The 253,005-nt window shown below is 38.8% G+C and overlaps 4 protein-coding genes and 1 long non-coding RNA gene across 10 annotated transcripts; 4 read left to right on the forward strand and 1 right to left on the reverse strand.

The window, feature by feature from the left end:
- The first annotated feature begins 8,842 nt into the window (after nucleotides 1-8,842).
- LOC138741496 (protein argonaute-1) lies at nucleotides 8,843-101,328 on the forward strand. Of its 3 annotated transcripts, none has more exons than XM_069895686.1 (19): nucleotides 8,843-8,958; nucleotides 25,653-25,839; nucleotides 28,820-28,940; nucleotides 32,794-32,975; nucleotides 40,394-40,530; nucleotides 45,945-46,079; nucleotides 53,216-53,303; nucleotides 58,597-58,744; nucleotides 58,985-59,104; nucleotides 60,503-60,625; nucleotides 67,346-67,479; nucleotides 71,060-71,244; nucleotides 72,415-72,574; nucleotides 82,634-82,724; nucleotides 88,750-88,944; nucleotides 89,544-89,678; nucleotides 90,886-90,987; nucleotides 95,078-95,277; nucleotides 97,239-101,328. In XM_069895686.1, the coding sequence occupies exons 1-19, from the start codon at nucleotides 8,934-8,936 to the stop codon at nucleotides 97,345-97,347; spliced, it is 2,577 nt and encodes an 858-aa protein (XP_069751787.1). In that variant the 5' UTR covers nucleotides 8,843-8,933; the 3' UTR covers nucleotides 97,348-101,328. The 3 variants fall into 3 exon arrangements, with proteins under 3 accessions (XP_069751787.1, XP_069751788.1, XP_069751789.1); XM_069895687.1 differs by having other exon boundaries at nucleotides 25,656-25,839; XM_069895688.1 differs by lacking the exon at nucleotides 97,239-101,328 and adding an exon at nucleotides 92,127-92,166 and having other exon boundaries at nucleotides 95,078-95,206.
- Nucleotides 95,042-98,021, reverse strand: LOC138741497 (uncharacterized). Its single transcript, XR_011343543.1, has 3 exons — nucleotides 97,930-98,021; nucleotides 95,394-95,493; nucleotides 95,042-95,254 (listed from the first exon to the last, which is right to left on the reverse strand). It is a non-coding gene; the product is annotated as an uncharacterized lncRNA (long non-coding RNA).
- A 4,930-nt stretch (nucleotides 101,329-106,258) lies between the features above and the next one.
- LOC138741498 (protein argonaute-3) lies at nucleotides 106,259-185,304 on the forward strand. 2 transcript variants are annotated; one of them, XM_069895689.1, is made up of 20 exons: nucleotides 106,259-107,333; nucleotides 120,471-120,642; nucleotides 124,046-124,166; nucleotides 126,179-126,393; nucleotides 132,197-132,333; nucleotides 145,840-145,974; nucleotides 151,390-151,477; nucleotides 153,104-153,251; nucleotides 155,363-155,482; nucleotides 156,645-156,767; nucleotides 160,145-160,174; nucleotides 160,970-161,103; nucleotides 161,238-161,422; nucleotides 163,110-163,269; nucleotides 163,838-163,928; nucleotides 164,607-164,801; nucleotides 165,276-165,410; nucleotides 165,617-165,718; nucleotides 169,288-169,487; nucleotides 174,692-185,304. In XM_069895689.1, exons 1-20 carry the CDS (start codon nucleotides 107,315-107,317, stop codon nucleotides 174,798-174,800), a joined length of 2,619 nt encoding a protein of 872 aa, XP_069751790.1. In that variant the 5' UTR covers nucleotides 106,259-107,314; the 3' UTR covers nucleotides 174,801-185,304. The 2 variants fall into 2 exon arrangements, with proteins under 2 accessions (XP_069751790.1, XP_069751791.1); XM_069895690.1 differs by having other exon boundaries at nucleotides 106,259-106,567.
- Nucleotides 185,305-195,683: 10,379 nt separating this feature from the next.
- Nucleotides 195,684-216,353, forward strand: tekt2 (tektin 2 (testicular)). 2 transcript variants are annotated; one of them, XM_069895691.1, is made up of 10 exons: nucleotides 195,684-195,801; nucleotides 202,797-202,971; nucleotides 205,464-205,589; nucleotides 206,095-206,300; nucleotides 207,691-207,834; nucleotides 208,892-209,006; nucleotides 213,452-213,559; nucleotides 214,694-214,837; nucleotides 215,319-215,398; nucleotides 216,085-216,353. In XM_069895691.1, the coding sequence occupies exons 2-10, from the start codon at nucleotides 202,816-202,818 to the stop codon at nucleotides 216,296-216,298; spliced, it is 1,293 nt and encodes a 430-aa protein (XP_069751792.1). In that variant the 5' UTR covers nucleotides 195,684-195,801; nucleotides 202,797-202,815; the 3' UTR covers nucleotides 216,299-216,353. The 2 variants fall into 2 exon arrangements, with proteins under 2 accessions (XP_069751792.1, XP_069751793.1); XM_069895692.1 differs by lacking the exon at nucleotides 207,691-207,834.
- Nucleotides 216,354-231,520: 15,167 nt separating this feature from the next.
- On the forward strand, nucleotides 231,521-249,117 carry LOC138741501 (RNA-binding protein 38-like). 2 transcript variants are annotated; one of them, XM_069895694.1, is made up of 5 exons: nucleotides 231,521-231,624; nucleotides 232,028-232,188; nucleotides 239,962-240,085; nucleotides 243,125-243,176; nucleotides 247,997-249,117. In XM_069895694.1, exons 2-5 carry the CDS (start codon nucleotides 232,030-232,032, stop codon nucleotides 248,250-248,252), a joined length of 591 nt encoding a protein of 196 aa, XP_069751795.1. In that variant the 5' UTR covers nucleotides 231,521-231,624; nucleotides 232,028-232,029; the 3' UTR covers nucleotides 248,253-249,117. The 2 variants fall into 2 exon arrangements, with proteins under 2 accessions (XP_069751795.1, XP_069751794.1); XM_069895693.1 differs by lacking the exon at nucleotides 231,521-231,624 and adding an exon at nucleotides 231,675-231,791.
- Nucleotides 249,118-253,005: the final 3,888 nt, after the last annotated feature.

Below are 253,005 nucleotides of genomic sequence, written 5' to 3' on the forward strand. Positions count from 1 at the left end.
TACCCAACCACCTGCTAGTTCATACTGGTGTGTGAAGTGTAGTTTCCCCCGGATCCAGTCTGGTGTATATATTATGAAAGGTTAAAAATGCTGGAGTCCAAATGATCACCTCCAAGATGAGGCTGCTTTGAGAAGCAATTATGAAAGGAGAAAATATACACACTTGGGGAAAGTTTCAGTTAACAGACGTACTGAATTTGTGAAAGGTTATTTCTTGCTTTTGAAACATGGTTGGATATTTTGATGCAATAACAATTTTTTTCAAAAGGTTTGCTTCCTGAAAAAAATTGGGGATTATGATTGACAACTTCAGGTTGAACACAAAGATAATTTCAGATTTGCTGTATCACATAAGAACTTGGAGAAACATTAAATTACTTTTATTGAATTTAGCATGTTTCATTGCATAATGATGCTGACATATTGCATTTGTTCAACAGACCTAAAATGTTTTGCTGTTGATTTTCGTTTGTACTCAGCATCTGATGCTTCTTGTGTCAGTGTGCAACAAGTCAGCCTTCGTTAATGGATTCCAGTTGCCCTGATACAACTTTTCTATTGACACAATGTCATGATGAAACCTTTCACCATGTTTGTCACTGACTGCACCAGGATCAGTGGGGAAGAGTCCAAGTGTGAATGCAAAGAATTAATTTTTAATGACATGTTGTACTTCATGGTTTTGTATGCTTGAAGTAGACTTAAAATAAAACAGGAAATCACAAAAATGGGTTATATCTTTTTTGAAAAAAGGTATATGATGGGAAAGGAGATTTTCATGATCAGCACCCCAAAATCCATAAAATACACCCAAAAGTGTTCAGAAAGCAAAATCTTTGTTGTCCAGTGTTATGAATACATGGTAAATGTTATCTCTGTGGATCTTTGGAAGGTAGTAGACAAATTCCATATGAAAGGCTTTTTAGCAAAATTGAGAGCCTTGGATTTAGCAGCAGCATGAGTGAAATGTATCAAGGACTGAGCAGCATGCCATGAAAAATGGTACTGCATATCAGAGGATGTAAATTTAGTGTTTTCTCCAGCATTCATAAATATACTTTTGATATTTAACATTAATTATCCTTTTAAATGCAGCAGATGCAATAAGGATTTCTGTCCCACTCCCATGTGGATCTCCAGAGTCAGGAGAAATGCAGTATTCAAGCAGATCAAGGGCACTACCTAATCAAAGGCTCCTTCAGGCTCATGAGACAATGGCAGTAATGTGTGAGCTAAAATTTCAAACTTTGTATGTGACACCAACCTTGGAAGGAATGGGCTGGAAGATTGACTAGACAAGTGGCAGATAAAATTTAACATGATGCAAAATTATACTTTTGGCGGGGGGGGTGGGGGGGTTGAACTATCCAATCTAAATTATATAGTATATGTGCGTAATCTTTACAAGTACTAGGAAACCTTACAGCAAGTAGCTTGTTTTCTTACATCCCAAGGACTTTCTATCATTTACAGCACAACCCCTGACCACAATAAAATTATATCCACATGCTGAATGAATGCAGCTCCAATCATTCTCAATGAGTTTGACATTGTGCAGTCTCCTAGATTTCATCCCAATCTTGAGAGCTGTCTGTGTGAAATTTGCATCTTCTTCCTACAACTCTGTGGGGTTCGTCCCATATTCCAAAGATATGAGGGTGATTATTAGGTTAATTTGCCATTGTAAATTCCCCAAGAGTTTGATGAGTAATTAAAATCTGGAGGTGTTGAGAATGTGGTTAGAAATTTTTCATTAGATTAATGAAGAGTTAATTTAAATAGGTGATTGTTATTTGGCATGGGCTCCAAGTCAGAGGACCTATTTTTGTGTTGTGTCAGGACAAAACAGCCTGCTTGATTGGCATTTTGATAACAACTTGGAACGTTAATTCCCTCTATGACTGGTGCATTGGCTACAGTGAAACACTTATAAAATATACTACAAGTCAAGTTGTCACCTTTATTTGTTGTTTATACCATAATTACTAATGCAATAACCATATAACAATTACAGTGGCCCTTCTAGTCCGCACTGATCCAAGTACACTCCTCTAATCCCACTTACCAGCACTCTGCCCATATCCCTCCATCCCCCTCCCATCCATATACTTATCCAACTCTTTCTTAAATGACAAAACTGACCCTGCCTCCACCACCTTTCCCAGAAGCCCATTCCACACAGTAACCACTCTCTGCGTAAAGAACTTCCCCCTCATGTTACTCCTAAACCTTTGCCCGTCAACTCTCAACCCATATTTTAGAGAATTTATTGAAAAACAATTAAAAATGTACTTTGAAGTAAATACGGAATCAGTGGAAGATAAGTTTATACTATGGGACGCAATGAAAGCATTCATTAGAGGGCAAATAATAAGTTATGCAACCAAGATGAAGAAGGACTATAATCAGGAAACAGAGCAGTTGGAAAGGGAAATAATAAACATAGAAAAAAAATTAGCAATAAAGGAAGATACAACCAAAAGAAGAGAATTGGCGGATAAAAAAATAAAATATGAAACATTACAAACATATAAGGTGGAGAAGAATATAATGAAGACAAAACAGAAATATTATGAACTAGGGGAAAAAACACACAAAATCCTAGCATGGCAGCTTAAGACAGAGCAAACTAAGAAAATGGTATTGGCAACAAGGAAAAAAGACAAACAAATTACATATAATCCAAAAGAAATTAAGGAAAACTTCAGAGAATTCTATGAACAATTATACCGAACCGAAAACGAAGGGAAAGAAGGGAAAATAGATGAATTTTTGACTAAAATTGAACTACCAAAACTACAAATAGAGGAACAAAATAAATTAACAGAACCATTTGGAACAGTAGAAATACAAGAGATAATAAAAAATTTACCAAATAATAAGACACCAGGAGAGGATGGACTCCCAATAGAATTCTACAAAACATTTAAAGACCTAATAATACCGCCCCTCCTGGATGTAATCAACCAGATTGATGAGACACAAAACTTACCAGATTCATGTAAAACAGCAATAATTACAGTGATACTAAAACAAGGGAAAGATCCACTCTCACCAGCGTCATATAGACCAATATCTTTGCTAAACACAGATTATAAGATAATAGCTAAACTATTAGCGAACAGATTAGCAGAACAGGTACCGAAAATGGTAAATTTAGACCAAACTGGATTTATCAAAAAAAGACGCACACCAGACAATATTTGTAAATTTATTAACTTAATTCATGCAGTAGAAGGAAATAAAGCACCGGCAGTAGCAGTTGCTTTAGACGCAGAGAAGGCCTTCGACAGAGTAGAATGGAATTACTTGTTCAAAGTATTGCAAAAATTCAGTTTACCGGAGAAGTATATTAATTGGATTAAAGCATTATATAAGGGACCGTTAGCGAAAGTGACAGTAAATGGACATGTATCAAAGCAATTTAACTTAAGCAGGTCAACGCGGCAGGGATGCCCACTATCACCATTATTGTTTGCGCTAGCTATAGAACCACTAGCAGAATCGATAAGAAGAGATAATAATATAAAAGGAATAAAAATAAAAGACAGGGAATATAAAATCAGTCTGTTTGCGGATGATGTGATAGTGTACTTAACAGAACCAGAACTATCAATAAAAGAACTATATAAGAAATTGAAGGAATATGGAGAAGTGTCGGGATACAAGATAAACGTAAATAAAAGTGAAGCAATGCCTATGAATAACGCGGATTTCTCAAAATTTAAGGAGGAATCCCCATTCAGATGGCAAACGCAGGCAATAAGATACCTAGGTGTGCAAATAAACAAAAATCTAGGCCAATTATATAAACTCAATTACAATCCACTAATGAAAAAATTACAGGACGATTTAGAGCATTGGAAAGAGCTACCACTAACACTGATAGGAAGGATAAACTGTATTAAAATGAACATTTTTCCAAGGATACTATACTTATTTCAGGCATTGCCAATACAACTGACAGAAAAATTCTTCAAAGAGTTAAAGAAAATAATAAGGAGATTTTTATGGAGAGGGGGGAAACCGAGGATAGCACTAGACAAATTAACAGAATGGTATAAACAAGGAGGCTTACAATTGCCAAACTTCAAAAATTATTATAGAGCCGCACAATTAAGGTACCTATCAGATTTTTATCAAACAAGGGAAAAACCAGACTGGACGAGACTAGAATTAGATAAAATAGGGGAAAAGATACCTGAACACATATTATATAAATGGGACGAAAAATTGGTACAACATAGAACTTCTCCAGTATTACACCATCTCCTCAATATATGGAAGAAGATTCATGTAGAAAGAAATAAAATAAATTACCAAATACCAAAACTAATATTGACGCAAAATAAGCTACTCCCTTTTACAATAGACAACCTTGCCTTTAGAAAATGGGGAAAAAAAGGGATTAAAAGAATAGAAAATTGTTTTTCAGGAAGTAGATTCTTATCCTTTGAACAAATGAGAGATAAGTACAATATAACGGGAGATACAGCGCTGGCATATTACCAACTGAGATCCTACTTGAAAGATAAATTAGGAAGCAACTTGAGTTTACCAGAGGGAAGTAACCTTGAATATGTGATTACAGATACAATGTTAATCAAAAGATTTATAAAAAATATGTATATTAAACTGCAAGAAAAGGAAAATGAGGAAACAAATGGTAAAACTAAACAAAAATGGGAACAAGATTTAAATATAAAGATAAAAAAGGAAACATGGGAGAAGTTATGCTCTGGAACGATGAGAAATACAATAAATACGAGGCTGCGTATGATACAATATAATTGGTTACACAGACTATACATTACACCGCAAAAGTTAAATAAATGGGACCCAACAGTATCTGATAGATGTTTTCGATGTAAAAAAGAAAGGGGAACAACAATTCATGCAATCTGGACATGTGAGAGAGTAGAAAAATTTTGGGATGATCTCAATCAGATATTAAATAAAATAACAGAAAACAATATACCAAAGAATCCAGAGATCTTTCTCCTAAGTAACATAAAAAATAAAGAATTTGGAATTGACTTGGAGGATGCACAAAAAAGATTTGTTAAGATAGCCCTAGCTGTAGCAAAAAAATGTATTATGTCAACCTGGAAATTGGAAGATAATTTGAAAATACAACAATGGTATATAGAAATGAATAAATGTATTCCATTAGAAAAAATAACATATAGTTTAAGAAATAATATTGAAATATTCGAACAAGTATGGGAGCCTTACATTAAATACAATAGCGAAAACCTACCGGGAACAAACATTACCTAAGTTGATGGAAGGAGAAGAGAAGAAAAGAATGGACTCAGTAGAATTTCTGGTGTATTTTTGTTGAATGACAACATTGTCTAACTGAATTAATGCAACCTAGATTGTATAACTAAAATGGATGAGAGGGGGGGGGATGGGGGGGTGGCTTGGGAGGAGGGAGGGGGGAGGGAGAAAAAGTCACTGTAAATGTGTGGAAAAGAAAAAGTGTATATCATGGCTATTGTGATTTATGGTGTGAAAAATAAAAAATTTAAAAAAAAAAAAAACTCTCAACCCATGACCTCTTGTATCCTTCTCTCCTACTCTCAATAGGAAAAGCCTTTCCACATCAACTCTATCTATTCCTCTCATTATCTTAAACACCTCTATCAAATCCCCTCTCAGCCTTCTACGTTCCAAGGAATATAAACCTAATTTGCTCAATCTCTCCTTGTATTCCAGATGCTGAAACCCAGGCAACATTTTTGTAAATCGTTCCTATAAATTGGTGACCAGAACTGCACACAGTATTCTAAATTTGGCCTCACCAATGCCTTGTACAGTTTCATCATTATTTCCCAACTCCTATATTTTATGCACTGATTTATATAGGCAAGCATACTAAAGGCCTTCTTCACCATCCTCTCCACATGCGCCCCTACCTTCAGGGAATAATGCACCGTTATTCCTAGATCTTTCTGCTCCACTGTATTTACCACATATGTCTTGCTTTGATTATTCTTTCCAAAATGAAGCACCTCACACTTATCAGCATTAAATTCCATCTGTCATATTTCTGCCCTCTCCTCAAAGCAGTTTAAATCCCTCTGCAATCTTTAAAAACCCTCTTCATCATCCACAATTCCCCCTATTTTAGTATCATCTGCATTTTTACTAATCCAATTTACTGCCCCATCCTCCAGATCATTAATATATATGATAAACAGCAACGGTCCCAATACCGAACCCTGAGATATACCACTTATCACCGGCCTCCATCCTGACAAACAATTATCTACTACTGCTCTCTGGCACCTAATTATCTACTACTGCTCTCTGGCACCTTCCTTCCAGCCACTGTTGAATCCATTTGACTATCTCCAAATTAATACCCAAGGACTTAGCCTTCCTAACTAACCTCCCATGTGGAACATTATTGAAGGCCTTACTGGTCCATATAGATAACATCCACTGCTCATCAACATTCCTAGTCACCTCTTCAAAAAATTAAACAAGATTGGTCAAACACGACCTTCCACGCACAAATCCATGTTGAGTGTCCCTGATCAGATCCTGTCCCTCCATATACCCGTATATACTATCTCCAAGAACGCTTTCCATCAATTTACCAACCACAGACGTCAAACTTACAGGCTGGTAATTGCTAGGCTTGCTCCTCGAACCCTTTTTAAACAAAGGAACCATATGCACAACATGCCAATCCTCCGGCACGATACCCGTCTCTAATGACATTTGAAAAATCTCTGCCAGAGCCTCTGCTATTTCCTCACTAACTTCTCTCAAGGTTCTGGGGATAATCCTCTCAGGACATGGAGACTTATCTGCCTTTATATGATTCAAAAGCTCGAGTACTACCTCTTTCTTAATCACTATAGTCTTCATATTTACCCCATTTGCTTCCTTTACCCTGCACAGTTCAATATCCTTCTCCTCAGTAAATACTGAGGAAAAGAAATTGTTCAAGACCTCCCCTATCTCTTTTGGCTCCACACACATTTGTCCTTTCTGATTCTCTTTTGGACCAATTTTGTCTCTCACTTTCCTTTTGCTATTTACATATTTGTAGAAACCCTTTGGATTTATTTTCACCCTGCTTGCTATAGCCTCCTCATACTTTCTTTCAGCTTTTTAAATTTCTTTCTTAAGATTCTTTTTACATTTAATATAGTACCCAAACATCTTTTTTCCCTGTTTCTTATATTTATTGTAGTACTCCCTCTTTTTTCGAACCAAGTTTCCAATATCCCTTGAGAACCATGGCTCTCTCAAACTTTTGACCTGACCTTTCAACCTAACAGGTTTATAAAGATATTGTACTCTTAAAATCTCTCCTTTAAAAGACCCTCCATTTCTCTATTACATCCTTCCTAGAAAACAAGTTGTCCCAATCCACCCCTTGTAAATCCTTTCGCATCTCCTCAAACCTAGCTTTTCCCCACTCAAAAACCTCAACTCTGGGCCCAGACCTATCCTTTTCCATAATTACCTTGAAGCTAATGGCACCATGATCACTGGACCCAAAGTGCTCCCCCACACACAATGCACAGTAAAAATGCGAGTCTTTCTCCAGAACCATGGAGCAGATTTACATAAATAGGAGTTAAATATTAAGTTATAATACAATAAAAATCCATGATATACTAGCACACATATGTTCTAGGATTAGAGGAGCCTGATGGCTTGGGGAGAAAAACATGCACAATCTGGACATATGGGCCCGAATGCTACGGTACCTCCTAGATGGCAGAAGGGTTAAAAGTTTACTTAAGAGGTGTGAGAAGTCCCTCACAAATGTTATTTGCCTTCCACGTGCATTGTGCATCGTAGATGTCCGTCATGGTAGGAAGGGAGGCCCTAATGATCTTCTCTGCTGACCACTATCCTCTGCAGGGTCTTGCAGTGGTACAGTTTTCAAACCAGGCGACGATGCAGTTGCTCAGGATGCTCTCAATAGTGTAGAGGTAAAGGCAAAAGTGCCCTCTGTAGAATGTGGTGAGGATGGAGGGTGGAAGACAACCTTTCCTCTGCCTTCGCAGGAAGTAGAGGTGCTGCTGGGCTTTCTTGGCTATGGAGTGGTGTTAAGGGACCCGGTGAGATTCTCCGCTAAGGGCACAGAAACTTGGTACTCTTGACCACGTCAACAGTAGAGCCATCAATGGTCAGCGGAGAGCAATTTCCCCCTGGGCCCTCCTTCAGTCGACAACCATCTCTTTTGTTTTATTAACATTCAGATGCAGGTTGTTGTCTCTGCACCTGTTAGCGACTGCGCCTTCTTCACCGGGCTGCTCTAACTGTACTTCAGAGTGAAAAATATGCTTCTGGGGTCCCTTGAACACTCTACCCCCCTGCAGGCCTGGGAAATAGTTTTGTGAGCATTCACTTTTAAGCATTTATGAACACTTTCGAGTAACTCTGAATCAAGAGCTGCCACCTGATTTTCTGTCATTGTTGGATCACCCCTGCATTGGGTGGAACCAGAGCTAACATGCCCTGTTTCTAATGCAACTCCAGAAAGTTAGTGCTGAACATGACAACGCAATGACCCCTCCCTCCCTCCCTCCTTGTTGAGCCCAGTGGCCGTGACCTGGCTGAGCCAGCTTCAGATCACTGTGGTCCCAGGGCTGTACCCCCCGAGGACCATGGCGTGGCGCTCGCGTTCCGATTTGGTGCTCTCCTGGATCCGCTCACTCCCTGAGCCGCTTGTCAGGAAAGAGAGAGAGGGCCGTTTGGCGCATGCTTGGCGGCCGGGGGGGGGGGGGGCGGGGCGGCGCGCGTGCGCCCGACCGACCCGCCAAGCGGAATGCCCGGGCCGCGCATGCTCGGTGCCAGGGTGTGAGTGTGTGTTGCCTCTCGCGGAGGACGCGAGGTTCTAGATCACTGGACTGCGGGTGGTGGGGGGTGGAAAATCCGCCCTCACACACACGGTCTATGGGATGGAAGCGGGGCCAGCGTCAGCCGGTAACGGGGATGGAAGTGTTTGCTTTATTTTCTTTTTATTTGGTGGCGGTGAGCTGCGGGGCTCCGGATCAGGGCGCGCGAGGGGAGGGGAGGGGAGGGGAGGGGAAGAGGGGGGGGGCATGCGCACTGAGCGGGTGCCGCAGGAGCAGGAGAGTTCAAACCCCCCCCGGGCTGCCGGTGCAGCCCAGAGCCCGGGGAGGGGAGGGGAGAGGAGGGGAGGGGAGAGGAGGGGGAGGGAGGGGAGGGGAGAGAGGGGAGGGGGAGGGAGGGGAGGGAGGGGAGGGGGGGAGGGAGGGGAGGGGAGAGAGGGGAGGGGGAGGGAGGGGAGGGGGAGGGAGGGGAGGGGGAGGGAGGGGAGGGGGAGGGAGGGGAGGGGGAGGGAGGGGAGGGGGAGGGAGGGGGGGAGGGGAGGGGGGGGGAAGGGAGGGAGGGAGGGGAGGGGGGTTCGGAGCCTGCAAACTTGGTGCCGCGGGTGGGATGACTGGAAGGGACATTGTCCACACGTCGAGCTCGTCCGTGGAGGAAGTTCCACCATGCTGGTGGGGAATGGGGAGCTGAGGGCGTTTTACTCAAGGGGTCACCTGGTGCTCGCCCCTGGATGGATGGAAGGAAGGGGCTGGGCTGGAAGAGCAAGGATGCAGGTTGGGTACCATCGGCACGGGTCCGGGTTCAGCTCCAGCCCGACATCCAACGCCTGGTGGGGCTCAGGTCCTTCAACTCCCGTCTCTTCCTTCGTCACTGACCCTGCGTGACTTCCCAAGCACTGGCTTGTATTATTTTTGGTGACCTTTGGTCGGTGCACTGGCTTCACTTGGTATTCGTTGTGAGTGGGGGACGTCTTGCAAGCTTAGTCAGGCTAACCTGGTTGAAATTTCTGCCCGAGGGAGGTACTGTTCTCTCTCTTGGGCGAGATGTCAAAGTGAGTCCTTTCAAAACTTTTTCCAGGAGGTTTTTTTTTCCAGAAAAGACCCGGGTCCCATTTTTAGCATTTAAAGAAGTTTTTCTTTCCGCTTGTCTCACACTCCGTACCACCTCACTATTGTATTTGGCCATCTGAAGTCCATAAGACCAAAATGAAAACATTTTTTTTAAAGTATGTGTACAAACTACCTAACCAGCATTAAGGTCATGGAATCTATATAGATTGAAGGGGAGGAAGCACTTGCTGTCTTAAAGCAGATAAGGGTGGATAAATCCCCAGGGCCTGATAAGATATTCCCTCGGAGGAGGGAAGCTAGTGTAGAAATTGCAGGAGCTCTTGCAGCAGTACCTAAAATGTCCTTGGCCGCGGGGGAGGTGCTGGAGGATTGGAGGGTACCTCGCGTTGATCCATTGTTTTGAAAAGGCTCCAAAAATCTGCACACCTGCTGATTGTCAGAAGCTGCTTTCTAGATGCAAGAATGTCTCTAGGAATTCTTGTGGAAGAAAGATCAATATCCAATGGAATTGGATTTTTAATGCATGTTTTAAGGCACTATTTAAGATTATTCTATGTGGATATCCTGATGACCAGCTGACTTTGGTTATAAGTTATTCCACTGACTTCTCAATAAAATTGAACTTCATTTCTTTCAGTACATTCCTATCATTTCTTTTTGCTGTGACTTCACTCTTTTTCTCGCATACTTGTTTGATTCTTATTTTGGCGTATTTCTTTGGTATGAGTAACCTTTCAATTGCTTACACAGCTCCACTTTCTTCATGTATTAGTGTAGAGTTCCAGTTTATTTGACTGTGGGATTTTTCATGTTCTCATAAAATTGCCCATGTGCACACTTCTAGCAGGTGCATTGCAGTGTATTAACTCCTGTTTCTCTAACTGCAGCTTGTGGATGAAGTAGGATCTTCACTACCACTCTAATAACTTTTTTGTCCTGTGCAGTGAGGCGGCTTTATAGTCACAACTTTATCATTCTATGCAACTGCTCTTAAAATGGAGTTTCAATGGTTTAGAAATATTGCACCTTGTAAACCTAAGTTAACCTCTCAAGTCTTGCTGTTCTATCTCTTCCTCCTCTTTCCCCCACCCCTACCACAGCCCCTTGGAATTGAGTTTGATTTGTTTTCACTCTTTGAGTTATGAGCCTTAAGCTCTTTGCAAAAAGATCAGGATGTTTCTGGCAAGATGATCACAGGTCATTGAGGATCTTGCCAATTTTTAAAAATTCCAGTTATACAGGCCATCCCTGGGTAATGAACAATAGCATTTTTACAGACGTATCCATTTTATTTGTAAGATGGGAGATTCACAAAAATCGCTTGATATGGTAACCACCCCTCCAACCACCCCTCCACAGTCTTTATATCGAATGGCATTAAAAGCAGATAAGATTGATTTTAATAAAGAACAGTTACCAGAATTAAAGTGGAGAGAGAAGGGCAGTTAGTTCTATAATTTGTCATGTGTTTGATTTCAACATTATGGGAATTCCTTTGAATTTAGAGATGTCAATAATTCGGGCAATTGTTACCTGGGATCAGCCTGTATAATTCAATTGAGTTAGTGAAATAAATAAATAAATATAAAAGGGAAGACTTCGCATCCTCCCTTTTAGATGGATGCATGTGTGTATAGTATATGGAAAATACTCGTGCTCTCATTAAATATGATTTAGAATATGTAAGAAAGAACACAAAATAGGTGCAGGAGTATTCCATCAAGTCTATCAAGGATGCCGATCCATCTAATCTGACTACAGCAGATCTTTGCTAGCCTTGATTTATCTTCTATATCCTTCTCCATTTATCTCTCTTTCTCTATTGGATATTTATCCACTTCCACTTTATATGCAGTGTACTTCTAATAATCCAGCTTCACCACCCAGAGACTCTCAACCCTCATTCAAGAAAGATTTTCTACCTATCCAGATTTTAAATGACTACTCCTTTATCTTATAGTTCAATACTCTCCCTATAGAATAAAGTAGCCCCCATTCTTCTAAACTCCAAGGAATATGAAAATTAATGTCTCTTGGTAGGACAACTCTTTCATCCCAGAAATTAGTAAGGTGAATCTCCTTTGTTCTTTCTTTAATTTTTTTTCTGATAAAATGGCCAAATTTGTATGTCGTATTCCACCCTCCATAATTGCGCCTAAACCAGTGGTTCTCAACTTTTTTCCCCCTATTCATATACCACCTGAAGTAATCCCTTACTAACCGAAGAGACCTATGGCATGGTGAGGGATTACTTCAGATGATATATGTGGGGGGAAAAAAGGTTGAGAACCACTGACCTAAACCTTCCTATTTTTAAACTCCAACCAGTTTGCAATGTAGGCTAAAATCCCATTTGACTTGTGATCCTGCCTGCTTGGTTTGTGATTCATGTACCAAAATAAGGAAACACAATAATCTACCTTTTGATTTCTTTTACTGAAGTGTATGATCTTATATTCCCCCCACAATAAACTCCATTTCTCAATTGCCTACTCACACAATCTACCTATATCACATTTCAGAATTACTGTATGTTTATTCCAGCCAGGCATTCTATCTCTTTTCACATTGGCACATTTGAAGCCTTTATATGCCGTTCCTGCTTTCAGATTATTAAGGTAAATAATGAAGTTTCAAGCCAAGAATTGATCCCCACAGGGTGCAATTAGTCACCTTCTTGTCTGAAAAAGGCCCATTTATTTCAATTCTGTTTTCTATGATAAAGCCAGTTTTCAATCAGTTCTAACACGCTTCCTCTGATACAATGGACTTTTAATTTATGCAGCAGGCCACTGATATGGTGCCTCATCAAATGTTTTCAAGTCTAAATACACTCTACCTACAGGTGACCCTCTCTCAACTCTCCCTCTTGCATCCTCAAAGAATTCAAGAACATTTGTCAGTGATGATCTGCAATAATTCAAACTTCTTGACTATGAGTCCTCCCCACAGTTCCCTCCAGTGTTTCCATTTAAATTTACCCTTTCCCAGGCCCTGCAATGACCCAAACTAAAGGCATGAATGGTATTCACTGTGTCTGTGGTGCATTCTCCCTTTGCCACTTTTGAAGCTGACATTCACAGCATCCTCCAGTAACTATGGTCTATTCTGTAGCTTAGTGGAACAACCCTCACAATTCTACTCTTACCTATCTGAATTTCATACCTGTGCAAGAAGCCAGAAAGAACTATCGGTCACTCTGCCTTATAGCTGTTGAAGTAGGAGAAAGTCAAAATCACAAGTCACTCCCCAAATTTATGAAATAAAAATTTAGATGCAATTTGTAGGAAAAATTAAATCAAATCTTTTTCAACCCACATATCTTGATGCATGTGCAGGTGATGCGGCTTTGCGTTATGGAAAGGTGTTTTCCATGAACACCCCTCACCTCCACGATAACGTGGGGTCATCTGTGTAGTTTAACTTCCTCATGTTACATATTCTTTGTAGTACTCTTTAATACATGTCGAATGCAAGAGCATTTAGAGGATAAGATAAAGAAACTTATTTTTCCTCTAGAGGCCATTAGTTACCTTGTTGCATTTTTTAAAATAGAAAATATGAGTGGGTTAGGCCATATGGCCCTTTAAGATTTCCCTTATACAATTCAGTAAAACTGTATCTGATCCTTTCAGTTCTACATTTCTGTGCTCCCCCATTGTCTTGATACCATTTTCTGTCAAGTGACATGGTCTCCATGGCCTTTTGTTTACCACCATATGAATCAAGAATTTTCTCATCTCAGTTCTAAATCACTTGCCCGATATCCTGAATGAATCCTGCTTTTAGTTCCTTAAAAACAGCACCCTGGATCCAACTTGTCCTGTAAGAGTTTCATTGTTTCTTCAAATGGGGCTAGTCAAATTTCTCATGACATTCCTGCCTTCCCAGGAATTGATCTTTTCATGACATTTTCATTCTATAATATTTCTGAGAAGCTGTGATGGCTGAACTAGTGTTTATTTAGACTCAAAGGTTTTTGATTCAAAACATTGACCATTTCTACCCATGCATGACCAGCTGAGTTCCTATAGTAATTTTTTGTCTGCTCAAGATTCCTACGTCTGCAGCTTTTGTGTTTATCAAAAGTATTTGCTTAATTGGTTTCCTTTTGTCTTTGTTCCACTATTGCAAATTTACCCTATTTTAATTGCAGAATCTTAATTTTGTCTTTGCTAGCCTCTTCCTTTATTAGAAGCTTTCATAATTTGCTTTTATGTTTTTTGCAAATTTACTTCCATGATCTATTTTTGCTCATCGTCAATTTTCAGGACCATCTTGCCTCTATCCTTTGGAGTCGGACCACTTTTTTGCATGTATATTCTTTTGTATAATTGGTAGTTCTTACATTTGTTCCTTAAATAAAAATAAGTGCTTGGAACACTCACATGATCAGGTGGTATTTGTTGAAACAAAAATGTTCATCAGAACTGGGAAAGAGAGAAAACAAGCTCGTTTTGAGTAGTTGCATTAACTCGTCTCACTCGATAAGAAGTATTTCTTTTGTTCCATTCATCCTTTCTCTGCTATAAAGTCTTCTTTTAGCAGTTCAGATAATGGAGTAAGAATTGAAAAATTCACTGTTTCTCTTTTCATGGTTGCTACCTCACCTATTGAGTGTTTCCAATATTTTCTGTTTTTATTTCAGATCTCTAACCTATGCAGTTTTTTTTTGTTTCTTAAATGTTGGCGACGTTTTGACCACTATCTTGCTTTTCAATAAAGCTCCCAATTTATCATTGCCAATTCACTTCTTGTTCTTTTGCAGTCTCCTTTGTTTACATATATGAACCTAGTTTTTAGTATTTCACTTTCTAGATTGTGTTGAATTTTATTGCGCTTTGATTAATCTTTCTGCAAGAACCTTGCATAAGATTTAAGAACTAATGACTTTTGTTTGCACTCGTTTTGCATACTTTGATATAATGCCTTAATTTGACTTTTTGGCTCCTCAGGGGATCAAGTGCATCTTGATTTTCATTAGAAAATGTAAACTGTATGTATCGATTTATCGCTTAGCACAAATTCCAGCAATGTAAATAGTATGTTTAGTTCTGTGTATAGATGTGTAGTTTGGTCATGTGTTTTGATTTGGAATAAAATTGATAAAGAGATGGAGGAGAAGGTTTAATGTCTGGATGACTGCCTTTATTTCAAAATAGGTTTACTTCATTTTCTATGGAAAATAATTTTTTTAAGATTTGGCAAAATTGTGGTATTAAGAATATTAAAGATTGTTTTGAAGATGGTAAATTTATTACTTTTAGCAGAATGAAGGAAAAGTTTAAGATATTGGAGAATGTAACATTTTGTTATTAATTCAGCAGATTTTTTGTGAAATATTTGGTTAAGATTCAGTATTACCAGTGGAGACAGAAGTAAAATTATTATTACTAGAGATGTAAAGACATTTATTTCAGAGATGTATAAATTATTACAAAATAAAGCTCAAAAGGAAGGAGTTCATAAATCAAGACGTAAATGAGAGGTTGACTTAAATAAGCAAATAGATAAATAAATGGATTCAGATGTGTAGAGAAAATATGAAAAATACAATAAATGTGAGATACAGGCTAGTTCAATATAACTTTATTCATGAGTTATATTTAACACCACAAAAGTTATGTAATATGAACTATGGATTTATGTTTTTGATATGGACAAGAAGTTGGCACTTTTTTGCTTTCAACTTGGCAGTGTTCCACAATTAAATCTTTTTGGCTTGAAATGGGTAACTTATTAGAATGAATAACTGGAGTAAAATTCCCACAAGATCCAATGTTATTTTTACTGGGAGATATTAGAGGGATTAAACCTAAATTAAAACTGAATATGTACCAAGTAAAATTTGTTCATATTGCTTTGGCAATAACTAGAAAATGTATTGCTATGACTTGGAAGTCTGATATTGATTTGAGAATGGATAGATGGCATACAGAAGTTTAGAGTTGTATTCCGTTTGATAACATTAGATAATTTAAGAGACATATATATTTTGGAAAATATCAACCCTATATTTACAAACTGTTGATATTAACATTTAAATGAATCTTGAACATTCCCTTTCTCTTATAGCTCTCTCAAAGTATCAGAAAATGAAACAGTCCTGTTGTGGTTTTCTTGTCCCTTTTCTTTTTTTTAGTTTGTAGGGCATTAGGGGGTGGGGGGATTAATAGGAGGTTTTTCTTTTTATTTTCTTTTCTTTATATAAATACCATTTGTATTATGTTTGAAATATTGTAATATTGCTTTGTGGTTTTATTTTAAATAAAGTTTAAAAATTTGTTTTTGTTAAACTTTCATTAAAAAAATTTATACTTTGTAAAAATATTGCTGAATGACAGCTCAAATAATCTGTCTGAGAATCTAATATTATTTAACAATATTTATTTTTATCTATAAATCACTTGTAAATGTGTGTGTTATGTCTTTATGAGCTTGCATGTTTTTACACCGTACTGAAGAACGCCATTTCGTCCAATTGTACTTTTCAATCATATGATAATAATAAATGAAATTTTGTCCATTGGATATTTATCTAACTGCCAACTTTACTAATTTAAAATCAGTAAGAAACATTTCTCTCCCCTTAATTTGTTCAAAGATCCATTAACCTCCCAGTTATTTGGTGGAACTTTGGTCCCAGCATTGAGATGTGGACTCAAGAGTCTGCAGATTGTGAAATCTGGAGCTGGAAGAACTCAACAGATCAAGCAGCATCACTGCTGCAAAAGGAATGGTTAAGGTTTTGGGTCCAGACCCGACTTCAGGTCAGAGACACATGTCAAACAAAGCCTGGTAGCTGATAGGTAGAAACAGGTGAAGGATGGGTAGGCAAGGAAATTGGAGTATTGAGAAAAAGGCTGGTAGATGATGGTCAGAAACAAGAAGATAAAAGACAGGCAGGTGGAGTTATGGGGGAAGGGAAAGGGTAGAGACAGGCTGCGAGGATATAGGTGGTATCAGTTAAGGAAGAGATGAAAGAAAGGTGGAACCAGGTGGGAGAGGTAATAGGAGCGCATTGAGCGCATACAGGGAAGATGACCATTGTATAGAAGTGAGAGGGAGAAATGAGACTATCCCCTCCCCATCTGTGTCAATCTGCTCATCATTCTCCCCCCTCAATCTGGTTCTGCCTATCATCAACCAACCTCTGACTCATCCATCCCACTCATTTCTTGTGTACTGACTATCTTGCCTAAGGCCGAGTTCTGAGCTGCATGGCTCTTTGATACACAAATTCAAAGAACAAACCTCACATATGCAAACTGTCTTGCTTTAATTAACAAAATGTGGTTTGATTAACATAATAATTAATCTACCCATTTGGATTGCTTATTCTGTCTAGGTTATGCTGTGATTTCCACCAGCGAGAAATTATGAAGGCTAAAGGCACTGCATTAAAAAATGGCAGCATTGCTAAAGCTGCTGTCTTGGCAGTGCAGCAATTGGTGTGGACCTGGTAGAGTGGGGAATGGAGGCACACTGCTGCTCCGCAGGGTCCAACTACCCGGTCCTAAAGCTAACGCTCCGTACAGGCTTTAAATGGCCTGCTAAAGGAGCTAACAGTGTTTTTAATTAAAATCCTACAATCCTGATGTCTGCGCTCAGGATGGCAATGTTTTTGTTCAGCAGTGGCTGTGAGCTCACCTTGGCCACTGAGAAGAAGCAGCAGGGGAGATGACCCTTCAGGATGGTGACCATGGTACCAGACCAGTGAGGGGCTCAGTAGTTTAAGAATCTGACAGAACAGTGACCATGGCAACAGACTAGTGAAGGGCTCAACAATTGAAAGATATGCACAGGTCAATGACCTGCTGTCAAGGGACTCATGGAACTGGGATTCGTGAGGGTGCTGGGGGCAAGAAAGACTCCTGAAGGGCCATGGGTGCAGAATGATTCCTGATTGTGTTGGAGCTTTGACACTGGAGCTCAGGTTACTTACTGCTGGATCAAACAGGTGCTGTAGCAGAGACTGCAGGAGTGCTGGTGGGGATTCCACAGACACTCAGTGTCTCCGAAGGGACTCATTTTCACTTCTCTTTCTTGAAGGCGAGCTGGGCAACATGAAGGATGACACTATCCGCTTTATCGTGGGCAGAAGGAAATTTTGTGTAATATTACATGACAGTAAAAGGAATCTTGATATGGTCTTCCAATGTTTAAACTCCGATGAGTAACATTTCACTTTTAGCTTGTTTAAGCCCCAAGGTGAGCTTTCAAATACAGTTGTTCTCTGTCACAATGATAGAATAATATTTCCATCAGTATTGCTTAGACTCCTTATTTTCTCCTCCACTTCACGTGCTCATTTTGCACTGAAATCATGTGTTTGTTACCTGTTAAACTCCTGCTTTCTTGACTAACCCTCAGTAGCATCTTTCATTTAAATTATACCTATCCTCATTTTGGTCTCAGGTTTCAGATTTCTGGACTTCTTTTCCTAAATCTGTCTGTCTTTCCACTTTTGCACTTTTTACAATCTAAAATTTACTTTGGTTACCACTTGTATTCCTGTAATTTTCACAATATTTTTGCTCCATTCCATAGACTTTACAGTGGGACTACACTATGTAATATGTATCTATTCACTTTTCCTCTGTGCCTTTGTGAAAAACCTGAATAATAAAAGATTCAAAGCCAAAACAAAACTAGATGCAAAAAATTTGATGCAACTCTTTCCATATATGCTGTCTGAATTACTGAGAATGCCATCTGTAGTCCGAGAATTACAAAAAGATAGTGCAACCTTTAGTTTTAGTGAGTTGTAATTGCAAGAATACTTCTACTTGTGCCATGTTGTGATTTGCAGCATATTTCATATCGATTAGCTTATACGCTTTCATCAACACAACAAAACAAATTATTTTGGTATCATGGTATGAAACATTGTTTATGCATCTAGCTTGGATGATTGTGGTTTGGGATTAAATGAAAGAAGGCGAGAGGTGGAGCAGGGTGCATTAGCTGCTCTGAGAACCTGTTTAAAAAATAATTTAAAATGGTCATTAACAATGAAGAAAACAGTTTTGGGAAATGGTGTATTCATTGAAAAATTCACTATTTGACCCTTTGTACATTGATGCCTTCTGACATATCATTTTTGTGGCTATTATTTGTGTGTGAACATTGTTTAAGTGTCAGCTGGCTATCACCAACTCAATTCAAGAGTCTGCAGTCGCACCTCCCAGCAAAAAGTACAATAATTTTGTACACGGATACTTTTTGATTTCCCTTAATTAATGTTCACAATTGCCAGACTGAAGGCACACAATCAATTGATCCAGGTTAGATCCCACTTTGGTTGTCAAGGAATTTAATTTTTTTTAATGAGATAGTTTAAAAATCTACAGTCAGTCATGACGACTGTAACTGCCAAATGGTGGTTAAAAATGAATCCGGTTCATTAACGAATTGTGTTGCTCTTAAACAGCCTAATAAAGATTATTGATCCATAACAATATCTTTGACTTAAAACTATCTTCTGAAATGCGGAGAGAAGCCTCTGATCAAGTGCAGTTATGGATGGATGATAAAAGCTTAGTTTGCCACTGACGCTCACAACCTGAGGTAAAAAAATATCAGAGCATGCATGAATTCACTGATACCTTTGGGAAAAAATTAAAAGGGTTTATCTAAGTAGCGAGTGTGGAACAATAAGTAAATATTTTGCCCATGCTTGGAATTGGAATTTTTTTCTGATTTATAGATGAATGTAAACTGTATAATTTGTAAAAGGAGATGGCTATTCTATTGTCATCCCTTATTTAACCTTGTGCCCAAGTTATTATATCCTGTTATATCTATAGAGAGGGGAAAATTCTTATAAACAGAAGAGTGCTTTGGGATTGGTGTCTGGATGCTTCAGCAAAGAAAAGGAATATTCACTCAGTGATTCTAAAAGATTTTCTATGAGCAAGTGAAAATACTAAAAAGGATTTTCCTGATTTCAGAAGCAACCTTAGCTCAGAAAAACTAGTTACTGAGGTGAGAGGTTTACTCTTTCCTTGACATTTTGTAAATTGTGAGCAAAGGACTGGAGAAATGTGATCTTGCATATCAGACTATATGGTATCCCAGTGATTCAATAGTCATGAGATAACTAAAGGAAACATAGTGTGCATCAACATAATATTTTTGGTCAGTGGGTATCCCAAAGTGCAAAATATTCAATTTCAGAAAGATTATAAGATTTAGAAGCTCAAAAGCACAACAGCCACTTTTGGAAAGTCTCATTGTCAGTGCTGCAAAAAAAATCTTGGATACAAAGGTTGGCTAGAAATCACCAATCCAAATAGTCTTATGGATCTTTATCCATCTAATAAGCTGGATAGGCCTCAGTTTAGCACTTACTTGGTGCTTTTCTGAAGTGTCAGCCTGGTAAATATTTCCTGCAGAAAACACTTGCGAGTTCTTCATTTTAATGAGCAAATGTATGATGAGAGGCAAAAATCTGTATTAAAATTCAACTGGGCAGAAGAATGGGAGGGTTTGGACCCTGAAAGGGTGAATTTCATTACTGGCAGCATTACAAGTGCAAATACTCCTATAAATTTCAAGTTTTAAAAAAGTCAGTGTCTGGTGAGGGTCCTTGAGGATAGAATCTGCTTTCTTGAGACATTGCCTCTTATAAATATCCTTGATGGAGTGAAGACTGATGCCGTGATATCATTGTCCAAGCAGGACTGAGGCTGCTGGCCGAGTTCACAACTCTCTGTAGTTTTTTCCTGTCCTGTGCATTGGCACCTCCATACCAAATAACAATACAACCAGTCAGAATGCTCTCCATGTTACTTCTTTTGAAATTTGCAAGTCTTTGGTGGCATACCAAATCTCAATCTCTACGTGAAGTATGACCAATGGCGAGCCTTCTTTGTGGTTACATCGACATAGAGGCCCCAGGACAGATCCTCAGAGATGTTGACACCCAGGAATTTGAAATTCTTAACTCTTTCCACTACTGACCCTTCAATGAACACTGGTTTGTGTTCTCCTGATTTCCCCCCTTTGAAGTCCACATTCAGTTCTTTCGTTTTGCTAACATTGAGTGCACGGTTGTGACACCACTCAACCAGCCAATCTATCTCACTCCTGTATGCTTCCTCATTGCCGTCTGTGATTCTGCCGACAACCATGATTGTCATCGGCAAATTGCTACACATTGCAGTTGAATTCTGCCCACCCACACAGTCATGGGTGCATTGTGAGTAGAACCAATGGGCTAAGCATTCATCCTTGAGGTACACTTGTGTTGATTGTCAGCAAGGAGGAGGTGTTGTTTCTAATTTGTACTAATCATGGTCTTCCAATGAGGAAGTCAAGGATCCGATTGTAGAGGGAGGTTCCAAGGCCCAGTTTGTTGACCAGAACTGAGAGTATGATAGTGTTGAGGCTGAGCTGTAGTTGATGAAATGTTCATGTTGCTATTGTACAGGTAGGTGATCCAGGGCTGAGCTGAGTTTCCATCTGCTGCAGAGTGTGGCGGAAGGATGATTGCAGTGGGTTCAGATTTTTGCTTGGATACGAGTTAATTCTGACCATGACCAACATTTCAAAGCATTTCATCGTAGTAGATGTGTATGCTGCTGAGCCAAAATCATTGATGCAGCTCACTCTGCTCTTGATTTAGGGCACACACAAGCTGTAATTCAGCGCTACACAAGGGATTCAGAGGAGTGCCATATAGCAGTATTCAAAGAAAAATATTTATCATAATTTTTTATCATAAAAATATTCTTTGTCTCATCTATATGTACCTTTAGAAAGTATACTCTTTTTGGAAGGTAATTCTGTTACTGAACATTTGCACATATTAGGTCAAGGTAGGTTGAAGGATCATTTTTTTTGCTGGGAATTACGATGTGTGCTAAAAATATCTGCATTTTAAAAGGGCTCAGAAGTGAAGAGTATTGCTCATGAATTAATTCTTTCCATAATGTGGTGAATAAGAGGACGATACCATATTTTTTTCTCTGCACCACTATGTCACAATCAATTTATAGTTTTTTGTGACATGTGAAGCACAAAGAAAGGGAAGAAAAATTCTGTGTTGATCAAACTTCATAGTTTGATTTAGAAAGTAGACTGATAATGGGAGGGAGCTAATGTATTAATGAAGTTACATTATATATTTTACTTCTGGCAAATCAATTCCTTGTTATGCATAAACATTGCTCTTGGGTATGTTAACTTCCTCTTTATTTTTTGAACAGAAAATGTAAATGTTAAATTTAAACTTAGACATTCAGCACGGTCAAAGCCCTTACGGCCCATGAGCCTGTGCCACCCAAATATCCCAATTGACCTACATCCCCATACATTTAGAAGGTGGGAGGAAAGCAGAGCACCCAGAGGAAACCCATGCAGTCATGGGGAGAACATGCAAACTCCTTACAGACAGCACCAGGTTAGAACCTGGTTCTCTGGCACTGTAATAAGATTGGGCTAACTGCTGTGCTAATTCTGCCACCCAATACATATAATTTTAAAATGGCAAATTAGTAAAGTGGCATCTGTTTTTCTGAAAAGGTGAGATGATTTGAAGATTATTTGAGAGAGTTGGCCTACTCTTGTGAATGAACATGGACACAGCTGAAATGACAGATGGCAGTATTGAAAGAGTGATGGTACCAGAAGGAAAGGGGCTCTGAATTAGTTGCAGAGTGAAAAATGGGATGTAATGAGAGGGAAGGATGTTTTCAAACTTTTGAGCATAAACCCTGGGGAGAATGGAGAAAAGTATGAGTGTAAAGAATAAGCAGACATCACAATTTTTGTGAAAGAAGTCGAACATGTTGACACAGAATTGCGACTGGTGCCCACCATTATTGTCATGTAGTTTTTAAGTCATACAAGTGATGAAGGCAGTTGGACAACTTGTGGCATGTCTTTGGTCTTGTATTTAAACCCTGTTGCAACATTTTACTCTGGGATGCCTGGGATTTATTATGTACTGGTTGCAGATTTAATATGGTTCACCTTGTAGTTCTTACTAAAAATTGGTTCGGCTCGCAATAAATAATTGCTGTAAATCGGCAGCATTAATTTTTTTCTTCAATTAGTGCTCGTTTTAATCATGTTTATGCTGCTGATTAAGGCACAACCTTCCATAAACTTGGCAGATTTGCAATAAAATGACCATCCTGCCCTCTCAGCCTGCCATAATGACATATTATCTGAGTTCCATACGACATAGGAGCAGAATTGGGCCATTTGGACCAACGTTTGCTCCACTATTTCATCATGGCTAATTTATTAACCTTTTCAACTCCATTCTCCTGCCTTCTCTCCATAACCATTTGTCCTTGACTTGCACCAAGCAAAAATGGAAGAATTTTGGCCTGCACAGATGTGATTTTGAAGCTCTAAGGCAGCTTTTCTCAATCTGTAGGAAAAGATACGTGCATATTGCACAGGATAGTGCTGGATCTTGGCATTAGAACCTGTATATTCTGCCCTCCTTGAGTTCATTCTAAGGTGTACTGAATTGAGCTTTGTGTGTGTAGTTGATCCAAATTGTCTGGCAGAGAGGTTGGGGGAGGAGGCAGTGCAATGAATTTAGTGCTAAATGGAAGAAAAGCTGCTAAAGCTGAAACTAAGATGCAAGAAGTAGACAAACGGAGATATCTGAGAGCATAATATGACTTCTTCTTTGGCTTGGCTTCGCGGACGAAGATTTATGGAGGGGTAAATGTCCACGTCAGCTGCAGGCTCGTTTGTGGCTGACAAGTCCGATGCGGGACAGTCAGACACGGTTGCAGCGGTTGCAGGGGAAAATTGGTGGGTTGGGGTTGGGTGTTGGGTTTTTCCTCCTTTGTCTTTTGTCAGTGAGGTGGGCTCTGCAGTCTTCTTCAAAGGAGGTTGCTGCCCGCCGATCTGTGAGGCGCCAAGATGCACGGTTTGAGGCGATATCAGCCCACTGGCGGTGGTCAATGGGGCAGGCACCAAGAGATTTCTTTAAGCAGTCCTTGTACCTCTTCTTTGGTGCACTTCTGTCTCGGTGGCCAGTGGAGAGCTCGCCATATAACATGATCTTGGGAAGGCGATGGTCCTCCATTCTGGAGACGTGACCTACCCAGCGCAGTTGGATCTTCAACAGCGTGGATTCGATGCTGTCGGCCTCTGCCATCTCGAGTACTTCGATGTTAGGGATGAAGTCGCAAACAGATGAGAAAAAGGGAGGGACAAGATTAATGAAGGATTAAAAAACAATGATACTTTTAAATGAAAACCAAAAACTAACTCAAAAAACAGAAAATGCTGGAAACGCTTAGGCCACTGAAATGCAGAGTTAACCTTTTGGGTCAGGATTTTCATCTTTTAAAATGAAGTTTTGCTTATGTTTCCACGTCTAAATAACAATGAAAAGAGGTGATTGGTAAAGTGATTTGAGGCAGTTAGGACACAGACAACAAAACTTGAATAACCTCAAGAGAGTGAACACAGAAAAGTCTGCAGACACTGTGATTTTAGTAAAAATACAGAAATGCTGGAGGAACTCAGCCAGTCTTGCAGTGTCCACAATCTCAAGTTTACAGGGTTAAATCAAGGTGATTTAAATCTGAATATCTGAAATATATTATATGCCTCTGCTTGTTAAATATTATCAGCCCCTTACAATCCTCATCTTTGAGGATAGTTTTTGAATACTTTCACCTTTACCTAGTTTTTGCCCTTTCATTTTTTTTTTGGAAATTACATTAAACACACACACTCTTCTCTTAATGTTGCTTCATAGTCTGGAAGTTCTTGCCCAAGGGATATGATTAAGAATTGCTTAAAGGCCTTATCATTAGTTGTGAGTGATACAAGGATTGTAATGTGCAGGGACAGTGCAGTATGTGAACAACTGTTTGGTGTCCCAAGCTCCTGCATTGCTAATGAAGAGCAGATTTTGCACTGTTGAGTGAGCTCATTGTGTCTAAGGGACACATGGCCCCTGTCCTACCGTTTGAATCTCCATAACAAAGTACAAGTTTAGCTGCCTCTTCCATGGAGAGGTGAAGTATGTGTGACCTCTATATCCAGGAGGTGAGCGGGAACGGCAGCATCGCAGCATAGAAATGTAAAAGAAAACCATTTTGGCAGAGGTGCCTTGTGTTAATTTATTGTGCTTTATTGGAAAGTTCTCACCATTGCTCAGATTCTTCTTAGCTTTGTTCATTTTTATTGCAACATGAATGTAAAAGTAATTTTTTACACACAAACCACTGTATTTTGATTGATCCTACCAGCAGGAAGTAGTAATTACCCATAATCCATTCTCCAAGTACTGTACTTGGCTTGATTGGTTTTTTTTTAAACAGGTTTAGTTAAATTTATTTTGGGATAATTAAAGAGGAATTTTTCTTACTCCACCAAAAAATGCAAATATCAAATTTGCAACTGTTTCTGAAGTGAGATCTTGACGGACTATGATAATAGCTTGATAAGGGGATTAACTTTCACTTTGGCTTGGATGTAACACTAGGCCCCTTCATTTAATAACCTGACTGAGCAACATTAATATCTGGTTGAAAGATAGTTTTCCATCAAACAAAATTGACTATTTCATGATGGGAATTCTCTGTGCACTAAAACAAATGAAGTCAAAGCGTATTGCAACAGTTATGATGGTGATGGTGGAAAGATAAATCTAGCTATTGTTGCCACTTGAATGAAAATTGAAAATAGTAGCAAGGTGTACATTATTTGTGAAGAATAGGTAAAGGTGACAATGGACCCCAAAGGATAACAATTTTTCTCTCATCTTCTCAGCAGCAGTTGGCCCATATGTACCACCTCTGCAGCAAGTGTTCCAGGCACCACGACGACCAGGGATAGGAACTATTGGCAAGCCAATTAAACTACTAGCCAACTACTTCGAAGTTGATATTCCAAAGATCGATGTTTACCATTATGAGGTGGATATAAAGCCAGACAAGTGTCCACGGAGAGTAAACAGGTACCTAATGCTGTGATTTGACCCAAGAATAGTTTATTGCAAATTTATGAATCAAATAAAATTGTATGTAAAATAATATCCTGTCCAGAAATAAGGGCTAAAAGAGATAATTCTTGCAAGCTTTACTGACAGTATTGATATGAAGGGAACTTTTTGGAAACCCCTGCCCTTCCCATTGCTATAACTTTAGGATGAATCCAGCAATGAATCACCCATAACTCACTTAGAGAGGCTGCCTGAGAGGACTGGCATCATTCAAGCCAAGCCGAGTGCTGCAGCCATTCATTGCTGAGATGTAGGCTATTATTAGAAATTAGCAGTCCCTGCGACATGTCGTAAGACCACCGAGGTTTCATCAGTTCCTTCCTTTGTGTGGCTGCTTGGCCTTCTCCAGTTGAGAGAATAGTGGTGACAAGCTCAAACAAGATAAAGATGAAAACTCCAATCACACCAACTGAAATGATAAGAGAAACCATAAGATCTGCATAGTCAAGACCTAGAACAATGCTGCTAGGACAGTAAAATCCCAGCAACCTGAATTCAAGCAACTGGCAAAAATATTGAGGAAATAAATTAATAAAAATTTTAAATAAATAAGAATAAATAAAAGTTTAAAATTGTAAACCAACACGCAAGCCCTTGGTGAAGATGGGAGCAAACGTTCAGCCAGCAGAGCGCCCCAGTTGTGCCATGCCCGCAGCTGTTTGAATAAAATTGTGTTTGAATAAAATGGTGGCACCTAGGGTGAAGTGTCGGCTGATGCCGCTCACCACTGGGGCGACTCTTCCAGTGTCTCCTTGTCCCTGCCTAATAAGAGTCTTTATTAGTGTTGTTGTAGTTTGTGAGTTGTACAAACACCAAGTTTAATCGTTTAACAATTTGGTTCAAACATTAAGTTTAATAATTCAACAGTTCAGTTCAAATGCCATTATCCACGGTTGAATATGCGATTCGGCCTGCTGTCTTGGAGAGAGGTAAAGCAACCACCCAGCCTCGAACTAAGTTATGGGAATTACCTAATTAAAGTGAATTTTACATAATTAAGCACTAGAATACTGATTTTTAAAAAATCCATTTTGTACTTTCCTTTGTCTTTTAAACTCTTTATTCTAACTGCAGGTGTATTAGGCATTGTAAGAGTGCGTCCTATGCAACTAGAAAATTTGCATATCTGGCATTCACGATCCCTATAGGTGCCGGATATCAGGGATTTTACTGTACTAGCAATGCCCTATCTACACCCTATCAGTCAGGGTGCAGCCAATCCTTTACATAAGAAATAGGAGCAGGAATAGCCAGTCTAAGCCACCGAATCTGCCACACCATTTAATAAGATCATAGTTGATCTGACTGTTTCAAATTGAGCCATGGAGGAGTTTGCTGCAAGAATGCCAGGGGGTTTCACTATATTTTCTTTTACAATGGTGGAAGAAGAGCAAAAGTTCTCACCAGGTTCCTGACTCAGCTGTCAGGAACCAGAGGTTCAAGCCAGGTTCCTAACACAGTAGCACACAGCCCTAATGGGCATCTTTCTGAAGTAAAGACAATTTGCATCTGTGAGAGTTCAGGCATCTGGACCAAATGCACCATAATAAATCCACACTCTGTGGAGCAGTTTAATGAGGTACAATAATAACAAAGATTTTATGCTCAAGATTTATTGCTATTGGCTCCTTATTTTGTATTTTGAGATTTCTCTTGATGAAACTAGATAAATAGCTCTTTGATTTAAACTTTGAATTTCTCCTGCTACACATCAGGTTTGAGCAACGTTAATGGTGGATGGAAAAACATATTTTACCTTTACTTCATTGAGCTGCTTGCTAACTCAAATAAGCATACACTGAACTTGTATGCAGTTACAAAAATGGCACCTCTATGTGCAGACATTTTATTTCTATATTAGATGTAAAAAAAAACGTGTAAACTTCAACCTTATAAATGTGCTCGTCTTATTGTGATTGATAGTGATTTGAACTATTGTGTTTCCATTGGTGGTGATGTTTGTTAGTTGCATTCAGGGGAATTTAAAAAATTTGCTTTGATGAATATTTGAACGTTTGCAACAAAAAAAATTGTCACACTTTTGCATTTAAGTTTGTGAAGTTGAGAAAATCTCAACTTTAGGGTGGACAAAATAGTGTTGAGATTGCTTGAAAATAAAATTGTTCCATTAAATTGTATGAGCCTTCACCCATACAAGAGTAATCCTTTGGTGTTGAGATAATTCTCTTGTCCAAGAGATATAGTGTTATCTGTTCAAAAATCAGATTGGCAATTTCTAAGACAGCCTTAATGATTCTTGATAACAGCTTGTTTAAGAAGTGACTTCATACCTTCCAGGAATCTTCACTTGTATCCATAAAAGTTGAAATCAGAACTGAATGCCTCAAATGAGGAGAATTGTAGAATGACTTGTATTTTCTAGGTGAATGTAAGGTTTTGAAGGCACATTAGAATAGGGGGATGCATCGTGGCCAGATTTGGATGACCTCAGGAGATCTTGTGTGGTGAAACTTAATATTCCAAATTTAAAATTAATTTGACAGTAGACCATTCAAAATTTTTTTTCTTTCAAGTGATTTGTAAGGAATTTTGCCCTTTATTTAAATTAGCCGATGCCTGATGTGAGCATCATTTTTGAGATAAACAAGGGTGAAACTGATTACCATTCAGCAATTGCTGTTCCATTTTCGCTCTTGAACTGTTATCTCTTTTTTGCTGTAATTTGGGAAGACATGATAGTTTCACATACAGTAGTTTCACAATTCATAAATTATCTGTTTTCCATTTATGATCTATCCTTCAGCAAGATGCATGTCTTCACTTTTGCAACCTCTGAAAACAAAAGAAAATTGCACTGTGCTAAATATGATTTCCATTAATTAAACCAAAATAATATGTATCAATGGAGTAAAAGGTGATTGAAACTTACCTAAAATAACACTGAATCTTGGTAAGGATTGCCTTTGTTTTACAGGGAAGTGGTGGAGTACATGGTTCAGCATTTCAAACCTCAGATCTTTGGAGACAGAAAGCCAGTATATGATGGGAAAAAGAATATTTATACAGCAACATTACTTCCAATTGGCCAGGATCGGGTATGTTGCATGTCATATGGGGAAGGGGATAAAGTCTTTTATCTCTTCATGGAATGGGGATAAGCTTTTTTCTTTTGGTTGAGAAAAAATTAACAAAGTCACCTTTGAACTGAGCAATGCAAATTGGAAACTTGACATATTGGATGACATATTGGTATTTTCAAAGCAGGTTATTGTGAAAATCATGTTGGGTAGGCCTGCTGATCAGTATTCATCCAGCACTACTTAAATACCTCACAAAATTGTTGTGCTTATTCTTCTCTTGGGACTTTACCAGACAGATACCAAATTTATCTAATTTCAGACGGTTTCACTAGAATGGCATCTCAATTTTGTGGCTGCTGTTATTGATTGTGTTCTCTTAACAGCACAGGTTGCAAGAACCATCACAGCAGAGTCTTCTGTTTCTTGCACTCTGTGTTTATAGCATGTGGAACAGTTGGGGAGTAACCAGTGTTGTTAAGAGCAGATGGTCTCATTGTTTTTCTTACTCCAACTCCATTAATATCGAATGGATGATTTGTAACTCAACTGCAGCTTACATTTATACTGTATTCTAACCTGAAAACACTTCAAAGCTCATCAAAGAAATAGAAAATAAATTGGTGATGAACCTAGGATTTTCTTGATCTGCATCACAGTTGAGTGAACCACATCTAAAGTATTTTATACTAAGTATTTCCCTCCATTAATTGGACTGCCTTGTTTGTTTCCTATTGTTACCAGGGAGTATGCTGCAATAACCTCCCTTTCTATCACTGAACTATTGCCTCTGGAGTCTCAAATGATCTTGCACTCATACTTTTCTTCACTCCCCTCATTAATGGTATCCAAAAAACAAGGCAGATTACACATCAAGGCTCTAAGCACACAACTTGATTATGTTTATGTGAAATTCTCTGGAATATTTCTCCATTTTAATTTTCTTGTTATCTTTTCTTTGGCTTGGCTTCGCGGACGAAGATTTATGGAGGGGTAAAGTCCACGTCAGCTGCAGGCTCGTTTGTGGCTGACAAGTCCGATGCGGGACAGGCAGACACGGTTGCAGTGGTTGCAAAGGAAAATTGGTTGGTTGGGGTTGGGTGTTGGGTTTTTCCTCCTTTGTCTTTTGACAGTGAGGTGGGCTCTGCGGTCTTCTTCAAAGGAGGTTGCTGCCCGCCAAACTGTGAGGCGCCAAGATGCACGGTTTGAGGCGATATCAGCCCACTGGCGGTGGTCAATGTGGCAGGCACCAAGAGCTTTCTTTAGGCAGTCCTTGTATCTCTTCTTTGGTGCACCTCTGTCTCGGTGGCCAGTGGAGAGCTTGCCATATAACACGATCTTGGGAAGGCGGTGGTCCTCCATTCTGGAGACGTGACCTACCCAGCGCAGTTTGATCTTCAGCAGCGTGAATTCGATGCTGTCGGCCTCTGCCATCTCGAGTACTTCGATGTTGGAGATGAAGTCCCTCCAATGAATGTTGAGGATGGAGCGGAGACAACGCTGGTGGAAGCGTTCTAGGAGCCGTAGGTGATGCCGGTAAAGGACCCATGATTCGGAGCTGAACAGGAGTGTGGGTATGACAACGGCTCTGTATACGCTAATCTTTGTGAGGTTTTTCAGTTGGTTGTTTTTCCAGACTCTTTTGTGTAATCTTCCAAAGGCGCTATTTGCCTTGGCGAGTCTGTTGTCTGTCTCGTTGTCGATCCTTGCATCCGATGAAATGGTGCAGCCGAGATAGGTAAACTGGTTGACCGTTTTGAGTTTTGTGTGCCCGATGGAGATGAGGGGGGGCTGGTAGTCATGGCGGGGAGCTGGCTGATGGAGGACCTGTTTTCTTCAGGCTGACTTCCAGGCCAAACATTTTGGCAGTTTCCGCAAAACAGGACGTCAAGCGCTGAAGAGCTGGCTCTGAATGGGCAACTAAAGCGGCATCGTCTGCAAAGAGTAGTTCACGGACAAGTTGCTCTTGTGTCTTGGTGTGAGCTTGCAGGCGCCTCAGATTGAAGAGACTGCCATCCGTGCGATACCGGATGTAAACAGCGTCTTCATTGTTGAGGTCTTTCATGGCTTGTTTCAGCATCATGCTGAAGAAGATTAAAAAGAGGGTTGGTGCGAGAATGCAGCCTTGCTTCACGCCATTGTTAATGGAGAAGGGTTCAGAGAGCTCATTGCTGTATCTGACCCGATCTTGTTGGATAACCATGTTGAGGAACTTTGGGGGGCATCCGAGGCGCTCTAGTATTTGCCAAAGCCCTTTCCTACTCACGGTGTCGAAGGCTTTGGTGAGATCAACAAAGGTGATGTAGAGTCCTTTGTTTTCTTGTTATAAGGTGATGTAATCTAGCAACATCTTGAGATGTAGTCGTGCAGAACGTAATATTACACAAAATTTTGCCTTCCATAAGGCAGACAAAAAGTCATCATTGGAATAACCCAGCGCCCCTTACAGTAGGAGAGAAGGACAGCAAAAGAGATACCCTTCAGAGTGACTGAGTGTCCATGGATTCACCTCCAGGGCTCCCACAATCTCTGCATCTGCTCAGACTCCTATTCATTGGCAACCTGAGCTTCAGATCCAAACCTCTGACACGATCAAGAAGCTTCAGTGCCCAAGGCTCTTCGGGAGCCCTTCTTACCTGCAGCACCCTCTTGAATCCGGGTTCTGATACTTGGTTCCCACAAGCCATTCTCCAGCAGCCCGTGTGAGTCCTCCAACCACATGTTGCCCACAACCTGTGGGTCCCTCAGCCACTGAGTCTCTTGCTCAGTCTCAGTCTCAACCCTTAGGATAGTCACTCTGCTTTTTTTTAATAGGAGGTTCTCCCTGTTTCTGGGGCCCCATGCTGGTCTGCTGCTCCCCTGGAGTCTGCAACCCCTCGTAGCTGCTGCCAAGCACAGGCACCACCATCATGGCCACAGACCTCCACGGTTGCAGGATGTTTTTAAATGTATTTAATGCTGTTTACAAACATAACTGATGCAATCATGACATTTTTAATCTGGTTACCACTCTTTCATCCCACTAAATATGGTGTGCTAGTTTTATGTGTCTTTACAAGAAATACAATACACTGTTGGGCAGAGCATTTTGTGCAGTTTTACTTGTTTTATTTCATTCTATGTATGTTATTTAAATCAAAGTAAATCAGAGCTAGTGACACAATGTTGCTATACATTTTTTAATCGTTTAATTTTTTTAAAAATTTAGATATACAGCATGGTAACAGGCCATTTCGGCCCATGAGTCCATGCCACCTAATTAACCTACACCCGTGGTATGTTTCAAACAGTGGGAGGAAACCGGAGCCCCTGGGGAAAACCCACACAGGCACAGGAAGAACGTAGAAACTCCTTACAGACAGCGCAGATTTTAACCCTGGTCCTGATCGCTGGTGCTGTAAAGGCATGGCGATAACTGCTACACCAACAATGCTATGTTTGTATCATTCCAATCAGAGGCCAACTAACATTTTGGCAGATAAAAAATAAATGCAAACATGTCAGTGAGTCTTTGGCTCTTGGTGGCAATGTTAGGGAAGAGCCCAATGCATAAGCAACAAATCTTGATGGTTCCGCAGGTTGAGATTCAGAAAGCATTCTGCTGTCTGACTTGCATGTGGGCCTCAGCCAAGGTTCTTGGTGACTCTGAAATAAGTGCCCCGGTCTTGACCATCTTTTCCAGATTAAGAATTTGAGGGCCGAAATCTCCCAGCTGTCAAAAGATTGGTAGAATTTCATTCATTTAACCTTGGGTTGTTTATTGGTTTTTAGCTTGTATAATGGGTGGGGGGGGGGGGGGGGGATAAAAAGCTCTTGATTGAAGGACCTAACTTTTTTGCTGATTTATTTGTGTGTGTTTTTTTAATGCAAGGTTGATTTTGAGGTGACCATTCCTGGTGAAGGAAAAGATCGGATTTTTAAGGTTTCCATTAAATGGCTAGCAGTGGTGAGTTGGAGACTACTGCATGAAGCCCTCGTCAGTGGTCGAATTCAAGTTCCATTAGACTCTGTTCAAGCACTGGATGTGGCGATGAGGCATCTGGCATCAATGAGGTAATCTGATGTCTTGAGATATACCATAAAGAATGTACATATAATAGGCAAGGTTTGTCTATTTCTTGAATTATATTGATTTCAAAATCACAAAAGCAAGTTTAAAAAGAAAGATTTACACTCATTTGGAACAGCATGATCACATTAGGGATGGTCTATGGCTTTGTGGGGTAGATTATGTCTCACAAATTTGATTCAGCTTTTTGAAGATGTGGTGAGATAGTGCATTGGATGTTTTCTACATGGACTTAATTGAGGAATTAGACAATGTCCTTCATCGGTGGTTGATCCAGTAGGTAAAGATGCATGGCATCCACCATGAACTAATAGCTTAAATTTGGAATTGGCTTGCCCAGAAAAGAGACTTGAGTGGTGGAGGGATATTATTTGGCTGGATGTCCACGGCCAGTGGTATTCCACAGGGATTGGTGTTTGTGATAAATATAAACTACTTGAATGAAAAAGTAGGTGAGTGGATTTGTAAGTTTGCAGGTGAAACAAGGCTTGGTGGAGATATTGACAGTATAGAGGGCTATCAAGGAATACAACAGGATATAGGTCGGTTACAGATATGAACAGAGAAATGGCAGATAAAATTTAACCTGGACAAATGTGATGTGTTGTACTTTGGGAGCTCAAATGTAGGGGGAAAGTATATAGTTAATGGCAGACTCTTTTTAAAAAAAGGTTTGCAGATGAATCTGGAGGTCTGGTTCCATTGTTCCTTGAAAGTGGGCAGGCAAGTAGATAGAGTGATAAAGGAGGTGTATGCCATGTTTAAGTCATTGGTAGGGGCATTGAATATGAATATAAGAAGCAAATGAATATAATAAAACTTTGGTTATGGTGAATTGTCCTACTGTGTGCAATTTTGTTTGTACCATTAGTGGAAGGATTTGGAGGCTATGGAAAAAGGGTACAAGAGATTTACCAGGATATGGCCAGAATTGGAGAATATGAGCTATGGCAAAGCATTGTGCATACTTGGATTGTTTTCTCTGGAGCGAAGGTTACAGGGGTGACCCTGATGAAGTTTATAAAATTATAAGCAGCAAAAATAAAAGGTCATTCAGAATATTTCTTTTATGGTAAAAATGCCCTCATACTAGAGGATATCTGTTTAAAGTAAGGGAGAAGAGTAGATAAAAGGAGATGTGTGGGCTAATTTTTTTTTAATCTAGAGAATGGTGGGTGCGTGGAATGGGCTACCAGGTGTCATGATGGAAACAAGTATGATGGTGTTTAAGAGCCATCCAGATATGCAAGCAGCAGAATTGTAGTTTAATTTGAGCATCATGTTTGGTAGAGACATTGTGGGCCAAGGGTCCTGTTCCTGTGCTGTTATGTTCTTTATAACATCTCAAGCTATCTTGTCAATAGAGAGCTTTCAGTAAGATCCTGACCTTTTGGATAAGTGGCACGACCTGCTTGGCCCTAGATTACTGAAGTAGGTGTGCCTCACAGGGATTGAGGAAGGGAAGTGACATTTAGAGTGCCTAACTTTCAGGGAAAGGCCAATTAACACTTGTTTTCATTCAGATATTTCCACATTTGTTTTCTGGAAACTGTTGTACTGTCCTCAAAGTCAGAACATCTTTTCTCAAGTTAGGAGACTAAAATTGCACACAGTATTCAAGATACGGCCTCACCGATAAGAGTACATTGGTGAATTTCACTGTGAAGCTAATAACATAAGAAACAGACGCAAGAGTAGACTGTCTGGTCCATCCAATAAATTCATGGTTGATCTAGCTGCGGATTCAACTCCATTACCTTGCCTGTTCCCCATGATCCTTAATCCTCCTATTATTCAAGTATCTAACCAACTGTATCTTGAATGCACTTCATGAGGCATCTTCTACTACTTAATTGGACAGAGAATTGCACAGATTCACCACTCTCGGGGAGAAGCAGTTCCTCCTTATCTCTGTCTTAAATCTACAACAGGGACTTCCTGCTGGCAATTGATGAAGTAGCAGCTTGTTAAGTACTCCAAACTCCTTTACAAGCCTTCCATTTACTAACATCCTCATACTAAAATAACTTCGCATCAAAGTGTATGCTTCTTGTTTCTTTAAGATGACTACAAGAAATGCTAAAGGTGGAAAGAGAGAAGAAGAAATTCCTTTATCTTCTTTGTTGGAACAACACAAAGTCAGCCAGCTAATGATCTTAGAGGCTTTTTGGATCAAATTAATGTTAAACTAGATGCTTTAAGAAAGAGAATGGATGATTATAAAGAACCGATCTCTGCTGTTGAAAAAGCAGGAATCAGGTGATGTGAGAGGATATCGTCGGTAGACTAACCAATATTATTAAGAAATTAATTCAGAAAGTTGTAGACTTAGAAGGAAGAAGTAGGAGGCAAAACTTACGAATTCTGGGCTTGAAGGAAGATACTGATATGGGGCAGCTCACTAAGTTCTTTGCTGACTTACTTTGTGAAGCATTTGGATAGGCGGACTTGCCATCTCTTTCAGAGTTGGACCATGCACACAAATCTTTAATGTTTAAACCAACTTCTGGACACAAACCCCATTTGGGTATTCTAAGACTCCACCGTTACCAAATTAAAGATCTTGTACTTGAATCTCATCTTAGAGGGATGCTTGTATATCGTGGTCAATGTCTCAGATTTGTGGAAGATTTCTGCCCTGAGGTATTGAAAGAGTATGCTGCTTACAAAGAATTTATGTCAGAACTGTATAAATACGGCTGTAAACCTGCATTGCTATACCCTTTGCATCTTCGAGTCATACTTTCTGATAAATGTAAGAAGTGGTTAGATTCGGTACAGGAAGCCCAGGAGTATTTGGAACACCTTTTGTCTATTTCTCAACCTTTGTAACTGGACTGAAACTGATAACTTTTTTGTGTTCCCTTTAAAATCAATACAGGGTTTTTTAAGTGTGAGGTCGTTTCAGATTTTCTTTTCTTTGCTGTATCAATAATAATATAAATGGCAATAATTTATTTAGGACAAGGACATTTAGGAAGTGCTCAGTCTTTTTTCAATCTTTTGAAATAATTTCAAAAAGTCAAAAATTGTCCTTGGATTTTTTTTAATTGCAAAATGCTAATTTTGTTCATTCTGGAAGTACTAACAAGATTACATTAGAATTGCACCTAAGCCAGAAGGACAATTAGGGGGTTAGTTCAATTCGTTTATAGATGATACCTTTTAGGATAACTTTCTGGTTGTGGGTGGGGGGAGGATTGGAACTTTTTTTGGCCTTTCATAGACATGTTTATCTTCGTCTCTTTGCTAATGTTAGTCACTTGGATTTTGTGTGTTTTTTTTCCAAAACAACTTTAATTATTAATTAGAGATAATTAATATTGATATTAACTTGATGAGCTGGAATATTAATGGCCTTAACCATCCTGTAAAAACAAGCAAAATATTTGCACACATTAAACGGTTTAAGGCTAGTTATATTTTCACAGAAAGCATACTTTCGATGTGGTGATAATTTGTGCCTAGTCAAAGGGATGCCAATTCTTATGGACCAAATCATTCCCTTTGATCAACATAATGTTTTGTGATCGTATCAAGCAAATTATGTAGTATGTTGGTAGTTTTTGCCAATGTCTATGCTCCTAATATTGATGCTCCAGGATTTTTTGAACGTTTGTTTTCTTTTTTTGCCTGATTTGAGTGTATGTTCCCTTTAAATTTTTGGAAGAACCTAACAGGTTTTTTTTAAAGTAACATCTCTGATGAATCTTCTAGTCAGATTTTTTGGGATGTTTTGAAGGCTTACCTCAGAGGCCAAATTATATCTTATACTGTAAATATTTAGAAAAAGGCTAATAAGGAAAAAAAAAGAATTTGCCAACAAATTGAAACAATTAGATCAACAATATGCTTTGGCTTCAAACCCTGATTTATATAAAAAGTGTGTTGATCTTAAATCTAAATTTGATCTTATTTTGACATATCCAATTGAAAGTCCTCTTTAAAAAGTAAGAGTCAATTTTACAAATGCCTAAAACTTTTGGCCAATCAGCCAAAGGGTTTGCTGCTAAACAGCAAATTGCAGAGATTTGAAACAGCGATGATACTATCATTATTGACTATGCAGAAATATTTAGAAAATTTTATTCTAAATTGCATATTTCTGAATATCCTAATGATAGCAATTTAATGAATAGCTTTTTTGATTGGATGAATATTCCTACACTATCTTCAGATAGTCAAAAATGGTTTGTTGATCCTTTATCTCAAGAGAAGATAGCAAAGGGAATTTTTTCCTTACAATCTGCGAAAGCGCCCAGCCCTAATGGATTCCATGGGGAGTTTTTCAAGGCATTTTCTCATGTACTTGCACCCCACTTATGCTCTGTCCTTTCTAATTCTTTTAAACTGGGCAAATTGCCAATGACATTTTATGAATCCTCAATCTCTCTAATTGCAAAATAAAATGAAGACGTGTCTAATTGCACCTCTTATGGGCCCATTTCTTTATTAAATGTAAATGTTAAAATTTTACCCCACAGATTAGAGAAAATCATACAGTCTATCATTTCAGAAGATCAGATGGGTTTTATTAAAAATCATTACTCACACTTTAATATTGAATATTATATATTCATCTTCCACTGCAGTCCCGGAATGTGTTATTTCCTTAGATGCAGGGAAAGCTTTTGACTGGGTTGAGTGGAAATATTTGTTTGAGATTTTAAAAAGATTTAACTTTGGATCTGGTTTCATCACATGGATTAAGCTATTATACATCTCCAACAGCATCTATTCTTACCAATTTTCAACAATCTAGAAAAGGCTGTCCTCTTAATCTTTCACTATTCAATTTGGCTTTGTATCTTTTAGCTATTGCATTTTGAAAATCTGAGAGCATTTCAGGAATCTCTAGGAAGGAGACTTCATAAAGTCTCTCTTTATGTAGATAATCTTCTGTTTTTCATTTCCAACCATGATACTTCTATTTCTTCCATTATCCTTGCTTTCTCAATTTAGTCAATTTTCAGGCTACAAATTAAATCTTCATAAAAGTGAGCTTTTTCCTTTAACCACCTTAGTACCTACTTAATCTGATCTTCCTTTTAAGACTATAAGAAATCAATTATTTTGTAGAACCAATAAACTCAAAGATAAACTTTCTCATATCTATCCGAATATGAGTCCTCATTGTGACAGATGTAAAGTCCTCATTGTGACAGATGTAACAATGGAGATTTTGGATTTGTTTGAACCTTAGGAGATACTGGACGGAGGTTTTTCAGACTATACAATAATTCTTGACTTAACCTTAGAGTCTAATTCTTTAGTTGCTCTTTTCGGCAGAGAGCTGCATGGCTTTAATGCCAACTAAACGTCAAATAATACATTTTACTTACCTTATAACAAGACATTCAATACTACTTAGATGGAAGGATACTGCTCTGCCCACTCATATTCAATGGTTATGTGAAATTATGATGTTCCTTAATTTAGAGAAAATCCGATGTTGTATAATTGACATAAATATGAATTTCACCATACAACTCCAGTCTAGGAAGTGGAGATATATATATTACAATAAATTAATTTGTACAATTTCTTAATTTAGGGTTTAGAAACGATTAGTGATGTTGATACTGATTATAATAGCTTTGTATAAAGTGTTGTGTTGTACTTATTATGTATTCCATATACATTGTGTTTATGTTTTACTATTATAAATCAATGAGAAGATTGAAAAAGAATGTAAATCTACGCCAAAGCGTAAGGCTATGTCTCCTACTGTTAGTGTCACCTGCCAGAGGAAACAACTTCCCTACTTCTATCTTATCTATTCCTTTCATAATTGTACATGCTTCTATAAGATACCACCCCCATTCTTCTAACTGCAATGAGTATCATTCCAGACTACTCAATCTCTCCTCGTAAGTTAGCCCCTCATTCCCAGAATCAACTTGGGGAACTTCCCGTGCACTGCCCTCAAAGTCAGTACATCCTTTCTCAAGTCGGGAGTCCAAAACTGCACACAATATTCTAGGTGCAGCCTCAACACTACCTTGTACAATTGCAGCAAAAACTCCCTGCTCTCTAGTAATCAAGATGAGAATCCCATTTGCCTTCCTAATTAACTGCTGCGCAGGAAATTACCATTTTGCAATTCATGTACAAGCACTCTCATTCTTTTTCACAAGAGTCTGAGTCAGGCAACAAACTCTTTGATGTCTCTGGGTTTGAAAGACTTGTATTTCTATTGGTCCTAGGGACAGTCTAGATTCGGACTCTGGTTCTTCATTAAGGTTTATTGAATACCTTTAATAATGCATTCTTGAAGGCCTGTTACTGTGCTGTAAGTCTAAATTTTTTTAAATAAATGTATTAAATGCAAAGTATTTTCCAATTATTTGAGTTAAATCTTGAAGGCTTGTGGTCTTACTTGGTCTATTTATGATGCAGCCATATTAAGGAACTAAATTTGAACAAACTCATGAAAAAAACAATGTTGGATTTTTTTTTCTTCACTGTAAAATGACTGCTGCAATTGAAATGTGAGCAATATGATGTCTCATTGATTGGGTTAATATGGAAGCTGCAAACAACTTAAAAAAAATTTTTTAATTTAAACATACAGCACGGTAACATACCCCTCTGCCCAATGAGTCTGTGCTGCTCAAATACCCCAATTAATTTACAATCCCTGTATGTTTTGAAGGGTGGGAGGAAACCTGAGCGCCTGGGGGAAATCCACACAGATGCAGGGAGAACGGACTAACTCTTTATAGACTGCGCTGGATTCAAAGCTGGGTCATTCGCGCTGTTTTAGCATTGTACTTAACTAGTATGCTAAATGTACTGTCCACTGCTGAGGGAACTCGGTGGGTCAAGCAGCATCAGTGGGAGAAAAAGAGCAGTCAATGTTTTGAACAGGAATTGTTCATCAAGACTTGATTAGAGCCTTTTTGAAGGGTTCCGACCTGAAACGTGGACCTTTCTTTTGCTCCTACTGATGCTGCTCGATCCTTCAGCAGACAGTTTGTTCCAGATCCAAGCATCTGCACCTCCTGTGTCTCTCCTAAGACAGAAGCTATTCTGTTTTTGTTTGTTTCGAAAGTCAAAATCTTATCAGTGATCCTTCCATGTTGAATGTCAGATAGCTGTTGATGTTGTGCAATGCTAACTAATTTGTTTTGATGAAGGTAAAATTTACCACTGGTTTGTTTTTATTTCTCAACCATTGTAATTTGGCATTTTGATACAGTGTTTCATGAGCCAACAGTACTAAGAGCCTGCATATTGAGGCAGAAAATAAGCAAGATCTGTTGCCTGGGCTTTGACAATATGTTGTCAGATCCAGAAATCTAAAACTACTACAAACAACCCCACTCACCCCATCAACCTATACCTTTCTCACATGATGCAATAATATGATGGCACCATTAATCTCATTCTTCACTTTCAGGTATACCCCTGTTGGTCGCTCTTTCTTTTCTCCACCTGAGGGTTACTATCACCCATTAGGTGGAGGCAGAGAAGTCTGGTTTGGTTTCCATCAATCTGTCAGACCTGCCATGTGGAAAATGATGTTGAACATTGATGGTAATGTACCTTCTTTTATGCTGAAGATTTGTATTGATCTTTAACTAGTTACTGAAAGTCAGATTATTGTTTTTTTAATGCGATGAAGGTTCTATGCTTCATGTACAAGCACAAAATAATTTCATGTGCTATGGATCTATTTTTTTGATGATGGGTTGATATTTTTTGTGAGGTGATTGTGACCAATTTAGACTACAGTGTTCATTTTCTATCCCTGTCAGTTCCTTTTAGACATTTTGTGTTACCCTTTTCCTTCTAAAGTCTGTATAGTTGGTTTTCCAACATGTTTATTTTTGATTTTCTATTTGAAACCAAATCTAAAACAGGCAAACTATGAAGTATGGCTATGGTGCCATACTTTTAATGGGTAACTACATTAAAAGATATAACAGTATGCAAGCAATGGCCCACATTTGAAGAATTAAAGCATAGTTTCCAATTAAGGCACAAAAAAAAACTAATGGGGATGATCCAGCAATGACTAACAAGGTTAAAAACAACATCAAATGTAAAAAAAAAAGCTTGTGAAAACACCAGTAAGCCTGAGGAAAAGTAATGTTTCAGAATTTAGTAAAGAAGGATAAAAACATTGCTAAGTAAATAGCTACTTCAGAGAATTGTGAAGGCTAGATTACTTGCATTTAATGTAAACATAGATTTTTTTCAAAGGGTGAGGGAACGTTGCCATCAGAGAGCACCAGCAGTCATTGAGGAGCCACACCACCCAGCACACTTTCTGTTCTCACTGCTGCCATCAGGAAAGAGTTATAGGTGCCATAAGAGGTTCAGGAACAGCTGCTACCCCTCCAACATCAGACTCCTCAACAACAAACAATCAGGGACTTATTTAAGGACTCCTACTTGTACACTTTATTGATTTTATTTTATTCTCTGTAACACAGTCAGTCTGTTTACATTCGTTATCTACTTACATTTCTTTATTTGTTTACATGTGTGTGTTGTGTACAGTTTTTTTGCACTACCAATAAGTGGTAATTTTGCCTCCCGAAATCTAAGGACTCACACTGGGCTGAGGACTGACTGCTGGAGTGAAACAAAAGTCTGCAGACATGTGATTGTAGTAAAAACGAAATGCTGGAGGAACTCAGCTGGTCTTTTCAGCATCCATAGGAGACAAAATATATTGCCAACGTTTCAGGCCTGAGCCTCTCTTAAAGGAATAAGTACAATGAGCAATAAACAGGAAATCTCAATCTCTGAATAGAGACAGTGCTGGCTGAGGGAGGAGTCCATACCAATAAAAGGTGTTAATTGGATATTGTAGCGGCTCACAAGAGGCTTAATCGAACCGGTTCGGGAGTTTCTGAGTAATGTCATGACAATGCAATGATGTCTTTTGGAATGAGCAGGGTTTTAAAAAGCTGCATGTGACTGTTTGAATGGATGACTTTTACTTAACTTCGACTCGACTACGTCTGATCATTTTCTCGTTCTTCATTTCACACTGCAATGCAGTTACTACATTGGTGACCCCGATGGGCCCAAACGGATTTTGGGCCCAACATGGACAACACCACGGTTTCGCTCAAACTGCCTGTCTTTTGGACAACTCGACCTAAAGTTTGGTTCGGATAGACTGAGGTGCAGTTCCATATTCGCAAGATAGAAGTGGATGCCGTTAAGTACTATCATGTGGTAGGTGCCCTCGACCAGTGAATTTCCTTCAGGACCCACCAGATCTCGGCCTGGGGAACCACGCCCCTTCAGAGTTAATGAACGACATGTTGGAACTGGCATACAGCCATAGGCTGTGCTTGCTCTTCAAGCAGTTGTTTTTAGAGCATATGCCAGAAGACATCCGCCTCATGTTGACTGATGAGGGCTTTCATAACCCTCGAACGATGCCTAAAGCCATGGGAGGCTCAAGACCTTGCTGGGATTACAGGCATCTCAATGACACTACCACTGCAGACTACTACCCAGGAGCCCCATACACAGGACTTTACAGCTAATCTTCATGGGCCAGGATATTTTCTAAAATTGACTGTGCGTGGGTGCCACCAAAAGCCTGTAAACCCAGAGGATGTTCCCAACACTGCCATCATAACACCATTCGGCCTCTTTGAATTTTTGAGAATGCCTTTTGAGTGCAAAAATGCTGCACAAACATTCCAGCAACTGATGGGCACAGTGGAGCGTGACATGGACTTCCTTTTTATATTCTTGGATGACATACTCGTCACCAGCCACTCCCACAAATGCAGCATCTGCATTTACTCTGGCGCCGCCTACGAGAGTTCGGATTAACTGTGAACCCTGCCAAGTGCAAATTTGGGCAGTCCTCTTTCGAGTTCTTGAGACATCAGATTAGTAGTCAGGGTTTTGTCCATTGCCTAGCAAGGTGGAGGCCATCCTCAAATTCGCGAGGCCCAATACAATCAAAGGACTCCAGGAATTTGTGGGGATGGTCAATTTCTATTGTTGCTTTCTACCCTCTGCAGCTCATATTATTAAAATCCTCTTTGATGTCGTGTCCAGTGATGTCAAAGAATTCAAGTTGACAAAGGAGATGATGGTAGCATTCCAGTTGACCAAGACGCCCTACCAAAGGCAACATTGCTGGTCCATCCGCAAATGTATGCACCAACCATGTTGATGATAGACATGTCCAATGCAGCAGTAGGTGGGGTCTTGGAACAGTAGGCCAAAGGACAATGGAAACCTCTGGTGTTTTTTAGTAGACACCTCCACCCTGCAGAAACTAAATACAGCACATTCGTCTGTACCCAGCAGTCAGACACTTTGCTATTTTTTGGAAGATGGACTTCACAGTTTTTACTGATTACAAACTGCTAACATTCGCCTTTGCGAAGGCATCCGATCCCTGGTCATCCCGCCGGCAATACCACCTATCTTGCATATCTGAATTTTCAACCAGGATTAAACACATCTCCAGTAAGAATAATGTGGTGGCTGATGCCCTGTTCCGCTCCTCCATTCAAGCAGTACGTTCTCTCTCTCCAGGTATAGACTACAAGGTGCTTGCCGAAACGCTACGCTAGGATGACGAACTCCTGGCTTATAGAACTACTATCTCAATCCTGCACTTGGGGACGTAGCCTTTGGCTGCAAGGTACAACTCTCCTGTGCGACGTTTCCACAGGTTGGCCTCGCTCTATTGTCCATGCTGTGTGGAGATGTTGCATTTTCGATACCATTCACAGACTATTCCGCCCCTCAATTCGAGCAACGGTTCACCAGATAGCTGACAAGTTTGTATGGCATGGACTCAAAAAGCAGGTCACATACTGGGCAAAGACATGCACGGACTGCCAATCTGCAAAAGTGCAAAGGCACATGAAAGCATCGCTTAAGCCTTTTCAGCCAGCACAGCACAGATTCGACCACGTGCATTCAACATTGTCAGGCCACTTCTGGTTCCACATAGATCTAGGGACTTGTTAATGGTCTTAGACAGATTCACTCGATAGCCGGAGGCAGTTCCTATGACTGACTCATCAACTGATTCATGCGCCAGAGCTTTTATTTTGGCCTGGGAATCTCGGTTCGGCCTACCCACACATGTCACCTCCGTTAGAGGCCCAAAGTTTACCTTTGCACTCTGGGATATTTTGTCGTGACTGCTGGGAAAACAGCTACCACCCTGGCTGCACTGATGGCCCACCTCCAGGGACCTGATTGGGCAGATGAGCTGCCCTGGCTCCTCCTATAAATAAGAACGGCACCCAAGGAGGATCTCAACTCATCGGCAGAGATGTTTTATGGGAACCTTGCTCATTGAACCTGGGGAGTTCGTGCCCACAGCACGCAGATAAGAGGTGCCACTAACTGAAGTCTTAGTCAGACTGCAAGGGCAGCTTGGAAAATTGGCTCCAGTTCCCACATCAAGGCATCGAACAATGATACCCTTCATCCCAAATAAACTCCGGGACTGTGAGTTTGTGTTTCTGCCTAGAGGTGCACACAGGCCACCCTGACAGAGGCCAGATGAGGCCCCCTTCAGAGTGCTATGAAACAATCATATAACTTGTGTACTGGACATTGGGGGGACATCCAGAGACATTTAAGATTGACTGAGTAAAGCCCGGTCATCTCGACCTTTATCAGCTCTAGCCATGACCCCCCGATGTGAAAGTGCGGGTGACTGCCCAAGGACAATTATAGCACCAGAGGTTCTATAGTATCGCCAGTTCGGGGTGGGGGGCTTAATCGAACCGGCTTGGGAGGTTCCTCGTGTTGTCATGATGTCACAATGTGATTATGTCATTTGGAACGCATAGGGTTTTAAAAAGCTACGTGGGACTGAGTGAATGACTTTTACTGAACTTCAACTCGACTATGATCATTTTCTCGTTATTCATTTTGTACTGTGACACAGTTGCTACAATAAGATAAGGGGGGGTGAGAATTGATTATGTCAGTGCAAAAGGAGACAGGGAAAAGGGAGAGAGACAGAGCTGGGGAAGGTGATGGGGAGTTGGGGGGTGGGAGAAGTGAGGGGGTGAATTTAATGAAAGCAAGAGTAGTTGATATTAATGGCATCTGGTTGGAGGGTGCCCAGTCGGAAGATGAGATGATGAGGAATTTGGAGACTGGCTCGTGGGAACTGGGATTCGAGATGTACTGAGGGCAAGAAGGGCTCCTGCAGTGGCCTGAAGCGCTGAAGGCTTCCTAATTGTATAAGAGTTTTGGATGCAGAACTCGGGATAGTTTGAACAGGAGTCTGTGCGGCTACAGAGGCTGAGGGAGCACTGGAGGTGAATCCACTGGCATTCAGTGACTCTCATTTGCTTCTCCTATTGCTAGGGGTGCTGGACAATGCTCATGGGGATTTTTTTTGCTGTGGGGCAGGCAAAAGTTGAAGAATATCATCTGTAATACATTCAATGTACCATTACATGACAATAAAGGGATCCTTTGAAATTATGCAATTTGCATAAAGTCTTGCTATAGATGACACTTTCCATTTTCTAGTATTTCCCAATTTCAAAACATGCTATCTTCACAGAAACTTAAGTGACGATATTCCAAATTACTATTTTACTATTCCAAATAAATCAAACTGTAGTTGCAGCTCTAAGTAGCTTTAATTCATTGATAAATCATTTTGCATAACTTTCCATTGAGATTTTCATAATTTAAGTAAACAAAGCATACTCTATAATGTTAACAATATTCAACTTTAAACAGATAAACTAAAATTAAGATTAAAATGAAATAAGATGGCATGTTTAAAATTGGGAAATAACTAGAAAATAGAAAGTCGTCTATATTCTTATTCAAAGAAAAGTATCTCGAGAGCTTACACTTCATGATACTTTATGAAATATATATTGATCTTCACCAGTCACTCCTAAATGTGGGATTTCAATCCAGAATTTTACATTGGATCACTTTCTCATGACAGTAATAATCATTTTCTTTCAATTTAGTGTCTGCAACAGCTTTCTATAAAGCCCAACCAGTGATTGAGTTCATGTGTGAAGTCCTGGACATAAGGAACATTGATGAGCAGCCAAAGCCTCTTACAGACTCTCAAAGAGTCCGTTTTACAAAAGAAATTAAAGGTAAGTTTTAATGGTGGTTTTTTTTATTGTTGTCTTGATAGTCAGTCATTATGTAGGCAAAGATTGTGAACCTGCAGCGTGTTCGCAGCATCAAAGAAGCTTATTTATGCAGGTAAGGGTTGGGGAAGAATGCTGTCATATTATCCAGATTAACTGTACATCCACACAGTTGCCTGGTATATCTTCACAATGTTATAACTTTTTAAATCTTGTCCTCCTGTGATATGGACTTGGGGTGAGAGGAAACATACTCTGTGAAAATTCAAATCAATGGCAGATGAATGGTCAACCAGACTGCCAGGTGGCATTTTCACAAAAGGTTAGGATTGCTCCCTCTTGGCATCCAAGTTTGAATCTGACCTGAGGTGCAAAGTGTATGGAAGTTGAGTTTCTCCTTGTGACCTCATGGGTTTTCTCTTTGCTTCATTGAGCTTTCAAGTCAAAAAGATATACTCTCTGGTTAATTGGCTACTCCAGTTGTCACTGTGTCGGCAGGTGGAAAATAATCAAATGGGGAAAGGCGTGTAGAATAGAAAAAAAGATTAGGTAATGGGGGAGCGGTTAGCTCTCTGAATGGAGAGGGATCTGGAGGAAAGGAATCAGAAAGGATAGGGCAAGAGAGACTCAGGGGAGGGGGTTTATTGGATGCTGAAGATCGATGTTAATGCTGTCTGGTTGGAGAGTGCCCAGGCAGAATATTACGAGTTTTCCTCTAATTTGTGAGACGCCTCAATTTGGCAGTGCATTAGGCCATGAATAGACATGTTGGTGTGGGAATAGTGTGTGGAATTAAAATAGTTGGCCACTGGGAGGTCCCTATTATTGCAGCAGACTGAGCGAAGGTACTCAAGGAAATGATCTCCCAGTCTGTGTTCATCCTCTCCAATGTAGAGGAGGCCTCAAGGGGAGTACCAGATGCAGTAGGTGACCCCTTCAGATTCATGTGAACTGTTGCTTCACTAAGAACAGCTTTTTGTGGCCCCAAATAGTGGTGACAGAGGAGATGTTGATGGAAGTGTAGCATTTCCTGCAGTCACAAAAGTAGATACCAAGGGGGCGGTTGGTGGGATGGGATGAGTGAACAAGGGAGTCGTGGAGGGAGCTATTCCTGTGGAAGGCGGAGAGGGGAAGATGTGTCTAGTGGTGGGTGGTGGAAATTGCAGAGAATGATATGTTGGGTGGAGGCTCGTGGTGTGGTAGGTAAGGACAAGAGGAATCCTGTTCTTGTTAGATCCAGAACAGGATTTCCCTCTTGTCCTTTCCTACATCTCCTTCATTTTCTGCACATCTGCTCTGGCCCAGGCAGATGTGTGCAGGAAATGAAAGACCTGCAGGTTCATGGTAGCGAAGGGGAAGCCACATTTCTTTGAAGGAGAACAACTCCAATGAACTCGCGTGGAAGGACTCATCCTAGAAGCAGATCAGATGTGTTGGAGACAGAGGAACTGTAAATCCTTACAGGAACAGGGTGTGAAGAGGTGTAGTTGAGGTAACTGGGAGTTGATGGGTCTGTAGAAAATGTCTATTGTAAGTTTGTCTCCCAAGATGGAGGTGGAGAGATTGTGAAAGGGGATAGTGTTTCAAGAGATGGACCAAGTGAATTTGAGGTCAGGTGGAAGTTGGCAGCAAAGTGAATGAAGTCGACCTTATCATGGGTGAATGAGGCAGCACCAGTGTAGCGGAGGAACGAACAGTTGAGGAGTTTACCTGTATAGGTTGGTATGAAATCCTTTTGTTTAAGATTTCTAGCATGTGCATTTTTTTAAAAATAGATTTGCATTTGCTCCACTATTCTGGTGTAAGTGCAACATTATTGAGCTAAGCAAAACTTTTCAAAGAAAAAAATAGAGATTTAACCCAATTTTATCTTGTTGAAGCAAAATCAAGGTGTTGGGGAGTATTCAATTACTTAATTTATTATGCAGGTACAGAGCAGTATAAAGGAGTGGTGATTCACACCCATGAGAGAATTTAGAAATTGGATTTTGACTATATTTTCAAAGGTTTTGTCCAGTGTTATAAACTACCATGGGGGGGGGGGGGTGTGAGAATGGTGAATTTTAACAGATTTATGCACAGTTGGAGGTATCTCTGTTGTTAATGTTTGGATTCCTGGTTCTTTTTTCTTTTTGTTTTGAATTTTGAAAGGAGGAGTAAATGATCAGTCAGGAAGCTACCAATGTGCATTTTAATGGAAGAATAATAATTTGAGATTGAAGTTGCCTTCTAGCATTTGTCTTTATTCAGTGGACAAAGCACAACAGATCTGCTGTTTCTGTGCACAGCATTCCAGCCATGCCACAAAACCATTCATACTCTGACAAAACAAAACTACTGGGGGTTTCTGTGGAGAAAGCTTTAACAGTGTAACATAAATATTCAAATTGAAGAGCAGATTCCTTTGTGTTGATGGCTTTCCTGTTAGCAGGTAGTCTCCTGATCAGTACATAACAATAGATTATGCATGCTGGGTGAAAGGCTAGCATGTGCATGTGTGAAACAGGTAGGCTGGCTGCAAATGCTGTGATTGTGGTAAAACCACCAAAATGCTGGAGGAACTCAGCTGGTCTTATCAGCATCTGAGGAAGCGGGTAAACTTACTGGCCATGTAGGACCCGGTAAACCATTCACACTGGACCATGATTTACCTGGTTCAACTCCATCTCTCGGATCTAATGGATGCCCCATCTCCAGTGGTGATGTCACAAGTGACGTATTACATATTCTCAGAGCAGTGAAATCATAATGGGATTAAAGCACCTACATGCCTAATGTATAAAAGACCGTGCGGAAAAAAAACATGCTCAAGTTAATAAGGCATACTCAATATATAAAAGACCATGGGAAAATCTACCAACTGTGGGCTTCAAACTGTTCAAACTTGAGAGAAACCCACAAACCAGCTCGTCATTATTCCCTAAATGATAGAGTATAACAACTATTTACATAGCATTACATTGTATTAAATATTATAAGTAATTATTTAAGCGCAGGTACACTCTGACACTCCCGTCAACCGTGATCTGACAAGCCTGCTGGCCACCCTGTGAAATAATCACTGTGCAGTATTATTTGGTGAGTGTGAATATATTGCTGACATTTCAGGTTTGAGCCTTTCTTCAAGGAAAAATCAGAGAAAGCTGTTAAAACCTTATTATTTTAAGTGAGTGAGCATTCTCCCATGCCACCCTATCTCTCAAACAAGCAAAACATGTACTTATACAGAGAGCTCAGTAAATTGAAAAAAATATCTGGGAAATGTGGTGAAGAAAGGTAAAGACCCATTGAAACCCTCATCATACAGACCAATATCAATCCTGAATGCAAATTATAAAATTATACAAAGGCACTGGCCAACAGATTGGGTGAGTATTTACCAAAATTAATACATCCAGATCAAGTGGGATTTGTTAAAGGAAGTCACTCTTCAAATAGTCTCGGTAGATAATTCAATATAATACATATGGCAAAGTCAAGATTGAATCTAAACATAACTATTTCTTTAGATGCAGAGAAGGCATTTGACCAACTACAATGGTCTTTCTTATATAAAATGCTGGAAAAACTTTGGCATAGGTAGAACATTTATAAATTGGATGAAAACTCTTTATAAGCCATAAGCTAAAATTATAACTAATAACCAAATGTCATCAATTTTTCCCTTGAGTAGATAGGGTTAGGGTTAGTGTCCCCTATCTCCAGCATTATATATACTAGCTATTGAACCTCTGGCGGAGATTATAAGAGGAGATCCGGATATTATGGGCTTCACAGTTGGACAGGAAGAGGATAAAAGCAGTTTATTTGCTGATGATGTGCTATTATAGATGTCTGACCCATCTGAATCCTTGGTAAGTTTACAAGCAATATTAGAAAAATATGGAAGAATATTGGGATGCAAAATAAATATGGACAAAAGTGAGATAATGCCATTGCAAAACTTTGACTATGTAAGATACCAAAAAGATAGATTTAAATGATGGAATTAAATACTTCAGAATAATGACAGATAATAATTTACAGAATTTAAATAAGCTTAATAATACCCCATCTATTAGGAAAAATAGAAGAAAGATCTACAGAAATGGAAAGATCTTCCAATTTACATTAATAAGAAGGGTAAATTGTATTAAAATTAAGGTAAGATAATAGTATCTCAATCGTTGCCTATTGTACTAAATAAAAATTTCTTTAAATTATTACAAAAATGTATAAGAAAATTCCTATGGAATAACAAAGTACCAAGAATTGCACTGGAAAAATTAATATGGGATTATAAATCGGGAGGACAGACTCCTGGATTTTAAGAAGTATTATCTATCTGCATAAGCAAGATTTCTATCATCTTTCTGTTGTTACAGGGGATATTAGAATGTTTATGGATAAATATGTCTTTAAAAGAGGTAGATTGTGGGGGTTTAGTGTAGGTCACTTTGCAAACAGAACAACACCACAAAATACATGTAAAATGCAAGAGCTTTGCTGAAGCTAGAATATGAGGCTCCAGTTGATTTTGCAGAGACAATGGAACTGCTTTGGAAAGAACTTCAAAAAGAGGTGCAAATTGGAACAGAGTTAGGCTCAAGTACTGATAACATCTTTCAAAGATTGGGTTTGGAGCCTTGGGAGAGGTGATTTGGTTTTTAAAAGCAGAGTGAGGAAAAAACAAACAGAATTCTTCTCAGAGAGAGAGAGGTCAGTTCTACAGTTGCAGTTGAGGCTGCAAAATGGCAAACTGGCAGGCTTATTGAAAAACCCCGTTTTGAAGACTAGTTGTGAGTTCTGAGTTCAACCTGTTTAAAGCCCTTGTAGTCCTTACAAGAGGAAATGGCTGACTAGAGTGTTTCTCCTGAAATAAGAGGTACTCTGTGGTGACCTGGAAGAAGAGGTTATCGTTTGGAAAACCCATTATGGGGCAAGTTTGTTTGGCAAGACACTGAAGTGACTGATTGGAGGAAATCGGTTTGTGTGTGTCCAACGAGCAGCAAATATCTCTCTGAAACCAACAAGAACCTTCCTGAGCATTAACCATTTAACTTTAAGCACCAGAACCTGGTGAAGATTCATAAATGTTAATTTCTGTGCACAGTATAAGAATTGCCTGATACCGGTAAACTTGGAGAAGTGAATGGCTGAACTGTGAAACAAAGAACTTTCCTGAACATATACACATTATATACATATGTGCTTAGAATTAGAAGGAGGTTAAGTTAATAGTAATGTTAAAGTTTGATCTTGTTATTATGTTTAAAGAAAATTAAAAGCAACTTTTGTTAAATAATCATTGTCTTGGTGAATTTCTATTGGGGCTGGGTTTTGGGGTCCTTTGAAGAAAACAATCCCCCTTCGTGGATTCAAATGGGGCTGAATTCAACAAAAGAGGAGACAATGAAGGACTGTATTTATGTGGAATATTAAGTCGATAACAAAAAATGGATAATCCTACATTAATACACATGATTAGAATATGGCAAGAAATAAATGAATGTATCGGTGGGGAAAAAAGGTATATCACTGAAGACACTATTATGTCAAAATGTGCTACTGTCTATGAATCTGAGTAACAAAATATTGAATTCATGGTATAACAAAGGAATAAGATATGTTGATTGCTAATGGGATGTTTTTTTTGCTTTCTCCAGTTAAGATAATTCTTAAGAGAAAGATAGGAACCAAATTTGGCCCCACCTGAAATTAGTGAGATGGAATGAACAATTTAGCTGGGGAACACACCTAAATTTATATTTAAAATGTACTTTGCTCTCCAAAATGAAAGTGAAAAACCAGGTTTACAGAGATCAAGAGAGAGATGGGAGTCGGATTTAGGAGTTGTAATAATAGAAAGATGCTGGTCTGATTGGTGTTTGGATTGCATGACATCAATTATAAATGCAAGATACGGATTCTTACAATATATTTTACACCTCACACCACAGATATTACATAAATCAAAATTGAAAATATCGGAGATGTGTTTTAGATGTGGAATAGAAATAGGAACGTTTGTGCATGCTACATGGTCGTGAAGGGATATTACTGGAATACTAACAAGGATTTTGTAACATTGAGTCACAGTAGCATCAGGCAATATTCAAAATGAGGCTGTTAGTAAAATCACAATTGCTAAGATCCCCATTACTAAATTGCTAATTGACCATCATCTTAACTACCCAACTTCAAGAATGTAGCTGTGTTCTTCAACAGATTATCTTATTTTCCTACTTCCCAAAGCTTTTACAGCATCTCGTAAGCACAAATCAGGATTGCAATGGAATATTGGCTGTTGGTCTGGGATGAATACAACTCACTGTAGTTAAGTGTTCGAGTAGTTATCCAGAGACGTGAACCAGTGATGTGTGATGGGGAAATCTTAATTTTGCTAATTAAGTCCATTTGGAATTAAAGCTGGTATTGTTAGTGATGATTGAAACGACTGGATTGTGTAAAAAAATTTTGAAAAACATTCAATTCAAGGAAAATTTTGATGGGCAAATAAAAATCCAAACAAAACTCAGGAATCTCAAATGCCAAGGACACTAAATCCACCTTCCCAGTTATTTACTTCCTCCATCACTGGTGCATCTTGGATATTTTGTGTGCCAGACAAAATGCACTGGAGTTGCTTGCCAAGGTATTTTGATAGTATAGCCCAAACTTGTAGTCTCTCCCATTGAAACAAATCTGACAGGCACAAGCTAAATCTATCAACAGTAATTTAGTTTCCAAGCCACATAACTTCATGACTTGATAACATATTCGTATTTCCTTGTTGTTTGATATAAATCCCGAAAAATTACCCAATAATACTATGAATACCTTCAAGAAGAAGAACTGCACAAGTTCAAGATAGCGCTCACCAGCATCTCTCAATGATAAATATCAACATCAATCAGTGTAGCCTTCTTACCATTAACACCTTCACCTACTTTCCATAGGCATTACACACGCACCTCCAGCAGACATCACTGAATCCTATTCAGATGGATTGGCTGTTTATTTCTATCCTGTGAATTTGCACAATATAAACCAGGATCCCTGTGGTGGATCACAATCATCTGTTCACTTCCCTAACTAACTGGACTGCTTGGGAACCTACAGAGTTGTGATTCATGATCTTTCTTTCCTGGCTTTAACAGGTTTAAAAGTGGAGGTGACTCACTGTGGACAAATGAAGAGAAAATATCGAGTGTGCAATGTTACACGACGACCTGCCAGTCACCAAACGTGAGTACCCTCCCATTCATGTGGTGGGATTTAAATGAGAATTGATTAGCTGGTGAATCTAAATCAAATTTTCGTACAAGATTTCATTGCAAACAGAGGTTCTAGAATTACAGGCTAGCAATGGATTGGAAGCTCATTTTGTATTCATTGTAAATTGTAACCAAAAGAATAAAGTGTAACCCAAAAATTAAATTTGATGTTGATTTGACATCATGGATTCCAGATGATCACAAACAATTGTAGAGTAATTAATGAACAGATATCAAAAGACATTTGGGACCAGTAAAAGGTGGAAAGAAATGGGGAAAAGATTCCAAAGTATGGAAGTCAGATGAGGATGAATAGTACAAGTCTGGATAAGTCATATTTCACTAGCAGTCGGGATTAAAAATTATATTGTGGCAGGTCCTCTCTTTGGGCACTACAAAACAGCAATTCTTTCTTTGGCTTGGCTTCGCGGACGAAGATTTATGGAGGGGGTAAAAAGTCCACGTCAGCTGCAGGCTCGTTTGTGGCTGACAAGTCTGATGCGGGACAGGCAGACACGGTTGCAGGGGAAAATTGGTGGGTTGTAAACAGCGTCTTCATTGTTGAGGTCTTTCATGGCTTGGTTCAGCATCATGCTGAAGAAGATTGAAAAGAGGGTTGGTGCGAGAACGCAGCCTTGCTTCGCGCCATTGTTAATGGAGAAGGGTTCAGAGAGCTCATTGCTGTATCTGACCCGACCTTGTTGGTTTTCGTGCAGTTGGATAATCATGTTGAGGAACTTTGGGGGACATCCGAGGCGCTCTAGTATTTGCCAAAGCCCTTTCCTGCTCACGGTGTCGAAGGCTTTGGTGAGATGTAGAGTCCTTTGTTTTGTTCTCTGCACTTTTCTTGGAGCTGTCTGAGGGCAAAGACCATGTCAGTAGTTCCTCTGTTTGCGCGAAAGCTGCCCTGTGATTCTGGGAGAATATTCTCGGCGACACTAGGTATTATTCTATTTAGGAGAATCCTAGCGAAGATTTTGCCTGCAATGGAGAGCAACCAAACAGCAATAATGTTTAAATTATTACAATAAATTTTATAATAAAGAAATGGCCAGGCTGCAGAACTTTTAAAAGAGTCAAACAAAATAGGAACATAAAAACAAATGCAGGAAGAGGCTTTTTTTGGGCCAGCTCTGTTAATCCACAAGATCGTGGAAAGAGAAATTAAGAATGAAAAGGTCTTTCATCCCACCTACTCCTTCCTCAATCTATTGCTATTCAGAAAATAGGTTTTGCAACCTAAGTGTCACACTTATCCAGGTTATAGTGCATCCTCCCTGCACTTACCCACTCAGAGAACCTGTCAAAATCATACAGGAGCTTCTCTGCATCTTTCTCACAGTTTAAACTTCTACCCAGCCATGAGGGAGCTGTAGAGGTGCCATCTGCAAAGTCCAGACTTCCTATCCTGACGATGTCATGATTGTTGCTGGTGACTTCAATCACACCAACCTGAAAACGGTCTTACCATGGTTTCAACAGCATGTGAACTTCACCACCAGAGGAGAGAGCACCCTGGATCAGGTGTACACCAAGGTCCCTGGTACGTTCAAGTCTGCACTTCACCCCCACCTTGGTTTACTCTGATCACATATGCGTCCTGCTAAACCCAGTGCACAGACTGCTGGCAAAGCAAACTAGGTCAGTTCGCAGGGACATCAGGTCATGGCCAGGGAGGGGCCATAACAGCGCTGCAATAGACAATAGGAGCTGGAGTAGGCCATTTGGCCCGTCGGGCCAGCACTGCCATTTTAGATCATGGCTGATCATTACCATCAGATTGCTTTGAGATCACGGACTAGAGCTGTTTATGGGAGGGAGCCACTTACAATGGTCATGTAAACATAGAGGAGTACACGAGTTCAGTGACTGGTTACATCAGCAAGGGCATTGAGGATGTTACTGAGATGAAATGTTTCACAACTAGGGCTAACCAGAAACCATGGGTGGGTGCAGAGGTCTGGACCCTTCTCAGACCTTGTGATGCTGCCTTTAGGACAGGAGATAGGATGGTACTAAGATCAGTCAGGGCTGAACTCTCCCCTGCAATCCGGAAGGCAAAGTGAGGGTACGCACAGAAGATCCACAGACAGCTGTGTGACACAAGGCACATGTGGCAAGGGATCAAGACTATTACAGATCACAAGTCGATCTTACGAATTAAAGATAATGATACCTCCCTTCTGTACAGACTGAACACTTTCTATGAATGCTTTGATGGGAACAGGATGATGCCAAAGAAAGTCCCCTGACGAATGAGCCCCCCACATAGTTGCGGCCAAGGTGAGGAGAACTCTATCCAAGGTGAACCCACACAAGGCGGCAGGACCAGGCAGCATACCTGGTCGGGGACTGAAGGACTGTGCAGACCAATTTATGGAGGTCTTCACAGACATCTTCAACACTTCACTGCAGCGGTCTATCGTTCCCACAGAGTTCAAGAAAGCCACCATCATCTTGGTACCCGAGAGGCTGTTAATTACGGGCCTCAATGACTAACACCCTGTTGCACTGACCTCCACCACTGTGAAATGCTTTGAGCGTCAGGTGATGGAACACATCAAAGCACACCTCCCAGAGACGCTGGATTTCAATTCGCCTATAGAAGAAACTGTTCTACAGACAATGCTATAGCCTTGTCACTTCATTCCATACTGGCCCACTTGGAGAACAGCACCTCGTGTGCCATCAGGTCATTGTCTTCAGCTTGGCATTTAATACGATCATTCCCCAGAGGCCGATGAAGAAACTGTCCTTGCTGGGACTCGACACCCTTCTCTGTAATTGGATCCTAATGAAAAGACCGTAGTCTCTCTGGGTCTGTAGCAGAATATTGAACACCATCATACTGAGCACCAGTGCCCTTCAGGACTGTGTGCTCAGCACATCACTGACCCACAACTGTATTGCCAGCTCCAGCTCCAAGTGTCATCAAGTTTGCAGAAAACACAACAGTAGTCGGCCTCATCAGCAACATCAATGAGCCGCTCGACAGAGAAGAGGTGGAAAATCTCATGAAATGATGTGAGAGTAACAACCTGGGTCTCAACGTAGACAAGACGAAGGAGATGATCGTGGTCTTCAGGAGGGCCAGGAAAGACCACCCTCCACTACACATCAACAACTCTGTAGTAGAGAATGGAGAGCACCAAGTTCCTTGGAATACACTTAACTAGTGATCTTTCATGGATACTCAACTTCTCACTTGTCAGGAAGGCACAACTGCATTTCCTGAGAAGATTGAAGCAGACAAGGCTACCAGTCATTATAATATCAACCTTCTATAGGAGCTCCATCGAGAGTGTCTTGGCTGGCTGCATCACAGTGTGGTACGGTTGCTGCAGGGAAATGGATCAGAGGTCAATCCACAGGGCTATAATATTACCAGAGAGGATGACCTCCCTCCCATTGACATGATCTACTGGGATTGTTGTCTGAAGGGGGCGTGCAAAATCATTGAGGATCCCTTCCTCCCTGCACCCAGCATCTTTCAACTGCTCCTGTTGGGGAAGAGATACAGGAGTATGAGAACCATCACCACCAGGCTGAGGAACAACTTTTTCTCATGGGCAGTGAGAATACTGAACGACCAAAGGAACTGCTCACACTAACTATCCAAGACTCTAATATTCCTGAAACACTTTATTTATTTGTATAGATGAAATAATTGTCCTGCATATGTATTGTTTGTCTGTATGTGTGTTTATGTCTGGTTGTGTGTCTGCGTGTTTTGCACCAAGGACCTGAGAACACTATTTTGTTGTGCTTGTTCAATCAGATGGCAATAAACTTGACTTGAGTTTTACTTTATTGCAAACTTCGATATATTACATTTTATTTCATCATCTAAGTCATTAGTATGTATTGTGAATATGTGGGGTACTCATTTATCCAGTACCATCGCTATCTGCTATTTGGAAAAAGAACAGATTCTTTACTCCAGTCTTTACTTCCATTGCCATGATAAGATCAAACACAGATTTGCAGAATACCTCATATTCTGCCTGAACAATTAATTTCCAATTTCAAGTAACTCCCATTTTCTCTCCTTGTCATTTGCCTAGGACCTCTCAAATACCACATGCTTTCCTGCCTCTGTTTCTCAGTTCCTTGCCCCTTCTCCACCCTTTCCACTCACACTCCTCCCACCATATCCTTAACCCACTGTTCTCATCAGGCTGCCATCCCTCCTTGAATGGTTCCACCTATCTCTTTCCTTTAGCTGTCTCTACCTTTGCCCTCCCCTCCACCATCCAGGCTCCGCTTGCCTTTTTCTCCTTTTCTTTGTTCCCCCTTTATCTGCTTTTACCTCATACTCTTTTCTCTGTCACTCAACTCCACCCTTCCTACTCTCCCACTGACTTTGTCCATCATTCTTCACCCTTCTTCTGTCACCTAATGATCTTTTTCCTCTCCTTTTTATGCTACCTGTCTAAGTTCTAGAGCAGGGTTTCAACCTGAAACATTGTCCATTTCCCTTCATGGATACTGAGTTCCTTCAGCAGTTTGTTTTTATGGTGTAGATTTCAGCATCTGTGGAAACTTGTCTCTCTCTTTATATGGATGCCAGTAAAGTTGCTGAGCATGGCAGTAGCATGGAACATTTACTACTGAATGGAAGAGAATATTTGGAGTTTGTTTATGTCAAGGGGACCACCTTAGGACACAAGCCAAGCATTAGAAGAATTAATTGTGGATATAGTGTGAATGAAGATATTGGCACAATGAACAAGAAATAAATCTTATTGTTGAAGTCAATATAATTATGGTGTATAAGATTTGAAGCTGTTGGTTTCTGTCTGAATGGGGGGGAATGGACACTAACAAGGAAAATGAAATTGTTGGCACTGTAGCTTTCGCACTACAGAGTGAATACAAGACCAGCGTTCGACAGATTTGTTCCAAAACTTGCTGCTTTATTGTTTGCTCACTGAGCTTTTTAAATGCACTCCCTGTTCCTGCTGCTAGGAACCAGAAGCTGCATCACTGACGGGCAGGTAATTGTACTTCGTGCGTGTGGGCCCTTTACTTGAGGGGAAGGGGAAGATGCCCGGCGCCATCTTGGTGTAGGCTGCTCTGATCGCGCACTTGTCACACTCTGAGTCAGTTCGCCTGAACACCAAACGCGTCGGTCGCCACAGCACAGGCTTAGAAGTCGATAAGGAGTTCAACAGAATTGGCCTAAATCTTTCACTACTAAGTGTATACAAGTTTAGATGTGTGTGCATATTGATTAAATTACAATTGCAAATTATTTTTGCCAGGTTTCCATTGCAGTTGGAAAGTGGACAGACTGTGGAGTGTACAGTGGCGCAGTATTTCAAACAGAAATACAACTTGCAGCTGAAGTACCCTCACCTACCCTGTCTGCAGGTGGGACAGGAGCAGAAGCACACTTACCTACCACTTGAGGTGAGAGATGAAGACAGTGTGGCTGAAGGTCCTTCTCTTTACTTTATCTTCAAGTTTCTTTCACATTCTAAGCAAGAAAACCTCCCTGTCCTTTGTCGTTAGTCTCAGTATTGAATATCGTCAATGGTCCTGTTATTGATGCTTCCCCTTGATATTTTGCGGATGGTCAATGATCTTATTTCATTGGTTGCGTTGTTGTGGAGGATACCAAGTGCAAAATTGTAATGACTTCTCTTGTAGGTCTGCAACATAGTACCTGGGCAACGATGTATCAAGAAACTCACAGACAATCAGACATCAACAATGATCAAAGCAACAGCACGGTCAGCGCCAGACAGACAGGAAGAAATTAGTCGTTTGGTGGGTGACAAAAAAATATAACATTCAGTTTCTGTTGCACACTTCAATTGCTGCTTGTATTTAGTTTGTATGTCATATGATTGTTTTCCCTATTTTGGCTCTTCAAAACTAGATTGTCTGTCAAAGGTTTTTTTTAAACATTATTGTGGAATTTACAATGTGGAATTCATTCCAAGCTGCATCTTAAATGAATCTATTTTTTCTCCATTCAATGTACCTTTTATATTCCTTTCAAATAATCATACAATTCTCATTTAACATATTATTACTTTGGGTTAATGGTCACTTGTGGTAATTCCACATTCTGTCAATCGGCTATGTGAAAATACAACTTTCTGCCCATCTTTCTAACCTCAGTCCTTCATCACTAATTTACTACTAGTGAAGGTTTTTCATATTTTCCTTCAAAATATTTTCCTTTGAATTACATTGACCTCCCTTTCCCACGGAAGAAAGTGTCCAAGGACCTCTACCAGCATATTCATATTTAAACACAATGCCCTTTGATAATAAAGGTGCATGGTAAGACCCTGGAAGAAAACAGCCAACTTGGTGGCAATTTTCAGACATCAGTTCTAAAATTCACCACTGCCATCAATGCATCCACACAACCTTTGATTAAACCAAAGGTTCATAAAGATAAAGGTCTCAGACCTTAAAATTCATTCTATCAAGAAGCAGTGATCCATGTCCCTTATGGTCTCCCCAACATATGTGAACCAGCTTCAGTAGTATCTCCAAGGTCAACATTCCCAGCAGAGCCCTGATTATCCTCAGTCATGTATGTTAAGGCTGGCTGAGCTAGATTCCTAAAGCAGAACCTCTGCCTGACACCAGATTTCAAAAATAGACACTCTATTCTGAACTGAGTTGTGAGAGGAGGTCATTAAGCAGACAAGTAGGAAGTTTTAAGAAAAATCAGTCAGTGGATGCTCTCGGCTGGAGCACTCGTGGTGATATTGAGAATCTCTGGGCCATGCATTTGAAGCACATCAAAGCCCTTCAAACTACACTCTTGCCCACCATGTCAGGTACTCCTTCTCTAGAGGTGGAAATGACTGCATTTCCCATGGTGAATTAATTTAGCCAGTTTAATATCCATGAAAGCAAAGTGGAAGCAAGTAATCCTTCATCCTGAGGAACTGCCTAAGAGAAAGTTCTCACTCCACTTCTTACCACTCTAGCTTACTGTGATTCCTTGCACCATCATGTATGACAGAGCCTTTAGAGATCAGGCCTGAAATCTCTGAAACTCTTTTACTTTGTTGTTGATAAAGTATCTTACTATAGAGAAAGTAAGAAAAAAAAACAAAATACTCCAGAAGTCATTTTTTTTATGCTGATGGGAAACTTTCCAGCCATTAATTTTTATGCTAATTGATCATTTTTTTCTTAAAGATGAAGAATGCCAGCTACAACCTTGATCCTTATATTCAGGAATTTGGGATAAAGGTGAAGGATGACATGACGGAAGTTACAGGCAGAGTCTTACCAGCACCGATTTTACAGTACGGAGGCCGGGTAAGTTAACGATTTTCCTCATATAAGGTGGATTGTATGGATAGAATAAGCTCTATAAAACATTTTGGCAGATTAGGGCACATTAAAGGATATTTGAGATTCGGCGTTAGGTTACAGTGCAGAAGAGTTAAATGGTACTCTATTCAGATCCATAAACCGAATTTATGCTATGGTAGAGTTTTTCTCAACATTGTCACTTTTCCAAGAAGATGCATCAAAATAGACAGCTTTTTCATGAAGCCATTAAATTCAAGATTTTAATGACTGAGATCAGCAGGGGTGTGGCAAATATCTGAACTTTCCTCAAGTTCACCCTGTGTAGATTTGAACAATCTAATTATTGTATATTTCAGCAAATAAGTCAAGTCGTGAAACCCAAAAGATCTCTCTCAAAAAAAATGGGGGTGGACTTGTACGTTGGATATACTTTTGACTCCTTAAATTCAGCTCAAAATCCAATCCACGCTGATCTTGCGTATGTCGACCCTTAAAAAAACAAATTCAGCGTATTTGTCGATCCTTGAAAAACCAAAAAAAAACCCCGACTGCGACAGATTTTCATTGAGATTTTTTAAATTGAAAACAACACAATTAGCAGCCTTCAAAAAACAATATAATTGTCTGAAAACATTTAGAACCCTTCAAAATTACTCTCGTTATCGTCTGAAGCAAAGATGGTGGCAAGCACATCCATACTCTCACTATTTAAACAGTCATCATATGGGTCCCAGTCTGCATCTGATGAGGCGGTTTCAACTTTGTTGTCAGTGTCCCACAATAAATCATCTTCTGTGCCAATTGCACAAGCAACTTCACACTTTTTAAACAATTTTATCGCAGTCTCTTTAACTTTGTCCCCTGCCTTGAGCACGAAGTTACACAGCATATCAAGTGTAGCATGCATTTCCCTATCTTTTGTAAACTATTTTTCTGCACTCGACAACCATATATTCCATTCCTTGTGCGCATGGTCTTTGAGTGGCTTGTTCAAGCAGACATCGAGAGATTGCAATACAGACATCAAACCACCTAGGATAACCGCCATGTAAGTATTATGTAGTGCTAATCTACTTTTGGTGTTCTCAGTTAAGTGTCTACGAAACATATCCCAGACCAGCAAACTCCGTTCTTTGCGTAAACTGCCTGGCCGCCTGTTCCACCATTGTCTGTCCATAGTTTTACACCATTTTCATCCATCAATCCTTTTTCATGAAGATGTACAAAAATACCGGCAGGGAATTTCAAATTTGGTTTAATTTTGCATTTGAATATTACCATGGTCTTAACTTTTTCCCGTCAGCCACGCATGATAAGACCAAGGTCAATCTGTCCCCCTTTCGTGGCCTGTACTTACAGTTTGCACAGTTTTAACACCTTTCCATTCCATTGTTTTATTGCCTATCATGTCAAAATTCATGGGGGTTTTGTCCATGTTTCCGATATTTGCCAATGCAAATTTCTGCCAGTTACATATAATAAACTGGTGAAAACTTACAACTTTGTGATCAAGATCTTTTGGTAGTTTCTTTGTAATATTTGTTTTTTTGGCATAAAGCCAAATTTTTCCTGTTCATGAAATGATTGTACCCGCCTACCGTTGCCTCAAAATTATCACTGAAGTCTGGGTGCGACTTGGCCTACTGCAGTGCAAATGTTCTTGTTTTATTTCGGCTGATTATGTAGCAATCTTGCCTCTGTTCGTGTACCCATTCTGCAACGTGATTTTCCAACTCTGGCCACAGAGTGATTCCTTTTCTCAAACAACATTGCCTTTTTGGTATTTTTCTTAAAGTCTCTTCTTTCTTCCAATCTCTTACCAACTTCTCATGCACATCAAATTTTCTTACAATAGAGCAATTGTTGGTTTTCCTGCCCATTTCTATCACTTTCAACTTAAAGCTTGCTTCACATTTTCGTCGTGCACAGCATTGTGTCGATGGACCCTCCACGATAGCAATTACCTCCAGTCAACGCCCAGCAGATAAATCCGTGTGATCAAAAGATGTTTCGTCGGTCAACGGCCCATCTCCGGCATCATGAGCTTTGGTGGTCGACTTATGCCCCTCAATGGGGGCACCTCAGGCAGCCAAAAAATGGTGGTTGACTTAAATACTGGATATTGCCATAAAACCCTTAAAATGAGGCTGAAAAGGGGGGGAGGGTGGGTCAACTTATATGGCGGTCGACTTGTACATCGAAATATACTGTAATTATATAATTACATGCTCATTTTAAGTGGCAAAAAGAAAATATTGCTGGTGCTAAAAATATAAAACAAAGACAGGAAATGTTGGCAACATTCAACCAATAAAAGGAAAGGAATGTGTAAATATGGACATTTCCTTAGAACTACAGTTCTTGAGGCTTAATTTTGAGAAAGGGTCTGTGCCCAAAGTATTTTTCTTGTTCTCCACAAAATACACACCCCTCTTTACTATTTTCATTTACTTGCTTGAGAGATGAAAAAGAGAACCAACCACTGTTCTTACTGTTGCTCCAGTTGTAAAATGTGTGTGCGTGTGCCTGCATTTTTTTCTCCACATCATTTAAGCAGGATTCTGCTTGTTTTAAGATGATAAACTAATCTACATTGACTAATTAGAAAGACAGAAAATGGTAAAAACATTGAGAAAAGCAGGTAATGTTTCGACAAATATCATGAACGTAGAACATTAGCTCTTTCTGATTTTGTAGATGCTGCTTGACCTGGTGTATGTGTCTAGTATTTTCCCTGACGAATGCCTTCATATTTCAGATTTCCTTCATCTGCAATAATTGTTTTGTTTTCAATGGATTTTCCACTCCCCAGTGGATTTGTCAGAGCATCCATGGGAGAAATAGTTCTTTATTTTCCTGATTCTATCTTGCAATATTTTCCTGTGTGTCATGTTTGCGAATTGAGAAATTTTCAATTGTTACCTAATGCCAAAATAAGAAAATTGAAATTACCTAAAGAACAAACCCTTTGCCTTTTTTGTTAATAAACAGTCTGGGCTAAAGTGTGATATGTTCCTAGAATATGAATTTTAATGTTTTAGTACTTGATTTTTGCACCTCCATTCTAATTCAAATATTTTCCTGCCTAATATCGTCTCATACCAGTTCTTCACCCTTTACTATTTGCCCTTTGATCTTAAAACCATTTCTTTTGCTTTCTCCATTTACACTCTGATTTTGTCACCATTGATGTCCATTCTATCTGCATCCTCGTGAAATATTCTTTTTTTTAATTTATAAATTTAAAATCACAAAGAAAGTGCAAGGACGCCCTAATCAGAGTGACCCAGAGTCTCCAGGAGTGGGTGTTACCACTGAATGGCTCATGTGACTCTTGTGCCTTGAAGTCAAGGTTGTGTAAATTTCTATAAATAGCTCACTTCATTTTTTGGGAAGCAAAGTAAAGAGTATTAGATGTGGTTTGGTGAAACTCTGTGTCTGTTGTTAATTCTCTGAGTGAACTCAAAGTGGGAGTTAGATTCCTCATCTACATGTGCAGCCCAACATTTTGGGCACATACAACAGAAAGAATAAAGAAATCCCCCTCCCCCCCTAAATACCCCTCTCCCCCCTCTAACCCCTTACTAAAAAAAGACAAGAGACCCTCAACATAAGCATTTATTACTTTAATGTTTCTTTTAATATCCTGAGACATTAAGGAGAAAGGGAATGTGAGAGCTTCATTTAAATAGTCACACCCACACTTTGTAAATATAGGCATCATATCTTCCAAAATATATGGTATTTATCTCTAAAATTTTATGTAATTTTTTTAAGTGGCATACAACTCCGAACTTCCACGTGCCATCTTTCTATACCTAAATCTGTATCGGACTTCCATGTTATGGCGATACATTTTCTTGCTATTGCTAAAGCAATTTGAATAAACTTTTTTTTGATACATAATCAATTTCAATTTAGGTTTAACACTTCTAATATCACTCAGTAAAAATAACATTGGATCCTGTGGGAATTTAATCTCCATTATTCATTCCAATAGATTAAACCTTTTTAGTTAGAAATAGGCAATTCTAGGACACTACCAAGTGGAATGCATAAATGTACCAATTTCCTGTCCACATCTGAAATAATGGTGTTTTTCTTTATAATAAACCTCCCTGAATCTCTTTATCAACCCTATTCCATAGCTCAATTAAACGTTTCAATACAGGAGTTTTTTTTGCTGTTAACAATCTTGAATTCTATTCATAAATAAAATCTTGTGGGTTTGGTTCCCCTATTTTACTAAGTTCTTTATACACCCAAGCTGGAATTTTATTTAAATCGTACATTACATTAACTAATTGCAACTGGGCTGCTTTATAATAATTCATAAAATGAAGGAGCTACATATCTCCCCAAGTCATAATTCCACATTAATTTATCCAAAGAAACCCTTGCCATTTTTTCTTTCCATAAAAATTTCTTAACACAAATATTTAATTCTTTTTAAAAATTTTGAGGAATTGCAATAGGAATCTATTGAAAAAGATATTGTATTCTAGGAAAAACATTAATTTTAACATAATTTACTCTACCTATTAAAGTAATAGGTAACATATTCCGTTTTTCCAGATCTTCTCTTATTCTTTTTAATAATGGAGAATAATTTAGTTTAAATAATTTTTTAAAATCTGGTTCCACTCGAATATCTAAATATTTTATTCCCTCACCTGGCCATCTCAAATCAAATACCCTCTTACATTCTGCAAAATCCCCATTTACTAAGGGCATAATTTCACTTTTTTCCCCAACTAATTTTAAAACCTGATACTTTTCCATATTCTTTTAATCTAAATTTAAGTTATCGCAAAAATTTAATGGATCTGTTAAACAAATCCACATCATCCACAAATATATTTATTTTATGTTCTTCCTGATTCACCTTGATACCCGTTATCTTTGAATCCTGTTTTATTAGTTTAGCTAAGGGTTCAATTGCTAAAATAAATAAAGCCAGTGACAGTGGAGAAATATTTTTATAAAATGAAACTCCCTGTATCTGGCTCCAATGGGGATTGGTAGATGCCAGATAAGTGAATTCGCCAGTTGGATGAAATTGCGTGTGGTGTGATGGGTGAACTGACCACATGGGGATACTAGTTTTAAATTTTCATATTTTTATCTATTTTCCATGATTTATTTTACCAATTGCTTGAATTCCAGGTAACAGGGATTTTGCTATAATTGTAAATCATTGATAATGCTTCTTGAAATCTTGTAACATGGGATGGAGTTGCCTCAATGTCTTTTTTTTTTTAATTTTTGTCTGGTATTGTCCAAATGTTTACTAAATTGATTTGTGACATCAATCTTGATCCCACACATGTTGCAAAATAGAATTTTCCCTGCCTTTCCATTTGTTACATGATCATTGTCAATCTCAGAATAAATTTCGGAGATAATTTCAACTCAGCAAACACTTTTAGCAGCCTTGCCGTCAAAAACTGGTTGCCACATTCCAGGCTAGATAATACACTATGTAGCCAATTGGGGAAGAAGATAGAAGGACAGGAAATCTATCATGTTAAATATTTATGACTGGTCCTGCTGAGGGCAGAAGAACTAAATTAGGGTATTTTCTCTGTCAAATCTGTCCTTGCCTTTGAATCTCATGAATGTCAGTGCTACATTTTATTGATTGAGCGCTAATTGGGTAACTCAATAGTAATTTGAAACTTATTTTATAAGTAACAATAATGAGGCCATTCCTGGTAGCTTTCCTGTGATGTCAACCCAAGACCAAGCTGACCATCTCAGTTGCACTTGAGTAAATTTCAAAAATTAATTTAAAGATTTAATTATCATAAATGGGTTAAACCATTACAAGATGTTTTGAATTTCTCGATCACTGAAACTATTGTGCAGAGCACACAATGTGTATTTGTGGCCACTAGGGTTTTTGGGGCTACTTTCAACAAATTTATTGATGAGTGTTTTGGCACTTACTTTTTACTGTGCTCTTTATCTTTAATGATGTATATTTGGGTGTATGCACTATTCCCTTGAGGTTCTGTGCCATTCTTGGCTGCCTACCTGAAAGCCTTTAATCGTTTATATGCTGCTTTTAATGACATTTATGAAATTCTGTTTTTTGAAGAAAGATGTACTTTATGCTTGTTAATTAAATATGAAATAGTTATATTTTACTCTGATCTTCCCCCCTATTCTTTGCCATAGTCAAATATTGAGGATTTTTTCAACTAAAATTAAAATCACCTATGTGTCTTGGAGATGTGGTGCAGTAAATTTGAGCATTAATTACAACATCGTGGCATTGAAGGTTGGAGAGACATTGATCCGTGTCCAGGGGAAACTGGATGTGAACAGTTCATTGTATGCAGTTGCCATTTTGCCAGCAAACAAGACAGAAGATAAAATTGAGATTAAGCTAAAGTGATTTCTGAAATATGACTTTATCGTTGGGGCAGTTTAACAGTTTTTAAATATTTTAACAAATTTTTTTAAACTTGCATAGCACAGCACTGGATTTCAATCGAGGTCGCTGGTGCTGTAATAGCTTTGCACTAATCGCTACGCTAACCGTGCCATGGTTCGACAACTATTGCTGATAAACTACTTCCATTATGTACCATACCTATTAAATCAGTCTGTGGACTGCTATGAAAGGGCAGAAAAACAAACAATTCAGTGGACTTTCTTGATATGATGTGGTCCATCTGATTATAACAATGGCCTTTAATTTTTCTCTGTGTTTAATAGAACCGAGCAATTGCTACTCCAAATCAGGGAGTGTGGGATATGCGTGGCAAACAATTCTACAATGGGATTGAGATCAAAGTCTGGGCCATCGCTTGCTTTGCACCGCAGAAACAATGTCGGGAAGAAGTGCTGAAGTATGTAGATTTTTCATTCGTTACTTGAGAAGAAACTTCAGTTTCCTAGGATATCCTAAAGCACTTCACTGATTAGAAAATTCTTATTTCATTATTGCAAGAAAAATATATTTAACCATTTTGGTCCTTCTATGCTATGTGATTTTCTGGGTCACTGAAATTGATGCTCAAAGCACATAGTGTGTATTAGTGGCCAGTGTGGTTGAAAACTATTTTCAACGCATTTATTTGATGAAATGATTAGGCACATGTTTTTATCATGTTATTTACCCCTTATTATGTATACAGTACAACTCTCATGATCCGAAATGGTTGGGACTAGGCCTTTTTTGGATAACTGGTCATTTTTTTTTTTAAGAACAGCCCAGTAGCAACAGTGTTTAAACAACAACAAACAACAAGGTAAGGCTTTTTAAGCATTTTAAGCAAAATAAAATGCTGGCCACCTCTGATCCCCAACACGAACCCATCACTGCCACTGAACACCACCACCGATCCATAAAACAGATCCACCACTGCCACTGATCCCCGGGAAGGCTTCCTGGGCCACTGGAACACTCAATGGCAAGTCGTCAGGCTCCTGTCTCTCTGGTCACCAGAGTTCCCGACGCCCGAGTTCTGACTCCGAATCCTCCCCTCGGCCTACCGCACATGCACTCCAGGGAGTCTGGTGTGCATGTGGGATAGTGGACAGAGGAGAGGGTTTGGAGTCGGCATCTGTAGCACTGCTGAGCCAAGGAGGGAGGGGAGGGGAGGCCACTAAGCCCAAGGACCCAGTCTTGCCCAGGAGGCTACTCTCCTTGATGACGCCAGGACAAGGAATTCTTCCAACCACTTGTGGTAGGAAGACAGTAGCGCAGTTTGAGAGGGAGAGTTGGAGAGAAAAGTCAATAGGGGAACTAAAGAAGAAATGGAAAGGGGAGGGGAGGGAGTTACCTGAAACAAGGACAATCATCGTTCTAATTTCATGTCAGGAGAATTTTTTTTCAACCTGTGAGGTCAGTTCGGCTCCAAAAACATTCAGATAAATGAGGATTTCTGATTTGTTTCAGATATTCTCATTTATCCTAAAATTTGTATAAATGAGGACACACATAATCGGAATTGTACTGTATTTGAGGGCATCCTGTTGTGATGTAGTATTTGAAAGGTTACAGGAAGGCCTTAATTATACTTATTTATACTAACATACAACAAAAACTTAATATATTGAAATGTTGTTATTCTTAAGGAGGCAAATGTTCCAGTAAATCAATGATCAGTTTAGCATTGTTAGTTGAATTAGTTATTGGCTTGGAAGTGGATGGAAGTCCACTGCTGTTTTCTTATGAATAGTAACATGGGATCATGTACCTGGTTCATTTAATGTTCCATCCAAAAGATTTTTGTAAAGTACCAATTTTTAATAGGCTGATATGACCATAGAAACATTTTCCAATTTTTCCTTTGTGAATGTTGGTCATGAATCTGTTTTTATCATATTTTAGACAGTGCTGTCCAGATCACCACAACTTAGACAAAAATATTTCCACATATTCTCTCTGGTTCTTTTGGTAATCATTTCAAATTCTTCTGTACTGGAAATTCTTGTATTCTTATTTAAGCTTTTCATGATTTTAGATTTCTTAACCTTCTATAATGTATGCTCTCATTCTCTCACAACCCCAGGGACTTGAGTTTATTCCAATTTTCCAGGTACTCCTGTTTCGTCCCTCATACAGAGGAGATACTGGTAGATTGATTGGCTCCCATGAATTACTCCTTAGTGTAGTTTAATGACAGAAAGAATCAAAAGGGATTTTTGTTTTATTTCACATATTCTCTCAACTTAGAAGGCAGTTATGTTGGCCCATTCTTTGCCAACTCTTAGTGCATGCATGACCATCAGTTCCATTCCCCCATTTCATTCCCTGGAATCTATTCTTTCTAACATGCCCATCATCTTTCCCTAAAATACTCCAACAACCTACTTGTGCTAGGGAAAATTTACAGTAGCCTGTTAAATTACCTGTGTGACTTTGGAATGTGGGAGGAAACTGAAGCCCCCACAGGAACCTCATGTCACAAAAAACATTCAAGCTCCACACACAGCTGACTAATAACTAACTTGCTTTTGTACTCTCTTTCTGTACTTCTTGAACAAAATCTTCTTAACTTGTCAACATTTTAAGATTTCTACTGTACTAAATCACTTATCGTTGCATCTTTTTAAATCTTTACTTGCTATTGCCTCTCCTTATTCCTACTTGTAGTAAATATAATTTGTTGCATGTGCCCATTTCATTTGTCTACCCTTGTCATTTTGAAGTCCTGTTTGTTTCATGATTTAACCATACCATCTGCAAACTTTGAAAATTGTCATTTGTCAACCTTGCATCATCAAAAAGACCAGAGGCAATCGTGTGTACAATGCCCCTCTCCCCCACATCACTACCTCTGACTGAAGAATTATAACTCTGGCTACTAATCTTGAGTTATTTTTGTTTCATGTTGCTACTGGCCTTTAAACTCCATGGGATTTATCGCCATGGACTCATGCACAGATCTCTGTTATCTTTGTCATTTCATCATATGAAGCAGAATTAGGCCATTTGGCCCATCAAATCTGCTCTGCACTTTGAATCATGGCTGGTATATTTGTTTTCTCAGCCCCATTTCTTGTTTTCCCCCTGTAACCTTTGATAACGTTACTAATCAAGAACCAATGAACTGCCACATTAAGTTTCTCTGATAACTTGGCCTCTGCGGTCATCTGTGGCAGTGAATTCCACAGATTCACTACCATCTGCGCAATTAAATGCCCCCTCATCCAAGATTCTCCCATGACTGAAACATCTTCTCTACATGCACTCTTTCTAAACTCTAGCGAGTATAGGTCTTGAGTCATTAACTCACTGACTCAACATGTAGGTTTAACCAATCTTGGTTTATCATTGATATGCTCTTGCTAACTTTCATTGACTAGCCCATATTTTTTAAATGATTAATTTTGTGCCCAAATTTTAACAAATTTAAAAAAAAAATAAATGGGGAAATGTTGGACAAGTGAAGATCTCTTAACATTGGTGCAGTTTTGAAAATGCATCATATAGCTTAAATGGCCACATTTCTCCCTGCCCCTAAGCAATACCAGTACTCATTCATGAGTCTGCAGAAAAATGTGAAGCAAGTTGATTCACCTATTATGTACAGCTCACTCTTTTCATTGGTTTGTTTATGTACTTGGTGGTCCTTCAGCAATGAGGAGACTAAATTAAAACAGTAAGTTCAGAAGAAAAAGCTAAGTATTCTGATTAAGAGTAGTTATTTTTTAGTTTTAATCTGTTTTATATCTTTTCTTGGGCCATAAATGTAAGGAGGAATTAACGTATAAATGACAAGAGCAGGGCAGTAGCAGAGTTTCCATGGCAAATCCAAAAGAGCACTTGATTATTTTTGGAAGCTCAACAGAAATGGCTTCCCATGAAGCTTGTAATTTCAGCATTTTATTTTGAGCAATCAAATCAAAATTATGTGACATTCTCATTGAAAATTGCATTGTTCTGTGTAGCACTGACATTTATGGTTTTCAACTGTACAGGAGTTTTACTGACCAGCTGCGGAAGATATCCAAGGATGCAGGGATGCCAATCCAGGGACAGCCATGTTTTTGTAAATATGCGCAAGGAGCGGACAGCGTGGAACCGATGTTCAGGCATCTAAAGAATACCTATTCGGGACTCCAGCTTGTTATAGTCATTCTACCTGGGAAAACACCTGTCTATGGTAAGAAGTGCAGTGGGTTCGTGTAATTACAAATGAAGTACTCTAGCACCACCTGGTGGCGAATACTGATATTTTTCTCTCATTCTCCTTTCCTCTTCAACTTGGACCAAGTAATTGATTTAGTTGCCTGCAATTATAATCTGCTAGCCATATTCTAAAATTGTTTGGCTACTTTTGCCTTCAAGTATAACCTGAAGGCTAAGCATAGTCATTCAGTCAATAGCTGTCAGTCAGGACAGGTTTTGGTCCTTGTAGAATGAGATGTTACCAGCAAGGAAAGCAAATGTTTTATTAAAATTGAATATGAATCTCAGGTTTAGTAAGGGGGAGATTGGATTATATTCTCTATCATGGAATTTAGCATGTCCTTTCGTATCAAGTAATTTGGTGATATTTCCCGTCAAAGCTTATACTATAAGGATGGCCATTTAGTATTTTGTAAAATGAAATTAGAAAGTACTGGAAATACTCAGCAGATCAGGTAGAGGGACAGTTAATGACCCTTCACCAGAACAGGAGAATTGAGAAATTGATTGTGTTTTAAATTGCAGAGAGGCAAAGGATGGAAAGAATATCTGCAATGAGGTACAGGATTTTTTAAATTTTTCATTTGTGTCAAAACATATACAGTAACATAAGAATAATAAAAACTACGACACAAAAAGAATACATGTAAAAAGAGGAATGAAGAATTATCAGTTGGCTAAAATGATACTGAATCAAAATTCTTTTTACAGTTAATAATCGTTATAATTGTGGAATAAAACAATAAGGTACAAGATTCTTGTGTTCCCTGCAAAGATTGATAGTGAGATCATTTCAGGAGTAGAAGAAAATTACTTAGAAAATGCTTGCAAGTTTTGTTGTATGGTACTTTTATTGAAAATTACCAAGTTTCACCTAATATCTGCTGATGTTACAATTCTTTGAATTCTCATGTGACATCCTGGAAGATCTTTGATGATAATTGTTTCAATCAAAAGTGTGATCTTTAATAAAATCTAGGAATTTTAACTTTCAAATCATACCATTGGGTAATTTTAATTTAGAATATTCTCAATGAACAAGAACATTTACAAAATGAAGTCACCTGTCTTAATAATGTTTTTATTTTTCCACCCCTCTCTTTCCCCCCCCCCCCACCCACCCAAACACTCCTGCCCTATTTAGCTGAGGTGAAGCGAGTCGGTGATACTCTTCTTGGGATGGCCACACAATGTGTTCAGGTAAAAAATGTTGTGAGAACTTCTCCTCAGACGCTTTCTAACCTCTGCCTGAAAATCAATGTGAAATTGGGTGGAATCAACAACATTCTCGTGCCTCATCAACGGTAAGACTTGTATTTCATGTAGTTGAATGGAAATTGGTCTCGTTGGTATTAGTGTTAATAGGTTTGGTATAAAGACTGCTAGAAATTATTCCCTTTGACAAAAACTTTCTAAAACTCCGAAATCACAGACTGCTAAGCAGAAAGTGATGGGTGTTTTGCCTGTTAAGTAATTTGTCTAATTTTGGTGCGATTTTCTGTTAACCTCCCTTTGTTTAAGGTTACACTTGCGTAGAAAACCTGCCAATTGTTCTAGCTATTGTTTTCCTTATTCTCTGGAGATTCTATAGGGCAATACGCAGGATGAAAGTGGCATATGGAAATTCTGCTTACATAATCGCTTGTGAAATCAAATGTTTTTTCCCCAAACTGAAGCAAGATAGGAAACTACAGCCTGACAATGATATTAGTAGCACATTTCATTCACAATATTTGACATTTGGAAATTCACGAAATGGCAGATTTTCTTTAGCTTTTAATAGTCATCATATATTTATATATCTAGCTGATTAAAACCAGGTCATAACTGCCGTTGCTCTTTCATCCTCTATTTACGAGTTGTGTGGAATTGGAAAGGTTTCTTTAATTCATTCGGAAGGGAGATGAGGACAACCGATGAATGCTCGTTGGAGCTAGAATTAAGTACATTCTTAATATCCAGTTTAACCAAAACTCCTAATGAGATACCTCATCTAATTAATAAAGTTTTTTGGAAAGATTTTTAAAATTCATTGTTTTACCTTTCACCAAAATTAGTTTATTGTCAAACACAAGTTATATTTTATGATTTTACAAATTTAACTGATTAGAACATTTTTGAAATAATTAAAATAACCAAGGTCATGTCTTCAGCTTAATAGCCTGATCCAAAGATCCAAGTGACTTAGAATGCAAAGAGGTATCTTGGAAGCAAACACAATCAATTTATTTTCAATCAATATATCAAGTTAAATAGAATGCTGCTCTTGTCAGCTATATGCAATTAATTATGATTAAGAATTGTTTTTTCTAGTTATCAAACAAACACAAAAAGGAATCATTCCAGCTTGTAGCCATTGTAGCCTTCTTGCAATATTATCCCTTATGAAATCGTAAAGGAATGTTTCTCTGTAATCATAAAACAAAATACTGTATTTCAGAATCATTCTCATAAAACTTAGTCCAGTCAAATAAGAACTTTCATTTTGTCAGCAATAATAGGAAAGCATGTGTTGTGGTATTAGATATATTTGAAAAGCAGACTTGAACACTTGAAATAGAGCTACAAAAATAGGACCTTGGCCCAACTTGTCCATATCCTCGAAACTGTGTACCTGAGCTAGTACCATGTGCCTGCATTTGTCTCATCTTTCACTAAACCTTCATATCCGTGTACCTGTCTGAAAATGGTGCCCTTGAGATCTTTTCTAACTCTTCCCCCCACCACTCCCCCCTCATCTTAAGTATATGCTCTCTATGTTTAGATTCCCCAGTCTTGGGAAAAGACTGTGACCACTTTATCGATGTCCCTCATGATTTTTTAAAAATCAATGAGGCCATCCCTCCCCCCTCAGCTTTTTACACTCCAGAGAGTAAAGTCCCAGTCTATCCAGACATTCCTCTTAATTCAAGAATATGTCTTTTTGACATCCTTGCCAGTTCATTGACATCTTTCCTCTAGCTGGCCAGCAAAACCTTGACAGAAAATTTGAAGTGTGGACTCACCAATGTCTCATACAATTGTAACATAATGTTCTTGTTCTCAGTGCTCTGGCTGATGAAGGCAAGTGTGCCAAATGCTTTCTTCACCACCCTTTCTCCTTGTGATACTACCTTAATTGTTAATTACATGTACCTTTACATGTACCTTTTGGTCTCTCAGTTCTCCAACAATCTCAAGGGCCTAACTATTTGTAGTTATTTGTAGTTCTGCCATTCATTCCCCCACCTTTCCCAGTTCATTCAATGGTTTTCAAACTTTTTCTTTCCACTCACATCCCACCTTAAGTAATCTCTAATGCCATAGCTGCTATGTGATTACAGAGATGAAGGGATTATTTAAAGTGGGTTGTGAGTGGGAAGGGGAGGTTGACAACCACTGCTCCAGACCCCATTGTTACTGAAATATCTTGTTGAGAAAAATTGTCATTGGCCCATTTCCTTTGGAGTTCTGAAACTGCACATAATGAGTCAATTAAAACCACTGTTTTAATCATACCTAATTGACTTGTTATGTGAAGTTTCAGATAACCTTCTTCACTGTCCACAATACAATTAGTTTTGATATCATCTGCAAATTTAGTCACCATGCTAATTATGTCAATATACATGATAACAGAGGACCCAGCATCATTCAGCGTATCACATGACACATACCTTTAATCTGAATGAGAACTCTCCACTACCACCTTCTGACTCCTCCCATCAAGCCAACTTACCCTGAATCCGATGCGATATGACCTTTTGGATTAGCCTCCCATGCGAGATCTTGCCAAAGCCTTGCTAAATTCCTTGAAAAAATTTACCACCCTGCTGTCATCAATTTCTTTGGTCACCTCTTCAAAAGAAACTCATGGACATGATTTCCCACACACATAATCAAGCTGACGATTCCTAATTAGTCCTTGCAATTCAAGTGCATGTCAATCCCATCTATCAGAATCCCCTCCACTGACTTGCCTGCTATTTAATTTAATTGTCAATTTATCATTCCTTGGCTTGATTCTGCAATTTAAAAAAAAAATTATTTATTAATCATGATAAATCATACAGTAAAGGTACAAACAAATAAAACATAATACATACATGATATTTTTACCCCTTACAACCCCCCTACCCTAACCCACCTACTCCTCCCAACCCCACTCTAAACTGCCCCAAAAGAAAAGGAAGGAAAGAAAGAGGAGGAGATCAGAGAACGTAACACTTTTTAATTATTAGCCATGGTTCGGCACACCATCAATGTGTTCGAAAAAGATTAATAATTCAACCCTATATATTCCAAATATGGGCTCCAGGTTTTAACAAAAAAAGAATAATTATTACATAAATTGTATGTTATCTTTTCCAATGGAATACAAGATCTAATTTTCAAATGCCATCACTGAATACTCAAATTAGCCTAATTTTTCCAAGTAATTGCCAAACATTTTCTAGCCACAGCTAGATCCAATCTCAAAAAAGCAATTTGAAATGTATTTAATTTTAACCCCAATTTCTTAATATAACCCAATAAAAATAGCTTCTAAAAGTTCCTTAAATTTCCCCCAAAAAGGTTTCACTGTCTCACATAACCAAGTAGAATGTTAAAAATAACTTCCTTATGACATCTGAAACATAAATCAGAAAAGATAAACATATTTCCTTAATTTCTCCGAAGTTAAGTATAAATGATGAAGAAAGTTATAATGAACCAATTTATATCTTACATTTACAATTTTAGTCATACTGTTCTCACATGAGTTCATCCAATCATCCTGAGATAGATATGAAAATATCTTTTTCCCATTTTAATTTAGATTTATAAACATCAGGCTTAAGCATTTTATTCTACAATAAAGCATACATCTCAGATATAAATCCTTTCTTACCACCGTCAGTAAGTAAAATTTCAAATTTAGAATGTCTAGGTAGCCATAACATACGCCCAAAATTATCCAACAATAATGCCTTAACTTGGCAGTAAGAAAAAAGAATATTCGGAGAAATTTCTTATTTCTCTTTCATTCTTTGAAACGAAATAAAATATCCTGCTTCATAACAATCTTCTACCAGTTTAATTCCTTTCTGTTCCCACAACTTCTGCAACCTTTCTTAAATAAAGAGCCACTGCCAGGCTTCTGGTATGTCATTAAAGTTCAAATTTATTGTCAGTACATACATGGCATCATTTAACAACCCTGAGATTCTTTTTTCTGTGGGCCAGGTCAAATTTTTACTTGTAGTGTAAACTGTACTCAAGAAAAAGATGCATAAAATTATCTGATAGATGTTTTCGATGTAAAAAAGAAATGGGAACAACAATTCATGCAATCTGGACATGTGAGAAAGTAGAAAAAAATTGGGAAGATCTAAACCAAATATTAAATAAAATTACAGAAAACAATATACCAAAGAATCCAGAGATCTTCCTCCTAAGTAACATAAAAAACAAAGAATTTGGAATTGATTTGGAGGATGCACAAAAAAGATTTGTTAAGATAGCTCTAGCCGTAGCAAAAAAATGTATTATGTCAACCTGGAAATCGGAAGATAATTTGAAAATACAACAATGGTATATAGAAATGAATAAATGTGTTCCATTAGAAAAAATAACATATAGTTTAAGAAATAATATTGAAATATTTGAACAAATAGGGAGCCTTACATGAAACACAATAGCGAAAACCTACCGGGGACATTCACTACCTAAATTAACGAAAGGAGAAGGAAATGAAAAGAATTGACTCAGTGGAATTTCTTGTTTATTTTTATTGAATGACAACATTGTTTGACTGGTTTAATGTATCCTAGATTTTGTACTTTAAATGGACGGGAGGGTGGGATGGGAGGAGGGAGGGGGTGGAGAAAATGGCACTATATATTTGAAAAGGAAAAGTATGTATCATGGTTAATGTGGTTTATGGTGTGAAAAATAAAAAAAAATTTAAAAAAAGATGCATAAATTGAGGAGAAAAATATAAATATAGAAAGAAATGTAAACAAACTGTGCAAATACAGAAAATATACTCAGTAATAAATAATCCTTATTGAGTTTCTGATTTAAGTGTTGTTCAGAACTCTGGTAGTGGGGGTGGGGTGTGGTAGGGGAGCAACTTTTCCTGACCTGGTGGTATGTCTTGTGGCACCTATACCTCTTTCCTGATGGCAGCAGCAAAAACAGAGCATGTCCTGAGTGATATGGATCCTTGGAGATTGCTGCTGCTCTCTGACTACAGTGTAGACTTTCTCAATAATAGGGATATACATTGTGCATGGCTCTGATAACAAGAGTATTCCTGCCAGAGCCCCTGAATTTCTTCAACACTTCCCACAAAGTTTTTTTTAAAATCTGGCAAGTGATGTAATAATTGGGAGTCAACGCTGTTAGTGGTAACTATGAGGGGATAAAAGTGATTGAGAAATTTGTTTTCTTATCCTTTCAACCTCCAGTTATTTTAAATGCTTCCATCTTTTTCTGTACCATTGTAGACATGCTTTCAACCTTTGCACAATAAAGGTAACCAATGTTAGCCTAAATCCACTAATCTCCAAAAGAGCAAACTCTAATTTTGAGTGCATGTTGGTCTTGGCGTACAGGTGCATTATTTTCTGAACTTTTGTCCAATTGTGATTGTTTCTCATCTCTCTCACTGAAATATCTTTGATTTGTTTTTAGCTTTTCTATATACTTTTGACAATAGAATGATCACAGAAGTCAAATTGGCTGGAGAGGGAACTGGGAAACCAGAACAATTTTCAGCAAGGGTTGAATGATGGAGCAGTTATACGATGCCCTCCATAATGTTTGGGACAAGGACATTTTTTCCCTTTATTTACCCCTGTGCTCCACAGTTTTACTTATAATTAAACAATTCACGTAATTAAAGTTCACATTCAAAATTTTATTCAAGATTATTTATATACATTTTGGTTTGACCATGCAGAAATTACACTTTTTATACATCGTCCCCTCATTTCAGGGCATCATAGTGGTTTGGACATTTGGTTTCAGAGGTGTTTGTGAGTACTCAGGTGTTTAATTGCTTCATTGGTGCAAGTATAAGGGAGCTAGGCTTGTTTTGAGGCTTTTGATCATCTTTGAATCGAATATATTGTCATGAACAAGTCATAAAATTTGGTGTTTTATTTATATATAAAATTTAAATAGTAGTGCACGAAAAGTAAGGCAATGCTTTCGGTTCATTGATCATCCAGGAATCTGATGCAGCGGGGAAGAAGCTGTCCCTGTGCTGCTGAGTGCTCGTCTTTAGGCTCCTGTACTTCCTTCTTGATGGCAGCAGATTGGTGGGGATCTTTGAGGATAGAGGCTGCTTTTTTAAGACACCGCCTCATGTAGATGTCTCGATGGAGCGAAGTCGGGTGCCTTTGATATTGCAGGCCGAGTTAACAACCCTCTGGAGTTTATGCTTGTCCTGAGAGTTGGCACCTCCATACCAGGCAGTGATGCAGCCAGCCAGAATGCTCTCCAGGGTACACCTGTAGAAGTTTTCAAGAGTCTTCGGTGACATAGCAAATTTCTTCAGACACCTCACAAAGTAGAACCACTGGGGGATCTGTAGTTCCCATTTTTCTACAGGAGGACCATGGTTTTGCCAGTGAAAGTAAAAGAAACCAATTATGAGGCTGAAAAAGCAAGAAAAAACAGTAAAACACATCACCCAAACCCAAGGAAAATCAAAATCAATAGTTTGGAACATCAGAGAGAAGAAAGAGCATACTGGTGAACTCAGTAATTGCAAAAGGACTGGTATTCCAAGGAATACTGCCCATGACAGAAATATTCTCATAATGAAGAAAAATCCCCAAACGTATGTCCCAACAGGTCCAAAAGATTCTTCATGAGGCAGATGTGTATGTGTCAATGAATGCTGTTCTCAGAAGACTTTATGAACAGAAATACAGAGGCTACACTCCAAGACACCAAGCCACTGAAAGGATGGCCAGATTACAGTTTACCAAGAAGTGTTTAAAAGAACCTGCAGAATTCTGGAAAAGGGTTTTGTGGACAAATGAGACCAAGATGAACCTTAATCTGAGTGATGGCAAGAGCAAAGTGTGGAGGCATAAAGGAACTGCCCAAGTTCCAAAGCATGCCACTTTGCCATGGTTTGTATCTTGCAGTGTAGCCTCTGTATTTCTGTTCAAGAAGTCTTCTGAATGAAGACATTGGTCTTTGATATATCCACACCTGGCTCCTGAAGAATGTTTCTGATCTGACAGACAAACGTTTGGGAATTTTTCTTCATTATGATGAGAATACTTCTGTCATCAGTAGTGATGATCTTCCTTGGGATACCAGTTCCTTTGCGATTACTGAGCTCACCAGTGCGCTCTTTCTTCTTTACGGTGTTCAAAACGGTTGATTTTGGTAATCCTAATGTTTGGGTGATGTCACTACTGTTCCTTGTTTTTCAGCCTCATAATGTCTTCTTTGACTTTAATTAGCACAACTCTGGTCCTCCTTTAGAAAAATGGCAACTACAGACTCCAAAGGTGATCAAAAGCTTTGAAGCAAGCCGAGCTCTCTTATACCTGAATAAATGAAGCGATTAAACATACCTGAGTACTCACAAATTCCTGAGAAGCCAAATGGTGCCCTGAAATGAGGAGACAATGTATAAAAAAATACTGTAATTTCTACATGGTCAAACCAAAATATATACAAATAATTTTGAATAAAATATGGAATGTGCACTTTAATTACATGTGAATTGCTTGATTATAAATAAAAAAAACTGTGGAGCACAGGAACAAATAAAGGAAAAAAGTGTCTTTGTCCCAAACATTATGGAGGACACTGTATGTCAGAAATACAGGCAGTCCCCTAGTTAAAAACATCCAATTAACCAACAACTTGTACTCTCAAGCCGACAAACAAGCCAGAAATATAATAGAAATAGAATACCATCAACTTCCAGTTCAAGAATGGTAGAGTTACATCGCGAGAGAGTAGTGTACCACATAACGCAAGCGTGGGAATAGTTTCGAAATTGAAAAGTACACATTCGAATATTGCACCTGTACAGTACTGTATACTCTTATTTCATCTGGTAAACAAGCGAATCATGAACCAACAGTTTGGTGACTCTTTACTGCCTCCTTGGGTTAAAGGCAGTTAGAAATCAACAGATTCTTTGCTTTTTCAATATTTTATTGGTTTCATCAAATAAATGTTACATAGGTGCATGACAATAAAATAAAAATGGTATTGAAACTTATGCTAGATTGAAAAGATGTTTTTAAAAACGCACTATACTAATTATCGATTCCCTCTCTTCGGAGGCCACTGGCATAACACAAACTGTCGACGACTGATAATAAAAAAGGTAAACAATGGGGTCAAAAACCAGAAGATAATTAAAATTTTGAAAATAATTAAGAACCCCATTAAGAAACAAAGTTAAGATTAATTTCAGTAGTAGAGCATCTAATTTTTTCAGAAGTCAAAACATGCCATCATATTAGATAACCATTGAGTGTGAGGGGCAGCATCTTTCCATCTCATTAATATAGCTTTTCTAGCGATAAGGGAGGCAAGGGCAACTACATGGGATTGTGAATCAGTCAATGTCAGACCCATTCGTCCACTTATTCCAAAGAGAGCAAGAAAAGGATTTGGAGTCAAAGTAATATTAAGAACTAAAGAGAAGGTACAAAATGCCCCTTCCCAAAAATTGGAAAGTGAAGGACATAACCAGAACCTTCAGTTATACATTTAGAAGAGAGATTAGAGTAAAATTTAGCCAATTGGACTTTGGAATAGTGGGCCTGGTGTACTACCTTAAATTGTAATAATTTGAGAGGATGAATGCACTCGTTTCAAAATCGAATTCCATGTAGTTTCAGAAAATATCTGTTGAAATTCCTGTTCCCATAGTTCCCTGGGCAGAATTTAAAAAAAACTATCCCTAGAATTTAGAAGTAATTCATAAAGGCCATCTCCAGCTGGTGGGTGTGTAATTAGGTTTGAAATTATAAATCATCCAGGTCTTCAGGAAGCTTCAAAATTAAAGAATTCAAAAAGATCCTAACCTGTAAATAATGAAAAAAGTGATGTCTAGGTATTATAAATTTGGTGATAATTGTTAAAAAGAAACAAGATTTTGGTCAGTAAAAATCTCTAAAAAGGATTGGAGACATAAATTTGACCGATGATGGTACTGATATCTTGAACTGAAGGTAAAAAGAAAGAATGACCAAAAATAGGACTCTTTGCAGCTGATTCCACCTCCCTTTTCAGCAGAATCAAACCCTGACTCTCCAGCACCAGGTCCATCCTCTCCAACAGTAGCCATCTCTCCATCTTCTTCTTATGCATCATCCAATTATGTACTGTATTATTATATTAAAGATGTTGTAGTGTATTTGGAAGTGTTTCTTAAGTTTTACATGCATAGAAAGGTAAAATGTATGCTATCTATACTATATATGCTATATACTAAGATAAACATTTAACTAACTGACACTAAATGAAGACCCTATGTACTTGTTCTGACTTAAATACAAATTTGAGTTAAAGACAGATCAAGATAACGGAACTCATTTTTAATCTGGAGACTGCCTGTACTTGCAATAAGATGTATGCAGTACTCCTTAACGTCAAGTCCTGCAAGCATTACGAGTAATAAATCTTTACACTAGAAATTTTTCATATGAAAACAAATACTCTATTCTGGCAATGATCTCAAACCACACAATTGTGACTGGATATGATAAAATCTTTAAAAGCGGGTCAAAAGCTAAAACTCGCATCTATTTTTGATTTCTGTACTGAATCAATAGATGAAGTCATGAGGAACAAAGACAAGATATGTAGTCAGGGCCTTTTTCCCCAGAGTAGGGGAATCTAAAACTAGAAGGCATTTATTTAAGGTGAGAATGGGGAAGATTCAAAAGAGACCTGAACGGCACCTTCTTCACACAGAAGGTGATGGCCATATGAAACAAGCTATCAGAGGAAGTGGTGGAAGCAGGCCCAATTGTAATGTTCAGAAGACATTTAAATAGATACTCAATAGGAAACATTTAGAGGGAAATGAAGGCAAATACAACTAGCTTGATCAGCACAGACAAGTTGGACCAAAGGACCTGTTTCCATGCTGTAGAACTCTGATTTTGACATTTATCAAACTTAAATGCTGAGGTTAATTCGAATGCTTATGCATTGAAGCCAAAATGATCATGTGGACTATTTAGCATGACCTGTGTAATTTAGAATTACAAACTTGTAGTATTTTGAATAAAGAACATTAATTTTATAAATAAAATCAGTTGTGTTAATGTTTAGGTACAACTCAGTGTCTTCGATACTTCATTCAATATCAGCAAATTTAAAAAGGATTTCTATCTGTTCCCTTCCAGTTCAGCTGTGTTCCAGCAGCCTGTGATCTTCTTGGGAGCTGATGTCACACACCCACCAGCTGGAGATGGCAAGAAGCCTTCGATAACAGCAGTAAGCTTATATTGCGAGATGAAAAGTATTACTGTCACAATTGTTGCCAGTGAAATATAATTGAAGAATTTTCTGCCATAAATCAGTGATTCCTAATGGTCCCAAGGGCCCGTGTGCTTGTAATTTTTGTGTGGATATTACTTTTGTCTAATTAAGTGGTCAGGTTCCATGTGAGTAGAGTAATTATAAAAGTAATGAACAATATATTATTTTCCTGTTTTATGGTCAAGGGCACCATTTATCTCACCCTATTATGCTCTTCACAGTAGAATAAAAAATTGGGCAACATGTGGAGTGGCTCCTGAATCAACTATTGCCCACTTGGTATTCTTATTGAAGTTGAATTTCCTATTCATTAATGTAATATTGTAGATTTATACCTTTTGACTTTAAATAGATATCTTTATTTTTATGTCTGCACATTCTATAGAGTTGACATTCCGTATCCCAATCTAACAAATACTGACATTTTTACGTACAATTATAGGAACATAAAAATAATATTTCATGTCTACATTTTTACCTGTAGAGGTATAACAAAAGAAATGCTACACTTTTTTATGGGCAACACTTCTTAATCTATACCAAATTGTTTGTACATCTTATTGCTTTCATTCTGTCAGTATGATTTAAAAGTAATTTAATGCAATCTATTTTAAAGTATTTTGGCAGTGTCATTGGTTTTGATGTCCAAATTGGTTCCTTATTTGTCAACTTTGTGCAAACCATAACATAAATCTTGATTAAAAATTACTGTTAACAGAATTAATACCATAACTGTGGAAGTTGAGCAGGTGAAGATAATTTGATTTTATGACTTTTATCAAGGCTCAATCCAAGAGAAAATTAATCTTTTTTTGTACTTTAGTTTTTCTTGGCTGAAATTTGTTTTTAAACAATAGGTTTCATCTCATTGGAGTTGGAAAACCTGTGATGTTTATCATTAACTGAACTTTCCACACTTCAATTCAAAATTGTTTGCATCAGAACTTGATCTATGTGGATGGAAGCAGCATGGGTAGTGGGCCATTTGCCAAATTAACACCTTAACCAAGGAGACAACGGTTTAGAACAATTGAAGAGGTGAATTGGTTGAAACTGGTTTAGAAAGGGGTAAATGTAATGTATCAACAAGCTCTGCTGGTTTGGGTTCTCTCCAAAATTGGTTTTGGTAGCTATTAACCAATACTCCTTGCCATACATATAGCAGTAGGCAACTCAGCCCATCAAGCCAGCTCTTCATTTCATAAGGTAGCCACTGATTTGATTGTGACCTCAACCCAAAGACTCTGCTTCCACTGCCCTTTGAGGAATATAATACCAGAAATTCATGAATTTGAGAGAAAAACAATGTCACTTCATCTGAGTCCAAAATGGGTGACACTTACCCCCCCGCCCCACCCCCAGATTCTCCTACAGGAGGAAATACCCTCTTTACATTCACCATGACAAGACTTGGTAGATTCTTTTATGTTTCAAAGTTTCTTGCACCTTCCTTTACTTTGCTTATTCCTTGAAGATGGCCTCAGGCCCGAAACATCGGTAATATATCTATACCTCCAATGGATGTTGCAAGACTAACTTGAGTTCTTCCAGCATTCCTGTGTGGTTTTTCTACAGTCACAGTGTCTGAACCTTTTGTGTTTCACTCTTACGTTTATCAAGTTTTCTCACCTGAAGTCCAGTGCATACATGCTAGCATTTTCAACCTTTCCTTAATTAGGACAACCTGTCCTTTCCAGATACTATTCGACTGAGCTTTCTCTGAACTGTATTAACATCTTTAAATAATAGACCAATAATGTTTACCAATCCTTTTTCTAAATAAATTGTGAATTCTGTGACAGAGTATATAGATATGTTTTTGGGAGATAAATTGGGAAAGGTTTGTTAGAGTAGGTCACATACAAACACTTTAAAACAAATCTTATTTGAAATACTGGAATTCTGCTAATGCTAGACATATCGGCCTCACAGCCTTTGCAAGAGCTTTGGAGAGTGCCCAAGAGACTTCACCAATGGATTGTTGCTTACAAAAAGGCAACAGATGAACGATCTCGTCAGAGCCACAGATTGTCTGGAGCTATTCTAAGAGGATCATGTGGTTTTGCAAGCAGAGAGAGTCAAACAGGCTTTCTCTCAGAGGGAGAGAGACAGGGACACAGATCACTTCTACAGTGTTACAGCCAGCAACAGCAGCTGGGCCTGGAACAGGACAAGCTGGCAAGCTTGTGGAAACCCCCATTTGCAAGATCGGTTGTGAGTTCTTAATTCAGCCTGGTCAAAGCCATTGTGGGTCATGCAAGAGGAGAGAACTGGCTGTCTAATGTTTCACTTGAAATAAGAGAAACAAAAAGGAACTCTGTGATGACCTGAAAGAAAGAGGTTATCATCTGGAGAACCCTGATGGGGCAAGTTTCATCAGCAAGACACTGAATTGGCTGATTAAAAAAGGAATCAGTTATGGAGGTCCTGGAACAACAAATCTCTCTCTGAAAACTGACAAGAACCTTCCTGAGCAGTAACCATTTACCTTTCAAGCACCAAAGCCTGGTGAACTTCATAAATTTTAAATTATGTGCACAATATAAGAATTGTCTGCAACCAGTAAACTTGGAGGAATGAGAAGTGAGATTGGACTGTGAACCAAAGAACGTTTCTGAACTTACACACACATTACATATATGTGCACTTAGAATTAGAAGGGGGCTAAGTTAGGTTAGTTAAGTCAATAGTGATAAATTAAAGTGTGATTCTGTTTTCATGTTTAAAGATGATTAAAAGTAACTTTGTTTAAGTAACCATTTGTCTTGGTGAATATGTATTGCTGCTGGGTCTTGGGGTCCTCTGGGCTCGTAACAATTCTCATGTTTTTGCTGAGTAGCATCATGAAAAGACAATTTGCACTTAGAGTTGTCCACTAACAGTATTCGATTCAAAATAAGAATTCAATATGATTTAAACAAAAAGAAAATAATTTTTGTGAAGTTATGTTGGCTTGCTGTACTTTTCATCAGGACTTGTATTTATATTTCCATACATAGTAAGACTCCAATAATCTGGTATTCATTTGTTTGGATATCTAGATATTTAGCATCTGGCTCACTGGTTAATGTTTCCCACTCTTCTCAGTCACAGGGGCCCTTGTGCCTGTGCCCTTTTATCTCACTGGGGCTTCGTTCGTCATCAGAGTTCTGCTTCCTGGAGTCTAATAAACACTGGAAAATTTATTGTACATATGCATTACTTTTGAAAGAATATTGGCATAATAATTGGAGTAACATCTAATATTCTGGAAATTCTGTCAATCCGGCACCACCAAATTATTGGAGTTTTACTATTTATATAAAATAGCAATTCATGTACCTGACATATGAAGCTCCAGAAGGAACTGCTTCATATTGCATCTTGATGAAGATAAGAACAATTTAGCACTCACTGTTGTGGCCTAAGGTGCAGGCATATGGAAGGCTGGAAGAAAGGCAAACATGATCCTGTCTTCCAAAATGTGAATGCGCATACTTGTCTAGGCAATAAACTAGGGATTAGATTTTCTTGGGAACAAGAGTTAATGGAAGATGCACTCAATTATACCCTTCATGTCATAAAGATTGAATACAGATATCTGACTTCACTGCTCTGTCTCAAGCCATTGATGGTTGACATAAGAACTCATGACTAGTCTTGCTTTCCCCTTGGAGAATTATAGATCATTCTGGAGCTGCCTGATCTCAGCATTTGGCATCATCCATGTATTCCCAGCATTATGTTGTGTGTCTACCTAATGTGCCATGTTATGTGTCAAATGCTGAACATGTACAAGTCTTGTAAGTTTTCAATCTCTGAGATCTTGGCCCTCAGGAAAGGGATGGAATTTCATTGTTTTTAATCCAGCAAAGCATACTTTTAGGTTATTTGATTTCTGTGTATCAGTGTATCCATAACCATTTCTTCAGTGGTGGAGTAAAGTGAATAGACAAATTACCCTGAATCTTTAAGAACTCTAGTTTCTGCAAGATGCTGAAGAGAGCAGAAGAAATAAGCATGGATATACGAGTTGCAGACTAGTACTTCAAGAACTGTACATAAGGTTTATGTATCCATCACAAACTCTGTCATTTATATTTTGGTCCTCAAGAAGCAACAACCCTGTGGGATGCAACCTAAGTGCTTGCAGAAGTTTCTGTACTTTTCTTGATCAGAAAGGACATCAATCGTCCCAGTACCCAAGAAGAGTAGCGGGGCCTGCCTCAACGATTACCGCCCAGTAGCACTAACTTCTACTATGGTGAAATGTTTCGAGAGGCTGATCATGGCCAGAATTAGCACATACCTAAGTAAGGACCCACTGCAATTCGCCTATCATCACAATTGCCCAACGGCAGATGCAATATCGCTGGCTCTCCACTCAGTTCTGGATCATCTTGAAAACAGCAATTCATACATATGGCTGCTCTTCATCAACTACAGCTTGGCCTTCAGAACCATTATTCCCTCAGTGCTGGTCAAGAAGTTACAAACTCTAGGCCTCTGTAGCCCCCTCTGCAACTGAATCCTTGACTTTCTAATTGGAAGACCACAGTCAGTATGAATTGGAAACAATGTCTCCTCGCTGATTATCAACGCAGGCGCACCCCAAGGATGAGTGCTTGGCCCACTGCTCTACTCGTTATACACCTCTGACTGTGTGGCCAGGCAGAATTCCAATGTCATCTAAAAGTTTGCCGACGACACCACAGTTGTCGGCAGAATCACAAACAGCGATGAGGAAGATGGATCAGCTCATTGAATGGTGTAACAAAAACATTATCAGCAAAACCAAGATGATTGTGGATTTCGGGAGGAAGTCAGGGGAACCAACCCAGTCCTCATCGAGGGCTCAGTAGTGGAGAGGGTCATGAACTTCAAATTCCTGGGTGTCAACATCTCCAAAGATCTGTCTGGAGCCTCTATGTTGATGCAATCATGAAGAAGGCTCGCCAGTGGCTTTACTTAGTAAAGTGTCTGAGGAGATTCGGTTTGTCACCAATGACTCTCGTAAACTTCTACAGGTGTACCATGGAGAGCATTTTGGCTGGTTGCATCACGGCTTGGTATGGAGACGCCAACTCTCAGGTCAAGAAAAAACTTCAGAAGGTTATTAACTCAAGCCTACGACCTCATAGACACAAACTTCACTCCATAGAGCACATGTACATGAGGTGGTGTCTTAAAAAAACGGCCTCTATCCTCAAAGACCCCCCACCACCCAGGCCATGCCCTCTTCACTCTGCTACCATCAGGGAAAAGGCATAGGAGCCTAAAGATGAGCACTCAGTGGCACAAGGACAGCTTCTTCCTCACGGCCATCTGATTCCTGAATAATCAATGAACCAAAGAGTCTACCTCACTTTTCATGCACTATTATTTTTGTTATTGTTTTAATTTTTTATAGTAATATCATAAGATGGTTATATCTTGTTTGCTCTATGATGCTGGTTCAAAACACCGAATTTCATGACTTGATCATGACAATAAATTCTGATTCTGAGATGCAGATATGGGAAGCTATACACTGTAGTGAGAATGGGTAAGGATAACTCAATATTGATCTTTGCTTGGAAACCTGCTTAAGGAAACATGAATTGTTGACAACATGCAAGAACACTCATGGATTTTTGTTTGCTTTATTTTTAAGAGATGAGAATTATGGAGGGTACTTGAAATGCTCTACCATTGCCTCAGATCACTTTAACACAATAAATCAAGCAATGCAATATTGAATCTTCCAATTCTTTATCTAAGTTCTTGGGGAAAATAGGAACAATGTACTGAGCCATCAAAAGGAGCCATTGCAATTTTCTTCGTAATCTTGCAGCCTCTCTTAAACAGAATTAAATCGGTATTTTGTACATATATTTATGGCAGATTATTATTGAAAAGAATCTGTATTGGGTTATTCTGGCATATCCAGAATTTTGTATTTTTTTGATAGTGCTCTTGCCTAAAGAAGACAAGTTTTCCTGAGAATTCTGCTTTTTACCAGGTGGTTGGCAGCATGGATGCTCATCCAAGTCGTTATTGTGCCACAGTACGTGTGCAACGACCACGTCAAGAGATAATTGAAGACCTTTCCTACATGGTTCGAGAACTCCTGATCCAGTTCTACAAATCAACTCGTTTCAAACCAACAAGGATTATTTTCTATAGAGATGGTGTCCCTGAAGGACAATTACCACAGGTAGCTCCAAGTTCCAATCCCTCACTGAAGTAAATACCTGAATGGCCAAAGGCGTACAAGTCAACTGAAGCAGTGTTCAGAACTACAGGGGTTACCTTGATGGATTTAGATACAGGCAGGTGAACAATATCAACAAAAAAAAATAAACTGGATTTATTTTTTGTACTAACTGTTCTCCTTTATTATTCTGCTTAGCACAGCTTCCTCTCAGTGGGAGGAGTATAGTCTGGACTATGCACAGCTGTTACCAATACTTTATTATGATCAGCTGCTGGGAGTTTAGTTAAAACAAGGTAACTTGGAGAGTGCGCCCTGCACGTAATATGATTTGAATAATTGAAAAAAGCTGGACCCTACAAATAAGCTACAAGGTGAAAGTTTTAATAGGGCTTTCACATGCTTCCCAAAATAGCTTTGGCAATATAATTGGGTTTTTACAAAAAAGCTATCAATTGAAGGCATCTTTTTCTCCTGATCTTGAAATCTTCATTTCTTTACTTAAAAACAATTCCTGAACAGCTGCATCTTCTCTGCTCCACTCCAAAAACATTGTAAATGGTTGTTTGAATTAACAAATCATCTGAAACTTTCTTTCCCAGATTTTACACTATGAGCTCCTGGCTATTCGTGATGCATGTATCAAACTGGAAAAAGATTATCAACCTGGAATTACCTACATTGTTGTCCAGAAACGTCATCATACACGACTCTTCTGTGCAGATAAAAGTGAGAGGGTAAGTGAAATTAAATACTGTAACTTAACTGAAACTAAAAGTAGAAGCAATGGATATTGTTTCATTGTTGTGTTTTTATTGTTTGTTTTCTCCTCTTATAAATACACTGGCTGCACAGTGTATCCCTTAGGTGCTGTTACCCTTGTATCCCAGAGGTGTTGTTGCTCTAACTTTGCTCAGTTAGTGAAATTAAAAACAAAACAGGATGAAGAATTTTCAACCTGAAACAGTAACTTTTCTTTTCACAACCTGCTGAGGGTTTCCAGTACTTTCTATTTTTGTTCCAGATTTACAGAATGTGTAGTTTCAGTTTAATTTTCATTGACAGGAAGTGAAAATGTGTCACAAATTTTGTTGGTGAAATTCTTGAATGCTTGTAAAAACTACCGGTAGTAACCAACCTAAATATTTTTTTCTGGCTGATGACACACCATTAAAATTCACCGATTAAAATGTGGAGTTTTCATAGCCTGCTTGACTCAAGACTAGGACATTTTTTTTATTGGTAGAAAGTCTTGTTTATAACAAATTACATTTCGCAGTTTGACTCTGACCAACAGGGAATTTCAAATTAATGGAAGTTCTTTTTAGGAGACTTCTGAGTCAGCTGTTTTCACCCATTATACTTTACCCAGTTACTAATGAATTCTGCTTTAAGTTCAAGAAACCAAATGACCAAATTAGGTTCTACTACATAGATTAATCAGTTGACTGCAAAGGATACCCTAAATTTTATTACAAATGATTATTACTGCTGCTGGGGTAGTAATCTTTACTGATTTATTTTCTTCTGTTCACTTGAGATATTTACTCATGTAAATTAGCTAACAGCTAATCCAGTTGAATTTCAAACTCAATACAAACCAAGGGCTCTGTCTTGATGAAGGGTTCAACCCAAAACGTCAACCATATCCTCCTTCTGATGCTGCCCAAGCAGATTGGTTTTTTTTGCTCTAGATTCCAGCATTGACAACCTCTTGCATATCCTTAATTCTAACTGTATCTGTCTCTCTTCTGTTATTCTGTGGTTATGTGGTGCGATGGTTTCAAGGTGCTAAAATCAATGGAATGAAATCAAGTTTGAATGTGCACAGAATCTGAAGATGTGATCAGAGCCTTTCTGAAACCAATGTCTGAATGTGGCAAGATATTTCTTTGCTCTTATTTTCTTTAAATAATTATTAAACACTCAGCTTTTTTTTTCCAGATTGGTAAAAGTGGGAACATACCTGCAGGAACAACAGTTGACACCAACATCACTCATCCATTTGAGTTCGATTTCTACTTGTGCAGCCATGCTGGGATTCAGGTTAGTTCAGTATCTCAGAAATTGTGACCATAACAGAGTAGTAAAATTTAACCTGCACAGGGCCCTTCAGCCACAATGTTGTGCTGACTATATAACCCTATCCCACCATCAATCTAACCCATTCCAGGCTCGCAGCACATAACTCAATTTTTCTAAAACGCTTGTGGAAAATTTATACACATTAGCATAATTCCAGTGGCAATAGTCTTACAAATCCAAAAGCAATAAAATTAAACCACTTTCATTTTTTCCCACATATTCTTTTATGCATTTGTTTTCTCATTTTTCCCATATACAGTACAACTCTGTTTATTTTAAAAGTTGGGACCGGGCCTATTTCGGGTAAATGGTTTTTTTTCAGAGAACTGGTCATTTTTTAAAAGCAGTTCGGTAGTAACAGCAAATCACTTGTATACGTGTTTAAACAACAACAAGCAACAAGGGGAGGCTTTTTAAGCATTAAAATAATGTTTAATTCTCACAAAAAATTCTGGCCATGGCGATCACCGACACTTCCCCACTGAGGCCCTGCTTGCGCCAGGAGACCAAGGTTCTCCCTGGTGCTTGGGAGCCTGAGGTCCATGTTGCTGCCAGGAGCCTGACATCCCCAATCAGTTTGGCTCGGAAAAAATTTCGGATAAATTAGGATTTTGGAGAATCTGATTTTGGTTAATCGGAGTTGGACTGTTCAGTAAAATCCCCAGTGTCCCACAGGATTGCGGATGCCGAATATGCAAATTTTCTGATTGTCTGAGCCACAATCTTACAAGGCCTAACTAATGCAGTTGCATTAAGAATAAGCAGTTTAAATGTTTGTGTGTAAAGTATGGTTCAAAGTGTGAAAAATAAAAAATTTAAAAAAAGAATAAACCATTTAAAAGACAAAAGATAGTGCCAATGTAAAGTAATTTGAAAAAAATCAGGACTGTCATCGGTAATTGTGTAAAGTTCACTTTAATCAGGTAATTCCTGTAATTTACAAAATTTAAATTTGAACCCCAATTTGAATTCAGTTGGCTGGTGCTTTGCACTAACCACTACGCTAACCATGCCAGTCATACCCCATGTCCAAATTTACAGATAGAACCTTACTAATATACTTAATAATATACTAATAAATATTTTAAAACTTTTACTAGGCACTGGTAGGGAAGACACTTCGAGAGGATCGCCCCAGTGGTGAGCAGCATTGGCCAGCTATTCTTCCTGGGTGATACCATTTTATTCAAACACAATTTCATTGAAATTTTGGGCAGGCATGACTGGGACACTCCACTGGCTGAATGTTTGCTCCCATCTTCGCCAAGGGTTTGTGTGTTACTTGAGAGAACATTTATAATTTTAAACATTAATTTACATTTTTATTTATTTGCATTTATTTTAATTTTTTAAATATATTTATCTCCTTGATTTTTTTTTAACAGATTGATTGGAATTTCTTGAATTCCAGATACCAGGGATTTTACTGTACTGGGTTGGAGTTTCTTATAATTTCATGCTACATTAAAGGGCACTTTTTCTAATACATCAAGACTCTCCTATAATGGGCTGGAGAACAGGGAGATAGTGAATGTTGGGAGGATAAAGGGCTTGCATTAAAGAGAAGGAAACGAGCACATATAGTTCAGTACAAAGAAAAGTGGTAGAATGCCAAATGCACAGCAAGAATAGCATTAGGATTTTGCTGAAGAAATAGGCATGAGGAATGTTCTGGAAAATGTAATTACATTTTGAAGTTATCTTACTTCCTGCCTAATTTTTCAAATTAAATTATCTTGGAGATTGTAGAGCTGGTTTAATATCTCATGTTACAAATATAACGTTCATATAATTTTATTAACTGATATGTAGATAGTCCTACAAATCTAATTATTCCAGTGTGCATTCTCAATATTAAGGTGCATTTTTAATTATTTCAGTCATGGTAGTTTTCTTTGCCATATTTACACATGTTGTAAAAGACAACAAAGTGAGATCGATTTCTAAAGTGCTAATCTATCACTTTTAGGGGGGAAGGGTGATGTTGTACTCCTTTAACTCCCTCAGTAAACAGCAAATGTTGTTAACATCCTATCCAGGCCTTTTGACTCCATTGAGGCTCGATTCTGCTCCACAATGTTCATCCATCTTTTTCGCAATAAGCCCATTGTTACGATGACTTTTGTCCTCCTCATTGCAGTTCTCTCTCTTCACCAATAAATCCAAATTTGTCTGTGTGAATGGAAGACTATATGAGTAACCTTTGGCTTCATTGCTAATGTCAATATGTACACAAATGGTCATAAGGGCTTCCATCCCAGACATATCATTTGATTTTGGTCATGCATCTGGTGTGCAAGTTTTTATACGTGTAAAAGCTTCACTGGCAATCAAGTTATTCTGGGATCAGATCCTGGTGTGATAGACCCCTAAGAGGGAAGAGGATGCTGTAATTACTTGGAGGGAAAGATAAAATATTTTTACGCACATACAGTCTGTGTAATGCTGTTCTGCAACTGACAAGGAGCCCTTCCCAACTGAAGCCCTTTAGTATCTTTTACAAATTTTGGACATGGGCACTTTCAGGCAGTTTCTCCTTCCAGTATCTAAACTGAGTAATCAGTGAAAACACTCATAAATGTCATGTCATTTTACTCTCCAATGTGGCATTAGCTGCTATTGTGAACATTTTACTCTCCAATGTGGCATTAGCTGCTATTGTGAACATTTTACTCTCCAATGTGGCATTAGCTGCTATTGTGAACATTTTACTCTCCAATGTGGCATTAGCTGCTATTGTGAACATTTTACTCTCCAATGTGGCATTAGCTGCTATTGTGAACATTTTACTCTCCAATGTGGCATTAGCTGCTATTGTGAACATTTTACTCTCCAATGTGGCATTAGCTGCTATTGTGAACATTTTACTCTCCAATGTGGCATTAGCTGCTATTGTGAACATTTTACTCTCCAATGTGGCATTAGCTGCTATTGTGAACATTTTACTCTCCAATGTGGCATTAGCTGCTATTGTGAACATTTTACTCTCCAATGTGGCATTAGCTGCTATTGTGAACATTTTACTCTCCAATGTGGCATTAGCTGCTATTGTGAACATTTTACTCTCCAATGTGGCATTAGCTGCTATTGTGAACATTTTACTCTCCAATGTGGCATTAGCTGCTATTGTGAACATTTTACTCTCCAATGTGGCATTAGCTGCTATTGTGAACATTTTACTCTCCAATGTGGCATTAGCTGCTATTGTGAACATTTTACATCCATTGGAGCTTGTAAAGCAGTGGAGAGTTTGAGCAACATCTGAATTTGATTAATAACAATAAACTGGAGGAATTAGCCCTTAATATACATGTCTTGTCAAAGGTAATCATTTACTTAAGTTGATCAATTTTATCCCGCTTTAAATTCAGACTAAAATCTTAGATCTTGCCAAAAACCTCACATTATTTTACGTTCTCATATAACTAATGTAATGAAAAGAGAATCAGAAACAAAAATGTGTGGTGCAGATTCCTTGGACAAATGCAAAATTGCATCACAGTTGAACTGACAATGAAGAAAGTTCTCCAAACTGTTTTAAGGTTGCCAGTCCTTAATACTATGAAAGAGATCACTTTGCCATTAGTATCACTTATAACATGCACAAGTGCTTGAAGCACATCAGCAGGCAACTTTCCAAAAGTCATTCTTTAAGTTTAGTTTTGATTTTGGGAAATGTAAGAGAACCAGGTGCATACCAGACATTTGGACCATTTGCCTTGCCTGCCATGGCATGTTCTTTGTACATCAAGGACACTGACAATGCTAGGAGGTATTTTACAGTTAATAGTACTAGTCTGGTATGATGTGCAGGTGTGGAAATAAAAGTTCCTTATGACTTTACATTATAGGAGGAAATTAGACCAGGCAAGTTTAAAATCCTTTCTGGAATGTGGCAGTGGGTTTATATTTGTTTTCTTTTTGAATTATAAAATAAAAGCAATGTATTTTGGAGTTAAGATTGATATCTAAAGCTATTTGGGTTAAAGTATGCTTTTCTCTTGACTGATTTAACTTCATAGTTACACATTTTATTTCTTAACACTTGCAGGGTACCAGCAGACCTTCACATTATTATGTATTGTGGGATGACAATCGATTCACAGCAGATGAGCTTCAGATCTTGACCTATCAGTTGTGTCATACTTATGTCCGCTGCACTCGTTCAGTCTCTATTCCAGCACCAGCCTATTATGCCAGATTGGTAGCATTTCGGGCAAGGTACCACCTGGTGGACAAAGAACATGACAGGTAGGGGAAGTTGCTTCAATAATTGCTGTAAATTTACTTTCCTGATTTGTATATATTTTGTTGCATAACTTCAATAATAAATACTCAATTGAGGTTAATAATGCAAAACTTAATACCTATTCCTGCAGTTTTGCCTCTTGTCAAGAGCCATCTTGGGAGTTAAGTAAAATAAAATGCTGGAAATGGGCATTTCAGGCAAATCAGATCAGATAAACTCTGCAAACATAGAATCAGAGTTACTTTTCAATGATCATTCTTCATAACTAGAAAAATTTAGTCACAGCAAATTTTGATGCAAGCATAGAATGAGGGAAAGGAGAGATGATGAATCAAAATGAATACCTGTGCTAGGTTGATAGAAGGATAGATGAAATGAGAAAAGGAATGATAATGGAAGGCAAAAGAGGAATACCGAGACTATAGGAAAGTAATGGGTCTTGAGGAGTTGTAAAGAGGAATAGCTTCGTCATTAACAGAAATTGATGAACTCAGTGTTGAATCCAGAATAAAAATGACTCAAATCAAAAGGTGAAATACTGTTCCTCAGGTTTCTTTTCATTTACAGAGGTGCCAGAGTAGAAATGCAGTGAAGGATTAAATAATTTGTGACTGGATTCTTTTGGTCATGTTTGCAAATAGTAAAGAGGCATACAAAATAATCAATTAACCTGCCTTTGGTTTGCCCAATGTATCACTATTTCAGTTAAAAATAGTAGTTGTCTGTAACTTTTGCTCATTTCAAATTAAATAAAACAAATACTGATTTTGGTACAAAAGCACAATATGTTCTCACCGGGTGCTCTACAGGACCCCCACCCAGCGGGCCATGGCACCTTTAAGAAGGATCATGGACTGAAATCATAGTTTTTTTTGTGTAGTCAGTAGGCGAGAAGCTCTGAACAAACCAACTAAACTTGATCACTTCACATGGAAGGGGGGCCCATAAACTTCGAGCGGAGTCCTACAGGGGCCAAAGCCAAAAAGATAATTTGAGAATGGCTGAGTTAAAGGAGTTATGGTTTTACATTTGTCTTGTCAGAATTGAACTTTTGATCTGCAAATACGTCTGTCAGCCTATGCATCACATAAGAACAGAGAAAATGGAATTGAATAAGGGGTTCACAAGAACAGATGGGTTAAGAGTTTGATTTCAGTTGGATGCATTGGTAATTGTGAAAGATATGGTGATAGTGTCCCAGAATATGAAAGCATCACAATGGTTACTGTCATGCAGGACAGAAATGCAGTTACTTTATTGTATAACTAAAACAAAAATAATTGACCAAGGAGGAAATGGAGAAAAAAAGTTTGGCTTTTGGCCAAGATATGTAAAAGCGTTCGGTATTTTTGGTAAGGTTGGAGATCTTGTTACGGAAATTCTATGCACTTCTCACAGTTAAACTGAGGTTGGAAGGACAGTGGAGAATAAGGAGCCAATTGATGGAGAAAGGAAACCGGGATCAAGCTTTACCTGCTCATCCCTTCCCACCAGAACAGAGAGTGATTTTTACATAAGAGGGCTGTTAATTCATTGTGTGCCAGGTTTTTCCATAAGGTGGCATCCTTTAAAATAGGAGTACCAACACTGGACCCATTTCATGGAAATATAAGAAATGCTTGGGTGGGGATGATGGTGTCAAAATGATAAAAGCTGTATTCCAGCAATTATTGCCTGTTGTGACACTGGGGATTAGTATTTAAAGGCTAAGTTGGGAGTTTTAAAATGCACTGCTAAGCATCTTTACAAAGGTATTTCAAAGGTATATGATAAATTACTGGTGTTGAAAATGTCCACTGGCTTGTTTGGTTTTGCTGTTTCAATATTTGTACCTTCAATGAATCAAGTACCTCACAGTTACAGTTGCTGATCGCTATCAGGATTATAAAATATTTGCTAATATACACAAAAAGGGTAGAAAAATTAAGGAGAATTTAATTCCTGTTTTATATTTTGTTTACAGTGGAGAAGGCAGTCATATCTCTGGACAGAGTAATGGACGGGATCCCCAGGCACTGGCTAAAGCTGTACAAGTTCACCAGGACACCTTACGCACAATGTACTTCGCTTAACTATGTGATTGTTCAGTCAATACAACTTGCCAGCCTCCTGGACTTTAAGCAGCCATGCAAGAACATGTAAGCACCTTCCACAGGATATGTCTTGGAGGTTTGAAGGATCAATGTGTCTTTTAAAAGGAGCAAAAGAACTAATAACTGGTGGAAAGATTGACCAAGCAGGTTATTGGAAAGATGACAAACACTTCTCCATGACAAAACACACTTCATTTTTTTTTTTACACATATTTATGCAATATATTGATAATGTAATGTGCAAATGTTCATCACTGCCAAACTACCGTTATTTTTAGGGACATGTGGATTAAAGAAAACACTTGGTAAGCAGCCACTTCAGTGGAATTGTTTCGAAGGTTTAAAAAAATCCTACAGGTCCAAAAGCTGAATATCTCAACTTAGTGCCTGGATAGCAATTGAATCTGTAAGCATGATGAACTTGGCAGAATCTTTTTCATACATTTTCCCAAGTTGGCAAACATATCAATCATTTTCAACCTGTTTATGTTCTTTGTAATGTCTCATTGTTCTCGTACTTTTGAGTTTCATTCTAGCAAGTGCAGAAAGATGTGTACTTACACATTTTGAAGTAATCTTAATGTTATGCGATAATTTTCTAAAGTCTGGACTTCAGAAAGTTATTTTGAATATATGGAAATAGTAGTAAGTTCTGGATCTGAGGAAAACCAAATGGAAACTTGTAAATTATTTTTTTTAATGTCACATTAAGTATGTCAAAATGTTGTAATGGCTGCATTTCACTTTTACTGATATTGTGAGCCACTTCTACACAGCCCCCTTTATCCATAGGGGGGGTAAATATGACAGAAATGAAAAAAATAGAATTATAGATTCGTTTTTAGCAGACAGCTGAATGAATAAAGCAGAGCCTGGGGTCTTTTTTAAGAATTCTTGTTCTCTGAATGATCTTTAGTTATTCAGCAGAAAATTTGCACGGTGACTGAACTCACACAGTAATTCTCTTCAGACACTGCTAATAATTTTGAAGTAAGTGCAGATGACCAAGAATCATAGTTGCAGCCTTTTTAAAGGGCATTTACTTCTGATATTTTAAATTAATTTTTTTCTATGAAGTGAACAAGTGCAAAGGTTGCCGTTTGTTTAAAATATTTTAACGTGCATATGGATTTGTAATCTTGCTCCCACTTGCATACCCCTTTTTTTAGGGAGAATGATGGAGTTATTCAAGATGAAAAAGATTTCACTGCTGGTAAACTAAAGATTGTTCTTGTTTGGATTTGCAGCACATGGTCAACATAAAAGATGTTGAGTGGACAACACCTGAATAAGGTGTATGAAAAAAGCTTCCTGATGGTGTGAATGCTTATTGCCTTTGAGTTCACCTCCTCTACAGCTATTATATTTTAATTTATTGGACCAAACATCCTGTGAAACCACTAAATAGAACTTTACGCATCTTTGTCATATTATTCATAGCATTCAGTTGAGCCCAAGTACAAACTTACTGCAGATAACTTGCAGCTGGACAAATGATCCGAGAAGGCCTAGTGTAATGTTCTGACCCATATCCCAGTAATAAGTTTACTGACATGAATGGGAGAATTATGTGTATAGCCCAAGCAAGCAAGTTCTCTCACAATTCTTGCTCTGAGTCATTATTCATATTGGGCTACAGCTCTCTATTCACATTTGTACAGGAACAAAAATATTGAAAATTTGGTTTGTAACACTACCATATAACACTACGTTTCATGAGCATCGCAAGTTGACAGGGCAAATTCTTCTATCGTTAATATAAGTAATAAAGAAATGATAAACAAGAGAAAAAAGTAAACATAACTACCCTAAAATTTATTTGTGAATCCTTTGACTTTATCCCCACATCCTTAAATTTTCAGCCTTAAGGAGAATACTTGTTGGAATATGCTCTGTAGATGTTCCCTACTGTTAGATAATAGTTATCTTGTGCAATGTGCCTTTTAATATGTTTGAATGAAGGTGAATAATTGAGAAGCTATTCATAGATCAGGGTTGTGATTGCCTAATCTCATTCTCTCACAGTATGACAAAACCTGTTTTACAGAAGCAAAGTTTGCTTTGTAGCAACTGAGTCCCTAATTCATGTGCCCTACACTGGATAGTCATTTTTAACCCTGTCTGAAATTCAGCACTTGATACAATCTTAAAAGCCAATGGAGAATTAGCCAGTCTGCATGATTTAGTTTCACACAGCCTTTGCATGCTGCTGTCAAGGGAACCTATGCATAATTTTTCTGAACAACCACTTATTTTTGTAGTGTCACAGCAAAGTATCTTGAGGCACTTCAGAAGTATTCAGATACGCTGTGGGAGATTATCATAAGTTTGATCAAAGAGTAGGTTTGAGTAAAGAGGAGTAGATGTGTTAGAAAAGGAATTTTAAAGTTTAGGACCATGGTAGTTGGAATATAGTTGGTGTAGAATTATGTTCAGGGATGATTAAAAGCCTAGAGTTGGAGGATATATTCAGCCCAGATATATTGTACGGTTCTAGGGCTGGAGTAGATTATCAAAGTAGACCAGCACAAAACTATGGAAGATTTAAGAATCTTTTTGAAACAACTGCCCCATATCCAGGTGCAATATTAAATCTGAAAACTGCAAGAGGAATATCACCACCTCAACTCTTTCCGTTGCTATCTTTTTGTAACTGGCCATAACAGGGCTTTATGTTAGTGGCACCTCCTTTAAGTAATTGCAATACAAGTTTATTTGAAAAATCTTAACGTATTGACTTAGTGTGAAGTAATAGAAGAAACACTTGATTGGGATTTATTGGGGTTTTAACCTAAATGAAAAGTTACAAAAAGGGATCATCAAACTCATAACAGAGAGACTGGTTTAAAAACACTAAATTATGTTCAATGTGCTTATGCACAATCCTGTAAACTATAAGATTTTCTGATGGTTATAAACAATATAACAAGTCCAACAAAAGCTGCAATGTGTTTCTACCAAAATACATTGCTCTTTGGAGTTCACCAGACTTTAGTTGAGACACTTAAGGGGAAAACTAAATCAGACTGGGTTACAGTTGTTTATCTCACATATATAATGGGTGTTTGCAGAAGTCTAGGAGCTGACTATAATTTGTCCTTGCAGCTAAGAAACATCGTGTAACGAGAAAAGCACAAATTAACTTCAAATATACACCACTTTCATCCTCCCTGCTGCCTTAAATAGTGATATTCTAACACAGAAGGTCCTAGTTTACAAAAGTTCATTAACTGCATATCCTTGCTTTTGGCTGATGCAGGTGAAGTGGGTCAATGTGAAAATGACAGACTGCTTTCCCAATAGCTTGAAAGTATTAAGTAAATTGCTGCATCTCAAAATCAATTCATGATATTTGTTCAGTTTGTCAATTCTAACTGGGTATGGCATTGGGAACCAATTTGTATTGGGAACCTGATTCAGGATACTGTCCAGCGATCCTTGCAAGGAATGCAGGGGTCTCGGTGGCAAGATCAGGATTGGTCAAGGTGTATTTCATTGTCCAATTGCTGAACCAATGGACTTGGAATTGTGAAGTAGAATTGAAGTCAGTGCCTTTAAGGGGAAATTTCAAAGCTGTAAAGAGAAGAAAATAATCAGGCACTTGTTTGAGCAGGAGGTGGAAATATCTGATTTCAGCAGGCATCAGGTGAAAGAGAATGAAATGATCATCATTACCCCATCCCTCACCACATAATTCATCAATCCAATCATCTGACTTTACTTCCTGTGAAGCTGAGACTGAGGCCCAAGCCATATCTATGGATATTCCTGTTGAAATAAAATGTACTCAGCTGAGGTATTACCTTGGTGCTGAGAGTTTATGCTCAAAGATTTACTGAGGCAAAGTAGTTTATTTTCGTACACTGAACCGATATACTGAACTTAACAATATTTATAATTTTCTATGTTTCTTTTCCTTGCTGCACAAGTGTTTTTAAGAAATAAAATGATTTAAAGCAACTTTTGAAGTAATTTTATTTAGTGCATTCCACAGTAAGTGCCTCGTATTTTTTTTCAGTAAGGTAAAAGTGAGGTGCGCAAATTCAGCTGAATGAAAACAAGTTACTTGAAAGCCAACTGTAAAGCCAGATATACAATAACTGATAATTTGTTCTTAATCTTTCTGTTTCGAGAAACTGCATTGAAGAGCTATTATTCTCAGTAATTTGGATAGCCGTAATCTTTGGTTAAAATATTTTGTGATGAGACAGCTAAAAGTAATTAATTTCTCAGTATGAAATAACTTAAGGTGGCATGGTTCAGTAAATGGGTCCATATTCTACGACTCTAAGAAATACCCAACAAAACCTTGTTATTTAATCAAGCTCTCTATAAAAGCTATAGAAAATGTCAATCATCTTATTAGCACTTTGCTGTAACACGTCCCTGAAACAGTTATAATATTGAAGAACCATCCAAAAAGTATAAAATGTATTTTAATTACTTAATTTTCCAATAGGTAGTAACATTGGTCACTCATTCGTACTGATGGATTTCTAACATTGTAGTCAAAAATCCTAGACAATTTAAAATAAGTCTGAAAGTTAAATCTGGCTGTTGACGTGATAATAAAATTGCGAGGATAACGTCAAACATTTTGAAAATCATAAAATTGCCCACATGAGAAAATCACCTAATCAGTTGCAGTTTTCCTTATGGGTAATATTGTTTGTTACTCTATTGAATCTGTTTTTTTCCAACAATTCAAATATCTTTTTCATATGCATGCCTTTAAATAGGGATGATTTGCAGTGTAATGGTTCAAATGGCATGGACAGAACTGAAAAACTAATTTAACCAAGGTGGTTACTTGGTAAATTTAGAAGTTGGTGTAATATTTAAATACTTAAATATCTTTGAGAAAATTAATTTTATTTGGTCTTGCATGAGATCACAGTGTAATGTTTCAAAACAAAATTCATAAACTTGAATTCACAATTTTAGCAAATATTAATGTCGTACTAACAGGGCAGTTTCTTTTTAAATTGTTCCTAATTCCTTGCCAACTGTATTTGCATTTTGCTAATATTACAAAAAAAATCTTGTTCCTGTTTTAATAATGCTGAAATAGACTGCAAGAGCTCTCTTTGCATATTTTGATAAGTACAAGACTTTGGGTAACTCTGTGCTACTAGCTCATAGGCCATAAGCAGTTAGCAATATAAATCTGCTGAAAGATCATTACCAATGCCTCCACAATCTCTACCACTTCTTCTTTCAGAACCTGAAGGTACTATCCATCTGGACCAGAAGACTTAACCATCTTTAGACCATTCAGTTTTCTGAACACATTCTCCTTTGAAATAGTAACTGCACTGGCTTCCCTTTCCTGATACCCTTTGTTAGCTGCCACACTGCTAGTGTTTTCCACAGTGAAGACTGATGCAAGATACTCATTTAGTTCCTCTGCCATCTCCTTGTCTCCCAATATTATTTTTCTAGCTTCATTTTCTAGTGATATCTACTCTCACCTTTTATATATAAAGAAGCTCTGATATTAGTTGCTAGCCTACTTAATCATTTCCCTCCTTATGAATTTTTAGTCACCTTCTGTAAGTTTTTTAAAACTTCCAATCCTCTACTGTCCCATTAATTTTTGCTTCCTTGTATGTTGTCTCTGCATTTACATTGGCTTTGATTTCCCATTCGAATTTTTCTTCTATTTTGGTATGTATTTAGCTTGTACCTTCTCCATTTCTTGCAGAAATTCCATCCATTGCTGCTCTGCTTTCTTCCCTACTTGTCCCTTCCAATCTACTTTGGCCATTTCCTCTCCTGCCACTGTAATTCCCTTTATTTTAATTTCTCCTTGTTAAATCTCAAATTGAACTCAATCATATTCTGATCACTGCCCCTTAATGGTTCCTTTAAGCTCTCTAATCATGACGCAACACCCACTCCAGTACAGCAGATTGCCTCATGGACTCATCAACAAGCTGCTCTAAAAATCCATCTCTTAGGCTTTCTACAAAATCTCTTCAGATCCAGTCCCAACCTGATTTTCACAATCTACTTGCTTGTTAAAATCCCCCCCCTGTGACTACCATACATTGCCCTTCGGACATGCCTTTTCTATCTGCTGTTGCAAGTCATCCACTTCGCAGCTACAATTTGGAGGTCTGTATACAACGGCCAATAGTGTCTATCTTTGCCATTTAGGAATTTTCCTAAACAAATTCAATAGAATTAGCCCTATGATGGTTGGCCTGTCATCGGTATTATTATCTTTGGTGTGACAAATTATCAGAAGCCACTTTTCAGTTGTTGGAATCAGAGAGGCCTGCGAGTTCTTGCACAAAAATCCCTGAACATTACCATGGCAGAACAGCATATACAGATTCCAAGGGACAATTAGTATTTAATGAAACTAAGAATCCATTGTTGAACTTTCATTGAAACTCTTGATAACAAATGGGTTATGTTTTTATCGACATTCATAAGTTGAATTTTTTTCTATGTTAGAAAATACACAAAATTAAGCCAATAATGTTGCCATTACTCCACAATAATGAATGGCATCAAAATCACAAGTCAGATAAAGTAGAACTAAAAGTGGAAGGAGACAGGAAATTAGTTCTGCCATTCATAGGAACAAATATATTCATGCAAAGGAATTTTGAATTTGAATTATGGGAGTTTGCTGCTATATATGGGGTTCCATAAAGCAGGTGTTTGTAACTCTGAGACTACCTGTGGTACATAGTTGACTTTTTTTTAAGGAAGTGCTCTTTCTCTGTTTAAGATTTTGTTTAATAAACAGTAGGTTTGCATGGAATTGGGACAAAGATCAACCTGTCTTATGAGGCTCTTCTCTTATAAGTGAGGAGAGGTGACAATACAGGTCTACAAGATTATCAGGGGCATGGATAGGGTAGACACCTTTCTCCCAGGTGATCACCACAGGTCATCTGTTCAAGGGGAGGGGAAGAAAGTTTAGAGATGTCAGGGGTACGTTTAGTGGATGACTAGAATATATTGCCAGGGGTGGTTGGAACAATAGGGACATTTAAAAGAGGCAGATGGATGCAAGGAAAATAGAGGGTTATAGGTGTGAAGTAGGGAAGGTTTAGTTTGTCGAGTCGGTTTGAATAGGTCAGCACAACATTGTGGGCTAAAGGGCCTGTATTGTGCTGTAGTGTTCAATGTAGGTAAGATTGACTAGACAGGATATAAAGAGGATTCAAAGGTATACAGACAACTGACTGTGGGTGAGAATGTGGCAAAATTTAAATGTCCCTGTAAACAAGTTGCTGAAGGCCAATAAGCAGATACAAGTGATTGAGAGGGGAATTATATATTTACTCTCATTACAAGAGAGTTTGATAACAGGAGTAAGAAGAGTTTATTACAATTGAGAATTGTGTATGGATTGGTTTCTTTCCTGGATTGTTTCCAGAGCAAGTGGGTTTGCAGTTTGAGGAGAGTTGGAATACACTAGGACTGTTCTTTGGAATGTAGAAGATCTCATTGAAACATAAAATTCTTTAAGATCTTTACAGTCGAGATGCAGGAAATAGATTTCTCTTGACTGAAAGAGTTGGGGCCTGGGGTAACAAAGAATAATGGACATGCTGTTTAAAACGGAGATGAGGAGAAATTCCTTCATTAAGAGTGGTGAAACTTTAGATGTCTCTATCCCTTATTATCTTCTAAAACTAAAATCAATAGATTTCCAGGTATTAAGAGAAGTAAGGGATAAGGGGATTGTGCACAAAAATGGCACCGAGGTGTAAGATGAGCCATGGTCTTGGATGTCAGAGCATTTGGACCCACTCTTAGTCATATTTCCTATGTTCAAAAACAGGGATTAAATTACAAACTCAAATTTTGTACCACTATTGTAAGCAAATGGTAAAATATCACCAATAGATAGATGTCTTAGAGTATTAAAATTTTGGTTTGAACGGGCTCATGGTCTCAATACTGACACTTTTAGGTTTCTAATTTTACTGATGGTGAAGTGCCAAGCAAAATTCCAGGAAAACGGTCTTTGTATCACAGCATTCTTCCATTTCTAAATGTCAAAAACCCTCAGATGCTGCAGATCTGAAAGAAAATCAGATATTGCTGGAATCCACCGGACACTCAACTTCCCTGGTAAGAAAACAGTTAACATTTTAAGTTGGATATCCTTTATAGAACTCGGAGGAGAGGAAATTCGATTAAAATCAAGCCGCAAGGACAGAGTGCCATGTCTCAACTGCTTGAGACTAACTGCTTTTCTTTCCAAGTTTCAAATAAACACCTTTGACCTTTTGTCTTTCCAAAATTGCCACCTGCTGTTCTGTTCTAATTCCTCCAGCCCACCTGATGACTGTTCAGAGATTCTATAAAACCCGTTTTCTTAAATATGGGCAAAAATTTTAAGCATAACTAACTTTTTTAAAAAACATACCTAGATAACTGCATCTATATTTTAATCGTGTGTGTGTATATATAATAGATATATATTTTTTTTTTGTCTTTTTTTTCAAGAGCTTCATAAAGACAACTCTATTTTCTTAACATACTCTAAATGGGCATGCACTTAAATTTGCAAGCAATGTTCTGACCTCTACTGGATCTATTTAACTGTTGTCTGAAGTATAGACAAAAGCAATGTACAGAATTAAACTTATGGTTTTGTTATTTTTGTCAGTTGATTGTAAAATAGTAGAAATGTTACAAATGACATACATCTTTCACTGTAGTTATTTTAAATATAAAGGAGTCTCAATGAGAAGGGAAAGTGCATAGTTTTTACTGAAATTAAAATTAATGACTGACCCTATCTCCAGAATCTGAATTTATTGTCATGAGCATGTCACAAAATGTCTTGTTTTGTGGCATCGTCACAGTGCAAACATTTACATAAGCCATCTTACAAAATAAATAAAACTAGTGCAAGAAAAGTAAGTCAAAGTAAGACAATGTCTGCGGTTCATTCAGGCATCTGACGGCAGAGGGGAAGAAGTCGTCCCTGTGCACTCAGCGGCACATCTTCAGGCTCCTGTACCTTTTCCCCGATGGTAGCAGAGTAAAGAGGGCGCAGCCTGGGTGGTGGGGGATCCTTGAGGATAGAGGCTGCTTTCTTAAGTTGTAGATGCCCTCGACGGAGTGAAGCCCATAATATCGCTGGCCAAGTTAACCACCCTCCAGATGTTTTTTTTTAATCTTGAGCATACCAGTCAGTGATGCAACAGCCAGAATGCCCTTCACAGTAAGTACACCTGTAGAAGTTTTTGAGAGTCTTGGGTGACTCCTCACCAAGTTGAGCCTTTTTGGTGATGGCATGGACGTGGAGGGTCCAGGACAGATCCTCACTCTCAGGAATTTGAAGTTCTTGACCCTCTCCCTCTGCAAACGAGTAATTGAAGTTGGGTGGCTGGCGTGACCTAAAAGCTGTGCTGTCAAAAACAATGGCAACTTTTCAATTGCAACAACTCCAGGTTGTTCCCAACGCGCTGACGTCAGACGTAGCGGCCATTTTTGTGTGAATAGTAACGCGAGCATGACGTCAAACCTTTCGCCCGGAAAGTTTATGAATCAGAGGGGCGATCGTCATTTCCGGCGGTTAGGTGACTGCTTTTCCGGTTGGTGAGACGCTGGAGGAGTGTAGGTGATAATTAAAAAAGAAGGCGAAAGCGGCGGAAAAAAAAAAGTAAGAGCGTGAGCGGGGCCGGGCGACGAGCAAGTGAAGGAGGCAGCGAAGGCCACAGATTCCGCACATCACCCCCGCCCGCCCCGTCGCGACCGAGAGGATCGTTGCGGCCCCGGCGCTGAGGAGGTGGACCAGCCGGGAGGGACGGTCCTTCGCAGCCGGCCTTCCTTCTCCTCCTCCCCCCCATTCACCGGGCACCGCGAACCGGCCCGACCTGCCGCCGGCACCGAGCCGCCGGCTGCTCCCATCCGTCAAGAGGCCGCTGCAAAGCAAACGAAGGAGCGTGTGGAGGAAGGGGCTCCATGAATGGAAATCGGAACCCCAGGTATGGGAGGCCGCGCCGCCGGACCCTGGGGCGGGGGGGCGGGGTGGGGGGGGAGGATGCTAGACGGGCAGGGGGATTGAGGTGTAGTGCCAGGGGGATTCAAACTCCTCCACACAATAGGGCAGCAAAGTAGTTGGGATATTTATAAAAGGCCCACTGGGAAAGGAAAAGAAACGTCAAAGTTAAGCAGGGAGATCCATGCATTAAACGCCGATCGTTTGCCAGTCCAGAAACTTAACTAGTTTTGTTGGGACTTCTTTGCGTTCTCTCTTGGGCGGGGCGGGGGAAGAATCGAGGAACCCCGCTCAATGCTCTGTTGGAAATGTGCTGTCACCTTTCATTTTTATTAAGTTCGTATTGTTACTGAGAGCCAAATGAGTTTCATCGGGGAATCCATTCATCGGATTTAAACACCGGGTTACTCGGATTGCCTTGTACTTATAAATATTGCAGAAAACAGTGGCACGGTGGGGGAAGAGCCACGCTCAGTAATTTGTCTCGATTCTTATTCAAAATCTAACATCATTCCTGATCTGCTAACTGGTTTTTCCCCGTCTTGATTGTAAACAGAAGATATTGAAAAAGTAACAGAAAACCATTTCTTCACTTGGAAATTATATAATAGAATAGCATGAATTTGAGGGAATCATTTGCAGGTTAATTAAGTGCTACTTGCTGTTCAATGAATTGATTGCACCAACCAGTAACAAAAAAAAATCTAAATATTTTTGTGGTCATTCATACAAAAGTGACATGTTAATAATTCTTATGGTTAAAATAGCTTAAATATATTAGTTTTAAAAACCTGATGCATGAGTCATTTCATGAAATATTTGGAGGCATTTACAGTGATTGACTAATGGGTAAGTTGGCAACATGAGCTTTGACACATTTATTGAAATGTTTGAAGAAACTGGTTGATAACGCTTTTCCAAATGAACACTTAAGTCTGTGTGCTCATAGTTTATGTTACCAAGAACACACTGTATGAGTAAGGTGAAATTCCTTTGGATCATTTCTATATGCATCTTGCAACAATTACTTGCCACGCTAAGAGTCCAGATTTTAGAACAAAATCCCATAATTCTGAGCAGTATACATACAGCACTGAGAATGTGGGCTTCACTTGATTTTCTAATCGTTGATGAATTAAGTATTACAGGTTCTGAGGCAACATTCTCATGTTAATGTAATGAAAGTGCTTGTCTTTAAATTCAGTACCTATAAAATCTTTCACTTTTAAATAAGCTGTCTTTTCCCAGAAACATGGGAGGTGAATTGAGGTTTTCCACTCTTTATGAATTAGCCACAAGGATGTGCGCAGAGTGGCTTTATAATTATTTTCTCTTTGGCAAGATCTATGCCGAAATTGCTGACTTGATTCGTACAATCCACATGGTCAAAAGCATTTGGGTGATGAAGATATTTAATTATGTTGCTCTTTTGTTGATCCAACTGGCACTTTTTCTCCCAATTTTTTTGTAATAGAAATACATATAATCTTATGAGATAGATGTATTCAGAAATTCTTCGCCAGCAGATGTATATAATTGACAATTTTAGTTTAATTTACTAAACAATTGCAAGTTTACCATATTCAATAATGGGCAAGACCAGAAGTGATAAGTATTTTGTTTGGTTGTAGCAGTGCTCATTTGGCTAAATTAGTTAATCCTTTATCTTTTGGTAGCTTGCTTTCACTGAAGGATGACACTCTTGTGTCTTAGATTTCTTTAACATTTAGAGATCCGACACAGTTACTGGCCCACGCGCTTGTGCTGCCCAAATACCCCAATTAACCTACTACCTCCATATGTTTTGAAGGGTGGGAGTAAATTCACGCAGACAGGGTGAACGTACAAATTTCTTACAATCGTTTAAATTTAAATATATTCTTGTAAAATATTCTAACAATACCTAGTCCTAACTTGTTCTGGATGAGTGTAAAAGTTGAGATAAGTTTACTGAACATTTTTCTATGAAAAATCAGTCTGCTTCAGTTGAAAATAGAAGATTCTTTTCAGGTGAGCTTGTAAGTCTAGTTAGCCTTTATATTTTGATGGTAATTCAATTTGCTCAATACACTACAACCAACTTCCCTCCCCACATCATGTGCATGTAGTCGCATTTAAAGTCATAAATGTAATGCGAATCAGGCAGGCTACATTTGGCTTCTTGTTTTGTTGTGTGTGTGTGTGTGTTCATCCAAATATGTTGAGAATATTCCATTGTGCTCAAAGAATACTTGTGATGAAAAGCCTTTGAGGATCAGACATTAAATTGCTTATTCATTGTTGCATAATATTGTTGAGAAATTGTCATTGGTCATGCACTTGTGTGACATGTAAATTACTTGTCATCTCTGTCTGAATGGTATCCAATTTTTGCTGTGTATAAGCATAGATTGCTTCATTTTGGGAGAAGCTGAAAATAGAAATGAACACAAGCTGAAAATAGAAATGAACACACCAATCAGCGTTGTATATCCCCACTTATGATTGATAAAAGTTCAAAATTTGGACTTGGAAAATGTCTGATAGGGTAATACTACACTAATAGGGTAAAAACACAATGCTGGAGGAACTAAGCAGGTCAAACAGTGTACTTTATATAGCAAAGATAAATAACCATCAAGGTATAAGCAAAATGTAGGCAATCACCTGAATAAAATGGTGGGGGGAGGGGCTGGGAGGAGCAAAGGCCCACAGGCAAGAGGTAATAGGAGGGAGGGCACAAGAGAAAACAGTGGGAGGGGGGAGATAGCTCTGCAAATGGAGAGGGAAGGGGGTGGAGAGCTGGAGGAAAAGAGACAGAGGGATAGGCAGAGAGGGAGAATAAATTTAAATTTAGACATACAGCACAGTAACAGGCCATTTTGGCCTGTGAGTCCGTACCGCCCAATTTACACCCACTTGACCTACAAGCCTGATATGTTTCAAACGGTGGGAGGAAACTGGAGTCCCTGGGGAAAACCACGCAGACACAGGGAGAATATGTAAACTCCTTACAGACAGCATTGGATTTGAATCCCGTTCCCGATCAATGGCACTGTAACATTGTGGTGCTGTAACATTGTTGCGCTGACCGCTATGCCAGTGGTTCTCAACCTTTTTCTTTCCACTCACATACCACTTTAAGTATTCCCTATGCCATAGAGGCTCTGTGATTAATATGGGATTGCTTAAGGTGGTATGTGGGTGGAAAGGAAAAAGTTGGAAAATCACTGTTTTAATCATACCTAATTGTCTCGTTATGTGCACAGTTTCATAACTCCAAAGAAAATGGGGCAAAGACCATTTTCTCAAGCAAAATATTTTTGTTATAACTGGGTCTAGAGCAGTGATTCTCAACTTTCCCTTTCCATTCACATACCACCTTAAGCAATCCCTTACTAATCACAGAACACTGATGGCATAGGGATTATTAAAGGTGGTATGTGAGTGGAGAGAAAAAGGTTGAGAACCACTGGACTATGCCAACCATGGCACCCCTCATACAATGGGGAGTGGTCTGGCACTGGAGATGTGGATGTTAATGCCGTCTAATGGAGTGGAGAGTCTAATGTCTTGGGGCTAAGATTATGAGCAACTCTCTTGTTCTTGATGTGAATGTAGTTAGAGGAAAGTTTACATCCTGATGCACATGGAGTTCAATTTAACTGGGGCCTCAATGAAGTCATGGGCTCTGAGCATGCCACTTGAAATCAGCTGTTTTGTCTATGTTTGTTCAAAGGCTGTGATCAAATTTAGAGCTGATTGGGCCTGGTAGATAGGAAACTGAGCTGGTGATTGGTGAGTAAGTTGATACCAGAATTGATGACACTTTGTCACTAAGATCATCAAATAGTAATTGCCCAGATTAAATTTTGCCTGCTTTTTGAAGATGTTTTGAACCCGGACAGTGTTGGGTTCTTCAGAAAGATGCCATTGCTGCTGTTGGAATTCATTGGTTTTGGTTTGAACATAGAATCCAGCTGTAGATGTTATTACAGACAATAGCTGTTTCTGTATCGAGTATGCTGAGTTATTTCTTGATGACATTTTAAAATTTGGACATACAGCATGGTAACAGGCCCTTCTGGACATGAACCCATGCTGTCAAAATACCCCAATTAACCTACAAGCCCTGTATGTTTTGAAGGCTGGGAGGAAACTGCAGCATCTGGAGGAAACCTGCGTAGACAAAGTGAAAGCATACAAGCTCCTTACAGACAGTGTGGGATTCGAACCTGGGTCGTTGGCGCTTAATAGAGTTGCACTGACCACTACACTAACCGTGCCACCCAAATGTAGAGTGAATCAAAAAAGCTCTGAGTGGGGAATTCAAAAGGCAGCTGCATACAATTACACATTTCCTAGCCATAGTCTTTTGGACTCTGCTGGGCTCCTTCATTGATGAATGGTGACATGGAGCAATTCTTATCTGTTACTTCTCAAATGCTAATGCCATTTTCAACTGTTAGTGTTGGAGCTTTAGGACTTTGATTTCATCCATTGTTTCAGGGCATCATTGAGCTCTGTTTATATCTCATGGTTTTTGCTGCTCAACATTCACACAGTCCATATTGCAGCCTCACTAAGTTGGCATCTTGCATTTAGATATGACTGGAACTTTTCCATCATGCTCTTTCACACTTTTTTTTAATGTAATTTTTTTTAATTTTTCACACTATGAACCATACTTACCAAAATACACACAAACATTTCCCTCTTGAATATACAGTCATTTTCTCCCCTTTTCCCCCCCTCCCTTCCCTCCCTCCTTCACCCCCCCCTCCCCACCCACTCAACATTCAACATATATGATACATTAAACCCATTAAACAATGTCTTCACACAATGAAAATAAACAAGAAAATTGTGTTATCTACTTTTACACACTGGGTCAGTTCATTTCGTCGTCTTCTCCTTCTGTCATTTTAGGGGGTGGAGGTCCACGGTAGGACTTCTCTGTTGTGTTCCATGTACGGTTCCCAAATTTGTTTGAATACTGTGATGTTATTTCTTAAATTATATGTTATTTTTTCCAATGGAATACATTTATTCATTTCTATGTACCATTGCTGTATTCTCAGGCTCTCTTCTGATTTCCAGGTTGACATAAATCATTTTTTTGCTACAGCTAAGGCTATCATAATAAATCTTTTTTGTGCTCCATCCAAATCGAGTCCAAGTTCTTTACTTCTTATATTACTTAGAAGAAAGATCTCTAGATTTTTTAGTATATTGCTTTTTGTGATTTTATTTAATACCTGATCTAGATCTTCCCAAAACTTTACCACTTTCTCACATGCCCAAATTGCATGTACTGTTGTTCCCTTTTCCTTCTTACAGGGAAAACATCTGTCTGATACTGTTGGGTCCCATTTATTTAACTTTTGGGGCGTGGTGTCTAGCCTGTGTAACCAATTATATTGTATATGCTCTTTCACACTTGATGTTGCGTTGAGCTACTGGCTCATTGGTAATGTTAGAGGAAAAGTATGCTGGATTGGAGACCGCTGTTAAATGTAATTTTGCAGTTCTCATCAATGTCCAGTCTTAAGCAGTATATTTAGTGTCATGGTGATGTTATAAATGGAAACAGGTTTCTGAAGAATGGTTTTTATCGCCACATGGACAGTATTGTAGTCTCTCCTATGATGGGTTGATATATTTTTGACATGTAATCTCATGGGACTGTCAAGCAATTTTTTTTTTACTCAAATTGATGAAACAGCAATGAATTGGGTTCTAGTGTTTCTGAAAAGATAGAGAAATAGAACCCCCAGTCAATGTTCCCTCTAATTTTTAGTTGTCAGTGTGCACAAAAATCTTATATTGTGCAATTTTTTTTTTTTCTTGTGACAAAACTATGTGCACACTGTAAACTTGAAATTGTTTCAAGATCATTTTGACTAGCCTGTCTCTCATGGCTAATAAAACCATATTGGTATGTTTTCATATAATATAAGTATGATGGCATTCTAAGAAAAGAGATTATTTTCAATAAGTATAATTATTAATTACTACATTCTTTTAGGTAACTAACCTTTACATATTAATTTCCTTTGCGCACTAGTTGCAAACCGTGTGTGCACGTACACATGCACAGCTTAGAGAGAAAACTGTCCCCAGTCCCATAGAATGCATATTTACCAATATGTGGGAAATAGCTGATGTTTCTTTCATCCACATCCAGAAAGTATCAACTGGAAGGAATTAAGATTCAGATTCTGGGCCTTAGCAAATAAATTCAAATATTACATTGACAACAAATTGCAGGAAGTGATTACCCCACTGTTTAAGTGTTTGTAGGCAGAGAGGAATGAGTGACAATTAGGCAGATTGAAAGGACTAGTCAGTTAATGCAAGTGTGTCCTGGATGTATTATGCTCTCTTACCAGAAAATATTTTTAAATACTGGATAAGGAAGAGGTGGTAGTTCCTCAAGAATACAACAAAATTTAAGTCCACAGCTCCACAGTTAAAGCAGCTGCACAGAGAGGAGAAAGAAAAGAGAGTTACATTGATGAGGGATTTAGGGGAGAGATGAGTATTGTTTTGGCAACAAAAATGAGGATAATGCATTGCTTCCCATATCCTAGGATGTCACAGAGCACTGGCAGAACATTCCGAGGTGGTAGAGGAGATTGTGATTCATGTTGAAGCCAATGACCTGGCCAGAAAGAATGATGGGCAGCAAGTTGATTATGGGGAGCTATGGAGGAAATTACGGAGCAGGATCTCAAAGGTCGTAATATCTGGGGCATCGATGATGCTGCACGCCATTGAGTAAATGGGAGGATAGAACAAATAAACATATGGCTAAAGGAATGGCGCAGGAGGCATAGTTTTAGATACTTGCAGCACTAATCGGCACAAGCTCAGGAAGTCTCATCTCATTTGAGTAAATATTGGTTTCTCTGTGGGAGGTTTGTGCCTTTAAGAAGGGTTTAAGCTAATTTACAGGAAAGGAAACTAGGGCAGTGTCAAAAGAGAAAGGGGAAAATGTGATGTGGAAAGTAAAATTTTAGTAAATGAGGCTGAAAGGCACTGGAATCAAATTCCAGGAAATAAGAAAAGGCTTAATTGTTTATACTTCAGAGTAAAGATCCAGAAAATAAAGTAAATGCTTTCAGGCTATTGAAAAACATTTTTGTGTACATCAATGTGGTCATCACACATGACCTAAAAAATGGTCAAGAGCAAGTGTAATTGTGAGGAGACTGATATACTGGAAAAATCAACGATGGGTTGAATTGAGAATTTTTTTAAAAATAGGTACTCACACTGAGAGGTAGACAGGCCAGTCATTCTGAAACCAGCTGGGGAAAATTGGAAAAACATCTGAGCACACCATAAGTCAACATTGCTTTCTTTGCATGGGAAGGTAGCAGTTCAAACTGCTTGGCTGAACTTTTTGAGAAAATAAATGTGGGAAGATTGCGCATTTGATGTGTTAATATGGATTTTTAAAATGCTTCTGGTTTCAAAACTTGCATGAAAGATTGATCAAGAAACTAAAAAGCCACATGATGCAAGGGAGAGTGTCATAGGGTTGAAAGGTGACTTAGTGACAGAAAGCAAAGGGGTGATGGTCAATGGGAATTTGTGACCAGGGATAGATACATCATACTACTCTTATTACCATTATCAAGCAACTTTTTAACTCTCTTATTCTAGAAAACCTTTTAAGATTGTATCCTTAAGAGATTGCTGTGTAGTTGGTAGAACTACATTGCTTTTTACAGGGATTACTCTCTGCAGCTCACTTGTCCTTCCACACTATTTGTCCTTCTGGCACTTATCTACGACTGCACCAAGTGCTACACCACCTCGTTCACCACCATTCAGGGCTCCAAACAGTCCTTCCAAGGACTGAAGTAAAGACAGCACTTCACTTAAAATCTGTACGACTTCTTTTCCTAGTGCTGCCTCCATATTGAAGTTACCAGACACGTATTGGGGGTTGCTCTATTGAGCAATTTTGCTCCATCTGTCGCAACACCCAAGATCTCCCAGTGGCCAAACAATTTAATTGCACTTCCCATTGCTGTACTGAAGTGCATGTCCATGGCCTACTGTGCTACCAAATCCAGACAAATTTGAAGAACGACTCCTTTTATTCACTTTTGACAGTCAACAGCCAGATGGCATCGACTTCTCCAATGTTCACCCCCACTCCCCACCTTACTTTCTTTCCCCCCCTTTGCATTCCTGGTCTCTCTGGCTCTATTCCTCCAATTTTCCTTGTTTTTCTCCTCCGCACCTTCACGACTTGCCTGGCACCCACACTGTCCTTCCTTGAGATCTGCATTCCCTTCCCTTCACTCCCTGATCTACTTATCTCCGAAGCTTACTTTTTCCCTCATTTCTTCCCCTTCATACTTGTATTCTATTACTTGCCAGCTTGTGTTCCTCCCACTCATCCCCTTCTATTTCATTCAGGCTCCTCCTCTCATGCTATTCCTGATGAAGTATTAAAGCCCAAAACATTGATTCATCAAAGAAGAAACTCAGGCTTGAAACATTGGTTATATATCTTGACTTTCTGAGGATACTGTGTGATCTGTCGAGTTCCTCCAGCATTTTGTGGAGGAGCTCAAACTCACCTCGTTTACTGTATTGCAGATTTTTAGGTCAACAGTGACATGGGAATTTTCCATTTATGGGGTAATTATTAAGTGAGTTTCAAATTTCTGGAACCATAAAGCATGAAGAAAATCAATTTGATTTGAACAAAATTAAGTATTGTTAAAAGTTCAGCTTTTGCCACTCCATTACTGGGTGTTTGGTTGCAGAGTAAACACATTTATTATTTATTACTCCAGAGAGAAAATAAAACTTTCACTGGAATTTTAGCCATTCTATGCTTCATTAAACAAAAAATTAAAAGTTGATGACCATAAAATATGAACACAGAGGAAATAAATTGGTATGTTTAAAAACATGACATAATTGAATGAGAATTTACTAAGCAGGATGAAAGCTGATACTAAACAGTAATACTAATACTGAACAATAAACACTCATGTCAGTGTATCATCGCAGAATGATTCATCATTGAATTAATCAAAACTTTTAAAGCATTTCTTTGTTTTCCGGTTTCCACCTCCCCATCACAACTATAATTTTTTTTAAATGCACAACATATATCTTCTTGTGAACTTGAAACAATTTACAGAATGTGACATTCAAACTTGAATGTGTGGAACACATGATTGCTAACATTCTTTTACTCTCTAAGTCATCATCAATCATGAATTGGCTAAAATTATCCTGCAAGCTTCAATTACCACAATATTATTTTGTAGAGTCGATTTTAATATATAATAAAGCAACTGATGTTATCTGACTTAAGTTATGGTCATAAAACATGGTGGAAATACTCGGCAGGTCAGACGGCTGAATGGAGAGATAAACAGTTTGATAACCTTTCATCAGAACTAAGAAAAGTTAGAAATGTCAAAGATGATTTAAGTTGCAGAAGTGGAGGAGGGTTGAAAAAACCCCAAAGAAATGTCTGTGGGGAGAGGAGCCAAATAAATCATGGTGTTCATACAGGCTAAGAGAGGGTGATGAGCCTTGTTAACTGTTGCTGATCTGTTCAGGGAGAGAGATCTGTTCAGGGAGAGATTTAATGGACAGTGCAGAGAGAACAGAAGCAGAGTTCTCACCATATCAGCTTCTACATACAGTAAACCATTTTTTGATGCTTTTGCCAACTTCAACAGCAATCCACCAGGAGCCACATTTTCTCCCTTTCTTTCAGGAATCATTTTCTTTTTGACTCTCTTGTCTGCTGTAACCTAGTTTTTTTATCATTATGCTCATGAGACTTGTTGATCATGCATTTAGAGAAATGCAACAAAGCAGCTTAATCATATAGAACATCATCGGATCCTTACAATAACATTCACACATTCTTAAATACAAGCCAATAATAAGAGATGCTTTTCTTGATGAACCAAGGTATAGAATGTAAGGCATGCCAGAACATTAATTGAAGCAGTTTGAATCCTGAGTGATTAGTAGCCCTTTTCCAAATATTGCTTGAACAATGAGCCAAATGCCTCCTGTCGAGTGTGGATTATTTTAAAAGTTTCTACTTGATTTGGGGGTAATTAATAGTTTTACACTTGCACTTTATGGATTTTATTTTGGCCCTTGGATCATCATTTACAAATGATTTGCATAGACTGAGATAATTAGCTTGGGCTGGTGCTGTGTTTATTCATTTAGTTTATGTTGGGATAGCTTTAATATAACTTAGTTTATGTTGAGATGGCTTTAATACAACTTAGTCTTTGGTTTCAGCCTTTTATTCAAGATTTATTGAAATAATTAATTTAATTTTCCCTCCCATACCTGACTGTGAAACAGCCAGCCACCACACCTCTGTAGAAATTTGCCAGGGTTTCTGGTGTCATACCAAACCTCCGCGAATTGGGCCTCAGTATTGCTAGTCCAGTAACACATTATGCTACTCTTACTACCATTATCAAACAATTCTTTAATTCTTTCTTATTCTGGAAAAAAAACTGTAAAGTTAGTTCCTAATTTCTGCTTCTGGATCCTGTAACAGGATCTTTGTTTTTTTTTTGTTTTTCTGACAGAGTTAAAGGATCCTTTTCCTTCTGTTTTTTCAAGAATCTCAATATCATATCCTTCATAGCACTGGGAGAGTATCATACCTTCCAAACTTGATCCTTACTGCAATGATTAGTATCTGTGGTATAAACTCCTTGCATTTGCCACCTTACTGCTTTTATACTTTTTGGTAGTCTGTCTTCTCTGTGCCCTAAGTCTGTTGAATATTTTAGTCAAGTTTATTGTCATCTGATTGTACACGTAAAACTCGATGAAACAGCGTTCTCCAGTACTTGCTGCAAAACATGTAGAAACACAAGCAGACAAAACACACATGCAGACAAACAATACATACACAGGACAATGATTTCATCTATATATATAAATAAATAGATTGTGTTTCAGGATTATGAGAGTTTTGGGTGGTTAGTGTGAGGAGTTCCTTTGGTGGTTCAGCCTTCTCATTGCCTGTGGGATGAAGCTGTTCCTCAGTTTAATGGTGCTGGCTCTGATCCTCCCGTTTCTCTTCCCTGACAGGAGCAGCTGAAAGATGCTGTGTTCAGGGAGGAAGGGGTCCTCAATGTTTGTGCATCCTCGTCAGGAAGGGGTCCTCAATGTTTGTGCATCCTCGTCAGACAACGGTCCTGGTATATCTCATTGATAGGGAGGGAAGGGGTGGGGAGGAAGACTCTATTGATCCTCTCTGCCAATCTTACGGTCCTGTGGATTGACTTCTGATCCATTTCTCTGCAGCAACTGTACCACACTGTGATATAGCGGCCAGGACGCTGTCAATAGAGCTCTTATAGAAGCCTGACATAATGATGACTGGTAGCCTTGCAGTTACTGTGGCACCTTCCTGACAAGTGAGGAGATGTTGAGTGTCTTGGTGCTCACTATTACAGAGTTGTTGGTGTGTAGTGGAGGGTGGCCATTCCTGGCCGTCCTGAAGACCACGATCATCTCCTTTGTCTTGTCTACGTTGAGACTCAGGTTGTTACTCTCACACCATCTCGCAAGATTTTCCACCTCTTTTCTGTATTGTGACTCATCATTATTGCTGCTGAGGCCGACTACTGTTGTATCATAAGGAAACTTAATGACATTATTGGAGATGGATTTGGCGATGTCGTCATGGGACAGTAGTGTGTGCAGGTTGATGTGTTTTATGCCTTGTTTAACAGCTATATTGGATGTTCTGCAAATTGTTCTTCTCTTGTGCAACAAATATAACATTTTAAGCAATTTTCCAACAATCTATCGGAGGGTTTTCCAGTCTGATTTCATTCTTGAGAACTTAAAATTGTTCAATTGCCCTTGGATGTTAACCAAAAAAAATCTCTCCCTCTCTTTCCAGTGATCTTGTCTGGAAACCCATTCTTGAGGGAGATGAATTGAGGATAACATTTGAGTTTCGTCCAATAGAGAATTGAATCTTGATGAAAGGATTTGACTCAAAATGTTGACTCACCATTTCTATCTGGCTTGCTAAGTTCCACTGACACAGTAAGCGTGGCAGTTAGTGCTACGCTGTTACAACGCCAGCGATTGGGGCCAGGCTTCAAATCTCTCGCTGTCTGAAAAGACTTTGTACATTTTCCCCATGTCTGTGTGGGTTTATTCTGGGTGCTCCAGTTTCCTCCCACCATTCAAAATGTACCAGAGGTTGTAGGTTAATATAGAACTAATTTGGCAACACAGGCTCATGGACCAAATGGGCCTGTTACCATGCTGCATGTCTAAATTTATAAATTGAATTTAAAATTCTTTGTCTGCCCATAGAATTAGAGTTACCCATCATACAGACTGGGTTTGAGTGGTTTCAAGCTTCAGTTGTGTAATGCTTCAATATAAATGCTTGAAAGTGCAGGTGTTACAAATTGTAATAAAAAGTGTTTGCAACACTCAGTTAAAGCAGCATCTTGGCGAGAAAAGGGGGTAATGCGCAAGAACTGAGTTTTTAAAAAAACTCTTAAGATGTTGTGCATGCAGTGTTTCTCTATATTCAGATGCTGTAAGATGCTCACAAGTGCCCTAGAGTGACTTTACCTTCAAGCATAAACAACAACATCTAACTGTGTGGCTCTTTTAACATAAGGGAAATGTTCCTGGATACTTCACAGAAGTGTTAACAAGCAAAATCTGCTGCTGAGCCACATAAACATATGATAAAGAAGGATGCAGAAAAAAAGAACATCAGGAAGGGATCCTAAAATGTTGTTAGTCCCCATTGACTTTCTCCTCCGCTTGGAGAAACGTCCTCACCCTTAAGTACTTCTCCTTTAACTCCTCCTGTTTCTCTAGATCCAGGGTGTTGCCATGTGCACATATATGAGCCCCACCTTATGCCTTCCTTTGTGTCAGCTTTGTGGAACAATCCCTGTTCCAATTCTACTAGTGGTACCACTCCCTAACTCTACCTTCGCTACATCCATCCAACCATTAAATTTACCTGGACTGTTTCTGTCACAGATCCTATATAGTTATGGAATAAAAAGAAGTTTATTTATCTTGATGGATTTGTGAAAGGCTTTATTGACTCATTTTATTTTTTTTTCCATGACAGGAGCTGTTGGGGCTCAGCCCCTTTTCACTGTGCCAAGGCGTCCAGGATGTGGCACCATGGGAAAACCGATTAAACTGTTGGCCAACTGCTTCCAAGTAGATATCCCAAAGATTGATGTCTACCTCTATGAGGTAGATATTAAACCAGATAAATGTCCTCGCAGGGTTAACAGGTGCGTACAAGGAAGAGGGTACAATTTGGGCCAATAAAGTGCTTTCAAGTGGATTGTAAATTGTAAATCCATATTTATTTTTCTTTTACTTAGTATTTCAAGTTGATTAAAGATCTTGCTGTCATTTAGAAATGTTGTAGAGAGTGCCTAATTGTGCAGTTTTGCTCATTTGGTTGTATTCAAAGAACACAGACTGAAATGGGCAATCACTATGAACAATGTTTCTGCCACTGAGTTAATGAACTGAGAAATAAATGGCTTTTGACCACAATTCAGTATTGTATCTCGTATGGATTAATAAGTAGGCCAGACAAGGCTTATTTTCACCTTTGTTTATTTTTAGAATAATTTTCATTTTATAGAAGCACAAAATGAATTACAAATTAATACTTGTTAGGTTTTCAATGTACTTTCCCATCAGGTTGTTTCACGGTGCCTTAAAATAGCTACTTGTTTTGTGTAAATAACTTTTCTATTACATATTTTTAATCAATTATTACTTGGTTTCATGGTAGCCAATATATTCTCAAATTTATCATTGCAAGTTGAGTGAATGCCATGGTTGAGCTGCTGGCATGCCATGATTTGTCTTGCCCCTCCTCTTACCACTTTTTCTAACATAAAAAGTTACATTAGAGGCGATTAAATTTGTAAACTTGAGTTTATGTATCTGATGCATCATGCCAGATTATTAGAATTTCCAAATTTTTTTTTGTATTTATTATCTTGCTGCTGCATTTGTCTTGCTCCAGAAGATATCTCAGCATTCAAAAAAATCTTTAATATAATTCTTCTGATCCTTGGGTATACAAAAATGTATTCAAGAACTGTTCTTTGTTTGAGATATTATATGTAACGTTATTGCTTATGGAATTAAATTTTCATAACTATGAACATTCATAAAAGGGTATTTCAGACTAGATGGCTGTCTTTGCTACAAACATCTATATATCTGGTCAGAACTGTAGGTCCGGCAATTCAGAACTTAAAAGAAAAATATCTGGGAAGTTTAAGGTTGTCTTGTGGAGAACAGCTGAATGGGCAAGCAGATATTGCCGTACCTTGACACCATCTTTTCTGCCCTGGTCCATCTCCTCCCCAGCTACATCCATGATACCTCACATGCCCTTCATCTCTTCAATGACTTCCAATTACCTGAACTTGACCACCTCATTTTCACGATAGGATTTTATCCCCTTCCTGCAATTTCTCCATCTCCGCCATATCTGTTCCCAAGATGAGCCTTCCCCTCCACCACCATCATCTCAACCCTTGCCCGCATCTCCTCCATTTCAGCTCCTCTGCCCTGAACCCCTTTGCTCCCAGATGTAACAAACACTGGATTCCCCTTGTCCATACCTACCACCCACTAGCTACCGCATCAAATGCATTATCCTCTGTAATTTCTATTACCTACAACATGGTCCCACCACTAGACACATCTCCTCTCCTCCCCTTTCTGCTTTCCATAGCAACTGCTCCCCTCATGACTCACTTTCCTGCTCATCCCTCCCACCAATCATTCCCCTGTGGCCACAGGAAGTGTCACACTTGCGCCCACACCTCCTCCTTCACCACCATTCAGCACATCAAACTGTCCTTTCAAGTGAAGCACCACTTCACTTGCATTGCTGCAGGAGTTATCTACTGCATCCTGTGCTCCCTTTATGGCCTTCTCTACATCGGAGAGACTGGGCGCAGACTGGGAGATCACTTCGCTGAGCACCTACGTTCTGTCCGCATCAGTGACTGGGATCTCCCAGTGGCCAACCACTTCAATTTCATGCCCACTCCATGCTCACAGTTCTCTCTGTGGCCTCATGTACTATCCCATCAAGGCCACCTGTAAATTGGAAGAAAAACACTTGAATTTCTGTCTGGGCACTCTCCAACCAGATGGCATTAACGACAACTTCTGTTTCTGCTAGCCTACTCTCTGTTCTCCCTCCCATCCCTTTCCCTATGTCTTCTTTCCTCCAGCTCTCCACCCCATTCCCTCTCCATTCACAGAGCCATCCTTACCTCCTGCCTTTGAGGCTGTGTTTCTTTCCCTGCTCCTCCCCCCACCCCCCCAAACTATTTTGTTTGGATGCCTGCCCACATTTTTTTATACCTTGATAAAGGGCTCAAGCCCGAAACATTGGTTATGTATCTTTATCTTTGCTATATAAAGTACACTGTCTGATCTGCTGAGTTTCTCCAGCATTGTGTTTTTACTTCTACCACGGAGTCTGCAGACCTTCATGCTTTACTTGATTGCTTTGTACTGGATGATGGTGTTTGTTTCGAGCTGCATCCAGACAAGTGGAGGGTGTTTCATTATGTTTTGTAGGTGATGAATGGCTTTGGAGTAATTGTAGCTGAGTGATTGCCACCAAATACCAAGCCTTTGATCATCTCTTAAACCAATAATATCTAGATATCAGGTCTTGTTAAATCTGAACAGTGGTAACCTAAGGGAGTTAATGAGGAAATCCTGCAGTGTTAATGCTCTTGTTTCCTTTCGGTGATTGTCAGGACATGCTGAGTGTGTAGACTGAGTGGGAGGCTGAGGAAATATGGATCAGGTAAATTTGAATGTGAGAAAGTAGGGAGTATGGAATTCAAATGAAGTTTTTGACAAAAACTTAAGATTCCAGCTTTCTGCTTCATAAGCTTGATGGGGGATATAATGTTTTGGAAGATATTCTGTCCACGTGTAAGATCCAAACTTGTGACTGGACTATGAAGGAGCAAAAGTAACAAAGTTTTGTATGAAGGGATTGGATTGTACATCCATTACATAGCACACATTCCATTTGTGAGAAGGGAAGAGGTATGATTCAAGTTATTGTTGTAGCATAATATCTTATTTTTTGCAGCACAATTTGAATATAAACTCTAATTACGTACATTGCAGTACATTAGAACATAAAACAGAAGCAGGAGTACGCCATTTTACCAATCACAAATACTCCCACATTTATTGATCATGGCTGATCAGTTTTTGAATGGAGTACATATTATTGATTTACTTCGATGTTAACTTCCAGCAAGGATTTCATTATAATAAAAACAATACTTAGTCAAGAAGAATAAACTATACAGTTTGTGGAAAATGTCAAATGGTATCTGGTGTGATTGAAATAATCAACTACCATCTCAAAAAGCATTGTTGTGGTTGCCAGGTGCAGAAAAAAAGCCTAATTAATTCTTATCTTGAAACATGTACTTCCCTGGCATTACTGATGTTCTTTTATCAATGATTAAGATCACTTCAAGTAAGATGCCAGACGATCACTGCCTGTGGATGCCCATATCAGTGTAACTTGATAAGGAAAATATATATATATATATATCTATTCATCTGTTCTATTGTCATCAGATTGAATTTTTGATTCATGGAGTAATTTTCTTATTGTAGGGAAGTAGTTGACTCTATGGTTCAACATTTTAAAGTTCAGATTTTTGGAGAGAGAAGACCTGTCTATGATGGGAAAAGGAGTCTATATACTGCTGATCCCATTCCTGTCAGCAGTACTGGGGTAAGTGCTGTGTTTTTAAAATCTGAATTTCATGCAGTGGATTTGTTAACAATTACTGTATGCAGATTGAGAACATCGAACAGTACAGTATGGAAACAGGCCCTTCAGCTCACCATGTCTGCACCAGCCATAGTGTCAGTCTAACTAATACATCTATTCCCTGCCTGTTCATGGATCTGTGCAAATGCCTTTTATTTGCTTGTAACCCCCCCCCCTCAACTGGCAATGCATTCCAGGTACCCAATCACGCTGCGTGTAAAACAAAACACTTTAAACGTTTCTCCTCTCACTTTTAATTCCACCAGTTTTTATGTTGTCAGCAAACATATGAATCGGATTACGTACATTCTCATCCAATTTTTTTTTCAAGCAACAGAGATCTTAGCATTGATTCTTGCAGATCTGGCCACAGGCCTCCTGTCGGAAAAATGCCCCTCCTCTGTCATCTGTAACCAAGCAAATGTTGTATTCAATTTTGCAAACACTGGATCTCATATGACTTAATGTTCTGGAATAGCCCTCAATGAAGAATCTTGTCAAATACATGTGGACAACATCCATAGCCCTATCCTCATCAATCATCTTTGTCACCAGGAAACCTTGAATCAAATTTGTGGGACAGGACCATCACCACAAAAAGCCATGCTGACTTTCTAATAAGTCCATGCATTTCCAATCAAGCTAAATCCTGGCCCAAAGAATTTTCTCCAGGAAATTTCCCCACAGCTGATGTAAGGATCACTGGGCCATAATTCCCTGAATTATCCTTGTTGCCTTTTTAAATAAAGGAACAGCATTGGCTATTCTCAAGGTTTGTGGGATCTTGGCCAAGGCTAAAGAGACCACAAAAATCCCTGACATAGCTCTAGTAATCTGCTCCCTTCCATCATCAGTATCCTCTCCGAGGACTTGCTCACCTTCATGTTTTTTAAGAGACCCAACATCACTTCCTCGTTAATATCAAAATGCTCTGGAATATTAAAATTCACCTCCCTGATCTCTCCACCACCCATGTCCTTCTCTCGGTAAATACTGATACAAAGTACTCTTTAAGGACCTCAAGTAAAATAAATTATGCAGAGACAGACATAAAACATTTAAATAAAATACGCTTTTTGACCTGCTGAGTTTCTCTAGAATTGTATTTTTACTTTAGGGACCTCACCCACTTCCTCTGTTTCCAGGCATAAACTTCCTCCTTCTTTCTTTAGTGGACCTATGCTTTTCTTAGCTACCCTCGCTTCCAATATGCATACAAGAGCCATGGAATTCTCCTTAATGCTACCTGCCAATTACATTTTAAGGTCCCTTTTTGTCCTCCTAATTCATTGTTCTTTCCCAATTCCTTTAACTTACTCAAGGGCCTTGTCCAATTTTTGCTTCCTAAACCCTGTATGTGCTGCTTATTTCCTTTTGACTAAACTCGGATTAATCTTTTGTCATCCAAGAATGTAAACTTTGCAACTCATCTTTCATTCTCAGCAACCTGCTGATCCTGAACAATAACAGTTAGCCTTAAAAGACTCCCATTTGTCAGATGCAGAATTTCCTTCAACCAACTGTTCTCAATCTACTTTCCCCAGTTCTTGCCTGATACTGTTCTAATCTGCAATTCTCTCCACCAGCCCCTTCCAATTTTGAACTTTCGCCCAAGGACCAGTTTGATTCTAATTCATTCATATATTACAACTTGCACTGTCCCCAAAATGCTCCCCTACTGAAGGAAGCTTCAATCAGTTCAGTAGGTCAAACCAATCCCACTACACCTTTCTTTGTAAAGAGTTTAATTTTTGACGACCTAACTGCAAGAAGAACTTGCAGTTAACACTGTCTTCACTGCCAATGGTTTGCATTGTTCTGGAGCTCATATTTTGAGATGAAAGGGGGTCATTATAATAATCCATAACACTATCCAGTTCTTGATATTTTATTTCAATTTTTCATTAATAGAATAAAGTTTTAAAAAAAGGGATATTGCATATGGCTTGTGACTTGGATTTTTTTTTTAAAAGGTGGATTTGGAGGTGACATTACCAGGAGAAGGGAAGGACCGAATTTTCAGGGTGTCAATAAAATTTGTTTCAAGAGTGAGCTGGCACTTGCTGCATGAAGTTCTTACAGGACGGAGTATGCCGGAATTGCTGCCTGGGTTGGATCTGGACAAGCCACTCAGCACAAATCCTGTCCATGCTGTTGATGTTGTTCTTCGACATCTTCCCTCCATGAAGTGAGTATCCTCTCAAAATTCTTTCTGATATTACAGATCAAACCACTTTTATTTATTGGATATATCGTTTTTCTTTCCTCCATCACTGTAAATCTCCATTATCATATTTACACCTAAAAAGGAGCCAAGTATCTTTCTTGCTGATCAGTTTCTGCCATTGTTGCTCTGGAACCATTCACAACTTTATTCTATTGCCCATATTCCTTGAAACATCATATTGAGTCTTTTAAGCATGGATCTTTCCGTAAGAAAATAAGTTGTATGTTGGTTTTGCAAAAAAAAAATTTTTTAATTCATATTCTTGTTTTCTAACTTGAAGTTGTATTATTGTCGTTCCAATTGGAAAATGACTAGGGATAAACCCCCCCCCACTTCACAACTTAATTTTGGTTGGAGATTAGTGAAAATAGAAAAATCAGGGCCACCATTCTTCCAGAACCAAAGATTAAAACTGCCGAAGTCCACGGTAAATTATTTGAAAATGAGACATTAGTCTTGATTATTCTATTCTACTATTATAGACGACACTTTCCTTATTCTAATATATCCTAATTTCAAAGTATAATTTTCCAAAGCATGAGCTACGATATCCCAAATTTCTCTTTAATCCAATAAATCAAACTCTGTGGCAATTACTTTATGTAGTTTTAATTTGTTGATAAAATGTAGAAACATTTTGCATTGCTTTGCATTAAGATTTTCATAACAGTAGAGATACCTAAGGCTTTTAAAAAGATACACAATCTTAGAGATTCAAAAATTCAAAGAAAAAATTCTCATGCTTCCTTCACATCTTGTAGAATGAAAGAGCAAGCCATTAGCCTGGGCGGATATTACGATATATTACATCATAGTCACTATGGTAACACTACAAAAGAGACAGGCACAAAATTAACTAAGAATTAAAAACATCTGGTTTTATCCTTTACAACTATACCAACATAATGTGCATTTGGGAAAAAGGAAACACAAAAGAAACGAGTACAAATTCAGATTAGAGATTTTGTGAAAAGTTTCTTTTATCTTTTTTCTTTAGCTTTATCTTTACATTTTCCTGATGATATCAGGCAAGTAATTGTTTATTCAGAGTATGTATCTCAAATTGGAAGCCAAATTTTGTATTCTGTTGTATCCAGCTGTGGCAGTATTCTTAATTGAGCATATTCCAGAATAAATTTGTCAGCATCTCCCTGAATTCAGTAACTTTAAGCATTTAAAACTAATATAAGGAAGACTATTTCATCAGCCTCTGCTAGATCAAAGCCTCCATGCAGAGGTAGTCTTTTAGCACTATAAATTTCAAAACTGTGGAATGGGTTGAGACATGATTCAAGAATGCCAACCTTTTTTCTCAAGACATGTAATTAATAAATAAAGTCAATATACTTTGTCCATGTGTGCATAATCATGAATGATGATATTCCCAGAGAAAATAGTTTCCACACACTAAAATACATGAACATTCCAACCTTCAAGTATCCCTCAAGGATTTAAAAATTACTTCAACCTTGTACATTAGTAAATTGGAGGGGTGAAGCTATAATGAAACCTGAGGTGCAGTTAACAATTAATTAAGAAAGTAATTAAATGATAAATGAAGTGGATAGACTTTCCAGAATGCAGTGAATAGCTTGCTCCTTTTCCACTAGCACCCTGTCCTGGGAATTTACTGGGGCAGGGTGCAGTGGAAAAGGAACACCATCCAAATGCCAGCTTCAAATGACATCATTTCACACCGGGGATTAACTACCTCCACCCCACTCAGATCCCTGGCATTTGCTGATGCCGGCGTGCTGATAAAACCAGTGGAAAAGGGACAGCAGAAAGTCACCAGTTTCCAGTTGAAGGTAGAATCCTCCAATCCCTGGGGATGAGTTGTGTTCAGTGGAAAAGCAATTACTGTCCCAGTTAAGGGTGCCCCAGTGGAAATGGCTCAAAGGCTTCCTATGCTGGGACACTTCACAACCAATTAACTGGGATGCCAGTGGAAAAGCGGCTAGTGTTAAGGAAGTTGACCAGTAGTTAAAGAATGATCATTAATGTTGATTGATAAGGCTACAGGGCTGGTAGTAGGTCAAACCAGAGAAAAGAAAATTAGTTATTGTGTGTTCATGTATACCTGGGAAGTTTGTTCTTTAATTAGTTTATTGTTATAAGTCTTCAGTTTGATAGTCCTCTGATGGTAGGCCAGTTTCCAGTTGATTGGTGCAAAATCTTTCTGATCATAATTAGCAGATTGGACTTGAATGACCTATTAACGACAGCATCAAGTTCAAATTGCTTTTGATTAATTGGATAAATAATTTTCAAGCATCTGGCACCTAATTTAGGCAACAACAAGCCTGTTGTCAACAGTTTGATACATGTCATTGCACCTGGGTTCATTTTCATCATTGCTGCATCACTTCTGGCTGATAAACCAGGGTAGAAATTGTGGCTTCCTTGTAGATAAAACCAGCTAAGTATCATACTTAAATATTAACTCTGAAGGAATGGCCTTATTATTATAAATAAATAAATGTTTAGAACTACAATTATTTTGGCATATAATTGGCCACCTTCCTGGCTTTCAGATTTGCATGACACTTTACAGGCTTGGTGCTGGTGAAAGGACACAAAGTTATCAAAGTTTGTAGTAGTTTCATGAGGCCTCTAGAGAGCACGAACTCCAGGAAAAATATCAAATAAATTAGAAAATTCACATTCTGGCTTAGCTGCATGTAGAAAGTCATTAAATGCTGCAAGAGTGCAACTTGCCCATTGTGACTGTCAATGTTTCAAGCGGGATTTAGAATGCTATCGGTCAGAGCATTAGTAGATGTTTTTACACGTCTCATGAAGCCTCAGTGTAAACACAAAGTGTATAAAATGCCCATCTTATGGGCCGCTGAAAGTTGCTCTAAAATTCAAGTGCAGTAAGAGCTTTGAGGACTGGACCAAATGACTCCTGGCTCAAAGACTCCTGTGTAATAATAAACCATTAACTTGCTTCCTCAGATAATTTTGTTACACTGACATAGAAAATTAATTTTTGAAAGTATCTTTTGTGAGTTTGATATGATGCCACATGGTTAAAATCTCACTCGCTTGTTAAAATGTAATGGAAACAGAACTTTATGCTTATAGTAGGGCCACTGTGGCTTTCTATCTGTTCTTTCCACGTTGAAGATTTTTCCTGTTTAATTAAGATTCAAGATTCTATTTATTGTCATTTAAACAAAAAATTCATAGCTCATAACTTCTGGTAATGAAAGGACTTTTTTTGGTTACCTTACAGTTGGAATATTTTCTATTTGATGTATTTAAATATAAAGTGTCATTAGTAGTGAGTTGCATATAATTGAGTAATTCACTTTTATTGGAATTATTTTTCTTGGGCAAAGAGTTTTATGTAATTCTAATAGTACAAACTGAACAACTCCAAATACTGGTAATTCAGTCATTACACAGTAGGGATTATTTGGTACTTCACACAGCGCGTACAATACTCACTGATATAAATTATGACAAAACAATTCTTCGATCATTCTTGTTGGGCATTAAATAAATAAATCTTAAAATCATTTTGAGATGAGTTTAAAATACAAAGCTTATCTGAAACATAAAACATGTTTACCCTTCTAAAATGCAAATATTTTCCTGACAAATGCATAGTTCAGAAATGGCTCCATGTTTTCTAAATAGATTCATTGCTCAGCAGTTGTATATACTGTGATAATTACTCTTTAATAATTAAATGTCACTCAACGTTTCATTGTTTTTCTTGAAGTACTGTATTTTTTTAAATCAAATTTAAATTCACTAATAAACTGGAAGTCGCACATAATAAATTTCCAAATGGTTATGATTCAAATGTTAGGCAGGTTAGAACTTGAGCAGACATTCGAATCTGACTTAATTGTCACTTCAATTTAAATTCCATCTCGGTAGAATTTGAATAGTACTGTGGTTTCGTATGCAAACTCTGAATTTAGATGAAATGTCAATTTGATTTGTTTTCACCCTATGAAACCAGCTGAAGTAAATTTAATTATGGAGTATACTCTCTTTTTGTTTCTTGGTTTACAATTTGGGGGGATTAATTTGTTATAATCCTGTCTTGCTCTGCTTCATTTCCTCTGCTATTTCTGTTTTTGGAAGTATCGGCACATTGAAATGCTACTTGCTTATTCAAGACTCCTTCATGCTCATGTAATAATATAGAAAATGTAATCTTACACAAAATTTCCTTCTGTCTGTTGGAAGCCATGCAAAGAGTCGCTATTCGCATTGCCTGGCACCCCTTACAGTAAAAGAGAAAGAAAAGCAAAAGAGAATCCCTTTAAAGACATTGAGAATCCAGGGATTTTCCTCCAGAGCTCATGTAGCCCCTGCAAATGCACAGGCCCCTGTTTGATCCATTAGTAACCCGAGTTCTAGTTCCAAAACTCCCAATATGATCATGAAGCCTTCTGTGCCCAAGGCCCTTCAGGATCCATTCTTGCCCTCAGCACCCTCAACGGACCCTGATCCTCGACCACAAGTCACAGACCACTTGTAGCTTGTGTGGGTCCTTCAGCCTCTGATCCCCTTGCTGGTTCGCTGCCATGGTTTATTGTTTAACTTGGGTCAAATTCAGCAATCACTGAGTTTCCTTCTGATAATAATCATAGTTGGAAAATTCGCTGTGATTCTGCACTGATTGGCAAATTCAGAATACAGTGTGATTGATAGTGTAAAAAGTATACCATTGTATTTATTCTATTAGATATACAGTGTGATTCAATGTCTTTGGTTCTTGAGGTCTAATTATGGTAATGAACAATGGTCCAGAGGATACATTTACCTGTCCAATTTCATAATGTAATGCAACCCATGAATTAACATCAAGGTGGCCTTTGTGTTGAACTCTAGTGTGCTCATCACATTTCTGTGAGTGTGTACCCCATCTTGACCAAAATAGATTGGATGAATGACTTAAATTGGAGTAATGTGAAGACTGTAAATCTGCAGGCAAGTTATTCAGCATTTAATGTGAAAATGCACTGCTCAGTGCAAGAAGTATATTTACTCTTTAATAGAACCGTAGAGTTATTTAAAAAAAATTACTTAAAATTGGTTCAAAATCAAAACTATTAAAATTCTGAAATTAAAAATGCTTGGCTTGCAAGTAATTCAATATGTTTAGCACAGATCAATGAATCAAACCCATTGATTCTTATTCCAGTGACAGGAGTTTATCATCTGGAATAAGGATTTTGGTTAGATGCCTCTATTCCAAAGGTGCAGTTTCTGAAGATAGAAAGCTTTGGAAAGGTGTGTGATTTCTCTGCGGTTTCTCCATGTATTGCTGTTGATGTTCTAAAGAGGAAGTAATTGAATCTGGAGATTTGATGATTTTGAGCCCATAATTTACATTGATCTCTATTCTGCCATTTTGAAATTTTACAGTTTCCACATGTAAATTGAAATTTTATCCATAGCCTTCACTGTAAAAAGGGAACAATAATTTAACAAGTTTGTCATCTTCTTATTGTCTGTGTGTCCCTTTGATTGTTTGCATTCCATTTTACACTCTTTCCAAGAATGTGCTTAATGATTATAATTTCATCCTCTTTGCAAATTAATATTTATTGTAGCTTATTATACTTTTGGAGTTTGTATTTGCTGCTACTCCTATATAGCTTTAAAAAAAGGGTTGTTCTTAAAATTGATGTGTCTTGCCTGCCCCTCCAAGGCCTCTCATTTGAGCAATTCTGGTTTGAAATTGTGCAAAAAAGTAATTGACATCTGAGTTTAATTTGTGTTCTTTGTATTGCTGCAGGTATACTCCTGTTGGCCGCTCTTTCTTCTCTGCCCCCGAAGGGTACGACCATCCATTGGGTGGGGGTAGAGAAGTCTGGTTTGGTTTCCATCAGTCTGTCAGACCTGCCATGTGGAAAATGATGCTAAACATAGATGGTGAGTTGTGATTTATTTATTATATTTCAATTCCCAAGTTTTACAATAATCTTGCACCTGATTTTTCCACTGGTACTCAAGTTTTGTTTAACAGTCAGTTATTCAGAGATGCTGCTTTCTAATTTTGACAGAATAACTGAATGATGGTGGAATCCTGCATCTGGAAAATGAGAAATTAAGTATTTTTAGATAAAGGGTCCTGGGGAGACAAAACATAGCAAACTGATTTTATTGTTATATTAATTATTAAACAGAATCTGGCCTTTGCATAGCTAACTTTGAAGCTTAGAACAGAAGTTTTTGGTGGCAAAACCTTAACCAATGGCCTTCATACTTCCAAACTTATTCATTCGATATTTTCCTTTTTGACCTCCAAACTCTATTAACCCCATTATTTGAATCTTGTCTTGCATCTTACCATCATCATTGTCTACTGACCATACTTAGTACACTACTTCAGTTATCACACCTTTTAAAATTGACCTCTTTTCATTCAAACTTCCTTGTTGGTTTGACGTGTAACATCCAGCGCGGCTGCTTATCCATGTTTTCCTGCATGTGCATCTCAAGATCCTTTTATTGTTTCATTTGTGACCACACTTTGACCCATGTTGGGCTTGGTAGTTTTGTAATTCCCTCTGCAAACCACTCCACCACTATCATTCCTTCACCGTTTGTAACTTCTTGACCAATCTTTTGGTCAACTCTCTTAGAAAGTAGTTGTAAAATTTGACTTTTGTGTGAAATGCTCTTAGGATTTCCACTTTCAGTGCATGAATTGTTTATAATACTTCATGGTTGGCATTTCTTTATTTCTTCAGTCCCACCTCTCCGTTATAAAGTTATTTGACTTGTGATTCACTCTTTAGGAACAGAGCTACATCTATGTTGTCAATAATTCTAGTAAAGCTCAATGTTGTTAATCAAAGGATATTAATCAACATGCATCACTATCACCAAGAAATGATCCCTTTTCGGGAGGTAGGACAGTTAAATCAATCCCTTGAGAACCAAGCAAGTGGTAATTATATCTGAGGTGATAGGATCCAACTCTGGTCCTAAAAGCCAGTGTAATCCAAACCTTGAAACTGAGAGAACTCTTTACGAATAAAAGTACAGGTGAAATTTTTGATGTCGAAGATGCTGTTTTTGAGATTTGGCAAAATGATTTTTGTTGAGCGTCATAGCTGACCAGACTCTTGTGTCTGATTCTGTGAAGAGGTTGAGTCATTTCATTTTTAATTAATTTAATGAAATATTCATTTCCTCAAATAAAATTAAAACTTGGATTTTCCCCCAATTATTTGTAGTCTGTTGTTTTCAAATAAACATTTGAGCATTATAGACTATGAAGACATTGTGGTGTATTACTTTTCAAGTAGAAATTACAAAAAATAAATCTTTAGGGAGTTTGTTCATGAACAGGTTGACTGAATCTTGTTTCAGCAACAAGTTTTGATAAATGTCAATTGGAAATAGCTTCCCTTACACATATGTTTTGGTCCTGTCCCTCTTTACAGAATTATTGGAAGGAAATTTTTTCCATTATATCTACTGTTTTGAATATTGATTTACAACCACATCCCATTACTGCAATTTTTGGATTACCTATGACAGATTTGACTTATTTATCTCTTCCTGCGGATCGTATGATTGCTTTTCTTACACTTATGGCTAGAAGATCTATACTATTGAATTGGAAAGAGGTAAATCCTCCCACTGTTTTCCAATGGTTTACCCAAACTATACTATGTTTAAATTTAGAGAAAATTAGAAACTCTGTCTATGAATCCCCTTCTAAGTTTGAGTTAACCTGGCGACCATTTATTCAATATTTTCATTTGTGGTGAGTTGATCTGGCTCTGTTTTCTTTCTATGATTATGTATGATAATTGGGCTGTAAGATGAGATCGGAGTGATCGGCGAGGTTTAGCTATATCTGTAGGTTTTTTTAAAAGTTTTTTTTAAAGTTTTTTTTTAATTCAGATTTGTTTTTTCTTCTTTTTTGGGGTTTTTTTTTCTCTTTTTTCATATATTGTTATTAATTATATCTTTTTTTAGAGATAGTTCACACCCTAAACTGATCAAAAAAAATTTTATGATATATTTTTATTCTGTAATATTATTGTTTAATATCTCTGTATTAATTCATTACTTACTATGTATTTTTTTATATCTCTTTGAACTGTATGTGTTTATAAATTATAATAATAATAAAAAGATTGAAAAAGAAAAGAAAGAAAGCAACAAGTTAAATGCAACTGTTACAGTCAGAGATAAAGTTGAGACTTGACTTTTGCAGATCTTTGGTAAATGGCAGCCTGATCTTCATTTTTAATCCAATGTAGTGCTATGAAATGGTTAAAAAGAATGCCAGCTGCAAAGCCATGAAGAACTTTGAATGTTTTTCAATGTCCCTGACAATGGACACATTCAAGGACATTTTTAAATGAGTTATAAATTTTCTAATATTCTTAAAACACCTTAAAACAATTTAAATCATAATATAAGCTCAAGAAATTCACATATATTGGGTTGCCTATACCATTGCTGCTTGAATGAGCCCATTTCACCACCCCCCCCACCCAAAAAACACATGAAATTCTATATTTTGTTCCACTCTTGGACTCCTTGTGAAGTTTAAAGAAATTTGATGACTCCACCTGGACATGAAGGGCTTGAACTCTTGGAAGTTAAATGCTGCCTTTTCAAATCCAGAGCTGTCGTCTTTTCACAAAGCCTATTTCTATTGCAACAGTTTTCCTTTATTTCTGTTGCTACTAAATTGATTCAATACAAACTCTGTTAGCCCTGAAGTGACAATATTTAGAGCATTTTCAGCTGTCATTTTATTTTATTAAAGTATTTCAAATTCAATTGACTAAAGTTAAGTTGGCAGAGCTTTTGTTTTGGAGACAAATTGCAAAACAAAATGGTTCCAACATGATTTCCTGTTATATAAATACTGGACTTCTATTTCTTGACCTCTTCAATAACTAAACTGGAAGTTCTTAGGGTTAAGTAAAAAGGATCTGCATTCACATCTCAGATCTGGATTTAATTATTATCTTGCTGAATGATGAACCAGAGAGCATTACAGCACAGAAACAGGCCCCTTTGACGCTTCTAGTCTGTGTCAAACCATTTTTTTTTACCTAGTCCCATTGACCTGCACCAGTCCATAGCCCTCCACATCCATGTACCTGTTCAAATTCTTATTGTATGTCAAAATTGAGCTGCACTCGTTCCACACTCCCACCACTCTCTGGTAACTAAGCAAATATAAGTTTAGGTGGTTACAATTGCTAAGAGAAGGTAGGGTGTTTTTAAAATTAATATTGCCTGTTGACTGCACTAAAAATGTAGCTTGACTAAAACAAAGATCATAACAATTAAAAAAATATATAATTAAGAAGAACTGGTGGCGCTGCTGTATGGCAGTGCTACCATTGGTGCAAATCCATGGAGACTGGGGAGTGGAGTCACAGCGATTTTCCCCAAAGGATTCTGTACAGGATTTAAATGGCCTGTTGAAAGAGCCAATGGTTTTTTTACTTTAAAGTCCTGCAACTATGGGATATGGGCCCAAGATAGCGGTGCCTGTGTTCAGCAGCGACCACAAGGGGTTGCAGACTCCAGGGGATCAGCAGGCTGGCGCGGAGCACCAATAACATGAATTAACATCTCTGTTGGGAAGGAGAAGCAGAGGAGACAACCCTAAGAATAGTGACTACGGTTGTAGACCAGCAAGGGGATGCTCAGGTGGCGTGCTGTTGGCGAAGAACCCACACAGGCTGCAGACTGCTGGTGACTTGGGGTCAAAGGACTCGCACCAGGCAGTGGACGACTGTAGACTGGCTCATGAGAACCAGATATCTGAACCGGGATTGGGGAGGAGGATGCTGAGGGCTCTTGAAAAGGCTCTGAAGGCTGCCTTATCATGTCAGAGGTTTGGATCTAGGCTTGGATTGCCAACAGTTTGAACTGAGCTGGGCTCTTGTGAGGCTGGAGGGGCTACGAGAGCATTGGAGGCAAGTTCATGAACATTCAGTGACTTTGGGGTGACTCTCGTTTGCTTTTCTTTCTGATTCTTAAGGGGTGCCGGGCAATGCAAATTGCAAATATTTGACTTATGGCAGACTAAAGGCAATTTTGTGTAATATTATAATAAATACTATCTATATCTGACTAGAATGTTTACTTTTGACTTCCTTGAGGATAAAAGTTTGGTGCCATTGTTTTTTTTTAAATTTTTTTTATTTTTCACACCATAAATCACATTAGCCATGATATACACAATTTCTTTTTCACACATATACAGTGACTTTTTCTCCCCCCCCCCTTTCCTCCCAAACCACCCCCCCACCCCCCCCTCTCATCCATTTTAGGTATACAATCTAGGTTGCATTAAGCCAGTCAGACAATGTTGTCATTCAACACAATTACACCAGAAATTCTACTGAGTCCATTCTTTTCTTTCCTTCTCCTTCCATCAACTTAGGTAATGTTTGTCCCCGGTAGGTTTTCGCTATTGTATTTAATGTAAGGCTCCTATACTTGTTCGAATATTTCAATATTATTTCTTAACCAATATGTTATTTTTTCTAATGGAATACATTTATTCATTTAAATTTGGTAGTTTCTTCCTTTTAATTTGGTTATGTATTCCATTAATATTTAAAGACATATAGTTCAGCGTAGCCCTTTTATATTTTGTTTATCTTCTCTTTCCGTTTTTCCATCATTAGTTTGGTGCCATTGTGATGTGGATGCAGTACTGCATTGAAATGTTACCTTCTAACAAATTCTGGTGTTTTACACAGGACATATACTTTGGAAGCTCAGCAGTTGATTTTTAAAAATGAATGCATTCCTTTATTGTAGAAAAGGAAGTTGTCATTTTTTAAAGATTCTTGTGGCATAAAACCTGAATTTTTAGTATTCCCAGCAATTAATGTTTGGAATCATTAAAATAATTTTATTCATTTGAACTTTGTATAAATATTACTATCAATTACTGGAACAAGGAATTGAATTTAACATTTTTTAATGCTAATGGAAAAAAACTGTATTCCCTTTGCTCAGTTGCAAAGATCTCATTGATGGGGAACTATGAGGTTATGTTGCTTTTTTTTTCCCAGATATGCATCCTTCTTGTACAAGCTACATGTTATAACATGGATATATTGTAAGAGTAGTCATTTAAAAGGGAATTGATTCTGGGTTAATTGTACTTTGTAAATTTGAAAATGGCACATTTTTAATAGCCATTGAATACAAGTGATATTATTGATATTCTAATGTCTCTAATAGTTGGAAAATATGTCCAGAACAATCAAATTATTACCACCCTATTTAATATGAAAATATTTTGTAACTGAGCTAGGCTGGCTCCAACTTTTAGCCTTGGCCTCCTAGTATTGGTCTTCCCAAACAGCAGTAAAAGTTTATATCTATCAGCCTTACCAATTCCCCATACAGCATAAAAACATTTAGAGAAGGGCAGTCTTCTCAGGGATAGTCAGCATGGTTTTGTGAGGGTAGGTCATGTCTCACTGCAGTGTAATACATAATGAACTTGTGTAAAGTTAAAATAATTGACTTTTCAAGAGTGTTGTTGCCAAGACAGAGGATTTTTTAAAAAAATGATTCTGCATTAATTATCTTTGATTCTCTAATGGTAGCAGTTGACGAGTTCCTGAAATCTACATGAGCAATTTTACTGAGGAGTGATATACATATTTGATATACCTGTACTCCACTGGTCTTTATTTGACTAATAAAAAGGAAGTGGCACATGAATTGTTTTATTTATTTCTAAGCTCCTGCACCTAGTTAGTCATTGCCACCTATTTGGCACGTAGATGCCTTTATTTACGTGGACATGAAATTATTTTCTCCCATAGAAGCTGATGTACTCTGTTTATTGTGCGCTTTGTAAATCTGACTTAATATATTAGTCAGGTGATGTGGGCGAGTCATGAAATGATGGTTTTGAAGGGAAACTTTGAAAGTGTAACTCATTCAAATAGAATGTTTGCAGTGGTGACAGTCAGATTTGCTCATTTAACCTTTCTTGATTTTTAACATAAGGTTAATTTTTTTTATTCGATTTCCTCAAACGTAAAAAAAAAATGAAAACTGGCATTTTGAGTTTGTAGATATACTGCAGAATGCAGTGTTATTTTCTTGCATTTCATTACATCGCTATTTGATTATCATTTTAAATACTTAAGATGCATTTTATATTTAATATCTTGTCATTTTTGGTGGCTAGAAGCTATAATATGCACTTTGAAGTGCTTAGGATTTTTTTTATTTTGATGTCAGCCTCAGTGCAGTAAAGGGTACATATTACAGGTACACCCTGACTTGCAATAGTAATTGGAACCGAAGGATCAGTTATATCTCGAAATGGACGCAAGTCGGAATTTTGCGCGCATGGAGTACCAAAATCTTAAAGCAAGCTTTTTAATCAAAGGTTTTCATCATAGATTTGGCAATAACAACTTAAAGATTCTTCAATTTATCAATCTACCTTGCGAATGTTTCCACACTCTAGTCCATCGTTATCTTGTTAATTGGGGTCCCGGGGTCCATAGGCTGGGTGCGGCCATCTTGATTCCACAAGCGCACAGGAATCAAGATAGCCATGCCCAGCCTACAGACCCTGGGACACCGACTAACAAGGTAAATTCATGCATTTTGGATCTTACGCGCTCTGTATCCTTTTTATAGTTTGTCAAATACAACATAATCTGTGTAAATTTAATATTTTTAATTTTTTTTAAGTTTCTGGTTGTATGTGCAGATGGATGCAAGTCACATAGGTCACAAATCAGGGAGTACCTGTATAACCTGTAGTGTTTCTGAGATCATCCAAGTGATACAGTATAATTCCATTTATCCAAAATGGTCAGGACCGAGCCTATGTCAGATAAAGTTAATTTGTGATCATTTGAAATAATTTTTTCGGATGACTGGTCATTTTTTAAAAACACCCCAGTAGCAATAGCAAATCACTTGTATCAATAGTTAACCAACAACAAACAAAGGGAAAGCTTTTAAAGCATTAAAATGTTTAATTCATGCCCAAAAGAAATGTTGGCCGCGACACTGCCGCCAGTCCCCGACATGTCCCCACCGCTGCCACTGATCCCTGGAGAGGTTTCCCGGGCCAGTGGAACACTCACTGGCAAGTTGGCGGGCTTCTGTCTCCCCAGTCACCAGAGCACCTGAGTCCCGACTCTGAATCCTCCCCTCAGCCCACACACACACACACACACACACACACACACACACACACACACACACACACACACACACACACACACCAAAGTTTCCAGTGTGTTTGTGTGGTAATAGGAAGAGGGGAGGGAGGGTTCAGAGTCGGCATTGGGAGCTCCGGTGTGCAGAGGAGGGAGGGAAGGGAGGGGAAGGAATGCCACTGAGCCTGAGGTCCTGCTCCTGCCCGGAAGGCCACTCTCCTTAATGATGCCAAGACAAGGGGTTCTTCTGACCGCTTGCGGCTGCGAGACAGTGGGACGCAGTTTGAGAGGGAGAGTTGGAGAAAAACGACAATAGGGGAAGGTAAAGAAGAAATGGAAAGAGAGAGGGGAGGGAGTTACCTGAAACGACGACACTCGTCATTCTAATTTCATGTCAAGTGAATTTACTCTTCAACCTGTGAAATCAGTTCGGCACCAAAGAAAATTTGGGTAAATGAGGATTTCTGATTTGTTTTGGATATCCTCATTTATCCAAATTTTTTAAAATTCAGATAAATGAGGCTTTTGGAGAATCCAATTTTGGATATTCGGATTGTACTGTACTTTCTGCAGATGCATCCAGGGTCGGCCATATGACACCTAATTGTACATCCTTGCAGGTGTACAGATGAAATAAATGCTTTGGAATGCACCAAGGAGTGTACTTGAGTTAGTCTGAGTAAAGCCGTAGAAAGAGCTACTGGTATATGCTTGTTATGCTGTCTATAAGCAAATGCTCACCTGTGATTTAGTGAAATCAAAAGTAAAGGTAGGAGAAAAAACAATCCTTGAATGGCAATAATTGATTAATTGGTTCTGAAATATCTGAGTTAAACCATTGTCATATTGGATAAGATAATGGTTTCCTTCTTAATTCTAAGACTGACTTTATCCTGCTTTCCTTGCAGAAAGTGCAACTTTGTAATCCAAGTGCATCAAATAAATTGACAGGTGAGGGAGTTGATAATTACTTGATCATGGATCAAATATTATTAGACAAAATAATCACTTGCAACCCAGAAGCACTTGTAGCAAGTACAGATGTTTTGTGAAACTGATTATAATGGTTACCGACAGTATAGAGGATTTTTATAATTTGACGGACATACATGGATTTCTTCAGTAATTCTGGGTCAGCTGACACTCATGATGGCTATTGAACATCTGAAAACATGGCATAATTTAAATTTAGAACATACAGCTTGATAACAACCCTTCCAGCCCATGAGCCCAAACAACCAAATGCCCAATGAACCTACATTTTGAAGGGTGGGAGGAAACCGGAGCACCCGGAGGAAGCCCACGCAGACACAGTGAGAACATACAAATTCCTTACAGACAACACCAAATTTAAACCATGGTCACTGCCTCTGTAATAGTGTTTCACTAATTGTGCTGCCCTGTGTGCAAGGGAAATTCTTGGGAAACATTTCCTCAAGCATGATGACTGCATTAATAGTTAGTATTCTAGAAAGTGTGCTGCCTTCTTGGTTAGAATAGAAGTCCTTATTTATTTCTGTAAAAATGCCCATTACTTAGATCTGCTCAGAATGATCACTTTGTGTATATCTGTAATGGTATACACAGCTATGCTGTTTTAGCAATAATTTCATTCCAAAGATGAATTACAACCCTTAAACATGGATCAGCTTTTATAAAGATTTCCAACTCTGGGCATTTTCTGTCAGATATTATCAAGTGACCTCCCACTTCCACTTTCCTTGGGAGATAACGTAAAAAGATTAGCCAAGGGTTTTAGGAATGATTTGCATATATAGATGGAACACCTTAATGTGATGGCTGGAATATATTCTCAGGTCTAATATTGCTGTTCTTGTCTGGAGTTACATATACTTTTGTGTTTCTGACTTTAACTAATGTTGCTCTCTTTAAGTCATTATGACTTAAAAAGATTTCCATTGCCTTGCATCTCACAAAAAACATTTCTCAGTCTTGATATGGTCTAAATTACTTTATCTATTGATTTTGACCTACATCTTGCAGTTATATGCACATAACCCGATCATATCAGAGCAGCAAATGGATTCAATGTGTTCAGCTTTGATGTCGGTTGAAGGTGGAGAGTGTAGATTAGGCCATGTCTTTGTTTTATTGTCCCATTACACAGGCATTTGTCTCTAGAGTGTCGGCCAAAATTATGCATAAATGTCCAGGAATACCGGGTAGTGTTTAAACTTGCAATTAACTGGTTCAAAGAGAAAGGTGATGTTAATTGAGTCAAACTGATCTGTTCCCCATAAAAATATAATTACTTTTAGTTTACTTTTCACTCGATTTTATATATACCAGAAGTTATGCCTAACTGAAAAATTAGTGCTTAAACATATATTAAAATGTTTTTGCCAAAAGGATCAAATAATTTTCCTAAGTAAAGACCAAAAGTAATTACTGAAAAATTTTCGTCAAACATGCTTGTCACAAAAATATCCCTTGTTCAAGTGAAATTGGTTCTCTTGTAATTGGTAGTCTGGTAAAGTTTTCTTGTTTTGAAGGGATTTCTGGTAATATCCCTTATTTAGAAAGGATTTCTGGTTTATATAATCCATTATTTGTAGAAAGTTATTACTTCAAGGCATTTATTTACCAGCCATTTAACCAAACTGTCCGTATACTCTAACAAAATGTATTCCTATCTTGATGATGTGGATAGCACTATCCATCCTTGAATGAAAACAAGCACTTAAGCAGAGGTGTAGACTTGTATCTCTGCAACAGTATTAGAGCTTTTATGAACAATGAGAAGAATTAAATTAAGGCAAAATGATCTAACTTGTGCTGTGACATTTTCTACCAGTGAAGGCTACTGCCTAGAAATGTGACTCAATTCTCCTATTTGATTCAGTAATTGAAAGTAAAGAAATCTTTCATCAAGTAAAGTGGATCTCCCCAATTTTGTGCGTGGCAGCACCAAATCAGATTGGTGCAAAAAAGGTAAATTTTGAAGTCCTTTGTCGGCATTTAACATCTTCTGAAGTGTTTATCACTGCTAATTGACAGAAATATGGCAACCCATTTGCACATAACATCCTGCAAATAATAAAATTAATGACTGACTATTAATGTTTAAGAGATAAATGTTGACCAGAAGACTGGGAGAATATCTCTGCCCTAGAGGTTCAACCGCCCAGCCGACTTTGAATGGCCCATAAAAAGTTTTATTTAAAATCCCACAACTGCGGGGTGTGCGGCCAAGATGGCGGTGCCTCTGATTGGCAACGGTCACAAGGGGTTGCAGACTCCAGGGGAGCGAAGGACTGGAGAGGGCACCAGAAAACGGGAGACCATCCCCCATCTGAGAAGGAGAAGCAGAGGAGATGACCCACAGGTTGGTGACCACGGTGACGGACCAGTGAGGGAACTCTGCAGCTGAAAGACCAATGCATGTGCTGGGCTGCTGGCAACAAAGGCGAGGATCCACGGAGGCAGTGGGTTACTGGAGACTGCTGTCAGGAGACTCGTACCGGGTTGCAGACTGCTGGAGACTGAAGGGGTACCAGGTATTGGAACTGGGATGCAAGGGGCTACTGAAGGATTCCTGACTGTGTCAGAGGTTTGGATCTGGAGCTCGGGTTGCCAATGGTTTAGACTGGACTCTGTGGCTGCAGACCAGAGGTGAATCTATGGATACTTGGTGACTCTTGGACTCTCTTTTGTTTCTCTTTCTTCGACCGTAAGAGGAACTTAATTCAATTTCTGCCGTTGGCGAATCTGTCTGCCTTACAGCAGGCAAAAAGCAATTTCATGCAATATGACATTGTTTTATTACAATGACAATAAATTGAATCTTGAAAACTGGGAGAATTTCTCTGCACTTCTTCAAATAGTGTTATAAATCTTCATTTGCACCTATGGTGGTAGATGAGACCTCAGATTAAATCTCTGAAAGGTTGTACTTGTCAAACTGCTTTGGTCTTTAAGATGGAAGATATTTTGTCTCTGGAATTCATACCTTAAGCTATGAATAGTTTTAATTTAATACTAGTATTCTATCAATCATGTACTGATATGATGTGTCTTCATTCTAATCATTATTCTCTGTAATTTCTTTAGGGACAAAAAAAATACTTCTTTTGCTAATTTTTTTTATAATTATTACACATTTAATCATATCTAAAATGTTGTTTTGACTTATTAAAATACATAATGTCTCTTCAGTTTGTAAATAAAAATTATTATAATTCAACCCAAAATTTTGCGTTTTTTATTCTCTGAATTTACATAATTAGTGTAACAACACCAAAAGAAATTCAGAAGTTTTCATTATCCATTTTTTTTGTATCAACGTCTGCCTAAAATCATGCATTATAAACTTAATCTAATATTTCAGAAGGAAAATTTCAGTATGGCAAATTATTATTTATAACAATCTTTTCTCCACCCACCATACATTCCACTGTTATCAGCGGTACTTCGGTATAATTATAATATGGCAAGTTAACAGTTTGCTGATTCTTTTATGTTAGAATAAATTATTTTATCACATTGCCTATTGGAAGGAGATGGAGAGTGAGTCCTAATATGACCACAGTGAAATGATATCCTGGTTTTAATTCTGAAAAATTAAATGAGGTGAACTAGTCATCACTGAAAGATTTCTCTTTACTTGCTCATTTACAATTCTTTGGAACTTGGGATTCTTTTCATTTTTATACTTTATCCTGTATTTGGGGTACTATATTGAACACCCAGTCATATAATCCATTAATATTTATTTCCAAATATTTAAAATTTACTCCAAAGAAATGCTTTCTTAAAGATTAATGAGCATGTTTGATTTGGGGTAGCTAATTAGAGTTAAAGGAGAAGGTCATGATGTCATAAAGCACGGAAACGGGCCATTCGACATTCACCATGTCTTGCTGACCTTCAGCCAAACTAATGCCATCTGCCTGCACGTGGCCTGTATTCTTCTTTTCCCTGCCTGTTCATGTGTCCATCTAAATGGCTCTTAAACATTGCTGTTGTATCTGCTTCTACAACCTCCATGACAGCATGTTCTAGATACCACTCTTTGAGGGGGGGGGGGGGGGCACTTGTCCTGCACAAGTGATTTGTTCCATCATCAGTTTCTCCTCATGACATCTTCCAAGAATTTTGTCCATTTCTATTTCTTGGCTTTACCAGCAAACCTCAACATAAGTTGAAGGAACTGCATCTCATCTGACAAGACATATTACAATCCTCAACTCAACCTTGAATTCAACAATTTTAGATAACCAGCCTTTCCTGATTGTGTCAGATCTGGCCAGTTTCATCATCCTGTCACATTAACTAATTTTATCTCTCCCACCCATGCAGCCTGACCCAATGTATTTCAGTATTTTCTTTTCATTCAGATTTCCAATTTCTGGAGAGTTTTGTGACTTGCAGTCCCAGTGTGGTTTTTTTTCCACACTTATTTCCTCTTTCACATTCATCTGTTGATATCACCTTCAGACAAATCAGCTACAATTAACCACCTCTCTCTCAGCCAATGCCACCACTATTTGTTATTTGTCTTTATTGCTGTCCACTTCATCACAGACATTCTCTTTTCTGTCTATCCATTGTCTGCATAATTAATTTCTACCATTTCCTCATCCTGATCAAAGGTTATCAATTGTAAATAGTGTGCAGATATTGCTTGATCTGAGACTTTGCAGCATTTTATCTTGTTCAGCGTTGGGATTGAATGAGGTTTAGCAACTATGCTTCCCAACTTTGAACTGTGTGTTCAGTGTGCAGATCATCATGTGAACTACAATTTTATTGCTGAGTGAAAGTGAATCCACTTTGCTTAGATTTCACTTCTGTTCCATTCCAAATGTGAGATTTGGAACTGCAGTTTGCAATAGACATACCAGAAGAAATGGACACCGATGCAATATCTCAAAGCATCTGGGCAAGGCAAGGTTCAAAAGTTTTTCCCAAATTTGTGCTCCATTTTTCTGAGGTAATAAATTTTTTAAGACTATATTTTATTGTAATCTTTGGACAGATGTGTTTACTCGACTTAAAAAATACATTTGAACTATATCAAGATTATGGTAACCCTGTGGAAATTAACTACTAATCAAAAGTATGTGATATATATAATTAGGATGGAGAATAATTTAAAGCTGTTTTTTCTCATTTGAATTGTCATGTTTCCTAATATGATAAAGAAAATCTGAATAATTTCTTTGTATTTTCTATTCTTTTATTGCACTCTTTTAAATTGTTTTTTTTTTCTTTTTAGTTTCTGCCACAGCTTTCTATAAAGCACAGCCTGTGATTCAGTTCATGTGTGAAGTTCTGGACATACATAACATTGATGAACAACCACGACCTTTGACTGATTCTCATCGCGTCAAATTCACCAAAGAGATAAAAGGTAAGTTACAAACATTTTGTTTCCAATAATTTAGTGAAAGGCTAAAATTGATTTTGAAATCTCTAATGTTTGCCATCCCTGGGTTATTATGTATTACATTTTATTTTGATGAATTTATAAACTATATTTAGTTGTGTTAACAGTGAACTACTGCTGGTGGAAAGGAGCAAAAATAAATTCTGGATCTCCAAATTGATGCATTAAAAAAGACCAGATATAATCCAACAGAAAAACTGCCTGCTCAATGATTTCAATATTTCATAGTGAATAGAAACAGGCCCTTCAGCCCACGACATGCATGCCAACCTATCTATACAAATCCCATTTACTAGCTCATGTTTCAGCCTACTGTTCTTTGGCCATTCAAGTACTTCAGATACTGCTTAAATGATACAAGAGTACATGCTTGAACCATCTCAGGCACTACATTCCAGATTTCAGCTGCACTCTAGCCAAAACAATTCTCCCTTACATCCCTCTAAAACTTTCATCCATACCTTTAACTTGTACCCTCTGGTTTGGGGCATGTCTGTTATGGGAGATGTTTCTTACTATCCACCTTATATGTTCTTCATAATTTTGGACACCTTCATCGTTCCCCTCATTCTGTTGTGTTCCAAAGGAAACAAGCCTTCTATATCCAGTCCCCTCATTCTGTTGTGTTCCAAGGGAAACAAGCCTTCTATATCCAGTGTATCATAATTGAAATGTTCCATCCTAGGCAACATCTGGGTGAATCTCCTCTTCACCCTCTCCAGTGCAATAACATCCTTCCTATCATGGGACAACCAGAACTGCATATAATCCAACAACTTGGAAAATTCTTTCAAGACCTGCCTGCACTTGCATTCTCTGATCCGGCTAATAAAGTTATCTCATATTCCACTTTCACCACCTGCTACCTTGAAGAATCTTTGGACTTGTGCATCAAAGTCCCTTTGCCGTAGAACTCTACCATTTTCAGATACCCCAAAATATATCATCTCACACTTGGCGGGATTAAATTCTGTCAGTCACCAGTCTTGACCCGTTTACCAGCTAATCAATATCAGAATCAGAATTTATTGTCATGAACAAGTCACAAAATTTGTTGTTTTGTATCATTCTGTAGTTCAAGACTACCATCCACAGCACCATCAATTTTCATGTTGTTTGTAAACTTGTTAATCATACCTCGTACATTCACATCTAACTTAAGTTGTTAAAGTATATGTCATAAAGAAAGTGCCCCATCTCCAATCCCTGTGATATCCTTTCAATCACTAAAGAAACCATCATCTATCACCCTTTGATTTCAATTTCCAAGCCAGTTTTATATCCAATTTGCTAACTTGCCTCTAACCTTCCACCAGCCTTCCATGTGAGTCTTCGTTTTTTTTAATAATTCTTTTTATTTTTCACACTGTAAACCATAAAAACCAAAATATGTACAAACGTTTCTCATTAAATATACACAGTGGCTTCCCCCCCCCCCCTCCAAAACCAATAAATATTCAACATATACAATACAATAAAACCATAAAACAATGTCTTCACATAAAGGAAAAACAAACAAGAAAAATGCGTCATCTACTTTTACACACTATATCAAATTGTTTTGTCGTCTTATCATTTTAGGGGATATATTCCATGTATGGTTCCCAAATTTGTTCAAACAATGTGACTTTATTTTTTAAATTATATGTTATTTTTTCCAATGGAATACATTTATTCATTTCCATGTACCATTGCTGTATTCCATTTTCCAAGTTGACATTATACATTTTTTTGCTACTGCTAAAGCTATCATAATGAATCTTTTTTGCGCTTTATCCGATTTGAGGGCTAATTCTTTACTTCTTATGTTACTTAAAAAAAAGATCTCTGGATTTTTTGGTTTTTTTTTGTGATTTTATTTAATATCTGATTTAGTTCTTCCCAAAACGTATTCACTTTTGTACATGCCCAAATTGCATGTACTGTTGTTCCCATTTCCTTCTTACAGCGAAAACACCTATCTGATAATGTTGGATCCCATGCTTTTAATTTTTGTGGAGTGATATGCAACCTGTGTAACCATTTATACTGTATCATGCGTAACCTTGTGTTTATTGTATTCTTCATAGTTCCAGAACATAAATTTTCCCATGGTTCATTTTTTATCTTTATGTTTAAATCCTTTCCCCACTTTTGTTTGGGTTATTAGCTTATTTCATCATTTTCCTTACCTTGCAGCTTAATGTACATATTTGTTATAAATCCTTTAATTATCATTGTATCTGTAATCACATATTCAAAGCTGCTTCCTTCTGGTAATCTCAATCTGTTTCCCAATTTATCCTTTAAATAAGCTTTCAGTTGATGCTATGCAAACATTGTACCATGAGTTATTCCATATTTGTCCTTCAACTGTTCAAATGTTAATAAATTATTTCCCAAAAAACAATTTTCTATTCTTTTGATTCCTTTTCTCTCCCATTCTCTAAAGGAAAGGTTATCTATTGTAAAAGGGAGTAGTGGATTTTGCGTCAATAACAATTTTGGTATTTGGTAATTCATTTTTTTCCTTTCTACATGGATCTTCTGCCATATGTTAAGTAAATGATGCAAATCTGGTGAGCTTTTATATTGCACCAGCTTTTCATCCCACTTATAAAGTATATGTTCCGGTACCTTCTTCCCTATTTTATCTAGTTCTATCTTAGTCCAGTCTTTGTGAGTCTTTGTTAAGGGACTTAGTAAATCCATGTTAACCACATGAACTACATGCCCTCATCAATACATTCCCTTCCTTATTCCAAAAACTTATGTTCATCAGACAAGATCTCCAGCTAATATATTTTTGCTGACCACATTGATCAGTCACTGCCTTTTCTTGTGTAGATTAAACCTATCCCAATAATCTCCCCTGTTACCTTTCTTCCAGTCATCCGGCAGCTCACTGAAGATTTAAGTACCTCTATCAGGTACCCAGCAATCTCTGCCCTTGCTTTCCATGGTAGGAACTGTTATCCTTCATCTTCGTGGTCACCATCCTCAGAATGCTCACCCACTAACTTCATCCACTTGTCCACGTTTAATCGAAAGGATTAAATCTAGCACTGCTCCCACCGCTGCAGGAATATCTGTACCAGCACGAAAAGCTGCATTCTGTCTCTTCCTTTCACACTAAACCAATCTAAATTAATAATAGTAGAAATAAAGCAAGAATGTCTGGAGACACCATGGTTGAAGTAAAAACACAATGCTGGAGAAAGTCAGCAGGTCAGTGTACTTTATATAGCAAAGATAAAGGTATGTAACCAATGTTTTCGGTTTGAGCCCTTCATAACTTGATGAAGGGCTCAAGCCCAAAACAATTGGTTATGTACCTTTATCTTTACTATATAAAATGTACTGTTTGACCTGCTGACTTTCTCTAGCATTGTGTTTTTACAATCTCAGGTATTACTGAGGAAGGTATTGAATAATCCTAGCAAAGTGGTTGCTTTATTTTACTTCTAAACTCTACCCTTGTGATCTCATTTGAAGAAACTTTTAAGACATCCTTATGACAGCAGTGATGTTCTCCCTGATCCATAATGCAGTGTCCCCTCCTACAGTCCCCCTGCCCTATCATTCCTGAAATGTTTAAACCCTTGAATGTCGAGTTGCCAGTCCTGCCTTTCTTTCAACCATGTCGGAGTGATTGCAAAAATATCGTGATCCCTTATTCTGATCAATAGCGCCATCAACTGGTGATGAGTGTTCAGGGAGAATGTCAGTTCATTAATAATTCACGACTTCTGTAAATCCATAAATCACATGCCATGTATTTTTATTACATGATCTTTGACTGTATACAGAACTCTCAACTTCAGCAGTATCAAGACTCTTATTCATGAAACTATTTATTTGTATAAATGAAATACTTATCCTGTATTGTTTGTCTGTAAGTGAGTAATGTCTGGTCATCTATCTGTATGTTTTGCACCGAGGACCAGAGAACACTGTTTTGTCGAGTTGTACTTGTACAATCAGATGACGATAAACTTAAGTTATTAAAGAGAGGGGGAGGGGGCTTCACAAGTACAATTGAGCCTTTAGGCCCTTTTATAGTGAAAATTAGTGATCTATAAAGACAGGTTTCTTCTGCTTTTAAGACACTCCACTTGCCTGCATAAAAGATCCAAAGGTGGATTGGCTGGTCCAACTAGCTCCAGGTTCCCTCCGCCTAGGATGGTTGTGTCAGAGGTGGAACGACTTCGCTCCTCCTCCTGTGTAAAAGGATTGCCACTGAAAGTTGCGCCAAACAGGAAGGTAACATGATTGGCATTGCGCTGACAATCCCGTTGCCCTACTGCGATGTCACAGAGCGGCCGGTGGAGTTGTCAGGCTGCGCTCCTCACGCTGCCCACTCCCTCAAGCTGCTCCCCCGCCATGCTCTCTCACACCGCCTTCTCCCTCATGCCTCTGCCGCTGCCTCTCCACCCCCGTCCTACTGCCTCCTCCTTTTCATAAAAGGTAAGTTCACTTTTTTAAAAAAAACTTGAGGAGGCAATAAAGCGGCTTTTGTGCATAAAAAATCCCTTTTGACATGTCCTGATCAGATGACTGGGTTACAGTCAAATGATCCACTTGGGTTTGTTCTTGTATTCTTTTTGTTGTTTTATGTAAGTAAATAGCCGGCTGAGTGCTTTGTACTTAACAACGTGGCACGTCTCCCTCTGCAAAGTGATAATCACTTCAAACTGAAAACACACATTACTTTTGATATTCTCTGATCTCCTACTGCCCATCATTTGGTTGTCACTTTATTCAGTGTTGAGGAATTTTCAGCATCGGAAGAAAGTTCAACCCTTCAATAATCCAAAATACCAGCCTGCGTTGAGTGAATTTTTCCATTCAACCTTCCTGCCTCATAGCCCGCACAAAAAAAATGCACAAGTGTAATTCATACTCTTGGAGCAGCTATGATGCAAGTTACAGCCTTGATGCATATTGATGAAATGAAAATGTATTCTAATACATCAAAAATAGGTGGGATATTGATTTTGAATGATGCAGAGCACCAAGTATGGAAAGATTATTTGAGAAAAAGAGAGTGATTTCTTGAAAATGATAGCAGTGAAGAATTTGGGGTGACAGATTTCTACTGACCTTTTGAGGATTTTGCAAATATCTGAAGTCCATGACATGTCTCTCTTTTGCTTTGGAGTCAGTTGAGGAGTTTTTGCACAGGTCAAGTCTTGCCCTCTGTGATTCTCAAATTGAATTGTAATAGGTGATAGCAACACAGAAGAGTGATGTGAAACTTGAAAAAAGTATACCTTTTCAATAATTGGACTTATTTGTATTAGGAAATATTAAAATTTGTTGATTTTCCAGTAGTGAGATTACAGTTAAATTGGTTTGTAACAGTTGCTATTTTGCCTTCTCCTGACAAACTTCTCACAGGATTGAAAGTTGAAGTAACTCACTGTGGACCTATGAGGAGAAAGTACCGAGTGTGCAACGTTACCAGACGACCAGCCAGTCACCAAACGTACGTAGTAACGAAGTCTAATATTGAATCCTGCAGGAAGATACAGAAATCTAGCAGCTGCAATTTTCTTGAAAGGACACCCATTTATACATGACAGAATTTATATTTTTTGCTGCATGCTGTAGGAAAAAAGACATTTCTTTCAAGTTGAATTTCTGTCAGCGTTTGGCCACTGTAATGAAATCACCAGCTTGGAGCATCATATGGTTTAATATATTCCCATAGTTAGAGGGTACTGATTGCACAGGCATGACTGCTAGCCAAAGCTACTAACGTGGAGGAAATGACATTATAACTTTCTGATTTACTATCATATCACTCTTAAGATCAATTAATGCGGAAGTTAGTTTGAAAATACGCTCCCTTTTTACAGTAGAATCCTTCTAATATCAATGATGTCATAGGAGATGGTCTTGCTAGTAAGTAATTTGTACTTGGTATTTCCTTCCTGGGCCTCTAATTATTCTTATTGCATGAAATTATGTCATGAGAGTGAATGCTGATACTTAACAAATTGCTACATAATTAGGTCACTTTTATTCACAGGCTTTTGTTTCTTTAAATATTAATTTGGGTGCTGAACAAGTAACAATTAGTAACTTCAAATGATTATGTCTGCTTTTCCGTAGAATATGTAATCTTATTTGTCAAGAGTATGAAAGATAATTTTTGGAAACAGGATAAAGGATGCAAGGAATACAGTCTTTCATATTTAGTATTTGTGGAGCAACCTCCAATGAGCTTGATAGCATAATTCACAAACCGAAGTATTAGAAAGATGGTCATGGGCAGCTCTTCCTGGTCTAACTTCTTGAATATTGGGGTTTTGTGAGTAAGAAATGAAAGAGAAATTGTGAAACTGAAGGGAAGATTAATTCATGAAGACTCCTTTACAAGTTCACTTTAGGAAGTACTTCTGAGTGATGAGATCAGCAACATCTAACTAAAATGTTGAATAATTTTTGGGTGATGATTCACCTTGATGAGCACAAATGGTGATTGCATGAGTTTGAAAAGAGGGGAAAGAGAATTCAAAACAGAAAGGGGAGACAAAATGCAGGTGATGGTTTCAACAAGAAAATAAGAAAAGTGGCTTTAATTAGAAAAAATATAAAAGCAAAATGGCAACTTAAAACAAACTAATAGGGGAATTTTTAAAGAGGAACAAATGTGTAGATTAATTGTAATAATTCTGAGCTTTATTGTCATTTGTCACCTATTTCTAATTTGTCACCTATTCTGCAATCAAAAACTAAGACATTGAAATCCATAGTCTCCTAAAACTGTCACAAGACACTACTCTAGTGTAATTTCTGCATTTTTGAATGCTATTTAGAGAAATAATGCAAAGTGAAAAATACCATAATGTTGAATTACAATTTTTGCTTGAGGTATTTGACCTATGCTAAGAACAAAGTCCTTGGAACTAAGAAAAGCAAATTATGATTCCATATATAATGAAATTATTCTGAAGGCCAGAAGTTGTGAAAGTCGTCCTTTTGTATATGACTATCTAGAAATATGATAGATTTGGGATACACTGATTGCTTCCAATTATTATATTCCTTGAAAGAAATACTTTGATTTCATCTCACCCATGTTGAGCATATTTCTATTGTTTTGCAGATTCCCCTTACAGCTGGAAAGTGGACAGACTGTGGAATGCACAGTAGCGCAGTATTTCAAGCAGAAATATAACCTTCAGTTAAAGTACCCACATCTACCCTGTCTGCAGGTGGGACAAGAACAGAAACACACCTATCTGCCACTTGAGGTGAGAGCTGAATGGAAGGACCACTCTGCACTGATGAGACTTAGATAACATATCAAAGTAAAGATTTTATTATAAATTCATATGTTTTTATTCTGAACATTTTTTAGCCTGAATTTTCACATGTCCATTAATTTAATGGTTGTCACTTTCTTGTGATGGTCCGTAAATAGGAGGCCCCTTTAATTGTCTAATCGTGCCAAGTAATGACCCAACTAAAATCATAAAAATAGATCAATCAAGCTAGTAACCTGTGGATTAATAGTGAAACAAAAAACATTGCTATTTTTCTTCAAATAGAGCAGGGATTTCTTAAGAAAGTTTGTATTTATCTACTGGATGTATTTGTTTAGTGAAGAGGGTTATACACTCTTACAGCTTGTCTCTTTTATGGACCAGACAAAAATTGCTGGAGGAACGGCAGGTCAAACTTAATCATGGGTCAGTCAATGTTTTGAGTCAAATCCCTTTAAGAAGGAATAGGTGAAATTACAAATATAAGGGGGGGGGGGGAGAAATAAGAGGAGGAGTTCTGAGGTATAGATTATAGGATGGAAAGCTGGTGATTTCCATTTGGAAAGGGGTGGAGAAAGAAAAGTTCGAGAAAAATAATTAGTACAGGAATATGTAAAGAAGATGAAGACAATGGGATCAGATAGGGTTATGGGTTGCCTAAAATCGGAAAAGTAAATGTTCATGTCATTAGGTCTAAGGACGTCCAGGAGCAATATGATGTGTTATTCCTTATGTTTATGGTTAGCCTTGCTCCAACATTAGATAAGGCCATGGATAGGCATGTAATTTTGTGAGAATGACTGGGGGGAGTTAAAATGGTTGGAACAGGAAGCAGAGGTTTAAACCTACCAACAGAAAATACATGTTGCACTGCAGTCACCCAATCTGTGTTTGGTCTCACCAATATAGAGGAAGCCACGACAAGTTCACCAGATACTGCCCAAAACATCGATTATGCATCTTTATCTTTACTGCATAAAGGACACTCTGTTTGACCTGCTAAGTTTCTCCAGCATTGTTTTAACAACAAAATGATTGAACAGACAGTGAAAAAGAGCTTTACATGAACTATAGGACATTCCAAAGAATTTGGCAGTGAATAATGTGTAATAATTTTTGTGATGCAGCCAATTAGCACACTGTTTTTAAGAGATATTGTTTCCCCCCACCCCAAAAAAAAACCAGGAGCAATACCCTAATCATGGAACAGATTAATTAATTTTTAAGTCCACCTTGTCAGCATACAGGACCGTAGAGTAATTTTTCATCTGAAAGGCAACACTGGTGACTTTGCAGCATTCCTAAAGATCACAGTCTATAAATAGAGGTGGTTTAAAGGTATTTTTTTCATGTTTCTTAAGGAATTGTTATTGGGAGACCATTATGGAAACAGTAATTCGTGAGTTAAAATGCTGAAATTCATAATTCTGAAATTCTGCTTTTGGATTCTCTCCGAATCAGTATTTATTGTCATGAACATGTCACAAAATCCGTTGTTTTGCGGCATCACTACAGTGAAAATGTTGTTTTAAATTATATTTTTAAAAATAAATTAGCCCAAAAGAAGAGAAAGTGAGGTACTGTCTGTGGTTCATTGTCAATTCAGAAATCTGATGGCAGAGAGGAAGAAGCTGTATTTGTACTGTTGGGTGTTCATCTTTGGGCTGCTTTAACTCCTTTCCGATGGTAGCAGTGTGAAGAGAACATGGCCTGGGTGGTGAGGGTCCTTGAGGATAGAGGCTCTTTCTTAAGACACCGCCTCTTGTAGATGTCCTCGATGGGTTTGTTGTTGCTGTTTAACCGCTGATATGGATATCCTGTTAATGCTACTGTGCTGTTTCGTTCCATTGTTCCAAACTCTGGAAAAAAAAACCTAAAATCCAAAAAACTTCTGGTCCCAGGCATTTCGGATAAGGGCTACTCGACTGTATTTACTTTTAAAACTGAACTATTTCTTTTTGACATTATTTTGGTTTTGTCACCGTTGAAGTTTTGTTTCAGTTAGTTGAATAGTGTAAATAAGTATGCAAAATGGCTTTCTTTAGCCTAAAATAGAGAAATTGCTTTGTGCTTCCACTGATGTTCTTTTTTTGAATTAGGTCTGTAACATTGTTGCGGGGCAACGCTGTATCAAGAAACTGACAGACAATCAGACATCAACAATGATCAAAGCCACAGCACGTTCAGCACCTGATAGACAGGAAGAGATAAGTAAACTGGTGCGTCTTGGATTGTTTCCATATGTAACAGAGATCCCCCTAAATTGGCGTGTCAACGACCGTGTTTAAAGCCAGGTCAGATCAGATCGGAGCATTCACAATGAACCAAGAAAAGCCAGTTCAGTGCAACCTTTTACATAGGGACCTGGCATCCCGGTGCAAAAGGAACATTACAGCATTGGTGTCCTGGGAAACCGGGTAAGCTTTTTACACTGGAGCCAACGCAAAATGCATTGGCTCTGATACTACCTACTTTGGAGGGTATGTACTGGGATGAAAATAACCCCCCCCCCTCCCATCCCAGTTTCATCGTGTTCACACAGGTAAGCGAAGCGGTTAAAAGGTGGTTAATTCCCGTCTTTTAAGGGCAATGTAAAAAAGCGTAGAGAAGAAAGTAAGCTGATACACAACGCTAATAAGGAAGTGGCCAAAGCTATATTTGTGTTTCAACTGTACTGTATCAAATTTATTTATTTTAACTGATTTTCATTGAGTGAAAAATTACATTCAAATCACCTGCAATCTTCATAACTTGCTTAGGTGCAGTCAACTTTGGATTTTTTTTTCTAACAAAATACTCTTGAAATTTAGCAGCACTTCCACCTCTGCATTTCATGCAAGAAAGCACTAACTTACTCCACAAATTAGTGCTCAGTTTAGGACTTTATGTTTCAGATCGATCTTATCTTAAGAAATCTAACCTGATTTGATTCTTTACACCTTCACAATAAGGTGAAGCAGGTTATTTTTAACCTTCACTCATAAAATACTCATCAATTCTTTTATTTTCCATTTTCCCAGCACTTCTTTCAACACAGTTCTCTCCTGACACTGTTTTAAGTCCTGCACCAATGATTTCAGTCTTCAACAGAAATTTTTCTCCACTGTCCCTGATACACTGATATTTCTCACTTACATCCTTAACTGCTTCACATTTGCTTTCTTGAATATGTATAACAGTTTTTAAGAAAGTTACACCATTATTTAAAAAAAGCTTAATTGTCAATGAAAGAAACTTGAATTTATTAGCATCTGCACCAAGTCTCGATAAATGTAGAAATGTTTTGAAAAAAAGCTAATCCTTTTTTGCAGTTTATTTAATGCTCTTTTACTGTTTTCTTGATATGTATTTTAATTCTGGTCTTTGATATTTTTTTCTTAGGTAAAAAGTGCAAACTATGACGCTGACCCTTTTGTCCAAGAGTTTCAGTTTAAAGTGCGGGATGAGATGGCACACGTGACGGGAAGAGTACTTCCAGCTCCCATGCTGCAGTACGGAGGACGGGTAGGTCACAATGGCTCCTACAAACTCTTTGGGTGTCAAACAGGAGGTTGACAACTTTAGGCTGGTCGTTACTGGAAATTGAACATTTCTGATGCATGATCCATACACCATTTGAATATTTTTATGCATATTTTAGGTAATGTTATAAACTAAGCTATTGATTTAATTTTTTTGCATTGTTTTGATATTTGTCTTGAACTTCCCATTATGTAAAAATCATGGATTGGAACTTTGAGACCATGCATCCACCTGGATTTATGGAGGGATGTTGTAGATCAGAAGTTTGACATTTTTCTTTTCTTCCAAGTGTTTGATTGGAAATGTAACTCGATGGAATGTTTCATGTTGCAGGATGTGCAGGATTTGCCGAGCTGCTTCATTTAATTAATGGCAAGTGAATAGGACAAAATATCTAAAGATAAATGGTCCAGACATTCCTTGCTTACATTAATGAAGCAGTGGTACAGATGTAATTAAATTCACAACACATTTCACCAATTGATACTTGAATAAATAAAGAATTAACCAAATGTTGTTTACATCACCACTTGATTGCAAATTTACCTGAAAGATCTGAAGCAGAAAAATATTCAAATATGTTGCAATTTTTTTTTCATTGCTTGCATGTTTTATATTTTTTCTTGTTAAGATTTCACATAATGTATTCTTTGACTAAGATTGTTATTTGAGCTGCCAGCACTTCACTTTTTAACTCCTTGGAAGCAGCCCAGAGCAATTATAGCTCATCTTGTTACCCAAACTCCTCCCTCCACCCCCACCCCTTGCTGATTTGAGAATATTCTTTATGTTAGGGATTTCACATTTTCCTCCATTATGGATCAGAAAGTTGGTTTGCTGAAGCATCTTTCAATTAATTGGATTACATTTGGTTGTTTGCAAATAATAACTAGCTACTGGAAACACTCAACAAGTCCAGAGAGGAAAAGAAAATAGCTCAATGATCTTTAATCTGACCTTGAAAAAGTTAAAAATGTTTTAAAATGCAGGTGAAGCAGAAGGAGAGAGGAAATCCTAAAAAAAACAAGGCCTGTGATATGATAAAATAAAGTTACTGAAGAGATTAGGGAATAAAAATGGTAAAAAGAGATGGGGGGGGGGTTGGGAAGAAATAAGCAAAGTACAAAAGATTGGTCCAGAAGAGCTTTAAATAGTGGAAGGCATCTTTATCTGAAATTACAGAATCAAAATACTGGGAATGCTGAAAGTCAAAAATAATTATTTCAGATTTCCAATATTTTGTAAATTCATTTATCATCCGATTGTACAAGTACAACCCAACCAAACATCATTCTCCACTCCTTGGTTCAACACACTGCAAACACACAGACAGACATAACACACATACTGACAAGTTATGCATATGCACAGGACTTGTATACAAATATTATTGATAAATAAATAGTTGTCACGGAGGGTTTGTATAAGCAGTTCAGCATTCTCACAGTCCATGGGAAGAAACTGTTTCTCACCTTGGTGGTTCTGGCTCTAATACTCCTGTATCTTTCCTGACAGGAGTAGCTGAAAGATGCTGTGTGGAGGGTGGTTGGGGTCCTCACTAATTTTGCGATCCCTCTTAAGACAATTATCCTATTAAATCCCATTGATGTGGGGGGTGGGGGGGAGGTAAGAGAGATTCCAGTTATCCTCTCTGTTGCTCTTATGGTCCTGTGGATTGACCTCCGATCTGATGCTCATTTTGATTTCATAAAAGTTTATGAATGCTTCCTAAATGCTTATTCTTTATTGTCCTGCTTTCTGTTTACCTGAAGTATTCTGTTTTATTTTCAATAATGGGAACATATTTCCCAATGTTACTGCTCAATGTCACTATACAATTAAATAATACAGATAAGGTTTAGGTACAATATTTATTGTTTTTGTACTGTAATGTGCAATGTTCAATTTGAATACAAAATCTTGGAAACCATACTTTTTTTTTTAAACTTTATTTATTCGTTCAAAAAACAAATAATATATGACATATACAACATTTAACCGTATACATGAATGTTATTTTTTATATATAAAAAAAGGAAAAAAAAAGAGAAAAGAAAAAATGTCCCCCCCTCCACTTCAGCCAACTCTCCTAAGGAGAGCCATAAAGAAAGAAAAAAGAAAAAAAATTAAAGAAAAATTACGCTTAATCGGACTGTTTAATCCTCGAACATTAAAAGTAGCAAACCTCAACTTTGACATACTTACTATTATTACTAAATACCAATAGTATCTTTATATGAAAACTCAAATCAACGTATATAGGCCCTCCAATAGGAAAAAAAATCACAAATTAAAAATTAACTAAAATGAAAATAAAAAAATAAAGAAAAAAAAAATTCCCCCCCCCCAAAAAAACCTACCAAAGGTAGTAATCCCCTAAGCAAAAATCAAAATATCATAATAACAAAAAAAAGAGTAAAAAAAATAAAGTTCTTCTTTTCATCCAAGAGATTCCAGTCTCTAAGATCCCATTTCAGAAGAAGTTGGACTCTTTCCATTCCAGTTTTTCCCATTTCTGCCATTTCTTCCGTTTCCAGAACAACCAGATTTTTCTTTAGGAGATAATGGTGGACTACGTCTTTGTCCTCTTATATCTGGCAATGAATCAGCAAAAATCATTGCTTCACAATCATTTTCAAAAAACCAAAATTGATAGTCTCCATAAAACACCTTCAACGCTGCAGGGTAGCGAAAAGTAGACTTATAACCTTTACGCCAGAAAACTTCTTTAACTGGATTAAATCAACGTCGACGTTGAATGACCCCTTGACTCAAATCAGGGTTAAAAAAAAACTCTGCTATTCTGAATCAATAACGGAGTTTGTCGTTGTCTCGCATTCTGCACCGCTAGTCGAAGTATTGCTTCTCTTTCCAAATAATTCAAACATTGAATTATTACCAGTCTCGGTGGTTGACGAAACCATACGTTTAAATAAAACTTCCTGCAGTACTTGTAAAAGGGTGTGATTATTGAATCATATTGATTGATTTTGCTTGTTTTACTTTGGTCATTTTTGAACTTGCTTCATGACTATTGTTGAAGATTTAAAACAAGATATTTGGCCAAAAAAGTTCATTTTCCACAAATTGTTCCAATTTCAGTCAACAATGTGTCTTGGAAAAAATGGTCAATATTTAGTAATCTACCTGCCAGATACAAATTCTTTGCTTTGTATGTATATATTTCTTGAGCTGACATAGTGCCTAGTTTGTTTGTGCATATATTTTTGAAGGGATATGGCAGTCAAAGAATTGGTGACGTGAGTGTTTATCGAATTTTTCTTATTTCAAATAATTTGTGTGATTATATTTCATGGTATTTCCTGATGCATACTGAAAGGCAGCATCTTGTTTTATAGGTGGAACCAAGTCATTTCAGATTGCAAACAGTAAGTAACAAATAAGATTGCACAAGTAATGGATATGGTTGGAAAGCATCTTAAAAATATGTAATTTTCCCTGGAAATAAATTATAGTGATACTTGTTTGATTGCTGGCATGGATTTTTAATCATGAAAGCTAATAACAAGTCAGTCAGAAATATCCTACTAACACATTTAATGAAACAATTAACTTGACTTTTTTATGCCATTTTCTTGCACAAAAGGAAACTCGTGCATTTGTGATAATAAGCATTAGGGAAGAAATAGAAAGTTTTGGCATTTTGCAACCAGTCCAAGGAATTTTCATGTGGTGTTGGACTAAATAATGAAATTATGATATTTATGGAGAAATAGACTTGTTAAATTAAAAGTATAAAGAAAAAATTGGTCTTAGAATCAAAATTAATAGATGGCAAACCACTGTTATCAAGTGCATAAAAATTAAACTAGAGCCAATAAGAAGAAATTATGTTTCCAATTTCACATATTTGCTTTGAAAACTGCTGCTGTATTCTCCACTTCAGTTGAAAGGAACATTTTCAAATGCACATATAATCAACAGTTTGATACCAGTTATGCCATTTCTGCCCACTTGGTTTGAGATAACAACCCAGAGGTATTACTCAAATTTCTCTGTCATAAACATTTGGATATTGTCACAATTAATTAGCCAAACTTTATTTTTCTTATAGAACTTTTGAAAATAATTGCACATATTACTAATATTTGCTCATTTAATGACAAAATGTTTTAATTTTTAACTTGACTTTGTCATTTAGTTCATTTCTCTCCCCTCTACAGAATCGAACAGTGGCTACTCCAAGTCATGGTGTTTGGGACATGCGGGGGAAACAGTTCCATACTGGAGTTGAAATCAAAATGTGGGCAATAGCATGTTTTGCAGCACAGAGACAATGTCGGGAAGAAGTACTGAAGTAAGAGATAGCATTCTACAATTTGAGATTTTCTGTCCCAAGTGCAGCACAAAGTTTTTTTAATTTGTAGAATTCCAGTTTTGGTTATGCTTTTACAAAATTAAATTCACGTATTAATTTATTTGTCATTTTAGGGGTTTTACTGACCAGCTGCGGAAGATATCTAAAGATGCAGGAATGCCAATTCAGGGCCAGCCGTGTTTTTGTAAATATGCTCAAGGAGCTGATAGTGTCGAGCCAATGTTCAGGCATCTGAAGAATACATATTCAGGACTCCAGCTTGTTATTGTTATTTTACCTGGAAAAACTCCTGTCTATGGTAATAAAATAGTTTTAAAATGTAGAAGTACACCAAACTATTACCATTTGAAATTTTTGATTCTTTCTTGGTGCATTCTCTGTGGACATAATTCATCTATCATATTTTGAACAAATGGCTCTCATTTTTTTTAATGATCCTGATTCTCTGTAGCAGCAGGGATTTTGGGCATAACTTAGGAACCTTTTGTATCTTCAGTCAAATTCCACATGTTCATTTTCAGTAGAATACATTGTATATCAGGAATTGAGACCTACTTTATCTCTCTCTATCCCATGAATTCTATAACCAGCTGCAATACAGTTACCATCATCTTATTGGCTCTGGGTACGTAAAATTGATGTAAATTCTTAATGATTTGTGTTATTTATAATTGTTATATTTAATAAAAATATCTATATGAATTTGTGCCACTGTTCTTAAAACTCCTTCTTTCTAGCAACTTGATTAAATGTCTGTCAGATGCACTCGTCTAATGTGACTTGAAGGCTACCACAAGAAAAAAGATTTTTCCACTCTTGGAAACCAGAGAGATTAGGTGTTCACGTCAGAAATTATCAGTAACTAATGAAGCTATATGCCGGAAGAAATGGATGAAAATACTTGAAAGATCTTAGTTTATTCTTTCTGATATTCGCTTTCCCCTTTGATTCTGAATTTTCTTCATTTATAGTTGATGGAAGAACTCCAATTAAATCTCTTTTGATATCAGTTACATTTTTTTTTTTTAATCATCGATGCAAGTTTTTTTTTTTAGATATCAGTTACATCTTAAGGAAAACATTTAATTGTAACTTGGTCTGTTAAGATACTCGAGCCTTTTCATAAACCTTTTTTAATTGATCTCTTAGATTATGGTGTATAAATGTTACACTGAGCTTTACATTCTATTCAATGAACTAGGTAGAAAATGTAACCTAATAGTTGCAAGAATATGTAGGATTTCTGCATGGCAATTCAGAGTATAAATCTGGTATTTGGTTAGTAAAAAACACTTGGTAATTTTGGTAGTTGACATATTTAAATATTTGAGACCTAATTTATTTGGCTTTGTTTGGAACTGATAAAATGGGAACAAAGTTTGATAAGTCTTATTTTGTGTATTAGTTTAAATGAGCCATGTTCAATTGGAGTGAAATGGAGAGTATTCATGCATTGACCAAAACTGAACCCACCCATGAGAACTCCAAGCTTTTAGAAGAATGCACCAGTCAAAAATTCCCAGAGGTTGTACTATAATATTCCTGCATTACAATTCCTTCCTTTTTTTAATGATTGTCTTAAACGTTGTTTCTTGTCTTTTGTGTTTCATATTGAAAGTGTTTCTTGGTACCCTTTATTCTGCTAAAAGAAATTACTAATGGGTGCTGCTTGCATAGTATCTGAAACTTGATGATAATATGTATGGGAGTGTGTGCTCATGTAACTAACTTGAAGGATTAAATATTTATGAAAGGGTATTGGTCAATAAGAGTATGTTCACAATGTCACATTCATGACCTTGGGGTGCTACAAGTGAAGTATTACCCAAACTCCTCCTGAAGATCAGCTGAGAGGAGGCACAGAATTTTATGGTTACCGGTAATTAAAAATCTGTGTACAGTCATTTGAAGGGTGAACAACAGATCCTGAAAGAAGTCAAAGAATGCAAAACCAAGACAATGTTATGTACTGCTCTTTCTTTCAGCTGAGGTGAAGCGTGTAGGGGATACTCTCCTAGGGATGGCCACTCAATGTGTTCAGGTGAAGAATGTTGTTAAAACATCTCCCCAGACATTATCAAACCTCTGCCTGAAGATCAATGTGAAGTTGGGTGGAATCAACAACATTTTGGTACCACATCAAAGGTAAGGGTATTTCTTTCCGATGTATTATTAACACTTTGCCATTAGCTACCAAAATTGATGTATCTCTTGATTGAATTTTCTAAACAATCATAACTAACTAATTTTGCTAAATTTGAATAAAAATTGGGTTAAGCACTGCTGAATGGAACCAAATGTAAAAGTCAGTCGTTCAAGCCCTCGAAGCAATTAGAAGACTGGGTAGCTCGGTTGGTGTAGCGTTTAGAGCAACACTGTTACAACTCCAGCGATCGGGACTGGGGTACGAATCTCACGCTGTCTGTAAGGAGTTTGTATGTTCTCCCTGAGTTTACGTAGATTTTCCCCAGGGTCTCCGGTTTCCTCCGGGCTGAAAGGGCAAATTCCACTGTTTTTCTTGAGTTAATTTCAAGCAGGTGAAATTAAGTTTAGAATAAAGATGAAAGGCTGAATTTGCATATCATGGGAGTTAAAAATGCTTTGATTTGCAAAAAATGTAAATTTTAAAAAAATCAAAATACAGTCACATTTGTGTCCAATCTCTATTTCAAATGAATCACATAATGTTTTTTTCTTCATTTCACACCCACAGACCATCAGTGTTCCAGCAACCTGTGATTTTTCTGGGAGCTGATGTCACACACCCACCAGCTGGCGATGGCAAGAAACCCTCAATTGCTGCTGTAAGTATTTCTACAACACATATCTGGTGAAAATTTTGTACATGTCGGGGAAAAGTAGTGCGTTATAAAAGTTGTTTGTTGGTATATTTTATACTCTTGATGATCAGTGCTTGTTGAATGAGGCATACTTATATTTTTGCACTTGCCACATCAACGTTCCAAACATTATTTGGAATTTTATCAATGAGCTGAGGAACCTGTCAGCTCAAATCACACAGAGGTAGGTTTCCAAAAGAATATGTCAGTTACAGAAATGGTACTCTGCATTTGTATTGTGCAGCTGGACTATAGGATTCATCTACTGAATGGAGATGCATATGTGCAGTTGTACATGTGGATAGAGAATACCATTCATCAATAAGCATTTTTAAATATTTAGAACCAGGCAGGAGAATTGATTTTACCTAGATCTAAAATGTGTCCAGATATCCAAGGGAACAGTTGCCCTCATCACTTCCCTTATAAGGAATTATAATAGTTATCTTGATTCAATATTTAAATTACTTCTTAACAAAATTTGGTACAGTGTCAAAGCACCAGCTTAAAAACTGTTTAGCACTGGTGTCTCCCAAGACTATTATGTGCACATATAATGAATAGAACTCTTGTTTTTCAGTTATTGTTCATAAATGTTATTGCTTTCATCAATTCGTATTTAGTCGTGTGATCTCCTTCTAGGTTGTAGGCAGTATGGATGCCCATCCTAGTCGCTACTGTGCCACTGTGCGTGTGCAGAGACCTCGACAGGAGATCATTCAAGATTTGGCATCAATGGTTCGAGAACTTCTCATCCAATTTTACAAATCAACACGTTTTAAGCCCACCCGAATTATATTTTATCGTGATGGGGTTTCTGAAGGGCAATTTCGTCAGGTCAGTGTTATTTGTAGACAACTGTTGTAGTGAGTGGTAGCCTGTATTTAAACCTGAATTAATTAAAATGTGAAATTACATTACACAGTATGATGAAAGTATATTGTTTTCAAACTGAATTGGAACCAATCCAGGACTGGTTCAAAATCTGAATTTTTTTTTTAAATTCTTGTTTTAATTTGTCACTCTAGGCAGAACATTTGCGATTATCAAGCCTTCGCCACCGCCATTTGTGTCACTTATCTTTTTTCTTATCTCCACCCTATCATTTTTGATGAAAGGTCTAACCTGAAATGTTGACTGTTTCTGTTTCCACGATCCTATTGAATATCTCTACCAATTTTATTTCTGAACTAATCATGCAATTCTTTTTCACCCATGGTCCTCGACTTAGAAATAGCAATTCTTTTTTAGAGAGTAAAGTTAGTAGATCATTTCTTGCAAACCACGCTTCCATTGCATTGTATGCTGCAGGTGTTGTACTGCGAACTTTTGGCAATTCGAGAAGCGTGCATCAGCCTAGAGAAAGACTATCAACCCGGTATTACGTATATTGTGGTGCAGAAACGCCATCATACCCGATTATTCTGTGCTGATAAGAATGAAAGGGTAAGAAATTATGTTATCTATTTGGTTCATAGAATTGTCTGAAGTGAACTGAATTCAACATGTTTTCCAAACTGAGAGCCTTGTATAAACTTGTGCAGTCTGAACTGAGAGCCTTGTATAAACTTGTGCAGTCTGAACTGAGAGCCTTGTATAAACTTCTGCACTCTGTGAGTTTGGGTATCAAGAGTTGTTTCTCTGTTTTGAAGGTTGGGAGAAGTGGAAATATTCCAGCTGGAACCACTGTAGATACCGATATCACCCACCCATACGAGTTTGATTTTTATCTCTGCAGCCATGCTGGGATACAGGTATGGAATACAAAATTGAAATTTTAAATCTTTTATTCTTGGGGGTCTTGAGGATACTTCCTGAAAGGAATATGTGAATGTGTTCTTCTCAGTTCCGTTATTTATAATCTTATTTAATTAAAGAAAGAAGACTGGAGAACTGATTGGATGAAAGACACAACCTGCTAAGTTCCATAAAATGATAGTTATTGCAAGATGATAATTTTTCTTTTTGAGAAATCTCCATGGTTTTCTTAATAGGAAGGACATTCTAGGGCAACTTTCTGAACATTCAAGGACGGTTCAAAGAGGTTCAAAAATAGATATCATACTTTTTACCATAGGTGGATTGTCAATGCCAAATTCAAATATAGTTGGCAACAACAATTAGATGTTATTTGAATACAAGTAACAATACAACTCGGATTATCCAAAGTCCTCAGTTATCCAAAATTTTTTCTGAGCCGAACTGACCAGGGACCTCTGGCTCCTGGGCACGAGTGGGACCTTCGGGCTCCCGATCAGTACGAGTGGGGCCTCGGTGGGGAAGTGTCAGTGATTGGCGGTGGCCAGTGTTTTTTGTGAGAATTAAACATTTTTTTAATGCTTAAAAAACCTTTTCTTATTGTTTGTTTGTTGTTTAAACACTGTTGCAAATGGTTTGCTATTATTACTGGGCTGTTTTCTAAAAAATGAATAGTTCTCCAAAAAAAAAACGTTTATCCAAAATAGGCCCAGTCCAAACTTTTTCAGATAATCGGAGTTGTACTGTTCTAGAAAAATGTTGTTGGAAAATTAAAACATGGATGAAATGATTCAGTTGTATGGTACTTGGTCTTCATAAAGGATAACTCTGTCTCTAAATTGCTTCATCTGAGTTTGAAAGACAAAGTACTGTATATGAAGAAATTTTATACAGTGGATTTCCTTTAACTGAATAAATTGTTTTTAAATGGTGACCTAATGTAGCTGATGTTAGTAATTATGTAATGGCATTAAATCCAGTCGACATTGCCACGTAAACTTTGATCTATTAATAATCTATTAGTAATACGTACTAAATTTGAGGAGAATGCTCGTTCTCTTCAAGAGGCCCGGCACATTTTGCTGTCATCTTGGGGAAAAAGATGCTATCTTGTGCAGCATTGAATATCAATATACATTTTACATTTAAAGCCTTTGAAAAGGGTTTTAGTCCTAACAATACTTATGCAGGCCAGAATACCAGGTCGAGGGTGATATTTTAAACTAATTACATGTATGTGTCTGTTAAAGAGACAGTCCGGTTAGAAAGGGAATTCCACAGTGCAATGGCTTGATAGCAGAAAATGTAGCAGCCAGAGGTGAAGCAATTAAAGGATAATCATTATCACTGAAAGTTGTGTAGCGTAAAAGATTTTACTGATTGGAGTGGGGCAAGGTTTTGGAGGTTTTTCAAGCAAAGGTAATAAATTTAAAATCATAGTGTTGCTGAGTTGATTTGGGTGATGAGTGACTGCAACTTGGTGAGAGTAGGACCTGGGAGGCCACCGAAGAGCATATTTGAACAGTCAAATCTAAAATTAGCAATGTGCATAAGGGGTTGAGCAGTTGAGCAAGTGTAGGTTCAGAATTGAGCAATATTGAAGAGTCAGTAATAGGAACATTCAATAGCACAGATTTGTAGACTCAAATTTATCTGGGGATGAAATATGAAACTAAAGTTGCAAATTGCTTTGTCAATTTTAGACAGTTTCTCAAGAGAGGGATGGGATCAGTGGTCAGAGAGCAGAGTTAATGAAGTGGAACTTGAAATGGCATCATTGGTATTCCTGAAATTTAGCTTGAGGAATTTCTGAAGGATCAAATGAGGTAATGTCATTAGTATGCGTGTAGAAATGATTCTATGTTGTGAAATGAAATTACCAAGAAACAGCATGTAAATAATAAATAGGTAGATTGCGATGACCTACTGAAATGTTTTGATGAACTTGTCTTCCCTGACTGTGAAATACAAGGCTAATCTCTCTTTTGATGGAGTTATTTCCCAGATACAATTGGTGCTCCAAGCAATCAATCAACTGTTTGAGCTGGTTTTAGTTTGGGAGTCCGTTGATATTAAACTTAATTCTATTTTAGTACTTAATTTGCAGGTAATAACTATCAACAAACAACTTGAAGGCTAAGATGATCCTTAGTGATTTGTCCAATACTAGTTCAATCACTACAATCAAAAGAAAATTAACTGCTGGCTCATTTTGTTGCTGTTTGTGGGATCTTGTGTGAAAATTGCCTACTTAAGCTACTTAAATCCAGTACATTTCAAGAATAACATTGTACACTTGAGATGTTTTCATTCCATAATTCTGTACAATGGTTTAACTGGCTTGCTTTAAAACACAAAAAGAAAAAAATTTGCCCTAATCTCTGTCAAGGTTTGAAAACACAATCAATGTAAGTGAGTCATTTGATCATAAAAGACATTTATTGTTGTTTTACCCCTTTTCTGCACATTTCTTTAAAAAAAAACTTTTTTTTTTAGTCAGAATTACAGATTCTGATTTCACTGTATTTCGTTTTAATAGCCTGCTTAAAGTTTAACGTTATCTCTACTTATTGTATATATTTTTCCATGTCACTTCCAAGAATTCTTAATTAAGATATAATTTGATACTGCATCCATCAATTCTTGTCCTATTTTTCCTGTTCAAATAAGAGAACTCCAATTTCTCCACGTGTCTCAGAAACCAAACTTTTCCTCTTTTAGCTACCTTTCATGGACTTGGCTAGTTCCAGAGTTTTGGGTCCACAAAGTTATAATTATAACCTGACCAATATGTTGAATTTTGACCAGTTTGCTTGCATGAGAAGCATTATCTAATTCTGTGCTCTGCATTTTTTAGAAGAATGCGAAGACTTTGGGGTGCACAAAACATTTATTAGAATGCTCTCTGGTGTGAAGGGTTTTCATTACGTCAATGTTTTCCTTGGAGCAGAAAAGATTTAGAAGTGTTTGATAGTTTTGGTCATGATTTGGTCACAGGATAGAAAAAACTGTTTCTATTAGAAGATTTGGCTTGATTGGCAAAATAACCAAATTCTTTTTCAGAGAATAAGTTGTTATAACTTGCCATTCACTGGCTGAATACATTAAATGGTAGGAAGTAGATTCAGTCACAGCTTTCGAAAAGGAATTGGATAAGAGCATGGAAGGGAATATATTTTATAATTTTGGGAAAACGAGAGAATTCGATTGACCTTTTTTTAAAAAAAAGCTAACCACTATGGGTTCATTAGGCCATATGGGCTATCAGGTGTGCACTAACAATACACATTCCACAATTCTTTTGTATGCAAAGGTTTGTACATTGTACCCTCCTTATAAAACTGAGGAGCCAATCAATTATTTCAATTTTTGAATGGACTCCTTTTGAATATTTGTGCACTCTGTACTTGAGTTTGCTCTTCAGTGTTTTTGTAACCCCTTTCGACAGTTTACCAGTGTGTAATACATTTTGCCCATTAAAGAAACCTGTCTAAAGTGAACAATTTCTCATGAGAGAAAAAGTTCTAATTAAAATATTTTGACAATATTAATATTTTTGTTTCAGGGTACGAGTCGCCCCTCTCATTATCATGTTCTGTGGGATGACAACTGCTTCTCTGCGGATGAGCTTCAGCTCCTTACCTATCAGCTCTGTCACACTTATGTGCGCTGCACACGCTCTGTATCTATCCCAGCACCAGCCTATTATGCACATTTGGTGGCATTTAGAGCAAGATACCATTTGGTGGACAAAGAGCATGACAGGTAATGCACAACTAATTCTGTCTGTTTGATGATTCTCCTACTGATACTACTGCTGTACTACTGTACTGATACTACTGTAAGGAGGAAAAACCCAACACCCAACCCCAACCAACCAATTTTCCCCTGCAACCGCTGCAACCGTGTCTGCCTGTCCCGCATCGGACTTGTCAGCCACAAACGAGCCTGCAGCTGACGTGGACTTTTTACCCCCTCCATAAATCTTCGTCCGCGAAGCCAAGCCAAAGAAGTGAATGTAGGTTTTTCTCAATCTGATAGCTGAAAGAAACAAATACTCTAAACAGCACTTTTGCAGATAGCACAATTATGAGAATCTCTAGGGTTGGAAGTAGTTCAAAACAGTGGACCGTTATGTGATTATGTTCATTCTACAGTTGGAAGAAACAATGCATTTGAACAGTTAGAAAATAAAAAAGATCTAATGGGCTATTCATCTTCATGGAATGGAGTACTGAATACAATTTGTCAGTGAGACTACATTTGGGGGATTATGTGCAGTTTTGGTTGCCCAACAATGGAAGAGATTTTCTCGCAGGAGGGATATATCCATGCGGGAAGGGATGTATTGGAGATTCATCGGCATATTGTTGGGACTGGAGGGCTTGAGATAGGAAAAGCTTGAATAAGAGTGGGACATTATTGAGATTTTTTTTAAATCATGAAGAACATGGTTCGAATGAAAACTGACACTCTATTTCCCAGTGTAGAGTAGATTTAAGGACTAGAGAGCATGGGTGAGAGGGGAGAGATTTAAGAGGAATTTGAAGGGCAACCTTTTGACTCGGGGCGTAGTCAAGAAGTTAAAATCTACTGTTAAGAATGAGGTTCCAGGATACTTGGAGGCACACAGTAAAATAGGCTGAAGTCAGCATGGCTTCCTTAAGGGGAAATCTTGGGAGACAAACATGTTTGAATTTTTTTAAAGAAATAACAAGGACAGACAAAGATGGGTCAATGGATGTTGTTTACTTGGATTTTCAGAAGGCCTTTGACATGGTGCTGTACGTGAAACTGCTAAGCAAAATAAGAGCCCGTGGTACTACAGGAAACCTGTTGGCAGGGGTAGAAGGTTGGCTGACTGGCATGAGACAGGAGAGTGGTGATAAAGGGAACCTTTTCTATTTGCCTCACAGTGCTCAGTGCTGGGACTGCTTTTTGTGTTTATTGATTTGGATGACGGAATTGATAGCGTTTTAGCCAAAATTTCAGGCAATACAAATAAGGAGAGTCAAATAATGAGGAAGAACTGAGTCTGCAGAAGGACCTGGGGAGGTGAGGAGATTGGGCAAGGAAATGGCAGATGGAATGCAATGCACTTTGGTGGAAGGAATAAAGGAATGGAATATTCTGAAATTGGAGGTGCAGAGAGACTTGGGAGTCATTGTGCAAGACTCCCTAAAGGTTAACTTGCATGTAGTAAGGAAGGCAAGTGTAATATTAACATTCATTGAGAGAGGGATAGAATATAAAAGCAAGGATGAAATGTTGTGGCTTTATAAGGCATTGGTCAGAATGCACTTGGGAGTGTTGTGAGTAAAAGCACAATGCTGGAAAAACTCAGCTGGTCAGAGAGTGTCCTTTATGTACCGGTTCATTGTTTGACCAGCTGAGTTTCTCCAGCATTGTCTTTTTACTTCAACCATGGTGTCTGCAGACTTTATTATTTTACTTCTGGGAGTGTTATAAGCAGTTTTGGGCTCCATATTTAAGGAAGAATATGTTGTCATTGGAGAGGATCATGAGAATGAACCCCAAAATGAAAGGGTTATCATGTGAGGAGTGTTTGATTCTGGGACTGTACTCACTGGAGTTTAGAAGAGTGAAGGGTGAATCTCATTGAAACCAATTGAATAATAAAAGGCCTGGGTAGAATGGATGTTCCTTATGGTGGGGGAGTCTGGGACCAGAGGGCACAGCCTCAGAATTCAAAATTCCCCTTAGAACATTGATGAGGAGAAATTTCTTCAGAATCAGAATTTATTGTCATGAACAAGCCACGAAATTTGGTGTTTTGTGGCAGAATCACAGTACAAACATTCATATTATGAACCATCTTACAACAATAATATATTTAAAAATTAAAATAGTAGAGCACAAAAAGCAAGACGGTGTCTTTGGTTCATTGATAATTCCGGAATCTGATGGCACTGGGAAAGAAGTTGTCCTTGTGTCACTGAGTGCTCGTCTTTAGGCTCCTGTACCTCCTTCCCACTGGTAGCAGAGGGAAGAGGGCATGGCCTGGATGGTGGGGTCTTTGAAGATAAAAGCTGCTTTTTTAAGATCCCGTCTCATGTAGATGTCCTCGGTGGAGTGAAGGCTGGTGCCGAGTTAACAACCCTCTGGCATTTTTTTCTTGACCTGAGATTTGGCGCCTCCATACCAGACAGTAACGCAATCAACCAGAATGCTCTCCTATAGAAGTTTTCAAGAGTCTTCAGTGACATACAGAATCTCCTTAAACACCTTATAGCCATTTCGAGATTGCATCAACATGGAGATGCAGGACAGATCCTCGGAGATGTTGACACCAGAAATTTGAAGTTCTTAACCCTCTCCTCTACTGAGCCCTCAATGAGGACTGGGTCGTGTTCCCTGACTCCTTCTTGAAGTCGACAATCATTGAGCGCAAGGTTGTTGATGTGACACCATGCAAAGAGCTGATCTAACTCCCTCCTGTACACTTCCTCATTGCCATTTGTGATTCTGCAGACAACCCTAATGTACGGCAAACTTGTAGATAGCATTAGAATTGTGCCTGGCCACACAGTTGTGGGTATATAATGACGCGAGCAGAAAGCTAAGTACGCAACCATAGGGTGCACCTATGTTGCTTCCAACTTGTACTGACAGTGGTCTTCCAATTAGAAAGTCAAGGATCCAGTTGCAAAGGGCAGTGAATCTGCAGAGTTCATTACCATAGATGGTTGTGGAAACTGTCATGTATTAATGAGGTGGATAGGTTCTTGATTTTGAAGGGAATCAAGAGCTACGAAGCCAAGGTAGGAAAATGAGGTTATAAAAAGGATAGTAAATCAGCCATGATGAAATGGCGGGTATTGTGTTTGGAAAGTATCAGGTTTGGTGGGTTCATAGTCACCATCTGTGACCATAGGGTCAATGACGACGTTACCCTTTCAGTTGTTCAGACAGACCACCCAGGGCACTCGCTTTCCGATGAGAGAGGCGGACATTGGAGGCCCCCGGTATCAATCCCCTAGTCCAGTTAGCTCCTTGGTGGAGTCGTCTAGTCTCCATTATCTAACAGTGACCACATACGTACCCACCCAAGGTCCCCCCTTTTTCGACTACCTCCCCATTTTGGAGGGTTGGCAAGAAACCCTCATGACAAGCCTGGGACTGCGTGGTCACTGGTTGGGCTTGCAAAGGCTTAGGCACACAGGGTGCAGGACGTGTGTCTTTGGGCTCTATTTTCTCATAATCATCACCATCCAGCCACACGTACCCATCCCCCAACCACACATTGACCACGCTGGACAATGGCTCGGACTTTGACTGGGTCAAGCTGCGAGCCAGACGAGCGAGCTGCTTGCAGCTGCTGTATTTTAATCAGCTTGGAAGCTGACTCTATGCTTTTCATCCTACTCTCATGCCCTGAGGCTCCCTTATTAGCTGTGTGGCCCTTCCTGCTGGTCTTGTTCATGATGAAGCATGCCATAATTTACACACAACAGGAGACCCACACACATGCTTATTAATATAAATTCAACTATCAATAATAGTTATACATGTGTCCAGCCAAAACTCAGTGAACCCTTTTCACAGCACCAATTGTTGTGTTTGGAAATTATCTGGTTCGGTGGGTTCACAGAGAGCCGAGTCTGGACACGTGTTACAATCAAAGTTAACTATTGAACACTTGAGAGACAAATAGGGAAAGATGTCAAACGATGCTTAATTACTCTATTACTTAAATAACTGTGTAGACATTCATATTGGACCCACATTGGACTCTGATACCAGTGGCCACCTCTCTTCTACACAGTATGAGGCAAAACTACAATGGTGCAAGCAGACACATCAGTCACAAGGGACTCCAAAACTGGTGCCCTACCACACTCTCCCATACATGAACACACTTCACAGACACGGACTTTCAAACACACTCCTGATTCCCTGTACCACCAGGGGTGCGGCTCTCTGCAAGCACTGATCTATTACAGTACTATGGCTCAACTTAGTGTAGTGCACACCTTACCCGCAACTCCTCCAGTGATGTTCACACTAGTGACTTGGTGTGGAGCAATGTCCAGGACTTGGACCAAGAGGCAGACAGAGAGAAATGTGGTATGTTCTGAGCTCGGCATCTGCCCATTGATGACTCTGGATCATTTAAGTGAACCAATGGTAAGGAATGCACTAATGGGTGGTCAGAGTCCAACCTTGATTGGCAGGTGATGTGACTTCTGAATAAGTTTCAGACAGGGAGGCCGTGTGTTCCTCCGCAATCCACATATAACAGTGGGGAAGACAATGGGTTGAATGCCATAATTCTCCTCTTATGTCTTATGGTCCTGTATCTGGAATGAGCTGCCATAGGAAGCTGTAGAGGCAATCACAATTATAATGTTCAAAAGGCAATTGGGCAAATACTGTATATGTATTGCAAGAACTTTCAAAAGGTATGGAACAAATGCAGACAAATGGAATAGGGCAGAATGGATGAATTGGGCCAAATGGTCTGTTTAGTCCTATGTGTTCTGTGACACTATTTGCACAAGGATGTGTAGGAAAATAGGTTTTCCAGTATTAAATAGTGTCATTTTAAAACCTTCTTTTCACGTAATACAATTAGAAATTTGGATACTAGATTGAAATAATTATCTTTTTCACAATTGCCACCTCCCTGTAAATGGCACACTTCAGTGGCTACTTACAGAGATTTCCTAAAGATAACGTAAAATCCATTTAAGCTGCACAAGGGATGGGTTCATCTGAAGTTCAAAAATAGAGATACCAAAGCTTGAGATTCAAATGTTGGTAGATTTCTACATTAATAAAATACAATTTTGTGGGGAGGTTAAATCTTTAGTGCTTAATTATTCACGTGTTTTGAGGCTTTTTTTGTCACATCCAGTTTAATGATGTATTATTATTATTTTACAATTTCTAGACAGCACACTTTAGAGTTTGTTCAGTTCTGATTATCTTTCTCCAATTGTGAACAGTGCTGAAGGCAGCCACATTTCTGGGCAGAGTAATGGACGTGACCCTCAGGCTCTGGCCAAGGCTGTGCAGATTCACCAGGACACCTTGCGCACTATGTACTTCGCTTAAGTTTGGGAAATCCTCTCAAGAAGGAAATGAAGAACACAGCCTGCAATTCCAGTGGGGTCAGTTTACGGACATGTCTCCAGCCATACTGTAACTTTCACTGTGCGGGGACAATAGTTTCATAAACTGACAAAAAGAGATTGTTTACCTACGAAGATCATAGCACTATTATGCAATATGAAACCAGCCAACTGCTCTGTGTGTGTGCGTGTGTGTATGTGGCGTGTGCACATGCGTGCGTGCGCTCTGTCAGACCTTGTGTCTGTGTCTTTTATTTCGGTATAGTTTCCTTTTTGCCTTTACCTCAGTGTTTAGCAGCACAAAACTCATATTTATCAAGCAACATGAAAATGGGACAAAGAAAACATTTCAACTACCTTGGATCTCAAAGCAAGTCACTAATTAGTTCAGAAATCCAGTCATTTGCAGGGAATCTTCAACTTGGGAGGGTGGGGAAGTTGGAGAGGGAGATGAAGACGTGCTTGAAAGATATTCTAGGGAATAATTACCAATGCTTCATAAGATCCAAGAAGTCCGCCTCCACCATGCCACTGTTCAAATTCTGCTTGCTGGTTAAATTGTCAATTGAGTCAACTGACTATTGAACTTACTTATTAGTTATGATTAACCTCCATAAACAGAGCAGTGGAATTTTGTATCCATTATAGAAGATAATATTCAGTGCTTGGATCACCCTAATTATTGATGGTGTGAAAGGATTTTTTTTAAATTCCAAGAATTGGGGGTTCTGTTTAATGTAGAAACTTCTGCTTTTTATTTTGTTACTGTTTACTGGCTAGCTCACAACTAAATGTGATTTTTTTTGTTTTAGCATCCTATATTTATTAGAAAAAAATAATGCTTAATTTAATACGGATTTACATTAAAATATAGTAGCATCAATTCTATTTAGTTCTGGAATGTAACCGTGTTGTATACTGAAAGAACATTGCTACCCTTAGTGCAATAAGCGGTTGATAAGAAAGCCCGTGTCCTATGCTGTCCTGGAGCAGCAGTTGTACCACTATAATTGTGGGAGAGTGGACACCTCCGCACTTCAGAACCTTATCAGTTTTAATAAGAAAATGATGAATGCAAAAAAAGTAGAGCTGGGATGTTTTAATATTACTTTATCGGGACATTGGTTTATTTAATTTACACATCTAATCACAATGTGAATTTTTTTCAAATATTTCTGTTTTATTTCAGTCATTCCATTTTAAGATATACCAATTTTTTATTTGGAAATTTTTCATAAAAGTTTGATGTGTCATTGATACAAATCTCATGACGTTGTTTGCACTTTGTAAAACCTCATGAACTGCATATTTTATCTAACGGTTGTCATTGCACTGGCTCGAACCGCAATATACAAAATGCTGCAGCCTTCTTGATGGATGGGCATTGCCTCTGTCCCAGCCCAACGAAATTGCCTCTCCTCCACTTGAAAATTTCTATTTTTAGAACTAGAACTCTATGGAAACAAAGAAGACACTGCAGAATTTTCCTTCCCTTTCACAAAAGCTAGATCCCTGTTTAATATGAGTTAATCATAAAGCTAAAATATTTTACAATTTATTCCACTTCATCTCTTAAATATTGGGAGGCCTAATATGCTAAAGTCTGTTATCCAAGTTTCCCGCTTTAAAATGGAATGTAGGAATCTAAATTGATTCTTCAGGTGTGGTTACTGATTTGAAAGCTTGAAAAGTCCACCGACTTTATCACAATTCATTTTATCTGTCCATGGTGCTGAACTGATTTAATCAATCTGAGTTAAATTAAAAGACTGAATGGATTTGTTAATTTATAAAGGTAAATAATAATTAACATCACTTAAAAAATCAGTCTTTCATTCAGGACTCAAGAAAATGAATTTATTTAGTCATTTTTGTGTGAAAGAGTTGCACATTTCTTGGTCATTTTGTGCCTTTTAGGAACACAAATGTATATTTTTAGTGTGCATGTGTTTTCCAGTTGTAGTTGAAGATAATCATAATCTCCCATTGAATTCCTTGTGTTCAAGAATGCAACTGTAAAATAGTTAAAAGGAACATTCATTTTTTTAAATGATTTATGATGCATCTGAGTAAGGAACGCATTATTCGTATGATCCCATCTTGCTCAGTGGATCATAAGGACGATAAGTGCATATTATTCATTCCTACAAATTCATGGTGTTGCCTTATGTGGTAGAGTGGAAGTTTTGTGGTTACTTTTCCCTTTGTGGTTTACAATACCAAAAAAAGGATTGGCTGTTTCCAGTGAAACTAAAAGTGCTTTGCTTGAGAAGAAAGATAGTGAGCTTGAAATAGATACATCATTATAGTTTATAAAGGCTGCTAATCAAAAGGAGTCTTTTTCTTCTTTGAATTATCTGTCTTGCTCAGATCTGTTGCAGCTCTTGTACATAATTGTTAGAACATCTAAAAAAATACCTCTCAAACTTTTATCGTTACTTTTATAATCAGATGATATGAATTTTTGACAGTGAACTTGACAAATGATTGGTTAGATTATGTTACTGAAGGAATTTTGCTTTGAAAATGAGTAAGATAAAACTACTTGAGCCCTGTAGGTAATTTAGTCACTCAGGAGCACATCACAATTGGGGAATCTTCACTTAGTTTTATTTTAGAATTAGCATCCTTGAGAGAAATGTTTTTCAATATATTTTTTCTCTGGACCTCCTTTGTTGAAGTTACTAATATTCTTTCAAAAAATGAATGAGCCTTGCATCGTAAAGAAATGATTTAGGGCTAGTTCCAGCTATCATTCTGCTGTTAAAAGCTTTCCCTTGGCATGATTCTCCAGGTGCAGTTTTAATCCTTCAGAGATAACTGGGGAAATTAAATCTTTCAATACATTCTCCATCTTAAAGTGATTTAATTGACAAAATAGGCGTGTGGTAGAATATGGGAAAACAAAATAGCCACCCTATGCAGGTTGGTAAAATAAGTTCTGGAATGGGCCTTTTCGCATAGGGATCAGTTGCTTCATGGGTTATCAATAAATAATTCTCTACAATGGTAATTTGTGTTCACTCATTCCAACAAAATGATGTCCATCTCACTTAAAAATGGAAAGCAAACACGAAACCAGCAAATTTTACTGTATAATCTGGAGGTTCTTTTTGAAATGAATAATTTACCAAACTCTGCCAAAGAAATTCACAGAAGATTAAATATTACCATATTATCCTTAGTTAGATTTAGACATATACATATATATATTAAAACTTAGGTGGTAGTGATTCCAATCCTGCCCCTTCACTTACTATTTGAGTTGGCAGTAGACAAAATTATAACAAAGAATGGGAGGAGGAGGAGGAATACAGACCAACTGACAAAAGATTAATTCAGACACTGTGTAACTTTACTCATTGAACTACAAAGGAACATGGTCTCGCCAACAGATCGTCAAAGCTACTTTCAACTATTAACAAACGTGGAACAGTGAATAGTCCAAGCTGAAAGAATTGGTGATCACGCAAATAGATATTCTAATGATGCTGAATTTAACTCCAGCTAATTTAATGTTTTGCCTCTAATATTCACTTAGAATTACTTTCCTAACTTAAAATGCTATGATTTAATAACCAACATTAATCTTGTAGGGAATGCAGCCTATAGAGAATGCAACATTTTCAGGTTAACTTGCTGCTTCCCCAGGAATTATATTTGTGGGAGGGAGGAGAGTTCTGCAGCCAAGCCAAGACCATTATGATACTTGATGCCCTTGTTATGTTCCAGTTGATCTCAATAATTAACCTAATTTAATTGAGCCAATGCCAAGTCTGGATTACAATTCAAAACGCCACTTTTTACTTTGGACAATGTACAATGATAATGTACATGTGATGCTGCTCGTGCATGTTTGCAACATGGCATTTAAACTGAATGCTTCCTTGTACTGCATATTTATTGGTCAGGTATTTTTGAAATATTAAACTGTAAAATAGAGATTTTCCGTGAGGAGCGGCAAGTGTCCCTGTACCACACCCATCAGCTCAGTCTGTAAATGCCTGCATAAAGTGCCGACTGCATTTGCAGACGTACTTCATTACGTACCAGCGTTGGGAGGGCAGTGAGACGATAGCTGCTATTTGTTAATCAGTGTCAGACAATAACTGCACTAGGAATTGAAGTTATATTCGCGATTCCTATTTACAAGAGAGAAGGAACGAATGTAGTAATTGACCAGTATGAAAATGGAATCAGACCAGCTCTTTCCAAACCCAGTTTTTATTTTCTTAACCCTAACTACTGATTTATGTTTTGGTACTGATGTACAGTAACTAGTATTGAATGGCGCAGCAAAACAATAGAATTGTTTCAGGGTAAACGTGACTGGTTGCTTATGTCAGTACCGCCAGGTTAGAATCTCTTTTGTGTAGCCTCTGGTCAATTAGTAATACATGCTGCATCTAGGTACCTCTCACTGATAGTAATTGTAATAATATGAGGGCTTTTGCTAGCATAACATTTATTGTCTTCGTGTATGGAATGCCACTGGATGCAATATCTGTACCACTACATCTGGAGGAAATGCTCGAACTGTTTATACTGATCGCCCATGCCATTCGAGACCAGTACTTGCACCGTGAATGTTTTGGTACAGGCACTAACTCTGATGGTAAAAGTCTGATATTTGTGCTGGTCATTTGCTATAGGAAAGAGGTAGTTTCAGCATTTACGCTGATCCGTTTTAATTAATTTTTGAAGGACAGTCCTTAGAAAGTGCCTTTAAAGAAAGCTGGTGCTGTAGAAATTTTTTTGTTGTTCATTGTGTGGCTGAAAGTTTTATAATAATGCCAAGAATATTGACAGTATCCTGCAGCTGATATGTTTAATGGCAATTTCTTCTCAGTCAGGACCAAGGTGGGGACTATCATTTTAAAAGCTCTGAAGAACACTCTCAATACACAACCTAATCAAGAAAGATACAATAGGATCTACCTTTGTTGTAAATTGACCACATCATTTTAAAGTTCTCCAAGGTTGAGAATGTTTTCTCTTTGTGAAGATTTAAACACGAATGTTGATTTGGACCCTGTTTCTCTACCCAAAACTCCCTACACACAAACTTCAGTCCTGAAGAATGGATGAGTGATGCAGGCCTAATGAATGTTACAAAGTTTAATTGGTATGCAGAATGTAAAGTTTTTAATTTGTCTATTGCTTTAGCAAAAGATTTATTTTTGAGGTGACTAACTACATTCTGTGTTGCTCATGGTGTTAGGCCTGTATCATATTTCCAAGTTAGAGATGACATTAATTTCAATAATTGGATGGAATTCCTGTGTTACACTATGACAGTTTGTGAAATAGTAAACACGTACTTGTAAATGGAGGCACATGATTCTCATGGTTCGCCTGAATTTTATGAATGTAATATTTGGAGGTGGATTGATAAAATATTTTAAGACAAAGGAACCATTTATAATTTTGTATAATAAAACAAGAGAACCCTTTTAAAACATGCTTAAATGTGCTCATTAATGGAGCTGGATATTCAGGAAAGGAACACTCATTGACTGAAGTTTACATATGTTATTTTGGCCCACAGTTTGACTCTAATTCAAATGAACAGGCCTAAGTGAGCCAATGAACTAGAAGATTAACCTGTTTGGACATAGTATATTTCATAGTATACATGTTTTGAATGTACATTTCATTAAACAAGTGGACAGTATCTGTTTCTAAATCTAAGATACTAACATCACCAGATCCTGTATCAGCTGCTATGATGTTTATTGAATCTATGTCTTAATTCCTTCAAAAGCACAGTGAGCAGGTGAGCCATCCAGAACAGCAAAATCCCTTTGTCTGTGTGGTGATGTCAGTTGAATCATAAATCAAGATCTACAATTAACATCAACAAGTTAATAGAAGAGGAGAAAAGTGGGTAGGGGTTACTGCTACTGGCTTTCAACCACTTTCTTGCTCTATGACCACAGGTGACGAAAGGCCTTTTGAGCGAAATACATTAAGTTCAATATTATTACAAAGAAAGAGTGGGGAAAATGTTTATTTTTATGCTTTATTATAATTTGTTCCAATTAGATTGTTTGTTTATCATTTCTTGCAAAAGAAACTGGCAGGTTTTTTTTCTTCCAGGGAAACTGAAGTACATGCGTCGCTTAACGTCCATGGTACGTTCTGTGAAATAGAACGTTATGAGATTTGGATTTTGTGCTAACACCATATATACTAATGACAGGTGATTAGAAGTGGTATGGGTGCCAGGATAATTTATCCATTCCGTGACAGCAATATTTGGTGCTGTGGCATTCCTGTATTAGAATAATTGTTGCAGCACATTTTCACCTGCTAGGCCACAGCTTTGATCATCAATTTTGTACTGGAATATGGTGCCTGCAGAAATGGACTCAGGCTCATTTTCTGCAACACTTCTGCTGGATGCCCGGAGTTTTTCAGTCAGTGTATGTGACAAATATCATTTTGCAGTAATGACAAACAGTGGCTGTGACTGAGAGGATCACTGAGCGAATTGAGCAAGTTCAATTATGAGAGATACGTCCACTACGTCCCGTTCTCCGATCGGGCTTTCTAAACGGACGTCTATGTGGTCGGACGTTATGTGGCGCATGACTGTGATAATTTGTTAACTTCCCTGCTCCCTTCATATAATTAATCAAGTGTGGTGACTTATCAAAGTTAAAATACATTGTTGTAAACCAAGTTCTTGCTCTGTCTGACTGCCTTTACCCCACAATGTTTTGGTGTGTAGTTGGAATTGCAGTTGAAGTTATTTTTAAAAATATATTTTCTCTTGGCAGATATGAGTACATCTAGATGATTTGATTGGAATTTCACTGGAGTAATCTTTTAAAAGTAGTTGAAAGTGTAAGTTTCAACAAAAACAAAAAGTCATCAGTACCAAGTTACAGTGCACTACATTGAAAGGATAAAAACCATGAAGCACAGAAGGGGCATATTTATCATAGCCTGTGCTATTTCTTTTGGAAAAACTAATCTAGTTTAGACCTGTGTCCAACTTTGTCCCTTTTATTAATATAATTTGAATCGGCTATCCTTTCATTCTCTAGTATGTGTAAGGGAAGACGACAGAATGCTATTATTTTAAAGTGTTCTGTTCTTAAATTTAAATTTAGGCATACTGCACCGTAACAGGCCCTTTTGGCCCAAGACCCCGTGCCGCCCAATTACACCCAATTGACCTACAACCCTTGAAACATTTTGAACAGTGGGAGGAAACAGGATCCACAGGGGAAAACCCATGTAGACACGGGAAGAATGTACAAACTCCTTACAGACACTGCAGGATTTGAACCCTGGTCCTGGTCACTGGCCCTGTAACAGTGTTGCACTAACCTCTACACTAATGTACAGCCCCAAATCTCTTGCAAATTATTTTCAATTTATAACCCCCAATTACCAAATGACGGTATTTGCTCTCACTAAAAGGCTCCATTTAGAATACTTCATTAAAGCTTTTCTTCATTTCCCCGACTCTTAAACTTATTGCATTTTCTATGATCTCATCACATCGTGGATATCCTGCCCATAAAATTGTACCGTCCAATGCCTTGATTGTTAAAGAAAATTTTGGACCAGTTAATTAATTATTGTATTGTTCCCCATCAAAATTGTTATAAGGTGATACTTGTAAGTGGTTTGTGTTTGGCCAGCTTCCAATCTAAGTATTAGTGGAGGCAGTGATGTTGAATTGATGGAAATGTAAGTTAGAGAAGTGATGAAATTATATTAGCTATGAGAATTTGTCCATTGTATGTGGCTTGCATTAAATTGAGTACAATGTTTCAAATTGAGATTTTTAAAAAAGATTGATTTGTATTTTTATCCTTTTGTGATTACAAGCCAGTGGTTGAGGTGTTGAGCTCTAGTATTAAATGAAACTTTCCACCAGCTTTGCATGCATTTGATTTTTATTAAAGCAGAATCCCATCCTGAGGAGAAGTAAGAACCTGTTTATCTCAAAGTGTGCCTCATGTTAGCCCAGCACAGAGCAGCATTTATGTCAACCTGAAGGAGAATTCTTGCATAGTTTCCTTCCTAGCTGAGAAGGCTGTCTGAAAGATGAAAACAAATAGATTTTCTGGTTGTGTATGGTGAGCGTTCTGTTATAAGGAAGCTTGGAATTAAAATTTAAAAAAACACTGCACCTCAGTAACCTACATATGCTGCAAAACTAAAATACTGCTTTGGTTGCATTATACCTGCTGCACATGCTTGACAATACACTTTGAAAATGTTCAAAAATTGTCTTAATAGCAGTTAACAAAATTGGGTTTATAATGGAAAAGATGAGCCTTTATTTTGTGATTTATTTCTAAGAATTAACTTATTACTCATGTTTAGCATTCTGCAAGGTAACAAACATTAGTTTGCAATTTATGTTTAGAGGGAGATTATTTGCTATTGCTTGATGCAGTTCTTCAGAGCAGATGAGTGGAGATTTGAAATTGTGTGTTTTCTGTATTACTTTTGGATGTTGTATTTTATTAGCGCACATTGAGGTTGTTGACATTGAATCACTAGCCTTCATTAAAGGGGTTTAAGATCTTGTTGAACAGTTCTTACAAAAAGATAAAAATCTTAAGATTATGAAAATCTTTAGTTATTTAGAGCTTCAATGTTTAACTGCACATACTTTGTTAATGAATTCCAATAAGTATAATTGTGTCATAAACTTGGTTTTATTTTCCTGCAACCAAACCCAGTTAAAAGTTTTTAAAAATACATTGACACAATCTACATATAATGAAGGCAACAGCTATATTTCATACATTATAATGTTTATTCCCTTATATTTACAATCACCTGGCCAAATTTCCATCCATAAATCTCCGAAGTGACCTCCGATGTGCTCCATGCCATATTGCAATTTCTCTACTTTTTGTAACTTGCTAAAGAAAAATATGACCTTTGCAATAGTAAAAATTCAACTTTAGTGCATGTAACTAAAGCTGAGAATTTTTTTCATTGATCTAACACTGTCAGCATTGTGGTTGGTCAGTGTTGAGTCCATGTTATACTCTGGGAACCGAGAAAACCGTGTTGAGGTTTATGAGAGAGAATCAAATAACAATTTTTTATCAAAGACTTGTTAATTTAACCATTTGGATAACTTACTGCCATTGACAATGTAACATTTTTCAAGTGAAATCATGAAATTTCCATTTCTATGGTTCCTTGCACTGTGCGTCTTTATCCAAAAATAAATAGATCAGTGGTCCAATTTCCTGGTCTCTGGTCACCCTTGATCCGGATAGTTCAAAACCAGCTGCAAAGGGTGACTTGGCAGCCAAATTTTCTTTGGAAAAGTGCCTGACGTTGAGTGAGCATTTCCCTGAGTGACTGGCCAAGTTTGAAAATTCACCCGGTAGGAGTGGCAAACCATTTCTGTCATGCACATCTTAGTATCAGTGCACTTACACAATGTCAGTGAATTACAATGCCTCTTAACTGCTTGATGCAGATTTGCACACCATGAAAAGCATCATTTGATAAACTATGTCGTTTATTTTCTGCCTATGGAATAAATTTGTGATAAATTTACATCACTTACAAGATTGGCCAATGTCACCCAATGTACATTGTTATAATCTGGCTGCTAATGTCACCTGAAGCAGCTCTCTGACAAAGGGTGAGAAGATCATCCCATTAATACCCTATGAAACCGAAAAATTACTGGATCTTTATTTGTGGGATAAACTCCATTCCTTTACTTTCCTGTTGTGCAGACTTTGCCTTCAGTTTTTGTATTAAACTGTGGAACATATCTGACTTTTTTCAAAGTAACTTCTGCATTAACCCTCTTGAGCAATAAATGATTTTTATTTTTGGATGCAATTTTGTGATCCATGATCTTCATGGTTGGGCAGCCAACATTGTGATGTGACTGAATTGTAGAGCAGTTTAAACTTAGCTCTTTGGCTTTAATAAAGTATCATCCCAAGTATGACTGAATATATTTTAGTCTTCCAAATATTCATCAATATTTAATACCTTCAAACCAACTTTAGACATCTGCCATGTGGTGCACATTATGGTTAATAAATGCATAGAGCCACAGAACATGTATTCCAAGTATTCTTTGACTAAAATGGTTGTAATCTGCTATTGTTGTAAAATTATTATTGCAGTCCTCAAGAGGGTTAATGTTTATTGTTATTTTTGTAAATGTGTTCATAATTTGTAAAAAAAAACCCTTAGTCCTTGTAACAAAAAAACATGAACTTGATTCTTTTGTTATAATGCATCTGTATTTGCCATTTGACCTGTTGGATTTTATCATCTGTGCTCAGTCTGATCCCAAGTTTTGTGTACCTAGGCAGATATTTTGATCACCCTTAAAAATCATAGCAATCATTTTCACCACTGAAATACCTTTAGCTTTCAAGGTATTTTTATTAACATTCAGGTAAATTAAATTTTCCTGTCATATTAAGTATTTGATTAAAATTCCTATCAATATGCAAAATAAATTGTTCATGTGATTCTGACCAGATGTTTTCCTGAACTGGACATTTATGAATGACTGCCCAGGTGAAATTTCTGTGAAAATATTTGGGACCATTTTGGCCCTATCATGAAATAGAAAATAATTTTATTTGTTCCTATTTTTTTCTCAACTGAAAAGATCAATGATCCCAAAATTATAAAGACAGTACATTTTTAATACTGGATAATACCAGGAAACATCTGTGCTTTACTTTGTCCGTGTATTTAAGAGAAAAAAATATTTTCTTTTTAAAAAATAAAATTGGTAAAAGACATAACCATTATACATTTCTATGCTCAAAATATTTTTGCAATGTCCCCAAAAGAGAACTTCTGATTGTTAGAGTTATTTTTGCTGCAAAAAAGTGCTCCTTTGTTACTGGAACATTTGCTTTTCAGTGCATCTTTCCGCTGACAGCTTGTGCTTATATGCCAGTAACAGAAAATCCTGAAGGATTTCTCAACAAGCAGTTAGACATTGTGACTTGTCCCACCCTTTACCCAGTGGGATGTTTCCCAGTCTTAATTATGTATTGAAAATCAAATAAACCATATAGCAAAAAATTCGATACCAAAATCCTATAGGTTCCTTGACTAAATCTATTGTAATTTTTGTAACTTTTTTTGTTCAGTGTTACTGTCCTCTTAATAAAAATTTATTTCAATTACATCGTTTCAGACAAGTTTGATTTTTCTTGTAATTATACCTGTTTAATTCTAGTCTTTTGCTTTGAATCTGTCTGTACAAATTTATGGGATTTCACAGTTACATTGTTTCTAATCCCTGATTTGAATCCATTTGAGATGGCTGGGCTAAAAGATACTTCCACTTTTTAAGTGATAAACATAAAATTTGTTTTGATCAATTTTGTCTCCCCACTATCGAAACCTGATCTCAATTTGGTAATGTTGACCATTGAAATTTTGCATAATGTCTTTATCATGGGATGAAATAGGGTTAAAAATATGTGTATATTTGCAGATGAGACCCAAAAATAAAATTGTGTGAGGACTTGTATGAGATTTTTTTTTCAGGAAGATTTCGAAGGGGCAGGGTTGAGCAGCAAGGAGAATGAATGATATAGATTTTAATGAAAGATCATCAAAGAGAAAGGCTAATTTCCTCTCTCTGCACACCTGTTTCTTGACTTAGAACCATAGGACACGACGGCACAGAAATCAGGCCATTCGGCCCTTCTAGTCTGCCAAAAAGTCATTCTGCTAGTCTCACTGACCTATACCCATTTCGTAACACTGCAGACCTCTCCCATTCATGTATCTATCCAATTTATTCTTAAAACTGAAGAGTGAGCCTGCATTTACCACATCACATGGCAGATTGTTCCACATTCCCACCACTCTTGAGTGAAGAAGTGCCGCCTAATGTTCGCCCTAAACCCTAAAGCCATGTCCTCTCATATTTATCCCTCCTAATCAAAGTGGAAAGAGCCTACTCACATTTATTCTGTCTATACCCCCATAATTTTGTTAAACTCTTATTAGATCTCTTCTACGCTCCAAGGAATGAAGTCCTCACCTATTTAATCTTTCCCTATAACTCAACTCCTGAAGACACGGCAACATCCTTGTAAATCTCTGCACTCTTTCAATCTTACTGATATCCTTCCTGTAGTTTGGCAACCAGAACTGCACACAATTCTCCAAATTTGGCCTCACCAATGTCTTATACAAGTTTATCATAACATCCCAACTCATAATACTTTGATTTATGAAGGCCAAGATGCCAAAAGCTTTCTTTACAAATCTGTCAACCTGTGACACCACTTTCAAGGAATTATATATCTTTAATCCCAGATCCCTTTGTTCTTCCACATTCCTCATTGCCCTATTGTGTATGTCCTACTTTGGTTTGTCCTTCAAAAATGCAACACCTCGCACTTGTCTGCATTAAATTCCATCTGCCATTTCATCCCATTTTTCTATTTGGTCCAGATCCCTCTGCAAATTTTGAAAACCTTCCTCTCTGTCCATAATGCATCCAATCTTAGTGTCATCAGCAAACTTGCTGATTCAATTTCTCACATTATCATCCAGATCATCGATTATAGACAACAAACAACAATGGTCAGTCTTGCGAGGAACACCACTAATCTCATGCCTCCAGTCTGAGAAGCAATCACCCACTACCACTCTGTCTTCTCCCATTCATTCAGTTTCGCATCCAGTTTACAACCTCTCAATGGATACCAAGTATCTGAACTTTCAAATAACCTCCCATGTGGGACCTTGTCAAAGGTCCATGTAGACAACATTCACAGCCTTTCCTTCATCTACTTTCTTGGTAACATCCTCAAAAACTCCATAAGATTGGTTAAATATGACCTGCCGTGCTGACTGTCCTTAATCGGATATACTTGTATATCTGAACTCTCAGAATACCCTCCAATAATTTTCCCACTACTGACGTCAGACTCACTAGCCTTTTGGAGCCTTTTTAAACAACAGAACAACATGAGCTACTCTCTAATCCTCCGGCATCTCACCTGTGGCTAAGGACATTTTAAATATTTCTGCCAGGGCCCCTGAAATTTCTACACTAGTCTTCCTCAAGATCCAAGGGAATATCATGTCAAGTCTGGAGGATTTATCTACCTTTATTTGCTGTAAGGCAGCAAGCACCTCCTCTTAAATCTCTATATGTTCCATGCCACTGCTGCTTGGTTTCCCTTCCTTTCCTCAGCCAATTTTCTGAGTAAATACTGATGCAAAAAAACTTTAAAATCTCCCTATCTCATGAGGTTCCACACATAGATTACCACTCTGATATTCAAGGGGACCAATTTTGTCCCTATCTTTTTTACTTTTAACATTCTTTTAGAAACCCTTTGGGTTATCACATTATCTGGCAAAGCAAACTCATGCCTTTTGCTTTCCTGATTTCCTTCTTAAGTATTTTCTATATTCTGGTATCTCATTTGCTCCTTGTTGCCTTTACCTGCTCTAAACCTCTCTCTTCTTAACCAGATTGCCAATATCCCTTGAAAACCAAGGTTCTCTATATCTGTTAATTTTGCCTTTCATCCTGACAGGAACAGGCGAACTCTGCACTCTCAAAAGTTCGCCTTTGAAGGCCTTTACTGAACACACCCTTGCCAGAAAACAACATCCCGATCCACTCTTCCTAGATCCTTTCCTCATTTCCACAAAATTGGCCTTTCTCCAATTTAGAATCTCAACTCTAGGATCAAACCTATCCTTATCTATAATTAAATTGAAACTAATGATATTTTGGTCACTGAACTCAAAATTTTTGCCTACATATTTCTGTCACCTGACCTGTCTGGTTCCCTAATAGGAGATCAAGTATTGCATCCTCTCTCATTGATACCTATATATAGAAAACTTTCCTGAACACATTTGACAAACTCCAAGCCAGCTAGCCCTTTTACAGTATGGGAGTCCCAGTCAATATCTACTACCAGTTAAAATTGACTATCACATCTTTCTGTTTCTTACATTGGTTTGCTACCTCTGCAAATTTGTTCCTCCAATTCGCTCTGACTGTAATGCAACCCTATCAGTGTGGTCACACCTTTCCTGTTCCTCAGCTCCACCCATATGGCCTCTGGGCTGCCCTGTCTAAGCACAACTGTGATATTTTCCCTGACGAGCAATGCCACTTCCCCCTTTCACCCCTGCCCCTCCCTCCAACTGAACCCCAGAACATTGAGCTGGCAGTCCTGCCCCTCCTACAACCAAGTCTAAAAGCAATAATGTCATAATCCCACATTCCAATCCAACAATACTCCTTGCATTGAAATTTATACACGAGTTCAGCATTTCCAGTACTTTTTGTTTCCCCAGATCTACATTTGGAATACTTTTAGTTAAATATCCTGGGAGGTGTTTTTCAAGATAATTGAAGATTATGCCACCAGTTTTGGAGTAAATTCAATCAACCCCAACTGGAAGTACATGGTTGGAGAAATAATTCTAGGCCAGTAGCATTATATGGACAGTTCTGTGGGTTAGAACAAGGAATCCAAAATTGATAGCAAAAGAAAACAAACTGTTGGAAGAGGTCAATGGTCAAGCAGCACCTGCAGAAACAAAGGGATGAATGGCATTTTGGGTCAAGACCCAGCAAAATTTGAGGATAAGGTTCCTTTTAGTAATAATATACAAAATTGTAATATAAATGAAATCAACTTTTTTCTGCCCTAAGGCAAAGAGTTGACATGAGCATTGCCCAGTGCCCTTAACAGTAAGAGAAAGAGAAGCAAAAGATGGTCCCTTTAGAGACATTAAGTGCCCACCTCCAGTGCTCTAACAGCCACATAGACTTCTGTTCAAGTCATTGACAACCTGAGTTCCAGGTCCAAACCTCTGATACAATGAAGAAACGTTTAGTGCCTGAGGCCTTTCAGGAACACTTTTTGCCCTCAACATCCTCTCGAGTCCCAGTTTTTATACCAGTTTCCCATGAGCCCATCTCCAGCAAGCCCGCAGCCTGAGTGGGTCCTTTGACCACGTCGCCATCAACCTGCAGCCTGAGTGAGTCCTTTGACCGCAAGTTGCCAAGTGCCTGCATCCTATAGGCCCTTCAGTGGTTCTGCTGCTGTTGTCACCTTCCTTGTAGAGTCATCTCTCATGCTGCACCACAGGAGGTGTTCTCCTTGTTTCTGCTGCCCTGCACCATTCCACTGCTTCCCCAGAATCTTCAATCCCTCATGGTACACTGCTCAGCACAGGTGGTGCCATCTTGGGCACAGACCCTGTGGTTTATCAAATGTTGGTCTAACAATACAGGCACTCAGCCAATATTTTGAATTAATATGAAGTATGATGACAAATTATTCACACCATTCCATTGATTGAGCCAGATCTGTCAATACAAAAGATAAACCAAGATTTTGTGCAGAAACACAAAGAGTAACATTTTCACTGGCAATAATGTAGAATGGCATTGTAACAACAGGTTTGGCAAATTTGAATTGTCCGCATCAACCACAGGACTGTAATGGAGGGCATTGCTTGCATGGTAAAACAAGTTGTTATAGCCCAGTTCCCACATTGTGTAGCTGAAGCTGGGGACCAGGAATGTAGCCCAGATTTCAGCTGGAGTTGAGGACCTGTGTGGTGAGGTGTGCTGCAGAAACCAGGGATCAGAAACATGGCCTGATATGTGGTAGGGCTCATGAGGATGTGACTGGAATGTAGTGGGAGTGTGTGCAAGAAGTCAGGATGGAAGACTTTGGTGCTTGAGCTCAGATGTGTGTGCTTATGCAAGCAAGCGTCAATGTCTCAAGCAGCTTCTAAACATCCCAGCACTAATATGTAAACATTAATTTCCATGAAGCAGAACCTGGTTTTCAGTCATTTGAATCACTTTGCTACCGGATCCAAACCTTGTTCTGTGAAATCCCTGTGATAGCCGTTGTGAAATGACAACCCCTCTTTCAAAGAAACCACTCACAGGAAACAGACATTCTACAATATGTAGTTCAGTTCAGGCCCCTCACAAACAATTCCAATAGCAATAAATCTGAACACCACTCGTTGTTACAGCAGGAAACTGAGATATTTTGACATCTTCACTGTACTAAGTGAGGCACAATGGTCAGGAGATATATAATCTGAAGAATGAGGTGATTACATCTTTAGAGGGGAAAACTGGAAGAGGAAGAATCAGCTTCACTGACTGCCTATGGAATTAATGAAAACCAGCTCGGTCTAACATGGAGCCAACACACTGCAGTCATCAGTGCATGAGCCCAACCATAGAAGTTTCAGTGAGCTCCAAGGAAATCCTACTCTAGGCTTTTTTGGGGGGGAGGGGAAACCTGGTTCTCATCCCAAAGAGACATCCTCCTGAGTGATTCTAAAGCTCCAGTGATCTCAACCCTCTGGAAAAGAATGAGAGAAAGGGAAGAAACAGGTCCTGCTCTTGATGAAATGCTTGGAGCATCACCCTTGTCAAAGAGATGATCACAGTGAGTCCTTGCAATGTTTCCCATCCAAACATTGACATCTGATAGATTTTAAATTGTTGATGTAGACATATTTTGATCCACATTACCCATTCCACAACAGACACTAATGATTGGCCACTACCTAGTCCACTCATTCACCCTGGCCCCAAAACATGAATGTCAACAAAAACAATGCCAGATAAAGATCGTTAAAGTTTTCACAGACCCTCAAAGCCACCTTGCTTCAAAAAGCACCTCACACACAACATATCAGCTCTCAACTCAGGAGAAACATAGTGCTCTGAAATCTGTCACTAATTAGATCTTTATGAAGGTTCTTGGCATCTGTAACAAGGAGCTAATTAAAGTTCAAACAAAAATATAACTGGATTTGAAGCTCCATCTTTTAAAGGAAAACAGAGAGATTTCCAAGCACTTCAAAGCAGGGATCCAGCACAAATCTCATAACATGAAAAAAAGGCTGTAGATGGAAATAGCATAGAAGGCCTGATAACTCCTGAGCAACCATGGAGGTCTTGGGTTCTTCAGTGCTCAAAAAACCATCCACAGACCCAACTTACGTCCCACCTTACTGGGAGCCAGAAACAGGGGTGAACTCCTCAGGGGCTGAGGCAGTGGTAGGAATACTTTGACGTCCTCTTTAACTGTGAAGGCCACAGACCTAACCCTCTTTATATTTCTGAGGCCTGGACTATCTACAACAGTCAACTCAAGGCATTGTCCTCTCAAAGGCCAGCACCCCCAGCATAGAGATTCTAGCTTCACGAGGTTGGAGAAAAAGATTCAAAGATATTATCAAAGTGAAAGGAGTCACGTGATGGAGTAGTGGCTGGTCAGGTGGAACCAGCCCTCTTCAGAGAAAAGAAAGAAAAAGTGTGAAAAAACAGAGCTCAATAAACATAAAATACAGGAAGAGAAAGATAAAGTTACAGAGAAGAGACAGAAGATGGCATAAGAGAAAAAAATAAGAATAACAGTGAAAAGGGAAGAAGGAAAATCACTGAAGAAGAAGGCCTTAACTGCACGTCGGAGCAGAGAGCCACGGTGGAGAGGACCGGCCAATCTCCAGTGTTGGTGTGTCCCCAGAGGAGCGGTGTCCTCCTGACTGACAGACTTCAAAAATGGCTCTCAGAGCTAAGAAGAGGTGCGCAACTGCGCAGTGCGCAAGTAAAAGAAAAGGTTAATGCTGGTGGGAGGGGGACTCAGCTGAGGAGCAGCCAGCTGCGGAGAGCCAGCTGAGAGACGCCCAGTATCGGGGCATTTGGCTGGTGGAAGCAAACAAGAAAGAAGAAGAGTGGTGAGAATGAAGGGCTGGAAGAGGGTGAGCGGCAACGGGGCGATCGGCAGGGGGACGAGGCACAGCAGTGGGTCGGCCTGCAGCAGGGGGCCCAGCGGCGGGTCAACCTGCAGCAGGAGGTCCAACAACAGGAGACACAGCAGCTGGAAGCCCAGCAAGGATACAGAAGCAGCTCACCAGAGAAGGATAAAGATACACAGATACGGAGAAGAGAAGAAGATGATACAGACAGATACAGACACAGAAGAAGAGGAAGAAGAAGACCAAGAATTTCAAAGGAAAGAAGAAGGTAAAATAGAAGGATAAAGTTTAGATAAAGCCTTTTTCAAAGAACAAATTAAGTCATTAAAAGAATGGGTATCATTAGAATTTAGTTCAATCAAAAGAAAAATGAAAAGAGGTGAAGACAAAATGCAAAGCTTAGAGTTGGACATGACTGAAATAGGGAAAAGAGTAGAAAGTGTGGAGGAACGAGAAGCTGCTGTAGAAATGGAGATAAATGATTTAAGAGGGAAGATAGAAGAGAGCAAAAAAATTTAAAGAGACACAAGATTTATTGTCACAAAAAATTGACATATTGAAAAACTACAGTAGGCAAAACAACATAAAAATAGTGGGCCTGAAAGAAGGCAAAGAAGGGTCAGATATGAAGGAATTTATAAAAGGATGGATCCCGAAGGTGCTGGGAACGACAGGTTCACATGAAGAAATAGAAATCGAAAGGGCACATAGAGCGCTAGTACCGAAACTGCCACCACATCAAAAACTGAGATCCATATTGGTAAAATTTCTAAGATATATGGGAAGAGAAAACATACTGGAGCAGGCAAGAAAGAAGGTTAAAGACAAGAAGCCATTGGAATATAAGGGAAAAAAATATTTTTTTTTACCCGGACATAAGCTTCGAACTTTTAAAGAAGAGGAAGGGATTCAACATGGCGAAAACAATTTTATGGAAGAAAGGGTATAACTTTATATTAAGAAATCCAGCAGTACTCAAAGTATTTATTCCTGGGGAACGGAATAGACTATTCTCGGACCCAAAGAAAGCCCAAGAATTTGCTGAACATTTGCAGGACAGGACAAGAGAGGAGGAGGAGTGACAAGAAAATATACAAAAATATGTAAAAATATAAAGTAAAGATAATGTATATATAAAGATTTAAAGATGGATAAGAGAAGGGGAAGAAGGGGAAAAAAGAGAGAGCTTTGTTATAAGTATAGGAAAATAGTGTTCTCTGGGGGGACCTGGGGGGGGGAGAATAATGGTCACTGCAAAATCGGTTGACGCTTGCGAATAAGTTCGCAAACCGAATGGAAAGGGGAGTTGTGGTTGGCGGCAAGGGACAGGGGGCAATCCAAGGAGAAGAGGTTCATTTGGGGTTAAAGGGTTATTGCTTGTGGGGATTGTTGGGGTTTTTCATCTCTTAAGTACATTATCATATATTGAGATTAAAAAGGAAAACTTAAAAAACAGTCATGGAAAAAAGGGATGGAAGTGGTGAAGAGGTGAAAAAGAAGTGAAAATAAAGATATAAGATGGTCATGTTAGAACATATGACTATAAACATTAATGGAATATATAACCAAGCTTAAGTGTATCCCATTGGGAAAAAAAAATCACATATAATTTAAAAGACAAAGTTACAATGTTTGAAAAAACCTGGGAACCATATATAGAACATAACAGAAAGAACAGGCCTAGGACCACCACCACTAAAATGATAAGAAGATAAACACGGTCAGATTTAATGTGAACAAGTAGATGATACGTCTTTTTTGTTCGTATTCCTTTTGTATAAAGATATGGTTTTATTGTATTTTATATGTTCAATATTTACTGTTTTTGGAGCGGGGTGGGAAGGGGGAAGGGAGGGATGGGGAAAAAAAGAGAAACTGTCACTGTGAATATTTAAAGAGATACATCTGTAAATATATTGGTGGATATGGTTCATAGTGCAATAAATAAAGAATTACAAAAAAAAAGAAGATACACATTCAAAGGAGAGAAATGTAAATAAAGAAAGAAGTGCAAGCATACTGACTGTGCAATGCAGAGAATGAATAATGTGCAAAGTTTAAAAAAAAAGATATTATCAAAGCCTCTTTGAAGAAATGGTGCATACCCCATAACTGAACAAAGTGGTGAAGAAGTATTCCATTGGTATTTGATTGTTTGGGGGGCATGTGTTGGGAAACAGAATTAGCAAGAGTGTGTCCTGTTGAAGAGTCTACAGATCTCGTGTTGGCCTCATTGGCCAATGAAGGATCCACAAAATCGGAGGTGAAGACCTAGAGGGACAGATTGAAATGCAAACAATGATCCTCCTGCCTTTTAGACTGTGGCCCTCCCCCCACACCATTTCGTTCTTGCGCCTGTCTAAACTTTTCCATACTTTGATGAAGGGCTCAAGCCCTCTGGGAGCAGCAGCAATCAGCAAAGACCCCCGCCACTGGGCACGCGTTCTATTCTCGCTGCTGCCATCAGGAACGAGGTAGAGGTGCCACAAGACTTGCACCACCAGGTTCAGGAACAGCTCACTCCTCCAAACTCAGTCCGGGACTCCAACTTGTGCACTTTATTGATTTTCTTTTTTTTAAATTCTCTCTCCATGTTGCACAGTCAGTTTGTTCACATTTGTTATTCTTTATTTGTTTGCACGTTTTACACTGTGTACAGTTCATTGTTTGCAGGCTATCAATGAGTGGTAATTCTGCCTCGCCCACAGTGATAAAAAGAATCTCAGGGCTGTATGTGAAGTCAGGTCTGTTCTCTGACAATTAACCTGAAGCCCGAAACGTTGGTTCTGCATTTTTATCTTCCCTGCATAAAGTGTTGGACCTGCTGGATTTCTCCAGCATTGAACCGCGCCCTTCCTCGTCTTGACCCCGACTTTTACTTTAGATTGTCCCAATTTAAGCCTTTCCTTTCCTCTCCCAGGCGCCAAGTTATGGCACCGCCCGGCGCCGAGGAGCTGACTCGGTCCCCGAAGCCGCGCAACTGGAATTCTGGCGGGACGGCGGACCGATCACGTGCTCCCGGGTCGTCCTCCTCTTGGCGCTGCGGTTGTTATGGCGATGCTGCACCGCCCGTGTGATTGGTCCGAAGGGTTCCGTATCGTAGCAACGTTGCGGTGTTTGGGAAGGAGGTGGTGCGGTCGGTCCATGGAGTCGCGGACCCAACGTGTTGAGCCAGTTGCAAAGAGATCTCCACGCGTTGATATTTGGGTCACCATAAACAGGTATTTTTGTGTTGTCTCCAATCAGCCAGTGGTGGGGTTATCAAAACAGTTCACAGCCAGTGGTGGGGTTATCAAAACAATTCACAGCCAGTGGTGGGGTTATCAAAACAATTCACAGCCAGTGGTGGGGTTATCAAAACAATTCACAGCCAGTGGTGGGGTTATCAAAACAATTCACAGCCAGTGGTGGGGTTATCAAAACAATTCACAGCCAGTGGTGGGGTTATCAAAACAATTCACAGCCAGTGGTGGGGTTATCAAAACAATTCACAGCCAGTGGTGGGGTTATCAAAACAATTCACAGCCAGTGGTGGGGTTATCAAAACAATTCACAGCCAGTGGTGGGGTTATCAAAACAATTCACAGCCAGTGGTGGGGTTATCAAAACAATTCACAGCCAGTGGTGGGGTTATCAAAACAGTTCACAGCCAGTGGTGGGGTTATCAAAACAGTTCACAGCCAGTGGTGGGGTTATCAAAACAGTTCACAGCCAGTGGTGGGGTTATCAAAACAATTCACAGCCAGTGGTGGGGTTATCAAAACAGTTCACAGCCAGTGGTGGGGTTATCAAAACAGTTCACAGCCAGTGGTGGGGTTATCAAAACAATTCACAGCCAGTGGTGGGGTTATCAAAACAATTCACAGCCAGTGGTGGGGTTATCAAAACAATTCACAGCCAGTGGTGGGGTTATCAAAACAATTCACAGCCAGTGGTGGGGTTATCAAAACAATTCACAGCCAGTGGTGGGGTTATCAAAACAATTCACAGCCAGTGGTGGGGTTATCAAAACAGTTCACAGCCAGTGGTGGGGTTATCAAAACAGTTCACAGCCAGTGGTGGGGTTATCAAAACAATTCACAGCCAGTGGTGGGGTTATCAAAACAATTCACAGCCAGTGGTGGGTTTATCAAAACAGTTCACAGCCAGTGGTGGGTTTATCAAAACAGTTCACAGCCAGTGGTGGGTTTATCAAAACAGTTCACAGCCAGTGGTGGGGTTATCAAAACAATTCACAGCCAGTGGTGGGGTTATCAAAACAATTCACAGCCAGTGGTGGGGTTATCAAAACAATTCACAGCCAGTGGTGGGGTTATCAAAACAGTTCACAGCCAGTGGTGGGGTTATCAAAACAATTCACAGCCAGTGGTGGGGTTATCAAAACAATTCACAGCCAGTGGTGGGGTTTGTCAAAACAATTCACAGCCAGTGGTGGGGTTATCAAAACAATTCACAGCCAGTGGTGGGGTTTGTCAAAACAATTCACAGCCAGTGGTGGGGTTATCAAAACAATTCACAGCCAGTGGTGGGGTTTGTCAAAACAATTCACAGCCAGTGGTGGGGTTATCAAAACAATTCACAGCCAGTGGTGGGGTTATCAAAACAATTCACAGCCAGTGGTGGGGTTTGTCAAAACAATTCACAGCCAGTGGTGGGGTTATCAAAACAATTCACAGCCAGTGGTGGGGTTTGTCAAAACAATTCACAGCCAGTGGTGGGGTTATCAAAACAATTCACAGCCAGTGGTGGGGTTTGTCAAAACAATTCACAGCCAGTGGTGGGGTTATCAAAACAATTCACAGCCAGTGGTGGGGTTATCAAAACAATTCACAGCCAGTGGTGGGGTTATCAAAACAATTCACAGCCAGTGGTGGGGTTATCAAAACAATTCACAGCCAGTGGTGGGGTTATCAAAACAGTTCACAGCCAGTGGTGGGGTTATCAAAACAGTTCACAGCCAGTGGTGGGGTTATCAAAACAATTTCACAGCCAGTGGTGGGGTTATCAAAACAATTCACAGCCAGTGGTGGGGTTATCAAAACAATTCACAGCCAGTGGTGGGGTTATCAAAACAATTCACAGCCAGTGGTGGGGTTATCAAAACAATTCACAGCCAGTGGTGGGGTTTGTCAAAACAATTCACAGCCAGTGGTGGGGTTATCAAAACAATTCACAGCCAGTGGTGGGGTTATCAAAACAATTCACAGCCAGTGGTGGGGTTATCAAAACAGTTCACAGCCAGTGGTGGGGTTATCAAAACAGTTCACAGCCAGTGGTGGGGTTATCAAAACAGTTCACAGCCAGTGGTGGGGTTATCAAAACAGTTCACAGCCAGTGGTGGGGTTATCAAAACAATTCACAGCCAGTGGTGGGGTTATCAAAACAATTCACAGCCAGTGGTGGGGTTATCAAAACAATTCACAGCCAGTGGTGGGGTTATCAAAACAGTTCACAGCCAGTGGTGGGGTTATCAAAACAGTTCACAGCCAGTGGTGGGGTTATCAAAACAGTTCACAGCCAGTGGTGGGTTTATCAAAACAGTTCACAGCCAGTGGTGGGTTTATCAAAACAGTTCACAGCCAGTGGTGGGTTTATCAAAACAGTTCACAGCCAGTGGTGGGTTTATCAAAACAGTTCACAGCCAGTGGTGGGTTTATCAAAACAGTTCACAGCCAGTGGTGGGGTTATCAAAACAGTTCACAGCCAGTGGTGGGGTTATCAAAACAGTTCACAGCCAGTGGTGGGGTTATCAAAACAGTTCACAGCCAGTGGTGGGGTTATCAAAACAATTCACAGCCAGTGGTGGGTTTATCAAAACAATTCACAGCCAGTGGTGGGTTTATCAAAACAATTCACAGCCAGTGGTGGGTTTATCAAAACAATTCACAGCCAGTGGTGGGTTTATCAAAACAATTCACAGCCAGTGGTGGGGTTATCAAAACAATTCACAGCCAGTGGTGGGGTTATCAAAACAATTCACAGCCAGTGGTGGGGTTATCAAAACAATTCACAGCCAGTGGTGGGGTTATCAAAACAATTCACAGCCAGTGGTAGGTTTTTCAAAACAATTCACAGCCAGTGGTGGGGTTATCAAAACAATTCACAGCCAGTGGTGGGGTTATCAAAACAATTCACAGCCAGTGGTGGGTTTATCAAAACAATTCACAGCCAGTGGTGGGGTTATCAAAACAATTCACACAAGTGGCCCAGCAGAAACATGGACATGTCTGCAGAAGGGAACTGAAAAGGAAAAATGTTATTCATTGTTATCTGGACAGGGAAATGTAGTTGAGAGACCAGACCTGGCTTGATGGCAGAAGGTAATGTGATGGATTATATGTTGTGTATAGGTTTTTTTTAAAGAAGATAAATTGTGGGTTTTTTTTAGTGTGTGCCAGAGCCTGGCTCAAGCCAGACGGTCCAGCCTCCGAGTGCCTTTGCAAAAACTTCGAAAAATGCCTGTCGAGACTTCATTGGACATGCTGTGGAGTAACGGATTGTTGTTTTGGAAAGCAATCGATGAATGGGCTCAGAAGATTGGGTCCGATGCCGCAGTCTGTCTGAATGCAGTTTGCTGGATTAAGAGGGTCAGAAGTACAAATTCTCACACATGACTCTCTTTAAAATTGATGACACGACAAGCTTTATTTACAAGTCTGCAGAGTTGGACTCAACTGACTTTCTCGCCAAGTCAAGCCCCGATACATACAGTGCATTGATTTTTATACCTTTTTTTTGTTTGTCCTTCCCCTTCTTTTTAACACTGTTTTAATTGGTTAGTTTTTGTAAAATCATCCTAAGTACACTTGCATTTGTAATTATCATGTTTGTTACGTACACTACGAACTCTACACACACTAAATTCTCTTTCTCACTCTTTTTATCAATCTTTGGCTCCTACATGTCTCTCTGTGACCATGAAAATCTCTGTTTGTTATAACATTGTCTAGCTGAACTTTTATGGTAAGCTCCCTGTCTATTCTGGCTTCCCCTTTTATGATTAATCATCACATTTTAACTTAAGCCCTTTTTAACCTAAATTCTCTATCTATAACAAAGAGGGTCGTGAGGTTCTCTCTGAGAGAGAGAAAATTCGGTTTGCTATTTCTATAGTTGCAGCAGCAGCTGGGACTGGAACAGGACAAGCTGGCAAGCTTGTGGAAAAGCCCCATTTTGAAGATGGGTTGTGAGTTCTTACTTCAGCCTGTTCAAAGTCCTGGTGGTCCATACAAGAGGAGGTGGCTGGCTGGCTCCTGTTTTGCCTGAGATAAGGGAAACAGGAAAGGAACTCTGTGGTGATCTGAAAGAAGGAGGTCATCATCTGGAAAACCCTGATGAGGCAAGTTTCTTCAGCAAGACACTGACATGACTGATCAGAAGGAATCGGTTTGTGTATGTGCAACAAGCAACGAATTTCTCTTTGAAAACTGACAAGAACCTTCCTGAGTGGTAACCATTTACCTTTCAAGCACCAAAGCCTGGTGAAGATTCATAAATGTTAAATTCTGTGTCCAGTATAAGAACTGCCTGATACTGGTGAACAGGGAGGAGGGAGAAGTGAGGTTGGACTGTGAATCAAAGAACTTTCTGAACTTAGACACACATTCCATACAAGTGCACTTAGAATTAGAAGGGGGTTAAGTTAATAGTAATAAGTTAGAGTTTGATCTTGTTTTCATGTTTAAAGATAATTAAAAGCAACTTATGTTTAAGTAACCATTTGTCTTGGTGAATTCCTATTGCTGCTAGGCTTTTGGGTCCTCTGGGGCCGTAACAGTTATATATACAGCATACCCAGTTTAGTAGTCTCAAAATGGATATTCCAAATTCACTGGGACTATGTTAACATAGTCTGACACTGTTGTTTCGATCATTGGAGTTATAAGTAAGTGTAATTCTGATTGGGATCACGAGAAAGAAAAAAAAAAGTATTTGCTTTAGAATACATTGTAATTCAATTTTTTAAAAGCATCATGACTGAAAATCTTTTGGAAGTTGTGTTATTCAGGAAACCATCACTGAGTGGATTCAACCCTGGATTTTAAATATCTGAACTGAAGGAAGAGAAAACTTTTAACAATTCTCTTGAACCTGCCATAAGATGTAGGAGCAGAAATGGGTTATTTGCCCTGTCGAGTCCACTATACCCTTCCATCACGAGCTGATCCATTCTTCCACTCATCCCCACTTGCCCTACCTACATGAGAGTTCAGCTTTTAGCTTTCTGATTACTGATCTCCAGTTAATTCGATTCATTAAGTGAAATCTTCATCCAACACATTGTGCTCTTCAATTCTCTCAAGCCCAGATTGTCGATGATGTATTTTTATCTTTGCTGTATAAAGGACACTGTTTGGCCTGCCGACTTTCTCCAGCATTGTGTTTTTATTTCAAACATGTTGTCTGCAGATTTTGTATTTTACTTCTCCAATTTTCTTCCTGGCTCTACTATTACTGCTGCTCTTTCTTCCTTCAAAGATTTCCCTCTCTATTTTCTTTAACAGTGCTGTGCTTTTGATAACTTAGTAAGTTTATTCCTTAGCTGTAAAATACATAAAAACATGTGAAAAATGTTGTTTATTGCTAACATTTCCACTCTTCAGATGCAGTCTGGCAACTGCGATGCTGCACATATTTGTAGCAGCGAACCAGCTCTGCTTGTTAAGTGCAGTCAGCGGAGCAACAACAGCAAAGATGGCATTATGGTACAGACCGGAAGTATGCATATGTGCTTACTTCAGCATGACATGAGTTCCGGTCTGTAAGTGGCGGGCTCCAGAAGAGCTAAGAGGCTGCAGCGTGAAATTTGAAGTAAATTAGTTGTGCTTGACGAGCTCACAACCTGTTGTCTCAGTTATTCTCGCTGCACTCACGCACACACTACTACACAACCACATTTGAGAATATCAGAGGAATCTTTTCACCTTCACCCCCTCCAATCCCAGCATAACAACATAAAATATTTCTTACCATTTTATTGTAACATGATCCCAACATAAATTGTAGGTGATGAGGCACAAACTTTCCTAATTTTGAATAAATGAAAGGAATTGAATTTTTCAGTTTATATATTGTGTGGTTATCTCTTTGTTCACGTATGTTAATGTTTATGGCCACTGTCATTTGAATCCTGCATAAATATCTATCCTTGGAGATGAGGATTGTGTTTGCAAAACTGCAACGTCATAGGGAAGGTCCAACAATAGAGAGATGTCTCAATGAAGAGTTTTGGCCTGAAACATCAACCATTTTTCTCCCATCGGAGCCACTCAATCTGCTGAGTTCCTCCAGAGGATTATATTTACCTTCAGATTCCAGTATCTGCAGTCTCCTGTGTGTCATGAAAGAATATGTGATCTTTTGGAATCAGAAGAGATGATGAAACTGACATTGTCAGATAAAGCAAATCTTCAGCTGGAGGAGGTTTTACCTGATGTATGACAATAGTCCGAAACAGTTATGGGTGTAACCATTCACTGTTTGTTTTATACTATTTTTTTAAAAAGCAAATGCTGATGTAATTGGTCAGTTGGCAAGCATTTGTAGAGAAGCATAGTTAGATTTCAGATTTATTGTCAGAGTGTATGCATGACATCACATACAACCCTGAGATTTCTTTTTCCTGTGAGCGCGGCAGAATTACCACTAATATTAAGTAGTGCAAAAATAAACTGTACACAGTGTATACAGGTAAATAACAAAATATAACTAATCTAAACAAACTGACTGTGCAATACAGAGAGAATAAAAAAAGAAAATCAAAGTGCACAAGTAAGAGTCCTGAAATGAGTCTCTGATTGAGTTTGTTGTGGAGGAGTCTGATGGTGGAGGTATGGCAGAAGTTCCTGAACTTGGTGGTGCGAGTCTTGGGGCACCTAGACCTCTTTTCTGATGGGAGCAACGAGAACAGAGCATGTGATGAGTGGTGAGGGTCTTTGATGATTGCTGCTACTCTCCGATGGCAGTGTTCCCTGTAGATGTATTCAATAGTGGGGAGGGTTTTGCCTATGATGTCCTGGTTAACTTTTCAGAACCATGACCCTTCTTCAGAGCTGTCAGTGTTTCTGCTCTTCACTTGAATTTTCCATTAGATTATTGTTTTATCTAGGGTACCCCTGTCATTGTTTATGCAAGCTAAGAGAAACACCACTGTCACCAAGAGAATAGTGATGAACCGTAGTTTATTCTTCTAATAAGCCTGAAATTTATTTTTCAGTTGATTCAGCAAAAGCAAAATGGCAACTCTGAGTTTAAAGTCAGCTCAAAGATACTCTGTTCCAGACTGGTTCGCAAACAATAACCAGATCTCAACCAATTCGGAAAGTCAACGGTACATGTCCCATCAGATCCGACAGGAAGGCAGAGGCCTGCGAAATGAAACCAACAATCAGGTATGAATCAAAGCCAAATCTGAGCATGGCTTTTGTGAAGGAGGTAGTGCACAGTAAGGCCCAGGCCCAAAATGTTGGTTACCATTTACTTCCTATGGATGCAGCATGACCTGCTGAGTTTCTCCAACACGTTTGTATCACAATGAACAGTAAATGTTGGCCCTGCCTCACATACTGAGACAAATAAATTATGCCCTGAGTGTTTTCGTGGAGCTAAACTATAAAGGCCCAATTCCAAGCTACTTTAGATAACGTTGAGTGAAAGGCAGCATTTTGAAATAAAATTTCAAGTACAGGTAAATTTCTAAGTACAAGGAGAAAAATGATTGGAAATATTAACCTTCTTGATTTTGAGTCTGTGTGCTTCTTTCCAATCTGATTGGTCAAGGAGATATGCATTCCAGGTTTACATAAATCCTAGATTTCCTATAGAGAAGCAAATGCTGAGGTGCTCATTTGGTCTGCAAGCATTTGTAGAGAAGCATATTTAACTTTTCAGGTCAATGACACTTCTTCAGAATTGGAAGTGTCTCTGCTCTTCATTTGAATTTTGCTATTTTGGCATCTTAGTCATCAGATGTTCCAATGCAAAATCTCATAGGAAGTCAATAGGAAAATGCAAGTGTCATAAAGAACTCTTGCTGACCACGGGATCCAGATCAATTTGTTTGCACTCTTAATGACACAAATTCACATTACTCCGCTTCCCTAGAAATGTGAAATGAATGACCACCTTGTAGAAGATTGCTCATTTTAACTTGTATGAATGTAATTTTTGTCTCCTTTGTAAGTCACTATTTCAAAAGTAAAATGTGACATCTCTGCTGTTTCTGCTCACTGTTGAGAGACAAATATTGAGTTACACCTCGGACCATTATGTACAATCAAGAACTGGAATTGTTTGTTTTATTATAGCTTACTTTCATTTTCAGTCATCTTTCTCCCTCTCGCTCTTTCTGTGTCTTAATACATTAGTATCTCAATATAAATTTGTCAATAAATTTGATTCCTTGTCATCATATGTCCACAAGAATAAATATAGATGGAAGGATCTTATTAGGACCATTTGTCTCATTAAAACTCAAAAAATAAGCAGGAGTAGGCCAAGAAGCCATTTAAGCAACCATCCTTCAGTTTCTTGGATACTTTTTGGACCTTGTGTGAAAATGTTTTCTGATGTTTGGCTACACAAAAACAGTTATGGTTCTGACATCTCAAATGTAAAACCTATGGCTATAAAGCTAATTTTTTTCATGGTTTGTGAAAGGCACTCAGTAAATGTAGATTAATTTGTCTATTTTTTAAATCCCTTTGAACTATTTTTCATTTAAAGATGTAGAAGCTCATGATTTAATTACAAATATAGCAATTTTAGAACCCAGTAATTGAAAAACTAATGGAAAATTATCCCTGTTATTCTCAAACATGTGAAATAACAGGACTGACTTTTCTCTGCCTCACTGGGTTCTGAAAATTAAAAAAAAGGATAATTAGCCATAAAGCAATCTGACCACTGTAATGACAATAATTACTATTTTTGGACTATCCTGTCTAAAACAGGTAGGTACTTTTAAATATTACATTGAACGGGATGACACATAACTTCTTCGATATCTTTTTTTTCCTTTCGTTTTTCAAATGCACTCTTTGGCTCTCATTTCCACCGCAGTATTTGGATAACATATCTAATCCCAGAAAGCAGGTCCATCCATTGCTTGCTTTGGTGACAAAAATGAACTGGCCATGAAAAATCAGTTGGTTTAGTGGTTAGTACAACATCTTTACAGCGCCAGCGATCAGGACTGGACTAGGGTTTGAATCCCACGCTGTCTGTAAGGAGTTTGTCCATTCTCCCTGTCTCTGCGTAGGTTTTCTCCAGGGGCTCCGGTTTCCTCCCACCATTCAAAAACATACCAGGGATTTAGGTTAAGGGGGTGTAAATTGGGTGGCATGAACTCGTGGGCTGAAATGTTGAAATTTTTTTTAAAATTAAAGTTGCAGCTGAGGGCAAATTGGGCAGTTGTAAAATTTACATTTTTGATTTTAGATGGGTAAGTGAGATAAGTTAGACTAATATAATTTCAGTCAACACTATACATGCATGAGGGTTATTGGTAGAATTTACTCATGTACAAATTAAGAATAGTGTCTCCAAAATATCACAGTACAGTAATGAATAAACACTGCACATATTCTGGGATATAAATGAAAGAAGTGGATGAATAATGTCCTAGAAATTGATATTAACATGTTTAATTACTTGGTAAACTTCTCATCTTTTCTCACTGCCTTTGATTTCCCATCTTTAAGAAACTTGTATTTGGAACTGTGCTGCTGAGGCTAATAGAATGAAAACAATGTTTCTTGGGAAAGGCTTATTTAGAATATACAGCACAGATTGAGGTAATTCAGGCCAAAGGGTTAAAGTTACCATTTATGTTCCATTAGAGCTGATCTATCTATTGGTATAATGAGATATTATTTTGTTGCAGACTAAATGGGATCAAGAAGATAACACCAGCAGACTTGCTGACCGTATGGATGATGTGGAGCGATGGAAAGAACATTTGGAGATTGCTCTTTGCAATATTAATGCTGAGATAGATGCTTTAACCAAAGTAAGTTTAAACAATAGCTCCTTATGGATATCTTGAAAATGGTCTTGGATTTTTTTTTTCATTTTTGGAAGGAGAATGTTTGGACCAGAAATTCTATACTAGAGATTTATAGCTTAGATTCAAATTACTACCTTTGAGAGCTTTCACTGGCAATATTTGAGCAATGAGGATGGAGCTTAGTATAGAAATTTTATAAAGTAGGATAACAAATTGTTTTTATTAATCCTTTTAGATTAGCAGGGCCTCAGAGATACTAGCCTTGTTACTTCATCACTCATACTAGGTGCTTCATATTTTCCAACCTTCCCACTCTCAACATTCCTTTATCACTGCTCCACAGAGCCATAAAGCACTGGAAATCAATTGCAGAATTATCATGGCAACAAAACTGAGATACAAAACTCAAGGATACATGCAGTGTTTTATTTAGCCAGTTACATGTTATTTCTAAATTGTTCAAAGATTTGTTTGGTACATTTGAGCAATTTTAGCTGATCTCTTCCAGGCTAAGGATGAAGCAGAACGTGCCTTAGAAGCCAAGAATCTAAATCTAGATGTTGCTATTGAGTCTCTAACTTTACGGGAAGGTCGGCAGGACATTGATCTTGTGACAGACCAAGTGCATGAACAGCTTCTTAAGGAGGTTGAGGTGATTAATGGTTCAAAGAAAGCTCTTCAGCAGAAAATTTGTCAAGCCTTTGAACAACTCTGGTATGTGCTAACAGCTGGTTATTATTTATTATTATTTCTGATTGTGTGTGACATCTTGCATTATTTGTATCCAAACTAAGTTATTCAAACTCTCCAAAAGCCACTCATAAATCTGGTGAGCGAAGTATCTCCAGTATTCTGTTTTTATTTCAGATTTTTAAAGGTTCAAAGGTTCCTTTTATTGACACGTAATAATGCATTAAAAATGTTATATACATGATATACTTCAACTTTTGTCTGCTGTAAAGTGAACAAAGTGTCTCCACTGAGAATTGCCCAATGCTCCTAACAACAGGAGAAAGAAGCAAAGACAGAATCTTTTCAGAGACACTGAATGCCCATGAATTCTCAACCAGTACTCCCGTAGCCTCTACAACCAGTACTCCCGTAGCCTCTACAACCAGTACTCCCGTAGCCTCTACAACCAGTACTCCCGTAGCCTCTACAACCAGTACTCCCGTAGCCTCTACAACCAGTACTCCCGTAGCCTCTACAACCAGTACTCCCGTCGCCTCTACAACCAGTACTCCCGTCGCCTCTACAACCAGTACTCCTGTAGCCTCTACAACCAGTACTCCCGTAGCCTCTGCAACCACAGACTCCAGTTCAAACCATTGCAACCCAAACTCCAGATCCAAACCTCCGATATGATCAGGAAGCCAGCAGCCCGCAGCCTGTGTGAGTCATTTGACCACAAGGTTGGTTTGGATGCCTATGGTTTGGACTAGTCTCTGTGTGGCTGCAGAGACTGCAGAAGTGCTGGAGGCAAATGTACAGACACCCTGTGACTTTGTGGGGGGTGGGGGGGGGGGTACTCTCTTTTGCATCTCTTTCGCTGACTAAGAAATTTAAGAGGCACCCAGCAATTTCTGCTGGGGGAGAATCTGTCTGCTTTGCGGCAAGCATAAGAGAGTACCCCCCCCACAAAGTCACAGGGTGTCTGTACATTTTATGACAATAAATTGAATCGTGAATCTTGACAAGTCGGCAACAGTCCTGTATAGGTCCTTCAGTTGCTGGTCCACTACCATGTCACCATCCTGTAGGTTTGTCCCCTATAGTTCTCCTTCACAATGGGAAGGGGGTGGGTGTTTTCCCCATTTATGGTGCCCTGTGCTGGTCCGCCACTCCCCTGGAGTCTGCAGCTCTTCATAATACACTGCCAAACACAGGTGCCTCCTTCTTGGGCACAAACCCTGTGTTTGCAGGGTTTAAAAACACTGTTGGTTCCTTTAACAGGCCATTTAAAGACACCCTGGATTCTGGTGCTATATACTCAAGAATGATCTGAAGCCGTAACCTCTTACTCAAGGTTAGATTATGAACAATTCATTCTTAAGGGGACATGATCTACGGATTAAGTGTATTTTCTGTTCTTTTTTTTCTGCAGCTTGTTGATGGAAGCACATCAACAGCTGATCTTTGACATCAAGAATAAAAAGGAAGCTTTGAATGTTGATGGAGTTGCCCTTTCTCTCAACAATAATTCCCCAAACATTTCATTCAAACCAAACCCTTTGCGTATCCCTCCTGGGTAAGAAACTCTTCTATATTTTCTAATTCTAAATTAATATGGAGTTATCACTATTTCAGCTCTTGGATTCAGTTCTGTGCTGCTCAAGCTAGGCCATTTTTGTTCCTGTTCATCAGGATATCAATAGTTTCATCGGTGGCATTGAGTGTGAAATGTCTTGACTGGGTAGCTCCTCTTTCTGTCTCATTGAACTGTCGTTCAACTGTTAGACCAACATTGCTGATACACATCTTGTGGATGCAACACACACGGTTTCCTATTTAACCGAGATTGACTAAATGAGCCCAAACTAAATGTTTGAAGAAGACCAACCCATCTCATGATCAATTTAATTATTGAGCTATTACAGTTGAAATTTTGTACTTAAAGGATTTACATCTTCCTAAGTCGATACCTTTTCAAAGAATCACATTTTCCTCGAATTTGTCCCCATCCTCAATGTGGAGAGTAATTTCATAATCTTGGACAAACCCAACCTATCTATGCCTGTATTTCTAATGTGGAAGCCTCAATGTATCAGCAAACTCACTGAATACAACCGTCATTTTGATCTATTCATTACTCAATATTCAGCAGATATACTTTTCATTAGATCTCATAGAATTTTTAAATTTAGACATACTGCATGGTAATAGGCCCTTCTGACCCATGCTGCCCAAATATCCCAATTAACTTATGATCCCCACACTTTTTTGAAAGGTGGGAGGAAACCCATGCAGACATGGTGAGAACTAAAACTCCTTACAGACAGCGTCGGTTTCAAGCCCGGGTTCCTGGCTCTGTAACAGTTTTGCATTAATTCCATAGCTCAGAAATGAGAACACTAATTTTTCAGCCATCCAGCGGTTCTCTTAACTGACTACCCAATTCATTTTAGACTTGTCAGTGATCTTGTTCTCCCTTGCTCAGTACTATAAAATACACAGTGAATGAACAGACATTGACACACCTGAATGGGATGTTCATGAAAATTTTAAAAGCAGAGAAGAATAAACTAAAAACTGAGTGGGACAAGTTGAGTGAACTTAAACTTTTCTTTGTTGCCTACTGTGAGTAGCTCCACTACTGTTCAGCAGTGGGATATGTTCAGCCGTTACAACAGGGATCGTGCAGAGGCGGAGATGAAAGCTTCGAAAAATCTTCGTGAAGCAATTATAGCCACCATTAAACATGTAAGTTTGAATAACAACTTTCCTTTTGAAGATCTGCAGAAGCAGGAATTATCTGCCAAGATATCCTTCTAGCTTTTATTTCATTATTGCAGAACTTAGGAAAAATAAATGCAGAATACAGACTGCTTTGCTCCACTATTTGAAAATGATTCGGAGTAAAGTAACTAGTAGTGTTAATGGATATTCTATCCCCTTAGAAAGTATGTGTTTGACCAACACTTAATTGAAGATTCCATTTGTGGGGGGAGACATAGATATTTTCCAGATTGTGATGTGACCACTATAGTATTTCATCCTTTCTTTGATAAATATTATGTTTCTTCTTTCTTTGGCTTGGCTTCGCGGACGAAGATTTATGGAGGGGGTAAAAAGTCCACGTCAGCTGCAGGCTCGTTTGTGGCTGACAAGTCCGATGCGGGACAGGCAGACACGATTGCAGCGGTTGCAAGGGAAAATTGGTTGGTTGGGGTTGGGTGTTGGGTTTTTCCTCCTTTGCCTTTTGTCAGTGAGGTGGGCTCTGCGGTCTTCTTCAAAGGAGGTTGCTGCCTGCCAAACTGTGAGACGCCAAGATGCATGGTTTGAGGCGTTATCAGCCCACTGGCGGTGGTCAATGTGGCAGGCACCAAGAGATTTCTTTAGGCAGTCCTTGTACCTTTTCTTCGGTGCACCTCTGTCACGGTGGCCAGTGGAGAGCTCGCCATATAACACGATCTTGGGAAGGCGATGGTCCTCCATTCTGGAGACGTGACCCATCCAGCGCAGCTGGATCTTCAGCAGCGTGGACTCGATGCTGTCGACCTCTGCCATCTCGAGTACTTCGACGTTAGGGGTGTAAGCGCTCCAATGGATGTTGAGGATGGAGCGGAGACAACGCTGGTGGAAGCGTTCTAGGAGCCGTAGGTGGTGCCGGTAGAGGACCCATGATTCGGAGCCGAACAGGAGTGTGGGTATGACAACGGCTCTGTATACGCTTATCTTTGTGAGGTTTTTCAGTTGGTTGTTTTTCCAGACTCTTTTGTGTAGTCTTCCAAAGGCGCTATTTGCCTTGGCGAGTCTGTTGTCTATCTCATTGTCGATCCTTGCATCTGATGAAATGGTGCAGCCGAGATAGGTAAACTGGTTGACCGTTTTGAGTTTTGTGTGCCCGATGGAGATGTGGGGGGGCTGGTAGTCATGGTGGGGAGCTGGCTGATGGAGGACCTCAGTTTTCTTCAGGCTGACTTCCAGGCCAAACATTTTGGCAGTTTCCACAAAGCAGGACGTCAAGAGCTGGCTCTGAATGGGCAACTAAAGCGGCATCGTCTGCAAAGAGTAGTTCACGGACAAGTTTCTCTTGTGTCTTGGTGTGAGCTTGCAGGCGCCTCAGATTGAAGAGACTGCCATCCGTGCGGTACCGGATGTAAACAGCGTCTTCATTGTTGGGGTCTTTCATGGCATGGTTCAGCATCATGCTGAAGAAGATTGAAAAGAGGATTGGTGCGAGAACACAGCCTTGCTTCACGCCATTGTTAATGGAGAAGGGTTCAGAGAGCTCATTGCTGTATCTGACCCGACCTTGTTGGTTTTCGTGCAGTTGGATAATCATGTTGAGGAACTTTGGGGGACATCCGATGCGCTCTAGTATTTGCCAAAGCCCTTTCCTGCTCACGGTGTCGAAGGCTTTGGTGAGGTCAACAAAGGTGATGTAGAGTCCTTTGTTTTGTTCTCTGCATTTTCTTGGAGCTGTCTGAGGGCAAAGACCATGTCAGTGGTTCCTCTGTTTGCGCGAAAGCCGCACTGTGATTCTGGGAGAATATTCTCGGCGACACTAGGTATTATTCTATTTAGTAGAATCCTAGCGAAGATTTTGCCTGCAATGGAGAGCAACGTGATTCCCCTGTAGTTTGAGCAGTCTGATTTCTCGCCTTTGTTTTTGTACAGGGTGATGATGGTGGCATCACGAAGATCCTGAGGCAGTTTACCTTGGTCCCAACAAAGCTTGAAAAACTCATGCAGTTTGGCATGCAGAGTTTTGCCGCCAGCCTTCCAGACTTCTGGGGGGATTCCATCCATACCTGCTGCTTTGCCACTTTTCAGTTGTTCGATTGCCTTATATGTCTCATCCAGGGTGAGAACCTCATCCAGCTCTAGCCTTAGGGGCTGTTGAGGGAGATGGAGCAGGGCGGAATCTTGGACTGAGTGGTTGGCACTGAAAAGAGATTGGAAGTGTTCTGACCATCGGTTGAGGATGGAGATCTTGTCGCTGAGGAGGACTTTGCCGTCTGAGCTGCGCAGCGGGCTTTGGACTTGGGGTGAGGGGCCGTACACAGCCTTTAGAGCCTCGTAGAAACCCCTGAAGTCGCCAATGTCCGCACTGAGCTGGGTTCGTTTGGCGAGGCTAGTCCACCACTCATTTTGGATCTCCCAGAGTTTGCGCTGAAGATGGCTGCATGCGCGACGGAAGGCTTTGTTTCTTCTCTGGACAGGACGGCTTTGTAAGGTGAGCCTGGTGGGCAGCTCGCTTCTTTGCCAGCAGCTCCTGGATTTCCTGGCTGTTTTCGTCAAACCAGTCCTTGTTTTTCCTGGAGGAGAAGCCCAGTACCTCTTCAGTGGATTGCAGTATTGTAGTCTTCAACTGATCCCAGAGGGTTTTGGGGACGGGTCCGTGAGGCGGGTTGCAACGTCGAGCTTTGCTTTGAGGTTTGCCTGGAAGTTTCCTCTCGCTTCATCTGACTGCAGGTTTCCAACATTGAACCTCTTTCTGGGGGCTTTATTGTTCCTGGGCTTTGGCTTGAAGTGAAGGTTGAGCTTGCAGCGAACCAGCCAGTGGTCAGTGTGGCATTCCGCGCTAGGCATGACCCTGGTGTGGAGCACATCTTGTTTGTCACTTTCTCGCACCAGGATGTAGTCCAGGAGGTGCCAGTGTTTGGATCGGGGATGCATCCAGGTGGTCTTAAGGCTGTCCCTCTGCTGAAAAAGGGTGCTTGTAATGACAAGTCGCTGTTCTGCGCAGAGCTCCAACAGGAGGCGCCCATTGTCGTTGCACTTGCCGACGCCATGCTTGCCCAGGATTCCTGGCCAGGTTTCTGAGTCTTTGCCGACACGAGCGTTGAAGTCGCCCAGGATGACAACTTTGTCGGCTGTAGGGGTACGTTGGATGAGGTTGCACAGGTCGGTGTAGAACTTGTTCTTTTCTGCTGGTTCCGCCTGGAGGGTTGGAGCATAGACACTGATGAGGGTGATGTGACGCTTGTTTTGAAGTGGGAGTCGCATGGACATGATTCGGTCCGAGAGGCCTGTCGGAAGGTTTTCGAGTTTGGAGGCAATGAAGCTCTTGACCATGAAGCCTACACCAGATAGGCGTCGTTCATCCGAAGGCTTGCCAGACCAGTAGAGTGTGTAGCCCGCGCCGCGTTCTTGGAGGCTGCCTACATCTGCCAGGCGGACTTCACTGAGAGCGGCTATGTCGATGTCAAGTCTGAGGAGTTCATGTGCAATGAGGGCAGACCGACGTTCAGGTCGGTGGCTGTCAGCCTTGTCTAGCATGGTTCTGATGTTCCAGCATGCTAGCTTGAGTTTGTGAGCATCTTTTGAGGGGGAGGACGTGGAGGGGGAGGACGTGGAGGGGGAGGACGTGGAGGGGGAGGACGTGGAGGGGGAGGACGTGGAGGGGGAGGACGTGGAGGGGGAGGACGTGGAGGGGGAGGACGTGGAGGGGGAGGACGTGGAGGGGGAGGACGTGGAGGGGGAGGACGTGGAGGGGGAGGACGTGGAGGGGAGGACGTGGAGGGGGAGGACGTGGAGGGGGAGGACGTGGAGGGGGAGGACGTGGAGGGGGAGGACGTGGAGGGGGAGGACGTGGAGGGGGAGGACGTGGAGGGGGAGGACGTGGAGGGGGAGGACGTGGAGGGGGAGGACGTGGAGGGGGAGGACGTGGACCTGTCCTCGGGCCTGCGCAAAGGAGCTTTTAGGTGGAGTGCAGTGCGCGCAGTACTGGCCCCACCCTTTACACCCATGGTTCGTGTGCCGTGGCCAAGCAAGCTGGGACGTGGCAGCGAGGTCCTTGGGTCGTAGGTTTTATATCGGAGTGGCCTTCTCCTATGCAGGTTTCTTACCCGGGCTGGAGGGGCCTGCCTCCCCTCCTAGGTCGGTCCATACTGCCCGGACCGGGGCATATAAAAGGTACCATGCATATAAAAGGTGGAATGTAAAGGAGGAAAATTGGGGAAAAAAAATCCTTAGATTAGGATTAAATGTATTCACTCTGTGAATAAAACCATTCAGGTAAGAAATGTTTATGTCCTCCAGTCAGCAGATGAAGAAGGAGCAAAGTCATGAATTATGAATGTCAGGCTGGGCGTGAAGGTGAAGAAATAAAATCTTTTAGAAGAGGATAAGGGTGAATAGACGATAGCATCTTGTAAAATGAAACTTAACTTGGCTCCTGATTTTTTTTGTCATTACAGACTGATAATGAAGTGGAGGCACAACGAGTTGCCACAGACTTTGCCTTCAGGAAGAGAATTCATGAATTTGAACAGGCCCTTAATGAATTAAAGTGGCAGGAAAAAAATGTAATTAGACACTCTTTTTGCCTCATTGTATTTTAAACTTTTTAAAAACAAATACATATTTGCAAATTATAAAGAAAAGATTCATCAGTAAAAATGACAATTAATATTTATTTTCCTATACTGGTACTCAAATTGAATATCATTGATGAGCTCCTAAGAGTTTTTATAATTTTTTTATTTATTACTTCACCGTGAACCATATCAATAACAATATATATAAATATTCATCTTTAAAATATACACAGTGACATTTTCTTTTTTTTTTGAGCTCCTAAGAGTTGATTAAAATATTCAGGTGTTGGGAAATCTATTTATTTTAATATAGTTCCCCACAGTTTGGCAATTGAGATGTGAGAGAAGAGTGATGTAATTATACCAGGTGCAATAATACCCCTTGCCTAGTTTCTTAAGGAACCATATAATTTCAGAAGCTGCTGTTTGTTTAATTGCTTTGGATGAGTTCATTTATTACAATCCAATTTCACAAATCGGGTCCTCCAGAATTGTAATATAGGATTCTTTTACTGAGAAAGTTTGGGCATAGCCATACAAGTATATGTTTTTATTTTAAACAGCAGATTAATTCTTCATTACTGCATAGCAACCTCTCTAGCACTGGGAAAAAAATTCTTCATTTTGAATACTGATTTTAATTTTTTTCTTTTGTCTTTTATATCTTCTACAAACATATGTCTTACCCTTTCATTTCTGTATAAGATTAACATTGAACTGAATATTTTAATTCATATTTCCAGTTTCTTGTCCTGGTCAACATTCTTCATTAAGATTATTGGAGAAATGTGTAATTGCCAGCCAGTTCATATAGGCAGGAAGTTAGTGATTAATGCAAATAAACTGCACCTCTGCAGAAGTGCTGTCTGATTTTTGTATGATAAGTAAGTGCAGCAATCTTGCTTATTCCTATTTCAAGATTCCAGTCTTTGGGTTGATGGATTTTTACATACACCCTTGTCTATACCCAGATGTAATTTTGGGTTTTTCACCTCAAGACAAAATTTGCTTGTGGCCAATAAAATACCAGATCCAAATATAAAAAGAAAAATATTGGGAAGCCACCTATCTGGCTCTTCTGTAACAAACATTTTGGCTTTCCACATTAATGTTCTCACACAGATCTTGGAAGAAATTGCAGATCTCGAGGAGGAAATCCGACGCCTTGAAGCAGATCTTCGAGCTAAGAATGCTCCTTTGAAGGTGGCTCACACAAGACTTGAAACTCGTACCTACAGACCCAATGTTGATCTCACCAGAGATGAAGTGAGAATTAATTCTTATCATTTTAAGATATTTACACCTCAATTAGGCAGACATGGGAAAAGGGTTATGGGGAACTTCTTCACATAGAGAGTGATGGGGGTGTGGAACGAGCTGCCAGCTGAAGTGGTGAATGCAGGCTCAATGTTAACATTTAAGAAGAATTTGGAACGGTAATTGGATGGGAGGTAAATAAAAGTGTCTAATCTCTCTCGGCAGTAATTGGATGGGAGGGGAATGAAGAGCTATGGACTGGGTGCAGGTCAGTGGGATCGGGCAGAATAATTCAGCACAGACTAGAAGGACTGAAGGGCCTGTTTCTGTGCTGTAATGTTTATGATTCTAGCAATTGTTGGCAAAGGTTCTAGCCAAGGATGCAAGGTATTTATTGGTAACATTGAGAAAGAGCTATCATCATTAGCTATAATGTGAATTGATCAAAAGCCCACAGTTGCCATCCTAAGGAGCATGTTTTTTTCCGCAGGCACAGTATGGACTGATTGATGAAGTACACCAGTTGGAGGGGACCATTGCTTCCCTCAAACAGAAACTTGCACAGTCTCAGTAAGTTATGTGCTCTCCACTTGCAGATTAGCTGGCCATCTTTCACAAGTAAAATCACTTCTTAACTTTTGGATAAATGAAAGGGCCAAAATATTCATTATATTTATTTCAAATTTTATAAAAAGGATAAAATCTTAGTCTGTGGTCAGCTTTGCAGGAATGTCACAAGTAAGGGCATACCAATCCCTTTTATATTTTCAAAGACAAAATGGTAACCATTATCCTTAAGAATCTGTGTGATACTTCTCTATGATCTACTGTATGAGGACACTGTTTGGTTGGGTTGTATTTTTGCTTCAGATGACAATAAATGACTTGACTATTAGAGAATATCTGAGGCTATGCCTTTTATGCCAAACAAAAGACTTAGTTTTTCAACTCAAAAATTATACCTATTTTCTATTATGCATTTTTTGTGTATAAATGTGGTGGGGAAAGACCTGCCCTCTCCCCCCCCCCCCCCCAAACCCACCACAGTGGGTAGGGTAGGAGTTGTTTCAAAAATTCTGCTGGAAAGGCCTCAGTGCAATTGCTAACAAGGTGTTTGTCATCCATGCTAGTGCCAAAAATTTTGAGGTTGACTGAGTTATAAAGTTTGCTGAACTGAAATAAATGTTGGATTTTGTTAGAGGCAGAACAAAAAGAAAAAAATTTCACCAATGAGGTGTTTTACAATTCTCCTTCAGGGATGCTTTGACTTCTCTCTACAAACAATTAGCGCAAGTACAAGAAGACATTGGATTCAAGACCCATTCACTCTGCCTGGATAACAAGAGTATGGATGTAAGAAGAAAACTCACAACTCCACCTGAGAAATATTTGTCAAACATGGATAGTTTCACCCGTACACCCAACCGGAAACTTTCAGAAATTAAATGCACACAACTTGATTTATTATGATCATCTTGAATGTGAATTACATATGCTGTAATCACTCAATAAACAAATAAAAGTGCCTAATCTCTCTCGGCAAGTTCATGTTAACTATTGAATGAAAAGAGAAAAATAACTTGGAAATGTAAGATAATGTTATTGGACTTCAGAATTACATATCAGAATACTTTGCAAACATGTTATTGTAGAAATAGGATATTCAAAAAGTTTCTTTTGGAAGTACCTAATCAAAAAACTTCTAGCGCTGGAGTCAGAGATTCTGAAAAGTAGTTGAAATTGAAAGGAGATGAGGTGGAAATATAATTGGAGTGTTCCTACTTTGATTGCTCTTTGCGATCTGTTCTATGAAGTGAGAAAAGAAGTATCAAGTGAGGATATAGTCCACTATATTACAGCCATTCACTACGTGTTTGAACAGCAAGTTCACAATATCTCGGGTCAAAATATATGGCTGGCTGGCTGGACTAGTGCTGAAGATTTACCGGCCCTCATGAAGTTAAGAGGCAAATGTTCAGGAAGGCAGTCTACATAAAGCAAAAAAAAAACCCTGTACACTTCAAGAAAAAATTAGATCTTGAATTTTTTTTTACCTGAATTTTTTGGGCTATTTGCATGTTCAGCCATGAAAGGCTTCCAGTTTAGTGGTGGCCACACTGCTAACTGGAGGATCGCACAACAGACAGGCTGAGTTCAGTGAGCAAAACTAAATTATTGAAGGCTGCCTAGCTGGTCTTACACTCCCACCCCGGACCTGGCTGATAACTGTGCTGGAGGGCCCCGACGTCACCGGGGTGTCACGTGGGTCGCCAAGCACGGGCTTCTGACTCCAGTGCCGAGGTCGGGAGGAAACCCCGATGGTGTCATTTCAGCCAGCTGCCCTGCTGCATGCATGACAAGCGGGGCCGGTTCGCCTGCCTAATGGCATAACACCACACAGCTCCCCCCCCAGAACAGGCACCAATGTCCTTTTTTTGCCGGGCGGCTTCACTTCTTGGGTTGGGCCACAACTACTGGCTCGGTGGGGTCGAGGAAGGCTGGCTTTAACCTGACCACTGTAAACAGTTCCCTCTTACCACTGATGTCCAGTGTGAAAGTGGATCCTGAACGCTGGATGACTTTGTACGACCCTTCGTATGGTCTTTGTAGAGGTACTGTGGACGGGCCCCGCCTGATAAAAACACACTCTGTGGAATACAGCTCACTGGAAACATAAGAGGCCTGTGTGCCATATCTGGGTGGCGGTGGGGGTATGAAGGAGTCCAACTGGGCCCGGAGGTGGGGAAGTAGACCATGCGGTGACTGCTGGTGTCCCTGTGTACCTTAGAAAGTTGGCAATGGGTGCACATTCTGCTTCCAAAGCCTGTGCCAGACAAAACGTTCTGCCTCCATATGGACTGTGGACCTGATGGAAGGGCGAGAAAGGTCATGGATATGGTGGAAGACTTGCCTGCGCCACTGCTGGGGTACCACTGAATGCAGGGTGCCCATGGAGACATTGCACAGGACGGTGCCCTCACCGCGAGGAGTCGGGAGGTCCTGGAACCGCAGGCCCATGATGATAGTCCTGAAGGCCTGTGTCTCCTTGTTGGACTTCTGGTCCCGGCAAACTGGTCGGTCGAGGCCGGGTGTCAGCGTGCAAATGGCCGGTCATAAGAGTGTGTCGGCGACCACATTGTCTTTCCCCGCCTTGTGCCGAATGTCAGTGGTGAACTCCGACATGAAGGAGAGGTCACGCTGTTGGCAGCCAACCAGGGATCTCTTGCCATAGTGAACGCCTGAGTGAGGGGGTTTGTGGTTGGTAAAAATGGTGAAAGGCCTCCCTTCCAAGAAATAGCGGAAATGACGCACCACCAGGTACATGCCCAGCAACTCACAATCGAAAGTGCTATCTTGTGCTCTGGTGGGCGAAGAAGTTGGCTAAAGAATGCCAATGGTATCCACTGTCTGTTCACCTGCTGCTCCAGGACGGTGCCGACGGCTGTGGCAGAGGCATCGACAGAGAGTGCCATATGCAGGACGGTGCATGGGTGGATGAGCAGGGTAGCCTTCATGAGGACATCTTTCATGGCTTCAAATGCCCTGGCCTCTGGAGACCAGGCGAGTGTCTTGTCTTTGGCCGCGATGAGGGCAAAGAGTGGCTGCATGATGCGTGCAGTGCCTGGAATGAAGTGGTTATAGAAATTGACCATACCCACGAACTCCTGTAGCGCCTTGAGGTTGTCCAGGTATGGGAACTCCCTGACTGCAGCAACCTTCATAGCAGCAGGTGTAGCTCCTTCAGCCATGATGGTATGCCCAGGAAGTGCATGGACTCTTTCCTGAACTGGCATTTGGCCGGATCGATCGTTCAGCCAAAGTCGGCCAGTCAGGAGAAGAGGGTGCACAGGTGAGACTTGTGTTGTGTCCGGTCTCTTCTGGCGACAAGGATGTCATCTAGGTAAATGAGTATGAAATTCAAATCCCTGCCCACTGTGTCCATGAGGCACTGGAAGGTCTGGGCGGCATTCTTGACCCTGAACTGCGTAGGAACTCGAACAAGCTGAAGGGGGTGATGATGGCCGTTTTGGGTATGTCCTTGGGGGTGCACCAGGATTTGATGATACCCGCGCACCAGGTCGACCTTGGAGAATACCCTCACGCCATTCAGGTTGGCTGTAAAATCCTGGATGTGAGGGATCGGGTAACAGTTAGGTACTGTCGCGTCATTAAGCCGTCGATGATCTCCGCAGGGGTGCCAGCTGCCGGAGGCTTTAGGAACCAGGTTGAGTGGTGAGGCCCAAGGACTGTCAGAGTGTCGAATCATCCCCAGCTCCTGCAGATGCGAGAACTCTTCCTTCGCTATCTGGAGCTTCGCCGGCAGGAGCCGGCGTGCCTCGAATGGACCGGCGGGCCTTGGGTGGGGATGTAATGAAACACCCCGTGGTGAGGCGGCGGAGAACTGCGGCTTGAGGAGGGATAGGAACTCGTCCAGGATACGCTAAAACTCATCCTTGGGCGTGCTGACCATGGCCCATCTCCGGCTGCTCTGTGCGGGAGGCATTGAACGAATGGATGAGAAGGTACGGGCATCTACCAGTCGTCTACTTTGAATGTCGACCAGGAGTCCGTGGGCAAGGAGGAAGTTGACACCCAGGATGGCGGTTGGGAGGGACAAAACAGTAAACCTCCATGAGAATTTTCGCTGGCCGATCTGGAAGTGGATGGTCTTGTCTTCATACGTTTGGACCTCAGTCAAATTGGCTGCACGGAGGGGAGGTCCTCGAGGCCGGTTCCAGGACTCGATGACTATGGCTGGGATGACACTGATCTGGGCCCCGGTGTCGACGAGGAAGCGTCGGGCGCTGACTGAATTCCGCAGGTAGAGAAGGCTGTGTTCTAGGCCAGTCACCGCAGCCATTAACAACGGCCGGCCGGCTCATTTCCCTGAAATGAGCAGAGCTGATGACACTTCTGTGCTTTGGCTCCCCAGCGCTGGTGGAAGAAGCAGAGGCCTGAAGTAGATGGCTTGCTTCTAGCTATGCTCTTTGAGGCCCTTGCAGGGGCCGGGTGTTCCCCCGCTGCGCTAGAGGAAGGCTTGGCATGGTCATGCCTGTGACTCATACCCTGCTGGACTGATGACCCCTCAGTGAATCATTCAAGCCATAGCTCCTGAGCCTTTTGAGCGACCTTCCTAGGGTCGACGAAGCTCTCTTGGGACTGTAACGGCCGGGTGTCTTCAGGCAGATGGTTGAGGAAGATGCGCTCGAAGAGTGGGCAGTTGGTGTGATCGCCCGTGAGCGCGAGCATCTCGTCCATCAACTTGATTGGAGTTCTGTCCCCCAAGGTGTCGAGGTGTAGCATCCGAGCAGCACACTGGAGCCTGGAGAGGCCGAAGGAGCCGGTGAACACCCGCTTGATGGTCCCGTACTTATCCTCTGTGGGTGGGTGCTGAACGAGGTGCTGCACTCGTTTGGCGGTGGCCTGGTCCAGGGCGGCGACCACATGGAAAAACTTGGTCGAATCCGATGAAATCTGGCGGAGGTGAAACTGAGCCTCTGCGTGGCTGAACCAGGTCTCCGGCTCCTGAACCCTGAAGTCGGGAAGTTTGATGGCTATAGCATTGATCGAAGAGTCGTTTATGTCGGGTTCAAAGACGTTTGAACCTGTCGAGGTCACCAATTGTAGCGACGGCTACACTGCTAACTGAAGGATCGCCCAACCAGATGGGTTGAGTTCAGTGAGCAAAACTTGTACTCCCAGCCCAGTGCCGAGGTCGGGAGGAAACCCCTGACAGCGCCATTTTGTCCGGCTGCCCTGCCGCGTGTGTGACAAGTGGGGCCGGTTCGCCTGCGTAATGGCGTAGCACCACACCAGAACATTAATTTAATTTTCAACTCTGACTTTTTCACTGGATGTTATTATTTTACCCTTTATCGATTAACTTTCATGGAATGAAGCAGACATTTTTGGAGTCAAGACTGAGTTATTTTTACACATTTACTTGTAAATTTTTGTAATAATGAAAAAAAATTGTTCTAATCTTATAGTATATGTATCATTGAATAGTCTTAAACTTAACAATACCCTGCTCCCAGTTGCAGAGAAGTCTTTCAGTTATCTCTTGTAACTTTTTTTAGAAGTGTACTTTTGTAGGGAAAAAAATGTTGGCTGCACTTATGGCTTTGTTTTTCAAGTTTTCAAGTTGCACATGGATGGATGCATATGGAAGATTTCTGCTTTGCGCACCTACCACACCCCAAAAGTTAAATAAATGGGACCCAAAAGTATCAGACAGATGTTTTTGCTGTAAGAAGGAAACGGGAACAACAGTACATACAATTTGGGCATGTGAGAAAGTGAAAAAGTTTTGGGAAGATCTAAATCAGGTATTAAATAAAATCACAAAAAGCAACATACTAAAAAATCCAGAGATCTTTCTTCTAAGTAATGTAAGAAGTAAAGAACTTAGACTCGATTTGGATGGAGCACAAAAAAGATTTATTATGATAGCCTTAGCTGTAGCAAAAAAATGTATTATGTCAACCTGGAAATTAGAAGATAGCTTGAGAATACAGCAATGACACATAGAAATGAATAAATGTATTCCATTGTAAAAAATAACATATGATTTAAGAAATAACATCACAGTATTTGAACAAATTTGGGAACCACACATGGAACACAACAGAGAAGTCCTACCGTGGACCTCCACCACCTAAAATGATAGAATGAGAAGAAGACGAAATGAACTGACCCAGTGTGTAAAAGTAGATGACACAATTTTCTTGTTTATTTTCATTGTGTGATGACATTGTTTAATGGGTTTAATGTATCGTATATGTTGAACGTTGAGTGAGTGGGGAGGAGGGGGTGAAGGAGGGAGGGAGGAAAAGGGGAGGAAATGACACTGTGTATATTCAAAAGGGAAATGTTTGTGTGTATTTTGGTCAGTATGGTTCATAGTGTGAAAAAAAAAGAAAAAAGAAAAGGGCCTATCATAGGAATGCATCCAAAAATATGAACTGTTCTTCCCCTTGTGTGGTGCAAACATATCTACAAGTACAAAGACCCATAAGCAAAATAGTGGGCAATTGACATACCCTAGCGATGGCTTTCATCAAAACCCTAGATGACTTTTTAAAGCAATTATTTCCCGTTTCTTTCCTCTCTGGTTGGAATTTTCTTATTTTTGATGACAGCCTCGCACAAAACCAATGAACTCAAAACCAGCCTTAGATGCAATCTTTAAAGTTATAGGAAAAAAAATCGACTTCATCATCGGTTTGAATCCAGTGCTGTCTGTGGGGTGTTTGTACGTTCTTCCTGTGTCTGCATGGGTTTCCTTTGGATGCTCTGGTTTATTCCCACCCTTAAAAATGTGTCGTGGTTGTAGATCTATTGGTAGCAATGGGCTTGTGGGCTAGATGGGCCTGTTACTGTGCTGTGTCTAAATTTTAAAATTAAATCTTTATAGCCATATAAATAATGGGATTTTTAAAAATATTGGCTTGTAATCTATGAAATATCATTCAATTTATTAAAGTAGGACTTTGATTTGTTCTGTGTAGCTTTATACGAATTAGTTGTCAAAGTCTGACACAGAGGAATGCAAATCTACAATTAAACTAAAACAACGCATAGAATTTGTTTTTTATTTCCTCAACAAATACAGCACAGAAGATATAGTCTAAACAACTATATATTACATTGGAGGTAAAGATATATTACCGACATGTAGGGCCTGAGCCCTTCCTCAAGGTGAAAATAGACAAGTTTCTGCAGACTTTCACGTTCACTCTATGAATTACATTGAGCAAAGGGATATTCAGGATATAACAATGGTTTAAAAAATATTTTTCATCAATAATTAGAAATCACTTGAATGGAAACATCATGACAAGGTGACGCTAATGAAAATCTTTTACAGATACAGTGAGGGATATTTTAAATATTCAATATTTGTTTTAAAATTTCCTTTTCAAAGTTCCAGTCAACTTATGGCATCTCTCCCACACTTCTGTGTTGTATTCACTCCAATTGTAGTGGCAACTTTTAATGGAATTTTAACAGAGGAAGGTGGTGTTAAAGCAGACCTTAGGATACTCCAAAGCAAGCACAAAATATAGCTGCAAAAACACACTTTTAATCACTTTGTAAAGTATGACAACTCCATTACAGCAAGAGGCACATCCATGAGCTGCTAACTTACTAGAAAGGAGACGAACTCGTAACTTAATTTATAGAAACATAGAAAAAAGGTGTAGGAGTAGGCCATTTGGCCCTTCAAGCCTACACCGCCATTCATTATGATCATGGCTGATTAGTACCCAGTTCCTGCCTTCTCCCCATACCCCCTAATCCCCTTGGTCACAAGGGCCAAATCTAACCTACACTTAAATATTGACAGGGAACCGGCCTCAACTACTTCCTGTGGCAAAGAATTCCATACATTTACCTCTCTCTGAGAGATGAAATTTTTCCTTATCTCAGTCCTAAAAAACTTTCCCCTTATCCTTAAACTATGGATCCTGGTTCTGGTTTTTCCCAGCATTGGAAACAAGTTTTTAATCTCTAGTTTCTGGAACATTCAAATGGAATGCTCCATATAAATACATATTACTTAAAATTCTCTTGGGATTCATCCATTTGTTTCACACCAATCTGCCATATATGAAGTTTCTTATCAGGTCCCAAGCTGATAGCAAGAAGAGAAATACAGCCGCCCCTTTTCCCTTCCACTCATCATTTTAAAACTTACATTTTTATTATATCCTAAAATCTACTTTCTCACTGGTCCCCATCAACTTCCGGACTATTTTGATTGAGATATCAGTTAATAATGACCAGGTACATGGTTGCATTGTAATTACATTAATATACAAGCAGTTCTGGATCTTGGTATAGGGAAGGATGAATTCAAATTCTGCTATGGTAACCAATGAATCAACTAATTAAATAAATTTGAAAATTGAAGGGATAAAAATCTTATTACAATAATGTGAAACCAGATTATTTTAAAATATATCTTTGGAAATATCTTTCACGAAAAGAAATCTGGTCTTCTTCGTGACTTTGGTTCCATAATTGTCTATTAACTCCCTCCTAAATTCAGACATTTAGGGAGGACAGTGGTTTCATTAGTAAAGCTTATGATTTAGGTTTCAATCAAACCAGGGTTAATCCTGACCTCTGGTGCTCTTTGTGTGAAATGTACACATCGTTCCTGTGACTGTGGGTTTCCTCCTACATTCCAAAGACTTGAAGGTAGATTTGCTACTAGTGGGCGCTATAAACTAGGCAAGGGTTTAATAGATATATGGACAAAATAAAAATGAAGTGTTGTAAGTTAATGCTTGATGCTTAGTGGGGTTAAGAGCCTGTTTCTATGCTGTATTGTGATGCTACTAAATGTTGGCTTGTAAGGGTTTTTTTTAACCTATTAAAATCAACTGGTGTCCTCTTATTTCTCTTTTGTGGTCCATCTGGCCTCTTGCCATTTCACTTTCTTGCATTATCCCAGCATCTGTTTATTATTCTGCCATTATTTTCTTTAGATTTTCTCTCATCTTTAGCAGAAGGTGGCATGGAGAAAAACAAAGCACAGAGCAGTTACCCTGCAGATTCTGGAAATAAAAAAATTAAAACAGGCTGCAAATGCTCAGACAGTCAAGCAGCATCAGGAATATGCTTGGTCCCATTGCATTGCTGATTCACAGGTTTGGTTCATTGTGCACAACTACCATTTACTTTGCTGTTATAAATTGCATGAAGTATAATTACTAAGTCTCCCTGAATGTCTCAATATTCACATTCATGATCTCTTCCTCACCTTTCACAGTCAATTTTGTATCTTTTATAAGGCTCTCTCCTGATTTTTGCATAACCCTCCTTTGACTATTTATTATTCCCTTAGGTTATTTCAGCCCAGTCATTAAAAAATTTAAAAAAAAAATTCAATCTTTGACATTCCTTAAAACTGGACTCTTTAGTCTCTTTCATCTTTTTGAATTGTTTTTGTCTGATCATGTCTCTGGAAGATGTTTTTCATTTTGAAAAGGCTATTCTACTCTAATGAGCAGGGCAAGTGCCTCAATTTTAATTAAGAAAACCGTTAACTGCTAAGAATATTGATACTTCCTGTGTAGACTGAATATTGTGTGGTGGGGGTCTCAGGTTGACTTTTACTTTCTTATGCTTTTACGATCTTTAATAACTAACGGAAAAAAGGTGACTGAATTCTGTGGAACATAGGAAGCCTAAGCCTTACAAGGCAACTCAAGTCACAACCAGCAGACAGGGCCTGTCAAGAGATGACATGAGCAAAGAGGGTAGAAGACTTGTGAGCGTTATTGTTTATTACAATAATCACTAACGAGACCAGTATTTATTTCCTATCTTGAACTGCTCTTGGAGAGGTGGCAAGGGTCCATCAGCTTCGCCCTCTGCTGCCCATGTGGTGGAAGTGCCCTTAAAGTGTTATTAAGGCAAGGACTTCCAGGAGTTGGATGCAATAACAAAGAAGATTCAAGATTCAATTTATTGTCATGTAATAAAAACGGTGTCATGTTACACAAAATTGCTTTTGTCTGCTGTGAGGCAGACAGAGTCACCATCAGCAGAAATTACCAGAAATGTAAGTATTTCCAAATCCTGACCTGTGCTCCATGGATTGTGAAATGATTTGAGGACAAAAGACCGGCAAGAACTTTGAAAGCATATTTGAGGGGACAAATTATAAGTTTTACTTCAAAAATTAAAAAGGAGTATATGAGAGAGATTGATCAGTTAGAAAGAGAGATAACAGTTTTATAAAAAGATCTTAATTAAGCCTAGACAGTTAATTAATAAAAATAGTCACGATAATACATTACAAACTTATAGGACAGAGAAAGTGATCATACGAACAAAACAGAGATATTACGAATTAGGTGAGTGATTACATAAAGTTCTTGCTTGGGAAGTAAAAACAGAGCAAATATCAAAAACAATTAATGCAATTATCAATTATTCTTATGTTATTAAATAAGCCTTAGAAAATAAATGAGTCCTTTAGGATTTTTTTATATGAAATTGTATAGCTCGGAATCTTTGAAAGATGAAAATAAAATAGAAAAATATTTATCACAGTTACTTTGCCTAGATTGAGTTTGGAAAGAACAAACTGAGTTGAGTGCTCCCTTTACTCAGTTAGAAGTAAAGGAAGCCTTGAGTTCAATATAAAATAATAAATCTCCATGAGAGGATGGATTTCCACCTGAATTTTATAAGGAATTTAAAGATTTATTAATCTTTATGAGAGTATTAGAACAGGCTTTGGAAACACATACTCTCCCAGAAACTTTTTTGATGGCAATAATTATAGTGATATAAAAAAAAATGTAGATCATTTAAAGCCTTTATCCATTAGACCCGTTTCATGGTTAAATGTAGATTATAAAATTGTTGCAAAAATTTTGGTGAATAGAATAACTAAATTGTTACCTAAATTAATAAATATGGGTCTGAAAAGGTTTTATGAAAAAGAGACAGTTGGCTGAGAATGTGGCTAATTACTTAGTATAATTCATCTAGCAGAATAAAAAAAAGATTTAAGCATTGCAGTGGCTTTAGATGCAGAAAAAGCATTTGATAGACTGGAATGGGACTTTTTGTTTAAAGTGTTGGATCACTGTGGATTTGGATTGATTTTTAAAAATTGGATGAAGGCATTGTATAATAATAATCCTAAAGCTAATGTTGTAACTAATGGGCAAGTATCCGGACCATTCCAGCTGGTAAGGTCAAATAGACAAGGATGTCCCTTATCTCCAGCATTGTTTACTTTACCAATTAAACCACTTGCAGAAAAAATTCATAGTGACTTGGAAATTAAGGGATTTAGAATTTGTCAAGAAGAGCATAAGATTAGTTTATTTGCGGATGTCATTTTGATCTACTTAACTGAACCTGAAACTTCTTTACAAAATTTGCATTTTAAATTGGAAGAATTTGGAATAATTTTTGGATATAAAATAAATTAGGATAAAAGTGAAATGATGCCATTAATGGAAGAAGATTATATGCAATGCCAAAGGAATACTCAGTTTAAATGGCCAAAAGATGGTATTAAATAGTTAGGGATTTGTGCGGATAATAATTTGAAGAGTCTATATAAATTTAACTATTTACTCTTACTTAAAAAAGTTGAGAAAGATTTTTAAAAATTGATTAATTCACCTATAACTTTAGTAGGAAGATTAATATATTCCCAAGAATTCAAAATCTTTTTCCAAACATTACTTATTTTAATACCTAAAAAAAAAATTTCAAGAACTGAATAAATATATAAGGAAATTCATTTGGAAAAGTAAAATGTCAGAGTCTCTATAGAGAAGTTAACATGAACATATGAATTAGGAGGCTTACAACTTCTTAATTTCAAAAATTATTGTTGTGTGGCACAAATTAAATCTCTTAAATCTATTTTCAAAAGAGAAGAAAAATTAGCATGGGTTAAAATAGAAATGAATAAAATTGGAGAGAGAAAATCAGAAAAATGTGTATATAAATGGGATCAAGATTGATGATTGGAGAAAAATAAACATCATTGTTGAAAGAATATGTGGAATAAAATAAATGATGAAATTGTTCCAAAAGGATATTTATCACCTAAGATGCCCGACTCAAAATTCCCTTATCTTTCTCAAAAGACTATCAATTTTTAGATATATGGTTTCATAAGGGGATTATAAATGTTGAAGATTGTTATGAAAGAGGTCAATTAATGCCATTTGTACAATTGAAAGGTACTTCAGAATTCTCTCTTTTGTTACTTTCAGTTGAGAGCATATTTGAGAGATAAATTAGAACTAATCATGTTGTTGCCTGTAGTGAAGTAGAAATTTTTTATCAGAATAGGAATTGTTAAGAAATTTACTTCTGTAATATATTCTTTACTACAGTCAGGAACTCCTAAATGTGGAGTCCACAAGTCTAGACTGAAGTGGGAATTGGATCTAAACGTTACATTTGATGAGTGAGGATGGGTGGATCTTTGTAGAGATTGTATGACTAATACTATTAATGTAAGATATAGACTAGTTCAGTATAATATCCAACATCAGTTATATCTTACAGCACAAAAATTGAATAGGTTGAAATCAGACTTATCAGATCAATGTTTCAGATGTACTAAAGAAATAGGAACTTTTTTTCCATTCAACTTGGTCCTGTTCCAAGGTAAGAGCTTTTTGGTTGGAATTAGCAAACTTTTTGGAACAAGTTACAGGTGTTGTATTTTTGCAAAATTCAGATTATTTTTATTAGGACATGTTGAAGGAACAAGACCTAAATTAAAATGATCAATATACCAATTAGAGTTTGTTTAAAATTGCATTAGCAGTGGCAAGAAAATGTGTTGCAGTGACTTGGAAATTAGATATGCATTTGAGTAAGGCACGATGAAATGCAGACATTCAAGTTGTAACCCTTTGGAAAAAAATTACATACAATTTAAGAAATAAATATACTGTGTTTCTACGAATCTGGCACCCTTACATCCAATTATTAGGTTTACATTTATAATGTTGGGCTTTCTGTACCACTGAACCCATGAGACATCTCTTCTAGAATGTATTAAAAGATTTTGATAAAGTAGATATGTTGGAAGATATTCTTCTGTGCAATCCTGAAAGGTTTTCCTTTTTCTTTCTTTCTATATAACTATATATTAAGCTTATATTGATTATTCTGAGGGTGGGGTGGGGGGAATTTGGGAGGGAGGGTGGTTTTCAGCTGGGGGGGATATATATCACATGCATGAAGCTTTAGATTCTTTTTGTTTCTATTTCATATTCATATGTTGAATTTGATCATACATGTTTGAAAATTTTTAAATAAAATATTTTTAAAAAACAATAGGCAAGTCTAATGCCACAGAATGCTCAGGCTAGAATCTACCTTTGTACACATTAGTTGATAATGACCTCATTATCATACAAATTGTACAATTTACACCAAAATTCTTACTTCCTGCAGCAGAACAGGTACTTGTAAAGAAAAGCTATAATAATACACTAATTAGATTAACTTAAAATAGGCCATAAATGCATGAGATAAAAATATTCAGTGATCTAGGTGCAAAAAACTGGCAATAGGTGCAGATAATCATTTGTCGTGAATGAACAGACTACGAATAGTGTTTCATGGGGCTGGTCCAGTTATGATTCTAGTTTAGTGATGAATTCAGCATATTAACAGGGGATTTAATATAATTACTATAACACCATTGAGTTGTGATAGTCATTCACAGATAATTGTGACCCAGCTCACCAATGGCATCGTGAAGAAAGCACATCAGCACCTCTACTTCCTCAGGAGTTTGCAGAGGTTTGGTATGACATCAGCAACCGTGGCCAATTTTTAAAAAAGATGTGTGGTGGAAAGTGCGCTGACTGGCTGCATCATGGTCTGGTATGGGAACACCAGTACTCCTGAGCATAAAGCCCTCCAAAAGGTAGTGAACACAGCCCAGAACATCACAGGCAAAACCCTCCCCACTACTGAGTACATTTACAGGGAAAGCTGCCATCAGAGAGCAGCAGCAATCATTAAAGACCCACACCACACAGCGCATGCTCCGTTCTCACTGCTGCCAACAGGAAAGAGGTATAGGCGCCACAAGACTCACACCATCAGATTCAGGAACAACTGTTATTCCTCCACCATCAGATTTCTCAACAACAAACTCAGTCAGAGACTCATTTCAGGACTCTTACTTGTGCACTTTATTGATTTTTCTTTTGTGTTCTCTGTATTGCCCTGTCAGATTGTTTATATTAATTATGTTTACAATTTTTATTTGTTTACATGTTTACACTCTGAACAGTTTATTTTTTGCACTACTGTTACAAGCCCAAAGGACCCCAAAACCTAGCAGCAATAGACATTCACCAAGACAAGAAGTTACTTAAACAAAAGTTGTTTTAAAATTATCTTTAAACATGAAAACAGAATCCAACTCTAACTTATCTATATTAACTTAACTAACCCAACTTAACTCCCTTATAATTCTAAGCACACGTGTATGTGATGTGTGTGTAAGTGTAAGAAAAGTTCTTTGGTTCACATTTCAATCTCACTTCTCATTCTCCAAGTTCTCTAGTTGTAGGTAATTCTTATACTGTGCACAGAATTTAACATATATAAAGTTCACCAGGCTTTGGTGCTTGAAAGGTAAATGTTTACCACTCAGGAAAGTTCTTTGTAGGTTTGCTGGGAGAGATTTGTTGTTCCAGGATTTCCACAACTGAGGTACCACCATTAGTCACCTCAAAGTCTTGCTGATGAAACTTGCCCCATCAGGGTTCTCCAGATGGTAACCACTCTCTTTCAGGCAACCACAGAGTTCCTTTCTGTTCCACTTATTCCAAGAGAATCATCAGACAGATAGCACTTCCAGCCATCTGCCACTCTGGAGTTTTCTGTTTCAGTTCCAACAAGCTTCCTGGCTTGTTCTCTTCAGCTATCTCTCTTTCTCTCATCTGAGATACCAACTGCCAGAAACCCCATGTGACTCTCTCACTGGCAAAACCCCTGACCTTCTCCAGCAAACAACCCCATGTGACTCTCTCACTGGCAAAACCCCTGACCTTCTCCAGCAAACAATAGGAGTTAGTCTTCTGCTCCCATCTGTTGTTTTAGATAAACAGATCCCAGGAGTGACCTTTCTGTGCACTCTGTCCAAATCCTTGCAAAGAGCTTTCAACAGCCAGAGAGTCTTCTGCTTGTCGCTTTAATGACATCATTTCCATGAGCACCTACTTGTGAAACGTGCACAGCATTCTCCATCGTTTCTTCCGTTATTGACGAGGAATTCTTCAGTATTTCAAATAAGATCTGTTTTAAAGCGTGTGTATGTATGTATGTGACCTACTCTAATTTTACCAATTTATCTCCCAGATACATCTACAAATATTCCATCACACTACCAATTAGTGGTAATTCTGCAGGGAATCACGCCTGCAGGGAAAAAAAGAATTTCAAGGTAGTATGTGATGTCATGTATGTACTCTGACAATAAATCTGAAATTCTTGTTAATTCTAAATTGGTTGGTTCCAGGAACTCTTCAAATTTCACCCCAAAACCTGGAAATAATTAATGTTGTACTCCATGCATTTGAAGTAACATTTCGAATTTCACCCCAAACCTGGAAATAATTAATGTTGTACTCCATGCATTTGAAGTAACATTTCGAATTTCACCCCAAAACCTGGAAATAATTAATGTTGTACTCCATGCAATTAATGCCACCTTTTAAAAAGAGATGGTGAAAATGGGAGTATTCAGGTTTGAACCCTATTCTGCTTTGAATTTGCTGATCTCTGCAAAAATTCAGCTCTTCAATTGGGGAATGACAGCCAGGTGCTGATACTATTCATCGCCCCCTCTGGATTCAACAAGATCCACAACCCACTGATTTTGGTTGTATCAATTACTTTGATTAAAAACACCAGTGCCTGAGAGCCGGGTCAAAGAGAGAGGGGGGGGGGGGGGGGGGGGGACAACTAAATAATGAAATTTAAAGTCTCCAGGACACGAAACCCATTGGATAACGATACTTCCAGTGACCTTTCTCCCCACCAGACGGCGTCAGGGCTCTCCCATGACCCTCTTCTTTCCACATGTTCATGACAAATAGGGGAAAGAGAGGTGGCATTTTAACCCGAGTCTATCGTGATCAACAAGCGAACTTTACTATTCGAGGGATGGAGGGTGGGTGACCTGAAATCCTATTTGGATGCTGGCTCTTGACGGCCAAGAAAAGGAAGTATCAGCTTGTGAGTGATCGACAGGCTCAGCAACCAATTGCGAAGTGAGTCAATGTAACCGGCGGCAGGGTATCCAATGGGGTAAGGAGGGGGCGTGTCCCCAAGTCCCGTGTGGCTCCACTGAGAGTTACAAAGAAACAAAAGCAACTGTGAGAAGAAGCGGGGTGGCGAGACAAAGACTCGGTACAGCGGCGGCGGACCCCTCTGGGCAGTGAGTGGGGAAAGCGGGTCTCTTTGCACATCCAGTCCATTGCACACACACACACACACAAAGCAGCGCTTTCTGTCCACGTTCCCCCCCCCCCCCCCCGACAGGATGTTCATTCCAATAATCAGTTAATTACTGGCAATTATCACACAGTTCTGGGGGGGGGGGGTTTGGGGGGGTTTAGAAAAAAGCGTCATTGTTTCATGATCTGTTCTTGTGCCTCTTTTCCCCGACGCCAGTCATGAATAAGGACCGGGTATTTCGGAAACTCTTTGTGGGTGGGTTACCGTATCACAGCAATGAAGTCTCCCTCAGGCGGCACTTCCAGCGGTTCGGCGAGATTGAGGAAGCCGCGGTGATAACGGACAAGCTGAGCGGCCGATCGCGAGGATATGGCTTTGTGAGTATCCAATTTGTTCGGGGTGCTGGGCTCAAAGGCCCCGAGGAGCAGTTTGGCGGGTTGATTTCCCCCCTCCCCCAAAATCAGGTCCAGTAGTTGGACTCATTCGGGGCCAACACACATGAAGTATCTCACTCCGGGTCTTGACTTAACCTGTGACCGTCAAGACCTGACCAGTTGAAGAAGGCAACACATCGCTTTGCGTCACATCTTTCCCCCCCCCCCCCCCCCCCCCCCCATCACTTAAATAGGTCGAAGAACAGACTCATCCACGAGTTTTGAGATCACGTGGCCCAGACGAATGCAAAATACAGCGGATACTAACAATCTGAAATAAAAGCTGGAAATACCCAGATTAAGATGCAATTTTTTTTGGGGGGGGGGAGACTCCTCGTTCTGCTGCATATCAAGGACGGAACCTCTACTATTGCCATTTTATTCTTCCCATCAATTCCCCTCCCCCAATTCAAATGCTCCTACTCGCCCACAAACAATGGCCATTTGTAATCTCCCAATCTTCAGATCCTGGACGCAGGAGGAAGCCGGACCATCCAACAGTCGTTTTTAAATGTTGTCTCCACTAGAACGGAACTGGGGTTCTTCGGGAGGCAAATGGAGGTCTGTTGGCTGTCGGCTCGAATAATGTGATCGGAAAGAGGGTGCAGGAAGCTGATGGAATAGGCTGGGACAGAGGGGAGGAGGGGTGGCTGGAGGAGATCGAGAGATGTGTGGATTAAATTTTAGAAGTCCATTAGAACTGGTGGAGCTGGAGGGAAACGTCTTAACATTTTGAGAGAGGGGAAGGTTTGTAATAGGAAGGAGTTGCAGAACAGGAGCATGCCATGCATGGAAGGTGGCCAACCTTCTAATTTTGAATTTAGACATACAGCACCCATGAGTCCGTGCTGCCCAATGAACCTGCATCCCCAGTACATTCTCATTGGCAGAAATTGCCTGTATGTCTAAATTAAAAATTTGGCCACCCCTGTATGAAGTAAAATTTTGCTACTGGCATATGGTACATATCCCTCCCATTTCCTGGTGGTTCATTAATCTATCCAAATGCCTCTTAAATGTTACTGTTGTATCGACTTCCACCATTACTTCTGTCAAACTGTTCCAGGCAACTACCACTCTTGTGTTTATCCTCTGCAAATCTCCCTTAAACTCCTCCTCCCCCCCCCCCACCAAAGCCCTCTCCTCAAATGCATGTCCTCTAGTTTGTGACATTTTGACACTGGGGAAAAAATATTTTGACTGTCTACTTCTGATGATTTGATAAACTTCAGTCAGGTGACCTCTCATCCTTCTCTCTTTCAAAGAAAAATGGCACAGGTTTGCCCAGCCTCTCCAAAAAGCTCATCCTCTCCCCTCCCCACTCCACCCAAATCCAGGCCACCTCTTGTTACAAAATAAATGGGGAAGTTCTTGGGCTAACGGACCAACAGATTAGCTCTTAACATTAAATACAGCTGTGTATAGAGCCTCAGCCATATTGCCTCTATTTCCTGCTTATCTGCCCTGGCCACCTCTGCCCCCAGACGCAATAATCTCAGGATTCTTCATCCTTGCTTATCACCCCACCAGCTTCTGCATCCAATGCAACAGATCCCACTACCAGATACGTCTTCCCTTCTCCTCCCCTCTTGGCCTTATGTAGGGACTGCTTCCTTGTGTGCTCATCCCTCTCCACCAATCACACTGCCCCACCCCCCGGCACCTACCCCTGTGGCCACAAGAGGTCCACCCTTGTGCCCACACCTCTTCCCTCACCACAGTCCGGGGCCCCAAACAGGCCTTTCAAGTGAAGCAGCACTTCACTGCATGATGGATTTACTGCATCTTCTGTGGCCTCTACATTAGAGAGACTGAGCGCAAACTGGGAGATCGCTTCGCTGAACACCTTTGCTCTGTCCGTACCAGCGACAGATCTCCCAATGGCCAACCATTTCAGTTCTGTGTCCCACTCACTTATCTATCCATGGCCTCATGTGCTATCCTGCCAAGACCACCCATAAATTGGAGGAACAACTGATTTTTTTTTTGTCTGGGCACTCACCAGCTGGATGGCATTAACATTGACTTTTCCGGTTTCTACTAACCTACTCTGCCTTATCCCCTTCCCTTCTTCTTTCCCTCAGCTCTCCTTCCCTCTCTATTCACCTAGCACCCTTTCTCCCCTTGTTTACTGCTGTGCCCTCCCTCCCTTCTCCAACTATTACCTCCTGCCTTTGCTATCACGCTCCTCCCCCTTACCTTTTTATTCAGATGCTTGCTGACATTTTTCCTTACCGTGATGAAGAGCTTAAGCCCAAAACATCAGTTATGTTTTTTTTAAATCTTTGCTATATAAAAGACACTGTTTGATCTTATTTTCACTAGTATTGTGCTTTTACTGTGGTGTATAGAGCCCAATTTACAGAGTTTAGGATTTCAATGAAAAGGAAGATCAGTTAGCACCAAACAAGGGCAGCATGAGAGCACTGATATGGAATTCATTCAGGAGCCTGATGTCTGCAGGAAAAAAAAACTGTCTTTAAGCCTATTGGGGCATATTTTCACTTAAGATGCCTCCTTGTTGGGAGGAAGAAAAAGTGTGTGTGTTTTGGGAGTGATTGGTCTTTAACGATGTTGGCTGCCTTTCCCAGGCAGTGGGAGATTTTGATGGCCTTTGTGGAGGGGAGCAAAATTCTTAAGTCTTGAACTGCATTTTCTACCTTCTGTAGTTTATTTGAGTCAAAAGCAGAGCAGCTACTGTACTACATTGTGATGCATCCAGTAAGAATGTTTTCGATGCCACATCTTGGTCATGCTTGTCCCAGGCCACGTCATTGGAGAAATTTATTTCTAGGAGCTTGAAGGTGTCTCATCTTTCATCCTCGATGCCATTAACGTGGACAGTGGTGTGGACTCTGCCATCTCTTCTGAAGTCGATGATTATCTCCTTTTGTTGTTGAGAGGTAGTTATTCTTGGGAACTTGCCAAAAGACTCAAATCTTCTTCCTGTATTTCGACTCGTTGATATTTGATATCAGGCCCACTACTGTGATGGTGTCAGCAAATTTGAAGATGGAGTTGGTACCCCCTCCATAAATCTTCGTCCGCGAAGCCAAGCCAAAGAAAAAAAAGAAAGAAGAGAGAGTATAGCAGTGGAGTGAGTACATATCCTTGCAAAGCCCTGATGTTGAGTTGACCATGGAGATGTTGTTACTCATCTTCATTGATTACATCCTGTTAGGAAGTCCAGGATGCAGTTGCCAAGGGGGACACCTATGCCATAGGGGCTCTGGGATTACTTGAGGTGGTATGTGAGTGGCGGGGTGGGGGAAGGTCTATGGTATTGAAGGCAGAGCTGTAGTTTATGAACAACAATCTAATGTGTGTCCTGTGGAACTGTTTGGACAATAGGCAAATTGAAGAGGATCAGGCTGGCTGGAAGGCTTGAGTTGATGTGAGCTACAACAGCCTTTCAGAGTATTTTGTGTTGGTGGATGCCAAAGCCAAGGGCCAGTGGTCATTTTGGTTGGTTATTATACTTTTCCATCTTCAAGAAGGTCCATATATTGATATGTTGGTAGCTGTCTTGAAACAAGTGGGTCTTTGGCTTGTTGGGAGAAATTAGAGATGCCTTCAAGTACATCCACCAGTTGATCTGTGCACTCTTAGGACTTGTCTTGGGAGTCAAGATGGACAGACTTTGTATTCCATCTGGGCACCCTCCAACCAGATAGCATCAACATTGTCTCCAATCTCCATTAAATCTCTCCCCCCAGAGTCTCTCCCTTTCCCTATCCCTCTATCTCCTTTACTCCCTACTTCCTTCCCTTTCTATTCAGAGAGCTGTCCTCCATCACCTCCATTTTTTTTCACTTCTACCCTCCAGTCTGTACCACCTATGACCTCTTGCCTGTTGGCCTGTGCCCTTCCCTTCCCCCCCCCCTTCTCTCCTGCCCCTCCCCTCACCTTTTTGTTTGGGCACCTCCCTGCTTGCTCAGGTCCAAGACGTTGGTTACTCTTTGTTTTGTGACCTGCTAAGTATCTCCAGCACATTTGTGTATTGCATGTTATCTTGTGAATGTTAGATAGCTTCAAAATGTATTAAAATGTACTTGATACAATAGAAGAATGAGGTTCATTGGAACCAGTGAAGTTTTGCAAGACTAATGTATGACGTTGGTGGATCACAAGTCTTTATGGAGAGATAATAATCTTCAATTATCAACTTGGTGGGCTCACAAATCATTCAAGATTTTTAATATACTTCCAGTGATACTTAAACAGAATATTTGAAGCAAAAGAAGGGCAATGGCATTGCTGTTTAATTAATTGTGGAGTGTTCCTGCCATGATATCTCAAAAGCCCTGCCTCCTTGCTGTAAGACAGTTCAGAAGAAGATAAACTGATCTTCAATCCATGCTCAATTAATTATTACTGGCTTGAGATTTCCCATTGGCTGCAATGATTTAGCTCAACAAGGCAAATACCCAAATTGCTTCAACACGATTGTTATTTGGTGACTCTTTATTCCTTGGCATGAAGAGACTGTCATCCGTGCAGTACCGGATGTAAACAGCGTCTTCATTGTTGGGGTCTTTCATGGCTTGGTTCAGCATCATGCTGAAGAAGATTGAAAAGAGGGTTGGTGCGAGAACACAGCCTTGCTTCACGCCATTGTTAATGGAGAAGGGTTCAGAGAGCTCATTGCTGTATCTGTCCTGACCTTGTTGGTTTTCGTGCAGTTGGATAATCATGTTGAGGAACTTTGGGGGACATCCGATGCGCTCTAGTATTTGCCAAAGCCCTTTCCTGCTCACGGTGTCGAAGGCTTTGGTGAGGTCAACAAAGGTGATGTAGAGTCCTTTGTTTTGTTCTCTGCACTTTTCTTGGAGCTGTCTGAGGGCAAAGACCATGTCAGTAGTTCCTCTGTTTGCGCGAAAGCCGCACTGTGATTCTGGGAGAATATTCTCGGCGACACTAGGTATTATTCTATTTAGTAGAATCCTAGCGAAGATTTTGCTTCTTCAATCTGAGGCGCCTGCAAGCTCACACCAAGACACAAGAGAAACTTGTCCGTGAACTACTCTTTGCAGACGATACCGCTTTAGTTGCCCATTCAGAGCCAGCTCTTCAGCGCTTGACGTCCTGCTTTGCGGAAACTGCCAAAATGTTTGGCCTGGAAGTCAGCCTGAAGAAAACTGAGGTCCTCCATCAGCCAGCTCCCCACCATGACTACCAGCCCCCCCACATCTCCATCGGGCACACAAAACTCAAAACGGTCAACCAGTTTACCTATCTCGGCTGCACCATTTCATCAGATGCAAGGATCGACAATGAGATAGACAACAGACTCGCCAAGGCAAATAGTGCCTTTGGAAGACTACACAAAAGAGTCTGGAAAAACAACCAACTGAAAAACCTCACAAAGATAAGCGTATACAGAGCCGTTGTCATACCCACACTCCTGTTCGGCTCCGAATCATGGGTCCTCTACCGGCACCACCTACGGCTCCTAGAACGCTTCCACCAGCGTTGTCTCCGCTCCATCCTCAACATCCATTGGAGCGCTTTCATCCCTAACGTCGAAGTACTCGAGATGGCAGAGGTCGACAGCATCGAGTCCACGCTGCTGAAGATCCAGCTGCGCTGGATGGGTCACGTCTCCAGAATGGAGGACCATCGCCTTCCCAAGATCGTGTTATATGGCGAGCTCTCCACTGGCCACCGTGACAGAGGTGCACCAAAGAAAAGGTACAAGGACTGCCTAAAGAAATCTCTTGGTGCCTGCCACATTGACCACCGCCAGTGGGCTGATAACGCCTCAAACCGTGCATCTTGGCGTCTCACAGTTTGGCGGGCAGCAACCTCCTTTGAAGAAGACCGCAGAGCCCACCTCACTGACAAAAGGCAAAGGAGGAAAAACCCAACCCCAACCAACCAATTTTCCCCTGCAACCGCTGCAACCGTGTCTGCCTGTCCCGCATCGGACTTGTCAGCCACAAACGAGCCTGCAGCTGACGTGGACTTTTTACCCCCTCCATAAATCTTCGTCCGCGAAGCCAAGCCAAAGAAAAGAAGAATTCCTTGGCATATATCTTTGAAGTGCATTTGGTTGTGAGGATGATGTACAAAATTCAACCCTTCACTTAAGCTCATCATTTTCCAAACTGCCTCCTCTAACACAGCACAAATCCTCACAATTAAACTAACATTTTGTAGCTATGAGGCTTCCAATGCAAGAACCTTGGTTTTGTGGCCATCTTCTATGCAGATTGTCCACTGCCCCAAAAGCCTTTGGCAGACAATGCTGTAAAAGTCTCTTTTGCTGTTTTTTAAATGTCTCCTTAAAAATGTTTTAAATTAATTAAATTAAAAATTGTTTCAATTGTATAAAAATGACCATTTATTTCAAAATATAAATACGCAGTGAAATAAGGAAGTAATTCATATTTATAAGAATGTACCTTTTTAACTGATTAATGAGGTTGTGATTAATGCACCTGGATTTTGTTTTGTTTAAATGTAAACATACAGCATGGTAACAGGCCATTTCAGCCCATAAGCTTATACTGCCCAATTGACCAACAACCCCAGTATGTTTTGAACGGTGGGAGGAAACTGGAGCACCCGGAGGAAACCCATGATGGCACAGGGAGAACATACAAACTCCTTAGAGACATCACAGGATTTGAACCACAGTCCCGATTGCTGGCACAGTGCGCTAACCACGATTTTAACCGTGCCACGCTACTGGATAGTATAAAGCTGAGGGGTCAGGTATGAAATGTATCCAGCCACTCCAGTCTCTAACTATGAACAGCCCGTGGGTCGAATGCAGTAGATCTCACCTTGGGTACAGCTGATTGCATATTCACTCCGTGGATGGCTCCAGTTTCTTGCTATATCCCAGAGAAATGCTGGTAGATTAATTGGCTGTTGTAAATTTTCCTTTAGCCCAGGCTAATGGCAAAAAGAATCAGAGGAAGTAATAGGCATTAGGGAAATTAATAATTTGCAAATGGAACTGGGAAATAAGAGTTGAAACATGAAAGTCTGCAGACTCTGGGACTGTAGTAAAAACACAAAAATGCTGGAGGAACTCAGCAGGGCTTGCAGTGACCATAGGTGGTAAAGATATATTACCGACATTTCAGTCCTGAGCCCTTCCTCATATATGGATGCCGCAGTACCTGCTGAGTTCCTCCAGCATTTGTGTTTTTACAGGGAAATAAAGGAGACACAAAATGGATGGTTACCCTGTGGACCCAATGGGTGTCATTATAAGATCTAACCTCAAGTACATTTTGTACTTTTGCATTGTATTACATGGGCATGAAAGTTAGCAGGTGGTTCTCCACAGAACTGGCTTGCCCTCTGATCTGGTCCAATATGCCCACTGTGATTGAATATATCACTGAAAACTCGTCCAGGTTTATAGATGAAGGATCACTTTGCTGAAGTATTGGAAGACGACTGCCATTCATTGAGCTCTTGCATCTCAAGAGTTGGCTGTATTTGGAAAGCCAAAAAAGGTTGGAAGTTATCATTTTGATAGTTTTAACCTTGGGTCAGGGTCAAATCCAGGCAAAATGTTGGTTGAATATTTTCGCTGCATGAGTTGCTGAGTTTCTCCAGCATTTTTGTGTAAACTACAATCACCATGTCTGCAGACTTTGTTTAACTTCCTGGACTTGTGTGTTGCTTGACCTACCCCCTGAATTTATAGGCAATGTTCCTTTTGTTTCATGCTCCTCAATTGTATTGATTTACTTACAGGTCACCATGGCAGATTGGGCTGCAGCAGAGAGGGCATGTAAAGATCCCAATCCAATAATTGACGGACGAAAGACTAATGTAAATCTTGCTTATCTTGGGGCCAAGCCACGCACTGTACATTCAGGTATATTTAAGTGTTCTTTTGGAGGAGTGGGGGGGAAAAAACTAGAGAAAGAAAATTGGTTTCAAAGATTTGATTTGGATTTAAGCAGAATGGGTTTGGGGATTGGGCATCAAGGGTTGGGATTAAGCCAGGTATGGTTTTGCTCTTAAAAACAAATGATTGCTTCTCAGTTACCGCTATTTGTCTGCTCCCTTGAGGGAAATTAATGATCTTTGTAAATACAGGAGGTTGTCAAGTTCTAATGCTATTACTTAATGTGGAGAGTAGTTCTGGTGCTCAGCTGTATCTGATCTGTCTATGTAATCCACTTTTTGGAACTTGTTTTGGAACTGTATGACCTGATCCAGACATCTATGTGCATTTGCTTGATGATGGTGAAAATTGCCTACTACTGATTTAGGAAATCCATGGCTGCAATTAGAAGCAGTCATCTTTTTAAATGAAGTTTGTTGATACGAGGTGCGATTTGGTGTGATCAAAGCACAAAGTGGTAAAGCACAAAGTATATTTTCAATTCATCAATGTATTACATGAGTATATTTGTAAGAATAATTAAAATAATGACCCAGAATTTACTGATTGCAACAAAATTCATGTTTTTCCAAAGTTGAAAACAGTTGAAATATGTTTCTCTCTTTCAATCTTTTTATTCCGTTTTATAGAACAAGCACACATTGTATAGAGGATACAAGGTTACTGATACAAAGAATATCAGTACTGTACATTCAGTTGAGATACATTGAATATAAAATCACAAATTATTGTTAGAGATGTACTGAAAATGGGCTAGCCTACCCCAAAAATGGTTTCTCATTCAAATACATTGTTCCTGTATTGGTAAATTAGATAGGGATTGAATGTGGCACATTTTAGTCTCAATGTCCCTTTTAAATTTTCGGTAAGTCTGGCAAGTAAATACTCTCTCACTGAAGATAACTAAATGAGGTAATTCCTGATTTTGATAGTTGTACGACGTTTTCAACATTTGTCATCATTTAACTTCCTGTCCTTAATTTGAATTTTTACTTCCTGGTTCATGCTCTGTTCTGAAATACTTCGGTCTGACACACAGTGGTGTTCAAACAAATCCCAGAAACCCCAGGACCTCAGCACCTCTAAATTGTAGCAGGTTTCTATGGAAATTCTTATACATTTAATTTCTAATAGTTACAGTTGCATTTTTAAATATAGTGCGTGGATGATGCAGGCAAGGCTGCTTTTATTACCAACCCTTAACTATGCCAAGTAGTTGATGGAACCACTACAATAATTATATTGATGATTGTTCCCTAACAATGTTGGATAAGGATCTGGACAAAAGTTTCTAACCACTACTAATTATTCCTGTTTGACCAAATAGACACTGTTATTTTCAGAGGTAACATGAGAAATTTGTATCCAGAAAGAGTTGACTAAACTTCAAATTTAATTTGTCCAACATTGTCCATCAAATTTTGTTCAATTTTCATCATCTGTTCCGGAATACCTGCTCAGATAGGAGGAATATATTGCACGCGAAATACCTAAACATAGGTTTCTTCGTGCCTAATCATGAGCTTTGGAGAGATGTTGATGCAGGGTGTATCAGTTTACCTAATGAGGTTAGAGTGATTGTGCATTGGTCCCGCAAGTGATGTTGCTATCTCTTTGCCCCACTGACCCCCAGGTTCCATCCTGATATCTCGTGCAGTCTCTGTGGAGTTTGCACGTTCTTCCTGTGACCATATTGGATTTTTTCTGGGTGCTCTGGTGTCCTCCCACATTCTATAGATTTGCTGTTTGGCAGCTTAATATCTTTTATGTATTGCGCGTTGTATAGGTAGGAGAATCAGGTGAGTTCACGGGCACAGAGATTAGAGAGAAATCGGTGGGGAATTAGGTTGATAGGGTTGTTCAGAACGAGTGGCGATTCGATTAGGTGGAAAGAATGGAAAAGAAGGCCGGGTAAGGGAGCCGGTGCATGAGGGGAGGGATGGCGAAGCAGCAGGGCAGGAGGGGGCGACACAGGTGAAAAAAAAATCTTTTACTGAAAATCTATGTTCAGAGACATCTATCCTTCCTTGTTCGCTTCCCACTTCTGTATTTGTATTATGCATGTAAATTTGTGCTTCTCAACCATTTTCTTTCCACTCGCATACCATTTTAAGTTATCCCTATGCCATAAGTGTTCTGTGATTAGTAAGGGATTGCTTAAGATAGTTTGTGAGTGGGAAGGGAAGGTTGAGAATTGCTGCTCTAGGCCCAATTGTTACTGAAATATTTTGCTTGAGAAAAATTGTTATTGGCCCATTTCCTTGTATGATTAAAACAGTGGTTTTCAGACTTTTTCCCTTCCACCCACATACCACCTTAAGCAATCCCTTATTAATCACAGAGCACCTATGTTATAGGGAATACTTAAAGTGGTATGTGAGTGGAAAGTAAAAGGTTGAGAACCACTGGTGTAAATGTATCCTTTTTATGACTTGTTGCGATAATGTCATAGAGATCCAGCATGGAAACAGGCCCTTTGGCTCACTCTCCATGCTGACCAACATCAATCCATTTAACTTAATGTATATTAATCCCATTCTGTTTTTTTTAAATTCTCTTCACATTCTCCTCAACTCCTGCCAGATTCCACCACTCACCTACACAATGGTTAATTAATGTATCATCTGCACATCTATGAGGGAGGAAGCTGGAGTACCAGGAGGAAAATCATATGATTACAGGGAGAATATGCAACATCCATTAGGCAGCACTGGGAGTTAGGATTGAACTCGGGTCACTGGTGCTATGAGGCAGTAACTCTACTAGCTGTGACACTCTGCTACCCTTGGCATCTAATACAACATGATTATAGCAGTGATATAATTCCTTGGGTAAGTGACTCAACTGACAACCAGCTTCCTGAATGTGGTGCAAGAGGCATCACAGTTAAGGCCAGTTCAGTTTTTGTTTGTATATCCTATGTTGGACCTCACCTTGCCTAAATTCAATCTCTGTCTAGGTTATTGAATAGCTTTTTATTGATTATTGTATTTTCTCATTTGTCAGGGAATCTTGGCCTACAGCAAGTTCACTCGGCTTTGATGCAAAGACCTTATGGGTAAATAAGCATGCTCCTTTGTACATACTTATCTGCCAATACAATATGTTGGCAGATGAGATTCTTTTTGATTGCTTTAAAATCTGTGCTTTTGTGAGAAAACGTGTTCAATTGTACAAAAAATGAATGATTAACCATTAATAAATACACGTGTAATTTGATGAAACTGAATAGAAATTGGGATATTTCCTCTTTCGACAAGATTACTAATATGTTGGAGTCATGGTGATTTTTTTTTTAACTCTGCTCAGTTTCTGACTTTGCCCGAATTAATTTTGATGAAATGTGCCTCATTTGTGCAAGCAAATCTCACTCCCTGAAGAAAAGGAAAGTCAGACATTTGTTTACTTCTGAGACAGAGCTGGACAAGTTATTTGATTCTGAAATAAAAGCAAGTATTTTTAAATTTACCAATATTTCCCTTTATCAACATAAAAGATAGAAAAGGTGATCCTAAGAGCTAAACAGCAGCATTATGAGCTAGGGGAAAGGGCCCATAAAGTCTTGTCTTGGTAGGTGAGGAGGGAAGAGGTCTCAGGAACAATTAATGCTATTCAAATGGGGGAAGACAAGATTTCACATAAATCAAAGGAGATAAATGAAACATTTAGAAAGTTCTATACAGAGTTGTATAAATTAGGATCAGTGGAAGACCCTGCCAAAATAGATGATTTCTTGTCTACATTGGAACTACCAAGTTTGGATCAAGATGAATGAGAGGAGCTGAGTGCCCTCTTCTCTAGAGAGATTGAGAAAGCCCTGGGTGCATTGCAGGCTAACAGGTCACCGTGGGAGGAGGGTTCCCTGCTGAATTTTATAAAAAGTTTAAGGATCTTTTAATATCCCTTATTATGGGGGTGGTGGACCAGGCAGAAGAGACACATACCCTCCCAGAGTCTTTTATTAGATATTACAGTAGTCCCCTAAAAAAAGACAGGGACCCATTGAAACTCTCCTGTAGGCCCATTTCATTATTGAATGTAGATTATAAAATTATAGCAAAAGTGTTGGCCAATAGGTTGGCCAAATATTTACGAAGTTAACTAATCCAGATCAGCTAAGATCTTGAAGGATAATTTGAGACTGTCTATGGCCCTGCCCATGGAGATTCTAATTCAAAAGGGGAATATGTGCAAATTCATCTTTATGATGTATCTTCTATTCCAAAGTGAGGACCAGAAGCTGGGCTTACACAAGTCAATGGAAAGAGTTGGACTTGGATACAACAATCCATGAACGGTGCTGGTCAGACTTGTGTCTGGACAGCGTGACAGCAGTTATTAATGTTGGGTACAGATTTGTGCAATACAATTTCCAATATCAACTATACCTCACACCACAAAAATTGCATAAAGATAAACCAGAAATCTCAGAAATGTGCTTTAGGTGTGGTGTGGAGACTGGATCATTCTGGGAAAAAAATTACAAAGATGGATTTTACACAGGATCAGGAATTGTACCTTCTGAGAAACATTATGGACGTGAGTTTTAAAATGTCCAGATATCACTTTGTGAAGGCCACCTTGTCAGTAGCCAGGAAATGTATAGCGGTCACGTGGAAGTCCAACTCCCAACTAAATATTACATGATGGAATATGGAAATGCAGAGTTGTATTCCCCTGGAGAAAATAGTATTCAATTTAAGAAAGAAATATGGCCCATTTGTTAGGTGTGGCAACCCTATCTGCTGTAACAGCTTTGCGCTAACCGCTACGGTGGTCAGTATATGGAACTTTGTAACTTTATATGGGGTTGAATAGATATAATTTGTAAGCAAGCTCAGGCCAAATTCCTCGCAGACTAGTCTTCTGGTTTATGCTGAATGGTTCTTTTCTCTATTGAGAATGTCTGGTCTTTCGATTTCACGTTAAGAATATTTTGGAGGCTCCCTTAATTCCGCTGATTTTTGATCATCATGAATTACTTTTTTTTACTCCAAATGGACCATTTACAGTTCAGATATTCAGTAGTTTGTTCCAAGTTCCAGCTCTTTCAGTTAATGCAGAGGAAATGGGAGAATTTTGAATCCACTGCTGAAATCATAGCTCTTTCCTTTATTGATTTTGGGAGAATTCATTGTATTTTTTATTGTTATTTATGATTGATTTGTGATGCATGTTTGAAGAATGTGCTAGAAAAAAAGTTGCAATATCCTTCATTAATTATCTGGCTGCTAAAAATTCCTTGCTGCAAGATAGATTTCCAAAGAGGTAGGGATTATGGGTTCCAAAACGACAGTATAGACATTCAATCTGTTTACTTAAAATTAACATTGTGTCCCTGATAAGTTTTCAGAAACCATTTGAGCTGCAGGCCTGGTGTGTTCAAATTGGTGCCCACATATAGCCAGATTAGCAGTTTTACAGTAGATCAAGCAGGAATTTACCTCATTGGAGGCCCGAAGATACAGAAAGCTACTTCTAGCTTGACAGCAATTTCAAAGACTGTCATTCAAATGTTTTTTTATTTGCCAGGATTAACATATCTTGATTAACATTAATGAAATTCAAGCTCCAGTTTCAAAATTAAAGGAATTGGGTAATATGTGGTTAGTGAAGAAAAGTGGAACCAAGATGAAAGATCAGTCAAGATCTTGGGCAACAACAGAATTTGGCTCAGATGGCAAAATGCTTATCCCTATTTCTTGTATTGGGTTATTATAGGAACATTAACCATGGTCCCATTCAACCAGATGTTCCTGGTACATTGATATATTGGACCAAAAAGTGGCCAGTGAATTTCTAACTCGAATGGAACACAAGACATTTTTTGGCATGTGTGGAATTGCAACCCAGCAAAACAGTCTGGATAGGGGCAGTACATGGTAATAGAGTGGATGGCTACGTAATTTTAGCTTGCACCATAAAAGTTAAGAAATTTCTCATGCATATTTAATATCTTCTCCCTGAAGTAGGATAAGTAAATCTATTCATAATTTCCTACTGATGCCAACTTTATTAGCTTCTGTTTCAGGTTATTTCTGTGCTTTGTTAAATTTTTTGTTATCTTGATCACAAATTACATACAAACATATGGCCAAGCTCAATTCATTAGGTAATCTCACATTGAAACAAGAACTTTGTATTTGACAGATTAAGAAGTACATAATATACAATTATTACATCTTTGTTACCAAACATTGATTTAAAACCCTCAAGTTGGCTAATTTGGTTTAATCATAATGGTAATATTCCATATTTAAATGCATCAATATCTAACAGCATTTTTGGGACTAGATTTGATACTCAATTTAGATCCAAAAATTATTGTTCAAACATCAAGAATCCTTTATTGTCATGCAATAAAGATGGTGCATTATCACACAGAATTTGCTTTTGTCTGGCATAAGGCAGACAGATTCACCATCGGCAGATATTGCCTGAAGTGCCTCTTACAGTCAGAAAAAGAGCAGCAAAAGTAAGTCCCCGAGTGTCCATGCTGCAGCCCTCACAGCCATAGATTCCAACCTGAGATCCAGATAGAAACCTCCAACACGATCAGGAAGCCTTCAGCACCCTTGTATCCCAGTTCCGATACCTGGTACCCCTCCAGCCAGCCTGGTGTGAATGCCTCGACTGCAGTTGTCAGCAGCCCGCCGCCTGTTTGTTCTTCAGCCACAAGAACCCCTCACTGGTCTTTTGCTGTGGTCACTGTCCCAGGAGGCGTCACCTCTCGTTCTCTTTCTCAAACTGGGGGCGTTGTCCACATTTTTCTGGTGTCCTCCACCAGTCCTCTGCTTCCCTGGAGTCTGTAACCCCTAGTTACTGCTGCCAATCATAGGAGCTGTCATCTTTGGCACAGACTCCATGATCGCAGAATTTTAAAGCCACCGTTGTCTCCATTATCAGGCTGTTTAAAGCCTGTGAGGAGCTGACGGCAGTTGGATCTTGCGGAAGTGCTGTTTCTCCAAGGGTCCACACCAGCGCTGTGATGAGAGTCTCAATAAAATGGAAACAACTATGAACATTCAAAAAATTATGATATATTCACACAGTAGATTCCCAAAATGAATAGACGAGCTTAGTTCGTTTCTTTGCATTCTCCCCACTCCTTCCTCAATGCATGTTGACTAAGGATGTTGTGGACAAGTATTTGTGGATCTGCTGCATCTGATTAAAGAAGTTTATTATGTACAGTGTCCTATGATTATCTGAAATAAAAATTTTGAAAATACTCAGCAGGTCAGGCAGTTATCAGTGGAAAGAGAAACAGATAATGGCTCAAAGAATTGAGAAAATGTTATCGGACTTTGATTTTTCCATACTCTTATAACTAAGCCTCATCAGCTAACCTCTCTGCTTCACCTGAAATTGGTTTCACCTGGTTTCCCATCCTGTTACTTAAAGATTGAAATTGATACCAATTGTAGCATTTGCTAATTGAAAATTTCCGAGATTTAATCCTGAGACTTTTTAGGTCTGTGTGGTTAATCAATGTAAGAGATGAAAATGAAGATGTTCCACTTTCACATGATGGCAGAATAAAGCTTGAATTGCAGTTACATATTGTGATGTACCATAGCACGTAGCATGAAGTTTGAGGTACAATTTAGGGTTGCAGTAAACGTACTGTCATTGAGCAAGGTGACAGTGTACAAAAGTGACGTCATGACAATTTGAACAATTTATTACAGACATGTGCCAATAACTTTCAAATAAACTCATGGAGAACATGATTAATCTTAGAAAGCACTTTCTATTGAAGAATTTCTTGGTTAGTTTGAATACTTTTAATGTTAATTTACAGAATATTTTGTATTATCTTCCCGTTTTCTTAAAGATTATTAGTATTCTGATTAACCTTTATGAACCTTTTTCCAGAGTTGGACCATACCTGATCCCACAGACCATCCTTCAACCTGGCTTGGTTCTACCTTCCACCTCGTACCTGGATTCCAATGTAGCTCTGTATACGCAGTATCCTGCATATGAACATCCCTACCCAGTTTCTTCTCATTATCCAAATCCTAGTTACGCCTACACGGTGCAACTTCCATTACAGACTGGAATTCCAAATTTAAGCCAAGGTCAGCATGAGCCAACAATATTGCACACAGCTGGTCTTCAGAGACGATAGCATTATGGTTGCTTTCATGTAACATTACCTGAAATCAAAGGAACTTCTAATATTGTTGGTTCACATGTAAGCTGTACCAATTGGACCTACTGCTGTTGTATTAGTATTGAGAATAGTACTTTTAAACATTTGTTAAAGAAAAATCATCCAAAGTAGAGGGAAATTCCAGAAATTGTTATACCTCCTGGGTTAATTTTCCTCTTTCTTATCCCTCACTCCGGGACTCTTGGAAGTAAAAACTTTTGTGTATTTCTGGTCTTTGTTGCCTTTCTCATCTGAACAGTAAGTCAGCAGAGAAGGGTTTTGTATTGGAAATTATTTATTATCTGGCACAAAGCAGAAGGCTGTGGGGATTAAGTCAGTAGCTACCCACGAGACCAGTGTCAGCTAAAACCAGCTAAATGTTGAAAGGACATTTTGATGTCACTCAAACTGTAAAATCAGTCAGTGACAAATGGAAAATGTAACACTTCAACCACAGTAATCTGATTAAATTCTTTAATATTTGTGGAAATTTTCCTAAAGCTTACATGTAGATACAGACCTCAATATTAAGGGATTGTTACATTGCAGTTCCATGCTTGACTCAGGATTTTTATAGAATTGGATCTTTATACTTTGGCCAGAATTTCTATATCATGAGTGGAAAGATTTTGGAATTCTTTGTTTGAATCTGCCATGCATCTAACCAGTCCACAGTATCTGGTATCTGGAAAATAAAGTTGAGGTAATTTATGAAATTAAACAATCAAATCAATACTGTTTATTTACTTTAAGTATTTGCACCAGGATCACTGTTTGAATGCTAATTTTTTTGTGCTCTCTGAATAATAAATTACCCAATAAATTGATATTTATAAACATAGTTACTGGAACTGTTTTTATTTTCTAAAGATGCACAAAATGCAGTGAATTTCAAGATTAAGATTTCTTTATTGTCATGTCATAAAAACAGTGCAATATTGCACAGAATTTGCTTTCAACTACCTTAAGGCGAACTTACCATCGGCAGAAATTGCCTGACGTGCCTCTTCCAGTCAGAGAAAGAATAGCAATAGAGAATCCCTCCAGAGACCCCGAGTGTCCATGGATTCGCCTCCATGTTCCCATAAATGTAACTATAAGTTTGTTTAGTGTACATTGCCTGTAAGGTGTAGGCAGATCTTGATCCGATTTGTAGCCAGTGAAAATATCATCAATCTAATTCCTGATGCCAGTAGAACATTAATTTTTGCCTGCTGTATCTGAGTTATGCAGAAAGGATGAAGGAATCCTATAATACTGATCTATCTTGTGCTGTTGGATGCCATTACATTCTGAAATAAGGTTTGCAGACCCGAACTCTTATCGTTGGAAATATACAGAAACATAATTGGAAAAAGTAGATGTGTACAATGCTTTGTAATGGAATACAGGAACCAAAGGATCCTGGCTTAACTGATTTTTGTCAGTTCACAAATAATCATCTAGCGGCTGTTTATATAAAAAAAAATAAGAGGGCAATTTGAAATGCAGTAAAAGTTGTAAATCTCCACAAATCAGCACCCCTACTTTGTCAAATTCACTGAAGGGAAAAAGGAAAAATTCTATGTATTACCTTGGAAAAATACAATATCTCATTCAAGTTTGAAATTAAATTGTACATTGAATATCATGTTACAAGAACAGGGGTGGCCAAACTTTGGCCTGTTGCACATTTTTAAGTGGCCCAGGGTGAATTCTAATGGAAATGGCCTGTTACAAAATAGTCTCCAACAATAAATGGCACTGTATGTACATGACACTACTTAATTTCAACACTAGATGTCACTGCCATTTTGAACAACTACTAGACTGACTGTTGAAATGTTACTCAATGAAAACATTTGTATCTGTTTAAAAAATGTTTATCTTAGTTTAAAAAAACATTTACATCAAGTGACTTAAAGTGGTGGAAATGAAAAGATGGAAAATAGCAAGGGAGTGTTGAAAATATCAGATATGCTGGGAAAACGAGTACTTTTTCATAAAAGTCCAGGGGAAGTGGTTATCTATTAATTTTAATAGCCTATCTACAGATTTTACTCATGACACTTGGGTCATGAGCTGTATTCACAGAGTTGTGGAGGAATACTGGAGGCTGCCTTGTTCCTTTCTTGATCTTTTATCGTTCTTTTGCACCCAGCTTTTTATTGCACTGCTTTCGAATGAGCGTTATAGAGTTTTATTGTATTTATTTAAATGAAATTTAAAAGCATCAGATACAGAAATGCTTACTGTAATAAGTGAGCACATCAAACTACTGTAATGTCAACAGTTAAACTGCTCATAGTGTCATAGTTATTTTGCTAGAAAATGAATTTTCGATGGCACCGGCATTTTCTAAACTAAAAAGTTTTTCTTGGAGTGTAACTGGTTGAAAACTGCTGGACTTAGTATTGTTTGGCTTGTGACTCCTTGTTTTTTTTTTCTGTCTGTGGCCCACAACCAAAAAAGTTTGGCCACCCCTGATATAGAAGATTGATATAGGTCAGCACAACATTGGAAGCTGAAGGGCCTGTAATGCAAGGTTCGATGTTCTCTTAACAATACTCCCATTGAACTTTTGAAAGTCTTGGGATTCTTTTAATTTCCTCTATTCTATGCTTACTCCTATCCCTATCCTTTTTATTTCTGCGCTGGGTTGGGTTGGCTTTCTCCAGAGATGGTTTGCAGGTGGTTGGAAGGATTTTATAGGAATGATGATACAACTTGGGGACGTACTGTATTATTTTTATGTCCACACCATCTGTGCTGACTATGGCTTTAATCTTGTGGCACATGCTCTTTATGGAGGATACCCATGTCTTGGGTAAACTTATACCTCTCATTTTGTTCATTTTAGATTGGTCACAGTGTTTGAGCTACCGAAAGAAAATAGACACACCGAGAGCAGTTCAGTTTATACAAATGTTTATTACTAATTCAAAAGCTGATTTCACACTACAATATGCAAGCCCTTCCCAACTATACTTATCAACGCTTGGACTGGTCCCAACTGCCGAAGCGAGGCAACGACTGCACACTTGTAGTAGGTTGTCAGGGCGCTGGTAGCAGCTTCTCCACCTCCCCCGACTGGGACGTTGCTTGGACTCTGGCTGTTCTTCCTTCTTGACAAGGGGTGTTCCCACCCCTCGGAGAATCTAAACTTCAGCAGCAGGACCACAGGCTTATATACCCCAAAAACAATTAATCATGCGCCTACTCCTTCTAATATTTGTCAGTCAAAATCAAAACTGAACATTACATTCTACAATTTAGAAGATTAATTATTATGGAACCAGGATGTTATAATTTCCTGGTTTATCTCGTAGATACAAAGACTTATTAAAACTTCTCGAGCAAGACAGGTTGTGACCAATTCGTCAATTTCAGAGTGTTGCATTTGACAACTGCTTTCCCTGGGCCTCACAGTGGAATTCCATTTCAAAGTGTATCTTCAGATAAGTCCCCATGGCTGAGTTTAATTACATCTGCTAGTTCTGAAAGTAAGGTGACCTGCGTGTGGACCCAGTGTCGTCAGTTCCACATAAGCAAAAAGCATCTGGGTACATGGTTTTAATCCTCCATTACAACCCAGTCCAGAAAAAGGGGAGAGAATGAAGCAGGCCCTCCCACCAAGCAATGGCTTCTGCCTAGTACTATGATAGATGACGATTGAGGAAAGTGATTGGTTCATTTCTCAACAGGTGCGAAAAGCAGCAGCATTCGATTTTTAAAAAATGTATAAAAGACGTTTGTGCATTTTAACTGTTACTTTCTCCAAATGAATTTTTTTTACAATTGCCTTCTATTAATAAAACTATATTACTGTCCCAGTTTTGTCGGTCATCTCCATGACAGCCACTTTTGCTCAATGACTGATGGTCTTGTTCCTTTTGTTCACATAATCTCTCCTCCTACCTACTAACTTAATTGCAGCACCTAATTTTACATTAAATTTCATGTAACATACCTTCAGCGGTCTAGGTCTCTGAGGTCTCTAACTATCCTTCCTGCAGTTCAGGTATTGTGACATCTGCAAATTTGTGCCTCATGCATTCAAATCCAAATCACTATATTTAAAAAATACAAGATAGTTATTTGTAATCTTGGAGAATACCAGTGGGCACATCTCCATACCTTGTGTACCAGTCCCATTCTAAAAATATTTGAAAAATCATGCCCACTACTTTTGACATTTTTCCTCAAAATTCAGAATGCAACCAATTGCTTGATTTGACCCACTCATTTCCACCCCCCTCCTTTTACAAATGAAATAAAAGTCCACTGATCAGTTTATCAACATGCTACAAAAACAAAATCTGTTTTTACCTCTTACTATCCCAGATAATAGGAAAATTTCATTCTTTCAAATTTATTCACGTGCCATGATTCAGATCACAGAACAAATGGTATCACTCACAGGGCCGTGATCATACATCAAAAGCAAGGCAGTATTTCTAAAAAAACTACGGTAATACAAATACAATTCTAACACCACATTCAAATATATTAGTCCAAAGTTTTAAAAAAAATTAGCACCCACTCTACTGAACACCAATTCAGGCATGAGTGGTTATTGCAGCTTCTATATATCTTGTATTTTTCAGGTCAAATGTTCTGCAGGTCAGCTAAATCCTGGCTATCAGCTAAGCTTTTTGACAGGTCTTAAGATGGTGGGGAACCTTACATAAATGCCACTCCTGACTTTTAAGCCTAGATAGTTTGGATTTGACTGACTTGCATTGTGCAA

This window comes from Narcine bancroftii, chromosome 8, assembly GCF_036971445.1.
Source record: "Narcine bancroftii isolate sNarBan1 chromosome 8, sNarBan1.hap1, whole genome shotgun sequence".
In the NCBI taxonomy this organism is placed as follows: domain Eukaryota; kingdom Metazoa; phylum Chordata; class Chondrichthyes; order Torpediniformes; family Narcinidae; genus Narcine; species Narcine bancroftii.

Bases quoted from the DNA above. Each gene is read 5' to 3' on its own strand.
- LOC138741496 (XM_069895686.1), top strand. From the start codon at position 8,934: ATGGAAGCGGGGCCAGCGTCAGCCG. The intron at 53,304-58,596 runs GTGAGTACCCTC...TATTTTTGCCAG, and splicing joins CGACCTGCCAGTCACCAAAC to GTTTCCATTGCAGTTGGAAA. The intron at 60,626-67,345 runs GTAAGTTAACGA...TGTGTTTAATAG, and splicing joins TTTTACAGTACGGAGGCCGG to AACCGAGCAATTGCTACTCC.
- LOC138741498 (XM_069895689.1), top strand. The intron at 161,104-161,237 runs GTAAGAGATAGC...TTGTCATTTTAG, and splicing joins TGTCGGGAAGAAGTACTGAA to GGGTTTTACTGACCAGCTGC. The intron at 163,929-164,606 runs GTAAGTATTTCT...ATCTCCTTCTAG, and splicing joins AGAAACCCTCAATTGCTGCT to GTTGTAGGCAGTATGGATGC.
- tekt2 (XM_069895691.1), top strand. From the start codon at position 202,816: ATGGCAACTCTGAGTTTAAAGTCAGCTCAAAGATACTCTGTTCCAGAC. The intron at 209,007-213,451 runs GTAAGTTTGAAT...TTGTCATTACAG, and splicing joins TTATAGCCACCATTAAACAT to ACTGATAATGAAGTGGAGGC. The intron at 214,838-215,318 runs GTGAGAATTAAT...TTTTTTCCGCAG, and splicing joins TTGATCTCACCAGAGATGAA to GCACAGTATGGACTGATTGA.
- LOC138741501 (XM_069895694.1), top strand. From the start codon at position 232,030: ATGAATAAGGACCGGGTATTTCGGAAACTCTTTGTGGGTGGGTTACCG. The intron at 240,086-243,124 runs GTATATTTAAGT...CTCATTTGTCAG, and splicing joins GCCACGCACTGTACATTCAG to GGAATCTTGGCCTACAGCAA. The intron at 243,177-247,996 runs GTAAATAAGCAT...ACCTTTTTCCAG, and splicing joins TTGATGCAAAGACCTTATGG to AGTTGGACCATACCTGATCC.